Here is a 224,942-nt window from a genome sequence, read left to right as displayed (position 1 = left end):
CTGGGGTTCCTCTTGCAAACTGGTCATTGTCAGAGTATAAATAAAAAATTAGAAGCCATCCATCATCATATTCATCACAGCTAAAATTAGAATATAAGACAGTGCTGTGTTGTTAAATGAATACATCATAAAGTCCCATATCACATAAAGATAACACTTGTGAGAAATAGTCCCAAACTTTCCAATGACTCTTCCAATGTGTGGCAATTCCAAAAATGTGTGTAACACCCTCTGTGGAATGCGCACTGCTCCAAAGCACTTGGTTTCACTAGCCAGAAAAGCATGCCTCTCAAATGAATGATTGGCAAACAACAATCTACCTGGCTCTTTACCAGGCGCCAGGATAATAAATTAGAAGCTGTACCACCCCAGCCAGTAAGTGAAGAGTACTCAGGTTTAGTAGTCCATAAACATACCAAAAAAGATTTTCATTTTAAATGATTACAAAATTGTTAGTGCTCCTCTGCACTCAATAAATGTAATACTAATTATTTTTCAAAATTAAATAAAAAAATATAGTGCTGTGCTATCATAAAATAAAATAATATTAACAATAGTAAAACAATGATAATAATAAAAACTAAGCATCTCAACCCCATTACAGAAGATAAAGTTCCTCTAGTGTTAATTACTAGACATTGGGACCTATTGAAAGGAGATCCGATTTTGACAATTGTAATTCTCCCTAAACGTAGATTTATATTTAAAAAGGCCAAAAATATGAGCCTTGAAACTGATGTAACTATACAGAATCAAAAAACCCAATGGACGAGTAACTTTACATCATAGATTACATAAGTTGCAGGGTTTTACCTGCTGTGGGATGTGTATGTATGGCTTGTAAAAACATAACAGGTAATAGGAAGGGTAAAACATTTATTAACCGGGGAACACAGCAGAGTTATGATAATAAGCATGATCCTGCAGGGAAGTGATAAACACCCCCTATCAAGGCACTATAAATTGTTTCTCAATTTCACAATATGAGTTTGAAGAAAACAACTTTTTGGGGTTGGTACCTCCAAATTGCAGGGGTAAGGATTATATTTGGAAAATGTTGAAGAGCGAGTCCAGGTGCATTTAGCATCTGAAGACCCTGGTTCCTATGGGACTAAATCAGGATTAGTGATGAGCCGAACACCCCCCGGTTCGGTTTGCATCAGAACACCGCGAACAGGGGAAAAGTTTGTTAGAACATGCGAACTCCATTGAAGTCTATGGGACTCGAACATGAAAAATCAAAAGTACTAATTTTAAAGGCTTAAATGCAAGTTATTGCCCAAAGAAAGTGTATGGGGGTCTGGGTACTGCCCTGGGGGATATGTACCAATGGAAATATCGTTTTTGCAGGAGCAGTGATTTTAATGATGCTTAAAGTGAAACAATAAAAGTGAAAAGTTCCTTTAAATATCATGCCTGGGGGGTCCCCTTAATGTGCCTGTAAAGTGGCGCATTTGTGCGATGTATGTAGCCTGCTGCAGCAATAGTGACATTTCTAAAGGAAAAAATTTATTTTAAACTTGCTCGCGGCTGTAATGTATTGTCGGCTCCCGGCAATACAGATAAAAAACATAAAAAAAACGGTGTGTTGTCCCCCCCAAAATCCATACCAGACCCTTATCCGAGCAAGCAGTCTGGCTGGACAGGATAAGGGGGGGGAATGAGCGAGTGCCCCTCCCCTCCTGAACCATACCAGGCCACTTGCCCACAACAAGGGGAGGGTGCTTTGGGTTGCCCCTCAAAGCACCTTGTCCCCATGTTGATGGGGACAGGGGTCTCTTCCCGACAACCCTGGGCTGTGGTTGTGGGGGTCTGCGGGTGGGGGGCTTATTGGAATCTAGAAAGCCCCCTTTAACAAGGGGGCCCCCAGATCCCCCCCCATGTGAATGGATATCGGGTACCCTACCCATTCACCAAAAAAGTATACAAAAAAATAAAGACAAAAGCCACTTTTTGACAAGTCCTTTATTAAAAATTAAAAAAAAGTGTCCCCGATGTAAATCCATCGTCAATCACATCGCCGCTGCCGCAGCCAAAAACTAGAAAAAAAAAACAATAAGCTCCTCCTGCCTTCAGATGCCTCTCGCTCAATGTGCTGTTTGAGTTTGACACCTTTTTTATAGGTATCTGAGGTCACGAGCGCCCCATAATGCACTGCCCCTTTCCTATAAAAGAGCTGTCACAGCTCCAGCAGCTCATTATGTTGGTGGCGCCTGAAGAGGCGGGAGAGTTTTTCTTTCTATTTTTTGGGTGCGAACTTCCCGCCGAGCTCCCCATTTATTCATGTGTTCGGCGAACACACGAACCCCTGATGTTCGAGTCGAACTTACGTTCGACTCAAACTCAAAGCTTATCCCTAATCAGGAAATCAAGCATATATACACTGCTCAAAAAAATGAAAGGAACACTTTGAAATTACATCAGATTTTAATGGGGAAAAATATCATGCTGGATATCTACTGTATACTGATATGGACTGGGACAACGTCAGGGCATGCTCCTAATGAGACGACAAATGGTGTCTTGGGGTATTTCCTCCCAGATCAGGACCAAGGAATTACTGAGCTCTAAAACTGACTGAGGTGTAACCTGGCAGCGTCGGATGGACCAAAACATAATGTCCCAGAGATGTTCTATTGGGTTTAGGTCAGGCAAGCATGGGGGGTCATTCATTGGTATCAATTCCTTCAACCTCCAGGAACTGGCTGCATACACTCGCCACATAAGGCACCAGTGTAGGGTCTGACAATGGGTCCAAAGAGTTCATTCTGATACCTTATGGCAGTCAGGTTGCCATTGCCTAGCCTGTAGAGGTCTATGTGTCCCTCCATAGATATGTCTCTCCAGACCATCAATGACCCACCACCAAACCCGTAATGCTGAACGATGTTACAGGCAGCAGAATGTTCTTGATGGCTTCTCCAGACCCTTTCACATCTGTCACATGTGCTCAGGGTGAACCTTCTCTCATCTATGAAAAGCACAGGGCACCAGTGGCGGACCTGCCAATTCTAGTGTTCCATGGCAAATGCCAATCGAGCTCCACAGTGCTGTGCAGTGAGCACAGGGCCAACTTATGGAGTTTGGGCCCTCCGGCCACCCTCATGAAATCTGTTTTTGATTGTTTAGTCAGAGACATTCACACCTGTAGCCTGCTGGAGGTCATTTTGTAGGGCTCTGTCAGTGCTCATCCTTTTACTCCGTGCACAAAGGTTAGGTTAAGGACTTTCTACAGCCCTGTCCAGCCTTCTACGGCCCTGTCTAGCTCTCCTAGAGTAACTGCCTGTCTCTTGGAATCTCCTCTATGCTCTTGAGACTGTTCTAGGAGACACAGCAAAACCTTCCGGCAATGGCACGTGTTGCCATTCTGGAGGAGGTGGACTACCTGTGCAACCTCTATAGGGTCCAGGTATTGCCTTTTGCTACCATTAGTGACACTGACCCTAGCCAAATGCAAAACTAGTGAAAAACAGTCAGAAAAGAGGAGTAGGTAAAAAAATGTCAGTGGCCTTCAACTGTAAAACTATTCCTGTTTTGGAGGTTGTCTCTATGTTGCCCATCTAATTCACCTGTTGTTAATTTAATTAACACAAAGCAGCTGAAACTGATTAACAACCCCCTCTTCTACTTAACTAACCAGATCAATATCCCAGGAGTTTATTTGACTTGATGCTACACTCTGATTAGAAACTGTTCCTTTAATTTTTTTGAGCAGTGAATATATATAGTGCCCAGCATAAATGTGTACACCCCAACAGATTTGTAAGGTAACCTTTACTTTCCTTTTAAAATCCACATTTTTTAATGGACACTACAGTATACTACAAAATTTTCTTAAAAATGCGGCCATTGATTGCAACCACGAATTGTTAATTTGCACACACAAAAAAGTATTTTTCCTAACAAATTCAATCAAGACCATGTCGCAAAAATGAATACACCTCAATGAAAGTCTTAGGAGCAAAACTACATTTTAGACAGCAAAATCCTAATTTACAAGAATTCAGCTAAAGGCAAATCTAATTATTCATTAAACAGATGTTCTGCAGGCAGTTGATTATAAAAGGGCGTTACTTAATAAAGAAAACCCCTTTTCATTTCATGCTGGCAGAAATGGCACCACATGGAAGATAAATATCACAAGGCCTGAGAAAATAATTTCTTTACACAAGAAAGGTGAAGGGTACAAGAAGATCGGCAAAGATTTACTTTTCAGTCAGAATACTGTAGCAAACGTGATACAAAAATTTAACCAGTGCAACCATCTCACAGAGATGTCCAGGCCATCCACGGAAGTTAACACCTTGACAGAAGTGTCTTCTGATGAGAAGGGTTGAAGAAAATCGCCATGCAAGTTCACTGCAGTTACCTAAAGAAGTAGAAAGCCAAACTGGGGTGACTGTTTCCCATGACACAATACAACGTACACTGCAGAGGAATGGCATGCATGGGTGTTGTCCACGAAGGAAGCCTTTCCTAAAGCTCGTGCACAAAAAGCCCGCCTAGAAATTGCCAAGCCCCATGCTGATAAAGACTACTGGGACTCTGTACTCTGAACTGATGAGACCAAGATAAATGTATTTGGAACTGATGGCTTCAAAACTGTATGGCGTCACAAAAGTGAAGAGTACAAAGACAAATGCATGGTGCGTACAGTGAAATATGTTGTCCTTCTGTGGGGCTACATGAGTGCTGCTGATGTCGGGGAGTTGCATTTAATTTATGGTATCATGAATTCACAGATGTACTGCTCTAAATTGAAAGAGAAGATGCTACCATCACTCCGTGCCCTTGGTCGTTGTGCACTTTTCCAACATGACAATGATCCAAAACTCACATCTAAGGCCACTGTTGCATTTCTGAAGAAGAACAGGATGAAAGTAATCCAAGTATGTCTCCTGATCTGAGCCCAATCGAACACCTACGGGGAATTCTGAAGGGATAGGGTTGAGAATCACTCTCCATCCAGCATCCAGGCTCTAAAAGAGGTTGTTCTTGAAGAATGAAAAAAGATAGAGAATGCAATATATCACCAACTTGTTCATTCCAGGCCTAGAAGACTTGGTGCTGTCCTTACAAATCATGGAGGTCATACAAAATAGATAGATATAGTTGTATTGGTTGTGGGGTGTATATTTTTTTGCATCAACTAATGATTTTGTAATCTAGGTTATATTATTAACATTACTTTCATATAATGAGTTAAACAAATGTTCTATAAAACTCAGTTTTGTCAAAATTTTGGAAGGGACCACCTGGCATGGAGAGAGACTGGTGAGGTGTCATCATCATCTGTGCTGCTGCTCACTGCTGTCAGTGTGACTGTGAGAGTCAATTTCATGTGTATGTGACTGCCCCTTTCTATATTATTGCCCTCCTTTTCCTGAGCTACTTACTTACTGTATTGAACATAAAATAAGAAATATGTTTTTTTCCTTAATATCTACCTTACATCACGCAGTTTATTGCATATTGTACTTGTTTGTAGCGTAAATACTCAAATTTGGACTTAAAACTATAATTTTGTAGCTTTTGTAAATGCCAGTAAAAACTAGGCTGTGCCAGTAAATTTTGGGTGTTGTGTCAGTAAATTTAAATCTGGTAAGTTGGCAACAGTGAGTGCCACCACAGTGCTCTCAAGACTCTCACCTTCATTTAATGACCTGCATACAATGCAAGATCAGAAACACTTGTATACATAACCACCAGAGTCTCCTCTGTCCTTAGGGTTGAAGTACTGGGGCCTATTGTCCACTGGGGTCTCTGTTGGTACACTTGCGTACATGTCCAGGAAGCAAACAGGGATAAGGGTCCCTTTAAGACTCAACGTTTGGATCTACAAGTCACCACTTCCCTCCATTCATATGGGACTAGATGCCCTGCTAACTGTGTGGTGTTTGGAGGAGCAGGACTTGGACAATGAAGACTGAGAGGATCTCTGGGACAGCCCATTTCAAGCACTAATATCGACTTAAGACCGGCTGATCTAATTTAAAATAGTGCACAGAATTTATTTTACACCACAATGACTACATTGTATATACCCTAATTCCACTTCTTGCTGTTGGAGATGCTCTAGTAACCCTGCTGGATTTGCCCATATCTTTTGGGAGTGCCCTCAGATTAGTAGCTACTGGCGGGAAGTGACCCAGGTTATATCTACCCTAACTACTATACAGGTCCCCATAAAAGTTGGTGTTTGCCTCCTGGGGTTAGTTGACTCTTTGGCCGTTAGTAAGGCAATGCGTACTCTCTTGGGTCTCTTATTATTTTATGCCAGAAAGGTGACAGGACTCAAGTGGAAATCAGACACAGCTCCTAATCTGCCTTTCTGGAAGCGTTTAACCAATAAGGTTGTACAAAGCTACTTACAGTATTTGTCCCAGGGTTGCCCTAGGAAATTTGAGAAGGTCTGGCACTTGTGGACAGATTTGGAGTGTACAACAGATGATCAGGAGTCCGCAGACTGATTTCATTCTTAGTTTAGTTTATGATATGAACAAATGTATTCCTCTGCAGGGATTCACATTACATTTGTACAGGTAGGATTCTAAACATGTGCTAATATTCTTCCGATACATTATCCTGATGGTTGAGAGGGAGCAGGAATCTCTTTATATTTCATCAACCCTTGAAGTGATTTTATAGGAGAATGACAGAGCGAGGTGTATGTAAGGTGTGTTGTTTCTTCCCCCCCCCTTTTTTTTAGGAGGTGTTATTAGTAGTTCTATGTTTTATGTATTAGCCAGGGAATGCCCAAAGGCTATGTTTTGTACCTATACATCAAAATTTTTCAATAAAAAGACATTTTCAAAAAAAGACTTAACGTTTGTTGGTGCGATCATAGTGTGTAAATGTAAAATAGTGTAGTATTTTAGTATTTAGCATATTAGTCTTTAGTAAAAAAATAGTATTTAGTAAAATGTAGTATTTTAAGAAAAAGGGCCAATTTTCTAAAAATATACACTCATACACACACATAAAGCAGATTTGCATATATAAGACACCATAGAAAATACTGCTCGGGCTTCCTGAAAAGTCACTTCCGATCATGTCTACCTCAGCTCCGCCCATGTACAGTAATACAGACTTTTTATATCAAGGTTTATGTCAGGGTGCCAGGAAACCAGATCACGCAAAGATGCAAGTAAAATAAAGCACTTTATTAGGGCAACAATAATAAACACACAGCAAGAGTGAGGAGTGAAGTCAGGAACAGCCGGGGTCAAGTCCAGAAGCGGGTAGTCATCCAAGCTGGGATTGAGTCTAGAAGCGGGTAGTCATCCAAGCCAGGGTTGAGTCCAGTAGCGGGTAGTCTGCCGATGCCGGATCGTCTGCTGATGCGGGATTGAGAGTCAGAAAAGTCGTCAGCCAAGCCAGGTCATGCACGAAGGAACACAGAGAACAGAAGACTGCTAGCAGTGATGCACCTTGGAGCACAAACACAAGGGCAAGGACTGCAAGCCATCAGGTAATATATATATATATAGTCAGGTGTGCAACATCATCACTGAGCGATGCCCAGGCAGCAGGCAAGTGATGATGCAAACAGAGATTATAAGAGACAGCAGTCTGCACATGTCCAAGATGGCTGCCAACATGAAGGCAAGGTAAGACCTTGACAGTTTATTGCATTACGGTAAATTGCTATATATATATATATATATATATACTGTATATATACCATAAGATTGATTTACCTTTATTGTTTTTATTTCTATGAGCACTGATATATTGAAGGGTATTGCTTATTCTTCATAAAGTGCAGGGTTGTAAGAATATTTTTTTAATAATTACCAGCAGAGCAGTACTCTTAGTACACATTTTTTCTTTTTTTTTCTTTTAATGTAGGAACACAATTTGTGTTTGCGGCAGCTGTATTTTCACTGAACGACACACTTATACATATTACTTTTCCTTTTTTGAAATATTTTGTTTTATTTGGTACATCTCCAGTTATTCCTATGCTAGATGAATTTGGTTGATTACGAGGGTGCCCTAAATTACATTTTTCTTACTTGTTCTGTAAGACCCATATGAGGATTGGGCTGTTCGGGCATGCGGCTACTTAATAACTGTCAGGCTCTCTTGTGCGCTGGCCGCTGGGTGACGTTTATTGGCTGTTTAACTTGGTTAAGCATCTTCGAGCGGGTTCTGCTGGTTTAGCTTGAAATCCAAAGTGCACTGTGCTGCAGGTTAAAATATCTATTGAGTACAAAAAGCTTGCAGTCTGCTGTGAGATTGCCTATAGGAGTTTGAAAACTACTTAGAGGACTTCAGACAATTGGTTTTAAAAGAAGCAAATTTTTTTTCTATTCACTGGACACATTAACAATCTACATCTAGCAGACATCTCAAGACAAGATTGGAAAACATGACATCTTTTGACAATGTTTTGGAGGAAATCGGACAGTTTGGCTTGTTTCAGAAGCAGTTGTTTTTTATCATGTGTTTTATCTCTGCTGTGTTCAGCCCAATATATGTGGGCATTGTATTCCTGGGATTTGTACCTGATTTCAGATGTAGTAATCCTGCAGCTCAGGAATTAAGTAGAAAATGTGGTTGGAACGCTGAAGAGGAAATTAATTATACTGTTATCCTTCCTGATGACTCTGTGGATCCTCTATACTTTAGCCAATGTTTTCAGTATGACACGAGCTGGAATTGGACATCTCTTGCTTGCACAGACCCGATAGCGAATCTAACCTCATATAGTAATAATAACATGACTGTTACCAGCTGTACTAATGGTTGGGTGTATGATACTACAGGCTCATCAATAGTAACAGAGGTAAGAAGTTTACTTTGCATAGTAACACAAATAGTACTTTTAAAAACATAAATATCCATGCCATGCTCCGATGCTGTCTATGAAGGGAGGCACTCTCAAGAGTGCTATAGATAGCCCTGATGCAGTCAAGTATTTCCAATAGGGAATGAGCCAAACATACCGGGGTTTGAGGCAGGTTTGCAGAACATGAGTAAAGTTCGGATGCTGAATCTAAACTCTATTGAAGTCAATGGGAGCCCAATGTTAAAAACCTGTAATGCCCATTTTCTAGGCTAAAATGCAAGCGATTGTTAAACATATGGCATTGGGGGGGGGGGGGGGGTTGGGAACATGCACAAAAGCAAAAAATATTTTTAAAAACTACTTTTGATGGGGAGAAGCAATTTTAAGAATACTTTAGGAGCGACATTAATAATGCAAAATGTCTTTAAATATTATGCTTTGGGATGCCCTTAGCTTGCCTGTGAAGTGGCACACCTGTATGATGTATACAACCTACTGCAGCAAAATTAACATTTACAAAGTAAGAAAATGCTGTCCTTCCCCTTAGGTGAACGTCATACGATGTCCTGAAGCTGGAGGCATCATTCAGATATCATTTTTTACCCTGGCGATTCCCTTCACCATAAGAACAATCACAGTGGATGATCGTTCTTACAGGCGGCGGGACGTGACATCCCCCCCCTCCCACCACTCTCCGGTGCTTCGGTGAGCCAGAGAAGGAATCGGCCGCCAGCGGAAGTGTGCCATAGAGATTGCGAGGACCAGATGGTCCCCAGCAGTCTCTATGACTGTCGGAGGCCCGGGCGCGACGTCATCACCTGGCAGTTTCAATACTGCACTGATCTCGGCATTCAGCTGAGAACCTTTTTTTTTTTTTTTTTATTTCAGGCTTTCTAGCCTGTAGGAGAGATCTCAGGTCTTATTGACCCCAGATCTCCCTATAAAGAGGACCTGTCATTCACTGATCCTATTACAAGGGATGTTGTTACATTCCTTGTAATAGGAATAAAAGTGATAAAAAAAAAAAAGTTAAAGGGAAAGTGTAAAAATAAATAAATAAAAATAAACAACAAAAAAAAAATTAAAGTGCCCCCGTCCCCGCGTGTTCGCATGCAGAAGCGAACGCATGCATACGTCGCGGCCACATATGTAAACGATGTTCAATCCATACATGTGAGGTATCGCCGCAAACGTTAGAGCGAGAGCAACAATTATAGCTCAAGACCTCCACTGTAACTCTAAACTAGTAACCTGTAAACATTTTTAAAACGTCGCCTGTAGAGATTTCTAAGTACCGAAGTTGGAGTGATTCCACGAGTGTGCGCAATTTTAAAGCGTGACATGTTAGGTATCTATTTACTCGGCGTAACATAATCTTTCACATTATACAAAAAAATTGGGCTAACTTTAGTGTTTTGTTTTTTTTTAATTCACAAAACAGTTTTTTTTTCCAAAAAAAATTTGTTTAAAAAATTCCTGCGCAAATACCATGTGTAAAAAAAAAAAAAGTTGCAATGACCGCCATTTTATTCCCTAGGGTCTCTGCTAAAAAAATATATATAATGTTTGGGGGTTCTGAGTAATTTTCTAGCAAAAAAATGATGATTTTTACATGTAGGAGCGGAGTACCAGAAATCACCCGGTATGGAAGTGGTTAAATTGCTGGTAAATGAAAGCTTCAGCCACTTCATGGCCTGTTCACACTAGGAACTGCATGTGAATTGCACAGGAACATTCTGCTGTTTCTGTGCGATTCACATGCAGTTCTGTGCAGTGCGATTTCAGTCCATTCATTTTGTGTTGGCTGAAATCGCACTGCACTGCATCAACCAATAATAGTGCATGCACTACTTTTAGAATTGCACTGCAACCGGATCACGTGATAATTTTGTACCAAGCGATCCGGTGCAGGCAAACACGCCGTGTTTGCAACCGGCATTTGGAATGTTGTTTACTTTGCACTGACACCCACTGCAGATCGCAAGGGCAGGGCGATTGAAATTCAGTGCCTGAAAGCAGCACAGAACGTGGGTTTTCTGCACAGCATTTTAGTGTGAATGGGCCCTTTCTCCTGCTTGTTTCCAAACTAATGGTAGAGGATTCCCTTCATCTTTATCAGACCCTTATCTTAAATGAATGTCTGGTATAGATGTTAATAGGGGACCCCTACAAAAAAAACATGGGGTTCCCCCTAAAAATGCATACAAAACACTTCTCCTAGATGAGGGTTTGGTATGGATGTCAAGGGAGTCCCCATGCAAAAAAAGAATGGAGCAGGAAAGGTGGGGGATGAGCATGTGCTCCCCCCTCCTGAACTATGCCAGGCCACATGCGTTTAACATGGAGGGTACCTTGCCAGCGGACTTTGCCCTGGCAATACATCTTGTCCCCATGTCGATGAAGACAAAGGCCTCTTCCTCATATCCCTGGCTTGGTGGTTGTTGAAGTTTGTGGGCAGGGGGCTTATCAGTTAGAAGTTGTGGGCAATCTTTAACAATATTTGTTCCTTCAGATAGCCCCCCATTCCCATGTGAATGAGTAAGGGGTACATAGAACTCACAAAAAGTGTAAAAAACCAAACTACAAAGTTTTTGACAAGTTCTTTAATTAAAAATAAAAACTCAGTAAATAAATGGAGCTGGGTTATGTGACTGGTTGCTAAGGAAGCTGTTATGTAATGTATAATAGTGTATTTCTACTGATGCGATACAAGACTTTCAGGTTCTGCTGAACAAGCATAAAGTACAGCATTCCAACAAATGCCTGAACTTCTGTTCAGATGAGCTTTGAGCTAATCACTGGTTGCAAATGGAGTTGGACTTGCTAAACAATCTGCAAGAAGAGAATGAAGCACATGCTTCCATAACAACATATCAGCATCATGTAATTAGGTACTATAAATGATGAGCATTGTCAGTCTGGGGGGAGGGGAGTGTTAGATGTAGCCGGAAAACATTTTCCAGCACATATACTAGCAGATAACAAATTGAAGGTAGGGGTTTTTTTGGTGTCTCAAGCCAAAATTTGGGACTTTATGGGCAATTAATAAATTAAATTCAAGAAGTAAAATAATTTGGATTTATTCCATTATATATACATAACATACATATCAATGATGTGATCATTGGTGTTTGGGTATAGGCCCAATGTGATAAGATTGAAAGAAGAAAGATTCTAGTGAATCTGTGACATGTGTGGTAAATTGTGACATAAATCGGAATATAGTCTCTGTGTTTCCTGTGGAATTCCCAGGAAAAGGTGTTCACAGAGTTCATCCGTATTCTGACGCGTTTCGGCTGTTTATAGCCTTTTTCAAAGAATTTTTGTCACCCAGCTGTAATGTATAAACAATAACATTTCCGTTATTGCAGATATACATATAATTAGAGTTTCAAAAAATAAGTAAAGGAAAAAATATAGGGTATTTGTACATACATAGTTTTACTTTGTTTCAGCAAAAAAACTTTTTCTCTGTATCCTCAACAACTGCAACAAGGAACCGTGATGTACCTTGGTCTGGAAAGATATATATTGTATATATGGGTTTAGGTTATATTTGTTCTTCACACCATGTAAATTGCATTTGTTCATTTACTCACAAATTTGGTATATACGTCCATATAAGGGTAACCCAATGGCTTGCAGCACTATCATAGGTAGTTCATTCTGGAAGGATTATATATATATATATTTGGTTAGGATGCTTCTTGCATCCAATTTATAAACATAACTTGTATCAATCATGTAGGATAGCTTTTAAGGGTTTTTATGCCCGTTATGACTTACTTTTGCCAAGTAAAGGACATGGGAAGGTGTTATTTCAACGCCACAGGCAGGATGCAGCTCTTCTCATATATACCTTTCTAGAAGAGTAATATGGATGGTTTCAGTGCTTTTACATAGGTAGGTGTGTTTCTGCAGTATTTATTGGTGACTTCTGGTAATTTTGTATGGATCAGTAAGATCCATATAACTTACGTTTGTTAGGTGTTGAAGATAAGAGGTGTGGATATTTTCTTCTTCCAGCGCTGCAGGTCCGTGTCCGTCCTGTTCCCTCGCCTGGAGGGAAGTGAGGAGAGACGTCGGCTCCCCGGCCTTTTAAAGCCGTTCGCGCATGCGCAGATAGCGCTGCACGTACTTCGGCTTTGTTTGTCAGTGACGTGGTATCCCCATACTGCGCAAGCGCCTGGGTGATGCGCGCGCAGTATGGGCCAGTCTGACTTGCGGCCGCCGACACGGAGAGAGAGAGACTCGGAATCGTCTGACTGCGGTCAGATGGGGAGATGTCAATTTAACCCTTACCGGTCTCCTTGTTAGCCCCTGTCTGATAGAGCAGGGGCTTACCGTGCCGGGAGCAGATCTGAGGATCGAGATGTTTTTGCTATTTCGAAACAAAGTGTACATTTAAGAAAAATAAAGGCAATATTTGTTGCAAATAATATGGTAACACAGAGACTATATTCCGATTTATGTCACAATTTACCACACATGTCACAGATTCACTAGAATCTTTCTTCTTTCAATCTTATCACATTGGGCCTATACCCAAACACCAATGATCACATCATTGATATGTATGTTATGTATATATAATGGAATAAATCCAAATTATTTTACTTCTTGAATTTAATTTATTAATTGCCCATAAAGTCCCAAATTTTGGCTTGAGACACCAAAAAAAACCCTACTCTTCAGATTCAAGGGACGGAGGCAAAAACCTACTCCTACTACCCCAAGATCAAAAACCCCCACCCCCTCGTTGAACAAATTGAAGGTATACTCCAGCTAATACTTTATAAACAGTCACAGCAAAGAGTTTTCCCTTTAAAGGTTTGAAATCAATAAATAAAATCTGATCATTGTAAGCTCCCCTCTCAGTAGTACATGGTTTGTCTCAAACCTCTAACTACTATATATGCAGGGCAGCTTGTTCTATTGAAAAAAAAAAAACAGACTTTCTGGCTGGATTACCAGGGGAAAATAAAGGAAAGAAAGCCTTAAAAAAGAAAACCAATGAAGCCATCGTGTTGGTAAGCTGCAATAAAATAAATGTTTGCGTTTGGGTTTAATACCACTTTAAAGCAAACCTTTGCATTTTTCAGACATGGTTAACTGCCAACTAAAGTATACAGCAAGCACCTATAGATGGCTACACAAATTCCCAGCTTATTCTGAGAACACTACAGGAGAAGTGAACTAATAGACAAATACTGACCATAGCTTGCATGGATTTGCTGGGGCCTGCCCTTCCAGGACCCTTTCCCTCGGTATTGGGCAAAGAGTCCACCTATCACAATTATTGACTAATAGAGGAGTGAGGGGCTATATACACAGAGCAAAAAAACATGCATGATTTGGTCACAAATTGCAAAACATCATCTCCTAGGTGTTCGGGCTCCCAGAGTGCCCTCCTGAAATGAATCAAATATGCATGAAAGTATCTGAAGATGATCCAATCTCAGTTTACCAACTTTAAAGAACTTACAGGCATTGTCTACCCATACCTGATATTTTAGTTTTTATTAAATGTTGGAGAATTAAACCACCTGACTGTTTCTCTTATCTCTTGGAAGCCCTGTTGGTGAGACATCTGTGCTTGTGTTTCTGGGTCAGCAAATTTGGTATGGCCATTATGAGGGGTTCCCACTCTTCCTTTTAGATCTATATTCTATCCTATGGGAAATATAGTGTTGGAAAACAACATGGTGGATGGGTTGACTCAGAACTCCCAGGTGTTAAAGCACTTTGTGGAGTCTTTACCACGACCCATTAGAACTGAAAAAGATATGAACCTTGTGGAAAAACTATGTAATCCACAATTAAAAGTAAAACATGGTATATCTCAGATATATAAAATGTTAACTGAATTTTTAGGACTGGGAAGGCCTCCATTCATAGAGAAATGGGAAAAAGAGAAAGAACATAGTTACATAGTTACATGATGTGGATAGAAAAACGAATGCTGTTCACAGTCTAGCGGTTGATGTAAATGAACTATAAATGTTTCTCGAGATGGTATATAACACCATTTAAAGCACAGAAATACCAACTAGAGAAATCTTCACTATGTTGGAGAGGATGTAATGGGAAAGGTACAATGACCCATATTTGGTGGGAATGTCCAAAGATTTGAGAATACTGGCAGAAGGTGCAACAACTCATTGGGGAGATTACAGATGAAAACATCATTGACGACCCATGGGCATGTTTATTTCACAAATTGGATAAATCAAAAAAGCAATACAAAAAGTACAATAGTGCCAAATCTGATAAATGCAGCCACGGGGGCAATCCCTAAAAAATGGTTAGATCCGGAGAGCCCCACAATTAGAGACTGGTTTAAAAGCATAAAATATACATATAATATGGAATATTTAGGAAGTAAGGAGGAAAAATCGACACCAAATTTCTTAAACAAATGGAAAATATGGAAGGAATTTAAGAACACTAGCAGATATGTGGAAATTTTGAAGAAATAGAAGAGAGTGAGGGACATAGGCTTGCGGAATATAATTGCCGAATCGATGCATCGCGATGCGACCCTTCGCGATTCTGCATCGATTCGGGGTGACTTCAAAATCTATTAACTTGACGTCACTTCCGGGGTGGGCGGCGCTGGCGCTTGATGAGAGTGGCGGCGGCCGGGCTTGCGAACACGGAGCTCCTCGTGGGAGAGGAGAGGAGGAGAGCGAAGCCTGCAGAGCAACCTGATCCACGGACTGCCGTCCCCCCCAATGGACTGGCCGAGGAGGCCCTGCTTTCCGCCTGTACCGTGCACTGCACGAGTCCGAGCTCCAAATGCCCGACATGAGGCTCATCACCCGGGACCTGTCCGTGTCCGAGCCTACTCCATACACCTATCGGCTACCGCTACTTCACCCACAACTGGGTGCAGCTCTGCTTCCTGGTAAGTCGGGGCACTACAGGGCCCAGCATTACTCCTTACCAGGGCCTGCTATAATACAACTAGGGACACTACAGAGCCCAGCATTCCTCCTTACCAGGGCCTGTTATACTACAACTAGGGGGACTACTACAGACTCTGTAGTCCCCCTAGTTGTAGTATAACAGGCCCTGGTAAGGATGAATGCTGGGCTCTGTAGTGCCCCTAGTTGTAGTACAGTAGGCCCTGGTAAGGAGGAATGCTGGGCTCTGTAGTCCCCCTAGTTGTAGTACAGTAAGCCCTGGTAAGGAGGAATGCTGGGATCTGTAGCTCTGTACAGAGCCCAGCATTCCTCCTTACCAGAACCTGTTATACTAAAACTAGGGGAACTACAGAGCCCAGCATTCCTCCTTACCAGAGCCTGCTATACTACAACTAGGGGGACTACAGAGCCCAGCATTCTTCCTTACCAGGGCCTATGGTACTACAGCTAGCATCAGGTAACTCTTCTAACCTGATGTGGCCTGCTCTAAAGGGGGATCTATGAGGTGACCTGCTATACTAAAGGGGGATCTATGGGGGGACCTGCTCTACTAAAGGGGGATCTCTGGGGATGCTGGCCTGCTCTAAAGGGGGATCTATGGTGACCCTGCACTAAAGGGGATCTAATCCATAGACCCCCCTTTAGAGCAGGGTCCCCATAGATCCCCCTTTAGAGCTCAGTTCCCCTGGATCCCCTTTAGGGCAGGCCCAGGCTCCCTATAGATCTCCTTTAGAGCAGGGTCCCCATAGATCCCTCTTTAGAAAAGGGTCCCCATAGTAATCGTGATGCATCGTGATGCATCGCGGAATCGAATCGTATCGAATCGTGACCCTAATAATCGTAATCGCATCGAATCGTGAGGTAAGTGAAGATGCACAGCCCTAGAGGGACAAGAACATACAGGCACAAAGGTAGAGAGAAAGATGCACAAGAGAGACTAGTTGTGATGTAGAAGGGTGTGTGTGGGGGGGGGGGGGGGGGTTTGCTTTGGGAGAAGTAGATAATATACCTGTGATGTAAGTTCTGTGAACGTTTTTAGAATGGTTAACTTTTTTGAAAAACAACGAAAACTATTTATAAAAAAAAGAACTCCCAGGTACACAGGGATAGAATTATGACCTGGAGGTCCTAGTAGTAAACGATCGAAGATGTATAAAAACCCAGGGAGTGAGACAATCAATCAGGCTTCCCCTACACCAAAAATATAATTTTGAATAAATACTGTGCAAATGAAGGCATCTAAACAGGGCCGTCTTTAATTTTAAATGGACCCTGTATAAATATTTTCCTGGGCCCTCCAAAATCCACTTATTACATATTTGCAGGCAGTGTAGGCTCAAAAGGCAGCTGCTTTGGGCGCCACAACAATGACTAGGCCCAGGGCAACTGCCCCTTTTGCCCTATGTTAAAGATGGCCCTGGGGGCGTGTCCTAAGATGGCGCCGGGAGCAGACGTGCTCTAACTGAGCTCCCGACTCCGGCGTCTGATCCTGTGACTCACCCAGGTTGATTCCCCTGCTTGGTCCCCTGGTTTTCGGCTGCATCCATAGTCTGATGTCGGCCTGATGTTGGTCTCCACAGAGCGTGGGCAGCAAGGGGATAGCTGGACGCCGGACTATCCAGTTATCGGCTGTATCGGCAGCCGCGGGGTGTGTGTGGGCTGTTTCCGGCTGCCCTGGAGGTCTGTGTGGTCTGTGTGGCTCGTCCGCTCCTTCGACCCTCCATGTTGCTGCTCCTTCATCCCTCCTTCATCCCTCCTTCGTAGCCGCCCTGAGGTACTGGAAGCCGGAAGCCGGATTGCTGCGGTGTTGGCTGGGACAGGGGTGGCGGGACTGACTGGAGCGGTGTGAGCTGCCACGGTGTGCGGCTTGTACGTCCACTGAATTAGACGGCTGGTGTGCTGAACAACTCTCTTGTGGCTCAGCTGGCAGGATCCTTCCCCATTGTATTGTAGCAGGTAAAGAGGAGCAGGCTTGATTAGGAGTCATTGAACTGTTTGCACTGGCTGATTTTCCTATCCCCCCCTGAGGAAACTGATAAGCTGGATCCTATCTGGGTCCTATCTGAGAAGACTGCATGAAGACTGCTTGAAGGGAAGCTTGAAGGGAAGCACACACTTCACTGCATATTGCCAGCCTGCCACACCAACTATCTTTTACTATCTTTTACTCTCTGGGCACAGTATACGTTCATGCGGTATTTGACATACATGACATATACAACCTATGTAATAAATTTAACATAGCAGACTGAAACCAGGACTGGATGGACTTAAACCTCCTGAATCCTTTTTTTTTTTTGGGGGAAGGAATGCCCAAAAATAAAGGGGGTGTACAGACACGCCGTGCAGTTGTGACATCACTGTCTAAGTCTACGGTAACCATGGCGTCTCAGACTGACCAAACAACAGTGACCAGGGATGCAGAAATACCCGCAAGTTTAGAGACACTTATGCATGCCATAGTAGACTGTAAGACAGCCTTGACCTCTAAAATTGATTGTGTACAAACAGATATAGGACTTATCCGTAAAGATATGGATAATTTTCGAGATAGAGTCACCGAGATGGAAATGCGGGTTTCAGAAGTAGAAGACACACAGAAAGGTTATAATTCGGATGTTCAGCTGCTCAAAGCCAGGGTTAAGCAGCTGGAAATACGAGCAGAAGATGCAGAAAACCGCAATCGTAGGAATAACTTACGGATTATAGGTCTTCCGGAGGGGTCCGAGGGTGCAAACCCGGTGACCTTTATTGAACACTTACTTCCGACCATTCTTCCAGAAGCTAAATTTTCTGCTTTTTTTTCAGTGATACGTGCACATCGGATACCAGGGAAGCGAGGACCTCCTGGCTCTCCTCCACGCACCTTTATTTTGAGGTTCCTTCATTATGGTGTCCGAGACACTGTGTTACGAGCAGCCCGCTCTCAGGGTGAAGTGAAATACGAGGGTAGTAAACTTTTTATTTTTCCAGATTATTCGGTTGAAACACAGCGTCAGAGGAAGTCATTTGATCAAGCCCGTTCTAAGTTAAGAGAAAGGGGGTTGAAATATAGTACTCTGTTTCCAGCTAAATTGCGGGTACAAGATGGTGAACATGTGCGTCTCTTTTCTTCCCCAAAAGAGGTATTATCCTGGCTTGAGACATATAAACAAGACTGAAACTGAACTTTTTTTTTTTTTTTGTTTTTCCCCTTTTTTTTTTTTCTTTTTTTTTTTTTTTTTTTCCTCCTTCCTCTTGGTCTGTCATAGTTTGCTTGCCCAAATTTTACACGACAGCTGGGTGAATCAAGATACAAGTTTTTCTTTTCTTTTGTCCTTTTGAACGCCGGAGTCTTCTCCCCCCCCCCTTTTTTTTTTTTCCTAAGGGGGGGGGGGTAATATAGCGCCTTTTTTTGACACTTACCCCCTAGGGTGGACTATGAGGTCCGCGGTGGGTGGGATACAAACCCTCTCCAATTTTGGGGAGATGGGTGGGGTGGGGGGGATGGGGATGTTTGAATCATTACTCTGTTATTGTATTTATTGTATTTTTCAGTTTTTTTTTTTTTTTTATATACTGTTATTATGTTGTATACATTGTTTTTTGAGTGGATATGGAATCTTTAAGGGTGATTTCTTGGAACACTAGAGGTTTGAATTCCCCGCAGAAACGCTCTTTAGTGTTTCAATATTTAAAAGCGTTTAATCCCCACATATGTGTCCTGCAGGAGACTCACTTGTTGGGTACTCGAACGCTGGCTCTTAAGAAACCTTGGGTTGGGCATCATTACCACTCTACGTTTTCTACGTATGCTCGTGGAGTCAGCGTTCTTATCCACAAGTCTCTCCCGTTCAGACTAATGGGTCTTTCCCTGGACCCGGATGGACGATTTGTTTTGCTCAATCTGCAGATATCATCTTTTACTTTATTGCTGGTAGGGTTATATATACCTCCGCCGGCCTCAATCAGGCTGTTATATAACATTTTTAAAGAAATTGCAAAATATGAGAATGATAACATACTCATTGTGGGTGATTTTAATATGGTTACAGATCCGAACATGGATAGAATGACTGGAGATTCTTCCACTAGATCGGATCTTGCTGAATGGGCTGAGATCTATGGGTTGACAGACCTATGGCGTTGGCACCATCCCCATGCTAGGGAATATACCTGCCACTCCGCCACTTATAAAACCTTTTCTCGAATTGACTTAATGTTTGCAAGTGGGTCATTACTATCTCGGGTGCGGGAGATTCGGGTTCTTCCTCGTGGGATCTCCGACCACGCTCCACTTCTCTTAAAAATGGAATTATCTGGTAACCCCTCTCATAGATTATGGCGTTTATCCAGATATTGGATCGCTGATTCTGATATAAACCCTTTAGTCGAACCCCAGATAGCGGCCTTTTGGGAGATAAATCCGGGCACGTCATCAGTGGCTATGGTCTGGGACGCTTTTAAGGTTTGCACCCGGGGGTATTATCAGACAGCTATTGGGAAGATCCAACGATATAGGCGAACAAATCTATTGCAAAAAGAAAAGGAAGCTAGAGATATGGAAAATCTATACATACAAACTAGAGACCCCACTCACTATACACGATTTCAATCCTTGACTAGGGAGGTAATGGGAATACGCACAGCCCTTACACAGAAAAAACTGCTTTCTCAATCCCAACATATTTTCGTACATGGAGAGTATAACGGTAAAATGCTGGCGCAAATTTCTAGGGAACAGACAAGTGGGTATAGTATAGCACATATTCAGGATCAATCAGGTACTCTTCACTCTAATCCAGAAACTATTAATCACAACTTCACTGATTATTACCGGGCCCTATATAATACTAAGGTTAATTATTCAGGAGATGAACTCGATCATTATCTACAGGCAGTGGACTTTCCAGTCTTAACTGATAGAGATAGGGCCAAATTAGACGCCCCTATTACTCTTTTGGAGATCCAGGAAGTGGTGGCCTCCCTAAAACCTGATAAAACACCAGGACCGGATGGAATTCCTGTTGAATTCTATAAGGCCCATATGGACCTTTTGGGCCCGTATTTATTAGCCACTCTTCTAGGATCTCTAAATGATGGGAAACTCCCTAAAACAATGAGCGAAGCGGTTATTGTTGTGATCCCTAAACCAGGGAAGGACCCATCACTATGTTCATCATACAGACCTATTTCTTTATTAAATGTTGATGGGAAGATCCTTTCAAAAGTCTTGGCCAATCGACTTAATAGTGTTATTACAGGCTTGATCCATCCGGACCAAACTGGATTCATACCTGACCGGGGTACTGATATCAATATCCGGAGATTGTTTACACATATGGCCTTGGCGTCGGGGGGGGGGGAGCAGGTGTGGTCGCCTCCCTCGACGCCGAGAAAGCATTCGATTCTGTTGAGTGGCCATTTCTCTGGAGGATCCTACCTAGCTTCGGGTTTGGCCCTAATTTCGTCTCATGGATTAAGCTTCTCTATGAGAACCCTATGGCTAGAGTCCGTACTAATACATCTCTATTGGATAAATTCCCTCTACTGAGGGGTACCCGACAGGGATGTCCGTTATCCCCAGCCTTGTTTGCCTTGGCTTTGGAGCCGCTAGCGATTATGTTGCGAGCGGACCCACAAGTCCGAGGCATTAAGGTGGGGGTCATTGAAGAGAAGTTGTCTTTATATGCAGACGACACCTTGATCTATTTGGCGGATGCTTCCACATCATTACATAGGGCCCTACAATTATTTGACATCTTTGGTCGTTTTTCAGGTATAAATATTAATTGGTCTAAGTCCGTCCTCTTTCCACTACACCCATCGATACCTTTAATTGATACTCATACACCGTTGAAATGGGTACAGGATATGGTGTACTTAGGCATCAAAGTGGGTCCAACATTGGAGGTATACCAGCAAAATAACATTGACCCTTTAGTTTTACAATTAAATAAAAAGTGTGCGTCTTGGCGCATGCTTCCCTTGTCCCCCGTTGGCAGAATTAATTTAATAAAAATGAACTATCTTCCGAAATTTCTGTATCTTTTTCGTAATTCCCCCATTGATATGACTAGAACCTTTTTTTCGAGATTAGATAGTATTGTAACAACTTTTGTATGGGCCGGGCGTACTCCACGAGTCGCAAGACGCACGCTATATCTTCCTCTTGCAAGAGGAGGTTTAGCGCTTCCTAACTTTAAATTGTATTTTTGGGCGGCTGTCCTGGTGACGGTCCGGTGGTGGTTCTCCCAGCCCAAAACTAACTCCGCAGTTACACTAGAAGCAGCACTACTGGGTTCATATGCGGCCCTTAGTAATCTTGTTTTCCGTGGGGAACAGGTACATCCTCAAATAACCAGTCTGATGAAGACTGTCCTGCGGATATGGACTCGGGCGCGGGTGATATATAACACACCATTGCATATATCCCCCCACACTCCGTTGTGGGGTAATCCTAATTTAAAACATTTATATCATCTCCCTGATCCACAGTTATGGGCTGCTAGAGGGATTGTGACTATGAAACATGTTATTAAAGATGGAAGACTTCAAGGCTTTAATGCTCTTCAGTCTACCCATTCATTACCTCCCACCATGGGGTTTCGTTATCGCCAGCTTAGTCATGCTATGCGGGCTCAGTTCCAAGGCCCTGTTGTCCTGGAATCAGACCCCTTGGAGAAAATGTTAACTTTTAAGGTAATAGGGAAATCTCTCTCTGCTATATACTCCATACTCTCAACAGATCATAGTCAGTCCCCTGAGAAAACCTATAATAAATGGAAGGAGGACATTCCAGATCTGACTATTGAAGAGTGGGAGGACTCGGTTAATAATTATATCCCCTCAATGATAGCGGCTAGGGACAGATTTATACAACTCAAATTCTTACATAGAGCATATTATACGCCGCAACGTCTTGCCAGGATATATCCCACGAAAGATCCTTTGTGCATTAGATGTGGGCATGAAATAGGTACATTCTTACATGTTGTTTGGTCGTGCCCTGACCTGGCAACCTTTTGGAAAGAAGTGACGGACACTATTGGTGAAATCTTTGACATCATGATTCCTTTGGACCCAAAGGTAACTTTATTGAGTAACCTTACAGAACTGGCTGGGGACAAATATGCTAAAATGTGCATTACATATACCCTGTTTTATGCCAGGAGAGAAATCCTTTTGCGATGGAAGTTACCCGAACCTCCCACCCGATTATCCTGGATAGCTGCCGTTACTAAGACACTTCCATTCTACCGTTTTACATACGGTAGTAGGAATTGTCCAAAAAAATTTGATAAAGTCTGGTCAGCCTGGATTGACGCTGTAGGTGAGCCAAGGTCACCTGTTCCATAATGATATAAGTAGGCACTTATTATTATTATTAATATATTTTTTTTTTTTCTTTTCTCTCCTTGTTCCTAAACTGGTTTATTGATATTCCCCTTCCCTTCCTCTCCCTAAGAATTAATTTTTTTTTTTTTTTTTTTTTTGTGTGCTAGTATGTATGGATAATATTATTCCTTGTGCAGAGTAATGTATTGTATTGGAATATTTGTGTTGTTTATATGTTTAACAATAAAATAAAAAATTTAACTGTTAAAAAAAAAAAAGATGGCCCTGCATCTAAGGCGTAGTTTTCTAAGCATGCACCCCCCCCCCCCAAAAAAAAAAAAAAAAAACTAGGACTGATCAATTTAATAGGCAACATATAGTTGGATTTGTATTAGGTTATGTACAGTAGTCAGAGCAATCTGGAAATTATAGTGATAGATTGCTGCTTTAATGCTGAACTCCAGGGATGATCTATTTTGCATACTTACATTGGGCCATATTGGCACACACAGTTTGGCACAGCCATCAACTAGAGAACAATTCTCTCAATGAATGCAAAGCATTCTCTGATTGCATGAAGTAAAGAGGAGTATGTCACTGTTCCTCTTCTCCACCTTGTCCAATCAGAGAACATTCATTAAAGTGGAACTTCAGTCAGAAAAAAGTACTGCTAGATCACTTTATGCTAGCCCCTTGCAGGTATAGATTTGTAGCATAAGTGCCTATACTGTTTAAAATCCAGTAATACAATGTCTCACCCTGCTCTGCACATTCTTAGTTGCTCCCTGTTTTTTTTTTTTGTCACTGTGCTGAAAATGTAGAGGTCGATCTGCTGACAGCCAAAAGATTTAATGCTGCTCAGGGGCTCTGTGCTTTAGCAAAATGGCAGCCTCTAGTAAGAAACTGGAGAACGCTGGAGGTAATTTATAGCACACACTAATTTTAGTAGTATTCTTTTATTGCTATTTTAGCAAATGATATTGCTGTGTGCTTGCCTTAAGTATCACCACCAAAGCAGTCTTAATAATAACAAAGAATGAATTCCCCTTTCTTTGTCATTGAAAAGTCTTAAGCTCACCATACATACATACATACAGGGCCGCTGATAAGGTAGTACAACCAGCCCTCCTGTACTGGGCTCGGGCCCCATTAGTTCAAAAGGGGGGCCCAGGCACCTGTTGAGCAGGAGGTCTGGCTGTACTGTCTTATTGCAGACACTGCTCCTCTTCTGCCTCTTCTTGCAGCGCTACCCGCTTCTCCTCTTCTTTCCCCCTCTGGTTGCGGGGGATTGGTTCTAGCAAATGCACCTCTTCCATCTGCTGTCTGGGTCCTGTGTGCCCCTTTCCCCCACAGTGTTGCCATCTTCCCTCCTCTCCCTTCCTGCTGGCAGCTGCGGCGGGCACACAGGGTGATGTTTCAAGATGGAGGGCATTTACTGGCCCGTTCCTTTCCTGGATGAACACAGTGAGTGATCAGTACCTATCATTCCTGTGTCCATTCATCACTGAATCATGTACACTGTGTTTACTGTGCTTCAGTTTGTGAATGAGCAGGAAGCCTCAGAGTGCTTCCTATTCATTCATCTGTGCATCTGAGGCTACAGAGAAAAGGACTGATAAATCTATGTCCTCAGTTACCTTCGGACGGGGGGAGGGGGCCCTGTCAGGTAGGCTGTATGGGGCCACGTGATTTCTAACCACAACTTTGCATACATACTACATACATACAACCTTATTGTACAATCCTTGCCCAATTAACTTTAAATGTACCAAAACTTTGTAATATGAGGATTTATATAAACTATCTGATCAATTTGTATCAAATCAGGAACGCCTTTGTACTAAATAGTTGTTGGTAGATTTAAAGGAGACTGTACACTCATATTGTAAAATGGGTAAAAATGTATTTCCAGTTTTAGGGAATGTTTTGGGAAAACAAGGGTGCCGATACCATAAACAACAATTTTTATTTTTGGGTGAGTTCTGTTCACAAGTGGTTTAAAGAACTTCACCAGTAGGACATATTGCAAGAAACCAACTTTGACTGTTTTAGCAGTTGTAGAAAATCAGCTCCAGGCTAAAAATTTTACGGTACATTTTATTGAAAATTAATTCCAAAATGATTTGCATTTCTATTGTACATGGTATAAATTTATCTGTGAACGTGGAGTTTCAATTGAGTTATACTTCTGAGAAATGAGGGCTGTTTGTCCAATCTAGGTGTTTTTACCAACAGCAAAACATATCTACAAGTTTTGGTGGCCATTGCCATCAGTGACTGTCATGGTATAATTTAGGCTATGTTTTGTGAGTTTACATTTTGCAGTATTGTGCCTCTGTATTGTTATTTGATGGGTGTGGCCAAATTGCACTAACAATTAAAGTGTCTTTACGGAGTGCAGGGTTCAGGAATGCATATCTTAGAGGCTAGTGTACAACCAAAAAATCCCTCCCCCAGTACAGTACAGAACCCCCCCCCCCCCCACCACCACCAATTTCCCCTGCTACAAAACACTAACAGCTGCATCACATACTTATAAATAGGGATGATCGAACGGTTCGGGTCGACCATCGGTTCGACCCAAACATTGACTGTTCTAAATTCGGCCGAATTTCGAACTTTTTGCTGAAAAAGTTCAGAATTCGGCAACCAGAACCGACCAAAATGCAATGGGACAGGAACTGGGCTTTAAAAGCCCGTGATTGGACCAGAACCATCAGTAAAAGCCAATTGAGGGGGCAGGAGGATGCTAGGAATGTGATTGGAGTGACTAGGGGGTCCAGAGGCCAATCAGTAGTGAATACGCCCCCCAGTATATAACATAGCCCCGCCAAATCTCTAGCATTAATACAGGGATGTGGAAGAGAGTGGAAGCAGTTCTGTTACTCCTGCTTCAAAGTTTCATTTAGCAATTATTAGTGTGAGGAAAGGGATATCTAGTGTAGTTAGGGTACAATTTTCCACTATAGTTAGATTTAATAATCTAGTTTCTGTAGGGAAAGTGTTAAGTGTCAGGGGACCGTAGTGTAGTGTAGGGTTAACTGACTCTGACTGCTATGGCAGGGCAGTGGTGGGATTCAAAAATTTTAGTAACCAGTTCCGACTTTCCCAGCAGAATGACCAGCGTGCCCCCTTTAAATGCACAGAGACCAGCGTGCCCCCTTTCAATGCACAGTGACCAGCGTGCCCCCCTTTCAATGCAGAGAGACCAGCATGCCCCCTTTCAATGCATATTGCCCCCAATGATTGCAGAGTGCCAGCCACAGAATTGTCCTCAATGATTGCAGAGTGCCAGCCACAGCATTGCCCCTAATGATTGCAGAGTGCCAGCCACAGCATTGCCCCCAATGATTGCAGAGTGCCAGTCACAGCATTGCCCCCAATGATTGCAGAGTGCCAGCCACACATTGCCCCCAATGATTGCAGAGTGCCAGCCACACATTGCCCCCAATAATTGCAGAGTGTCAGCCACACATTGCCCCCAATGATTGCAGAGTGCCAGCGATCCCCCCCGCACTTACCTCTCTTGCAGCTTCTCTGCAGTCCCCGGCTCCCCGCGTCTCCGAGTCTTCAGTCCTCCCGCGGCGCCTCCTCCTCGTCCAATGGCACGGTGTTTGCCTTTCGGCCAATCAGGAAGCGGGAGGACCGGCTCCCTGATTGGCCAGGAGGAGGATCCGTGTGACAATAGTGAATTCTCATTCGCTATTGTCACAGAATGGGCGGGTCGGGGCGCACTGCTCCGCTCCTTGGCCGCCACGTCTGCGGCTGCGCGGTCTGAGCGCGGGACATTCAATTGTACTGCGCTCGGACGCGCAGAGGGATTCAGCCGGTTCTGTGAACTCGCAGAATGTTAGTAACCGGTTCTATGGAACCGGTGCGAACCGGCTGAATCCCACCACTGTGGCAGGGTGACCAAACCCTTCCATGTCAGGGTGACCGCCATAGAAAGCCATAGAAAAAAGATTGTTTCTATTAGAATTGCAATAGAGCAGGATAGTGGCTTCGCTCCTGCCACACCCGGCTTTTTGTTGCAGGCGTTTATTGGGCTTTTTTGTGGACGTGTTTGGAGGCAGGCATGACATCTGAACTTTTGTGTAGGGGTATATATACACACACACATGTATGTATATATACACATACACATATATAGGTGTGAAAGTAGCAGAACCCTATGCCTGCGCTAATGAAATAATTAACAGGCGTAGGACTTCGCTCCTATCACACCTATATGTGCGTATGTGTATAAATACATACTGTATAAAAGTGTGTGTGTATATATACCCCTACACAGAAGTTCTGATGTTATGCCTGCCTCCAAAGACGCCCAAAAAATGCCCAAAAAAACGCCTGCTACAAAAACGCCCAGGTGTGTTGTTGCAGGCGTTTTTTTTGGGCACCTTTACTGGAACAGAAACGACGAGGCACCGGAATGGTCTGAGGAGGTTTGGGATTAGGGACGTGCGGAGTTCTCGGAGTGCTGCTTCTCCCTTCACCAGGAGCCGGTTGGAGCTGTGGTGAGCACTGTGGTTCAGAAGAGGAGCATCCTAGAAGAAGGAATCAGCAGGATCACAGTGAAGGAGGGCAGAGTGCGAGCCACTCTCTTCATACCGTCCAGTGAGTGTCCCCAGAACAGGGGATCAGGGTTCCTGGGTGTGACATGGAGGTTCCCTGGTGTGAAAGGGAATCAGGGTCACCACGTGTGCCATGGGGGATAGGGGTCACCGGGTGTAACAGGGTTTCGGGGTCACCAGGTGTGCAATGAGGAATTGGGGTCCCTGGGTGTGCCATGGGGGGACTGAGGTCCCCAGGTGTGACATGGAGGAACATCAGGGTCCCCAGGTGTGACATGGAAAAACATCAGGGTCTCTGGGTATGACATGGAGGAACATCAGGTGCCCCTGGTGTGACATGGAGGATCATCGGGGTCCCTTGGTGTGGCAAAGAGGGACATTAGGATCCCCAGGTGTGACATGGAGGAATATGGGGGTCACTGGGTATGACAGCATAACATAGAGGAGCCATCAGATCAGGGTCACTGGGTATGACATAGAGGAGTTTTTAACCCCTTCCCTTTTTATTTTTTTGGGGGCGGGGGGGGGGGGGGGAGGGGGCGCAAGTATCTGGTCTTGCCTAGGGCATAAAATAGTCTAGCACTGGCCCTGTCTGCTTCATTATGTCACAGTACATGTTGGCATTCATGGTTTTCTCAATGAACTGTAGCTCTCCAGTGCTGACAGCACTCATGCAGCCCCAGACCATGACACTCCCACCACCATGCTTAACTGTAGGCAAGACACACTTGTCTTTGTACTCCTCACCTAGTTGCCGCCACACACACTTGACACCATCTGAACCCAATAAGTTTGTCTTGGTCTCATGAGACCTCAGGACATGGTTCCAGTAATCCATGCCCTTAGTCTGCTTGTCTTCAGCAAACTGTTTGCAGGCTTTCTTGTGCATCATCTTTAGAAGAGGCTTCTTTCTGGGACGACAGCCATGCAGACCAAGTTAATGCAGTGTGCGGTGTATGGTCTGAGCACTGACAGGCTGACCCCCCTTCCCCCTTCAACCTCTGCAGCAATGCTGGCAGCACTCATAAGTCAATTTCCCAAAGACAACCTCTGGACATGACGCTGAGCACGTGCACTCAACTTCTTTGGTTGACCACGGCGAGGCCTGTTCTGAGTGGAACCTGTCCTGTTAAACCGCTGTATGCTGCAGCTCAGTTTCAGGGTCTTGGCAATCTTCTTATAGCCTAGGCCATCATTATGTAGAGCAACAATTCTTTTTTCAGATCCTCAGAGAGTTCTTTGCCATGAGGTGCCATGTTGAACTTCCAGTGATCAGTGAGAGCGAAATGTAAAACACCTGCTCTCCATTCACACCTGAGACCTTGTAACGAGTCACATGACACCGAGGAGAGAAAATGTTGCTTATTGGGCCCAATTTGGACATTTTATCTTAGGGGTGTACTAACATTTTTTGCCAGCAGTTTATACATTAATAACTGTGTGTTGAGTTATTTGAGGGGACAGCAAAGTTACACTATTATACAAGCTGTACATTCACTACTTTACATTGTAGCAAAGTGCCATTTCTTCAGTGTTGTCACATGAAAAGATATAATAAATATTTACAAAAATGTGAGGGGTGTACTTACTTTTGTTAGATACTGTAATGGCACTTTTCCACTGCAAGTACCGACTCGGCTCTTCTCAGCCCTGCTTGGCCCTGCTTGGTTTTCCACTGCATGGTACCGCATGGTACGGTGTTGGAACGGTTCGGTACGGTTTGGTATGGTTTGCTTTTCCACTAAAGTAGTACTAAAGTAGTACTAAAGTAAGTGGGTGGGATAACAATGATTCTCTGACCAATCAGTGGCTAGTAGTGACAAACAGTCAAGGCTGCATGCAAAGGATTGTGGGATATGGTACCGGTACGGCCCTGTTGGAACCACAACTGAGGTGGTACTGTTTAAGAGAGCCGTACCGTTCGGTTCCATGTAGTGGAAAAGCGCCGCCGTACCGTACCTTACCGAACCGTTCCTACACCATACCATGCGGTACCAGCAGTGGAAAAGCACAAAAGCAAGCCGAACCGTTCGGTTCCATGCAGTGGAAAAGCGCCATAAGTAACTGTCAGGCATGTTGGTGTGTGCCACTCGGGACATTATTATTGTTGGATTTAAAGACTGGCCCACTAGTTGTAAATTTGGCATAGAGATAGTTTTTTTCATATTGTATAAATTGAGCAGAATAGATAGCGGCCGGCTTGCTTTCTGATGACATATTGAATGTGATGAAACGCATAAGAGACAAGACTTCCAGTTGTGAAGTTTTCCGGTTGTGAACTTTGCAGAGCAACAGTGTTTCCTGGTCGGCTGGGGGGGGGGGGGGGTGCACTGGTAAAAGTGAGTGCATTCCATTTTTGGGCTTGGGAACTTTTTAATTAATATACATGGTGCACTATGACCTCTCACCTGATCTGTTTTTTGTCTGAGTAATATTTTTTTGGAGGAGTTGAGTGTTCTATTGTCTCTGTGGTGGCTGATTGAGTGTTGGAGAATGACGTTCATGTGTGAAATGGAGATGTATACTGCATACTGACCTTCTTATGTTGGGTAAGGGATCAACAACTGTTAGAGAGGGGGCACTCGAGCCATTGAATACACAGCACTTTAGGGACTACACTAAATATGTCACAAATGTTTTATGCAAATCAGTTAACACCATTGTGGGGCACTTTTTGGACATAGTATATTAGATTTGACCAGTATATTTGGTTGGTTAGGTCTATTCATTTTATAACATTGTCTATATTTATCTTTATGATTTAGATCACAGCACACTTACACTTACACTTAATTATTTGATCAGCCACCATAAATGAAGAAAGCTCTGCTCTTTTGAATTCAAAATCTGAAATTTAGCCAAAAAAAAATCACATCGCATAGTCACATCACTGAAGTATGTCTCACGTTGTGCAGGCAGCTGGATCCTGGAGAAATCTTCTGCAGGAATGCCCTGTCCTCTTCCTGTCACTGAATTTCTGGTGCTAAAGTAGTTAAAACTTCAGGTCTTCAGGCAGAATGGCAGTACAGATAGAGCAACGGGGACATTCCCCCACCTTCCTCCTCTTCCACTGAGAAAAGTTCTTTCATTGATTATGCTCCATGTAACATGATTTGTGAATGAGGGGAAGGAGGAGGAAGGATGGAGCGTGTCCCCATCAGACCATTTGGACTGCTGTTCTCAGGGAAGAGACAAAGCTGTTAACCATTGCAGCACCACAAGTGCAGATGCAGGAAGAGGATGGGCATCCCTGCAGTAAAGATTTCTACAGGATCCAGATTTTTGCAGGATACGGAACATACACTATATATTGGGATGCCCCCCTTTACACACACATGAACTTTAATGACATCCCAGTCTTAGTCCATAGGGTTCAATACTGAGCTGCCCCCCCCTTTGCAGCTATAACAGCTTCAACTCTTCTGGGAAGGTTGTCCACAAATTTTAGGAGTGTGTATTTGGGAATGTTAGACCATTCTTCCAGAAGAAATTTGTGAGGCCAGACACTGTTGTTGGACGAGAAGGCCTGTCTCGCATTCTCTTCTCAAATGCACCCCAAAGGTGTTCTATCAAGTTGAGGTCAGGATTGTGTGCAGGCCAGTCAAGTTCCTCCACCCCAAACCACGCTCATCCACGTCTTTATGGACCTTGCTTTGTACACATGGACCTTTGCTTTGTCATGTTGGAACAGGAAGGGGCCATCATTTGACAATATATTGTATATGATATGAGATCTGATTACAGCTGTAGGGATATTTTTTCAGCTTAACTTTAGTTTTATAGAAGAGAGAATATGGAAAACTGGGGCAAGGATTGGGATTTTAAGGGGTACCGTTATGGAACCAATACATATAGGAAATTTTTTTCATAAAAAATTACTTTTATTGTTCACATGTATTTCCCAACAAAGGGAAAACAAAAATAGACAATAATATTACAAGAAAAATCATATAGACATATACAAAATGACAAATACATATACTTATAAAATATCAAAGCAGAATCACATGGGGGTGGACTCATCAGAGGTCACAGGGTGCCTGGGTATACCAGTACCAATGTGTAGCTCTCTAATGGATCCAGACTCCACTACCCGACATGTTTTGCGGTAAATACCGCTTCCTCAGGGGCACAAGGGATAGCGCTTTATGATAAACAGCTAAGAAAGTGATAAGAAAAGAGCAAAATACAGAATTAATAAATGTGAGTATCAAGGTTACACATTTTCTTCATGAAATTGTAATATTTCGAATATCAGTGTGTGTCAAGTATGGAGCCATTGGCAGGAGCCTCTCCAACTTGTGACACATATACGTCATGTATTTGATCACATCTTTTAAGATCAATTACATCAATATGAAAGAAGTTCACGTACATTGGCATACAGGCCGAGGCAGACGTAGACATTCCCATCTGTGGGGCTGATGGAAAATGTATCCAGGGTAAGTGTGCTGGAAGCCAACTACGTCCCCCTGGCGGGCATGGACGATCGCAAGGCAAGGTGCAGTTGGACAAGAAGGTTTGGCCTAGATGATAATTGAGAGTTAAAAAATGGTACTAGTAAAACATATAATAAGCTCTTCAAAAAGAGTATGAAGGGTTCCATATATTACAATGTGGGCCACATAATTCTCTATATTGTTGTAGAATCATATCATAATTGTTGACTCTATATCCAAGAAATGATTGTTATTAAGCTGTCCACAACATTATTTCTGTTATTGAAAAGTGTTTAAAGGTATTTACCTACCAGGATTTTATGCCAAAGCTTGCGTATTGGTCAGATGGTGGAGATGGATGCACAGAACGCGGGTGTATATTGAATACCCAGGGAGAGGTATGCCAAGAGTTGTGGATCTATATTCAGATCTCCAAACCGACATGCCAGTCTCTATAGATATATATGCATAAAATATGACAATATATATGAAAAAAGGAAGCCAATCCACTAATAAATATATTGGATCGCTATAGCAGTGTGTAAAGATATTGGACTTATCAAGGCCCCCTTTACAACAATAGACATATCAAAATGTTGCACTAGGCTCACAAGCATAGGGGAAGTCCATGGTGGTATCAAAGGTTTTAAAAAATAGGTTTTAGAAAAGAGATAGATATTCGGCATATCCAATGTCTTTATCGTAATTACCTTGACTAGCTCCTGTGTCTCGCTTTCACCATCTGCACAAAACTGGCGTGCTGCGTGCCTATATGCGTCGTCAACTGCGGTGTCATCAGCGGGCGACGCGCCCGATGATGACGTCACGGAGTCCGATGTACAACTGCGCATGCGCGTCGGTAGACGCGATGCGCAGCTGTTAAATGACACAGAGGACCAATCTCCAATGCGGTTGCTATGCAACCTCGTAACGCCGGAAGACAGCAGTAAGGCTGTAGATGGAGACAGCACTACTCAGGGAGGATCCATCTGTGTAAACAAAGGGACGTGGTGTAATGTATACCACACGGACCTCTGCACATCGCATGCCCGCCTATGGGACATCATAGGCACTCCTACGCACAGAGCCCTGAATGGCCCAAAATTTTCCATATGTATTGGTTCCATAACGGTACCCCTTAAAATCCCAATCCATGCCCCAGTTTTCCATATTCTCTCCACTTGACTAGGGATGAGGTACCTGAAAACAGAATATATTAATATAATGAGCTAATTCTGCTATTAGTTTTATAGAACTCTGTATAGTCCCAAGAATAATAAAAGGATAGCGGTTGAGTCAGATTCAACTTTCCAATGTCCTGCTGCAGGAAATTTAGAACTGAATGCTGTCTGCGATGACAGCCAATCAGATTAATCTTTTCATGTTCTAACCTGCAAAATAAAAAAATAGACTTCTTGTTGCTGGCAACAGTAGAGCATCACAAATAATAAAGCAATTCCAGTAGAGACCTCATAAATACATAAGGCTCATATAAGTACAATTGGCATTTCTAAACTTTAGAGTTTATACTCCAACTGCTAATAGAGTTCAATGAGCCATGGATTGCAATAAAACTAACTAAATCTTTTCTTTATTCAGTTTAATCTTGTGTGTGATGACTCGTGGAAGCTGGACCTTTTCCAGTCATTTGTGAATTTTGGATTCTTCCTTGGCTCTTTGTTTATTGGCTACATAGCAGACAGGTACAGGTCTACATGCCATGATATCTGTTAAATATAATGTGAAAATAATACTTCTCTTTTTTATATTTCAGGTCTTACTGTAACTGGTTCTGATTTCTTCTGTCCTCTATAGAAGCTACCTTCATTAACAACTCTAATTTGTGTCTGCAGATTTGGTCGCAAACCATGCCTTTTAATTTCCCTCTTCGTCACTGCTGTTTTTGGTGTCCTTGTGGCATTTGCTCCAACGTATCCATGGCTGGTTACCTTTCGCTTTATTCAGGGCTTAGTCAGCAAAGGTAGTTGGCTGTCAGGATATATTTTGGGTAAGTTATAAAATGTAAATACAGATCTACTGTTTTGTTGCTGAGGTAATGCTATAAAGGAGGGAGGAGCCTACTTTTTTTCCTAATTACTAGGTCTTTTTCTTTGATGTGTGAAATCAAGTGTCATGCAGCCAATGGAGCTTAAAATCAGGCTACAGTGGGATAGTTTCAATAATTTTTTCCTTGTTCAGACTACCAAAATGGACAAAAAAACCTTAAATAACCAGTCTAAACTTTGTTATACTGTACATACACTATATTACAAAAAGTATTGGGGGATGTCTGCCTTTACACGCACATAAACATCAATGGCATCCCAGTCTTAGTCCATAGGGTTCAGTATTGAGTTGGTCCACCCTTTTCAGCTATAAAAGCTTCAACTCTTCTGGGAAGGCTGTCCACATAGTTTAAGAGTGTTTCTATTGGAATGTTTGACCATTTTTCCAGAAGCGCATTTGTGAGGTCAGGCACTGATGTTGGATAAGAAGGCCTGGCTTGCAGTCTCCATTCTACTTAATCCCAAAGGTGTTCTATTGGGTTGAGGCCAGTCAAATTCCTCCACCCTAAATTCGCTCATCTATGTCTTTATGGACTTTGTTCGTGAACTGATGTGCAGTCATGTTAGAACAGGAAGGGGCCAACCCCAAACTGTTCCCACAAAGTTGGGAGCATGAAATTGTCCAAAATGTCTTGGTATGGGGATGCCTTAAAAATCCCCTTCACTGGAACTAAGGGGCCAATCCCAACCCCACACCATAATCCCCCCTCCACCAAATGATTTGGAGCAGTGCACAAAGCAAGGACCATAAAGACATGGATGAGTGAGTTTGTTGTGGAGGAAATTGACAGGCTTGCACTCAGTCCTGACCTCAACCCGATGAAGCACCTTTGGGAAGAATTAGAGCAGGGACTGTTATAGCTGCAAAGAGTGGGCCAACTCAACATTGAACCCAAGGGTCTAAGACTGGGATGCCATTAAACACTTACCGCAAAGTAACGTAGATCTACGTCAGCTGACTTTGCGGCATTATACCGGGATGATGCCTCTAGCTAGAGGCATCATCCCAGTACCATTGTTTAGAGCTGGCGGTCGGCTTTCCGGCGGTAATGACCGATGCAGCTCGGGAGCCACTCGATCGTTAACCCGGCGAGCGGGAGGGGACGTCCCCCCTCCCGCTGCCTTCCGCGGCTCTGCCCGGGTCTCCCATCCCACCGGGAGACCCGAGCACCCAGATGGCATGTCCGTCGGCTGGATGGAGTCCCGATCTAAGCCGGATGCGGCTTCAATCAGGTCTCCGATAAAGTAACCCAGAGGCGGCATCCATGACGTCTCGTCCGGGTTAGCTGCTAAAATCTTTTAAAGCGTCGCTAATTGAGATTTCTAATGTTTAAAAAAGGCACATAAACAAGCATTAAAGGATTTTGTAAGGGCATGTGAAAACCCACAAACACATGTGACATGGCTCTAAAGCTGCCAATACCTATAGTACCTGTAATGACATTTCTACCAGCTTTTTCTAGGCCAAAAGGGGAAGAGAATGGGAAGGGAAAGGAAGTGGGGCAAGCAGGATTTTCTTGATACCGTCAACAACCATAAACAATTGACTCAAAGGAAAGATATTTATTACATTTGATAAAACAAAAAGAATATATGAAAATCAGTAATGTATTACAAATACATATCAAAGTGGTCAGTTCGAGAGGCATAACTGCAGTAATAATATTTTACCCGTGTTGTAAGATACAACATGTTTCTGGGTTAAAACTTACACTTGGGCCACACTCGACATGTTTAGCGGCCGAAGAAGTTTGAGAACATAAAAGAGGACCATAGTCCAAAGTAACAAACAGTGAGTGAAAAAGATCAAGCAGAGGGGCATCTATTGATCAGGTTAGGCTGGTAGTATTGCTTCATATGGTTGAGGCAACATAAATGTATTTAATGGGCCTACCCATTGAGTGTTCTATATGGACTGTTCATGGTATTCAAACAGTGGGGTCCTGCAGTATTTAGGATCATGTATAGCATATGGCCATTAGGATATTCAAAGTCCATAAAAGATTTGCAGTTGGTACCTGCATCCTGTCAGATGTCCATTGATTGTGGGTCAAAAAAGCCTAAATCTTATTAACAGAAGCTAAATGGCAAGTGTGCCTTTGTGCTGATTATCTTTTCTGCAGTCATGCCTGGCCCTCTGCGCTTCAGGTCTATTTCCAATGTTCAAGTACACCTGTCCCATTTATTTTTTTCAGGTGTGCTGTGCAATGGGATGGGTATACACTTGGAGGGCACAACTCATTGATCTTGACCCCAAACATTATGGGGGTAACCATTTGACTTTGAACTTCTGGCCCATGTAATGATTGGAACTAATGCCAGGAGTTCAGGAGGACAGAGCTGGGGAGGTTTGGCAACCATCGGTATAATGATCCTCTATTTTTTTTTTGTGAACCTGGTACTGCTGTGCTCTATCAGATTCTGGCCACTGACATAAACAGTATATGGGATTTTCAAAAAGAACTACAATTTAAAAAAATCAAAATACTTCTTTTAGAGAAGCTTCCATATTCAGGGGTTCCTATTCTAAAAATACTAGGTAGAATTTTAAAATTTTGTGTAATATTATCCTATTTTAAGAATGTCTAAGGCTTAAACATTTTTTTTTTTTTTTTTTACTTTTGAATAGACGAGGGAATGGTTAAACCTGTTATTTTTTAGCCTTTTGTGTCCCATTAGGGCCCATTTATGCTAAAATATTGTGGTAACTGCACATCACATGTGGTGGCACCATCTCAAACAGCACCTTGAGGTGATTTGTAAAGCATCATGTAGCAATGCATAGATATGCATTGCAGTTTGGTCCCACGCCAGAATTTGCACCTTTTTTGGTGCATCAGGCAGCCTATTCAAGGGAATGATTGCCTTAAGGTAGTGCACTTAAATGCATGGCATAATGCTTGTTAACATACTGCAATAATATGAATGGATCTTTATTGGGACTCCCCACTCCTCTTCTTCCATTGTCAATTACAAATTCTGGATTCTTCCTTTTGTTCTGTCCCAGTTGAATGTTTGCTGGGGCAAAGTGGTTGAATCACCTCAGCAAGGACAACAATAAATACCTGACTCGGTTATTAACTTTTTCTTTCAATCTAAATAAAAAAAAGTTTTGGAATTACATACAATTACTTAAAGCTGATCTCCATTCAGTGAACTTTTTAAGGTTTGTTTGGACCAAGCCCAGCTGGTCCAAATGAACTATTTACTTTACTAACAGATGCAGTGGCTTTGTGTGCTGTTTAAACTGTATGTAGCCTCTGCCTCTGATTGGCAAAGGCAGGGATCATGACGTCATCCAGCTGCCTCTCAGCCTTATCCAATCATAGGAAACTTTGTATTCATTCACAGAATGCAATACTTCACCTGAGTGGTTGAGCAGCCTTCAGCCCAACTGGAAATTGTTCCTGGAGCGGAAGTGTCCATCCCACTACCAGAGCGCATCGCTGTATATTGTAAGTAGCTAAGGCTACATATAGTTTACACAGCATACACAGCCCCTGCACCAGTTAGTGAAGAAAATAGTTTACTTAGACCGGCATGATCCAAACAAATTATCACTGATACAGGAAATCAGCTTTAAGCTCTTGCAGATGTTCACCCATTGTGGGCAGCTGTTTTTCATATTCAGCTTTAGGCTTATTGATTCAATAATTAATGTGTATCATTATATATACTAACATAAGATGTATATATATATATATATATATATATATATATATATATATATTTTTTTTTTTTTTTTTTTTTGTATAAAGAAGGTTATGGCAAAATTGTCTTCCAAGAATTATTATCCAATATATTTTCCAGATGAAAAAGTAAAAAAATGTAAACACACATTTCTTTTTTTTTTTTTTGACCAGTGGTTATTTAAAATATAACTAAACCCGAGAACAAACATTGTATGTATTGCAACTTACCAGTGCTTGTATGAAGTGGCTGAAACTGTTTTTTATTTTTCAGGCTAAGAGCATTTTTTTTTCAACAGATGCACTTTATTATGTATAAAGTATAAAAAAGATAAATATTAACAAATCAAACCGTAATTGGTACAAAATAGGTTACATGGCAAGATAATACAACACAGGTACTGTGTCCACTGTATATAAAAGCATAAATTAGTCAGCAATTCTGCAGGCAATTCTGAGTAGTAGTCCAGAATGTAAGGCAGTTCAACAGTACCCCGGATATGTCACCAATAATTAGTAGAGATCACCTGTTTATTGGCAAAGCCGATATATTGAGGGCCGATATGGATATGGATATATATCGGAATCGGCTTTTTATTTACCGATATTGCCAATATTTCAGGGAAAGTGCTTGTACCGGGGTGATGCCTGCAGCTAGAGGCATCACCCTGCTACTGGTGTCCATAGCTGACGGTCAGCTGTCTTGTAATGACAACCGATGCGGCTGAGAAGCCGTTCGGCTGTTATTCCAAGGAGCGGGAGGAGACATCCTACCTTCACCACCGCCGTCTGTCCCGGGTCTCCATTTCTTTGAATTCGGCACCGCCGCGTACCCAGAAGTGATTTCATGACATCACTACCGGGTACTGGCGGCGCCAAATTAAAAAAACTTACAGCATTCAAAACACCCAAACTTGGCGTTTTGAATGCTTAAATGCAGAGGAGGGGTTTGAGGTCTTTTAGACCCCCAGATCCCTCCACCACAGTACCTGTAGACATGAAAAAAAAAAAACATTTTTAATGTCCGAAAATATCGGCAGATATCGGCCGATACCGATACCCGATGACCAAAATATTGGTATCGGTATCGGCGGTAAAAAAATGATATCGGTAGATCACTAATAATTAGTCACTCCGGGAAACAGGGAAATGAAGAGGTAATATAGAAGGGCGGAAGAATAGGTAAAGGGGGAAAAAGAGGGGGAGGGGGGATACCCAATAGCATTCACAGAGACAGTCCTCTAGCCCCCACCCATGTACCCCAGATATTATAGATTTTTTTCAGACAATTACAACCCATATAAATTCATTTAAATAACGGAAGCACCTGGTTGACCATTGTCCTCCACTGCTGGACTGTGGGCACCATGTTTGCTTTCCATTTCATTAGGATGAGCTTCCATGCATAGAACATATTTTTAGTAAGTACAGAAATTACCTGTTGATCTTGCCAGACATGCAGTGTCTTTGTCACTTCTTGTAAGATGAGATGAAATCAAAAACAATGTTCTCTTTCTTGTGTAAACTACTAATCCCATCACTCCATGTAACGGAGATGAAAAAGTTTGAAGTCCTGCCTTTGTGGCAACCATCGCTTAACACAGCACATTTCATTAGGATGCTCTTCTGTGCATAGAACGTAAGAACATTTTTAGTAAGTACAGAAATTATCTATTAATCTTGCCAGACATGCAGTGTCTTTGTCACTTCTTGTGAGATGAAATGAAATCAAAAACAACGTTCTCTTTCCTGTGTAAACTACTAATCCCATCACCCCATGTAATGGAGATGAAAAAGTTTGAAGTTGAGGCTTTGTGGCAACCATGGCTTAACACAGCACTACAAAAAAAAAATAAAAACTTCTGTTTATGGTAAAAATAATAACAGCACAAAAAAGAAGAAAAGAATAGCTAAGAATAGAAGGTAGCTAGGTGGAAGGAGTGAGATAAAGTTTTTCTTTTTGTAAAAAAAGAAAGATGGATGAGGTCATAACGGACGCCATATTAACCAATACCTGGAAGCTGGCCGCTCAAAGATGTCAACAGCTGGCGGGGAATTCCAGGATTCTGCATTGCTGGAAGGTGAGTATAGTTCCGCTGTAATAAGGGCTAATTGGAGTTCACTGGATGATAATTGGTTAAATAGTAAATAATTGTGTTAGGAAGGAAACACTCTCACTTTTCAGGTTTCGTAGCTGAAGTTATAGTGCAAAACAGCAAACACACAAGGTACATACAAGGCAGATCTAGTACATCCTTGGTCCATAAGTGATTCCCAAAAATAATTATATATTTATATTGCAATACTAATACACATGTACAGTAAGTTTAATCAAGATAATCACAGCATTTCAGATATGTCTTACTATTGTCACCCTATTCTAGTTGCAGAGTTTGTTGGCTTGGATCACAGAAGAACTGTCGGAATTGTATACCAAGTTGCATTTACAGTTGGACTTCTGGCACTTGCAGGCGTGGCGTATTTCATTAATAACTGGAGATGGCTTCAGCTGGCAGTCACTCTGCCAAACTTTGTGTTCCTGACATATTACTGGTAAAATTCTGCCATTATCTATCTCAAAAATCAGCTCAAGTCAAATGTGAAATAGCACATGCAAAATAAATGATAGTGTATATCCACTTTTGAGGCCAAACTGGGATAACACGTGCTTCATATTTGCTACATGTTTCCATTCACATAGCATACCTTAAAAAAAAAAAAAAAAAAATTGAAATCCTTTATAAAGATCAAGGACTGCAACATCCCACTTAGTTCTCCCTTTTTTTTAGTAATGTTTGTTAGGGGTCTGGGAAGTGCTGTTTTCCATAACTAACCTTGTTTGTACTGTGCTGGCAGATGTCTTTATTAGTTGTAAACTAGTTGTGCAGGAGTTTCTGTCCTAACAAAGATCTCAAGTCTTCGGTGTTTCATTGTATGTTAATGCTCTGTCTCCCAGTGTTTCCCCTCCAGTCTGTCCCTGATCGTTACACTGCTATAATATATAAACGCAAAGAAATAGAAGCTGCCTGAAGTGTTTTATGTATAAACCTGTTCAACAAACAACTCAAAAAATAAGAAATATTTGTTTTAAATTCGTTTTTAGGTATGCTATGTGAATGGAAACACATAATAAATAGTGGGTGTTTGGCTTGCTCATTCTAATCATCGCAAGTGTGATCTCTATAACTGATCCAGCTGTGGTGAGATAGCTATAATTTATAATCTTAGCAGCATTGGCAGACAGTGACTTGATCCAAAATACAAAACTTGTGCAGATCCTCACAGATTAACATCAGATCAACATCAGGTAAAAAATTATAGTATGTCTGGCTTCGGCAATTACATGTGCTCGGAACAACATCTAAAGACTCACTTAAAAGAGGGTGGAGCTAGCTATACAGAGCATCTCCTAGCTAGTGAGGAATGGACAAATTATTTAAGGGCAAACAAACAGACAATGCATGTGTAAAATGATAGTAGGGGATTTCTCAAATTTGACTGCAAAGGAGAAAACTTCAAATAGACCTTTTAAAATACAATGAATCTGACTTGCCCTAAAAAGCTAAAATCAGTGTTGAAGTAAAGACATGTTGTGGTATTCAGGATACATTCTTTAGTTCTCCCTCTTCTCTTAGATTTGATAGTTAAGTAATAAAGTTAGGTTCTTAGTCACAGGGAGTGATTACTACTTGGATAAAACGAAGCCCTGTGTACAGACCAGACTTAGGCTGGCCATACATGGTTCAAATTGAGATTCAAACCATTAGTGGGCAGGCTGAATGTACCAAGTTGATTGATTGATCAACTTGGGTACAACCTGCCAGATTTACTTCCGATTATGGCAAGTTGCTGCTATACAATATCTTGGCAGGAGGGATTCCCCTGTCAGCATGGTTTGTGCTGATGGGGGAATTGTGAAAATGTATTTCCTGCAACCTGTGGCTAGATGAAAGAAATTTGCACTGTCTATGTCCTGCCTTAGAATCCAAGGAGCTCCACAAGGATCCATTTTCTGATTAACACAGGCAGTGGCTGTACTGTAGCACTGTAGTTACTTTAGTCTAGGTCAGGTTCACTTTTAGGCTGAACACCAGCCTTAGGTTCAGTCTTGTAGAGTTGTACAGGCTCCTCTCCTATAAGGAAATGGCTTACTCTGATTTTAATGCTCATTGTGAGCTTCTCACAGCATGCATTTAAATCTGCCGTAAGTTAGAATGAGCCTGACTTATTTCCAGACTGGAGGATATCCTATATCATCTAGACCTTTCCTCTCCAGCCTAGGTGTTTTCAGACTGCCCCTGTCATTCATTGGATTTAACTTCTTTCAATCTTGGAGGCTCAGCATCACATGGGTGTTACCTAGAGTGGTCTACATGCAAATGTAGTCTGCATAGGAACTCCCTGCCATGGTCTGGGGTCAGGCTCAGAGGCCAGTAGCTATTTCAGTGGAGCAGCACCCACTGACAAGTGGGACAGGTATTACAAGCAGGTCACCCTGGCTGAGGACATGGATTCACCTGAGGTGTGGGATCTAAGTAACTAATTGGTATTCATCAGAGCTCCTGATGGTGGAGATGGGTTTTGCTGCATGCTAGTACCAGATTGGGGTCCTCAGGATTGCCCCATCAGGAGGTGAGCAACCCGGGGTCCAGTAGTAGATATAGCAGGTAGGGATCAAGAAGAAGTGTAGGCAGGAAACAAGTCAAAGGTCGATAATGAATGGTAGTGAAGATACAGATGGCAGCAAGAGAGACAAAAGCAAAATATTGTCTGGAAGGAGCCCAATAATCTGGCAAACAGGAAGTGCCAAGACATGGCTTAAATCAGGAAGTTCATGGGAGGAGCAAGATGTTTAAGGTGTAAGACAAACAAGATTCAAGGCAGGATCATTTAAGGAATTGTCCAGGGACCTGTCCAGCATTCCAGGTGGCTCAGCAAGCAGAGTCATTGCTAGACACAGCAGAGGTTCCAGGTTTAGGTCCAGGCCCTGACACTCCCACTCCTCCAGATTGACACCCACCTATCAAGGTTTGCATAACTCCTCCCAAGTGCAAGATCATGACTTGCACCAGGGCTGTGGACTATTGATGAAAGTATTAAGGCAAACGACTGTGATGTTTTCAGGAAGCTATGTAAAGAACCTTGTAAACTGGCAAACATTTACAAAAATTTGTAGTGGCCTAATCAATACAGTTTCAGTGACATGATGAAAACTTCACTTCATTAACTAAGCTCTGAGGCAAATTCCTTTGCAAAGTGAACAGCTTGTTTGCCATTAGCAGGAGAAGACAATGAGCGCAGCGGGGGACACAGGAGATCAACACTCAAGAAAGTGTTGGTTTCTGATGATATTCTGCCAAAAGCAGTAATTACAGCGTGTAAAATAAGTTTTGAACACGTCACCATTTTTCTAGGTTAATTTATTTCTGAAGGTGCTATTCACATGAAATTTCCACCATGTCGGTAACAACCCATGCGATCTATACATAATTAAAAACCAAAATCAAAAATAAGTTCAGAAATTAAGTTATGTGTAATAAAATGGAAGGACAAAGGGAAAAAATATTGAACACATGAAGAAAGGGAGGTACAAAAAAGCATGGAGAGCCAAAACACCAGCTGAAATTTATCAGTAATTAGAAAGCAATCATGTCCCTAGTCAGTGCAAATAAATATCAGCTGTTTAAGTCTCAACTGATGGCCTAAAAAAAGGTGTCTCAAAACGTCATATGATGGGCAAAAGCAAGGGGCTCTTCCAAGACCTTCACAACCTTATTGTTGTAAAATATACTGATGGCAATGGTTACAGAAGGATTTCTAAACTTCTGAATGTTCCAGTGAGCACTGTTGGGGCCATAATCCGCAAGTTGAAAGAACATAATTTCACCATAAACCGGCCATGATCAGGTGCTCCTCGCAAGATTTCTGAAAGAGGAGTAAAAAGAATTATCAGAAGAGTTGTCCAAGAGCCAAGGACCACTTGTGGAGAGCTTCAGAGAGACCTGGAATTAGCAGGTACAATTGTTTAAAAAAAAAAACAATAAGTAATACACTTAACCGGTATGGCCTGTATGCACGCTCACCACACAAGACTCCATTGCTAAGGAAAAAGCACGTTGGAGCTGCACAACATTAGGGCTGGGTTCACACTATTGGGATGTCAGACATCGCATGTGATTCGCACAGCATGGCTGCGCAGATCACATGCAATGTCTGTGTGATGCAAATTCAGCCATACAGAATGTATGGCTGAATTTGCATCGCATTCAAAAAAAGAATGGTGCCGGACACTTTTTTTGGTCTGCACTGGAATCTGATTTTTTGGGAGTTCACCCATGCAATCTGATTCCTGCACCATTTGCAAGTTCGCACTGCGTTCTGCAAACCGATCTGGAGGTGTCATTAACTTTGTATTGACACCCGCAGTGGTTTGCATAGGGCAGTGTGAACTGCCTGCGAGAGACCTGTGATGCAGGAACCCACACTGGAATCACAATAGTGTGAACCCAGCCTTAGACAAGCCTGTGAAATACTGGGAGAATATAGTCTGGTCAGATGAGACCAAAATTAAACTATTTGGATGCCATAATACACACCATGATTGAAGGTCAAATAGCACTGCACATCACCCCAAAAACACCATACCAACAGTGATGTTTGGAGGTGGGAACATTATGGTGTGGGGCTGTTTTTCAGCATAGGGTACTAGAAAACTTAATTTCATTGAAGGAAGGAGGAATAGAAAAATGTACCAAGACATTCTTGATAAAAATCTGCTGCTATCTACCAGGATGATGAAGATGAAACAAGAGTGGACATTTCAGCAAGACAATGATCTCACACACAAAGCCAGTTGGTTTCAAAAAAAGAAAATAAAGCTGCTAGAATGTCCTAGCCAATCACCTGACTTGAATCCAATAGAAAATGTATGAAAAGAACTAAAGATCAGAGTTCATGGAATAGGCCCATGGAACCTTCAAGATTTGTGGAAGAATGAGCCAAAATCACACCTGAGCACTGCATGCGACTAGTTTCTCCATACAGGAGGCATCTTGAAGCTGTCATTACCAACAAAGGATTTTGTTCGAAGTATTAAATACATTTCAGGTAGCATGTTTAATACTTCTTCCCTGTGTCATTCCATTTTTATTACACATAACTTAATTTCTTAACTTATTTTTGGGTTAGGTGTCTTTGTATGTATGGATTGCATGGGTTGTTACCGATGTAGCACGACCCCCACAGGGGCTGCTAAGTATGTTCACTTCCTCCGCACTCCCTTGACCCAGAGGCACCTCCAACACGCTGGACACTATTGGTTCTGACATAGTAACTCAGAGAAACAACAATGACACTTAAATATCAGTGTATCAATTTACTGATGTAATAAAGGAATGAACAGATAAACAGGTACAGTCTCAACACAACAGGAAATATTTGCAGGCAAATTTGAGATTCTGAAGCTCTGGGTCCCCGAACTACTGTGAAGCCCAAGACTCAGAATATCATGCAAAAATAATGTAGCTATGAATAGATATAGCAATATATAACTAAATAGGCATGTAGATATAACTGTAATGCAACTTCTTCTATGAACCTGTGAGAGTGATAATCAGACGTTTAAATCTATATTATCTATAGATAAATAGACAGATCTAACTAACTCGGCTGAATATATATATCTCAATAGAATAACTTTCAAACTTGCATATCAACTGAAAGAGTGCACTCTATCACCTATAGGGGGCCCCCTTATCTATGAATAACGTGAGTCTCTTCCTAGCTAGGCCTTGCAAATCTCCGCCGGCAGCGGGAGCTCTAGTCATTCACATAAATGAAATTTTTAATCGGAATAGAAAAGGGGGGGGGGGGTATTTGTAATCCAGATTCTACTTGAGATGAAGCCAGTATAAATCACTGTATGTGTGTATATGCGGCCTTCCGGTTCACCACGCATGGCCAAAGCTCAGGAATGTCCTAAGGCAACCGCTCCAACTATGTTAAAGTTCTCACAGTGTCTGTGCTGCGTCACAGGCTCTTTCTCTCGCTGTCAGTGAGTTACTGCCTCACTACAATTAGGTCTCTCTCACCCAATCCTCCAACACTCCTCTCCGGCAGGTCTCCATACCCATTCAGTCACTTCCCCATGACATCCGCTACATCTCCAATGTGCCTCCACACTAGGCCGCAGCCTCCACTCACTCTGCTCTCCACAGCGGTCCTCCTACTCTTTCCGACCCTCCGAACCTCAAGCGGTCCCCGAAGCAAGAGAATGTACATTCAGCCCCACCCCTTATTTATAGACACTCCCATGATGCTGTGTGGAACCTTTAGCTCCCTGGGAGCATAGTTCAATCCTGCCCACTTTACACAGTCTTCATCCTTCTTCAGACTATATCTCCCACAATCCAACACGCCGCTCTTCCAGGAGAACCCGCAATAAGCACCAGACTTAAAGAAACAGTACATCAGCCTCAATAATACTGGATTTAATTTCTTCCCTTGGCTACACCGACGTGGTGAAAATTTCATGTCAATAACACCTTTGAACTATATTTACCTAGAAAAATGGTGACGTGTTCAATACTTATTTTACCCGCTGTATTTGTGTTATCCAATACAGCTCTTGACGACCATGGAAAACCCATGATTTGTAGCTGCCTAGTTAAGTCAGCTACAGCAGCAATTCTGTATCCAGCTAAAAAATGTTCTAATGTGACATGGCCCTTACACTATAAAGTTCATTTATTACAGGTGTGTTCCAGAATCACCTAGATGGCTCCTATCCCAAAACCAAAAAGATAAGGCCAATGAAATTATTGAGCATATTGCTAAGAAGAATAAGAAACCAATGCCCAAAACTTTACAGGTGAATATCTCTGTTTTTTGTCATTATGAAGGCAGACATAGTCTAAGCTTGCCACATGGAGCTAGGCCTAACCCCATGTTATGTAACTGTTGAATGCCAAAGTCACTACTACCCACTGAAGTTCTAGCATTTGACAGTTGTATGGCAGGTGACAGACTTAGCAATGGGAGTCTATAGAGCTTATTTTGGCTTAAAGCTCCTGGTAAATTCTTACGCCTTGACTTCAGGGCCTCCACAGGGAAAGAGGGATTGGTTTGAAGACAAAAATGGGTACTTGCAGACAGGGTCATTCCAACCACAAAGTAAGAGTCCAGGGCCCAGAAGAATAAAGCTAAGAAGAATAGGAAATCAGCACTAAATACATTACACGTGAATATTCTTTTTTTATGATAATGAAGACACACATAGTTTATACTCACCACATGGCCCTAAGCCCTGCCCCATGTTATGTACCCGTTTAATGCCAGAGTCACTACTGCTCACTGAAGTTCTAGCATTTGACAGTTGTATGAGAAGTGGCAAGCTTAATAATGGGAGGAAGCAGAACTTATTTTGAGTTTTGCAAATGTTGAGGCCCTTGTAAAGCATTGAGCCTAAATTTTAGGGCCTCCACAGGGACATAGGGATTGTTTTGAACACAGAATTGGGTACTTGTCCAGTGCTGCCATCTCAGGTGTGGGCAGCTGAAGCCAGAGCGTCCTCTTCGGTGTCCTCTTCGGTGATGTCAGAGTCCCAGAATGCCCTGCACCGGCCCTGCTTGCCATTTCCGGTGCAGGTGCGTCATCCTTGCACAGCTTCTGGGCATGCCCAGAAGCTGTTTAGCAGGGAATGACGCGCCTGCACTGGAAGTGATGAGCGGGGCCGGTGCAGGTGCATTGACTCCTGGGAGCGATGACGTTCAGCTCCCAGGAGTCAATGCAAGCAGGAAGTCACGGCGCAGGCTGCGGCCGCAGAGGGAGAAAGTGGAAGGAAGGTAAGTATACTTTCTTCAAAAACAAGGTAAGTAAACAAAAAATCGTGATTATCCAATTCTTTTTCAGGTTACTTAGAGCAAGCGGATGTCAAATTTTCTGGAACTCCACTTTAAGCTCACAGCACACTTGTGATTGTACAATCTCCTTTAGATCTACCAACAACTGTGTAGGGGAAGGGCCTGCCTGATTGGATACATGTTGATTGGATAGATTAGGGTAGTTCCTTCTATTACATAATTTTAATAATCCTAAAGTTGATTTTACAAAGATTGTGTCAACACAGTCAGTGTTGACAAAGACATCCCTTCTACCGAGCTATTGTACTGTATTCTCTAGGGGGGGGGGGGGATTGTTGGCTGGGCGGGAGAAGCCATCCCCACTGCTATAGTGGGCAATAGTGATAATCGCATGTAAAATCCGGCAGGCTGGTTGTACCCAGGTTGATTGATTGCTCAACTTGGTACATTTAATCTGCCGTCACATGGTTCGAATCTCAGGCTGTCCCTGCTGAACCGGTCGAGATTTAAACCACCTATGGCCAGCCATAGAGCTGTTGGCTAGTGGAGTGTAAGTTTACCAGATCTTTGAAGCCTTTCTATTCTTTCTTTTCTATATATTTTTATTTTTTTTATACACATATATACACACACACGTTTGATTGAGAATCACACAGATTTAAAAGGCCCCAAGTTGTAAATCTGCCTAAAGCCCTGTTTAGATTTCATTGAACTCTACTTGTCACCGCCATTATGTACCAATATTACAGCATGTTTGGTACAATAGAAATGTTTTAGTCTAAGTCAGGTGAATAGTAAAAAGTCACTTTTCATTCAAACATATGAAAATGTCATTATGAAATAATAATTGGACATAACCACGGATGATTTTTCTTATTACATTGTAGGCTACAACAGGCAGAAAATTCTTAAGGTATAAAATGCTTAGGCTCCATGCACACCAGTGTGCTGGAAAAAATGCTGGATTAAAAATTGCTGATAATAGCTTTTTGTAGTAGCATTGTAGCAGCGTCTTAAGAGCATTAGCGTTTTATTAGCGTTTTTGCAGTTCCTTTAAAAAAAAAAAAGGAAAAAAAAAGCCAAAAAACGCTATTAGTAGCGCTTAGGAGGGTTTAGCAGCATTTAAGAGCTTTTCTGCTGGAAAAATGCTCCAAGAAACTCTACAAAAACTATTTTTTTTCTGCTCCTAGACGCTGAAGTTTAAAGCCTAAAGTAGTATCCACGTACACATAGGATAACACTATTTAGCTTCTAGGAGCAGAAAAAAATGCTAATAACAGCTTCCAGGAGCTTAGGAAAATGCTAGTGTGCATGGAGCGTTACATTTTTTTGCCATCCATTCATGATATTTGAGATTCCATAGGTTGCAGAACAGATTGATTAAGAGCTTGTTTTTTGTAAGTGACCTTTTTGTTTTTTAATTACAGAGTCTAACTGCAAATGAAGACACTGGTGTTAAACAAGTTCCCTCTTTCAAAGACCTTGTCAGAACCCCCCAGATAAGAAAACACACTTTCATTCTAATGTACATCTGGTATGATACATTTTTCTGTAAAATGAATTTGCATAACTACAGAATCCTTTAGCAGTAGCTATAAAACTTTGTTTTTTTCTTATTTTACATAATCAAATTTGATAAAAATAGGCTGATGCCCAACATAACTGCTGCTGTTTTGGTCCAGAGAGAGGGAAAATTAATTCTGTAGTCAACTACACCCAACTTTGACAAAAAAAAAAGAAAATTGTTTCTGACTCCCAAAGTCAAAATTAAAGAACCCTTTCGCAAATTAATAGTAAAACATAATTTCTTCTACATGTATCTGAAATCCCTTTGCAAAGTTCTTGGGATAAAAATGTAGTTTGCCAATTATTTACTGCCCTTTAATGTATTTAAATGTTAGTGAAGTCATATATAAATCATCTTTTTTGAAAACGAAACATGTTCTAATTTCATACATTTTATCAAATGAATGCCTTCCCCTGAACTCCATCCAAAAGGTTTAAAATGTAATTGTTTTACTAGGTAGAATGAGGCCGCATCCTCTAGTTGGTACTTTATAAGTGACATACTATATTAACAGTACAAATAATAAAATATTATGTAAGGATCACATCATTTTATTTCCTTTTTAATAATCTTGAGATTTTGCTTACTTTACCAATTGCCACTTGGCACAGAGTAATGCTGCTTTGTAAGAAGTCTACAAGTATAAGTAGGCACATAAGTTAGGGTCTTGACAAAGTCAAAAGGCCTAACTTCAAAGCTTCAAAGCAATAACTTTAGCATATATACTATATTCCCAAGATCACACAGAAATAGCTTCCTTTATTCCTGGATTTTAAGGATAATACACAGATATTTAAATAAATTATCTGTTTTAATAAACATCTAGGATTCTTGAAAGGTTTGATTTAGATTATAGAAGAACTCCCTTTCAAGTTCTTCACATATCCCACAATGTATACTACCCTAAAGGTTTCCATATTATTTGAGAATAATCTACTCTTAAGTAAATGTCCGGTAGCACTCCATTCAAAAACATGCTGTAGAATACAATTTTATAGTTTATATCAAGGATAACAGAAAATGCATAAGATATACTGGGGGAAGCAGTTGTTTTTATTTCCTTAATCCACATTGCCCCAATAAATAAAGCACCCATACTAAAATTTAAAGATGAAGTAAACCCTCTCCCGCCCCCCAAAAAAAAACCCTGTAAGACCAAGGCATAATGAGCTAGTATGCATCTCAAACTATTTTTTTCCTTTTGGGATTTTACATAAATAAATAAAAGCTGATCATTGTAAGAACCCCTACCTGTGTTAAATGTTTTGTCTCATCCCTATAAGTGCAAGAGAGCTTGTTGTTTTAAAAAAACAACAGACTTACTGGCTGAACCATTAGATGAGAATAGACTAAAGAAAGCCTTAAAAAGAAATCACATCTAATTGGTAAGCTGCACTATAATAAATGTTTGCTTTCTGGTTTAATACTGCTTTAAACATGCTTGTCATGTTCTTTCCTGTGTTTTTAGGTTTACATGTGCTGTCATTTACCAAGGACTTATTATGCACATGGGATCCACGGGTGAAAACATTTACTTAGACTTTTTTATCTCTGCTATGGTGGAATTCCCTGCAGCATTTATAATAATTGTTACAGTGGATCGTATTGGACGCCGATATCCGTGGTCAGTGGGTTGTTTTGTGACAGGTCTGGCCTGCCTTGTTACAGCTTTTATTCCTGAAGGTAAGTCTGTAGACACATATGAAGGACGAGTCTATGTGCTTCCACCATTGGCTCCCAGCTTAGAAGTACAGTATTTCCACACTACCTGCTGCATCCATAGATAGCCTCAGCTTATATGCATAAACATACAAACCGGATTCCAAAAAAGTTGGGACACTGTACAAATTGTGAATAAAAAGAAAATGCAATAATGTGGAAGTTTCAAATTTCAATATTTTATTCAGAATACAACATAGATGACATATCAAATGTTTAAACTGAGAAAATGTATCATTTTAAGGGAAAAATAAGTTGATTTTAAATGTCATGGTATCAACCCATCTGAAAAAAGTTGGGACAAGGCCATGTCTACCACTGTGTGGCATCCCCTCTTCTTTTTATAACAGTCTGTAAACGTCTGGGGACTGAGGAGACAAGTTGCTCAAGTTTAGGAATAGGAATGTTGTCCCACTCTTGTCTAATACAGGCTTCTAGTTGCTCAACTGTTTTAGGTCTTCTTTGTCGCATCTTCCTCTTCATGATGAGCCAAATGTTTTCTATGGGTGAAAGATCTGGACTGCAGGCTGGCCATTTCAGTACCCGGATCCTTCTTCTACGCAGCTATGATATTGTAATTGATGCAGTATGTGGTCTGTCATTGTCATGTTGGAAAACGCAAGGTCTTCCCTGAAAGAGACGACATCTGGATGGGAGCATATGTTGTTCTAGAACTTGGATATACCTTTCAGCATTGATGGTGCCTTTCAAGATGTGTAAGCTGCCCATGCCACACACACTCATGCAAACCCATACCATCAGAGATGCAGGCTTCTGAACTGAGCGCGTTCCAGTTTTCCAAAAAGAACTTCAAATTTTGATTCGTCTGACCACAGAACAGTTTTCCACTTTGCCACAGTCCATTTTAAATGAGCCTTGGCCCAGAGAAAATGGCTGTGCTTCTGGATCATATTTAGATATGGCTTCTTTTTTGGCCTATAGAGTTTTAGCCAGCAATGGCGAATGGCACGGTGGATTGTGTTCACCGACAATGTTTTCTGGAAGTATTCCTGAGCCCATTTTGTGATTTCCATTACAGTAGCATTCCTGTATGTGATGCAGTGCCGTCTAAGGGCCCGAAGATCACGGGCATCCAGTATGGTCTTCCGGCCTTGACCCTTACGCACAGAAATTGTTCCAGATTCTCTGAATCTTTGGATGATATTATGCACTATAGATGATGATGATAACGTCAAACTCTTTGCAATTTTTCTCTGAGAAACTGCTTTCTAATATTGCTCCACTATTTTTCGCCACAGCATTGGGGGAATTGGTGATCCTCTGCACATCCTGACTTCTGAGAGACACTGCAACTCTGAGAGGCTTTTTTTTATACCCAATCATGTTGCCAATTGACCTATTAGGTTGCAAATTGGTCCTTCTGTTGTTCCTTATATGTACATTTAGCTTTTCCTGCCTCTTATTGCTACCTGTCCCAACTTTTTTGGAATGTGTAGCTCTCATGAAATCCAAAATGAGCCAATATTTGGTATTACATTTCAAAATGTCTCACTTTCAACATTTGATATGTTATCTATATTATATTGTGGATAAAATATAATTTTATGAGATTTGTAAATTAGTCCATTCCTTTTTTACTCACAATTTGTACAGCGTCCCAACTTTTTTGGAATTGGGTTTGTATTATTATACAGTGGGACAAATAATTATTTGACCCCTGCAGATTTTTTAAGTTTGCCCACTTACAAAGAAATGTTCTATAATTTTTAGGTGTATTTCAAATGTTAGAGACAGAATATCAACCAAACATCCAGAAAACACACATGATACGAATGTTATAAATTGAGTTGCGGTTCAGTGAGTAAAATAAGTATTTGATCTCCAAGCAAAACATGACTTAGTACTTGGTAGGGAAACCCTTGTTGGAAAGAACAGAGGTAAGACTTTTCTTGTAGTTGGTTACCAGGTTTGCACACATCTCAGAAGAGATTCTTTAAATCCTTAAGGTTTCTTGGCTGTTACTTAGCAACTCAGTTTCAGCTCCCTCCATAAATTTTCTATAGGATTAAAGTCTGGAGACTGGCTAGGCTACTCCATGACCTTAATGTGCTTCTTCTTGAACCACTCCTTTGTTGCCTTGGCGGTATGTTTTGGGTCATTGTCATGCTGGAAGACCCACCTACGACTCATCTTTAGTGTTCTGGCTGAAGGAAGAAGGTTCTCATCCACGATTTTACAATACATGGCCCTGCCTTTTGGCTCTTCAATGCAGCAAAGGTGGCTTGTACCTTTAGCATAGAAACAGCCCCAAAGCATAATATTTCTACCTCCGTGCTTGACTGTAGGGATGGTGTTCTTAGGGTCATAGTCAGCATTTTTCTTCCTCCAAACACAGTACAAGAAGGCACATGTATTGGCCCATCTGAAGTCTGCCAATGAACTACTAAATGATTCAAAGAAGGATTGGGAGAAAGTGCTGTGGTCAGATGAGACCAAAATTGATAAAAATTATAGACCCTTAATTTCATTGTAAGTGGGCAAACTTACAAAATGTCCAGGGGATCAAATAATTATTTTCCCCACTGTAGTTACAACAAGTATAGACTACCAGGCACCACTGAACGTGGTCATTTATCTGCAATATAGGATTACTTGGGTGCAAATATTAAGTTCCATTTTATAGTAAACATGTCAGAAACATGAGCAATTCAAACTACGTAAGCATATAAGGCAAAAACATTGGCAAATAACAAATAAGGTATAGGAAGTATACTTTACACCAGGTTTTTTAAATAGTATTATTATTACATTTATAGTCAAATTCATTTTTTAATACATTGTAGTTACATAGTTACATAGTTTGTGAGGTTGAAAAAAGACACCAGTCCATCCAGTTCAACCTATGATGTGTGTGTTTGCTGTTAACTGTACATTGTATACACCTTTATGTTGTTGTCTTTAAGGTGCCCATCTAATAGTTTTTTAAACTATCGATGCTCCCTGCTGATACCACTGCTTGTGGAAGAGAATTCCACATCCTTACTGCTCTGACAGTAAAGAACCCCTTACGTATTTTAAGGCTAAACCGTTTTTCCTCTAGTTTTAGTGAGTGGCCACGTGTCTTATTGCATTCCCTTTCTCTGAAAAATGTGTTCCTTATGCTAGGGTCATTACCAGTACAGTATTTGTACATTGATATCTTATCCCTTCTCAAGCGTCTCTTCTCCAGAGAGAATAAGTTCAATGCTTGCAGTCTTTCCTCATAGCTGATGTCCTCCATTCCCCTAATTATTTTTGTTGCCCTTCTCTGGACTCTCTCCAGTTCCAGCACATCCTTTCTGAGGACCGATGCCCAGAACTGGACAGCATACTCCAGGTGTGGCCGCACCAGAGTCTTGTAAAGGGGGATTATAATCTCTTTATTTCTCGAATCCAGTTTTTTTATACATGCCAGTATTCTGTTGGCTTTACTTGCAGCGGCTTAGCAATGCATGCCACTGCCAAGCCTGTTGTCCACTAGTACCCCCAGGTCCTTTTCCATCTTAGATTCACCCAGAGGTTCCCCCCCCTAGCAAGTGGCTTGCTTTCATGTTTCTAACGCCCAAGTGCAGTACCTTACATTTTTCAACATTAAACCTCATCTACCATGTAGTTACCCACCCCATTATTTTGTTCAGGTCTGCTTGTAAGGTTTCCACATCCTGCATAGAAGATATTGGCCTGCTTAGTTTAGTATCATCCGCAAATACTGAGATTGTACTAGATATCCCCTCCTCTAGATCATTTATGAATAAATTAAACAGGATTGGTCCCAGGACAGATCCTTGGGGGACCCCACTTTCCACACCCGCCCAATCCGAGTACTCCCCATTTATCACCCCCCTCTGGACTCTCCCCTGGAGCCAGTTCTCTATCCAGGTACTCACCCTATGGTCCATACCTATGTACCTTAGTTTGTACAGTAAGCGTTTGTGGGGAACTGTGTCAAATGCCTTTACAAAGTCCAGATACACCACATCCACATGCCTTCCTTTGTCTAGATGGCAACTCACTTAATCGTAGAAGGTTAATAGATTGGTCTGGCAAGAACGATTTTTCATGAATCCATGCTGATTACTACTGATAATCCCGTTTTCATTACTAAAGTCTTGTACAGTATATAATTCCTTAACATCCCCTCCAAAATCTTGCAGACTACTGATGTTAGGCTGACCGGCCTATAGTTACTCTGGATATGTCTCGGCCCTTTTTAAAATATTGGTACCACGTTGCCTTTTTTCCAATCAGCTGGCAACCCGTCTGTAGACTATCCGTAAAGATCAAGAATAATGGTCTGGCTATCACCTGGCTGAGTTATTTAAGAACCCTCAGGTGTAAGCCATCTGGTCCCAGTGATTTATTTATGTTAAGTCTCTCTTGTTTAGTTCTAAGTCTGTCTTCTGTTAGCCATGAGGGTACTTCCTAAGGTGTATTATTTAATTTATCATTACAAGCTGGGTTAGTGTAGCCCCCCCAATTCTTTTGTGAAGACTGAAGAGAAGAAATTATTTAACACTTTTGCCTTCTCTCTGTCCTCTGTGGCCAGATTCCCTTCATCGTCTTTTATGGGGCCAATTTGTTCTGGTCTCGCTTTCTTACTGTTTATATACTTACATTTCTTGGGGGTTTTTTTTACTCTCTTCCGCTTTATGTCTCTCGTGTTCTTTTTTAGCCGCCTTGATTTTGCCTTTACATTTTTTATTGCACTCTTTGTAATGCTTGAATGCTGCCAATGACCCCTCAGCCTTGTATTTTTTGAAGGCCTTTTCTTTAGTATTAATATGCATTTTTATGTTGGAGTTTAGCCACCCAGGGTTTAGTTTTGCTCTTTTAAATTTATTCCCCTTTGGAATGCATTGGCCAATCCTTTGTTTAGTATGCTCTTGAAGCACTCCCATTTTTCCTCTGTGTTCTTTGTTCCCAGGGTTCTATCCCATTTGATATTGTCTAGCAAAGAGCGCAGTTTAGGGAAGTTGGCTCTTTTGAAATTCAGTGTCTTCATATTACCCTTGTGTTTCCTATTACTATGATTAATACTGAAACGAATTGACCTATAGTCACTGTCTCCTAAGTTGCCCCGTATTTCTATATCCGTGATCAGGTCCATATTGTTGGTAATCAATAGGTCTAGTACTGCATTGTTTCTTGTCGGTGCATTCTCCATCTGACCCATGAAATTGTCCTGCAAAACATTTAGGAACTGCCGAGCCTTGGATGAATGCGCGGTTCCTTCTGCCCATTCTATAGTCTATATCTGGATAAATAAATTCCCCCATTATAATGACATTTCCCATCCTTGCTGCCATTCCAAACCATGATAGGAGGTCCACCTCCCCCTCCTCCCTCTGGTTGGGGGGCCTATAGCATACGCCCAATATTACTTTCCCCATAGTGCCTTCCCTTTGAAGTTCTACCTATAGGGATTCTACCTCATCCAAAGCTCCATTATTATTATCATCCCTCATATTTACCTGTACAGTGTTTTTAATATACAGATATACCCCTCCCCTTTTTTTACCTTCTCTATCTCTGCGATAAAGGGAATACCCCTGAATGGTCGCCAGCCAAATATGAGAGCTGTCAAACCAAGTCTCTGAAATCCCCACAAAATCTAGGTCCTCCCCATACATCCGCAGCTCCAGCTCTCTCATCTTGTTGGCCAGGCTTCTAGCATTGGTATACAAACCTTGTAATTTTGACTGGATGCATACTCTATCCTCGTTTGATGTTGTTTTTAGGCTGCTCTTGAGATTTTTCCCCATACCCACCTTGGGTTTAGGAACTCTGAAAACCCTACCGCTAATGTCCCCATTTATACCCACTGAACCTTGCTCCCCGCTGGCTAATTCTACATCTGTACCCTCCCCCCCATCACCTAGTTTAAAAGCCCCTCTAACTTGTTGGCCATCTTCTCACCCAGTACGGTTGCACCCTCCCCATTTAGGTGCAATCCGTCCCTACTAAAGAGCCGGTAGCCGACTGAGAAGTTGACCCAGTTCTCCAGGAACCCGAAACCCTCCTTACTACACCAGCCCCTTAGCCACTTGTTTACTTCCCTAATCTCCCGCTGCCTCTCTGGCGTGGCTCGAGGTACAGGTAGTATTTCTGAAAATACTACCGGCTGACATCCGATTTTCTTCCTTTCAGTTCTGTTCCGTTTTTTAGAACGGAACAGACCCCTATTTTTCCTCCGTTCAAAAAACGGAAAGGAAGGAAAATCGAATGTCAGCAGTGTCATCCGCTGACATCCGCAATGCCCATAGACTTACATTATGTCCGCATATCATCCGCAAACGGATGGGATGATATGCGGACATACGGAGCGGATGACACAAATGTCATCCGCTCCGTGAAAAAAAAAAAAAAAAGTCCCGCAGCGGAGCTTTCACACGGAGCGGTCGTGTGAAAGAGCCCTAATAGTGTTTAGCTGTGTTTTTTTTTCTTGCAGGCATAAAGCATGCACTGAATAGTGAAATGCTGAACTGACAAACCTTTGGACAGGGCATACTGTACGTGCTGTGTCTATGGGAACTGCCTTCCTAATGGTATACATGATCCTTTGGTATTCCAATAGACACAGTATACATGCTTCCTACATTGCTTAGATTTCAGATAAACTCAAATTACATACATTAGCAGCAATTTAAATACTTATTTATCCAGCGACCTTGAATGAATAGAAGGATTCTTATACACTTGTCAATATTAAAAGCTTTTGGGATTTTTGTAAACTAATACCGCATTTTGTAAACCAAACATCAATTACAACAATAAAATGTTGAGAGAGCGGACGGAGATTTGGATTCATGTGACTGATACCAGATACATGAAGAACAATAGATTGAACCACATAAGTGCCAAGATAGTGATTTGAAATCAGAGCAGGTATGCAGCCAGCCCCTAAAGCAGCCCCTAAAGCAAAATCTCTGTCCAAGACAAGTTAGCACAAACATGAGCATTCTCTGGGGTCTATTCTAAACACAATTGCCCTAACTATAGAACATTGCTCACACAAATGCTTTGAAGGCTACACTTGCATGCAGGGCTGGTGCAAGGATTTTTGACACTGTAGGCTAAACCTTTTTTTGCTGCACCCCATTGGCTCCGCCCCTGACTCCACCCCTTTATCCTGCCCAGGAATACGTTGAAGGTGGCGGGGGTAGAGATTTTTGCAGCGCATTTTCACCTATTTATTTAGCCTTGGGCTGCAGGCCCGCACCTGCACCTCTGGACCCAGACTGAAGACAAGGAGAGGAGAGGAGGGGGGATGGGGGTGGGAGGGAGAAGGTGGAGGAGGGGATAACATCACACATTTGAGGAGTCTAAGGACATTTAAGTCTTATATGTACACTATACAATCAGTTATAGAATCTTAATGTGCTCTTCATTGTTTACAGTTCACTTACCACCAAGGCTCTGCTGCCAACGGTTCCCTCTCTCAGTCTCCAGGCACAAGCTCTGCCTCGGCAGTGTCTCCGGTCCAGCTGAGTCGCACACCACACCTCCGGAGCGCCACTGATCGGATCGTCACGTGACTCTGCTCTGTTCTGTTGCTGGATAAAGGGGAGGGGAGAAGGGCAGAGCAGAGCTGACTGGCTTTGGTAACTGGTCTCAGCATGGATCATGTTCATAGAGCACGGCAATGACTCTGTTCTGTCAGTGTCAGGTCTCAGGAGACTGTCAGGACTCGGAGAACGTGACGTCAGGTCAGTTTTTCAGTGCTGCAGCAGCACCAATACACTCAGTGATGGTCCAGAGCCGCTGCACAGAACAGGCAGCAGTGGGACTCGGGAGAGGGAGACTGAGTAGGGAAATCAGCGGCCAGGCACCCTAGGCAGCTGCCTAACTTGCCTAGTTGTAGCACCGGCCCTGCTCACATGAGCATTTTAGCAAAAAGTGCAACAGCAGCAATTGCTGCATGTAGCAGGTAGCTAGCCACTCACAGGGATCAAAAACAGCAGCAAAGTGCCAGTGCATGCAAAAGTATCCTTAGTTTTACTAAACTATTACATTCCTCCTTTTTCTGGGTATATGTAAGTACTGGTAACCATACCTCTTAACTTTGGTAAGATGGTAAAAAGGGACACATTATAGTATGTAGGCAAATGACACACCTCTAGTAAGGTGGATCATGATGATCACTGGGCAAAACAATAATTGGTTTAACCCAAAATTGCTTTTTTAATCACTACTTTTCCTTCATTTATAGCTTTTTTATTTGTAACAACAAATGTAATACTTTAAAAGGTTAAATAAAAGGTTAAAAAATAATACATATAGTGTATATACTGTATAATAAAATGTATATAGAGATCTATTTTTTTTTTTTATCCAGAAAAAAAAATGTATTAACAATGAGCCAGTACATCATAACCAATCGGTTAGAATCGAATAAAATATACAAACAGACACAACTTCAGCAGCACCATTCCACATTGTTTATGAACATACATGGGAGATTTGTGCATTAAATTAGTGACCATAGTCCCAATCGAAGTACAGCTTTATATTCACATTAACATGAATAGGGGGTATTACCCAGCATTCAGACCTAGCAGCCGGGTCCGTACCCAGGTCCGCTGGTGCTAGTCCTGGGACATTCAACCAGGGAGCCTATAGCTTTTCATATTTTCTGGAGCATGCCCTGTGTTGGTAGACAAGCTTTTCCATTCGTATGGTATTGCCCACTGCCATAATCCATTCCTTTCCTGTAGGAGGATTTTCAGATTTCCAATGGATCATTATAAGCTTGCGTGCCAAGAACAAGGATCTCACAATTGCCTCTCTCGTGTAATTCTCCCACTCCAATTCATCTAGTATGCTAAATAGACATTGCTTGGGATCCAAAGGTATATATACCTGGTACAATCTGTTGAGAATGTCCACCACTCCCTTCCAATACACATGCAGCTTAGGGCATCTCCATAACAGGTGCACCAGGTCTCCATGATCAGGTTTACATCTTGTACAGAAGGGGGTTGGCAATAAGCTCACAACATGCAGTCTCTGGGGCGTGAGGTATACCCTCAGGACAATATATAATTGGGTCAGTCTCTGTGTCACATTTAATGAGCATGTTGGCACTGACTGTAGGGTCTCATCCCATTGGTCTCCTGTAATCTGACCAATGTCCCTCTGCCACTTCTCCCTAACAGTCAAAGGATGTTTTTTCAAAAAGGTGTGTATTAGCCTAACATAGCATTATGCTGTAAATCCCTTGGATGTCTCTGCTTCTCTAATTAGAGTAAATAAAGGTAAATAGTCCACTCTGAGGATCTACCCTGCGCCGTCACTGCATGTTTCAACTGCATCTAGTAAAAGAGCATAGAGTCTGGTAGAATAAATTTGCCCTTCAGGTCTTCGAAAGGAAGTAGTGTCCAATTTTTAAAGATTTGGCTAAGATAAAGCACGCCATATCCCCTCCATTTAGCACCATGCTAAAGCTTAGCCAGCTCCAGGTAGTTCTCATTTGACCAGATAGGGCTGTACTCCGCATATCCAGTAACCCCCTAAAGATATTTAGCCTTATTCCACACCTTCTGTATGAGGTTGTATGTGGGGTATATTTTATGTGGTTTAGCCAGCGCTTGAGCCTCCAGAGACAAAGAGAGGGAACCCTACTGCACTATATGCAGCATCACATAGTGTGCCGAGCCATAAAAACATGGAGCTTGTTCGTTGTCCCCTTACAGTGTAACAATAAGGTGCTGCAAATGGGCAGGGATATAATAAGCCAGGGATTAAGCAAAGCCAAACCACCGTCATCCCTAGGGGGCTGCAGATGCTCAAGCTTTATTATAGGGGGTCCGATTATTTCATATTAAAATACGAAATATTGAGTTTAAAATTCTAAATGTTTTTAAAGGGATCATCAGTGGAGCATTATGAAGGAAGTAAAGTAATTGGGGCATGAGTATCATTTTGATTAAATTTACTTTCCCAGCAACAGATATACGGAAGGAGTTCCACGTTTTAGTGCGATCTCTAAATTGTTGGAGTAACAGGGATATATTAAGCCGAAAATAATCCAGAATATTGGGTATTGCTTGTACTCCTAAATATTTAAAGGAGGAGGTAATTGAGGTAGGACCACCAAGGTTATCCTGACCCGTATCAGTGTTATCAATTCGCATCAAGGCTGACTTGGACCAATTCATTTTGAGACCCAAATAGCTCCCAAATTCCGTAATTGTGGCCATTGTTACCCTCAGAGACCTATCCATGTCACCAAACAAGATCATCCTGTCGTCTGTGTATAGCATTACCTTTTTCAGTCTATCACCATAGCAGAAACCTCTTCCCAAGTGAAAGGTATGGGACAACTTACCAGACGCCCTGATGGCTGCTATGGGTGGCTATACAACAGTTTTACTCAAGAAATGTATACCTCACCAAATCCAAATCTCTATAGAACCTGCCACAAAAATGACCATTCTACGCTATCAAAGGCTTTCATAGCATCCATTGATAGCAGCGCCCTGTTTCCCATATTGTCTGCCTGAGACTGCATGTTTAGAAACAACTGCCTCAAATTGACTGCAGTGGATTTGTTAGGCATAAAGCCAGATTTATCTGCATGTATGATGGAAGTGATCACACCATTCAGTCTAATCGCCAACACCTTAGCTAACAGTTTAATATTACTCTGGAGCAATGATATAGGCCTTTATGAGCTCGGGTCCAACAAATCCTTTCCAGGTTTCAATATTAAAACTATATTAGCTTTAGACAAAGAAGGGGGCAACAGCTCCCATTACCCAAGCTGCATTAAACACCCGTAGCAGTTTTGGTAATAATATCTCTGCATATTGTTTGTAGATTTCAACTGGAAGGCCATCTTCCCTTGGGGCTTTAAAGTTGGGGAACGCAGCAACTGCCCACTGCAATTCCTCTATAGTAAGTAGGGAATCTAACTCTCCCTGTGCTTTTGAGGTAAGTGCAGGAAATGATATCCCGTTTAGATATCCCTCCAGCTTAAGTGGGGAGTGTCCAACGGTGATAATATATAATTGCTCATAGTATAGCGCCAATTCCTAGTTTGGAGGGTAGAGAAGTTATAAGCTGTAACACCATATGAGAGTGATCGGAAACACATCTCGGCTTATACAGGACTTCAAAAACAGACGGAAGCATCCCCAAATTACCAACAGCCAAATCAATTCTGGACAGGGAGCCATGGGTTTTAGAAAAGCAGGAGAACTGCCTGTCTAGAGGGTTCATAATCCTCCATATGTCTACCCATCCCACCTCTTGCATTTGCCTCTTCAGAGGGGTACCCCGCGAAAAGACAGAGGCCTTCGAGACCGAATGTTTGTCCACAAGTGAGTTCAGCCAACAGTTAAAGTCCCCGACAATCAGTAGCAGCAACTCCGACTTCCCTGCCATGAATGACAACAAAGTCCGCAGCACTGCCGAAGTAACAGTGGGGGAATGTACACACATGCTAATATACATTAAAGAGCCAATCCGGCAGTGTAAAAATACAAAACGCCCCTCGGGGTCTATTTTAGCATCATATTCCCGATAATCCAGGGACGCATGCACCAGGACACTCACACCCTGAGAAAATGAAGTGTGAGTGGAGTGGTATGCCCATCCTGCCGAGGAATATTTCAAACAGCCCTGTGTGTCTGTAGTGGGATGTTTTTCCCGAAAACACAATATGGCTGGGTAGTATCTTTTAAGGAAAGTAAAGATAATTGTACGTTTAAGAGGTGAATGTATACCCCTGACATTCCAAGAAATCAGGAATTCCAGACATGATAGCAAATCTATAAGCATCATAAGCACATAGCTCATATGACAACCATGTCCTCAGGGAATAATTGCACTGTTAAAGTGCCCAGGGGTATGCGACCCTCACAGGTCTGCCCCAGCAGTCCGACAATTTCCGTTAACCTGACTTGTGCTGTTGTTGGAACTACTGGCTGTGTTCAAGAGAATTCAGGCACAACAGTGCCACCTAGTGTCCAGTGGCTGATATGGATATAGTAGGTCATAAAGTGTTTTTTTCCCCTCAAACAAGGAAAAAAAGGAAAGGAAAAAAACATCCAACAGGTGCTCTATCTGCCAACAGGGCAGACCAAACCATCATAAAAGGTCAGATTCCAAATCAAGCAAACGGCAAACTTGTAGAGGAGTAAAAGTCCAGTCAGTTCTCTTTGTAGTTCACAATACGGTTAACAATATCATGTCCCCTAACTGAACAGAATTAGAAACTTGCAGAATAATGTGGGAGCCATAGCGGCTGCTGAACTGGATTGCTGCGACTCGAAGGAATAGAATCAATCTCTGTCTTCCTTTTCCCTTTGTCGGCGTAAGGCCTGCTCATTGCTATCTAGCCAGGTTGCAGCTTCCCTTGCAGATTCAAAAAGGGCATCTGGCCTCCGGCCGTTACACGCAACTTTGCAGGATACAACATTGAGTAGAGTAAATGTATATTCCGCGGGTGCCGCTTCACCTCTGGGAATTAGGCTTGGCTTTTCTGTACTTCTACCGAGAAGTCAGGGTAGAACGACACCGGGTCCCGATGAATTGCTCATTGGCTCGTTCGTGGGCCTGGCGCAGCACAGCTTCCCTGTCCCTATAATGCAAGAGATTGCTAATGATTGTGGTGCGCTAAAACTTCAATAAACAAATACAAAACAATAGTGACGTATCTTTAAAACATATTGCAACAGTGAAAAAAAAATAATAAACTGTGCAAAAATGAATCACAGTGAAATAAAAAAAAAAAACAAACAGTCCAAAAATTCTAAAATCTTCCACCGTGTTGCTTTCCAAGCATGTGATGTTTTCAAAGTGTGGCAATCAAACAAATGCTGTTCAAACAATATGTGTGAATCCCACCACCTTGAGGATTTCCTCCTTACCCGACGGAAAAGGTAAAGTGCCAAATTGTGGGCAAGGTGAGGTAAAGTGGCGCTGCCTAATTATAGGTGATCTCAATAAATATGGTTGGTTTAAAGGGCAAGGGTACAAATTAATAAAGTACCAGTGTAAAGGTAATATCAAAATTTATATATAAATTGGTGAGGGTGTCTCTAAAGTGGTTTGGTGCAAAGTGCATAAATATTGTGTGTGCTGATCTCAAAAAAAATATATAAATATAAAAATAAAAATATAAATATAAAAACACACTTAATATAACATAAGCTAAAATATGGATAAAGTGCATTCACATTTATAAATAAACACAATCTTAAATAGTGTTCATGCAGTGGATAATCCAAAAACAAATCAACAGTCTATTAAGTTGCTGGGTGAGTCCGTGATTGAAAAAACCAATATGGAATAATTGATAGCCGATGGTTATTCAGGTGAAAATAAGGTGCTTGCAGTGCTTTTGGGGGTGATGTGGGTGATGGGCAAAAACACACAGGTGCACCCCTCCAATTGCTCCCGCACTCACCGGAGGTATGTACCCCTGCAGGGGTAACAAGCCTTATTGCAGCGTGGTCTTTATGCGACTCCTATGGAAGGGGGGAGGGGATAGCCCCCTTTTTAATACCAGGTGATAGGATCTTCTCTTTGGTGTATACGATGGTGATATATAAGAAAGAAGTGCCAATATAGTGATGTACCGTTATGTAAAATAGCTTTATTATAAAATATATAAGTCAGGTACTCACATAAATAGCAATAGTAACGGGCATCCAAGCAGTAGGGGCCGCGAGTCCCTCGTTGGTGGCCATTCCGGGACGCTGTGCGGGTCAGCGACCGGGTCTGCGTTGCAGTGGGGAGGAAATTACTTTTTACTCCTCTACAAACAGGCAATGTGTTTCGATGATGGGAATTACAACATATAATTCATGTAATCTAAAATAATGTATGAAAACATATGTATATAAATTCAATAAAATGAATACAATTATTATTCACAAAGAAATATGTTATATGTACAAAAAACAAGGAGAAATGTAATTATTGTTAATGTGGGCGTTGATATCCCACGCTATGTTATGCCCCAATTTGTTTGATTGCCACACTTTAAAAACATCACATGCTTGGAAAGCAACACGGTGGAAGATTTTGAATTTTTGGACTGTTTGTTTTTGTTATTTCACTGTGATCCATTTTTGCACAGTTTATCTTTTTTTCACTGTTGCAATATGTTTTAAAGATACATCACTATTGTTTTGTATTTGTTTATTGAAGTTTTAGCGCACCATAATCATTATCAAGCTATATACACTTCCATTATAGGTACTGGACCCTGGTAAGCAGCTTCAACACTTATCAGTGCACCCTACACAACCTTCTCAATGCAAGAGATTGGCCAGTATCGGCCTGGGCGTATTCCCAGGAGGGAGTGGGCGGCCTGGTGTGCGGTGAGCCCTTTCCACTGTAAAAACTGTGAAAATGCCTCTGTGCCAAATGTTGAAGACAAGATCCCCCCACTAGCCCACAAATCACGTTCAGCATACCTACTGGCGAAAGAGACTAACAATCGGGCAGATGACATGGAAAACCATCTACGCCGCAAAAATGTTCAGATTGTGGGCCTACCTGAAAAGACAGAGGGCAGAGATGTCACAGCCTTTGTGGAGAAGTGGCTTCTTCATCAATTCTGGCTTTTCTATTCTTCAGGCTTATGAATGGTTTTCCCCTTGTGGTAAACCCTCTGTATTTGCTCTCGTGACGTCTTTTCTTGATTGTAGACTTTGACAATGAAACGCCCGCTTTTGGAGAGGGCCCTTCACTTGTCTGGATGTTGTAAATTGGTTTTTCTTTAGCATAGAGAGGATCCTGTGATCATCCACAAATGTCCTCTGTGGATGTCCAGGCCTTTTTATGTTGTTGAGCTCACTAGTGCATTCTTCTTTCCTCAGAATGTACCAAACTGTTGATTTTGCCACTCCTAATGTTGCTGCTATCTCTCTGATGGATTTGTTTCATTTCACTTGCCTGTTTCACTTGCATGGACAGCTCCTTTGAACGCATGATGTAGGTTCACAGCAATAGATTCCAAATGCATGTACCACATTTAGCATCAACTTCAGACCTTTTACCTGCCAAATTGATGAAGAAATAACAAAGGAGTAGCCTGCACCTGGCCATGAAACAGCTTTTGATTGAATTGTCCAATTACTTTTGGTCCCTTGAAAAAGGGTGGATATTTTTTCTTGAAAGTAGCTGTAATTCCTAAACCCTTCCTCCAATTTGAATGTATGTACCCTCAAATTAAACCTGAGAGTGTGCACTTTCAGCTCATATACATTGTATAACTATAGCTTGAATATGTTTTGGTAAATACCTGATAAAATCTAAAATTGTGCCTGTGTCCAAATATATATGGACCTACCTGTATGATAATACTGTTGCCTGTTGCTGCCAAGGCCCCCATGTAGTGTTGGAAGTTGCCTTTACTACAAGAGGTGGTGCTGTTCTTGGGAATACATAGCTACAGTGTTATGTACAATTATATTCCTTTACCTCAACTAGTACTGCTTTCAAGGCTTAGGCAATTGTAATTTTCAGCAGTGGATGGAAGCTTTAGTTGTGACATATATAAAAAGTATCCTGACAGATACCCTGTAACGTGTGGCCAAAAGACAAGACAGCCTAAAGGCAGAAAATTAGGTGGGTAAAAGCACTGAATAGCATGCAAGAGTAATTAGAGACTGGAAAAACAACATGACTTGATGCAAATGGCATGGTGGGACTTGGTGGACTGGTCCAACAGAAAAATACAGGCAACAGCAAACACAGAATAAATAATGAAAGGCGATAATAGAATACAAAGCAATAACTACAACAGGGAGATGCAATCCAATAATGCAAGTACAAAATAGGCTATGGTAACAAAACAGGGATTCAAATCCAGGCACACACAAATAGGCAAGATGCAAACTCCAGAGTAGAAGAAGACAGCACAAAACAGGACTGCCTGAAAACAGTAAGATTCTAAAGTTAAATAAATTCATCACGGATGATCTGCCAACAATGAGACCCAGTTTGTTAAACATTAGTCTTGTACTTCTCTTTTTCAGGTTTACAATGGCTAAAAGTGACACTAGGATGTGTAAGCAGAATGGGGATTACACTTTCTTATGAAATGATTTGTTTGGTGAATGCTGAGCTTTATCCAACTTTTATCAGGTAAACATGATATGCAGTGCCTTGAAAAAGTATTCATACCCCTTGAAATTTTCCACATTTTGACATGTTACAACCAAAAATGTAAATGTATTTTATTGGGATTGTATGTGATAGACCAACACAAAGTGGCACATACTTGTGAAGTGGAAGGAAAATGATAGATTGTTTTCAATTTCTTTTGCCAATATATATCTGAAATTTGTGATGTGCATTTGTATTCAGCCCCCTTTACTCTGATACCTCTACCTAAAATCTAGTGGAACCAATTCCAAGTCACCTAATTAATAAATAGTGTCCACCTGTGTGTAATTTATTCTCAGTATAAATACAGCTGTTCTGTGTGCCCTCAGAGGTTTGTTAGAGAACCTTTGTGAACAAACAGCATCATGAAGGCCAAGGAACACACCAGACAGGTCAGGGATAAAGTTGTGGAGACGTTTAAAGCAGAGTTAGGTAATAAAAAAATATGCTAAGCTTTCAACATCTCACGGAGCACTGTTCAATCCATCATCCAAAAATGGAAAGAGTATGGCACAATTGCAAACCTACCTTAAGACATGGCCGTCCAACTGAACTGACAGGCCAGGCAAGGAGAGCATTAATCAAAGAAGCAAGAGGCCCATGGTAACTCTGGAGGAGATGCAGAGATCCACAGCTCAGGTGGGAGAATGTCAAGGTCTTACCTGTTGGCAGCCATCTTGGACGTGTGCAGACTGCTGTCTTTTATAAACTCTGTGTGCATCATCACTCAGATCCACAACTCAGGTGGAAGAATCTGTCCAAAAGACAACAATTAGTCGTGCACTCCACAAAACTGGCCTTTATGGAAGAGTGGCAAGAAGAAAGCCATTGTTGAAAGAAAGCCATAAGAAGTCCCGTTTGCAGTTTGCGAGAAGCCATGTGGGGGACACAGCAAACATGTGGAAGAAAGTGTTTTGTTCAGATGAGACCAAAATTGAACTTTTTGGCCTAAAAGCAAAACGCTATGTGTGGCGGAAGAATAACACTGCGTATCACCCTGAAGTGTTTTGGGGATGCTTTTCTTCAACAAGGACAGGGAAGCTGGTCGGAGTTGATGGGCAGATGGATAGAGCCAAATAAATGGAAATCTTAGAAGAAAACCTGTTAGAGTGTGCAAAAGACTTGAGACCGGGGTGGAGACTCACCTTCCAGCAGAACAACGACCCTAAACATACAGCCAGAGCTAAAATGGAATGGTTTAGTTCAAATAATATTCATGTGTAAGAATGGTCCAGTCAAAGTCCAGACCTAAATTAAATTAGGAATCTGTAGCAAGACTTGAAAATTGCTGTTCACAGACGCTCGTCATCCAATCTGAGAGCCTGAGCTATTTTGAAAAGAAGAATAGGCAACAATTTCACTCTCTAGATGTACAAAGCTGGTAGAGACATACCCAAAAAGACTTGCAGCTGTAATTGAAGCGAAAGGTGGTTCTACAAAGTAGTGACCAGGGGGGGGGGGGCTGAATGCAAATGCACGCCACACTTTTCAGATATTTATTTGTAAAAAGATTTGAGAACCATTTATCATTTTCCTTTCACTTCACAATTATGTGCCACTTTGTGTTGGTCTACCACATAAAATCCCAATAAAATACATTTACATTTTTGGTCGTAACATGTGGAAAATTTCAAGGGGTATGAACATTTTTTCAAGGTACTGTATATAAACAGATATTTCGATATGTAGTATATTGTACATACTTCTTGTCTAAGTCTTCTTACTCTCTTTCATGAGGAATCTTGGAATAATGGTCTGCTCATCAATGTGTGATCTGGGAGGAATAATAACACCTTTTATTGTTTACCGGTTGTCAAATGTCTGGAAGGAGCTACCACTTATAGTATTTGGTAAGCAAATCATTTTAGTGATAAGACACATACTTCTACATATCAACAGAAATGTTTTGTGAAAACCCAAAAGTAATCAACTATCTAAATATAAAGGGGAAAAAAATGACAAAATAAGTAAAAAATATATACAGCATTTCACCACAAATTGTATTGAATTCTACTCTTATGTTTGTTGATGTCCAAGTTAACCATTGTGAATAATCAAAGTATGTGTTTCAAATTAATATTGCGACTTGCTCTTACGCCCTGACTCTATTTTCCGGTAGGCATGGCATCATGTGTATATCGCAAACTGTTGGCGCTATATAAATCCTGTATAATAATAATAATAATAATATCGTTTTCATAAACAGATTGTTTTTTTTGTAATGCTGTTGCTAATTTTATTACCTGGAGATCCAGCATTTCTTATTGCAGAATAACAACACTAAGCCACTCTTGCAACTAGCAGTAGCTGGACAGGGCTGAGATTCATTGTGTTGTGAGAAGTTGGTCAGGACTAGGGATGAGCTTGCATTTGTTTGGGCCTGCGTTTTGGTCTATAATCAGAAGCCAACTGTCATTTTTAGTCAAAAAAAAAATGCAGACGGGGATTCCCTGCCCTGCAGCTGACATTAGAAATAGGAAAGAGATGTTTGTGACATCATAAATCTAATATGGTTATGTGGCGATATTAGGTCAATCATGTCATGAGCATCCCCTCCCTTTTGTGTATGTGCACCTACGAGGCAATGAATTCCCTGGCTGCAGTTGATTGGTCTTCAGTGGGCGGGGTGACAGCTTTCTTCCCAGTTTGGTTTGAAGCTCATTCCTATTCAAATCTGATCACTCAGATCTGGCCTCTGCTCGACACACAGAAATATGGCAGACTCTCCAGTAAAAGAGTAACTTGATTCCCTTCAACCCCTTTGAGTATTATATAGAATAGAAAGTGTGACAAAGTACCTACTGAGTTTTATAAGTTAAAGTGTTACTAAACCCACAACAGTTAAATCAGTCTGTATATGCAGTGAAGCATGATTGTTATACTCACTGTGAAACCTAAGGGGTTAAACCCTCACATTGTGTAAAAAGGCTGTTTGATTCTGTCTTCTCTGATCCTCCCCTTCTTCCACTGTCCCCAATCCATCTCCTGATAAGACAGAGCCATTGGAGTCAATCTGCACATGCTCAGTTTGGTATGTATTGCTAGAGAGTTTTTTTTTTCTTTGGGAGGTGCATGTGATTGTCACAGGGCCAATAAGCACTGTCCAGACAGAGGGTCAGGGGTCCTGCAGCCTCACAGGACAGCCAGAGGAGAATGAAAACTCCTCCTACAAGCTTTAACCAGTGTTTGGCTGGACAATGATAGAAGTCACAAGACTGCTATATACTGATGATGAGAAAAGGTATTTAGCAATTTATATTTACTACAAGAATTGCATTTCCATGTTCTGTGTACTGTGGGAGATCAGATATAGTGAATGCAGGGTGCTGGGTTTAGTAACACTTTAATGTTCAAGACTGCAACAGCAGATTGAGATATGCATTACTTTTGCACTGTATTACATAAATATAAGTGTACTAATTATTTTTAACTTTATTGAGCTTATGCATGTGTTTCTGCTTCCTTTTGATTATGCTTTGTAGCTGTAATTGGAACACTTTCAGGAGTTCTTGTTCTGTTTCTACCTGAAACGAAAGGTCAGACTCTACCAGAAACTATTGAAGAAGCAGAGAATTTGCAGAAGTAAGTCTGATCAACAGAATCATTTACATCCGTATTTATGTACATATTAGTCCAAATTTACTATAAAAGGCCTGTTGTGCAGCTAAATTGTTTGTTTCATAAAAATAATGTTAGTGTTGCTCTTATGTAAAAGAAAACATTTGCTATAAAGTTGTAGATAAAAAGTACCTGGGTATTATTGAAACACCTGCAACCCCAGTGATCTCGTATGGTTTTTGGATTGCGGAGAATTCAAATTATGATGTAGAATCCAAAACCATTTATCTCCAATCCTTCCTATGATCAGTATAAAGACCAATTTCCACCACTGTGGTTTGCCTGAGATTTGATAGGAAACCAAATCCTGCAGAAACAGCAAAGGAAAAATCTGTACATAGTATTCAATAGTACAGTTTCAATCTTTATACATTGGTGGTAAAAGACTGGTTTCCCTTCAATATTGAGAAGATGCATTGTCAATGTTTTTAGTGGAAATGATAGGCTCTGCGCTAAGGGATACGTGATGTGGATGTGTAAGTAGGCTGCAGCCAGGGCCGGTACTAGACTATTTTATGCCCTAGGCAAGACCAGCTACGTGCGCCCCCCCCCCCCCCCGCCCTCAAAAAAATAAAAGGGAAGGGGTTAAAAACTCCTCTATGTCATACCCAGTGACCCTGATGTGATGGCTCCTCTATGGTATGCTGTCATATCCAGTGACCCCCATATTCCTCCGTGTCACACCTGGGGAACCTAATGTCCCTCTATGCCACACCAAGGGACCCCGATGATCCTCCATGTCACACCAGGGGCACCTGATGTTCCTTCATGTCATACCCAGAGACCCTGATGTTTTTCCATGTCACACCTGGGGACCCTGATGTTCCTCCATGTCACACCTGGGGACCTCAGTCCCCAATGGCACACCCAGGGACCCCAATTCCTCATTGCACACCTGGTGACCCCGAAACCCTGTTACACCCAGTGACCCCTATCCCCCATGGCACTCGGGGTGACCCTGATTCCCTTTCACACCAGGGAACCTCCATGTCACACCCAGGGACCCTAATCCCCTGTTCTGGGGACACTCACTGGACGGTATGAAGAAAGTGGCCCGCACGCTGCCCTCCTTCACCGTGATCCTGCTGATTCCTTCTTCTAGGATGCTCCTCTTCTGGACCACAGTGCTCATCACAGCTCCAACCGGCTCCTGGTAAAGGGAGAAGCAGCAGTCCGAGAACTCCGCACGTCCCTAATCCCAAACCTCCTCAGACCATTCCGGGGGCCTCCTCGTTTCTTCTCCAGAAAAGGTGCCACCCTCCAGTGTCAAGCTTGGGGTCAGGTTCAGCTCTCCTCCGCTCCCTGCTTAATACCGACCCAGGGAAATGAACGGCCGCCCACCAGCTCAGTGCAGAGAGTCACTTCCTGCCCAGGGTTTACACCATTCAGCTCCAGCCAAAGAGGATCATTATGCAGGCAGCACTCATGTGGGCTCCCTTCCTGCCCTTCCTGCCTCTTGGCCATCCCCCCCAACAGTGGTGGAAAGCCAGGGCCTGGTAGTTCAGACACTGCCCCAGACACCTGGCATGTTCCTCTGTCCATTCTTCCTCCCCCACTGCTGCCCCCTCCCCTCAGCTCACAAGGATCATTCATGATGGACAGAGAGTGCCAACTCATGGCTGCGCCCCTAGGTTGCAATGCGCCCTAGACGGCTGCCTAGTTTGCCTAGTGGAAGCACCGGCCCTGGCTGCAACCTCCCCTATTAATATAGCCAAGGACTATATCAAAAGTGTAGAGGTAAGCGCCGTCACATCACTTCCGGTTCCGGTACTCGCGTGGAACGCATTGCGTTCCAAGGATCTGAATAGCGTTTGTTTATCAATTACTTAATGTGAGTACCCATCTGTATACTTTTTATGAATAAAGGCTTTTTACATACAGTATTACAATATCAGCCTTCTTCTTGCCCTACATGTTCTACTTGCCCCTACCTTGTCCCGCTATGATTGGCTGACACTGGAGCATATACCCCATGTGAGTGTGGACTCCCTCAGGACCCAGACTTTCCTATAGGAACCTCTGCCTACTCCTGAGCCCAACAGGGCATTCCTGACACATTCCATCCCAGGACCACCAGAGGAGACCAGGATCCATCTGAAGGATCATTATCTTTATTATCATACCCGCTCTTTACCCCTGTGTGGGGTGGGTATTTCCGGTGAGTTGGCTACCTACCCTAGGGGTCACCGAAGCACCTCACCTTATTACCCACCATGGGGTCACCTCCAGTATTTTTATACAAAGATTTTTCGTCACCTTTACCCATTTATGGACTAATTATACCACCTAGTCACCTATCTGATTGATATTTTGTCACTTATCCACTTTATTTTTGTCCTACCAGCTATATGAATTATATTTGTCTGCCGACACCTAGTCACTTCATATAATTTATGTGCACAGGTAACTTTATTGTATTTATTGTTTCAACCATTTTGTGCACTTTGTCACTTTATTGTGTATTTTTGCACCTTTACTGCACCTCATTTATTTGATATATACATATTTTATATGCACTTGGTCACCTTCATCAATTGATATACTATTTACCACTATTTATTTATTTACTGGAGCACCTTATTGATATTTATTGCACTTATATTTTATCACATATCATATTTTAACCCATTGCATTTTATTTATTGTATTATTTATTTCTCTTCTTTGTGCATTTATATTTATATCTCAATACCTTTGTAAGCATTTTATTGCTCATTTAACACACCCACATCGTTTTATATATATCTTTTTTTAGTAGATAGCACCATTCCCTTATTGTTTTTAGTAGCCAAGCATGCAAACTAAAAGCAAAACCTTTGGTTTGTTACAAAACCACAACTGTGAAAATAGGTCATTGGGCCCCTTTCACACGGGGCGGATCAGTTCTGATGAACTCCGCTTGCTTAGCGGGGATCCCTCTGTTGATCTCCGCTGAGCAGGCGGATGACGGGTCTGTCCCCACTCACTGTTCAGAGACGGACCTGTCAGAGTCCCACTCTCCTCTACAGGAAGATCAAATTAAAATGGACAGCCTGCCGTTTCTATCCAATCCCATCAGATTCGACCCACTGGACGGATGGTGAACATATCGCCAACTGTCTGTTTTCAGCAGATTGGATGCCAGGCGGGTGTCAGCGGACACATGTCCACTGACATCCGCCTTCCCATAGAGGTCAATGGGTGGCCCGATCGGGTCCCCCCACAAAAACAGACAGGTGGACCCGATCAGTCCAATAATGTGAAAGAGGCTTTAAAGTTTAAATTTAATCTTCTTAAATTTTTCCTGCACTGGATCCTACCTCCACCCCTCATCGACATGCTAAAGAAAAGTTTAAATAAAAGCTTTACATTTTGATTACAACCCTATTTATTCAGACCCAGTGGTGTCATCACTGGTCTCTGTGCTTTTCTATGTTATGCAGGGTGCTGTACATAGCTACGTTCCATCTGCCTCAATACTCCTCTCAAAAGCCCTTAGCCCTGATGCAAGCGGTGGTCTGGCTCTTGGGAAAAGTTATGAAAATATCAAAATGGTTTAAAGAAATGGGGATTTTGAGGCAGGCTGCATGTGCATGTATCCATAGGACATGCCTACATATGATGCTGAGCCTAAATGATTAAAAGAACTAAAATCTAAAGAATGAAAGGGGCAGGCCAGGGTTAGTAAGGTTGTGAAGGGAAGTGCTAGATAATGCTAGATGTCTTCCAGCCAGGAAAAGAGGTGGGATCAGTCTGGATCTGTCTGCAAACTGACAGACAGATCTAAACTGAAAGCCTGTGTGAAAGGGCCCTAAGGATTTGTACTAGATCTAGATTTAAAGAAATATTGTTTTCAATAACCTATGTGCCACTTAAGCAGTATAGGTGGCACCAAGATTATTGCAAGCGTGTTTTTAATATTTTTAAAGGCCTATTAACACTTTTTCATGTGCCGCAGCATGCATTAAAGTGAAGGAGTATCATCAGCACACCAAGAATTCCTTGAAAGGGTCCAAAGCTTTATTTTAGTGGTCACATAATAAACATACAGCAATGTTTCAGAGCCAAGTGTTTTGGGCCCCAATGCAAAAGTTGACCTGTGGCTCCCCCACTACCACTTGCCACTGACACTGCATGCCAAGATACTCCAAGTTTCTAAAGAGTTATTTCAGATCTTTATTTACATATCGAGTAGGTGATTCAAAAACGTTTGGAGAAACTGTCCACATTTTGACATACCTCTCCAATTCTTTTGAATACCCTGGAGCAAGGGTTGGCAACCTTTGAAAGGTGGAGATCTACTTGAGCAACATGAAAGAGATCAATGATCACTTGGGTTCGGCTTTTTTAAAGACATTAATTAGTAAGGCCTAACTAAATAGTAAGGAAAACTTACTTTTGTTGTCACTGTAAAAATATAAACTTAGCCGTTAGTCAGGAGAGCAGTGGATGGTGTCAGTAGGGAAATGGACGGTTTCAGTAAGGCAGAGGCTGGTGTCAGGAGGGCAGTGGACGATGCCAGTAGGGCAGAGGCTGGTGTTAGTAGGGAAGTGGATGGTGTCAGTAGGGCATTGGAAGGTGTCAGTAAGGCAGAGGCTGGTGTTAGTAGAGCAGTGGATGGTGTCAGTAGCACAGTGGATGGTGTCAGTAGGGCAGTGGAAGGTGTCAGTAAGGCAGAGGCTGGTGTCAGTAGGGCAGTGGATGGTGTCAGTAGGGCAGTGGATGGTGTCAGTAGGGCAGTGGAAGATGTCAGTAAGGCAGAGGCTGGTGTTAGTAGAGCAGTGGATGGTGTCAGTAGCACAGTGGATGGTGTCAGTAGGGCAGTGGACGATGCCAGTAGGGCAGAGGCTGGTGTTAGTAGGGAAGTGGATGGTGTCAGTAGGGCAGTGGAAGGTGTCAGTAAGGCAGAGGCTGGTGTTAGTAGAGCAGTGGATGGTGTCAGTAGCACAGTGGATGGTGTCAGTAGGGCAGTGGAAGGTGTCAGTAAGGCAGAGGCTGGTGTCAGTAGGGCAGTGGATGGTGTCAGTAGGGCAGTGGATGGTGTCAGTAGGGCAGTGGAAGGTGTCAGTAAGGCAGAGGCTGGTGTTAGTAGAGCAGTGGATGGTGTCAGTAGGGCAGTGGATGGTGTCAGTAGGGCAGTGGACGGTGCCAGTAAAGCAGAGGCTAGTGTTAGTAGAGCAGTGGATGGTGTCAGTAGGGCAGTGGAAGGTGTCAGTAAGGCAGTGGATGGTGTCAGTAGTTTTTTTATTTTTGTTATTTTATTTTCTTCTTATATTTTTACCATTTTATTTATTGCTTTATTCTTACAATTTTATATATTATTGTTTACAATGTTTTTAACAGCCCTGTTGGGGGGCTTTGGTGAACTATCGGGCCTCACTTTTGAGACAGGGAAAGAAACTGAGAACAGAGAATCCCCAGCCTCTTTCTCTGCAGCCTCAACCGAACAGGGCAGTGAAAAAATGGGAAGCGCTCTCTGTTGAGCGTATTCCTTCTCATTCACAAACTGAAGCATAGTAAACACAGCTTACTATGCTTTAGCTATGAATAGACACAAAAGTGATTGGTAGCAATAACCTACTGTGTTTTTTTTTTTGAAGGGGCCAGTAAATGACATATTTACCTGTCCCTTTCCAGCTCTCCATCCTGAAACATCCCCTACGCTGCAGCGGGGGGAGGGCATGGGGCAGGGGAGTGCACAGGGGCTTAGGCAGCAGTAATCTGGACAGGAGGGGTGGCATATACAGGAACACAGGAACCGATCCTCTCTGTTTTCTTCCTGCAGCCGCTGAATGCCTTCTGGAGAGAGAGGAGGAGAAGCAGGCTTTCAGCAGTTGCAGGAGAAAAATGAAGGGGATCAGTTCCTGTATATGCTGCCCACACCGTCCCTCCTGTCTGTTGCAGAGTGCGATCACTGGGTGCAGCAGAGTCCATTCAGATCAGACATTGTGGAGTAAACAGGAACTGGCTTCTTTATTGGAACATAATCACAGAAATAAAGATGTCACCTTATTGTTATAAGAAGAACAGACAGGAAGAGATAACCAACAACTACAGTACAGTGTACAGGAAATACAACACATCATAGAAAATGCATAGCATATCACTTAGCATTAGCGACATCTACTGTCCTATTTGTGAACTGCAGTTTATCGGATAAGCTGAAAGTTGTTGTATCTCCAACACCCCTTCTCAACAGCTAAGGCTTGGTCTATTAAACCCATCTTCTTTGTAAGCCTTGAGTGTCTTTCGGCGGTCAGAGGCTTTGTAAGGATATCTGCTGCCATATCCTCGGTTGGGCAATAAAGTAACTCAAGAAGACCTTGCTCTTGAAGATCCCTAAGAAAGTGGAACTTCACATCAATGTGCTTGGTTCTTGAATTAACTCCTTCCATGCGCGCAAGTGCAAGACATCCTTGATTGTACTAAATTTCTTCTGGTCCCAACTGTGGTTGACCCAAATCTGTTAATAGCTGTCTCAGCCATATAACTTCTTGGCTTGCTTGCGCCGCAGCAACGTATTCTGCTTCAGTAGACGACAGTGAAACAGAGAGTTGCCTTTTACTAGTCCAACTGATGGCACCTCCTGACAGAAAAAATAAGTATCCACTGGTAGATCTCCTGTCGCTGGTGTCTCATGCCCAGTCAGCATCCACATATCCTGTTAAGGTGCTTTCATCACTTGCTGGTAACTTTAGCTTGTAGTGCAAAGTCCCTTTAAGATAGCGAATGATTCGCTTTACAGCATTCCAGTCCTTTTGACTTGGCATTGAAACCTTTCGGCATAGGATTCCAACAGTTGCTGCAATGTCCGGTCTTGTAGCAGTGGTAAGATAAAGCAATTTCCCTATTGCCTTCCTGTATTGGGTATTAGTAGGTAATGGGTTATCTTGGCAATTCATCCCCTTTAGGTAGTTGGTTTCCATAGGAGACTTTACTGGTTTGGCGTCTTCCATTCCAAATGTTTCAATTATTTCTTGTATTTTGTGTCTTTGGTTCAGAAGAAAGCTGCCATCTTCCTCTCTCTCGATCTGGATGCCGAGGTAATTCTTTATGCTGCCAAGATCTTTGGTGTTGAAATTCTGATTTCGTTTTTCTAGTGTTTCTGCTTCATCCCCATCTTGCTCAAAGCAAATCAGGATATCATCCACATAAATAACCCATCTGTCTGCCAATTTCTTTGTTTATAAGCAGGGGTCTGCTTTACTCCTCAGAAAGTTCTGATGTGTAAGCACTTCATTAATTTTTATATTCCACGCTCTGGCTGCTTGCTTTAGACCATATATACTCCTGCGAAGTTTGCATACTAGGTCTGGCCTTTGTTCATCTTTGAACCCTGGTGGCTGTTCCATGTAAATCTCTTCTGTTAGCTCGCCATGTAGAAATGCGGTTTTCACATCAAAATGTTTCAATTGCATTTTCCTTGTGACGGCTACTGTCAGTAAAGTCTGTATTGTAGTGTGCTTGACAACTGGTGCAAATGTCTCGTCATAGTCCTCTCCATATTTTTGAGAATAGCCCATGGCTACTAGCCTTGCTTTGTATCGCTCAATTGTGCCATCTGCATTGTATTTCACTTTAAAAGTCCATTTACAGCCTATGGCTTTCCTTCCGGGTGGTAGTTCTGTAAGTGTCCATGTTTTAGTGTCATGCATGGATTTTATCTCTTCATCAGCAGCCTTTATCCATTTACTTGCTTCTTGTTCTGAAAGCTGAGATATTTCTTCCCAGGTTGCAGGTTCGTTGATACTGACAGTACTTGCTTTGTATGAGAGACGTACAGGTGGTTTACCTCTGTTTTCTCTTGTTAAACGTCTCAGTTTTGTGTCTGAGCCTTCTTGTATCTGCTCTTCATTACTGGTAGAGTCTGCACTCACTTCAACTGTTTGTTCGGAAGTTACAGAGATGGGCTGGTCAATGTCAGTTTTCCCTTCTATTCTTGCTTCTACTGTTGTCATTACATTTTCTCTTAAATCTTCAACAAAAGTTATGCTGTTGCTAATGGTAACCTTGTCTGTTTTGGGATTAAGGATTCTGTAACCCTTGACATTGTCACTGTATCCAACAAAGATACCTAGAAATGCTCTGTTTTGGAGTTTGGTGCGTTTTTCTTCAGGTATGTAGATGAATGCTTTGCATCCAAAAACTCTTAGGTGTTTTACATTTGTCTTCTCATTGTGCCAAAGTTCATATGGGGTTTTCTCTACTGTTCTGGAAGAAGTCTGTTCTGCAAATATGTAGCTGTCATAGCTGCTTCACCCCAGTATTTTTGTGGTAGTCCAGAGTCTGTCAGCATACATCTGATCATTTCAGTCAGAGTTCTGTTCTTTCTTTCAGCTACTCCATTTTGTTCTGGTGTATATGGAACTGTCTTTTGATGTTCTATTCCATTCTGTTTTAGGTACTCTTGTATCTTATATCCTGTGAATTCACCTCCATTGTCACTCCGAAGTATGAGAGGCTTCCTCTGAAACTTGTTACTGGTCTTTAATATATAGTCTTGTAATTTGTCAAAAACTTCACTCTTGTGTTGCATTAGGTAAGGGACTGTGTATCTTGAATAGTCGTCTATGAAAGCCACTATGTACCTTTTGCCTCCAGGAATAGGTGGGTTTAGGGGACCACACACGTCACTGTGAACTAAGTCAAGTGGTCTTAAAGCTCTCTTCTGACTTTGGGAAGTGTCGCTCTGGTAGCTTTGGATTTAATGCAACATTCACACTTAACAGTAACTGGACAAGGGGATATTGTTATATCCCTTGTCAGATTTCTCCTCTGTAGTTCCTGTATGCATTCTGGGTGTCTGTGACCTAGACGTCTGTGCCATATATGTATACAGTCATTGTGCTTGTGTGTACATAGTCTCACCTTTTCCTTCACTGTGTCGAGGTGATATAGATGATCATCCAGCTTGGCACTTGCTACTGTCTGGTTGCCATTTAGGATTGAGCATTTGTCACCTTGGAATGTTACAGTGAGTCCTCTGGCTGTCAGACGCTTCACAGATAAGAGTCCTCCTTCTAGATTAGGAACATAAAGCACATCTTTCACTGGTATGGCTAGAGCCAGAGGCTCTAATAGGGTGATGCAAAGGGTGGGCTCGGGGCACAGAGCACTGCGTCTCGAGCCCACCCCTTGTGTGACAATAGCGAATTAAAATTCGCTATTGCCACACCGATCCTCCTCCTGGCTGATTGGCTGCAAGGCAAACCTCATGCCATTGGCCGAGGAGGAGGCAGGAGCAGGAGGACTGCAGGAGACGCGCCGGGGGACAGAGTGAGGAAAAGCCGCCACCACCGGGACTGAAGAGAACCTGCCACCAGGTAAGTGCATTGGTCTCGGGGGGGGGGGGGGAAGCCCACACTGCATTGAAGGGGGCATGCTGTGGTGCTCTGTAATGATTGGGGACAATGCTGTGGCGCTCTGCAATGATTGGAGACAATGCTGTGGCGCTCTGCATTGATTGGGGACAATGCTGTGGCGCTCTGCAATGATTGGGGACAATGCTGTGGCATTCTGCATTGATTGGGGACAATGCTGTGGCGCTCTGCATTGATTGGGGACAATGCTGTGGCGCTCTGCATTGATTGGGGACAATGCTGTGGCGCTCTGCAATGATTGGGGACAATGCTGTGGCGCTCTGCATTGATTGGGGACAATGCTATGGTGCTCTGCAATGATGGGGGACAATGCTGTGGCGCTCTGCATTGATTGGGGACAATGCTGTGGCGCTCTGCAATGATTGGGGACAATGCTGTGGCGCTCTGCAATGATTGGGGACAATGCTGTGGCGCTCTGCATTGATTGGGGACAATGCTGTGGCACTCTGCATTGATTGGGGACAATGCTGTGGCTCTCTGCAATGATTGGGGACAAGGCTGTGGCGCTCTGCATTGATTGGGGACAATGCTGTGGCACTCTGCAATGATGAGGGACAATGCTGTGGTGCTCTACATTGATTGGGGGCATGCTGTGGCGCTCTGCATTGATTGGGGGGCACGCTGTGGCACTCTGCATTCATTGGGGACACGCTGTGGCACTCTGCATTCATTGGGGGGCACGCTGCGGCACTTTGCATTGATTGGGGGGCATGCTGTGGCACTCTGCATTGATTGGGGGCAATGCTGTGGCATTCTGCATTGATGGGGGCATACTGTGGCACTCTGCATTGATTGGGGGCACGCTGGTCACTCATTTTTCTGTTTGCGCCCCCCAAAAATTTTGAGCACCAGCCGCCACTGAACTTGACAATATAACATATTCTAAGTGCCTGGCTCAGTCAGAAGACAGTCCAGGGGTTTGGATTTTTGTTGTTTTATTGGAGAACTGGGATGGGAGAAGGGATGAGGGGGATACTCCAACTGAATAAACTATGCACAATTGCTGGGACTTCTGAATAAAGTTGAGTGCCTTGCCACTAAGTGAAGAAGAATTAGATGAACTGTACTGTACTGTGAATCGCTCTTCAGGGTCCTACCCAGCACCCCCTTTGTCCCTACTCTTAAGGGTTCTATACGGTGCCCCCTTTAATCTGACACTCTGTGTGAGCTGACCCCTTGATCCTCTGACTTCGCTGTAGTGGTCCCCCTTCCTGGGCAGACCCTTTGGCAAGTCCCCTGGTACTCACGGACACTGTTTTTCCTGGAAGACTTTGCCAGCAGCTCCACTGTCACTTCTACTGGATCCTCTGCAGCTCAGCTCCACACCTGGTTCACTAGGCCGACTGCCTAAGACCACTTTCCTCATGCAACAGGAGGAGAGACAGCCGTCAGCCTCCTCCTGGCACTCTGCTTCCTGCCAAAGATGCCCTGTCAAATGGCCCCCTGGCTTTTATGAGCAATCCCAGGATGCACTGCAAGAGTGCCCACCCACTGAGACTCCCAAAAAAGCCAATGTGTCACTGGCTGGGTTTCCTCCATTGTCCAACAAGCTCCCTTATTAGATGCAGTGTGGACACTCCCTCAGACCCAGTGAATCACATCTGGAAACATGCAACAGACAACCTTATAGATAAAGCCCCGTACACACGTAGCGATTGTCGGACGTAAATATTTGGCCGCCGAACGATCGGCCGATTGTCGGCTTGTTAGTATGATGCTTCTGACAACCGACAGCGAATTTTCGGCTGAACAGAATCTGGCGTGCAGACTTTAACATTTTTGTTGGCCGTCACCAGAATGGCCGACTGTTCCTCAGTCAGTACAGAATTCAGCCAACAAACAGCAGATTAGCAAGACTGGGCATGCTCAGAAAAGAAAAAACACACGGAAAGTTAACCATCACATGACATCACTTCTGCAGTCGGCTGTTGTTGGCCGTCAAAATTCGTGTGCAGTCTTTAGCACTTTTCAGCCGACAGGACAGCACCGGACAAAAGACGGCCGATCGTTCAGCCGACAATCGCTACGTGTGTACGGGGCTTAAGGCTCCCCTGATAAGCAGAAGGAGCATAGGAGACTTTTACCTAGCACCTACCTAGGAGGGTGCTACATATCTAAAAGCAAAATACAGTACATTTTTGTAATTAATTAATTAATGATAGAAAGCTTTTTTTTTGCTACTAAAGAATGTTTCAAATCATATGAATATTATGTACAATTAAAATGTATCATTGGTTAAATAGATGCAGCACTAAATAGCGAATATTGCATGGTGTAGACTTGTATATACTGTATACATCTGAAAATTATTGCTTTAATTTTGACATTGTTTTTGCTTATTTTCCTTCCAGAAAAGAAAAAATAACCAAAACTAATACAACTTATTTGGAAGTAATTGCTAAAGATTAACTCTCACTTGGATATGAATGAGTAAATTAAATAAAACAACGCTGTTCTTTCATTGCATTTCTGAACAAAAAATAAATAAAAAAGCAATAAAAATTGTTTCAAAAATAGGATGTGTACAATGCAATATTACTTTGTGTAAATCAAGGAAAGAATCAATTGCTGGCATATGTTTCATGATTCAGTTATGAGACTTGGTGGAGCAGAAACAAATTACAAAGCCCCTCAGTACAACCAGAGGAACTGCCGCACCCAATATGTAATTTCTGTCTCCCGAGATATTAAAAACAAACAATAGAATGATAAAATGGCTAATGAGGACCATGAATGAGGACTGTTTGCTAATTTTTTATGCTTTCTTTTAAATAAATAATTTAAGAAAGTTTAGGTGCACAAAAAAAAAAAAAAGTTGGGGGGGGGGAGACACCTTTTTATTTGATCTTCAAGTGTACCAAGCAGGGATTTCCTGTAGAGGATTAGTGATGTCGCGAACATAAAATTTAATGAACGCGAACATCGGCAAATGTTCGCGAACCGGCGAACCGGGCGAACCGCCATAGACTTCAATAGGCAGGCGAATTTTAAAACCCACAGGGACTCTTTCTGGCCACAATAGTGATGGAAAAGTTATTTCAAGGGGACTAACACCTGGACTGTGGCATGCCAGAGGGGGATCCATGGCAAAACTCCCATGGAAAATTACGTAGTTGACGCAGAGGCGGGTTTTAATCCATAAAGGGCATAAATCACCTAACATTCCTAAATTGTTTGGAATAATGTGCTTTAAAACATCCAGTGTGTGTATACGATCAGGTATGATGTTGTATCGATCAGGTAGTGTAAGGGTTACGCCCGCTTCACAGAGACAGACCAAACTCCCCGTTTAACGCACCGCAAACAACCGCAAACAGACCAGAACTGACTAAAATGGGACAGGAACTGGGCTTTAAGGGTTAGGGTTAGGGTTAGGTTTAGTGTTAGGGGCTAGGGTTAGGGTTACGGTGAGATACTTAGGGTTAGAGTTAGTAACCCTACCCCTACGCCTCTAACCCTAACAGTCTAACCCTAAGCACTAAAAATAACCCTAACCCTAGCCCTAACCCTAGCCCTAACCCTCATTCTAATTTTTTTTCTGGTTCTGGACATGCTACAGAGCTGAAACTTCACAGGTACACTTTTTAGACCCCCAGACACTGAATCACACAAAAAAAAGTTCTTAAAAATTGTCATTTTTTGATAGAGAGCCAATTATTGGAAAAAAAAATAAATAAAAATAAAAACAAATAAAACATTTCTTTGGATTTAGTGTCTGGGGGGTCTAAAAAGTGTACCTATGAAGTTCCAGCTCTGTAGCATGTCCGGAACCAGAAAAAAATTACGAATTAGGGTTAGGGCTAGGGTTAGGGTTATTTTTATGGCTAGGCTTGGAGGGTTAGGGTTAAGGTTAGAGGGTTAGGGTTATGGTTAGAGGGTTAGGGTTAGGTTTAGTGTTAGGGGATAGGGTTAGGGTTATGGTGAGATACTTAGGGTTAGAGTTAGTAGCCCTACCCCTACCCCTCTAACCCTAACCCTCTAATCCTAAGCACTAAAAATAACCCTAACCTTAGCCCTGACCCTAACCCTAGCCCTAACCCTAATTCAAATTTTTTTTCTGGTTCTGGACATGCTACAGAGCTGAAACTTCACAGGTACACTTTTTAGACCCCCCAGACACTAAATCGCACAAACCTCCCCCCCCCCCATCCGCGCTACAGCCTATATACGGCTGCAGAGCGGACTTGAATTTTCGGGAGGCCGTCTTTATACGGCCTCCCAGTGACATGCCCCCCGCGCGCTCCCGCGAGCGCGCAGCGGGGAGAATCTGTGTCGGCCGTGTCCCTTGGACACGGCCGATCACAGATCGTGGTGAATGGCCAATCACAGCGGCCATTCACCACGTGATCGGGCCGTCCAATGAGCGATGATCTCATATGTAAACATATGAGATCATCTCTCATCGCCGGCGCTCCTTCCTCACACGGAGCCTGCAGTGTGAGGAAGGAGGGGGAGCCGTTAGCCGCCGGGGACACACAGGAATGTAATCAGGGCACTGATCACCAGTGCCCTGATTACTAAAGGTAAAAACATACACAAATTTCACCCCCATCAGTGCCCACAGTGCCCGCCATCAGTGCCCCCCATCAATGCCCACAATCAGTGCCCATAGTGCTGCCAGTCAGTGCCCATCAGTGCCTGCTCATCTAGGCACTGATGAGCACTGACTGGCAGCACTATGGGCACTGAGTGTGGTCACTGATGGTGCTGCCCATCAGTGCCGCTCATCAGTGCCACCCGTCAGTGTCCAGTGCCCATCAGTGCCGCCTATCAGTGCCGCCCGTCAGTGCCGCCTCTCAGTGCCCAGCAGTGCCACCTCTCACTGCCACCTCTCAGTGCCCAGCAGTGCCACCTCTCAGTACCCAGCAGTGCCGCCTATCAGTGCTCATCAGTGCCGCCTATCAGTGCTCATCAGTGCCGCCTATCAGTGCCGCCTATCAATGCTCATCAGTGCGGCATATTAGTACCTCCTCATCAGTGCCCATAAGTGCCACCTCATCAGTGCCCATAAGTGCCACCTCATCAGTGCCCATCAGTGCAGCCTATCAGTGCCCATCAGTGCCGCCTCATCAGCGCACATCAGTGAAGGAGAAAATTTTATTTTCAAAATTTACTCGCAGAAAATAAGAAAAACTTTTTTTTTTTTCAAAATTTTCTGTCTTTATTCTTTTTGTTTGTAAAAAATAAAAAACCCAGAGGTGATTACATACCACCAAAAGAAAGCTCTATTTGTGTGAAAAAAATGATAAAAATTTCATATGGGTACAGTGTAGCATGACCGCGCAATTGTCATTCAAAGTGTGACAGCGCTGAAAGCTGAAAATTGGCCTGGATGGGAAGGGGGTTTAAGTGCACAGTAGGCAAGTGGTTAAAAATTGTCCTTTTTGATAGAGAGCCAAATATTGGAAAAATTAAAAAAAAAATAAAAATAAAAAATTTCTTTATATTTATTGTCTGTGGGGTCTAAAAAGTGTACCTGTGAAGTTTCAGCTCGGTAGCATGTCTGGAACCAGAAAAAAATACGAATTAGGGTTAGGGCTAGGATTAGGCTTAGGGCTAGGGTTAGGCTTAGGGCTAGGTTTACGGTTATTTTTATGGCTAGGCTTAGAGGGTTAGGGTTAAGGTTAGAGGGTTAGGGTTAGAGGGTTAGGTTTAGTGTTAGGGGATAGGGTTAGGGTTACGGTGAGATACTTAGGGTTAGAGTTAGTAGCCCTACCCCTACCCCTCTAACCCTAACCCTCTAATCCTAAGCACTAAAAATAACCCTAACCTTAGCCCTGACCCTAACCCTAGCCCTGACCCTAATTCAAATTTTTTTTCTGGTTCTGGACATGCTACAGAGCTGAAACTTCACAGGTACACTTTTTAGACCCCCCAGACACTAAATCGCACAAACCTCCCCCCCCATCCACGCTACAGCCTATATACGGCTGCAGGGGGGACTTGAATTTTCAGGAGGCCGTCTTTATACGGCCTCCCAGTGACACGCCCCCCGCGCGCTCCCGCGAGCGCGCAGCGGGGAGAATCTGTGTCGACCGTGTCCCTTGGACACGGCCGATCACAGATCGTGGTGAATGGCCAATCACAGCGGCCATTCACCACGTGATCGGGCCGTCCAATGAGCGATGATCTCATATGTAAACATATGAGATCATCTCTCATCGCCGGCGCTCCTTCCTCACACGGAGCCTGCAGTGTGAGGAAGGAGGGGGAGCCGTTAGCCTCCGGGGACACACAGGAATGTAATCAGGGCACTGATCACCAGTGCCCTGATTACTAAAGGTAAAAACATACACAAATTTCACCCCCATCAGTGCCCACAGTGCCCGCCATCAGTGCCCCCCATCAATGCCCACAATCAGTGCCCATAGTGCTGCCAGTCAGTGCCCATCAGTGCCTGCTCATCTAGGCACTGATGAGCACTGACTGGCAGCACTATGGGCACTGAGTGTGGTCACTGATGGTGCTGCCCATCAGTGCCGCTCATCAGTGCCACCCGTCAGTGTCCAGTACCCATCAGTGCCGCCTATCAGTGCCGCCCGTCAGTGCCGCCTCTCAGTGCCCAGCAGTGCCACCTCTCACTGCCACCTCTCAGTGCCCAGCAGTGCCACCTCTCAGTACCCAGCAGTGCCGCCTATCAGTGCTCATCAGTGCCGCCTATCAGTGCTCATCAGTGCCGCCTATCAGTGCCGCCTATCAATGCTCATCAGTGCGGCATATTAGTACCTCCTCATCAGTGCCCATAAGTGCCACCTCATCAGTGCCCATAAGTGCCACCTCATCAGTGCCCATCAGTGCAGCCTATCAGTGCCCATCAGTGCCGCCTCATCAGCGCACATCAGTGAAGGAGAAAATTTTATTTTCAAAATTTACTTGCAGAAAATAAGAAAACTTTTTTTTTTTTTTCAAAATTTTCTGTCTTTATTCTTTTTGTTTGTAAAAAATAAAAAACCCAGAGGTGATTACATACCACCAAAAGAAAGCTCTATTTGTGTGAAAAAAATGATAAAAATTTCATATGGGTACAGTGTAGCATGACCGCGCAATTGTCATTCAAAGTGTGACAGCGCTGAAAGCTGAAAATTGGCCTGGATGGGAAGGGGGTTTAAGTGCACAGTAGGCAAGTGGTTAAAAATTGTCCTTTTTGATAGAGAGCCAAATATTGGAAAAATTAAAAAAAAAATAAAAATAAAAAATGTCTTTATATTTATTGTCTGTGGGGTCTAAAAAGTGTACCTGTGAAGTTTCAGCTCGGTAGCATGTCTGGAACCAGAAAAAAATACGAATTAGGCTTAGGGCTAGGGTTAGGCTTAGGGCTAGGTTTACGGTTATTTTTATCGCTAGGCTTAGAGGGTTAGGGTTAAGGTTAGAGGGTTAGGGTTAGAGGGTTAGGGTTAGGTTTAGTGTTAGGGGATAGGGTTAGGGTTACGGTGAGATACTTAGGGTTAGAGTTAGTAGCCCTACCCCTACCCCTCTAACCCTAACCCTCTAATCCTAAGCACTAAAAATAACCCTAACCTTAGCCCTGACCCTAACCCTAGCCCTAACCCTAATTCAAATTTTTTTTCTGGTTCTGGACATGCTACAGAGCTGAAACTTCACAGGTACACTTTTTAGACCCCCCAGACACTAAATCGCACAAACCTCCCCCCCCATCCACGCTACAGCCTATATACGGCTGCAGGGGGGACTTGAATTTTCAGGAGGCCGTCTTTATACGGCCTCCCAGTAACACGCCCCCCGCGCGCTCCCGCGAGCGCGCAGCGGGGAGAATCTGTGTCGGCCGTGTCCCTTGGACACGGCCGATCACAGATCGTGGTGAATGGCCAATCACAGCGGCCATTCACCACGTGATCGGGCCGTCCAATGAGCGATGATCTCATATGTAAACATATGAGATCATCTCTCATCGCCGGCGCTCCTTCCTCACACGGAGCCTGCAGTGTGAGGAAGGAGGGGGAGCCGTTAGCCGCCGGGGACACACAGGAATGTAATCAGGGCACTGATCACCAGTGCCCTGATTACTAAAGGTAAAAACATACACAAATTTCACCCCCATCAGTGCCCACAGTGCCCGCCATCAGTGCCCCCCATCAATGCCCACAATCAGTGCCCATAGTGCTGCCAGTCAGTGCCCATCAGTGCCTGCTCATCTAGGCACTGATGAGCACTGACTGGCAGCACTATGGGCACTGAGTGTGGTCACTGATGGTGCTGCCCATCAGTGCCGCTCATCAGTGCCACCCGTCAGTGTCCAGTGCCATCTGCCAGTGCCCATCAGTGCCGCCTATCAGTGCCCATCAGTGCCGCCCGTCAGTGCCGCCTCTCAGTGCCCAGCAGTGCCACCTCTCACTGCCACCTCTCAGTGCCCAGCAGTGCCACCTCTCAGTGCCCAGCAGTGCCGCCTATCAGTGCTCATCAGTGCCACCTATCAGTGCTCATCAGTGCCGCCTATCAGTGCCGCCTATCAGTGCCGCCTATCAGTGCTCATCAGTGTGGCATATTAGTACCTCCTCATCAGTGCCCATAAGTGCCACCTCATCAGTGCCCATAAGTGCCACCTCATCAGTGCCCATCAGTGCAGCCTATCAGTGCCCATCAGTGCCGCCTCATCAGCGCACATCAGTGAAGGAGAAAATTTTATTTTCAAAATTTACTTGCAGAAAATAAGAAAACTTTTTTTTTTTTTTCAAAATTTTCTGTCTTTATTCTTTTTTTTTGTAAAAAATAAAAAACCCAGAGGTGATTACATACCACCAAAAGAAAGCTCTATTTGTGTGAAAAAAATGATAAAAATTTCATATGGGTACAGTGTAGCATGACCGCGCAATTGTCATTCAAAGTGTGACAGCGCTGAAAGCTGAAAATTGGCCTGGATGGGAAGGGGGTTTAAGTGCACAGTAGGCAAGTGGTTAAAAATTGTCCTTTTTGATAGAGAGCCAAATTTTGGAAAAATTAAAAAAAATAAAAAAATAAAAAAATTCTTTGGATTTATTGTCTGTGGGGTCTAAAAAGTGTACCTGTGAAGTTTCAGCTCTGTAGCATGTCTGGAACCAGAAAAAAATATGAATTAGGGTTAGGGCTAGGATTAGGCTTAGGGCTAGGGTTAGGCTTAGGGCTAGGGTTAGGGTTAGGGCTAGGGCTAGGGTTAGGGTTAGGATTAGGGTTAGGTTTAGGGTTATTTTTATGGCTAGGCTTAGAGGGTTAGGGTTAAGGTTAGAGGGTTAGGGTTATGGTTAGAGGGTAAGGGTTAGGTTTAGTGTTAGGGGATAGGGTTAGGGTTACGGTGAGATACTTAGGGTTAGAGTTAGTAGCCCTACCCCTTCCCCTCTAACCCTAACCCTCTAACCCTAAGCACTAAAAATAACCCTAACCTTAGCCCTGACCCTAACCCTAGCCCTAACCCTAACCTTAGCCCTAACCCTAATTCTAATTTTCTTTCTGGTTCTGGACATGCTACAGAGCTGAAACTTCATGGGTACACTTTTTAGACCCCCCAGACACTAAATCCAAAGATTTTTTTTTTTTTTTTAATTTTTTCAATAATTGGCTCTCTATCAAAAATGACAATTTTTAAGAACTTTTTTTTTTGTGTGATTTAGTGTCTGGGGGGGGTCTAAAAAGTGTACCTGTGAAGTTTCAGCTCTGTAGCATGTCCAGAACCAGAAAAAAAAGATCATTTTTCAGTAGAGCAGGGATGGTGGGAACCCTCCTTTTTATAATTATATGATCTTTTTTTCTGGTTCTGGGCATGCTACAGAGCTGAAACTTCACGGGTACACTTTTTAGACCCCCCAGACACTAAATCAAAAGAATTTTTTTTTTTTCCAATAATTGGCTCTCTATCAAAAATGACAATTTTTAAGAACTTTTTTTGTGTGATTTAGTGTCTAGGGGGTCTAAAAAGTGTACCTGTGAAGTTTCAGCTCTGTAGCATGTCCAGAACCAGAAAAAAAAGATAATTTTTCAGTAGAGCAGGGATGGTGGGAACCCCTTTTACACCTATATGATCTTTTTTTTCTGGTTCTGGACATGCTACAGATCTGAAACTTCACAGGTACATTTTTTAGACCCCCCAGGCACTAATCCAAAAAAAGTCATGCCTGCCACCGTATATATCAGTGGTGGATGGACAGTGGCACTGCAGTGGGCACAGTACACTCTGTGGACCTGACAGTCACTGGCAGCCCAGGCAACTGCAATAATAAAAAAAAACATTTTTTTTCAATTTGCAACAAGATGCTGTGCCACCATATATATATATCAGTGGTGGGCACTGCAGTGGGTACAGTACACTCTGTGGACCTGACACAGCACTCACTGCAATTATGACAGAGGAAAAGGAAAAAAAAAATATTTTTTAAAATGCAAGGAACTGTGCCTGTGCCACCCAAAATGAGTGTGGTGTGCACACAGTACAGTCTGTGGCCTCTCACACACAGCGGGCAGGCAACTGCAGTGCACTATATATATATATATATATATATACACATATATATATATATATATATATATATATATATATATATATATATATATATAAAATACTCAAATACCAGCCCTAAAAAGGGCTTTTGGGGACAATAAATATATATATATCCCAAAAATAAAAAAACTCAAATACCAGCCCTAGGAAGGGCTTTTTGGGGTGCTGTCCTTACAGCAGGAGTGTACCAAGAACACTGACTAACAAGACCGGGAACACTGACTAACAACTGTCCCTAGCTATTAACAGCAGCAGCAGCAGCAGCAGCACTCTCCCTGCTCTCACTAACACACTGCTTCAGAAATGATCTAAGATGGATGCTGCCCTTGCTTATTTATAGGAGGTGGGAGGGTGTGGGAGGGAGGTATGCTGATTGGCCTGGAATGTGTCTGCTGACTGTGAGGTTCAGGGTCAAAGTTTGCCTCAATGATGATGTATAGGAGGCGGACCGAACATCGCATATGTTCGCCCGCCGAGGCGAACGCGAACATGCGAAGTTCGCCGGGAACTGTCCGCCGGCGAACAGTTCGGTACATCTCTATAGAGGATAAGATATGTATTGGCTGACTGTGTACTTGTCAAATAAGTAGCAAGTTTTCCACAAATACTTTCAGTCACGGACTAAAAATGAATTTGCACATAAGGGAAGTTGGAATAAGTCAAAAATCCTAATCTGAATACTTCTGAGCCAGTGATTTGTTTTTATATTGTTTTTAACATGGGAAGTACAATGGGGCACAATACCGCATGGTTGTAAGTTTATCAAGGAACAGTCATGACAGGTGACTATGATTAGGTACATAGGATGGAGAAGTAATATAGTCATCAGTATGTATATGTTAAGTCTGCGTCACAAAAAGGTGCTGAATGACTCTGTGTGGTGTTATCATTTTTGGTTAATAGACCATATTGGCGTAAGGGGAGAAGGTTATTTGTAACAATACTGACCTTAAAGCATTTGTAAACCCCTGAGGTTACCGATATTGCCAATATTTTGGGAAAGTGCTGTACCGGAGTGATACCTGCAGCTAGAGGCATCGCCTCGGTACCGGTGTCCATAGCTGACAGTTGGCTGTCTTGTAATGACAACCTATGCGGCTGAGAAGCCGCTTGGCTGTCATTACAAGAAGCGGAGAGGGGACGTCCCCCCCTGCCGCCGCCTTCCACAACTCGTCCAGGTCTCCTGTCCCACCGGGAGACCCGGGCATCCTACCTGCACGGCCGCCGAAGAGAAGACCCGATCAAAGCCGCATTTGGCTCTGATCTGGTCTCCATGTAAAAAACCCGGAAGTGATGTCATGACATCACTTCCGGGTACTCGGCGCCGAATTAAAAAAACTGGCAGCATTAAAAACAGCCAAGCTTGGCGTTTTGAATGCTTTTCAGTGCCGAGGAGGGGTTTGGGGTCTTTTAGACCCCCAGATCCCTCCACAAGGAGTACCTGTAAAAAAAAATAATTTTTTTTACATGCCTTAAAATATCGGCTGATATTGGCAGATACTGATATCCGATGACCAAAATATCGGTATCTGCATTAAAAAAACCATATCGGTCGATCACTAATAGAAACCAATCAGCTTCCAGTTTTTTTGTGTCAAAGCTTAATTGAACAAGCTGAAGATAGAAGCTGATTGGCTACCATGCACAGCTGCACCTGATTTTGCACTCTCTAGGTTTAGTAAATCAACCCCTTATGGGCCATACACACTATAAGATTTTCTGAAGACTTTTGTCTGCAGACTTACCAAAACCATATAATATGAGGTCAAACCTAAACACTTTCAATTTGTATGCAATCTGGCAGGCCCTTGCACTACATAGAAAAGGTAAATCTGAAGGAAATCTAACCACAAAAGTTGGATAGTGTGTATCCAGCTTAAGTATCAGGTTTGTCTACCGCAATGTCACGATTCACTAAAAATCGCTGATCACCGCCAATTCTTGGAGAAAAAAAAATTCCATAAACCTATCCCATAGTTTGTAGACACAATTACTTTTGAGCAAACCAATAAATATACGCTTATTGGGATATTTTCTTTTTTTTTTTACCAAAAACATGTAAAAGAATCAATTTTTGGCCTAAATTGATAAAGAAATTAGATTTTTTGCATTTTGTTTTATTGGATGGGTTTTATATCAGAAAGTAAACATTTTTTTTTTTTTTAAATTGTTGCTCTTTTTTAGTTTATAGCGTAAAAAATAATAACCGCAGAAGTGATCAAATACACCAAAAGAAAGCGCTATTTGTGGGGAAAAAGGACATCAATTTTATTTGGGTATAGTGTCGCACCACCGAGCAATTGTCAGTTAAAGCAACGCAGAGCAGTATTGCAAAAAATGACCTGGTCAGGAAGGGGATAAAATTTTCCGGGGCTGTAGTGGTTAAGGTAGGAAAGTGAAAGATTAATGAAAATAGTGCAGAGGGAGATAGAGGATAGAGGGAGTAAAGACGAAGGAAAGGGAGGGGGAGTGGAAGTTTTGGAGGTGGTCCGGTCCGATAGAAGAAGTGAGCCACAGATCTCTAGATTGTCAGCAATGCGTGATCAAAGTAAGCAGGCATATGAGTTAATGCCCGTACATACGATAATAAAATCTGAAGGGAAATTTCGTCCGATGACCGATCTGCCGATTTTCAGATTGTTAGTATGGTGCTTTCGACAGCCAACTCCGACTTTTCGGCTGACAAAATCCTGATGTGCAGGCTATAAAATTTTTGTCGTCCGTAATACAACGTCCGATTTTCGTCTGATCAGTACAAATTTCAATGGAAAAAAATCTTAAGAGCAAGACTAGGCATGCTCAGAGACGAAAGAACACATACAAAGCAATCCAACACATGACATCACTTCTGAAGTAGAATTCTGTCGTACAGGAAAATTCATATGAAAATAACCTCTTCACTTTCCACATCAGACTAGCATGCAACAAAAAACAGACGACAGATCGTTCGATAATCTGATCGTGTGTACGGGGCTTTATTCAGGGTTTACTTTGTGGAACTTGCACAAGGAATCGTGTATTAATGATGCAAGTTTTTTTACAGTAGGTATGGCTGATTTCTACTCCTTTTTTTGTTGCACTGTTCAGTGGATATTTACTATATATACAGCCGATGACGTCCTGGGCCGTTCCTTCAGAATCCTGTTCTGTAAATAATGGCACCCCTGCGCATGCGTGGGAATGACGTCATCGCGGCTCCAGTTAGTCACACGGCTCCAACAGGAGTCCATGGACCCGGAAGGAAGATGGGTGAAGATGGAAATGGCCTCCAGCGATGACATTGCATAACTGGAATACTTAGTTTTCAGGAAGTTTCACAAAATATGCTAGAATGCGATGCATACTAGCACATTATGGCTTTACCTTGCAGGTCTAAAAAAAAAGAGCACTTAGCCATTTACAACTGCTTTAAGCTGTTTTTGGATATCCCTTTCCCACTGTGTTACGTATGGAAGAGGGGAGGGACAATAGCCCCTATTATAGACAAATAAGTTGCTGAAATATCTCCTTTTCCCTGAGAGTAGGGTAGAAAAAGATCGTTGAAGAGAGTAAAAAGTTTGAGAGAAGAAGGGTTTGGGGTAGATGGGATAATGCAGCTTTTAATCTGCAAATATCAAACATTTTAGAGTGCTTTTAGTAAATCCATCTCTGATTGCTTTTGGGGAAAGAAATTCATATCTTTGACTGTACTTCATCCCATGATGGAATCTTTGGTGCTCTTTGAGCCCTGGGGAAAAGGGCTGAGTTATGTACTATGGTTGCCAGAGGGAGGTGTGGTAATATTCATTTTATGGAATATTTGAAATTGACACAACTTTTCAAGCAATCCTGAGAATAACATTTTGTGGGTTTTTCTACACTGGGAAGGCATTGTCCATAGATGAGGGTCAGTTGCAATGGGGAAAGATTCTGATGGCCCTAAGCTTACCCAGATGGGTGAGACAATAATGGGGCTAGTTGAGCAGCATAGCAGTAACTATAGATAAAAGGGACTAGAAGGCTGCCTTTTCGTCTTGGTTGAAAAAAAAAAAAATGTGAATCCCCAAATTATGGGCACATTCTAACATATGTAGTATGAGGTATAAATGAATAAATCTCTGAAAGGGTATAAGATTTTTGGAAACAGGGTCATTTTTAGGGTGGCTATTCTGCCAAGCCATGAAATTTGCTAGTGTTTCCATTACTCCAGTAGTTGATACATTTGTCTCAAAAAGGCAGGAATGTTTGCAGAGCACATATGGCACTTTTCCAATGCAAGTACTGGCTCGGCTCTACTCAGCCCTGCTTGGCCCGGTTTTCTTTTCCACTGCTGGTACCGCATGGTACGGTGTTGGAACGGTTCGGTACGATTTGGTATGGTTTGCTTTTCCACTAAAGTAGTACTAAAGTTAAGTGGGTGGGATAACAACGATTCTCTGACCAATCAGTGGCTAGTAGTGATTGCATGCAAAGGATTGTGGGATATGGTACTGGTATGGTACCTCTTGGAACCACAATCGAGGTGGTACTGTTTTAGAGAGCCGTACCGTTCGGTTCCATGCAGTGGAAAAGCGCCACCGTACCGTACCGAACCGTTCCTACACCGTACCATCGAACACCGAACAGCAGTGGAAAAGCACAAAATCGTGCCGAACCGTACCGTACCGAACCGTTCCTACACCGTACCATCGAACACCGAACAGCAGTGGAAAAGCACAAAATCGTGCCGAACCATTCGGTTCCATGCAGTGGAAAAGCGCCAATAGAGGGTTGATTTACTAAAGCTGTGTTGTAACTAGCTGTTATGTAAATTCCAAGGTATTCTATGCTTTTCCATTGAAAGTGGAAGGATGACTGTAACTATGAGGCTAAGTTTTCTTTAAATTAATAGTTGATGATTTTGATTCATTGTGGTTAACCTGTAAACCAGAAATCAGTAGACTGGTAAGAACAGACTTGTATAAAGTACTCAAAATTTCTACTTGAGTAAAAGTACAAGTGCTCGATCAAAAAGTGACTTGAGTAGAAGTGGAAGTGCTCGCAGAAAAAGTTACTTAAGTAGAAGTACTAAAGTATTCAACATTTGTTTTACTTAAGTATTGCAAGTAGTTTTTTCAAAAAATTTGCTACTTAAGTACTAAAAGTAAAAAGTACCAGTAGTTTTGAAAAAAAATTTCTACTCAAGTACTGAAAGTAAAAGTACAAGTACTGTGTTATGTAGTTATTAAAGAAAGAAGTCAAAAGTTTGAACATCATATTGTTTTTTATTATTTCAAATGATTTATTCAAATGATTAACCTGTGTTTGTTAGTAGTTTCTTGATGCACTTTAAGCGCTGTAGCACCATTTATTTGTTTGTTTCATATTTTCTTTTTATTGGAAAGATTTGGTATAGCAGCTTTTATTATACACAGCCTTTATTTTCGTATGCGCTGATTTACAAATGACATTATACACATTTTTTTGAGCTTTATGCAACCTGCCATCTACTGTTCTGGCAGTGGTAATTTTTTTAAAAGTAACGAGTAACTATGCAGCACAAAAAAAAAATACTTGAGTAGAAGTATCGAAATCATCGAAAAAATGTAGTGAAGTAAAAGTAGAAGTAGGAGAAAAAAATTCTACTCTAGGAAAGTACAGATACCGCATTTCGGTACTTAAGTACAGTACTTAAGTAGTTCTACTTCGTTACTATACATCTCTGGGTAAGAATGATGGTAGCACGATCTACAAACATACAGACTTTGTGTTTAAATCCTGTCACTTCTAATCACTTTATAGCAAAATTGTGGCAGAATGCTTTAACCATGGGTTCAAGTGCTAGGATAAATAAAATGGGGGAAAAAATGCAGCCTTGGTGTATAGTTCTGGAAATTGTGAATCCTGGGGGAACAGAGGCATGGATATTAAAAGTAGGCCTTAGAATCTGTAAAAGATGCTTGTTTCCATTTTTGAAAATGTGGGTCAAATTCCCATCTATTGATTGCATAAAACTGTTAAGGTCAAAATACACAATCGAAGACCCCCTGTATGTCTAATGACAGTAAGAGGCAAGGGATTTGATGCTTTATATGAAATTAAGAAGACAACCCATGTATTCTGTAGCATGTTGGTTGGGCATAAAGTCCACTTGGTCTTTACTAATAACTGGAGAGATCCTATTATTCAGTCTCAGGGCCAAAACTTTTGTTAGAAGTTTTATGACCAAGTTGAGTGGCACAATGTGTCGAAAGTTGGACCAGCTGTGGTGGTCAGTTTTGGTATCATTGCTATAGCTGTATTTAAGGTATCTGAGCCTAAAGCCCCGTACACACGTACAGATTGTCGGCCGTAAATATTCGGCCGCCGACCGATCGGCCGATTGTAGGCTTGTTAGTATGATGCTTCCGACAGCCGACAGCGCATTTTCGGCCGAACAGAATCTGTCGTGCAGACTTTAAAATATTTGTTGGCCGTCACCAGAACGGCCGATTGTTCGCCAGTCAGTACAGATTTTGGCCAACAGACAGCAGATTAGCAAGACTGGGCATGCTCAGAAAAGAAAAAAGACAAGGAAAGTTAACCATCACATGACATCACTTCTGCAGTCGGCTGTTGTTGGCCGACAAAATTCGTGTGCAGTCTTTTGCAGTTTTCAAAAGACACGACAGCCCTGGACAAAAGACAGCCGATCGTTCGGGCCGACGATCAGTACGTGTGTACGGGGCTTAAGTGTTCATTTTTTAGGAGACCAATTAAGTTGGTTAAGTGTGTTATGGAATGCTCAGGAGAGGGAATAAAATCAGGGTGCTGAGGTTTTATTAAATTGTTTTGAAGTTGCGTTGAGTGTAGTATCTTTTTACAAAATTATTTCAGCATTCAAGTTAGATTGTTAGTTTGGCCTCTTTCTGCAATATTAGGACAAAAAGGTTTAAATAAGAGATCAGGTCTGCAAAGCCAATTGGCAAGCAGGGAGACCAGTTTTCTGAAGAGGTCTGTTAGACATAAATTTATTTGGGTTTGTGTGTCCTCAAGCTGTTTTCTGAGCTGTGGGGTGGGGCTGTTTTTGAGTTGTGTTGACAGCAAGTTATATGAGGTCTATGATGCAAGCTATCCTCTGTTTTTTTCTTTTTGGATGTTAACTGGATTTGTTTTTCATAGATCAATGCCTTGAAGCTGCTAAAGTTGTGGTTTCTCTCTGTATCACCTTAGCACTGTAGCACTAGCCCCGTAGGATTGAGGCATTCCAGCCCAACAGCCAAGCAACCAGCATTTGTACCAGTAACTCACAGTCAAAGAACAGTCAATGGAATTGTCAGTTTTGTATTTATTGGGGGATTTTAACTTGGATGGGGTGTGGGAAAGGTCCAGGACGCCATTAATCCATTACCTTTGTACATTGAGTAGTCTGTCACTTTAGGTAAACTTCAGACTGCCCAAGAGAAGCCTCTCTTATGTGGCACAGTCTCTTTCACAGCAAAACTTCTACCCAGGCTGCTGAGGAGGACCCAGCAAAGCCAGCCCACCTGGGTCTTTTCTGCCTACCAAAAAGCAAAAAGATTAACTATTTACAGACACTAGTACCTGCAGGATGCTACAGTACCAATAACATTAAACTTAGCTAACACAGTACTGAGGATATTGTGAAAATCTCCTAACACCAGAACAGGATTCAATGGATGCTGCGCTATAAATATTGTCAAGTGTTTCAAGACAGTCCCTGAATATGGTTGGGGAACTTAGATTATATTGTCAAAAGTATTGGGTCAACTGCCTTTACATGCACATGAACTTTAATGGCATCCCAGTCTTAGTCTATAGGGTCCAATATTATGTTAACATGCAAGAAGATTTGACCACACTCCAGCAAGTGAAGGATAAAATGTATCCTGTATCGGACATAACACGACAGGTGAGCCAAAAACAGTTGACGCGTTTCACGATTTAAAATCGCTTAATCAGCCCGTTAGCTCATCTGTCGTGTTATGTCTGATTTATACAAGCAATAAAGAGATACATTTTATCCTTCACTTGCTGGAGTGCGGTCAAATCTTCTTGCTTACTTTGGACTTACCCAGACCGCAGATAAACTTGCACCTTTTTATTGAGGGGTGGATTGCTCTCTGGAGCGGCGTATACCTCTTTTCTTGTGGATTCAATATTGAGTTGGCCCATCCTTTACAGCTATAACAGCTTCAACTCTTCTGGGAAGGCTGTCCACAAGGTTTAGGAGTGTGTCTATGGGAATGTTTGACCATTCTTCCAGAAGCGCATTTGTAAGGTCAGGCACTGATGTTGGATAAGAGGCCTGGCTCGCAGTCTCCGCTGTACTTAATCCCAAAGGAGTTCTATCGGGTTGAGGTCAGGACTCTGTGCAGGCCAGGCAAGTTCCTGCATATTTTTTCTTTTTCTTTTTTTGCATATTCTGGTGCAATATAGCGATATCCTCTTTAATTCCCAACATTTGTGTGCAAATGAACCAAAAATGAAACCAAATAAATGCAAAAAAAAGTACTGTTGAAATACTACTAAAAGAAAGCTCTATTTGTCTCAAAAAAAATGATAAAAAATGAATTTGGGTACAATGTTTCATTACTAAGTAATTGTCATTAAAAATGTGACAGTGCTGAAAGTTGAAAATTGGCCTGGGCAGCAAGGGGGTGAAAGTGCCTGGTATTGAAGTTACATACATAGTTACATAGTAGCTGAGGTTGAATAAAGACAATAGTCCATCTAGTTCAACCTGTGTAGGTGTGTGTGGCCATAATCATCTCTCATACCCCTGAAAGTTCTGATCCATAAGATGTATGTCCAAGAGTCTTTTGAAAGTAGCCATACTTCCCGCAGAAACTACCTCTTGTGGTAGAGAATTCCACAATCTTGTTGCCCTAACAGTAAAGAACCCCCCGCGTTGCCTAAGGTTAAAATGCTTCTCCTCTAATTGCATTGTATGTCCTCGCGTCCTCATGCAATCCTTGCGACTGAGTAGCTTTTTTCTATGCTGAGATCACCATTGAGGTATTTCTAAATTGCTATCATGTCCCCTTTCAGGCGTCTCTTCTCCAGGGAGAATAAATTAAGCGATTGTAGGTGCTCTTCATAATTAAGGTCCTCCAATCCCCTAATACATTTAGCTGCCCTTCTCTGGACTCTCTCCAGCTCCAACACATCCCTCCTGAAGTGGTGATGTATACCTGGCAATCTGCAAAACAACATTAAACAATGCCAAAGATAACATAAACAGTAATCAGTACTATAATATATTTTCTGCAACCAGTATACTATACTGCCTAAAGTGAACTCAATGTGAATGACTATGCTCAGACCCAGACCTTACTGCAGAGGTACCCCTTTCTATAGACAGCAAGGGAAGTTCTTGTAGAGCAGACAATCCTTTGTCCTAGTTCTTCAGCCGACTAGCTTTGGGGCCCATAAGTACAGTCTGCATGCAATGATAAAGGCTGCTAGTCAAATGTCTACTGCCTATATGTTCAGTTTCTAATAGCAGCAGTATAACAATCCCAGCTGCAGCCTTTCACTAGTCCCAGCATTACAGCAAGTCCCCTGCTGGCTGGAGGCAGACAGAGCCTTACATTTGGCAAACATTGGCCAGTAGCACCTCAGTTTGAAGGCAGCACCAACAGGCAAATGAGGAAATCCAAGGCATAGGCATAGGCAGATGTGTTCTTAAAACAATTAGAGAGCACTAATAAGAGGGCAATAATTGACAAGTGACAGTATAGTTTGATGGCAGCACTGTCTTTGTGCCTGTAGGGAAGTTTTTCCCTTGCTCCCTGTTGTGTTACCAAGACAAACGATGAGAAAAATCTCTGTTACAGAAACACAGATGTGAATAAAAGCACTTACAGTTTCTCACAAAAGTGAGTACACCCCTCACTTTTTTGTAAATATTTTGTTTTATACTTTCATGTGACAACACTGAAGAAATTATACTTTGCTACAATGTAAAGTATGTAAAGTAGTGAGTGTACAGCTTGTATACCACTGTAAATTTTCTGTCCCCTCAAAATAACTCAACACACAGCCATCAACGTCTAAACCGCTGGCAACAAAAGTGAGTACACCCCTAAGTGAAAATGTCCAAATTGGGCCCAAAGTGGCAATATTTTGTGTGACCACCATTAATTTTCCAGCACTGCCTTAACCCTTTTGGGCTTGAAGTTCACCAGAGCTTCACAGGTTGCCACTGGAGTCCTCTTCCACTCCTCCATGACAACATTACGGAGCTGGTGGATGATAGAGACCATGCCCTCCTCCACCTTCCATTTGAGGATGCCCCACAGATGCTCAATAGGGTTTAGGTCTGGAGACATGCTTGGCCAGTCCATCACCTTTACCCTCAGTTTCTATAGCAAGGCAGTGGAGGTATGTTTGGGGTCGTTATGTTGGAATACTGCCCTGAGGCCCAGTCTCCAAAGGGAGGGGATCATGCTCTGCTTCAGCATGTCACAGTACATATTGACATTCATGGCTCCCTCAATGAAATGTAGCTCCCCAGTGCCGACAGCACTCATGCAGCCCCAGACCATGACACTCCCACCACCAAGCTTGACTGTAGGAAGACACACTTGTCTTTGTACTCCTCACCTGGTTGCCGCCACACACGCTTGACACCATCTGAACCAAATAAGTTTATCTTGGTCTCATCAGACCACAGAACATGGTTCCAGTAATCCATGTCCTTAGTCTGCTTGTCTTTAGCAAACTGTTTGTGGCTTTCTTGTGCACCATCTTTAGAAGAGGCTTTCTTCTGGGACGACAGCCATGCAGACCAATTGGATGCAGTGTGTGGCGTATGGTCTGAGCATTGACAAGCTGACCCCCCACCCCGTTAACCTCTGCAGCAATGCTGGCAGCACTCATATGTCTATTTTCCAAAGATAACCTCTGCATATGGCGCTGAGCACGTGCACTCAACTTCTTTGGTCGACCATGGCGAGGCCTGTTCTGAGTGGAACCTGTCCTGTTAAACCGCTGTATGGTCTTGGCCACCATGCTGCAGCTCAGTTTCAGGGTCTTGGCAATCTTCTTATAGCCTAGACAATCTTTATGTAGAGCAACAATTCTTTTTTTCAGATCCTCAGAGAGTTCTTTGCCATGAGGTACCATGTTTAACTTCCGGTGACCAGTATAAGAGAATGAGAGTAATAACACCAAATTTAACACACCTGCTCCCTATCCACACCTGAGACCTCTTAACCAGATGTGTACCTAGGGTCTCCAGCACCTTTGGTAAGAAACTGTATCGGCGCCCCCCCCAGGGAGAGAGAGTTTGACAGAGAGAGAGAGACGGGGGGGCAGATGACAGAGAGAGCGAGCGAGAGCGAGCGAGCGAGCGAGAGAGAGAGAGAGGGCGGGTGACAGAGATAGAGCGAGAGATAGAGAGAGGGCAGGTGACAGAGAGAGAGAGGGGGTGACAGGGAGTGAGAGGAGGTGACAGGGAGGGGGTGACAGGGAATGAGGGGGGGGCAGGGAAAGAGGGGGGACAGAGAGGGAGAGAGAGAGAGGGCAGGTGACAGGGAGAGAGAGAGAGAGAGAGAGGGCAGGTGACAGAGAGGGAGAGAGGGGGGTGACAGGGAGAGAGAGGAGGTGACAGAGAGAGAGAGGAAGTGACAGAGAGAGAGAGGAGGTGACAGAGAGAGAGAAGGCAGGTGACAGGGGGGAGAGAGAGAGAGAGAGAGAGAGAGAGAGAGGGCAGATGACAGGGAGAGAGAGAGAGAGAGAGAGGGGGGGCAGGTGACATGGAGAGAGAGAGAGGGCAGGTTACAGGGAGAGAGAGAGGGGGTGACAGGGAGAGAGAGGGGGTGACAGGGGGAGAGAGAGAGGGGGTAACAGGGAGAGAGAGAGAGAGAGGGGGGGGGGTGACAGGGGGGAGAGAGAGAGAGAGAGAGAGAGAGAGGGATGATAGGGGGAGAGAGAGATAGGGGGTGACAGGGGGAGAGAGATAGAGGGCAGGTGACAGGGAGAGAGAGAGGGCAGATGACAGGGAGAGAGAGAGGGGAGTGACAGGCAGTGAGGGGGGGGGTGACAGGGAGAGTAAGAGGGGGTGACAGGGAGAGTGAGAGGGTTGACAGGGAGAGTGAGAGGGGGGGTGACAGGGAGTGAGAGGGGGTGGCAGGGAGTGAGAGGGGTGATAGGGAGTGAGAGGGGTGACAGGAAGTGAGAGGGGGAGATAGGGAGTGAGAGGGGGGGGCAGGGAAAGAGGGGGGTGACAGAGAGGGAGAGAGAGAGAGGGCAGGTGACAGGGAGAGAGAGAGAGAGAGAGGGCGGGTGACAGGGAGTGACAGGGAGTGAGGGGGGTGACAGGGAGTGAGAGGAGGTGACAGGGAGGGGGTGACAGGGAATGAGGGGGGGCAGGGAAAGAGGGGGGTGACAGAGAGGGAGAGAGAGAGAGGACAGGTGACAGGGAGAGAGAGAGAGAGAGAGAGAGAGAGGGGGCAGGTGACAGGTAGAGAGAGAGGGCGGGTGACGGGGAGTGAGAGGGGGTGACAGGGAGTGAGGGGAGGTGACAGGGAGTGAGGGGAGGTGACAGGGAGTGAGAGGGAGGTGACAGGGAGTGAGAGAGGGTGACAGGGAGTGAGAGGGGGGTGAAAGGGAGTGAGGGGGGTTGACAGGGAGTGAGGGGGGAGGTGACAGGGAGGGAGAGGGAGGTGACAGGGAGTGAGAGGGAGGTGACAGGGAGTGAGAGGGGGGAGGGGTGACAGGGAGTGAGAGGGGGGTGACAGGGAGTGAGGGGGTGACAAGGAGTGAGGGTGACAAGGAGTGAGAGGGGGGTGACAGGGTGGGGGTGACAGGGAGTGAGAGGGGGGTGACAGGGAGTGAGGAGGGGGGTGACAGGGAGTGAGGAGGGGGGTGACAGGGAGTGAGAGGGGTTGACAGGGAGTGAGGTGGGGTGATAGGGAGTGAGGGGGGCAGGGAAAGAGGGGGGTGACAGAGAGGGAGAGAGAGAGAGAGAGAGAGAGAGAGAGAGAGAGAGAGAGAGAGAGAGAGAGAGAGGGCAGGTGACAGGGAGAGAGAGAGAGAGAGGGCGGGTGACAGGGAGTGAGAGGGGGTGACAGGGAGTGAGGGGGGGTGACAAGGAGTGAGAGGAGGTGACAGGGAGGGGGTGACAGGGAATGAGGGGGGGCAGGGAAAGAGGAGGGTGACAGAAAGGGAGAGAGAGAGAGAGGGCAGGTGACAGAGAGAGAGAGAGAGAGGGGGCAGGTGACAGAGAGAGAGAGAGGGCAGATGACAGGGAGAGAGAGTGGAGTGACAGGCAGTGAGGGGGGGGGTGACAGGGAGTGAGAGGGGGTGACAGGGAGAGTGAGAGGGGTGATAGGGAGTGAGAGGGGTGACAGGAAGTGAGAGGGGGAGATAGGGAGTGAGAGGGGGGGCAGGGAAAGAGGGGGGTGACAGAGAGGGAGAGAGAGAGAGGGCAGGTGACAGGGAGAGAGAGAGAGAGAGGGCGGGTGACAGGGAGTGACAGGGAGTGAGGGGGGTGACAGGGAGTGAGAGGAGGTGACAGGGAGGGGGTGACAGGGAATGAGGGGGGGGCAGGGAAAGAGGGGGGTGACAGAGAGGGAGAGAGAGAGAGGGCAGGTGACAGGGAGAGAGAGAGAGAGAGAGAGAGAGAAAGAGAGAGAGAGAGAGAGGGCAGGTGACAGGTAGAGAGAGAGGGTGGGTGACAGGGAGTGAGAGGGGGTGACAGGGAGTGAGGGGAGGTGACAGGGAGTGAGGGGAGGTGACAGGGAGTGAGAGGGAGGTGACAGGGAGTGAGAGAGGGTGACAGGGAGTGAGAGGGGGGTGAAAGGGAGTGAGGGGGGTTGACAGGGAGTGAGGGGGGAGGTGACAGGAAGGGAGAGGGAGGTGACAGGGAGTGAGAGGGAGGTGACAGGGAGTGAGAGGGGGGAGGGGTGACAGGAAGTGAGAGGGGGGTGACAGGGAGTGAGGGGGGTGACAAGGAGTGAGGGTGACAAGGAGTGAGGGTGACAAGGAGTGAGAGGGGGGTGACAGGGTGGGGGTGACAGGGAGTGAGAGGGGGTGACAGGGAGTGAGGAGGGGGGTGACAGGGAGTGAGAGGGGTTGACAGGGAGTGAGGTGTGGTGATAGGGAGTGAGGGGGGCAGGGAAAGAGGGGGGTGACAGAGAGGGAGAGAGAGAGAGAGAGGGCAGGTGACAGGGAGAGAGAGAGGGCGGGTGACAGGGAGGGAGAGGGGGTGACAGGGAGTGAGGGGGGGTGACAGGGAGTGAGAGGAGGTGACAGGGAGGGGGTGACAGGGAATGAGGGGGGGCAGGGAAAGAGGGGGGTGACAGAAAGGGAGAGAGAGGGCAGGTGACAGAGAGAGAGAGAGAGAGAGGGCAGGTGACAGAGAGAGAGAGAGAGGGCAGGTGACAGGGAAAGAGAGAGGGCGGGTGACAGGGAGTGAGAGGGGGTGACAGGGAGTGAGGGGAGGTGACAGGGAGTGAGAGGGGGGTGACAGGGAGTGAGGGGGGGGGTGACAGGGAGTGAGGGGGGGTGACAGGAAGTGAGAGGGGGTTTGACAGGGAGGTGGGTGACAGGGAGTGAGAGGGGGTGACAGGGAGTGAGGGGGGGGTGACAGGGAGTGAGGGGGGGTGACAGAGAGTGAGGGTTGTGACAGGGAGTGAGGAGGGGGGTGACAGGGAGTGAGGGTTAGGTGACAGGGAGTGAGGGGGTGTCAGGGAGAAGGGGGGTGACAGGGAGTGAGGGGGGGGTGACAGGGAGTTAGGGGGGGTGACAGGGAGTTGGGGGGGTGACAGGGAGTAGGGGGGTTACAGGGAGTGAGGGGGGGTTACAGGGAGTGAGGGGGGGGTGAGAGGGAGTGGGGGGGGTGACAGGGAGTGGGGGGGGTTGACAGGGAGTGAGGGGCGGTGACATTGTGTGCAGTGCACCGGATGGAGTCCTCCCAGACACACAATGGGCAGAGGACCTCCTCCCCGGAAATCACACATACTGATCCGCCCACTCTCCATCCTACCTCACCACATCCCGACCCGGTTCCCCACAGACACACACTCTCTCCCCCCCCGTGAACCTGTCACCTCCAATCAGCACAGCTGCAGCATCTTGCGGGAACGTGCTCCGCTCATCTCAGCAGCCGAGGGCAGCACATGTCCGCGAGCAGCCGGGTGGGCGGGGATGGCCACCTTCGAGAAGAAAAACAGAGCAGGGGGTGGGGCCGGGTCACATCTAAAGCTGGAAATATATTGGGCGGAAGGCGAGGTAAAGAAAAGGGGGGGCGCCCGGGCACCGGGGGCTCAGGCTGCACAGAGGAACGGTAATTCACTGCTACACTGCCAATGTTTTTGCGCCCCCCCCTCAGCCTGCGCCCCTGGTGGGCGCCGTTCTGGCCAACCCCACGGTACGCCCCTGCTTGTAACACTAAAGAGTCACATGACACCAAAGAGGGAAAAATGGCTAATTGGGCCCAATTTGGACATTTAACTTAGGGGTGTACTCACTTTTGTTGCCAGCAGTTTAGACATTATTGGCTTTGTGTTGAGTTATTTTGAGGGGAGAGCAAATTTACACTGCTATACAAGCTGTACACTCACTACTTTACATTGTAGCAAAGAGTCATTTCTTCAGTGTTGTCACATGAGAAGATATAATTAAATATTTACAAAAATGTGAGGGGTGTACTCACTTTTGTGAGATACTGTATGTACAGTAATTGCACTTTCAGTTCAACAAAGACTGGGGAGGGACACCAGTGAAGTGAAATATGAAATGGTTTATTACATACGTATTTTATTATTTAATAGTCCTTGTTTTTTTTAGCATTATATTTTATTGATATTGTCCAGTTATTATTCATATAACACTCCCCATTTGTTATTCAATTGTTTTTGGAATCTGTCTCCTCCTAGCTGTGAAACTGGAGGTGCATCCAGTGAGGACAAATCTTCCTGAATTTGCCTGCTATTTATACATTTCACCTATGTGTAGGTTTCACTAAATAGCTTTTTTTTTATATTGGGCTCATAATTCTAACAAATACCAGACTTTTCACAGTGCCAGTCTAATTCTGCTGCAGCCTGTGCCACAATCGCATCTGCACTAGGTGTTGGGCCTGTCGGTGAAAATGTATGACGCACAGGAAGACCAAGGTATAGGCTGGAAGTCAGAGTACAGGGCTTTGTAGAGGCACATCAAAGGTATATGGATGCCATTAAAATAACTTATACTCTCAGTTGCCTGCTTGCTAAATTAATGGAGTTCTATGGTCACAGCATACACTTTCTTTTTATTTAACCGGTTTCTGCCCGGCCTATGGGGGAATGACGCCAGGGCCGGCCCCTCGTTGATCCCCGCGGACATTGTATGATGTCCTCCCAGATCCGGCAACGGCGTGATCTGTCACCAATTGCATCCACTGGACACAGCCAATCACATATCACTGCACCGGCCCGCTGCTGGTACTATGTTACTGCTGTAACCAATTACAGCAGGTCACAAGATGGTTGTAAACAATGGATGGCTTCCTTTTAAGCTATCCATTGTGTACAATGGTGTTGCTAGCTGTGATTGGTCACAGTGATCACATGGTACAGACTGGTCCAATCACGGTCCATCTGTGCCATGTGATCAGGTGTGGCCAATCACAGCTAATCACAACAAGACAAACCGAATGAATCAATTTAATTCAGTAAAGTGAAATTCATTGCTATATGCAAACATAATGTGTCAAAAAAAATAAAAAAATACTGATCACTTTCCCAGAGTAGTACATTGTTACTATGGTAACATTATATTGCTCTGGCAAAAGTGTGTTAAAAAAAAGTCAGTGTCCCTGATCACCGCCACACTCATTATAAGATGAAGCTGTACTGCACTGAAGACAGTATGTAAAAAGAAAAAAACATTTTTTTCATTTCTTAATTTTTCAAAAAAAGTATGATAAAAAATGACAACTTCAAGAAACTCACCATGACTCTTAGTACATACCTTGGACTGTCTACATTCCAAAAATTTAGGGGGCCTCAAGAAATTAGATAGGCCATCAGTACATCGGGATTAATCAATTTTCAGATCTATACCATAGTTTGTGGATTGTATAACATTCCTACAGTCTAAATAATATACACAGATTTTGGTTATTTTAAGACAAAACCAGAAAAATTCCCAGCTCAACTCACCAACTAGTTTGTTACCAACCAAATTAACCTGTCTAACAGTATGCGTTAAAAACAGGGATTTTGTTAGCACACATTTGCAAACGTATGTGTAAGCTGCAGGGCCACTTCACAGCACCCTGTATTACCTGCAGTCCTAACTCCTGTAAATCCATGAGAGTCTACATAGTGGAAGCACATGCATTCTAATGGATAGATAGGGGGCAGGTGGGCCTGGAGGTAGCCCAACCTTCCTTAAAGGCACTGGGGCACAATGGATGTCCAGCACAATGGCAGCAATGTTGTTAATGCATACTGTTAGACAGGTTAATTAAAGCAAACTGGTTGGTGAATTGAGCTGGGAATTTTTCTGATTTTGTCTTGCATGCGTTGCCCTTCCATGTGCTCCTTGCTGTGAAGGCTAGTTATAGGTGGGGGCAAGGGCCATTTAGTTTATTGGGTTATTTTACCCAAAGAAATGTAGCAAAATGTATTTCCAAAAAAAAAATTTTTTTTTGTTTTTACAAAATGTTTAATATTTTACATTTATTTAGCAAAAAATAAAAAAAACAGTGGTGATTATTTACCACCAAAAGAAAGCTCTATTTGTGTGAACAAAATGCTAAAAATTTAGAGTACAGTGCTGCTTGACCACGCAATTGTCATTCAAAGTGCGATAGCATTAAAAGCTGAAAATTGGCTTGGGCAGGAAGGGGAAAAGAGTGCCTGGTATTGAAGTGGTAACATCAGCATTGTAACAGCAATACTAACAATATTTACTTGTATAATTGACAATCCAATATAAACCTATGTGAAAAATCTCCTTTCATGTGACTTCTGCCTGTCTGTTGGCCATCTCTTTCCACAACTTTCTGGATTCCCTGCATGCTTTGCGGTTTCAATTTCTAAAGACTACTCATCCCATGGTACCTTGCTGCCTGCAAGCAGTGAATTCTGTACTGACTCGGCCTCATGAAACGCCTCCTCTCAGCTCCTCTATAGTTCAGAAGGCAGGCTCTGTAAAATGTGTGAGACTGCTTACTCGCAGGAGGTAAATGTGTGGGGATCTTCACCAAGTTTATAAACTTCATTGCTTTACTTTATTATTTTTATTATTTTATTATTTAATTCCATAATAATCAACTCTTTTTCCCGCTACCCTTTCAGTTTTGTTTTCTTTAATCGCAATAAAGCATCTGTGCGGTTAACCTCAGAATGTATTTTGTCTGCATCTAGTCCCACATGAACGAATGGAAGTAGTGACTTGTAGATCACAGAAAGCATTTTTTTGAGAGCGTCATCCCGGAGGAGAACTTTCGAATCGTCCTGCTCCAATCTAAACAAGGAGGACCCAAATTGCGCTGCATATGCGTGTCGGAGTTGCAGGAATCGGAAGAAGAACGCATTAGGCAGTGTAAATTTATGTTTCAACCTATCAAACGTAATTAGTGCACTCCCATCACAAATATCTGAAAGGTATCTGATTCCTTTAGCAGCCCAAAGACCGGGGTCTGGTGAGAAATTAAATTCTGGTAGCATGGGATTGAACCAAAGCGGAATTGATGGGGACCTTTTACCCCTCACTATATTGGGTTTAGTAATGACAGCAAGCCATGCCTTAATAACTGCCCTCATAGCGGCTGTAAGGGGCGGGTGAGAGACTCTCAGACCCCTGTAGAGGAGATTACGGAGGGTCTCATAGAATCCTGAATGCGCAGCTTCTAAGCCAGTTATGAGTGTGGGTAAGCATGGCTGCCAAATAGTAGGTATGGAAGTCTGGGCAAGCTAAGCCCCCTTGCATCCAAGGTCTGCATAAAACTTTCCTGCTAAATCTAGCTGGTTGGGATTGCCATAAGGAGGAGCCTATAAGTGAATCTAATTGCTAAAAAAAAAAGGATTTTGGGTGTGCCTAAAGCTGGATACACACTATACAACTTTTGTTGGTAGATTTCCTTTAGATTTACCTTCAACTATGTAGTGAAAGGGCCTGCCTGACTGCATACAAATTGAAAGTGTTTAGGTGTGACCTCATATTATATGGTTTTGGTAAGTCTAAAGGGAAAAAATTACGGAAAATTGTATAGTGTGTATCCAGCTTAAGGCTGTATAATAGAACTGGAAGGATTGTGATTTTAATTAAATTATTTCTCCTGATAAGGGATAAAGGGGATGTGACTAGGCTTTCAATCTCTCTTTACACCACTGAAGAGCTGGGGACAAATTAAGATGTCTAAAATTTATAGTGTTTGGAGAAATATTGATCCCTAAATATTTCTCTAAGAGCCCATTCACACTAGGGCGACTTATGAGGCGACTTGTGTCGCCCCAGGTCGCCCCAGTTCGCTTGACATAAAAGCAATGTTAATGAATGAGTGTCGTCTTAATTGGCACTACTGAAGTCGCTCCGACTTCAGAAAAGGGTCCTGTACTACTTTGAGGCGACCTGTGATCCGACTTGTCCCATATACTTCAATGGGAGTCGCCTCCTTATCTTAATTGACACGACTTGTGATCCGACTTTCCATAAAAATGGTATTGAACAAGAAAAAAAGAGCATTTTTCTTATCATTTTTATTAAAACATGAATATGTCTTCTTTCCACCTTGCCGTTTTTCTTGCAGGCATTTATCGGGCATTTTTTCAGGCATTCATGACTTTTTTTGGATTTAGTGTCTGGGGGGTCTAAAAAGTGTACCTGTGAAGTTTCAGCTCTGTAGCATGTCCAGAACCCCCCATAAAATTATCATTTTTCTTATAATTATTAATACAGCAGTGTGGCAGCTTCTGTACACCTTGCCTTTTTTCTTGCAGGCATTTATCGGCATTTTTTGAGGCAGGCATGACTTTTTTTGGATTTAGTGTCTGGGGGGTCTAAAAAGTGTACCTGTGAAGTTTCAGCTCTGTAACATGTCCAGAACCCCAAAAAATTATCATTTTTCTTATAATTATTAATACAGCAGTGTGGCGGCTTCTGTACACCTTGCCTTTTTTCTTGCAGGCATTTATCGGACATTTTTGGAGGCAGGCATGACTTTTTTTGGATTAGTATCTGGAGGGGTCTAAAAAGTGTACCTGTGAAGTTTCAGCTCTGTAGCATGTCCAGAACCCCCCAAAAAATTATAATTTTTCTTATAATTTTTATTAGAACATTAATACGGCTTCTCTCCACCTGGCATTTTTTCTTGCAGGCATTTATCGGGCATTTTTTGAGGCAGGCATGACTTTTTTTGGATTTAGTGTCTGGGGGGTCTAAAAAGTGTACCTGTGAAGTTTCAGCTCTGTAGCATGTCCAGAACCCCAAAAAATATAATTTTTCTTATAATTATTAATACAGCAATGAGGCGGCTTCTCTACACCTTGCATTTTTTCTTGCAGGCATTTATCGGGCATTTTTGGAGGCAGGCATGACTTTTTTGGATTTAGTGTCTGGGGGGTCTAAAAAGTGTACCTGTGAAGTTTCAGCTCTGTAGCATGCCCAGAACCCCCAAAAATATAATTTTCCTGATAATTATTAATACAGCAGTGTGGCAGCTTCTCTACACCTTGCATTTTTTTATTGTTGGCATTTATCTGGCATTTTTTTGGCATCTCTGGAGGCAGGCATGACTTTTTTGGATTTAGTGTCTGGGGTGTCAAAAAAGTGTCCCTGTGAAGTTTCATCTCTATAGCATGTCCAGAACCAGAAAAAAAAGCATTTTTCTTATAATTATTAATACAGCAGTGTGGGTTCAGTGGGTTCAGTGTGGGTTCTGGACATGCTACAGAGCTGAAACTTTACATGGACACTTTTTTGACCCCCCAGACACTAAATCCAAAAAAAAAGTCATGCCTGCCTCAAAAAATGCCCGATAAATGCCTGCAAGAAACAAAGCCAGGTGGAGAGAAGCCGTATTAATGTTCTAATAAGAATTATAAGAAAAATGATAATTTTTTTGGGCTTCTGGACATGCTACAGAGCTGAAACTTCACAGGTACACTTTTTAGACCCCCCAGACACTAAAGACATGCCTGCCTCCAAAGACGCCCAAAAAATGACCGATAAATGCCAGCAAAAAAAAAAAAAAAGGAAAGGGAAATTAGGTCACAACACATCATATTCTGATTGGCCAAATACAAAGTCCTACAAAGTCGTCTCGCGTCAAGTCGCGCTGAAGTCGCGCTAAAAGTCACGCTAGAAGTCGCCCCTTTTGAGGCGACTTTAGTGGTCGTGGCAGTGTGAACCGGCTCTAAATGTAATTTTAATGTGGAAATTTAAGCGATTGGCATTTACATATTACACTATGGCAGTCTATAAGTTATGTTGAGCTCTGTCCACAGAAACCCTCTGATCATCAAAGCCTACATTAGAGTGGAACAGAGGGAAAGGAAACAGCTGAGGTTTACCCCAAAGGGAAAGTCCTTTGATCATCTCTGGATAGCATTTACACTTGACCACTAGAGTTGGGCCGAACACCCCCTTGTTCGGTACACACTAGAACTCCCCAACATGAAAAAGATCAGACCTGAGCCCGCAAACTCTATTAAAGTCTATGGGACCCGAAAATCATAAGTCCTGATTTTGAAGGCTTATATGTAAGTTATTGGCCATAAAAAGGTTATGGGGGCCCGGGTATTGCCCTGGGGGACATGTATCAATGCAAAACCATTTTTTTTCAAAAAGATTGTTTTTACAGGAGCAGTGATTTTATTGATGCCAAAAGTGAAACAATAAAAATTAAAAATTCCTGTAAATATAGTGCCTGGGGGATTCCTTTAGTCTGCCTGTAAAGTGGCGCATCTGTACTAGGGATGATCGAACGGTTCGGGTCGACCATCGGTTCGACCCGAACATTGACTGTTCGAAATTTGGCCGCATTTCGAACTTTTTGCTGAAAAAGTTCGGAATTCGGCAACCAGAACCGACCAAAATGCAATGGGACAGGAACTGGGCTTTAAAAGGCCGTGATTGGACCAGAACCATCAGTAAAAGCCAATTGAGGGGGTGTAAGATTCTGGTACCTTCGGTACCCTTCCAGCCCATTTCTTCCGCATTGCGTCCCACCTTTTCAGCTAGGTGGAACGCATATACCTGCCTATCCCTTTAAGCTGCATGACGTCATCACTAGGCGCCGCTCTGAGCGGCTATTTCAATCGCCGGCTTTCACTCACAAGGTGTTCGTGCAAACCGCTTGTTATACAGCCTTGTCTGACGCTGCCGAAGCCTCCAGCTATTTCCCCAGTATCTGGATAGACTGGAGTCTCACTACTTGATCCTGTATCTCGCTACTGATCCTGTATCTCGCTACCTGATCTTTATCTCATTACCGGACCCCTCATCTCTCTAAACCAACTAGTGATAAGTACCCCACAGGGGATTCTTTCCTATCAACTTACACTATCTACTCTTGCATACTAAGGACTGTTGCTATCTATGCATTACTATTTCTATCATCTGCACTGTTACATAGATTGCTAGCTCTTGAGTCTACTACCATCTATATCCTTGCACTAAGTTAGCAATTCCTGTACACTTCATCTGCTGTCCCCTACCACCTGTTACTTGTACATGATTGCTCACCTATCTGCATACTATCTATCACCATCTGCTAACACTCCTGAACATTACTATTGAGTGCCTATCATTGCTATCACTACTCACGCCTGTCCTTTCAGCACATCACCTCTATACTATCGTATACAACCTATCACTCCAGGAACATCTTATCTGAGTGTCTGTATATTTGCATGCTGAGGCAGGCTGGGCCACAATGATGAGTCTGGAGAGTTGGATATGGTGATTCAACACATCTCTACACGACTACTGAGTGGAAATTCTGCAGCTGCAAATCCAGTTCACTAAACAAACGCCGGAGCGTTACAGATTGCACGAACCAGGAAAAAAAAAATGGATTCAGCAGAATTAGCCACTCATGTGATACAACTAACACAAAAGGTAGATGCATTAATCCTTTCCCTTGACGAAGTGAAAAATGAAAATCAGACTTTAAGACAGCAGATAGCCCATATTTCACAGCTCACTGCTGCTCAACCTCGTGAGCCCAAAATAAACCCTCCTCTAGTGTTTACAGGTGATCGGAAAAAAATTTGTGAATTTAAAAACGCATGTCAATTGCTTTTTAATTTAAAACCTCGGACTTACACTACAGACCAAATTAAAGTCTGCACCACTATCTCATATTTGTCGGGTGATCCACGGGCTTGGGCAGACTCTCTCTTTGAGAAAAATGACCCTCTTCTTAACTCCTATCCTTTATTCTTAGCAGAACTCGCTAGCTTATATGAAGACCCAAATAGTACTGCTGACAGCCAATTGAGGGCTTTAAAACAAGGAAGGAGACCTGTTGAAGACTTCGTAGCAGAGTTCAAAAGATGGACCCTTGATTCAGGGTGGAATGATGCATCTTAGCGAACCCAGTTCAGACTCGGGTTATCAGAAGCCGTTAAAGACGAGCTCGCCCGAGCGGATTTACCTGGCACTTTGGATGCCTTAATACAACTCAGCATCAATATTGACAGGCGACTGCGAGAAAGAAAGGCTGAGAAAATGGGAGTACCATTATCCAATCCTTCTCGGGTTTCGCCCGTTGACCCTACTCCTATGGAGGTAGGAACCATACGCCCACCATTATCGTCTACTGAACGAGCCAGGAGAAGATCTGAAAATCTCTGCATTTACTGCGCCTCCCCGGATCATTTGATAAGCGTCTGTCCCCTTGTCCGCAAAAAAGAGGGTGAGTGTTCACATGTCTTGCTGGGGGGATTAACGACTTCTTTTTCTAATCCCTATCTTTTTATTCATTTGACCTTACAGTGGGACCACAATAGGATCACCACCAAGGCTATGATCGACACAGGATCTTGTGGGAACTACATAGACACTAATTTTGTTGCTTTAAATAAAATACCTATTATTTCAAAATCTAAACCTGTCTCTGTTAGTTTTATTAACGGTATACTGTTATCTTCTGGTCCAATTACCAATCAGACACAAGCACTCCTTGCTACTGCTAACGAGTCTCATGCTGAGACCACCACTTTTGATGTATTACCTTCACCACATTTTCCTGTTATTTTGGGACTTCCCTGGTTACACATACATCAACCAACCATTGATTGGAAAACACGGACTCTAACCTTCCCCTCTCACTACTGCGAGACCACGTGTAACCTCCAATCATATATAAAAATCCTGTCCATGGTGTCAGATGAAATTTCACCACCACCATGTTATCAGGATCTATCAGAAGTCTTCCTTGAGAAAAATGCTCGAGTATTGCCTCCCCATAGGGACTACGATTGTTCTATTAATCTACTCCCTAATAGTAAACTACCTTTCGGTCATGTTTATCCTCTTTCTCAGGATGAACTTTCTCATCTCAAGGAATACTTGGATGAGAATTTAGCGAAAGGGTTTATTAGACCCTCTACTTCTTCCACAGCTGCAGGACTTTTCTTTGTCCGCAATAAGGATTTAAGTCTCAGGCCTATTATTGACTATAGGCAATTAAATACCATTACGATAAAGGATCGCTATCCTTTACCTCTCATTCCCGAACTCATTGAACAAGTGGGCGGAGCTACCTACTTTTCAAAATTGGACCTAAAAGGGGCATACAACCTCATCCGAATCCGTAATGGGGATGAGTGGAAGACGGCATTTAGAACCAGATACGGATTATTTGAATATCTAGTGATGCCTTTTGGGTTGTGTAATGCTCCCGCAGCATTTCAGCGATTCATAAATGACATCTTCAGAGACTTACTTGATGTTTGTGTTGTGGTATATCTGGATGATATACTCATTTATTCTCAGTCCTTGTCCGAACATGTGAGACATGTAAGACTTGTGCTATCCAGATTACTCGCACACAATTTATACGTAAAATTGAAAAAATGCCTATTTCATAAGGAAGAAGTACTATTCCTAGGATACATCATATCTAAGAACGGTATCAAGATGGATATGAGCAAGATATCGTGTATACTGGATTGGCCTGTACCAACAACTCGTAAGGCATTACAACGATTCCTTGGATTTTCAAACTTCTATAGGAAGTTCATCAAGAACTTCTCTTCTATTGTGAGACCGCTCACAAAACTTACAAGTGTAAAGAAACCATTCAAATGGTCTGAAGAAGCAAATAAAGCTTTCCGCTTGTTAAAATCAAGCTTCACTTCTGCTCCCATACTACGCCATCCAGACCCATCCCTCCAATACATCCTGGAGGTAGATGCGTCAAATATGGCTGTAGGAGCAGTTCTTTCCCAACGACCAACGAATACTTCACCACTCCACCCAGTTGCTTTTTTCTCTAAATCACTAAGTAGCCCAGAGGTGAATTACCCAGTGGGTGAAAAAGAGTTGCTTGCCATAAAACTGGCACTAGAAAATTGGCGACATTTACTTGAAGGTACTCGATTGCCAATACTCATATATACAGATCATAAGAATCTCCAATACCTTCAGACCAACAAGACTCTTTCCCACCGACAGGTACGTTGGTTATTATTCTTCCTAAGATTCAACTTCCTAGTGACCTACATGCCTGCAGACAAAAACAAAAAAGCGGATGCGCTATCACGGCTAACCCAAGATAACTGCGCCGAAATCCCTTCACTTCCTATAATACCCCATGACCGTATTATTGGTGTTGTTCGTTCCTTGAAGGAAGAGATTCTGCACAGTATAGGACTGGATTCACCACCACCACAACTAAGTGCTGATGCAGAAGGCTTCCTCTACTTTAACGACAAACTCTACATACCTCCTGGTATGCGTACCAAGATCTTGGAATTATCACATGACGTACCTATGGCAGGACATATGGGTATGACTAAGACATTCAATTTGCTCACCAGGCAATTTTGGTGGCCTGATATGAAGACGTCTATACAAAAATTTGTTTCCTCATGTGACATCTGTGCAAGGTCCAAAATTGACACTACAAAACCATCTGGTCTACTTTGCAGTCTACCAATACCCAAAGTTCCATGGGAAGTTGTGTCCTTAGACTTTATAGTAGAATTACCACCTTCCAAAGGATTTACTACCATTCTAGTGTCAGTGGACCATCTGACAAAGATGGCACATTTCATTTCTATTCGCAGGCTACCTTCATCTAAGGAAACAGCGGAATTACTAGTGAAACATGTGTTCAAGCTACATGGAATTCCAAAGACTCTTTTATCTGACCGAGGTTCACAATTCATCTCCAAGTTTTGGCAAGCTCTATGTCATATACTACGAATTGAGCGAAAACTTACTTCTCCCTACCACCCTCAGACCAATGGACAAACTGAAAGAGTCAACCAGTGCATTGAACAATATTTACGTTGCTACACCTCATACCTACAGGATGATTGGGTGGACCTCCTCCCTCTGGCAGAATTTGCTTACAATAACGCAACCCACAGTACTACTAAGCAAAGTCCATTCTACCTAAACTATGGGTTCCATCCCACACTTCTTCCACCATGCATCCTGCCATCAAGTAACCCAGTAGCCTCTGACTATCTTACCCAAATAAAAGACTCTCTGGGTTTACTTAACACCACCATCTCACATGCTCATAGCCAACAAAAAAGGTACTACGACCTCCGTAGAAGACCTTCTCCTCAATATGCTATTGGGGATCTCGTTTGGCTATCTACGAAAAACTTAAGGTTAAAGATCCCCAGTAAAAAGCTTGGGCCTTTGTTTCTAGGACCTTTCCCAATTGAGAAGCTCATTGGGAGAGCTGCAGTTCAACTCACCTTACCGGCAAATCTTAAAATACACCCCATCTTTCACATGTCGCTACTGAAACCACATGTTCCCAACCAAGAAATAAGACTTACCATCTCGCCTCCACCTCCAGCACAAGTTGAGGGCGGAGAAGAATTTGAGATTAAGGAGATTTTGGATTCTCGTATCCACAGAGGGAAACTCCAATATCTCATAAGATGGAAAAACTATGGACCCCAAGACGACACCTGGTTGGATACTTCTGACGTTCACGCTCCCAGGCTTATACGAAGGTTCCACTCCAAATACCCGGAGAGACCAGTGCTATAGGCCTTCCGGAGCCGGCCTTAAGGGGGGGGTACTGTAAGATTCTGGTACCTTCGGTACCCTTCCAGCCCATTTCTTCCGCATTGCGTCCCACCTTTTCAGCTAGGTGGAACGCATATACCTGCCTATCCCTTTAAGCCGCATGACGTCATCATTAGGTGCCGCTCTGAGCGGCTATTTCAATCGCCGGCTTTCACTCACAAGGTGTTCGTGCAAACCGCTTGTTATACAGCCTTGTCTGACGCTGCCGAAGCCTCCAGCTATTTCCCCAGTATCTGGATAGACCGGAGTCTCACTACTTGATCCTGTATATCGCTACTGATCCTGTATCTCGCTACCTGATCTTTATCTCATTACCGGACCCCTCATCTCTCTAAACCAACTAGTGATAAGTACCCCACAGGGGATTCTTTCCTATCAACTTACACTATCTACTCTTGCATACTAAGGACTGTTGCTATCTATGCATTACTATTTCTATCATCTGCACTGTTACATAGATTGCTAGCTCTTGAGTCTACTACCATCTATATCCTTGCACTAAGTTAGCAATTCCTGTACACTTCATCTGCTGTCCCCTACCACCTGTTACTTGTACATGATTGCTCACCTATCTGCATACTATCTATCACCATCTGCTAACACTCCTGAACATTACTATTGAGTGCCTATCATTGCTATCACTACTCACGCCTGTCCTTTCAGCACATCACCTCTATACTATCGTATACAACCTATCACTCCAGGAACATCTTATCTGAGTGTCTGTATATTTGCATGCTGAGGCGGGCTGGGCCACAATGATGAGTCTGGAGAGTTGGATATGGTGATTCAACACATCTCTACACGACTACTGAGTGGAAATTCTGCAGCTGCAAATCCAGTTCACTAAACAAACGCCGGAGCGTTACAGGGGGCAGGAGGATGCTAGGAATGTGATTGGAGTGACTAGGGGGTCCAGAGGCCAATCGGCAGTGAATACGCCCCCCAGTATATAAGATAGCCCCACCAAATCTCTAGCATTGTAACACAGGGATGTGGAAGAGAGTGGAAGCAGTTCTGTTACTCCTGCTTCAAAAGGGTCATTCAGCAATTATTAGTGTGAGGAAAGGGATATCTAGTGTAGTTAGGGTACTATTTTCCACTATAGTTAGATTTAATAATCTAGTTTCTGTAGGGAAAGGGTTGTCAGGGGGACCGTAGTGTAGTGTAGGGTTAACTGACTCTGACTGCTATGGCAGGGTGACCAAACCCTTCCATGTCATGGTGACCGCCATAGAAAAAAGATCGTTTCTATTAGAATTGCAGTAGAGCAGGATAGTGGCTTCGCTACTTTCACACCTGGCCGTTTTTGTTGCAGGCGTTTATTGGGCTTTTTTGTGGACGTCTTTGGAGGCAGGCATGACATCTGAACTTCTGTGTAGGGGTATATACACACACACACACATGTATGTATATATACACATACACATATATAGGTGTGAAAGTAGCAGAACCCCATGCCTGCGCTAATGAAATTATTTGCAGGCATAGGACTTCGCTCCTATCACACCTATATGTGTGTATGTGTATAAATACATATAAGTGTGTGTGTGTATATACCCCTATACAGAAGTTCAGATGTTATGCCTGCCTCCAAAGACGCCCAAAAAATGCCCAAAAAACGCCTGCAACAAAAACGCCCAGGTGTGGTAGCATAACTGATCACATGTGCAGCACCATGGCAGTTGCATATCAAAGAGAAGCAGTTTCCTTGGGTGTAAAGGATAGGAGGGTTTAATTCTGCTTTAAGACTGTCAGCAGATCGGCCTCTACAAACTCAGCAGTGCCTAAAAACGCCTGAAAACGGAGAGAAACTGAGCATGTCCAGAACAGGGTGACAGTGTATTACTAGATTATAAACAGTATAGGCACTTCTTTTTAATGTTTTACATAGCAATACCTGCAAAAGGGGCCAGCCAGAAGTGAAATAGCAGGAAATGTTTTCTGACTAAGTTCCACTTTAAGTGTGATCATAGAGGTTTTTTGACATTTTATATGCAGGATTTGTAGATTGACAGCAGCGTAACACATTGATTTATTGACGTTAGGGTGCCCCTTTATAAGATAGGGGGAGCTTGGATTCAAGGAGAGGTCACCTGAGGGGTTTCTGTTGTGCTTTCCCCACTGGGGGTGGGGCTGTGGAGAAACTTGCCAATCATTTTCAGGAACGTAAAGTTTAGAGTTAAATTCGATTGTGAGTGCCACCTTGTTCCTTGCTGTTTACAAGATACAGTGATATCACAGACTGAAATTTTTTGCTTTACCAATATTTGGAGGAGTGGCTAACATTTTTATAAATCTTTTTCTTTATGCTGAAAGTAAAGAACTACTTTGCAACAAAAAGCCTCTGCCATTGCCTTGGGGAGTTGTGTGCTTTACTCCAGGCATGAAGAGGTAATGTGTCCAGTGAATAGGAGGATGTGGAGAAGAGGTCTAGGACTGACATCGGTGCATGTGAACAGTATGTGGATTTGGGCTGAACATCAGCGTGATGCCCTGCAACCCTTTATGTACGTGCAGAGCCCAGCTGCGCATGTTGGCGGCGTGGAAATAAGCTGGGGTCCCCTTTACAAAGTAGTCTTTGTCAGAGTATAAATGTAAATTATAAGCTGTGACACCGCAGCCAGTGAGTGCAGAGAATTCAGGTTTAGTAATCCATAAACAAACAAAACTTAAGGCCTCTTGATCCCCTTAGGGAAAGAGAGCCATGATGACTGATGGGGGCATGGCTAGAAGGTGGGAGTTATCAACAAGATAGTGGGGTCACGGGGTGATGGGTGGGCCTGAGCTTAAGAAAAGTCTGCCATCAGAGAATTCTGAGCCTTTTGAAGAATGCATGGCTAACTTTAGCAGAGCTTTTTTGACCTTGCCAGCATTTAAAGTTGCAGTAATGGGTTATGCCCTTAATTGGAAAGTAAGGACAGGCCCTCTTTGGAATTGTCTGGTTAATGTTAAAACGGGCTCACAGTACAACTGTGACTGGCACTGGTTTAAAGTGTTCTGTTGGAAATTAAATAAAGATGTGGCCTTGCCCCTTTTCCAACTCAATGGTTGTAAGTGTGGTTTCTTATACGGGGCAAGTGGTGGTTTTATTATGTTAATAGTTTGGTTTGCCTAAGCCTATGCATCTCAGCAGTCAAAGATATTTTCATTTTATATTATTACAGTACATAATTGTTAGTGCTCCTTTGCACAATCACTCTATAAACCTAATACATACTATTATTCAGAATTACATTTTTAAAAAATCTCATCACTTGTTAGCTTAAAAAGACACCGGATTTTTTCAGCCATATAGGAATACAGAGTTAATATCACAGTGCTGGTCATGATCAGTGATGAGCTCAGGTATGTTCTGACTAGGATCCAAACCCACATGTACAAGCCTGCCATGAAGCTGTCACTTGCCAAGCCCACATTAGTTAGGATGTCCGGAAGTTCTGAAGGTAATACACCTATTCACAGATAGGGGAAACAAAGGAGGTCTGAAACTAGCAAGAGCATAATCGCAATGCATGTTCCTGTGCATGTGACATCAGATAACCTCCTTATTGGTGCCCCCTTTCTGGCCTTGGGTCCCCATAGCAGCAGCGTGGGCTGCTATGTCTATACCAGGGACTAAAATCTGCAATTACATTATTTAAAATCTATTTTTACTAGTTTTAATTTAGGAACATTTGTTTTTTTTCAATGAAGACCTCACTGCAGCTCTTCAATGTCTATAAATCCCAGACCTATATTCAAGTGTCTTAGTTTAGTGGCTTATAACATGTAATATAGTGTAATTTGGTTAAAGTGGTAGTAAAGGGTTAAAGTGATTTTAAAGACAGAAGGTTTTTTTGCATTATGCATTAAGATAAAATGCCTTCTGCATGCAGCAGCTCTCCTCAGTCCTCCTAATACTTACCTGAGCCCCCTCTCTATCCAGCCATGTCTGCAAGTGCCTTGACGATCCGTGACTCTCCGTCCTGATTGGCTGAGACACAGCAGTGGTGCCATTGGCTCCTGCTGCTGTCAATCAAAGGCAATAGGCCAATCAGGAGAGTGAGAGGGAGGGGCCGAACTGCAGCTCCGTGTCTGAATGGATACACGAAGCTGCAGCTCGGCTCGGGTGCCGCCATAGCAAGCTGCTTGCTGTGGTGTCACTAGACAAGAGGGACGGGCCAGGTGAACCAGCCAGGGACTTGAGAAGGGGAGGCTCTGGGCTGCTCTGTGCAAAACAACTTTACAGAGCAGGTAAGTATATTATGTTTGTTATTTTAATAGAAAAAAAATAACGAGAATTTACAATCACTTTAATGTTTTTTACCTTGATGCAAACCTTCTGTGCCCCACAGGAACCGCCCAGCCTCCCCCTACATACTTCTCTGAGCCCAAATTTGATCCAGCGCTGTGCCTAAGAGTAGCGGCTATCTGAGCTCTATCCCCTCCCATTAACTCCTGATGCTTTCAATTAAATCCTGTGATAAGGTAGTGGGTAGTGGTGCCCAGCCACTCTGTGTGTGTCTTTAGATGCAGGCAGTGCAGCTTGGGATTGAGCCTTCACGAGTGCCCCCATAGGAAAGGCTTCCTATGAAGGCACTTGCAGAAGAGGTGGAGCCAGATGCACCAGTGGGGGACACTAGAAGAGGAGGATCAGAGCTGCTCTGTGCAAAACCATTGCATAGAGCTGGTAAGTATGACATGATTATTAGTTAAAACAAAAAGAAAAAAGTTTAAAATCACTTTAAGCATCTTTGATTGAGTTCAGCTGGTTTAGCTTGAAATTCAAAGTACACTGTGCTAGAGGTTGAAATACCTGTTGCGCACAAAAATCATGCAGTCTGCTGTGAGCATTCCCGGAGTTGATTGAAAATTATTTAGAGGACTTTGGACAATTTGTTTTAAAATAAGCTATTTTTATCTATACACTGGACACATTAACAATCTACATCTAACAGACATCCCAAGACAAGATTGGAAAACATGACATCTTTTGACGATGTTTTGGTGGAAATCGGACAGTTTGGATTGTTTCAGAAGCAGTTGTTTTTTCTCATGTGTTTCATCTCTGTTGTGTTCAGCCCAATAGATGTGGGCATTGTATTCCTGGGATTTGTACCTGATTTCAGATGTAGTAATCCTGCAGCTCAGGAATTAAGTAGAAAATGTGGTTGGAACGCTGAAGAGGAAATGAATTATACTGTTATCCTTCCAGATGACTCTGTGGATCCTCTATACTTTAGCCAGTGTTTTCAGTATGACACGAACTGGAATTGGACATCTCTTGCTTGCACAGACCCAATAAGGAATCTAACCTCATATAATAATAATAACATGACTGTTACCAGCTGTACTAATGGTTGGGTGTATGATACTACAGGATCATCAATAGTAACAGAGGTGAGAGGTTTTGCTTCAATTGTAACTTCTATGAAATACATTTTTAAATAGCCATATACATGGCTATTTATACAATTTATACAATATAAATAGCAATGCCATGCTCTGAATTCTGTTCTAGAGGGACTATAGACAGCACTGCTGCAGTCAAGTGTTTCAAAGAGCTGAACGTACCTGGGTTTGTCTCAAGGCAGGTTTGCAGAACACGAGTAGAAGTTCCAGTACCAAATCTAAACCCTACTGAAGTCAATGGGAGCCAAATGTTTAACAGTAATGCCTGTTTTCTAGGCTAAAAAGGGATTGTCAAGCAAGTGGCATAGAGGGCTGGAAACTGTCTGGGAAAACATATACTAAAGCAAAAAAAATAAAATAATAATAATAATTTTACTGGAGAGCAGCAATTTTAATAATATTTTAAGGGCAACATTGAAAATGCAGAATTCCCTTAATTATTATTAACTTGCTTGTAAAGTGGCACACCTATATGATAGAATCTACTACAGAAAAACTGGCATTTACAAAGAAAAAATACACTGCTTAAATTGCTGGTAATTGACATATTTGGCCAGTTTACTACTGTTTATAAAAAAAATTAATTCCCTTCATCCATCATACCTGACCCTTATCTTAGATGAATGTCTGGTATAGATGTAAATAGGGAATCCACAGTCAAAAAACATAGCATGGGGTTCCTCCTAAACATTCATGAGACTCTTATCTACGCAACAAATGAATGGACCCCTACAGATCTGCTATGAATTTTAAGGGAATCATACCAGATATATATCCAAGTATGTCCTCAACATTGGGGGGGGGGGGGGGGGGTACCTTGGCAGGTGGGACTGTCCTGGCAAAGAACCCTGGTCTGTCCCTGATCACTGTCACACCAGTTACAGTGTCCCTGATCACGACCACATGCAAGGAATCAACTTGACTGTTTTAGCAGTTGTAGAAAATCAGCTCCAGGTTAAAATGTAAAGTTAAATTTTATTGAAAATAAAATGCAAATCACTTGCACTTCTATTGTACATGGTGTATATATATTTGTGAAAGTAGAGTTTATATTTAATCATACTGATGAGAAATTAGGGAGGTTTATCCACTCTGGGTGTTTCTACTAACAGCATAACTTGTCTACAAGCTTTGATGGCCATTTCTATCAGTGACCGCCATGGTTAAAACAAGGCTGTGTGCCGTACTTCCCCTGTATCATTATTATTATGGTTATTTATATAGCACTGCCAATTTAGACACCAATTTACATGTAGCAGGTTTTCCAGGCATTGTGCCTGAGGTGGGTCTGTCATTGTTACCGGTGATACCTTCAGCCCATTTAAACTGAATACCCAAGTGTGAATTTGGAGACAATGTCCATTCCGGCATCTTTGGTTTGTTTTGTTTATTTGATAATGGGGATGGGAGAAGGGAATGAGTGGGATACTTCTCTGGCTCAACTAGGTACAAATGGGACACTTTGCAGAAAAATGCCTTTCAGCGCTGTCTTGACGCCGACTGGATGCCGACCAACGCTTGTTAGCGCTTTGAAAAATGCAGACTTGCTGAACTGTACTTGAACTTGACTTTTGACACTCTGGTTAGCTCAAAAAGTCCTGGACTATACTGTGAACTAAAAAAAAAATACAAGCCTGAATGTGCCATTGATTGGGTTTCCTCCACTGCCCAATGAGAGCCCTCTCATGGAGCAGAGTGGGGAGACTCCCCAGTCTCAACAGCCATACCTGGGAGACATGACAGCCCAGCTGAAAATCATGGCCCTGCTGTTAGGCAGCCAAGGCCCACTACACTTTACCTAGCACCTACCGTGTAGGGTGCTACATACATATTGTACATTCACATCAGTCTCTGCCCCAAGAAACTTGCAATCTAAGGTCCCTATCTCACATGGATACATATGTACGCTAACTAGGACCAAATTGGCCCAGGAGCCAATTATCCTACCAGCATGTGTTTTTGGAATGTGGGAGGAAATAAGAGTATTCAGAAGGAATCCACACAAGAACAAGGAAAACATGGCAACTCAATGCAGGTAGTTTCCTGGTTGAGATTTGAATTAGGACCATACTTCTGTAAGGCAAGAGTGCTAACTAGTAAGCCACTGTGAAGCTTCATATGTAACATTATAGAAACCTATCCTGAAGCTTAAATAAAGAATAGAAAAAACCTGGGACATGTGTCCCCTTTGCTGATGCTTCTTCTTTTAAGTGAAATCCTCATTTGCCCATGCTTTGCTATACCCAACCCTGTAATCTTCCAGTGCAGTAGGGGTTAATAGAACCGAGGGAGCTGTAATTTTTACTCATCAACAGCTATGGGAACTGTTACAGGCTATAATCAAGAGAGCCCGACTATGCCTGCCCTTTCCGTCCAGCTGCTTTATTCATAGAAGCCATACTACAGCTTTTATAGATGAAGCAGAATCTAAAAGTAGCGGGGGCAGACCTTTCAATTATTTGCCCATCCTTCATTCAAAGGATGAAACAGGATCTATGAAGGGAGAACGGGCAATTGATTAGAAGGACCGCTCCATCCATTCATAGCTTCTTTTTCATTCACAGAATCAGTAGTATGGCTACCATGAACCGAACAGCTGGGGGGGAAAAGGGGGGGGGGGGGCATAGTTGGGCTCTCTCCTTATCTCTTGGACAGCCCTTTAGTTCTATGATATATTAACCCTGTCGCACCAGAAGATTACAGCAGTGATGATGGGGATGGGGGTTATGGACAGAGAAGAATTTCACCTAAAAGAAGGGACGTCAGCATAGGGAACACATGAATGTATATTATGTCCCTTTTGCTGATTTTTCTGGGTTTTTTTTGGCTGCACATAGACTTTAAAGCAGAGTTCCACCCAAAAGTGGTACTTCCACTCATTTGCTTCCTCCCCCCCCTCCTGTGCCACATTTGGCAACTTTTAGGGGGGAGGGGGGAACAGGTACCTGTTTTTTACAGCAGCGCCGTCCCTCAGAAGTTCCATCCACTTTCTTCTTCCCCCGCCGCTGAGCCAATCAGAATGTGCAGTGCGCTTGGCACATGCGCAGTAGGGAGCCTGCTGTGAAGCCGAAAGGCTACATTGCTGGTTTCCCTTACAATGAATGGCGGTGGCAGCACCCGGCAGCCAATACGGCTGAGGTGCTGACATCGTGGGCTTCCTGGACAAGGAAGTGTCTATATAATAAAAGTCAGCAGCTACAGTATTTGTAGCTGCTGACTTATTTTTTTTTCCACAGCTGAAACTCCTCTTTAAAGGCCTGGATTGATGAATGTAATACATTTTTTAGTCTTGTTCCTGGACTTTCTGTAACTCTCCTTCAGGTCTTTAAAGTGTATCTAAACCTTAAAAATTAACTTCTCTAATTTGGTCCCTTTTGTTCAGTTAAGTATACAGTTGAAAGTGTTTTAATACATGATTGATAAGTTTAAAAAAAAAAAAAAAGGATTGATCCTGCCAGGAATCCTTTCGGCTAATAACTTCCTGACCAAAGAGAAACACCTCTTTCCTTCTCCTCCTCTGAGAAAGGTTCTTTCATTAATTACACTGCTTGTAACACATTTTGGAAATGGGGGGGCTGATTGATCAGTCACAGCGCTCTCTCCACCATTCATGAACCGTGTTACAGGCAGTGTAGTCAATGAAGAAACGTGGAACTTGGACCAAGAGGAGGAATTGTGTCTCTCTCAGACCATGTTTACTACTGTTCTGTCAGAAGACCCGAAACTGTTACCCGTTGCAGCACTGGAAGTTTAGAAACAGAGGACAGGCATCCCTGCAGTGAGTACTTCTCCAGGATCCAACTGCCTGCACAACACGGGACCTACTTCATTACAGGTAAGTGATGTGACTAAGGCCGCGTTCACACTAGCTGTTGCCTCGGCTCGCAGCAGGGGGTCCGGTGTACCCGTGTTCTCCATTTCAGGTGTGAATCAGGTCCGAATTTCTGCCTGAATTCGGACCTGAAACAGAGCCAAAGATGCACAGGACCCTTTTCCTGTGTGGACAGCCAGCGGCCATCCCAGGGGTGTGTGAACCGGCTCCATTAAGAGCTGGTCACACTCTCCTGTCATGCGAATTGGTCCGAATGGGAAACCCGCTTCCAATTTGCAAAAGTGTGAACCCAGCCTTAAAGTGATTGTAAAGGTTAATTTTTTTTTTTTTTTTAAATAACAAACATGTTATACTTAGTTTTGCACAGAGCAGCCCCGATCCTCCTCTTCTGGGGTGCCCCGGTGTCGCTTCTGGCTCCTCCTCTTCATCGGGTTCGACCACGTAGAGCCGCTTTCCATGAGGGCACCGGTGGATGCTGCTGCGTCCATTGACACAGACAGCAGGACTCGGCCGCGCCCCCAGCTCTTGTGTCACTGGATTTGATTGACAGCAACTGGAGCCTGCTGATTTCAATTTATCCAATGAGGACCTGAGACAGCGCCTGGAGCTGCTGGACTCGTGCTCGTCACTGGAACGTTCGGGTTCAGGTAAGAATAACGGGGGCTCTGGGGGGCAGCTGTTACTAGGAAGGTTTTTCACCTTATTGCAAAGAATGTATTAAGGTAAAAAAATTTTTTTTTAAACTTCAGATTTAAATGCATTAACTCTAGTGTGACTATCTTCTGTTTAGTCCCAAGGAATATAAAAGGTAGGCAGTTGATTGTGATCCAACGCACCTGTCCTTCTGCTATTGGAATAAGTCAGATTCACCATTTTGTGTTTTAATCTGCACTGGAAATAAATAAATAAATAAATACATAAATAACTAAAACTGGTACAAAAGAGCATCACAAATAATAAAGAAGTTCCAGTGGACACCTCATAGCAGCCAATTACATTTGAGTGGAATGGACAGGACACATTTCTGAACATTAGAGTTATTACTCCAATTGCTATTGAAGATCAATAGACTGTGGGGTGCAAAAAAACTAACGAAATCTTTTCTTTATTCAGTTTAATCTTGTGTGTGATGACTCGTGGAAGCTGGACCTTTCCCAGTCGGTTGTGAATTTGGGATTTTGCCTTGGTTCTTTGTTTATTGGATACCTCGCAGACAGGTACATGTCTACATACCATGATATCCGTTAAATATTATGCGAAAATAATACATCTCTTTTATATTTAAGGTCTAACTGTTTCTGTTTTCTTCTGTCCTCTATAGAAGTTACCTCCATCAATAACTTTTTTCTTCATAAATTCTTCTTTTCTTCTAATTTGTGTCTGCAGATTTGGTCGCAAACCATCTCTTCTAGTTTCTCTCTTTATCACTGCTATTTTTGGTGTCCTTGTGGCATTTGCTCCAACGTATCCATGGCTGGTTACCTTCCGCTTTCTTCAGGGCTTAGTAAGCAAAGGCAGTTGGACATCCGGATATATTTTAGGTAAGTTAAAAAAAGCAAATATAAAATATGTTGTTTTGTAGCAGACACAATGCAAAAAGGAGGGAAGATGCTTATTTTTTTCCTAATAATTAATTGCTAGGCCAAAGTGTCAAATCAAGTGACATGCGGATGATGGAACCGAAATCAGGCTACAGTGGGATAGGTTACATCATTTATTCCCTGTTCATATTTCCAAATTGGACCTAGAAACTAAAGCCCCATACACACTCAATGATTATCGGCCGACCGATCATCCGTCTTTTGTCCAGAGTTGTGTTTTGTTGGTTGGAATGTGCCTAGACTGCACACAAATTTTCTCGCCCAACAAAATTCTACTTCAGAAGTGATGTCATGTGTTGGGTTGCTTTTTTTGTGTTCTTTCTTCACTGAGCATGCCCAGACTTGCTGATCAGATTTTTCCCTGTCGAAATCTGTACTGACTGCACGAAAATCGGCCGTTGTGTTGACAGCCAACAAAAATTTTATTGTCTGCACACCAGATTTTTTCGGCTGAAAAGTCGGAGCTGGTTGTCGAAAGCATCATACTAACAAGCCGAAAATCGGTAGATCGGTCGTCGGACGAAAATTCCCTGCCAATTTTCGACACGTGTGTACAGGGCTTTAACCACTTCCATACAGAGCAGTTACACCCCCTTCCTGCCCAGACCAATTTTCAGATTTCAGCTTTCATACAAAGCTATACCAAATAAAAATTTTTATAATTTTTTTCACACAAATAGAGCTTTCTTTTGGTAGTATTTAATCACCACTGGGTTTTTTATTTTTTGCGATATAAGTGAAAAAAGAGCGAAAATTTGAAAAAAAACACATTTTGTTTTAGTTTTTATTATAAAATTTTGCAAATAAATAATTTTTTTTCATAAATATGGGCCAAAATTTATACTTCTACATATCTTTGGTAAAAATAACCCAAATTAGTGGTTATTATTTAGTCTGTGTGAAAGCTATAGAGTCTACAAGCTATGGTGCCAATCATTGAAAATTGATCACACCTGATGTACCGACGGCCTCATTTCTCATTTCTTGAGGCCCTGAAATGTTAGGACAGTACAAATACCCCTTTTTGGAAAGTAGACATTCCAGAGTATTTAGTAAGAGGCATGGTGAGTTTTTTTAAGTTGTATTTTTTTCCCACAATTCTTGGGAAAATGAAGAAATCATTTTTTTTTTTTTACACAAAATTGTCATAATAACAAGTTATTTCTCACACACAGTATATGCATACTTGCAATTACACCCCAAAATACATTCTGATACTACTCCTGAGTATGGCAATACCACATGTGTGAGACTTTTACACAGCCTGGCCACTTACAGCGGCCCAACATGCAAGGAGCACTGTTAGGTGTTCTAGGAGCATAAATTACACATATAATTTCCTAACGACCTAACAACCTATCTCATTTTTGAAGACCCTGGAGCACCAGGACAATGGAATTACCCACAAAATGACCCCATTATGGAAAGCAAACACCCCAACGTATATTCTATGAGGCATAATGAGTCTTTTGAACGTGTCATTTTTTTCCACAAGTTTTTGGAATATTTGGAAAGAAAATGAAAACCCATTTTTTTTTTACACAAAGTTGTCAATTTGTAAGATATTTCTAACACATAGCATGTACATAGCAAAAATGACACCCCAAAATACATTCTGCTACTCCTCCTGAGTATAGCGATACCACATATGTGGGACTCTGTCACAGTATAGCCACATACAGAGGCCCAACATGCAAGGAGGACCGTCAGGCGTTCTAGGAGCATAAATTACACATATAATTTCATTACAACCAATCACACTTTTGAAGGCCCTGGAACCCCAGGAAAATGGAAACCCCCACAAAATGACCCCCTTTTGGAAAGCAAACATACCAACGCATAATCTAAGAGGCATGGGCTGCAGATAGATACTCAGGTACTCTGATTGGCTGCATACAGGTACTCAGGTACACTGATCGGCTTCAGAAAGGTACTCAGGTACTCTGATGAGCTTCAGAGAGGTCCTTGGGTATTCTGATGGGCTAGAGACAGGTACTCGGGTAATCTGATGGAGTGCAGATAGGTACTGGGGCACTCTGAGCTGGAGACAGGTACTCGGGTACTCCGAGGACAGGTACTCGGGTACTCTGAGGACAGGTACTCGGGTACTCCAATGACAGATATTCAACGTACCCGAGTACCTGTCATCAGAGTACCTGAGTACCTGTCACCGGAGTACCTGTCACCAGCCCATCAGAGTACCCGAGTACCTGTCATCAGAGTACCCGAGTACCTTTCATCAGAGTACCCGAGTACCTGTCACCAGCCCATCAGAGTACCCGAGTACCTGTCACCAGCCCATCAGAGTACCCGAGTACCTGTCATCAGAGTACCTGATGGGCTGGTGACAGGTACTCGGGTACTCCGATGACAGGTACTCGGGTATTCCGATGACAGGTACTCGGGTACTCCGATGACAGGTACTCGGGTACTCCGATGACAGGTACCCGAGTACCCAAGTACTTGTCATCAGAGTACCCGAATACCTGTCACCAGCCCATCAGAATACCCGAGTACCTGTCATCAGAGTACCTGATGGGCTGGTGACAGGTACTCGGGTATTTTGATGGGCTGGTGACAGGTATTTTGATGGGCTAGTGACAGGTACTTTGATGGGCTAGTGACAGGTACTTTGATGGGCTAGTGACAGGTCCTCTTTATTTGGGGGGGCAATCAGTGTGTTTTGGGGTGCACTATGATCGGTAACTAGCTGTTACCACAATCTCCTCCTCACACAGAATCAGTGTGTGAGGAGGAGAACACGGTGACAGCTAGTTACCGTGTTCTCTGTTGACATTCTGTGACCGGCTGTGATTGACAGTCGGTCCCGTGGTAAAAAGCCAATTTCATTGGTTCTTTACCTAGATCGGGGATGGGCTCTGTCCAAGGGACGAGCCTTGTCCTAGATCGCCGCGCTGCGCGCCCCCGGGGGCGCACATTGCGGAGAGAACGAGCGGCTCGTGCTGGAGCCGCTCATGTGATCAGCTGTGATTGGACACAGCCGATCACGTGGTAAACAGACAATTTCATTGGCTGTTTACCTTGATCGGGGATGGGCTCAGTCCGAGGGACGAGCCTCATCCCTGATCGCCGCGCTGTGCGCCCCCGGATCGAGGAGCCCTTCCTGCCGGCGTCATTTTACTATGGCCCGGTATGGAAGTGGTTAAAGGGTAACTCCCCTTTTGTGGGAAAATAAATATCAAATAAAGAAAAAATAATAAAGAGTATACAATTGCGACATAAGTCATAATGTAATTGAATGTTACAAAAAAAAGTACCTTTCCTTTTCAATCTGCAGCTCTGTAATTTTCTGAAAATGCAATGCAATATGGCTACCTGGAGGTATTTTGTACACATAATGTGTACAGAACGCCTCCAGAAACATAATTTCCTGCTTGTGTGATTGGCTCATCAATTTTCCTAGAAGTGTGCCCTAAGATACAAGTGAGGGCATCCCCTGCAACAAAAATGGCATTTTTGGTGAGCTACTTCCAATAGGAACATGTCTAAAGGGATGCAGGCCCAGCAGCTTTCCTCATTAGAGCCCTGCAGGTGCACAGCTGATTGATAATTATGAAACCACTCCCATTAGACTCACTTTCCCACATGGATACAGACAAACACAGAGGGATTTCTTCAGAATAACAAAAGGTAGGAATCTGCAACAAAGTTTGTTAAAATCCTTGTAATGTACAGAGATCACCCAGAGGGGAATGTTTTTTTTTCTTAACAAAAGTGGAGTTACAGAGAACCCAATGCCAGTTGGACTTACAGTGGGTACGGAAAGTATTCAGACCCCCTTAAATTTTTCACTCTTTGTTATATTGCAGCCATTTGCTAAAATCATTTAAGTCCATTCTTCTTCCTCATGAATGTACACACAGCTCCCCATATTGACGGAAAAACACAGAATTGTTGACATTGTTGCAGATTTATTAAAAAAGAAAACTGAAATATCACATGGTCCTAAGTATTCAGACCCTTTGCTGTGACACTCATATATTTAACTTAGGTGCTTTCCATTTCTTCTGATCATCCTTGAGATGGTTCTACACCTTCATTTGAGTCCAGCTGTGTTTGATTATACTGATTGGACTTGATTAGGAAAGCCACACACCTGTCTATATAAGACCTTCCAGATCACAATGCATGTCAGAGCAAATGAGAATCATGAGGTCAAAGGAACTGCCTGAAGAGCTCAGAGACAGAATTGTGGCAAGGCACAGATCTGGCCAAGGTTACAAAAAGATTTCTGCTGCACTTAAGGTTCCTAAGAGCACAGTGGCCTCCATAATCCTCAAATGGAAGATGTTTGGGACGACCAGAACCCTTCCTAGAGCTGGCCGTCCGGCCAAACTGAGCTATCGGGGGAGAAGAGCCTTGGTGAGAGAGGTAAAGAAGAACCCAAAGATCACTGTGGCTGAGCTCCAGAGATGCAGTCAGGAGATGGGAGAAAGTTGTAGAAAGTCAACCATCACTGCAGCCCTCCACCAGTCGGGGCTTTATGGCAGAGTGGCCCGACGGAAGCCTCTCCTCAGTGTAAGACACATGAAAGCCCGCATGGAGTTTGCTAAAAAACACCTGAAGGACTCCAAGATGGTGAGAAATAAGATTCTCTGGTCTGATGAGACCAAAATAGAACATTTTGGCCTTAATTCTAAGCGGTATGTGTGGAGAAAACCAGGCACTGCTCATCACCTGTCCAATACAGTCCCAACAGTGAAGCATGGTGGTGGCAGCATCATGCTGTGGGGGTGTTTTTCAGCTGCAGGGACAGGACGACTGGTTGCAATCGAGGGAAAGATGAATGCGGCCAAGTACAGGGATATCCTGGACAAAAACCTTCTCCAGAGTGCTCTGGACCTCAGACTGGGCCGAAGGTTTACCTTCCAACAAGACAATGACCCTAAGCACACAGCTAAAATAACGAAGTAGTGGCTTCACAACAACTCCGTGACTGTTCTTGAATGGCCCAGCCAGAGCCCTGACTTAAACCCAATTGAGCATCTCTGGAGAGACCTAAAAATGGCTGTCCACCAACGTTTACCATCCAACCTGACAGAACTGGAGAGGATCTGCAAGGAGGAATGGCAGAGGATCCCCAAATCCAGGTGTGAAAGACTTGTTGCATCTTTCCCAAAAAGACTCCTGGCTGTATTAGATCAAAAGGGGGCTTCTACTAAATACTGAGCAAAGGGTCTGAATACTTAGGACCATGTGATATTTCAGTTTTTCTTTTTTAATAAATCTGCAACAATGTCAACAATTCTGTGTTTTTCTGTCAGTATGGGGTGCTATGTGTACATTCAAGAGGAAGAAGAATGAACCTAAATGATTTTAGCAAATGGCTGCAATATAACAAAGAGTGAAAAATTTAAGGGGGTCTGAATACTTTCCGTACCCACTGTATAGTAGAACCACTCATAGTTACAAAATGAACATAAAAACTTAAATAAAAACCTCATCTAGGCTGTGCATATCTTTCAGTACATTAGCACCACTGAAACTTTCTCTTCCGCATGCTGCATATGCAAGAGCATGACAAGGTACATAAACAAGTTTTTGTAAGGGCTTCTGGAAATCCACACTTTGGCACATTACTGCACAAACAAGGCCTCTTGGACAAGATACTCCTGTTTGAGCATCTCCTTTTTCAGCCGTAATGTTTGTCTTCTTAAAAAGCACGCATTTGCGCAAATTCACGTAAATTCGCGCCTCTGAATATGCAAATTGTTTTGATCGTGTGCATTCATTCGATCGCATTTGCGCGCAAATGTGTGCATTAGGCGTAAATTACTGTCCAAAAATGCAGATTTCTCTATTTTGTTCTTACTGAAGAATACGCGGCGCTCATTTACGCGGCTGTGTGCATAGGCACATTAGAATGAATGTGCTCTATTTTAGCTCATAAAAAAAAAAAAAAGCTGTACTGAGCATTTTTAAGCTGCAGTGTGCAAGGGGCCCAATGGCTCTAAAGCTGACAATCAGGGGCAGACTGGCAACATTCGGCCCATGGGGCAAGTACAAACCAGAGGCCCATGGTGCAGCGACTCGGCCACTTTCCCTCACCCCCACTCTCCCAATCCTCCTCCTGACCCCCATTCCAAGCTGAAGCTCTGCTCCAGATACTCTCTACTTACCGGCTGAATCCGGGTTCCCGACCTGGCCAGCAGGGGGAGGTTGGGGGGAGCTGGGACAGCTCGGTTGGGGCTGGCCGGGGCAGAAGAGTCTCCAGTGGGGCATGGAACGGGCCTCTGCTCAGACACAGTTTACCCCATCCATGCTGAGGGGGGGGGGGGGGGGGGCTGCTCCCCTTCTGGCTCAAATCCTCCAAACCCTCAAACTAGCACATATCCCCCCTCCATTCTTCCTTCTACCAAATCCCCCCCCCCCTCCAAATCTCCGTTACACTTCTTAGCACAGAGAGCTAACAATCCCTCCTCCTGCACAAACATCCCAGGCATAAATTATTTTTACTATTTTCCCACTATTATTCCCCCCTCCGTTCTCATTGGGTACAATTTTACCATAAGCTTCTGTAAGCTTAATACCCCCCCCCCCCCCTCGTCCTCCAACCAACAGAAGGAAACCACTCCAAAGTCAGGAGGTGCACTGTGTTGGGCTCTCCCCTCCTGTCAGAACAACACTTGTCCATGCAGCACAGGAGACAGGATGGCTCTTACATTGCATCGTACTGTACACACACAGTTTGATTACCGGCCCCTACGCACATTTCCTGCTGTCGGGAGATGAGCAGCCCATGGAGGAGGTAGAGGGCGGTAATCAAACCATGTGTGTGTATGTACAGTGCGATGCAATGTAAGAACAATCCTGTCTCCTGTGCTGCATGTATTGTTCTAACAGGAAGGGAGAGCCTGGAGAGCACAACAAAGCGCACCTCCTCCCGGACCTTTCCTCTTCACCACTTTTTTAGACTGCCATACCCTTGTCCTGGCTCTGAGTGTGGGCAGGGACAAGCAGCTGAAAGCTGGCAAGAGGGTGAGGGGGAGAAACCGGCTTTCAGTTGGTGGAGGAATAGGCACATAGTGCAAAATTACGATCCCCCTCCCCACCGATCCTCCTGCTGTCCAGGCTCCCCTCATACAGGAGCACCGATAGTACCCCTCTGATGGTGGCCCTGGTGCCGCCAGATTGGATCTCGGGCTCTCCAATCGCACATGAGAGCCTGGAAAGGGGCTGATGGGCGGAGGGATATATGCCTGTAAAAGCAATCCAGCAGGTAATGAGCTACTAGGATGGCTTTTACATGGGAGGGAATCGCCATCTATATTGCAGTTTACCAGTGCAACTGCTAATCCTTTGGAGATGAACAAAGGAAGTCCAACTTGGGTGGCAACCATTGGATACATTGGAGCGATTGAGCGTAGCCACCCTAGAACAGGAAGTGTGTTACTTTTTTATGTTTACCTGGTGAAAAGAACAACTGTGAACACAAAATGCACATTTTTTCTTATGTGTTCCATGTTTTGCAACACCTAAGTGCAGTGGCGACTGGTGCTCAAAATTTTTGGGGGGGGGCGCAAAAAGAAAAATGTAATAGGTATTGCTTCGCGTCAAAAAACGCAGTAAAAAATTGCGTGACTTTGAAGTCATGGTACAAGCATGGCACAGGTGATGGTATAGGCATGGCATAGGTGATGGTACAGGCATGGCACAAGTGATGGTACAGGAGATGGTATAGGCATGGCACAGATATGGTATAGGCATGTCACAGGTCATGGTACAGGAGATGGTATATGCCCCCTTTCAATGCAGTGACCAGCGTACATGCCCCCTTTCAATGCAGAGACCAGTGTACATGCCCCCTTTCAATGCAGAGACCAGTGTACATGCCCCCTTTCAATGCAGAGGCCAGCGTGCGTGCCCCCTTCAATGCAGAGTTCAGCGTGCGTGCCCCCTTCAATGCAATGAACATTGTGCTGTGCCCCTTCAATGCAATGAACACTGTGCTATGCCCCTTCAATGCAATAAACACTGTGCTGTGCCCCCACAATGCAGAGTTCAGCGTGCATGCCCCCTTCAATGCAACTGTGCTGTGCCCCCTTCAATGCAATGAACACTGTGCTGTGCCCCCACAATGCAGAGTTAGCGTGCATGCCCCCTTCAATGCAACTGTGCTGTGCCCCCTTCAATGCAATGAACAATGTGCTGTGCCCCCTTCAGTGCAATAAACACTGTGCTGTGCCCCCTTCAATGCAATGAACACTGTGCTGTGCCCCCACAATGCAGAGTTCAGCGTGCGTGCCCCCTTCAATGCAACTGTGCTGTGCCCCCTTCAATGCAATAAACACTGTGCTGTGCCCCCTTCAATGCAACACTGTTCTGTGCCCCCTTCAATGCAAGAAACACTGTTCTGTGCCCCCTTCAATGCAATGAACACTGTGCTGTTCCCCAACAATGCAGAGTTCAGCGTGCATGCCCCCTTCAATGCAATAAACACTGTGCTGTTCCCCTCTTCAATGCAATAAACACTGTTCTGTGCCCCCTTCAATGCAATGAACACTGTGCTGTGACCCCTTCAATGCAATAAACACTGTGCTGTGCCCCCTTCAATGCAATAAACACTGTGCTGTGCCCCCTTCAATGCAATAAACACTGTGCTGTGCCCCCTTCAATGCAATAAACACTGTGCTGTGCCCCCTTCAGTGCAATGAACACTGTGCTATGCCCCCTTCAATGCAATAAACACTGTGCTGTGCCCCCTTCAATGCAATAAACACTGTGCTGTGCCCCCTTCAATGCAATAAACACTGTTCTGTGCCCCCACAATGCAGAGTTCAGCGTGCGTGCCCCCTTCAATGCAACTGTTCCGTGCCCCCATCAATGCAGAGTTAAGCGTGCGAGCCCCTTTCAATGCAGAGCGCCACAGCATTGTCCCAAATCACTGCAGAGCGCCACAGCATTGTCCCCAATCACTGCAGAGCGCCACAGCATTGTCCCCCAATGATTGCAGAGCGCCACAGCATTGTCCCCCAATGATTGCAGAGCGCCACAGCATTGTCCCCCAATGATTGCAGAGTGCCCACAGCATTGTCCCCCAATGATTGCAGAGTGCCCACAGCATTGTCCCCCAATGATTGCAGAGCGCCACAGCATTGTCCCCCAATTATTGCAGAGTGCCACAGCATTGTCCCCCAATTATTGCAGAGCGCCACAGCATTGTCCCCCAATGATTGCAGAGTGCCACAGCATTGTCCCCCAATGATTGCAGAGTGCCAGCATTGTTCCCCAATTATTGCAGAGCGCCACAGCTTTGTCCCCCAATTATTGCAGAGTGCCAGCATTGTACCACAATGATTGCAGAGCGCCACAGCATTGTCCCCCAATTATTGCAGAGTGCCAGCATTGTACCCCAATGATTGCAGAGTGCCAGCATTGTACCCCAATGATTGCAGAGTGCCAGCATTGTACCCCAATTATTGCAGAGTGCCCACAGCATTGTACCCCAATCAATGCAGAGACCAGCGTGCGTGCTCCCTTCAAACTTACCTGGCGGCGGCGCGGCTCAGCTTCTTCCTCCTCTTCTGCGGCGGGTCCTTCTCCCTCGTCTCGGCGGCGGGAACCGGCGGGCGGCCTCTCCTCTTCTCTGAGCGGCGGTGACGGTGAGTGACTGACGCACGCACCGGCACCGCCCCCATTGCGACGTCAGCGATATCCTGGATGATGATTGGTCCAGGCTGGAGACTGGACCAATCACAGCCAGGATATCACAAAGGTGGGGGTGGCAAAGCGCTCTTTCCTGCGCCCAGGTTACGCCCCCAGAAGGCAGCCAATCGGCGCCTCTTCTGGGTCGTAAACCCCACCCCCCCTTTAGCCACCACATTGGCCAGCGAACCGATTTTTTTTTCCGAACTTTATTGTTCTTTCTGTCTTTTTTTTTTTGTTTTTTTCTTTTTTTTAGGGGGGGCGGCGCCCTGGCGCCCCCTATGCACGGGCCGCCACTGCCTAAGTGGCATTTCTAGTATAGACCATAGCAAAGTCTTTTTAAAATATTGTTTTTGTTTTTAACACAGCACTACAAAGATGAATAAAAACTTTTGTGTATGATAAAAACTTAAATAATTACTAGAGTTCCACTCCCGTGTGCGAGAGATTAAACTCATTGAAGAACTTATGGGCAGATTGAAGTGTTTCTAAAAGAAATATTTTTTTAATAACAAACATGTTATACTTACCAGCCCTGTGCAATGGTTTTGCACAGAGCAACCCCAATCCTCTTATTTTTGTGTCCCCCAACAACAGTCCTGGCTTCTCCCCCCTGCCGAGTGCCACCAATAACAAGCCTCTTGCTATGGTGGGACTCGAGCAGGCTTGCTCCTGAGCTATGCTCTGTGTGTCCATTAACACAAAGAGAGCGGTCCCACCCCTGCTCACTGGTTGTGATTGACAGTAACAGGAGCCAATGGCTTCTTCTGCTGTGTGAGCCAATCAGGAGAGAGGGACCCAGGAGAGCCACTGCTCTCATGCACATTGCTGGATCGAGATTGGGCTCAGGTAAGTATATTGTGGGGCAGAGGGGGAGCTGGACCCAGAATTATTTTAACCTTAATGCAGAGAATGCATAAGGCTTAAATACCTTACGCCTTTAGAATCACTTTAACCTTTTCATGACCATGCTATAGGGAAATGACAGCTACAACATGGTCATACATTGCCGGGAGGGCGTCATATGACGTCCTTCTGTGATTGCGCTTCTCGCGCGCAGGCATCTGTGATCGCTGTGTCCTTGGGACACAGCTGATCATAGATCCTGGTAAAGAACCAATCACAGTGGTTCTTTACCATGTGATCAGTTGTGACCAATCACAGCTGATCACAATGTAAAAACAGGATTTGCTGGCTATCAGCATTCCTCTCCTCAAGGTGACAGCGCGTGAGGAGAGGAGTGCCGATAACAGGCAAATCCACACAGGGAACATCTACACTGATAATCAGGGCACTGATCATCAGTGCCCTGAATATCAGGGCAGCCAGAACAGTGCCCACCAGTGATGCTAATCAATGCCAACCAGTGCTGCCAACCACTACCAATCAATTTTGCCTGTCAGTGCCCATCAGTGTTGCCTGTCAGTGCCCATCAGTGATGCCTATCATTGTCACCTTTCAGTGCCCATCAGTGCTGCCTATTAGTGACTGTCATTGCCACTTATCGGTGCCCATAAGTACTGCCAATCAGTGCCCACCAGTGCTGCCAATCATTGCCCACCAGTGCTGCCAACCAGTGCCAATCAGTGCTGCCAACCAGTGCCCATTAGTGCCACCTATCAGTAGCTGTCAGTGACACCTATCATTGCCCATCAGTGCCGCCTATCAGTGCTGCTTGTCAGTGGCCATCATTGCCGCCCATCAGTGCCCATCAGTGCCACCTATCAGTGCAGCCTCAACAGTGCCAATCTGTGCCACCTAATCAGTGCCGCCTCATCAGTACCCATCAGTGCAGCCTCAGCAGCCCACATCAGTGAAGGAGAAAAATTACTTGTTTACAAAATGTTATACCAGAAACAAAGAAAAACTTTTTTTTTTCAAAATGTTCAGTCTTTTTTTGTTTGTTTAGCAAAAAATAAAAACCCAGTGGAGATTAAATACCACTAAAAGAAAGCTCTATCTCAGAAAAATGACAATTTCATTTGGGTACAGTGTTGCATGACCACGCAAATGCACTGAAAGCTGAAAATCGGCCTGGGCAGGAAAGGGGTGAAAGTGCCCATTAAGCAAATGGTTAAATAACACACTCCCTATCCATGAACAGGTTTGGGATACATGGAACCATTTTGAGGGCTCTCTCTGGTTTATAAGGTATAACTACAACCGTTGGCTCACAGCCTATAGCTGTGTTTCACAAGCTACTACTTTCTAGCACATTGCTTTAAGTCTTACATAGGCTAATGTTAGGTTATATAAAGATTTTCACTATCTATTGCTGGCATGTTGTGCCTGTATATCTATAGCGATCAGGTTTTTCCTGTTGTGGAGCATCATTGATGGAATCCTACCCCTATTTCTTCCCTGATTTGCTTTGCTGATTTATTACACTTCTTGTCTTACTGTGTGGAAATTGTGTACAAAGGCTTTCTATTTTTTCAATAAAAATTACATATAAAATCAAATTTAAATAGCAGCACAAAAAAAAGCAAAAAAAAAAAAGCTAGTTAAGAAGGGAAGGCAGTTCACCAGACGCCTATGCCTAACCACTCTCATGGACTAGGCAACAACAGCATATAGTAAAATCAGGTTTCCTCCAGATCTCTGATTTGTGCTGCAAAGACTCCTCTGGAAGATTTCCTGGTAAATTTATAGTGCACTATTGAGTCTGAATTTCAGATACTTCTCCCGGCACTGTGTGGTGGTGGCAAGCAAAGGTGGTCCCCATGAGTTGCACCTGTGATCCTTCATGTTTGCACTTTCATTGCTCTATGCACTTTATACCTATGGACTTTATGGACTCCTATTGATGTGATTTCATGCTTTTATGTATTTATGATTTTATGCTTATATCTATCATATCTGATTCATATATTTTGGTATATGTTATCATCCTATTTATTTGGTAAGAGGTTATCACCATCCCTGCACTACTGAAATTCGAATGAAAAAGCCACTTCCTGTTTTTTCTGGATGAATTTTATTTTTTATTATAGGAAAAATTTAATTAATTTTTTATCTGCAAGGTACTGTGCCACCCTATATGAGTGGTGGGCAGTGGGCACAGTACAGTCTGTGGACCTGACATTCACTGGCAGGCAACTGCAATTATATTACAGAAGTCAAATTAAATGAATGTTTTATCTGCAAGGTGCTGTGCCACCCTATATGAGTGGTGGGCAGTGGGCACAGTACAGTCTGTGGACCTGACACTCACTGGCAGGCAACTGCAATTATATTACAGAGAAAAAATGAAATGACTTTTTTATCTGCAAGGTGCTGTGCCACCCTAAATGAGTGGTGGGCAGTGGGCACAGTGCAGTCCGTGGACCTGACACTCATAGGCAGGCAACTGCAATTATATTACAGAGGAAAAATTAAATTAATTTTTTATCTGCAAGGTGCTGTGCCACCCTATATGAATGGTGGACGCTGGCAGTGGGCACAGTTCAGTTAGTGGGCCTGACACACACTAGCAGGCAACTGCAATTATATTAAAGGGTAAAAATTAAATGACTTTATCTGCAAGGTACTGTGCCACCCGATGAGTGGTGTGCACACAGTACAGTCTGTATATATATATATATATATATATATATATATATATATATATATATATATATATATATATATATATATATATATATATAAAAAAAAATAAAAGCAGACTGATATACCAGCCCTAAAAAGGGCTTTTTGGGGTGCTGTCAGGACACTGTCCTTACAGCAGGAGTGGACACAGAACACTGGCCTACCTAATGATTCCCTATTAATTCAGCAGCAGCAGCACTCTCCCTGCTCTAACTAACTCTGCAGCTTCAGAATGAATCTAAGATGGATGTTGTCCTTGCTTTTTATAGGAGGTGGGAGGGTCTGGGAGGGAGATATGCTGATTGGCTGGAATGTGCCTGCTGACTGTGAGATACAGGGTCAAAGTTTGCTCAATGATGATGTATAGGGGGCGGACCGAGCATCGCATATGTTCGCCCGCCGAAGCGAACGCGAACAAGTTCGGGACATCTCTACTAATAATACCGTTTTCATTACTAAAGTCTTGTATGTGGTCCCTTACTATCCACTTCAAAATTTTGCAGACTACTGATGTTAGGCTGACCGACCTATAGTTACCCGGGATATATCTCTGCCCTCTTTTAAATATTGGTACCACGTTGGCTTTTTTCCAATCAGCTGGCACCATACTCATCTGTAAACTATCCTTAAAGATCAAGAATAATGCTCTGGCAATCACCTGGCTGAGCTCTTTAAGAACCCTCGGGTGCAAGCCATTCGGTCCCGGGGATTTATTTATGTTAAGTTTCTCTAGTTTGGTTCTAAGTCTATCTTCTGTTAGCCATGGCGGTACTTCCTGAGGTGTGTTATTTAGTTTGGCCTTACAAGCTGGGTTAGTGTAGCCCCATAATTCTTTTGTGAAGACTGAAGAGAAGAAATTATTTAACACTTCCGCCTTTTCTCTGTCCTCTGTGGCCATATTTCCTTTGTCATCTTTTATGGGGCCAATGTGTTCTGGCCTCGCTTTCTTACTGTTTATATACTTAAATAATTTTTTGGGGTTCTTTTTACTCTCTTCCGCTATATGTCTCTCGTGTTCTATTTTAGCCGCCTTGATTTCGTCTTTACATTTTTTATTACACTCTTTGTAATGCTTGAATGCTGCCAATGACCCCTCAGTCTTGTATTTTTTGAAGGCCTTTTCCTTAGCACTAATATGCATTTTTATGTTGGAGTTTAGCCACCCAGGGTTTAGTTTTGCTCTTTTAAATGTATTTCCCTTTGGAATGCACTGGCCAATCCCTTTGTTAAGTATGCTCTTGAAGCACTCCCATTTTTCCTCCGTGCTCTTTGTTCCCAGGGTTCTTTCCTATTTGATATTTTCTAGCAGCGAGCGCAGTTTTGGGAAACTGGCTCTTTTGAAATTCAGTGTTCTTATATTACCCTTATGTTTCCTATTACTATGATTAATACTGAAACTAATTGACCTATGGTCACTGTTTCCTAAGTTGTCCCGTATTTCTATATCCGTAAGCAGGTCTGTATTGTTGGTAATCAGTAGGTCAAGTACCGCATTGTTTATTGTCGGTGCATTCACCATCTGACCCATGAAATTGTCCTGCAAAACATTGTGTTTACTTTAGCCGTCCATCCTTTGTCAGCGGGGGGTGATCGCCGGTGTTAGGCGGCAATCGGAGCCGCCTGACACCCGCACTGGCTTCCCCGCTGACGATTGGGGCGGGAGCGCTCGCCCCCTAGCTCCTCCCAGGCAGATGATGTTTATTAACCACTTAAGCCCCGGAGGATTTGGCTGCTAAACGACCAGAGGGTATTTTGCGATTCGGCACTGCGTGACTTTAACGGACAATTGCGCGGTCGTGCGACGCTGTACCTAAACGAATTTGGCGTCCTTTTTTTCCCACAAACAGAGCTTTCTTTTGGCGGTATTTGATCACCTGTGCGATTTTTTGATCACGCGCTATAAACAAAAAAAGAGCGTAAATTTTGCAAAAATAGCAATATTTTTCCCCTTTTTTTATATGAAATTCCCCCCCAAAAAAATGTAAAAATCAAAATTTTTTAATATTTTCGGCCAATTTGTTTTATGCTACCTATGTTTGGTAAAAAAAAAATCGCAAAAAGCGTATTTTGATTGGTTTGCGCAAAAGTTATTGCGTTTACTAACAAAGGGAAAGATTTTTGTCATTTTTGTTGTTTTTTTTTTTAACGCGTAATGGCGGCGATCTGCGATTTTTTTTGCGGTACTGCGACATTGCGGCGGACAGATCGGACCCTTGACTGACATTTTTGACACTTTTGGGGTTACCAGTGACATTTCTACAGTAATCAGTGCTATATATATGCACTGTTACTGTAAAAATACAATGGTAGTGAAGGGGTTAACTTTATTTGAGAGGGAGGGGCTGTGTGTGTCCCTAGGGGCGTGATTCTAACTGTGATTGGCTGTGGCTTCAACTGTATGCAGAGTGATCAATGGATCTACATAGTAGATCCATGTGATCATCTCTCATACAGAGAGGAGAATGACAGGCAGCTTGTTTACACAAGCTGCCTGACTTTCTCCCTCTCCCCCGCCGATCGCAGAGTGGCCGGCGGCGATCGGGTCCGCCGGTCACACGCGCGGGGGGGTCCGTGACCACGCGGGAGCGGGAGCGCGCCTCCGGCGGCGCGCGCTCGCTCCCTAAACCCTCACAGGCGAGCGACGTAGACCTACGTCACTTTGCCTGTGAGGGGCTGACCGCCGCCGTAGATAGTCGTGCGGCGGTCGGCAAGTGGTTAACGTGATTCTGCCTGGGATTGCCACTTTGCAGACATAAATATACATTGCTTAGTTGGCAAGTGGTTAATATTGAAACATTTTTCAACTTTCAAAGGTTTCTGTAGCTGAAGTTACAGAGCAGAATAGCAGGACATATTAGGTACGTATAGGGCTATTACCAATAATGGCTACATATTTAATATTGCAATACTAATACGTCTTACTATTGTCACCCTTTTCTAGTTGCAGAGGTTGTCGGCTTGGATCACAGAAGAACTGTCGGAGTTATTTACCAAGTTGCATTTACAGTTGGACTTCTGGCACTTGCATGCGTGGCTTATTTCATTAATAACTGGAGATGGCTTCAGCTGGCAGTCACTCTGCCAAACTTTGTGTTCCTGACATATTACTGGTAAAATTCTGCCATTATCTATCTAAAAAAACAGCTCAAGCAAAATATGAAACAGCACATGCAAAGTAAATGATCGTGTATTTCCACGTTTGCAGCCAAATTGGGATATATGTTCCCATTCACATAGCATAACTTAAAGCGTAACTCCACTTCTGTTGCAAAGAAAACACCCCCTCTGGGTGAGCTCTGTACATTACAAGGATTTTAACCAACTTTGTTGCAGATTCCTACCTTTTGTTATTCTGAAGAAATCCCTGTTTATTCCTCTGTGCTCAGTGGGTCAAATGGGAGTGGTTTCATAATTATCTATCAGCTGTGCAGCTGCAGGGCTCTAATGAGGAAAGCTGCTGGGTCTGCATCCCTTTAGACGTGTTCCTATTGGGAGTATCTCACCAAAAATTACATTTTTGTTGAAAGGGATGCCAGAAATCTGACTTGTATCTTAGTTCAGACTTCTGGGAAAATCGGTGAGCCAATCACACAAGCAGGAAATTATGTTTCTGGGGTGTGGTCAGTACACATTCTGTGTACAGACAGCTCCAGGTAGCCATGTTGCATTTTCAGAAAATTACAACAGCTGCAGATTGTTATTAAAAGGATTTTTTTTAATAACATTCAATTACAATATGATTTGTGTCGCAATCGTATACGCTATTGTTTTTTCTTTGTTTGTTTTTTTCCCCATAAAAGTGAGTTACCCTAGAATATTAAATAAAAAAAAATTGCTGCTTACCTTTATACATGCGATTTTATGATGAATCCAGGACTGCGACATCCCACTTAGTTCTTTTTTTATGTACTGATTATTAGGGGACTGAGAGTAGTGTTTGCCATATTCAACTTTGTACTTTTGCTGGCAGATCTCAACATTAGTTGTAAACAAGATGTGCAGAACTGTCTGTTCTAGCAAAGCTTAGGCTCCGTTCACGACATGGCGTCCTGGTTTGTGGGCAGAATTGCCACGATTCTGCCCGCGATCCCGAATCATTTCAAATAGTAGGACACCCATGCCATTTTCGTGACTTGCAATGGCACCCCAAACGTGGCGAGATTTTGCAGCGATTGTCACCTGACAAATCGTGGTAAAATCGGCCAAGCAGAATCGCGGGACAACAACAAGAGAAGGGTACACCAACCTTGTGCATTGTGTGAGAGGTTAGCTCGGTAGCGGGGTTCGTTACACAGAGAGACAGCCGAGGAGTGGTTGAAAACAACACACGTTCCCCTGAGGAAGGCACGAGGTCCCTGTGTCGTCACGCATAGGGGAGGGGCTAGGACGGATGGAGCGCTTCACAGATTGTGAGACTGTCGGGTTGTATTGGCAGAGGAGAGGATACACAGCCACCGCGTCTCCCGCTTTTCCATTGCGGCTTGCATGGATAACTGTACACTGCTTGATTAAGGTCCATGGATGCACCGAAGAATGTGAGTTTACATTGATTCTTCTTATACTGAAATAAATGTTTTAATGGTATAAGCACTATTGGAAATTTCCTTTTTTTGCATATAACACGGTGACTCTTCGGTACTGGAATGTCATGGGTTTGATGGAGTGATTTACCTGATTCCCGTTATAAGAGCTTATTTATATCGTGTTTTGAGCCACGGACCACTGGAAGGGTCATGCCTGAGAAGGAGCCCCTATAGATGAGTCTGATATAATCGTATCTAAGGTGAGCGCCCACTCACAAGGGGGTGCACAGTGATTCAAGGATCTGTGACACTCTGGTCACTCATCTTGGGGAGCACCTGCCACCTTTTGGTGGTTTTGAGCACTGCAAGGAATTGTTATTTGCACTCATTCACAAGGACTTGAATTTTTTTATTTTTGGACACTAATTTTATATTGACATTTTTTCATCTATTTACTTTGCACTTTAACATTGGATTAATTTGTGCTGTACTATATTAGAACTTGTTTAGCACTTTGGTTTATATATTGTCGCACTTTGCACAGCATTTGCACTACGCACTTATATGAGGATTTCACTGGATATATTGAGAGTATATATTATAATATTCTTTTTCTGAATTATTCACTGGACATTTTGCACATTTAATATTGATCATTATTTATATCAGACATTTTTTATTGATGAAGAGTATTAGGGATTTACCCATTTGATCTTTATATGCACCAGTTTATTTATTGAGGATATTTATCATATTTAATAGATTTTTATTCTGCGCAACACAGTTTTATATTTTAGATTATTTACACTTTTTATGAGAAGTGAGGTATTTGCGGCATTTTAAAAATCTAATATTGAGAGGTAGCTCGCAGGAACATTTTGTCTTTTTGGTAAACAGTCTATGGTTTATTCTTCCAATTTTCTTCAAACATTTGCAAGCATCCAAAACAGCATAATTCAAAAACAAACATAAAATAATCCCTGGCCACTTGGGGCGTCTACCTTCTCACACAGGAACCTACCTATGGTGTCTTTCCCAACCTACTGCTGGGCAGACACTGCTGGTCATACAGCAGAAAACCAACAGTCTTTGTTTTCTTTGCACACAAAAAACATCCAACACTTCACCTTCAGAAGTCTTTCAGCTGACTGCTCTCCTCAACTCGCACAGCTCCAGGAGGCATTCAGCTCACTGCTTCTCCTTAACGCACACAGCTCCAGGAGGCATTCAACTCACGGCTCTCCTCACTGCTCTGAGCTCCAGGAGGCATTCAACTCACGGCTCTCCTCACTGCTCTCAGCTCCAGGAGGCCTTCAACTCACGGCTCTCAGCTCCAGGAGGCCTTTTTTTTTTTAAACAGGAGTCATCCTCTGGATAACTTATAGAGGCCTTAATTGCCTCATCCTGAACAGCTGAAGCTTTTTCAACGTCCTTACACCTTTCTGGCTACCTCTGCAGCCGACACCCTATAGTAATTGGTGAATTGTCTACACAAGGCTGAAATGTATCTCCTGTCTGTGACAACTCCCACAGATTTACCTGACTTCCTGTCACATATCCCCCCACCCCTTGTTTTGACCCAGTAGGGGCGGAACACCCCAGCCTGAATTCCTGATCGGGACACCTCTGTGCCAGCTATCAGCTGCGTGGGCCCAATCTTTTTTTCGGGTGCGTTTCCAGCTGATCGGAACACCTCTGTGCCAGCTATCAGCTCTGTAGGCCCAATCCTTTATCCGGGTGTGTTTCCAGGCACGCCCTATCCCGAATCTTAATCTGGTTCTACCGCTCTGTACCCTCAGTCTTCTTTTATCCTTGGGGTTCCTGAGCTTATATTTCTTTTTTGGGGGCTCTCTGTCTATTTTAACACTTCTCCCCAACTCCTTATCCTGAAGATGTAGGGACCCCACTTTGCTTAAGGAAAAATAACTTTGTCCCTTATTTCCCCCAGTGTTAACCAACTCTATCTGAGCTATAGTCAGGATTTCTGCTGTTTGCTGATCCATGCTCAGCCCTTCCATCTCAGGGGGTTTGTCCAGTGGTACCACATCATCAGATAATGCCATATCCCACACTGGTTTACACATTTCAACATTCTGGTCACCAATACTATTGTTAGTAGTACCAATCATTAATTGATCACATTTTCCAATGTCACAGTTTCTGTTACCATCAGTAATGTTTTTTAGAGTGTCTCCAGGTACCTCAATTTGTACCTCTTTGCAGGTGACAGACAAAATCTCAGCTCCTGCCGCGTCCATATCAGGCCCTTCCTTCTCATGAGGTCTAGTGGGTGACACAGTATCCGCGCCATTTGCTAACACCTGCTCAGCCACACCTCGGACCGCACTAGCAGAAGTTTTCTCTGTCACCACATCAGGCGGAGAGACCTCCAACGTCTCCATCAGCTCTCCAGAGTGCCTTCCATACCAAACCGTATCTGGAAGCACCCTCATAGGGAACCTTGAGATCACTTGCAACACTATTAAAAAGCACCGTACCCACTTGTTCCACTGGTGACTAAGGTTACCCAGCACAGCTTGTACTACCTGACTCCACCGATTCCAACATACCCGACTGGAATGGAGACACCCAGGTATACAAGGAATGTGCTTTTATTAGTTCAAGCAGTTCCAGTAATACATTTGTCATTTCAATGCACTCTGCATCGATATGCCACACCTTTTTAGGGAACTTTCCCTCACCATAGACGTGGAGGGGCTCATCCACTGCAGCCTGAGAGGGTGAGACATTTAAAGGGGCCTACCCCTCACCAGAGGTAGCCATCATTACCACCTGGTGCTCCCCTGGAACACTGTCAGATGTATGTCTCAGACTCATCCCCTCCAACTCAACAACAATGAGCCTCTGCAAGTCAACACCAGTCACATGGTCACCCTGACACTTGACATTAAGAGGTTGGGCGGTGGATACCTCATCTGCCATGCATGCGCCTTTAATCGGTCCTTCTGACTGGAAGGGAGCAACTATCGCAGGCACCAATGCTCCCTCAGCCACCGGCTGCTCTGCGATCCCTCCTTCTGGCATAGCAGTTGTTGTTTCCACACCCTTTTCACCTGCCAGAGCCTTGTCTAACATGGCTATCAATTCTTTGGCCCGACTATCCCAATCCATTGTTCTCCCATCATGGGTGCTCTGCAGCACCGCATCACCTGTTCTAGGAGGCACCTGGGATTCTGCAGCAAACACAGTTTTCATACCTTGTTCAGATCTGCAAGCTAGACGGACTCCCACTTCACTGGAACCAGTCCCACAAACTGCAACAATCTTACCATATCCTGTAGCAGGTAACTTTGGCTTCATTTGAGTGCGTGGTCGCTCATCTGCATCCTCACAAGCTACCGCCTCTTTGTGGCCATAATGCGGCACTGCAGTCTTTTCAGACTCTCCAGCGGTGTTCCAGAACCTGGGGCAAGTAAAGATCCCATGCCCTATTTGACCACACTCCAAGCACGGTACTGGACGCTGAAATTTAACTCCTTGGCATCTCCTTGATGACTAACTCTCACTCGTTGTCGCTGGATACCACTGGTCACGATCATCAGCAGACCGACTCCTTGGATCCCAGACATCCCTGCTGGGCTGGATGTTGCTGCCACGGACGACCATACTCCTCCTTTCCACACGCTGTTGTCCACCTGGATTCCTGTTGCCAGGGACAACCACTTTCACTTCTCCTTTAACTGGGGACGAGGTGATTAATTTACACCAATTCACAGCAAATTCACACTCTGAATTTTCTGGCGTGGCTGGGTCATGTAGTAAATAACCCTCTAGCCACAGCAGCCTCTCTCTTGCCTTAGCAAGGATTTCATCCTTTTTTTGCTTTGACTGCCCCATCCTTTGCAGTCATGTAACAGTTCACAGCAGGAAAAAAAAAATGTTTTTACTTTCCTTTCACAGGTACACCACCTGCAACACGCAATGCCTTTTGCCTGGCTGCACTTCTGCACATAGCCAACAGTGTATTGTTTTTTCAAGCTTGTCATAAGCAGCTGCCTTTTCCTCATAGCATTGATTAGCAGCTTCAAGGTCTTTCTGTAGTTTCTTTTTCACCTCTTCAACATTTTCTAAATGAACCAACACTTTTCCATTCGCTTTTTCATATCCGCTATCTGAGCTTGCTGTGTTGAGACTTGCATTTGCTATAACCAGTTGTTTCAGTATCTCCTCTATTTTGGGTTTACTTTAACTGCCCGCATCCTCCACAATATGTGAGGGGTTAGCTCGGTAGCGGGGTTCGTTACACAGAGAGACAGCCGAGGAGTGGTTGAAAACAACAGTCTATGGTTTATTCTTCCAATTTTCTTCAAACATTTGCAAGCATCCAAAACAGCATAATTCAAAAACAAACATAAAATAATCCCTGGCCACTTGCAGCGTCTACCTTCTCACACAGGAACCTACCTATGGTGTCTGTCCCAACCTACTGCTGGGCAGACACTGCTGGTCATACAGCAGAAAACCAACAGTTTTTGTTTTCTTTGCACACAGAAAACATCCAACACGTCACCTTCAGAAGTCTTTCAGCTGACTGCTCTCCTCAACTCGCACAGCTCCAGGAGGCATTCAACTCACTGCTTCTCCTTAATGCACACAGCTCCAGGAGGCATTCAACTCACGGCTCTCCTCGCTGCTCTCAGCTCCAGGAGGCATTCAACTCACGGCTCTCCTCACTGCTCTGAGCTCCAGGAGGCATTCAACTCATGGCTCTCCTCACTGCTCTCAGCTCCAGGAGGCCTTTTTTTTTTTTTAAACAGGAGTCATCCACAATTGCCACTAAAACAGTTTATTAAAATCCAAAAAAGGTAGCATACATCGTACTCACAAAAGCATGATAATTGCACGCATGTAAGGATATTGGAACCAATCGCCTCCAGGACTACCAGGATTCTCCTATGGTGCTGGATGATGTGATGGTATCCGCATATACCTGGCTGACGCTTTTCAAGAGAGTTCCTTACATGTTTGCAATTATCATACGTTTGTGCTACCTTTTTTGGATTTTAATAACCTGTTTTAGTGGTAATGCACAAGGTTGGTGCGCCCTTCTCTTGTTGTTGGTTTTCAGTGTATTTGGATACCCTTGGTCTTGAGGGGGCAGCAAGACCTTAGGTGGTTTGTGCAAAGACCACACAAGACTACTTACCTTACACTGCTTTGGAATCGCGGGATGCCTGCCACCCAAAAGGCGACAATGGCGGCAAAATCGTGCCGCATTTGGCAAGTAACGGGAATCGCACGGCGTCCCAAGATTTGCAATGATTCGGGATCTTGGTGATTCCGGGACACCAATATGTGAACAGAGCCTTAAAGTTCTTTTAAAGTCTGTGGCGATTCATTGTATGTTAATGCGTTGTCTCTCAGTGTTTTGTCTCCAGTCTGCCCCTTATTTATTGCTACAATCCAAAGCAATAGAAGCTGTCTAGTGTCTACAGTGTATTTTTATGTACTAACCTGCTCCAAACAAACAACTAAAAAGGTAAAAAATATAGATTTTTCAGAAATTTTTTTTAGGTATGCTTTGTGAATGGAGCATATAACAAACATATAGTTGGGGCCTCTTAAATTTGACTGCTAAGGTGGAATTACACTTTAAATAGACCTTTTAAAATGCAATGAATTTGACCAAACCTAATTATGCCTAAGCTTACATTAGTGTTGAAGTAAAGGCATGTTATGATATTTAAGGCACGCGTTTTAGTTCTCTGTGTCCCTAAAGCCTGGCGCACACTACTAGTTTTTTTTTTAAGGAAAAATTACTGAAGAGCTCAGAAGGTGCCACTGTACTAACAGTCCGATGTCAGTACAGCGATATCCCCGCTGAGCTATTGTGTTCTTAAAGGGTGATGGCCCCCCACCAGAACACACCACTGATCGGATGCTGATCTGCAGACCTTTTTCAGTCATGTCTCTTCAACTGAAGCCGAGCGGGTGCTGTACAAACCAGCCGAATGTCGTTCGGTTTCTATAGCACTGGCTGATTCCACCCAATATTTGGTTTGTCTGTTCTCAGCTTAAGAGCTCCTTGGATTATTTTGTTAAATAATAAAGGGAGGTTTTTAGCCACAGGGAGTGATCAGTACTTGGAAAAAATTGAGGTTGTGAAGGCTAAAGCTGGTCATACGTGGATCGAAATCTGTGTGATCTGTGTGTAGCCCTCTCTATTTACCAGAAGCAGATAGTTAAACCAGCTTCTGTCGAATGGTCCAAAAACCAGCATTCAATCAGCCCTTGCAGCCAATGGACTGCAGCGCTGATCAGTGTAGTCTGAAAGTGAGGGGTCCTGCTTGGCTGTCAGAATGCCAAGACACATAGCGGGAAGGATTTCCTCAACCACCACGAATGTGGGGATGGGGAAATCAGTTCAGCTTGTTTTGTTCAGCCAACTGAGCCATGTATGGCCAGCTTTAGAATCCAAGGAACCCCACAGGGATCCATTTTCAGATTAACAAAGGCACTGGCTATACTTGCTGTATTGCAGCACTGTAGGTACTCTAGTCAAGGTCAGGTTCCTTTAAAGCTGAACACCAGCCTTACAAGATTCATAGGCGTGCGCACAGGGTGTGCCAGGTGTGCCTGGGCACATCCTAATCACCCCATGTGGTGCATATTCACCCTGTTTAGAGTCCTGATTTTTCACCAAAGCCCCCTTTCTGGGCTCCTAAAAAAAAAAAAATAAAAAAAAAAATTGTAAAAAATTAAAAATAATATAATGAAAATAAAACGACTGACATGGGTCACTGCCCTACTGACACCAAACTCTGCCCTACTGACACCAATCTCTGCCCTACTGACACTGTCAGTATATATATATATACATGCATGCACCTACATATGTGTTTGAGATTTGGGGTGCACACCCTAATGCAATAGGCTGTGCACACCTATGACAAGATTCAGTCTTGTAGCATTGTACAGGCTCTGTGTCTGTACTGAAAGCGCTTATTCTGATTTTACTGCCCATTGTGAGCTTCTCACAGTGTGCATTTGAAGTTGCTATAAGTCATATAGTCCCGCCTCATTTCCTGCCTAGAGGGCATCCAGCATCATCTAGTTCTAGCATCTGGCTCTTCTTCTTTACCTAGAAGGCCAGTGGAGCTAACTAGATAATTGATGTCTGTGGTTACTTACCCGAGATGGTTACTTGCCACTGGATCTGCTGAATAATGTCAGCACCAAAACCTTGGAGGGTTTGCTGGATAAACACTTGCAGACTTGCTGTCTCTAGATGCTGGCACACAGTAGGTGACCCAGGTGCTCCAGGTAACAAGGTCTGTTGATGTCCATCCTACAAAAAAATTATTTATTGCCTAAACCAAAACGCAGAGAGCTAGGAATTCATTCACATATTTAGAATACAGAAGCAGCTCTATATATTGTTCAGGAGAAAATGTTAGCCCAAAGTTAACAGTTCTATGAAAAAGTTTCCAATGTGAGAAATGTGAGTGCACCATTAAAGTGTAACTCAAGGCAAATTCCCCCCCCCCCCCCCCCATTCTTGATAGAGTAAGGGAGGGTTATAAACCCTATCAGTTTTTTTTCCACTATCTGTGTCCCATTGGGGAGATTTCCCTTTGCTTCCTGTCCCAAAGCTAAAAGTGGTTCTACATTTTTAAGGTTTTTTACCTTTATCAATTTTATGCATGAAGGTAAAAATCCATCTGAGTGCAGCAGCCCCTCACCAGCCCTGCTGTCAGTGACAGCCAGTGAGCCAATTAGAAGAGAGAGGGGGCAGATCCAAGTCACAGCTCTGTGTCTAAATGGACACGCAGAGGCAGAGCAGAAGCTCGGGAGCAAGCCTGCTTGGGTGCCCCCACAGCAAGCTGTTTGGGAGGGACCAGGGGCTGGGGACACAAAAAGAGGAGGATCAGGGCTGCTCTGTGCAAAACCACTGCACAGAGTAGGTACGTATAACATATTTGTTATTAAAAGAAAACACAAAAAAAGAGGAGTTCGCCCCATGAAAAAATTAAAAGTTAACTGCTACAAATTCTGTAGCTGCTGACTTTTAAATATTAGAACTTACCCGCGATGACAGCACCCGAAGCTTATTTTCATATTGGCTCTCGGGTGCTGCCGCCATTCAGGGTAAGGGAACCCGGCAGTGAAGCCTTTCGGCTTTACAGCTGGTTCCCTACTGTGCATGCGTGAAGAGCGCAGAGGAAGGAGAAGGAGGCCGAACTTCCGAGGGACAGCGCCGCGTCGATGTCTCCTGGAAGTGGGGAAAGGTACCTAACCAAACAATACAGAAAAATGGCCCGCGGGACTTTAAATGAGGTTGGTGCTATTGGCTGGAGATTGAATAAATACCAAATTAAATATGTAAAACAATGTATAAATTTATTATTACATTGTATAGACAAGTTAAGCAAATAATAATGACATGTAAAAAATATCACATAGCACGGCTCGATGGCCATAATGGCATAGTGTAATAGCATGTACAATATTAAACGTTGATAGATATCCTGGTGTGACCACTTGGTTGGACAATAGCCTGGATAACATGTTGATAGTTCCATGATAGTGGAATACAATACAAATTGAACTGACGCGTTTCGGGAGCTACATCTCCCTTCTTCAGAGATCTATGTATTTGGATGTATCTACAAAAGAACAATAAGTTTGAGTATATGTGAAAGGCTGTAAGGCTAAAGTTAACAATTCAAAAGGGATAATGATGATACAAAGGAGTGTGGATTACTCACAGGTTGAACTACATGGAGATTGGATTCCCGTGTAATGGTGGCGGACCGAAAGCCTGACCCGGGAGCTGAAGGGTCCCATGGAGAGCAGCCAGAGAAGGGGGGTCCGCGGTAGGTGGGTAGTGAGAGAGTGATGGGAGATTGGACCTTGCAAATCTGTTGTGTATGTGAAAGGAAGGAAAAATGATAATGATGTAGCAAAATGATGTGGATAGGGTGAGATAGAAATAGCGGTGTGATGAACAGGAGCTGATGTGGAAAGTGAAAGGGATACAGGCTGAGTAATGGAAAAAAGTGGGTGTGAAGGACAAGAAAAAGAAAAAGAAATTGAAAGGTGCCTGGGGTAGGAGTGAGTGTGCAGGGGTGGATGAGAGATGGGTAGACTCGTGGGGTGACAGGTGGCCTGGAAAGGGGAGAAGGGGAAGAAGGAGGGGGAAAGGGGAGAGAGGAGAAAGGGGTGGTGTGACATGGTGCTGACCCAAAGGAGAAAGATGCCAGGGGGAAGGTGAGATGGTGAAGAAAGGAGAGACTGAGGATGTGGTGTTAAACCTACCATGTGTCCCCAAAGCTGGCTGATGCTCCTGGGATCCTAGCGTCATGTGAGCGGGCAATGGCGGGTCCGGACAGGATCATCCGTGACCTCGTGGAGGAAGGAACGCTGAGGGCGGACCTCCCCCTCCCGCAGTTGTAGGGCACGCAGATGACGTAGCGGCGTCAGTGAGAACACTGACAAGCCACGTCAGAGGTGCAACATGGCGCCGATGTGAGGGTGGACCCGCTCGTCCCGGGTGGGGGAGGAGCGGGGACAGCAAGGGGGCGGAGCCACCCTCTTTACACATCGCAGCTCCCGGAGTCAAGACAGCCGTCGCCTGCAAGCACAAGAGCCCAATAGCCGAAGGGGATGTAGCATCAGTGTGAAATATTCACACATGAAGAAATATGAATATAAAATCAGTGAAATTGCCTAAGGATGTTAAAGAGTATATAGAAAGATGTTTCAATTGAAAAAAACCAAGGGGATATAAAACCAGGGTAGAATGTCCAGCCAGGGAAAGGAGCCAGACCATTGAGTGGGCACTTGTGGGTGTCTTCCACCCTAAATCATGAGCACAAGGGGTAATGGTCTAGTTCCCGCCCAAGCACGCCTCCATCCCAAATTAACATAACAATACAGAAAAATGGCCCGCGGGACTTTAAATGAGGTTGGTGCTATTGGCTGGAGATTGAATAAATACCAAATTAAATATGTAAAACAATGTATAAATTTATTATTACATTGTATAGACAAGTTAAGCAAATAATAATGACATGTAAAAAATATATTTATATTTATATATTTATATTCATATTTCTTCATGTGTGAATATTTCACACTGATGCTACATCCCCTTCGGCTATTGGGCTCTTGTGCTTGCAGGCGACGGCTGTCTTGACTCTGGGAGCTGCGATGTGTAAAGAGGGTGGCTCCGCCCCCTTGCTGTCCCCGCTCCTCCCCCACCCGGGACGAGCGGGTCCACCCTCACATCGGCGCCATGTTGCACCTCTGACGTGGCTTGTCAGTGTTCTCACTGACGCCGCTACGTCATCTGCGTGCCCTACAACTGCGGGAGGGGGAGGTCTGCCCTCAGCGTTCCTTCCTCCACGAGGTCACGGATGATCCTGTCCGGACCCGCCATTGCCCGCTCACATGACGCTAGGATCCCAGGCGCATCAGCCAGCTTTGGGGACACATGGTAGGTTTAACACCACATCCTCAGTCTCTCCTTTCTTCCCCATCTCACCTTCCCCCTGGCATCTTTCTCCTTTGGGTCAGCACCATGTCACACCACCCCTTTCTCCTCTCTCCCCTTTCCCCCTCCTTCTTCCCCTTCTCCCCTTTCCAGGCCACCTGTCACCCCACGAGTCTACCCATCTCTCATCCACCCCTGCACACTCACTCCTACCCCAGGCACCTTTCAATTTCTTTTTCTTTTTCTTGTCCTTCACACCCACTTTTTTCCATTACTCAGCCTGTATCCCTTTCACTTTCCACATCAGCTCCTGTCCATCACACCGCTATTTCTATCTTACCCTATCCACATCATTTTGCTACATCATTATCATTTTTCCTTCCTTTCACATACACAACAGATTTGCAAGGTCCAATCTCCCATCACTCTCTCACTACCCACCTACCGCGGACCCCCCTTCTCTGGCTGCTCTCCATGGGACCCTTCAGCTCCCGGGTCAGGCTTTCGGTCCGCCACCATTACACGGGAATCCAATCTCCATGTAGTTCAACCTGTGAGTAATCCACACTCCTTTGTATCATCATTATCCCTTTTGAATTGTTAACTTTAGCCTTACAGCCTTTCACATATACTCAAACGTATTGTTCTTTTGTAGATACATCCAAATACATAGATCTCTGAAGAAGGGAGATGTAGCTCCCGAAACGCGTCAGATCAATTTGTATTGTATTCCACTATCATGGAACTATCAACATGTTATCCAGGCTATTGTCCAACCAAGTGGTCACACCAGGATATCTATCAACGTTTAATATTGTACATGCTATTACACTATGCCATTATGGCCATCGAGCCGTGCTATGTGATATTTTTTACATGTCATTATTATTTGCTTAACTTGTCTATACAATGTAATAATAAATTTATACATTGTTTTACATATTTAATTTGGTATTTATTCAATCTCCAGCCAATAGCACCAACCTCATTTAAAGTCCCGCGGGCCATTTTTCTGTATTGTTATGTTAATTTGGGATGGAGGCGTGCTTGGGCGGGAACTAGACCATTACCCCTTGTGCTCAAGGTACCTAACAAAAGCAAGTACCTGTTCTCCCCTCCCTCTGAAAGGTGCCAAATGTGGCACCAGAGGGATGGAGGAAGCATACAAGCGGAAGTTCCACTTTTGGGTGGAACTCCGCTTTAAAACAGGAAATGAGAGGAAATCCCTCCAAAGAGAGGGAACCCCAGGGTGTTGTTAGGGTCTAGAACTATTGTCCCCATTGGAAGATTTCCCCTCTATTACTGTTCTAGTGTTAACCCACAATTTGGGACTTTTCACTTTCACTTTTGGTGATAATGATAATGGTAAACAGGACAAATAGAGAGGGTGAATCTCCCTAACGGGGGTCACAGACAGCAATAAAACCTGACAGATGTTCTTATCCCTCTCCACTCCAAACCTAAAAGCTAGAAGTTTTGCATTTGGTTATACTTCAACTAATTATGTGGTAAAACAAGTTTTAGTTCAACAATAATGAGTCCCTACTCAATAACTCATAAAATACAGATAAGAACTTGCTATTGGAGGTAAAAATGTGCAGAAACTACTAAACATTGCACAAAGATAGTAGCATATTCCTTTAATTAGACACACTGAACTTTAGACACACGTGGGTGAAAATGTTTGCCCAATTTTCTTATAGTGTGTACTAGCCTTTAGCCTCTCAGGGACTGGCTGGGTTGGATAAATAGTCATAACTACAGAGATTGATCCTCATCCACTATTTGCTGGAATAACAGGCAGGAGTAATCAACCACCAGGTTTAGGGAGAACCTGCAGAATCCTGACAATAAGATTTCAGTTCAGCTCGCTACAGCTCAGCCATAAAGCTAAATGTAGTCAGCCGAGAGCAGGGGCACTACACAAAGAATACCCAAACACGTGCAAAGAATAGAAAAGAAACAGCATTTTAGTTTGCACTCGAGTGGATGATGGAAGTTAGCAGAGCTTCACCTCATTCTCTAAGCTCTAGGGAAAATTTCCTAGCAAAGTGAATAGACACAGCAATGTCATACATGCTCCAGCATGTTTCGTCCAAAAGAACATAAAGCAGTATTAAACCCAAAAGCCAACCTTTTTTTATATTGCTGCTTACCAATTCTTAGATGTCATGGCTGTATTGATTTGCCTTTTTAGGCTTTCTTTCCTTTATTTGCTCTCCTGCAAATGTATCTATTACAGGAATTAGAAAAAAACATTTACTACTGACAGGGATGTTTGCAATGATCAGTTTTATTTTTTAAAACCTTTATCTCAAAAGAAAAAAAAAAGAATTGTAACTGCTTATATCACGTGAGCTGGAGTTTGGCTTCAAAGGAGTGTAAGGCTCGGTTCACACTACGTCGCTCCGACTTAGGGGGCGACCTGTGAAGTCGCGTGCAGCGCGACTTCGGCACGACTTGCACGGACTTCATAAAATGAATGTCTATGCAAGTTGCCTCCAGGTCGCCCCGAAGTAGTACAGGACCCTTTTTCTAAGTCGGAGCAACTTGTGTCGCTCCTATTAGAACGGCTCCTGTACTACACAATGGGAGCGTGACGGACCGCGACTTGTTAGGCTGACAAGTCGCGGTGCAAGTCGGATGAATGTGAATGCGGTCTAAATGTTCTTTAAAAAAAAAAAAAAAACAACAAACCTGTTCTACAGTATTTACCTGCTCTTTGCATTGGCACTCTGAGCTCCTCCTCTTCTCCATGTGCCACCATGGGAAGCCGCTTCCTATTGTGGCACACATGCAGGCTTGATCCAGAGCGCTGTGTGTGCTCAGCCCCACCTTCACCCCCACTCCCTCATCACTGGATTTGTTTGACAGCAGCCAATGTTCCCACTACTGAGTAACCCCGATAAGGAGGGAGAGCGAGAGCAATGATGCTGCTCTCAGGCACAGCGCTGGATCGAGTTTGGGTTCAGGTAAGTATTTAGGAGGAGCCGATGGGGGAACTGAACATAATAGTTTTTATTGCCTTAAAGAGGTTGTAAACCTCCCCAGAAAAAAAAATAAAAAAAATAAAAACCTGAAAGACAAAAGGCATAATGAGCTAGTATGCAGCGCATACTAGCTCATTACGAAATACTTACTTTAAAACGAAGCCCCCGCAGTGCTGCCCGCTCACTGTTCACACAACATCCACCTATACCCGGTCTTCCTTCCAGGTTCGCATCCTTCGGCCATCTGATTGGCCGGAGCCACGATGACGTCACTCCCACGCATGTGTGCGGGAGGCGCGGTTCATGGCACAGGGCTCTGAAGGAACGGCACGGGTGGCCATTCCTTCAGAGCGCATGTGCCAGTGATGTCTGCCTGCATGCAAAGTAAATATCTCGGAAGCGGCGCATGTTTAGGAGATATTTACTGTACCTATAGGTAAGCCTTATCATAGCCTTACCTAAAGGAAAAAAGTTACAGAGGAAGCATTACTTCCTCTTTAATGCAGAGAATGCATTAACCGGTTGCCGACCGCCGCAAGTACATATACTGCGGCGGTCAGCCCCAGCCAGGCAAAGTGACGTACCGGTACGTCACTAGCCTGGGAGCCAATAGCGGGCGAGCGCGCTGCCGGAGGCGTGCTCCTGCCTCGGCTTGTTCACGGACACCTCCGTGCGTGTGACTCACTCGCGATCGTCCGCTGTGAAGGGAGAAAGGCAGGCGGCTAATGTAAACAAAGCCGCCTGTCATTCTTCCCTGTGTAAAAGCACTGATCTAACGGTCCTGCTATGTAGGACCGTTGATCTGTGCTGTTACACACACTGCCACATCCCTGCACAGTAAGAAGCACGCCCCTAGGGACACACATAGTCACTGCATCTCTAATAAATTTAACCCCTTCCCTGCCAGTGTCATTTTTACAGTAACAGTGCATATGTATAGCACTGATTACTGTAGTAATGTCACTGGTACCCCCAAAAGTGTCAAAAACGTCAGTCAAGGGTCCGATCTGTCCGCCGCAATGTCGCAGTCCCGCAAAAATGACAAAAATCTTTCCCTTAGTTAGTATATGCAATAAATTTTGCGCAAACCAATCAAAATATGCTTATTGTGATTTTTTTTACCAAACATAGGTAGCAGAAAACAAATTGGCCAAAAATTTAAAAAATCTTGATTTTTACTTTTTTTTGGGGAATTTCATATTAAAAATGTGAAAAATATTGTTATTTTTGCAAAATTGTCGCTCTTTTTTTGATTACAGCGCATGATCAAAAAATTGCACAGGTGATTAAATACCACCAAAAGAAAGCTCTATTTGTGGGAAAAAAAGGACGTCAAATTCGTTTAGGTACAGTGTCGCAAGACGCCGCAATTGTCCGTTAAAATCACGCAGTGCCGAATCGCAAATTACCCCCTGGTCAGAAAGGGGGTAAAATCTTCCGGGGCTTAAGTGGTTAAGGTAAAAAAAACCTAGAACCTTTACAACCACTTTCAATACACTAACTACAGGTATCAGTTGGTGTATTTAAATCTGCTAGTGTTTTAACACCCCCCCCCCCCCCCGACTGACAATGCTACTGTCTGTTGTAACCCCTGTGCTCATTTATTCTGAGTGGGGGCACTCTAATACAGGAGGTGTGTTACTGGCCAGATCACCAAGTGAAAACAGAGGGGAAAGACTAAAAATAGAAAAAAATGCAGGCACTGCATCTAATGTTCGGTGAGCTATTATATTACTTTCTTAGTTTTGGGCTTATTACCACCTTAATCATGAAGAGAGAGCTTTACTTCATTTACTAAGCTCCAGGGCAAATTACCTTGTAATGTATAAGTTCTCTTGCAAAGTGATCAGCATATTTGCAAGTAGTAAATCAACCAATGCATCTATGACACCTAACCTCATCTGGGTCAGGGAGAGGAAGCACATTTAAATGGCCTCGTGTGTCCACTAGGGGGTGCATTATTTTGATGTTCAGCTTGCCCTGAAATCAGCAGGACAGCAGCAATTCTGTATTCATTAAAATTGCCAAACTATGTAAGAAGAGAGATTTGTATCTGCTACAGATCTCTGCTAAAAATTGTTTTAATGGGACATGACACCTACATTTAAAAGTTAATTTATTACAGGTGTGTTCCAGAATCACCTCGATGGCTCCTATCCCAAAACCAGAATGATAAAGCCAAAGAAATTATTGAGCAGATTGCTAAGAAGAATAATAAACCTATACCCAATACGTTAGAGGTGAGTATCTCAGTTCGTTTGGCATTGTGAAGACACACATAGTTTAAGCTTGCCGTATGGTGTCATGCCCCATGTTATGTAACTGTTGAATGGTGGAGTCACTAATGAAATTCTAGCATTTGACCGTTGAATGACATGTGGCAGGCTTAGTAATGAGAGGGGGTGCAGCCTAATTTGTTTTTTTCCCCCCCCCCCAATATTTTTTTTAATAAGGTTCTTCAAAAAGGAAGAGTACAAAAAAAATAAAAAATAAATAAATAACAAGTCCTGTTTCGCATTAGAACATCCAGTGGAGGATCACTTAAGGGGTTACATTGACATAACAGAAGTCATACTTAAACGGGAACAATAAATGTGGTATTGCAGCAAATTACACAGTAGAGATATTGTCCCCCCCATCAGACACCCCATCTGGGAACAAACTGTGTCTTAGGGTGGGAGGCAACCCAAATAAAATAAAAAAGAAGGGTAACAAGCAATTTCAATCTTACACACCAAAGGAAATGAAGGGAAAGTAACAAATCAATGAAACAGGAAGAATTATGCAACTTGAACCTATATTTCTGGTCCTCCACATGGACACAAGGCCAAGCAACCACAAATACCTATTTAACAATGAGCGTACTGCCTGTCAGGTGCATAGGGTTGCCACCTCATCCCTTTAAACCAGGACACATATGAATTACACACGTTCTGAGGCTAATATAATGCACATAAGGCCCCTTTCACACGGGCGATCTGATCCGATCCGCCTGACGGTTTTTCAGGCGGACCTGATCGGATTGTCTATGCATCCCTATGGGGCAGTGGGTGTCAGCAGAGACATCTCCATTGACACCCACAGCTATCCGATCTGATCCTGTCCGTGAAATCTGGATGGATGGAAACCCTATTTTCCATCTGTCTGGAGGATCGGATGGGATCGGATGAAAACAGACAGGCGGTCTGTTCTCATTCGATCTCCCCATAGAGGACAGCAGTGATCTGACATCTCCGTCTCTGCACACAGAGCGGAGATGGAGCTGTCATCCACCTGCTCAGCAGGGATCGGCGGATCGATCCCCCGTTGAGCAGAAGGGGCCTTATGTGCATTATATTAGCCACAGAACCTGTGTAATTAATGTGTGTCCTGGTTTAAAGGGATGAGGTGGCAACCCTACAGGTGCAGTGTGCAGAACCTAACAGGTTAGTTCACCTTTTTAAAAAAAATGAAAAAAAGTGAACTGTTTGTTAGGATCCCATTGGGAGCCCGGCTCTTTGCCAATCAGCCTCTCTGAACTGGAACTGCCACATTTCACGGTGATAGGAATACCACTACTAAATGTTTCATTATCGGGGGGCGTGGCCGGGATGTGAAGCCGAGCAGACGTGTGAAGCCGGAGCTCCGATCCTGATCTCATCCTTTTCTACCTTTGAGCTACCCGATCATCCTCGGCACCCCCTTTTTCCACCCTGGGTCCCCCTAAGAAGACGAGCGGCAAGCAGCGAGCCCCTCCGATAGCTCCCGGGAGGCTCCGTTCTTCGGCTGCGTCCGCTTCTTCTCCCGGTCCCCAGAGGCCGCCGGCGGCCATCTTGGACACGAGGCCTCCTCTCTCCAGCATGTCGGTCAGCACCCAGACGGAGTCGGGCCCCGGCCGACCACAGGATCCATCTCCATCGGACATCCTGGAGGCGATTAAGGCATGTAAGGATACCCTGACTGTTAAAATCGATTATTTGGCGACGGATATCAGCCTTATTAGACATGACTTGGACAAGTTCCGCTCTCGGGTGTCTGAGGCGGAGGATCGCATCTCCCGCCTGGAGGACAATTCCAGAGAGGACTCCAGGGACATCCATGCCTTACAGTTGCAGGTGAAGGCTCTCCAGGACAGGGCGATTGACACCGAAAATCGCCTGAGGCGCAACAACATCCGCATCCTGGGGTTGCCGGAGCGGGCTGAGGGCTCCAAACCTGCCGAATTTGCGGAGGCCTTCCTCCCCAAGCTGCTGGATTTGCCTGACATGCCGCCAACCTTCGTGGTGGAGAGGGCACACAGGGTTCCCCCGACCCCCCCCCGCTCCGGGGGCGCCTCCCAGGCCATTCCTGCTGCGGCTGCTCAACTACAGGGACCGGGACAGACTTTTGGCGGCGGCTCGTTCCAAGAAAGAACTCCGCTATGAGGATGCCCGAATTATGCTGTTCCCGGACTACTCGCAAGAAGTGCAACGACAACGCCGCCAATTCACCGACATCCGCAAGCGTCTCCGCGATCTCGGCATCAAATACAGCCTCCTCTATCCGAGCAGACTCCGGGTAATCGACGGTGATCGCACCCGGTTCTTTGACACCCCGGAACAGGCGGCTTCCTGGCTGGACGTTCGTTGATCCGTGCTGCCTCCTGGGCCCGAGCAACGCAAGTATCCATCCTGTTTTCGTTGTGGCCCTCCCTGGGACTGGATTTCTCCCTTATCTGTCCCCCTGCCTTGCCCTCCTGCCCCGGTCCCCTGCCTGCCCCCCCACATCTCCTATTTCGTACCTTGAGAATTGCCTTTACCCATTCCTGATGTACTCTGGGTAGCTCACTGTTAAGGAGCTGGCTTCGGGACGTTGGATTGTGCTGTGACATTTGGTTTTCCCCATTTTTTTTCTTTTTTTCTTCTGCTGACCCTTCCGCCCCTGGTGCTGCCCCCCCCCCCGGCCACTCACTCAGGTTCCCCCCCTTGTTTTTGTTCCCCCCTGCCCCTCACTTCCGTGCTCTATGCTATAGCTCTCGCGGGAGCTCTGGTTCCAATGACGTTGTTGTTTTTTGGGGTACAGGCCGGCCCCAGCTCCCCCCGGGGGCCTTGGTTCCCCCCCCCGGTTCCTTTTTTCTTTTTGTGGGGGATGCTGGGGTTTGGCAGGATAGGCACTACGTGCCTGGGTAATGTTGTTGTTCACTTCTGTGTTTTAGTGTTCATTGTTCTGTGTTTGTGTGTGCGGTGCTTGGGTTCGACTGGTCTTGCTGCTCCCCAGATGCTACGGCAGGCCCCCGCGGGGTCCCTCCCCACCTTCACCCTAGCTGTTTGTTATGGCCTCCCGTGACTCCCAGTCCTTCTCCGTCATCTCCTGGAATGTCAGGGGCCTTAACTCTAAATTTAATAGGGCTCTGATGTTTCAATACCTGTCCTCCCGCAAGCCTTCTATAGTGATCCTTCAAGAGACGCATCTGGTGGGAAGCAAGCTACAGTCCCTCAAAAAGCCGTGGGTTCACAAATCATTTCATGCTTCTTACTCTAGCTACGCCCATGGAGTCTCGGTGCTGATCCGCAAAACCTTGCCTTGTGAGGTGGAGGCGGTCCACACGGACCCCATGGGCCGCTATGTTGTTTTGGTCCTCACCATGTGGCACTGTAGATATGTGTTGGTGGGCATATATGTTCCTCCTCTGTTTAAGTCTGATATTCTCTACACTGTGTTGGATAAGGTCTCCCCTTACTGCCCTGCGAAATTGCTGTTTCTGGGGGATTTCAATGCCATTCTCTCCCCTGCTCTGGACAGGCCTTCACCCCCTAAATCCTTTTCAGAGGATCTGCTGCATTGGTCGGAGGCTGCTGGGGTGCGGGAGGTCTGGCGTTGGAAGCACCCGGACCAGAGAGGTTATTCATGTTTCTACTCTTCTTACAAAACCTCCTCCAGAATTGACCTGGCGTTTGCCAACTCCCTGGCGTTATCCGATGTGGCGACGGCGAAGTACTTACCGGCGGGTCTGTCTGACCACTGCCCCTTGGAGCTCACCCTCCGCTCTGGCGCGGCCCGTTCGGCCTCCATGTGGCGTTTGGGCTCCCAGTGGGTGGAACAACCGGAGGTCGCCTCTCGGATCCCGCCGGTTCTGGAGGACTACTTGAAGAATAATGCCGACACGTCCTCCCCTGGGCTGGTTTGGGACGCGTTTAAAGCTTATACTAGGGGCCAATATATGTCTATCATTAAAGCGGTTAAGGTACAGCAGGCCGCGGAGCTGACTCGCCTGGAGGGGGGGGGGGTGGAGGGGGCCACTGCCGCGTACGGCCTGGACCCTTCTGCCTCAAACTTTGAGGCGTTGCAGGCGATGAAGCGAGACCTCCATCTTCACATGTCCGAGGTCACGAGGTTGTCCATGTATCGCTCTCGACAATCCTTTTTTGAGCAAGGGGATAGGAATGGTAGGTTTCTGGCGATGATATCCCAGCATGATGCCCCCCTGACGGTGGTCCCGGAGCTCACTTCTCCCGCGGGGGATCCCCTCACCGCTCCCGAGGACATCATAGCTGCCTTTCGCTCATATTATAGCGCCCTCTACACCACTACCCTTCCCCCAGACTTTCGACCGACTGATTTGGACTCCCTTCTGGACCCCGTGGCCCTGGGCTGGCTCTCTGATTGCGAGAGGGAATGGCTGGTGAAACCCATCACATCTGAGGAGGTCCTGGCTTTTCTCTCGACTATTCCGGGAGGCAGGGCTCCGGGTCCAGACGGTCTCCCCGTGGACTTTTATAAGGCCCACTCTGGACTCTTAGCCCCTCTACTGGCTTCGACGTTCACCAGGTGTCTTGCGGAGGGGTCTCTCCCTCCCTCGATGGCTGAAGCGCATGTTGTTCTTATCTATAAGCCCCCTAAGGACCCGAAGCTGTGCGCTTCTTACCGACCTATAGCGCTGCTCAACACAGACCTAAAGATCCTGACCAAACTACTGGCTATCCGCCTGCAGCCCTTGCTCCCCTCTGTGGTAGACCAATTCCAGACTGGCTTTATGCCTCATAGGTCCACAGACGTTAACCTCCGCAGACTGTATACCAACCTCCAGGCGCAACATGTCAATGTGGGTTCCAGAGTGGTTGCTTCACTGGATATCGAAAAAGCTTTCGATTCGGTGGAGTGGCCCTTTGTCACGTACCTGATCCGAGGCCGAGATGCAGAGAGGGCTCCCCTTGCGGCTGAGTGCGACACACCCCTGGGGTTGAGACAGAGGGTGTAGCGCCCACAGAAGCACTGGTTGCCAGCAGGGTCCTGATGGTGAACAGGCGGTCTCTAGCAGAGTGCTGGGCAGGAATACACCGGACAGTCCAAGGAGGAACCAGGAACAACCAGGCAGTAGGTGTAAGACCGGCCGGGGGTCAAACACAGGAAGCTGCAACAGGTGCAAGCCAAAGGTATGTTAGGAAAGCCAGAAGCAGACAAGTCCGTGGGGAAGCCAAGATCAGGTACTGGAGGGCAGGTAGACAGGAAGCAAGTCCGTGAGCCAAGCCGAGATCAGATAACAGGAGAGCCAAACTGGAGCAGGGATGGTCAGACGAAGCCGAGGGTCAAAGCCAGGAGAGAGAGCAGACAGGTCAGGAACAAGCCGGGTCAAACTAGAATCCAGGAAGTAGCAATGCACAGGAAACAGGAAGAGCTGAAGACAATCCAGCAATCTGATGGGCTGAGCAGAGCCCTTTTATAGGCCAGTGAATTAGTCTATGGCCTGAGTCCATTGCGGCCATGGGAAGTACTGGAAAGTTGCCAGTTTGCAGCACAGCCATTTCACTGACAATGAGTCTATGGCCTGAGTCCATTGCGGCCATTGGAAGTACTGGCAGAGTCGCCAGTTGCAGCATGGCTGTTTCTCTGACAGTGCCCCCCCCCCAAGGGGCAGCCTCCGGATGCCCAACCGGGCCACGCTTCCCGGGAATCTCCTGTGGAATTCCTGTACCAGCCTGGGGGCATGCAGGTTACTAGCGGGTTCCCAGGAATTGTCTTCAGGGGGGTAACCTTTCCATTTAATAAGATACTGAGTTTGTCTCCCTTTCTTTCGGCAATCCAGTATGGACTCAACTTCAAATTCTGTCTCCCCTTCGATTGAGACAGGAGGTGGAGGTAGCTCGTCTCTCCCAGGAAATGGACTGGGGACAACTGGTTTGAGCAAGGAGATGTGAAAAACTGGGTGTACCTTAAAGGAGTCGGGAAGTGCCAGCTCAAAAGCCACAGGATTGATCACCCTCTTGACTTCAAACGGACCAATGAACCTTGGCCCGAGCTTCTTGGATGGGCATGAGAGTTTAAGGTTTAAGGCTGACAGCCAGACTTTGTCTCCAATCTTGAGATTCGGACCCTTCTTTCTTTTACAGTCATGAAACCGTTTATAGTCCTCCTGGGCTTTACGCATGGCTTCCTGTAGGGTTTGATAGTTGGTTTGAATGAAGCTGATCCGATCTTGGACAGCAGGAACTGATGCTTCCGGAAGGGTGTTAGGCAGAAAGGAGGGATGAAATCCATAATTTGCCCAGAAAGGGGACTGGTTGGTGGATGCATGAAGAGAATTGTTGTAAGCAAATTCCGCACAGGGGAGGAGCGAGACCCAGTCGTCTTGGGAACAGGTGCAAAAGCATCGTAAGTATTGTTCTAGAGTTTGATTAGTCCTCTCTGTTTGCCCATTGCTCTGAGGATGGTATGCAGAAGAAAGAGAAACTTCAATGGACAGGGATTTACAGAGATCCCTCCAGAACCTGGAGGTAAATTGCACTCCTCTATCTGAGACAATGTTGTCTGGAAGGCCATGTAGCCTGACTATCTCCTTTATGAATATGTTGGCTGTGTCCAGGGCTGAAGGTGTGCCAACCATGGGTAGAAAATGGGCCATTTTGGAAAGGCGATCCACTACCACCAAGATGGTGGAAAATCCTTCTGAAGGGGGTAGTTCAACAATAAAGTCCATAGATATGTTTTTCCAGGGTTGCTCAGGAATGGGAAGTGGTCTTAGCAAACCCCAAGTCTTGGTACTTGACCCCTTGTTACGTTGGCAGATGGTACAAGAGCCGATGTAATCCTTGCAATCCTGCCCAAGGTTGGGCCACCAAAAAGAGCGTTGGATAAGCTCTGAGGTCTTCCGCACCCCAAAATGCCCAGCAAGTTTACTGTCATGAAATATTTTAAGAACTTGAGGTCTTACTTGGGCAGGGACAAAGATTTTATCCTGATGCCACAGCAACCCTTCCTGTTTTTTCAGGGAGGGTACTTCAGGATCCAAGCAAAGGGCTGAGGCCTGTCGGATTGCCGTCATCAGGTCAGGCTGGATAAGGAGAAAATTATGGGCAGAAAGGATGGTATCAGGTTCTGCTGTTTCTGGGGTATCTGGAAACATCCGGGAGAGAGCATCTGCTTTCCCATTCTTGGAGCCAGGTCGATAAGAAATATGGAAGTTAAACCTGGAGAAAAACAGCGCCCATCTGGCTTGTCTGGGTCTCAACCGTTTGGCAGTCCTGAGGTACTCCAAGTTCTTGTGGTCCGTGAAGATCATAATAGGATGAGTGGCTCCTTCCAATAGATATCTCCACTCTTCTAGTGCAAATTTAATGGCCAACAGTTCTCGGTCGCCAACGTCATAATTCTTCTCCGGAGGTGACATTTTCCTAGAAAAGAAGGCCACAGGATGTAGGAGAGATTTGGGCCCTTGACGTTGCGACAGGATTGCCCCGGTGGCCACTTCCGAGGCATCGACCTCCAACACATAGGGCAGAGCCGGATCAGGGTGTTGTAGGACAGGTGCAGAAATAAACAGCTGTTTAAGTTTGTCAAATGCCACTTGGGCCTCCTGAGACCACAGAAAGCGGGACTGATGGCGGGTTAACTGGGTGATGGGGGAGATGATGGAAGAAAAATTTTTCACAAAACGCCTGTAAAAATTAGCAAAGCCCACGAATCTCTGAACACCTTTCTTGTCACAAGGAGCAGGCCAATCTAGGATCGCTTTCACTTTTTGTGGGTCCATAGCGATCCCATCTGTGGAAATAATGAGTCCCAAAAACTGAATGGACCCCTTTTCAAAGTCACACTTCTCTGCCTTGGCATAGAGTCCGTGTTTTCTCAAGGTAGAAAGGACTTTAACGTGAACCCGATGGAGTTCCAGTGAGGCAGAAAAAATGAGGATATCGTCAAGGTATACGATGACGAAGTGGTCAAGAAACTCCCGAAAGATATCATTTACCAGGTGCTGGAATGTGGCTGGGGCATTACACAGGCCGAAGGGCATGACAAGGTATTCATAATGTCCAAAACGAGTTCTGAATGCGGTCTTCCACTCATCTCCCTCCCGTATCCGGACAAGGTTATAAGCTCCCCGCAGGTCTAACTTGGTAAAGAGCTGGGCGGTCCGGAACCTCTGGAAGAGTTCGGGGACAAGGGGGAGCGGATACCGGTTTTTGATAGTGACCTTATTCAGCTCTCTATAGTCCACACAGGGTCTCAAGGTGCCATCTTTCTTTTCTACAAAGAATATACCAGCACCTGCAGGAGAAGAAGATGGGCGAATAAACCCCTTTTTCAAATTTTCATCAATATAGACCCGTAGGGCCTCCAGTTCCTTTTCAGAAAGGGGGAATATCCTTCCAAACGGGATCTCGGCCCCGGGAAGCATTTCTATAGGGCAATCGTAAGGCCGATGGGGAGGAAGGACCTCGGCTTTTTTCTTGTCAAAGACGTCCCTGAAGTCCTGGTAAGCAGGTGGGATATCCAGGAGTGGCTCAGGTGTTGGTTGAACAGACAAGCAACTAGCAGGCCCACTAGGTCTTTGAGGGAAGCAATGCTGCTGACAGTAGGCAGAAGAAAAGTTGAGTTCCTTCTTGGCCCAATCAATTTGGGGGTTATGGGCTTGCAGCCAAGGAAGTCCCAGTATGACGGGAAACATGGGGGAACAAAGGGCATCAAAACGGATGAACTCCTGATGACCGGAGTCTGCTGTGGTGAGGATGGGTCCAGTCTCTAGGATAACTGGTCCGGAACTGGGTAGGGACCCATCGGCGAGATGAACCTCGAGCCTTTGTGTCTTAGGGATAAGAGGAATATGGAGTCTCTTGGCCAAAGAAATGTCCAGAAAACAGCTGCAGGCCCCAGAGTCAACGATGGCTCGAAGTTGGACCTCCCCTTCCGCCACCTGTAAGGAGACCGGGAGAATAAGGTGAGAGAGCGAAAGCTCAGAAACTCGGCAGTTAAATGGGGGCTGAGAGTAAGGCTTACTGGGTCTCACGGGGCAGTTCCGAAGAAAATGTCCAGCCCCGCCGCAGTAGAGGCATAGGTTGGCCTGCCGACGACGTAGTCTCTCATCAGGAGTCAGGGAGGAACGGACCAGGCCCAGCTGCATAGGTTCCCCTTCAGATGCTCCCATGGGGGAAGAGACAGGAGGTGCAGGTGGAGCAGAAGAGATCTTTGGAAGCATGCAGGTAGGCTGGAATGTTTGGAGACGCTCCGAGCGTCGCTCCCGCAGACGTCTATCAAGTTGAATGGCGAGTTGTATGAGACCCTCAAGGGTAGCGGGGGTCTCCCCTCGAGCCAGCTCATCTTTTAATGTCTCAGAAAGTCCTTGGCGAAACTGATACTTGAGGGCAGCCTCATTCCAATCAGTGTCAGCGGACCATTTACGGAATTCAACCGTGTAGTCCTCCACTGGGCGCTTGCCCTGTAGCAGGGAGTGTAGGGCGACCTCTTCGGTGGCCGTGCGCTGGGGGTCGTCGTAAAGCTGAGCCATAGCCTCAAAGAATGTGTCCACAGAGTCCAGAACAGGGCTCTTCTGTTCCATTAAGTTATGAGCCCAGGTTTGGGGTCCTTCAGACAGCAAAGAGATGATGAACCCCACTTTCACAGAGTCCAGAGAAAAGGTCCGGGGTTGCAAGGCCAAGTATAGCAAGCAGGCGTTCTTAAAGGCCCTGAACTTCTTTCGATATCCAGAAAATCGCTCAGGCGTGGGTACTCGTGGTTCAGGAGGCGGGACTAGCATGGAATGGGCGGAGCTAGCGTGTCCTTGTGGTAACGGGGAAGAAGAGGTGCTGGCAGGCGATTGATTGGAGTCTGTAGGAGGCGAAACGGCCAGGTGTTGCAGGCGACCTTCCAACTGGAAATAACCCTCCTGGAGTCTTTGCACTGCCTGAGTGAGGGCGGTGACTTGCTGGCACAAAGCCTCAATTGGGGAAGCACCTCTGTCGGCCTCTGACATGGCTGGATTGTACTGTCACGTGCCTGATCCGAGGCCGAGATGCAGAGAGAGCTCCCCTTGCGGCTGAGTGCGACACACCCCTGGGGTTGAGACAGAGGGTGTTGCGCCCACAGAAGCACTGGTTGCCAGCAGGGTCCTGATGGTGAACAGGCGGTCTCTAGCAGAGTGCTGGGCAGGAATACACCGGACAGTCCAAGGAGGAACCAGGAACAACCAGGCAGTAGGTGTAAGACCGGCCGGGGGTCAAACACAGGAAGCTGCAACAGGTGCAAGCCAAAGGTATGTTAGGAAAGCCAGAAGCAGACAAGTCCGTGGGGAAGCCAAGATCAGGTACTGGAGGGCAGGTAGACAGGAAGCAAGTCCGTGAGCCAAGCCGAGATCAGATAACAGGAGAGCCAAACTGGAGCAGGGATGGTCAGACGAAGCCGAGGGTCAAAGCCAGGAGAGAGAGCAGACAGGTCAGGAACAAGCCGGGTCAAACTGGAATCCAGGAAGTAGCAATGCACAGGAAACAGGAAGAGCTGAAGACAATCCAGCAATCTGATGGGCTGAGCAGAGCCCTTTTATAGGCCAGTGAATTAGTCTATGGCCTGAGTCCATTGCGGCCATGGGAAGTACTGGAAAGTTGCCAGTTTGCAGCACAGCCATTTCACTGACAATGAGTCTATGGCCTGAGTCCATTGCGGCCATTGGAAGTACTGGCAGAGTCGCCAGTTGCAGCATGGCTGTTTCTCTGACACCCTTCCTGTGGGAGACTCTCAGAAGGATGGGGTTCCCCCTGCTCTTCATTGAGTGGTTGAAAATCATTTACAGCTCACCGGTGTCGGCTATTCGTTTGGGGGGCCAGCTGTCGTCTTGGTTTGCTCTGTCCAGGGGCACGAGGCAGGGCTGCCCTCTCTCCCCGGCCCTGTTCGCCATTGCTATGGAGCCGGTGGCGGAGGCCCTCCGCATTTCCCCGCTGGTTCGGGGCCTGCGGATTGCCAGGCTGGAGGAGAGGGTGGCCCTGTACGCTGACGACCTGCTGTTATTCCTGAATGATGCCGACTCTTCGCTCACGGGTGCCTTACATGTCCTGGAGGCCTACTCTCGGGTAACCGGGCTGAAGGTCAACTGGTCCAAATCGCAGCTGTTGGCGATTGACCAGGGGGCCCGACGCTCGGCGCCGCCCGATATTCAGCTACAGTGGGTAGATGTGTTGGTGTATCTGGGAGTTAGGGTCTCTAGGGTCGCTGACGACTTTGTCGCTCTCAACCTGGAGCCGGTGGTGGCGGCGCTCAGGACCAAGCTGAAGGCATGGGAGAACTTGCCCCTTTCCCTTCTGGGCCGGGTTAACCTGGTCAAGATGAAAGTGCTGCCCAAATTTACGTACCTCTTCCGACACTCCCCGCAATGGATACCAAAGTCCTTCTTTGCTTCCCTGAATAAGCTGTTCTCCTCCTTTTTGTGGGGTCCCCGCCCTCCAAGATATAAACTTTCCACCCTTATGCGCCCCCCCTCACAGGGGGGCCTAGCTTTCCCTGATTGCCACAAATATTTTCTAGCCTCCCAGCTGGTGTCTGCGGCTTGGTGGCTGAACCCCGACCTGCATAACTCGGCGGTTGCGGTGGAGGCAGCGGTGCTTGGGTCCGTGGAGGCGCTCACTCATCTGTTGTTTCGGGGTCCTAGGGCCCCGCATGGTCTCACGACCTCCATGGTTACGGTCCTGCGGGCATGGAAATCTGGTTTGCAGCTAGAGGGCTACCCGGGCTCTGCTGTCTCCCCCAACGCACCTCTGTGTTATAATCCCAACTTGCCGCATCTCTGCTCCCTCCCGGACCCAGCGGTGTGGATGAAGTACCATGTTAAGAACCTTTCAGACATCTCCCCTGACCTCTCCTTTCCCCCCCTTCAATTTTTCGTGGATTCCTTCCATGTACCACCCTCCATGGTTTTCCGCTACCTACAGCTCTCCCATGCCTTCAAGTCCCAGTTTCCACCCGGGGGTTCCCAGGTAGTGCAGTCAGATCTTGAGCGGGTTTTGCGGCACGACTGCTCTGAACGAGCGATGTCGACCCTTTACGCGCATCTTCTCCGGGTTCATTCTCCGGAGCTCTCTGGTCTCCGCGCTCGGTGGACCAGGGACGTCCCGGATCTGGACCAGGAGGACTGGATAAACATGTGGGAGGTTCCGTTCAAGATGTTGGTCTCACTCAGGGATAGACTTATTCAATTCAAAATTGCACACAGAGCCTACCTCACCCCGCATAGGTTACATAAAATGCACGCCTCCCAGTCGCCGGAGTGCTGGCGCTGTGGCCAGGCCCCGGGTGACTTCCTTCATATATTCTGGACCTGTCCCCACCTCTCTACCTTCTGGTCCGGGGTGCTACACATGATTGCAGAGGTCTCCTCCATCTCGCTAGATCCCTCCCCGAGAATATGTTTACTCGGTCTACTGGATGATCTGGTGTCTCGGGTGGCGGACCGCACGTTGCTCGATTTATTATTGTTTTATGCCAGGAAATCCATTGTGCTCCACTGGCGACAGCGCTCCCCTCCCACGGTTCAGCAATGGAGGACCCTGGTGAATTCAGTCCTCCCCTTATACAAAGACACATATGTGCACAGGGGTTGCCGGAAAAAGTTTGATAGGGTGTGGACTCGGTGGCTCTCCGATCCCCCCACTGTCCTGGGTGGGGGAGGCGGGTCTCGCCTTCCGTCTTAGGCGGATGGCGCCGCTCGCCTTGGGGTGTTATGGGACTCTGTGATGTTTGGGGTTGGCCAGTATTAAGCATGGGCCCTGCTGATGAGTTTTGGTGAAGAACTCCTATTGTTTTATAGTATCTGCTGTGTCTCTCAGGGCTGTTGTGTATGCCTTTCACTTGGTTTGTAATATACTTGCCCTTCCCTTTGGACCCCTGCGCGGGTGCCGTGTTTCATTATGTATGTAATGCTGCTAGCTCGTATCTGGTCTGAACCTGAGCACCAATGTTTGTAGTTGTTGTTTTCTTTTGCAAACTTCAATAAAAAAGATTTAAAAAAAAAAAAATGTTTCATTATCCACTGCAGCCAATGGTAAAAAAACATGCAAAAAAAGCATTAAATACCGCAAAATAAAGTTAACGCATGCGTTATGTAACACGAACGTAACATGAATTAATAATTTTTTTAAAATAACACGTGTTCATTCACCACTGATGTTCTTGTTGTATTTTAAATTTAGTGATTGAACCCACAGTTCCTAAAGTGTTTTCCAAATATTCATGCTATTTAAGATTCTATAGGTTGCAGAGCAATATCTTACAGCCTTCTTTCGTAAGTTTCGACAAAAACAAAACTGAGTGATAAAAAGTTGATTTTATGTAAGTGACCTTTTTGTTTTTTAATTACAGAGTCTAACTGCAAATGAAGACACTGGTGATAAACAAGTTCCCTCTTTCAAAGACCTTGTCAGAACTCCCCAGATAAGAAAACACACTTTCATCTTAATGTACATCTGGTATGATACATTTTTCTGTATAATCGATTTGTAAATTTATCTGTAAAATAGATTTGTACATTTCTACAGAATCCTTTAGCAGCAGATATAAAAACGTTACTTTATTTTACATAGCTAAATTATATTAAAAATTGTCTGATACCGGACATAACTTTTGCAGTTTTGGTCCAGATGAAGGAAAAATACAAATCTTTAGGCAACTACACCAAACTACAAGGGAAAAAAAAACACCCAAAGGCAATTGGCTCAATGTCCTGGGTCAAAATGATAACTTGTGGCCAGAATTTTTGTTACAAACTTCAAGAAAAGAATCCAATTTTAGTTTCTATCATTGATTTGCCATTTATTTTTAAAGCATTCCACAGCTTAACCGCTTGCCGACCAGCCGCCATAGTTTTACTGCGGCAGGTTGGCTCTGTCCTGTGAAATGACGTTCCTGTACGTCGCTTCGTGGGACAACTAGCGGGGTGCGCATGCATGCCCATTGGCCACAGGGGGAGCTAATCAACACACCCGCGATCGCAACCCTTTTGAGACAGAACGGCGGTCTACAGTTGTAAACACAGCAGACCGCTGTTCTATCTGTTATGAACACAGGGATCCTGTGTTCCTCTTATATAAGAATACAGTTCTCTGTGTTCATTTAACCCTTTGATCACCCCTAGTGTTAACCCCTTCCCTGCAAGTGTCATTAGTACAGTAACAGTGCATTTTTTTAGCATTGATTTCTGTAGTAATGTCACTGGTCCCCCCAAAAGTGTCAAAAACCTCAGTTAGGTGTCCGATCTGTCCACCGCATTGTGGCAGTCCCGCTAAAAAACGCTAATCGCCACCATTACTAGTAAAATAAATAAAAATAACATAAATCTTTCCCCTAGTTTGTAGACTAGGGGAATAACTTTTGCGCAAACCAGTCAATATACACTTATTGGGATTTTTTTTACCAAAAATATGTAGCAGAATAAAAATTGGCCTAAAACGATGAAAATTTGATAATAATAATTAATTAATAATAATAATTATTTTTTTTAACAGAAAGTAAAAAATATATACATTTTTTTCAGAATTGTTGCTCTTATTTTGTTTATAGTGCAAAATAAAAATCACAGAGGTGATCAAATACCACCAAAAGAAAGCTCTATTTGTGGGAAAAAAAGGACATTTTATTTGGGCACAGTGTCACATGACCGCGCAATTGTCCATTAAAGCAGGTCCGTTGCTACAAGGCAGGCAAACCAAGCAATTGCTTGGGGCCCCAAGACAACGACTGGTTAAGAATAAATGCAACAACACTGTGTAAGGCTGTGAGCGCCCCTTTGATCGTCAATGCAGTAAAGTGCAATGACACTGTTATCTGGATCTCCCTCAAGGGGCCCCTCTCTGCCTCAACAGGTATGTAAAAAGTCTGATAAGATCTGCAGACACAAGAGAGATCCCTGGCCTACCAGCTAGACTTTATGCAGAGTATGGGCCAGCCCATGGACAGTGCAGACTGACAGCTCCTACTGTATACAGATAGCAGGGCTCTAAATGCAATTAAAATTCCTGCAGCCGGTGTGGATGAGTGAGGAGCAGATAGCATCAGGGTGAGTAGCTGCTAGGACCCTCTGCTTCTACATCTGCAGAGTGCCGACAGGTCTGAAAACTTCTTTCTTTTTTTTTTCTATCTCCCTTTTAATCTTAGTCTTCCTATGTCTCTTTTTGCTTATCTGTCCCCCTCCTCTCTCTCTCTCCTTTCTTTATTATATCTATCTATATCAGATAGATAGATAGATAGATAGATAGATAGATAGATAGATAGATAGATAGATAGATAGATAGATAGATAGATAGATAGATAGATAGATAGATAGATAGATAGATAGATAGATAGATAGATAGATAGATAGATAGATAGATAGATAGATACTTAAACTGTATGGCTATGCTGTGGTTCTTGTAGGCTTTGCGTGTGTGCGGGGGGCCTCCGTGTCCATTTTGCTTGGGGCCCTCAAATTCCTTCAAACGGCCTTGCATTAAAGTAACGCAGTGCCGTATCGCAAAAAATGGCCTGGTCATTAAGGAGGTAAATCCTTCCGGTTCAGTAGTGGCTAACCATTCTTACTGTAAAGAACCCTTTCCCAAACTGATAGTAAAACATTTTTTCTACATGTTATCTGACATGCCTTTGTCCTTTGTATAGTCACATTTTTCAAATTATTTATCATGACCTTGAATTTAATTTAATATGTTATTGAAATCACATCTAAATCATCTTTTTTTTTTTGCAAACTAAACTTGTTCCAATCTGTTACTGTAAAAGATTTTTCAAAACTTTCATCTAATTAGATACCTTCCTTTAACCACTTGCCGTCTGCTCACGTTGAGCCTACTGCGGCAAAGTGGTTCGTTATCGTCTGGCGACGTAGACCTACGTCGCCAGACACTCCCCTTTCTCCGCGGCGCGCGCGCCGCCGGAGGCTCGCTCCCGCTGTTTTCAGTCACAGCGGGAGTCGGGCCAGGGGAGGAGCAGCGGCGATCGCCGCTGCTCTTCCCCGATCGTCGGGGAATCGAGTGTGGAGATCCGCCTGCTTGTGTAAATACAAGCGGGCGGATCTCCTAAGTGACAGGCAGGGTCAGATTGCAGGGTTCAGCATAGTTGAACCCTCGATCTGTCCTTGTGTCACACAGTCACCTCCCCCCACACACGTTAGTAAGCACCAGGCATATATTAACCCCTCCCTCTCCAATAAAATTAACCCCTTCCCTGCCAGTGTCATTTTTACAGTAACAGTGCATATATATAGCACTGATTACTGCAGTAATGTCACTGGTACCCCCAAAAGTGTCAAAAATGTCAGTCAAGGGTCCGATCTGTCCGCCGCAATGTCGCAGTCCCGCAAAAAAAAATCGCAGATCGCCGCCATTACCCGTTAAAAAAAAAAACACCAAAAATGACAGAAATCTTTCCCTTTGTTAGTAAACGCAATGACTTTTGCGCAAACCAATCAAAATACGCTTATTGTGATTTTTTTACCAAACATAGGTAGCATAAAACAAATTGGCCAAAAATGTAAAAAAAAATTTGATTTTTACTTTTTTTTTGGGGGGAATTGCATATAAAATTTTTTTAAAAATATTGTTATTTTTTCAAAATAAACGCTCTTTTTTTGATTATAGCGCAAAAAGTAAAAATCGCACAGGTGATCAGATACCACCAAAAGAAAGCTCTGTTTGTGGGAAAAAAAGGACGTAAATTTAGTTTGGGTACGGCGTCGCACGACCGCGCAATTGTCAGTTAAATTCGCACAGTGCCGAATCGCAAAAAGTGGCCCAGACGTAAGACAGCAAAATTCTCTAGTGGTAAAGTGGTTAAACCCTGTCTAAAACTCTCAAAATGTCCTTTTTACTAGGTGGGGCACAGAATGAGACCCCATTCTCTAAATGTTACCTTACAAATGAAGCACTATATGAACAACATAAAATACATATTTTATAAGAATCACATTATTTTATTTCCCTTTTTATTAATCATAAGGTTTTGTTTGCATTAGGTAAATTGCAACAAGTTGTATAATTTGTGGCAAATCTTTAATAGTAGAACATTACCGACACTTTGCATATTCAAAAAGAGCTTCTTTATTTATCCTAAAAAATGCATTGTTTGAGGACCATACACCAGCCCCTTCATCAAAAAGACAGCAACTATCACTGTTTGCCTGATGTAGATGCTAATGAAGGCCTTGAAATGTTACATTATACAGGATAAATGCAAGGCTTTTCTGAGCATTTGATGTTCTACTATTGAAGATATTTGAACCAGAGCCATTAGCTTCTGCATTCCTGTTCAAATGACATGCCATTTTTTGCCCGTGCGATTTGATCCCATTCATTTTGCATTGGCTCATATCGCATTGCACTGCACAAAAAAGGTACTGGTTTTAGGTATCAGAGCATTTTCATGAGTACAAGTAATCGTGCAAAAGCTTAGAATTCCATTTTGCAGGCATTCCATTAACCACTTGCCGACCGCCGCAAGTACATATACTGCGGCGGTCAGCCCCTCACAGGCAAAGTGACGTATGGGTATGTCACTAGCCTGTGAGGCTCTGGGGAGCGAGCGCGCGCCGCTGGAGGCGCGCTCCCGCTCCATCACGGACCCCCCCACGCGCGTGCCCGGCGGACCCGATGGCCCGTTAGGTTCTCGCGATCGTCCGTTGTGTCCCTGTGTAAGAATAGTGATCATACGGTTCTACTATGTAGGACCGTTGATCACTGTTCCTACACCTCAAGCCACAGCCAATCACAGTTAGAAACACGCCCCTAGGGACACACACAACCCCTCCCTCTCAAAAAAAGTTAACCCCTTCACTGCCAGTGTAATTTTACAGTAACATTGCATATGTATAGCACTGATTACTGTAGTAATGTCACTGGTAACCCCAAAAGTGTCAAAAATGTCAGTCAAGGGTCCGATCTGTCCGCCGCAATTTTGCAGTCCCGCAAAAAAAAAAAAAAAAAATCGCAGATCGCCGCCATTACGCGTTAAAAAAAAAAACAACAAAAATGACAAAAATCTTTCCCTTAGTTAATAAACACAATAACTTTTGCGCAAACCAATCAAAATACGCTTTTTGCATTTTTTTTTACGAAAAAAAATGGGCCTAAAATGTTAAAAAATTTAGATTTTTAAATTTTTTTGGGGAATTTCATATAAAAAAATGTGAAAAATATTGTTATTTTTGCAAAATTGACGCTCTTTTTTTGTTTATAGCGCATGATCAAAAAAAAAAAATTGCACAGGTGATCAAATACCACCAAAAGAAAGCTCTGTTTGTGGGAAAAAAAGGACGTCAAATTTGTTTAGGTACAGTGTCACACGACCGCGCAATTGTCCGTTAAAGTCACGCAGTGCCAAATCGCAAAATAGGCCCTGGTCAGGAAGGGCTAAAATCTTCCGCGGCTTAAGTGGTTAAAAGCGACATTATGAGTCCAAAATCTGCAAAAGATTCACAATCTGGAGCACATTAACCACTTTACCACCGGAGGATTTTGCTGTCTTACGTCCAGGCCACTTTTTGCGATTCGGCGCTGTGCAACTTTAACTGACAATTGCGCGGTCGTGCGACGCCGTACCCAAACGAAATTTACGTCCTTTTTTTCCCACAAACAGAGCTTTCTTTTGGTGGTATTTGATCACCTGTGTGCTTTTTACTTTTTGCACTATAAACAAAAAAAGAGCGTTTATTTTGAAAAAATAACAATATTTTTAACATTTTTTTATATGAAATCCCCCCCAAAAAAATGTAAAAATCTAATTTTTTTAAAATTTTTGGCCAATTTGTTTTCTGCTACCTATGTTTGGTAAAAAAAATCATGATAAGCGTATTTTGATTGGTTTGCGCAAAAGTTATTGCGTTTACTAACTACGGGAAAGATTTCTGTCATTTTTGGTGTTTTTTTTTTAACGCGTAATGGCGGCAATCTGCGATTTTTTTGCGGGACTGCGACAGATCGGACCCTTGACTGACATTTTTGACACTTTTGGGGGTACCAGTGACATTACTGCAGTAATCAGTGCTATATATATGCACTGTTACTGTAAAAATGACACTGGCAGGGAAGGGGTTAATTTTATTGGAGAGGGAGGGGTTAATGTATGCCTGGTGCTTACTGACGTGTGGGGGGGGGGGGGAGGTGACTGAGTGACAGAAGGACAGATCGGATGTCCAGCTATGCTGAACACTCCGATCTGTCAGTCCCTGTCACTTAGGAGATCCGCACGCTCTGTTTACACAGGCGTGCGGATCTCCTCACTCGATTCCCCGCCGCCACTCCTCCCCTGGCCCGACTCCCGCTGTGACTGAACACAGCGGGAGCGAGCCTCCGGTGGCGCGCGAGCGCCGCCCACAAGGGGCGGAGTCCAGCGACGTAGGTCTACATCGCTGGATGGGATCGTGCCACATTGCTGCAGTAGCAGCAATGTGAGCAGGGTTGAAGTGGTTAAAGGACACAACATTTTCTGATTATATGATTAATTGCTTAACTACTTGTTGCAGAGATTGGGTAGTGTCACGTGTTAAGACACCTGACCATTCTTAATTACATCACATGAACCAACTGCTATTTTCTTTGCTATTCAGCTAATTAGCATACTGCATATACATTTGTCAAAAGTCTTGGGACACCTGCTATTACACGCACATGAACTTTAATGGCTTCCCAGTCTTAGTCCATAGGGTTCAATATTGAGTTGGCTCACCCTTTGCAGCTACAACAGCTTCAACTCTTCTGGGAAGGCTGTCCACAAGGGTCAGGAGTGTGTCTATGGGAAGGTTTGACCGTTTTTCCAGAAGTGCATTTGTGAGGTTAGGCACTGATGTTGAACAAGAAAGCCTGGCTCCAAGTCTGCGCTGTAATTCATTCCAAGGGTGTTCTATCGAGTTGAGGTCAAGTTCCTCCACCTCAAACTCTCTCATCCATGTATTTATGGACCTTGCTTTGTGCACTGGTCCTCATCATTTGATGGAGGGGGGGATTATGATGTGGGGTTGTTGGCCTTGGCCCTTATTTCCAGGAATGGGAACTCTTAAAGCATCAGCATACCAAGGCATTTTGAACAATTTTACCCTCCCAACTTTGTGGGAACAGTTTGGGGATGGCCGCTTCCTGTTCCAACTTGACTGCGCACCAGTATACAAACAAGGTCCATAAAGACATGGATGAGGCAGTTTGGGTGGAGGAACTTGACTGGCCTGAACAGAGTCCTCCACCAGAACTAATCCATCACAATGAATGATTAGTAAGCTGCAATATATTACATTTTTGGTTTTGGGTTTATTACCACTTTAAGCCATGTCTGGGCATCCTGGGCAACAGACATGCCCATTCACTCAATTTTAACATTATTTTCATGTTCTTTCCTGTGTCTTTAGGTTTACATGTGCTGTTGTTTACCAAGGACTAATTTTGCACATTGGATACACGTCTGAGAACGTTTACTTAGACTTTTTTATCTCTGCTATGGTGGAGTTCCCTGCAGCGTTTATAATAATAGTTACAGTGGATCGTATTGGACGCCGATATCCGTGGGCAGTGGGTTCTTTTGTGACAGGTCTGGCCTGCCTTGTTACAGCTTTTATTCCTGAAGGTAAGTCTGTAGACACATATGAAGGACAAGCCCGTGCGCTTCCACCATTGGCTCCCAGCTTAGAAGTACAGTATTTCCACTCTACCTACTGCATCCATAGATGCCCTCAGCTGGTATGCATAAATGTGTTAATATAGCTGCAATTACTTGCTGTATTGGCTTACTTGGGTGAAAATATTAGGTTAACCACTTAAGCCCCGGAAGATTTTACCCCCTTCCTGACCAGGGGGTATTTTGCGATTCGGCACTGCGTGAATTTAACGGACAATTGCGCGGTCGTGCGACGCTGTACCTAAACTAATTTGACGTCCTTTTTTTCCCACAAACAGAGCTTTCTTTTGGTGGTATTTGATCACCTGTGCGATTTTTTGATCACGCGCTATAAACAAAAAAAGAGCGTCAATTTTGCAAAAATAACAATATTTTTCACATTTTTTTATATAAAATTCCCCCCCAAAAAAAAGTAAAAATCAAATTTTTTTAAAATTTTCGGCCAATTTGTTTTATGCTACATATGTTTGGTAAAAAAAATTGCAAAAAGCGTATTTTGATTGGTTTGCGCAAAAGTTATCGCGTTTACTAACAAAGGGAAAGATTTTGGTCATTTTTGTTGTTTTTTTTTTTAACGCGTAATGGCGGCGATCTGCGATTTTTTTTGCGGTACTGCGACATTGGGGCGGACAGATCGGACCCTTGACTGACATTTGTGACACTTTTGGGGTTACCAGTGACATTTCTACAGTAATCAGTGCTATACATATGCACTGTTACTGTAAAAATACACTGGTTGTGAAGGGGTTAACTTTATTTGGGAGGGAGGGGCTGTGTGTATCCCTAGGGGCGTGCTTTCTACTGTGATTGGCTGTGGCTTGAGCTGTAAGGACACTGATCAACGGATCTACATACTAGATCCGTTTAATCAGTGTCTTTACAGCGAGGAGAATGACAGGCAGCTTGTTTACACAAGCTGCCTGACATTCTCCCTCTCCCCCGCCGATCGCCAAGTGACCGGCGGACATCGGGTCCGCTGGTCACACGCGCGGGGGGGTCCGTGACCACGCGGGAGCGCGCCTCCGGGGGCGCGCGCTCGCTCCCTAGACCCTCACAAGCTAGTGACGTAGCCCTACGTCACTTTGCCTGTGAGGGGCTGACTGCCGACGTAGATCGGCGTTAGGCAGTCGGCAAGTGGTTAATATTAAGGTGCCAAGATACATATTTAAAATCAGAGCAGGTACTGAGCCAGCCCAGAGTTAGACACAAAATCTCTGTCCATGGATATGGCACATACATACTTACAATGGTCCAATCTTGACGAATACATTTGTTAAGGTAAGTTGGCACGAAAAATCAGCCATAAATATGAGCATCCAGCCACAAGTCAGGGTTTCTCTGGGGCCTACTTTAGCCACAATTGCCTTAAAGGTAGACCACTGCTCACACAAATGCAAGTCTTACCCAACCATTACATTCCTCGTATTTCTAGGTACATGTAACTGGTTCCCATACCTCCCAACTTTGTAAAATGGGAAAAAGAGACAAATTATTATTACAATTATATACTCTAGGCAATCCAGGCTCCAGTAATGTGGACCATGATGGTGATGATTGGGCAAAAAAAAAAAGTTGGTGTAACACAAGGCTTTTTTCTTTCTTACTTTTCCTTTATTTACACTGTATATTTTGTTTTTTTTTTAAATAACAAATGTAATATATTAAAGTTTAGATAAAAGGTTAAATGATAAAAACACAATCTGCCTGAGTACTGTTCTAATCATTTTTCACAGATGATCCTCCAACAATGAGACCCTGTTTGTAAGACGCCAGTCTGGTACTTTTCTTTTTCAGGTTTACATTGGTTAAGAATGACCCTGGGATGTTTAAGCAGGATGGGGATTACACTTTCCTTGGAAATGATTTGTTTGGTGAATGCTGAGCTATATCCAACTTTTATCAGGTAAATAGTTAATATACAATATATATAAATAGATATGCACAGTATATACAGTATCTCACAAAAGTAAGTACACCCTCACATTTTTGTAAATTTTTTATTATATCTTTTCATGTGACAACACTGAAGAAATGACACTTTGCTACAATGTAAAGTAGTGAGTGTACAGCTTGTATAACAGTGTAAATTTACTGTCCCCTCAAAACAACTCAACACACAGCCATTAATGTCTAAACCGCTGGCAACAAAAGTGAGTACACCCCATAAGTAAAAATGTCTAAATTGGGCCCAATTTGCTATTTTTCCTCCCCGGTGTCATGTGACTCGTTAGTGTTACAAGGTCTCAGGTGTAAATAGGGAGCAGGTATGTTAAATTTGGTGTTACGGCTCTCACTCTCTCATACTGGTCACTGGACGTTCAACATGGCACCTAATAACAAAGGACTCTCTGAGGGGGTTACATTGTAGCAAAGTGTCATTTCTTAAGTCTTGTCACATGTAAAGATATAATAAAATATTTAAAAAATGTGAGGGGTGTACTCACTTTTGTGAGATACTGTAACACATATATATATATATATATATATATCAGTAGCGGAACTATCAGGGTCGCAGCGGTCGCGGTTGCGACCGGGCCCTGGAGTTCCGCTACCTGAGGGGGGGCCCGCCAGTCCCTGTTTTCTTACAGCGGCCGCGGCGTGAGGGGGCCCGTCCGTCCGCCTGATGACTGTTCGCTACTCGCTAGTGGTGGCTGAGCTGAGTGAGAGACTAGTCTGGGCTGGATGCCGCCTTCCCCGATCGTTGTGCGGGGGGGGGGGGGGGGCGGAGAGGTACAGCGGTATGTGTGCAGTGTAAAGCAATCTACGAGTACCTGCAATCCTGCATTGACATTCTGCTGCTGTGCTGCCTACACCGCCCTCAGCCCTGCCGATCCTCCAATCCGAGAGATGGCTGATGCAGTGAGGCAGCAGGGGTGGACAGTCACTGAAAGTCAGGTGACCAGCTGACACCAATGGAGTGCAGGGGGAGGAGGAGTTCTCCCCTCTGCGAGACGAGTGAACCACATGCTGTGTCTGTCCGCCTGGCTGGAGACTGGAGTTGCAGAGCCTGAGTGAGGGGGAAATCGCCTCTGCCCCCACCAATAAATTACAGTACTGAACATTCACTATAAAAAGGTACCTAAAAACAAAAGATGACCTTTATTTAAATGTTTAGTTTTTTATTTAGGAGTTTTGTACTCATCAACCTTTCTAGACATATGTGGAGGAATAATTGGTCAGTGTGGATTTTCCTAACCAAAGTCTACAGTTTACCTTCATGATAAGCTATGCCAGGAGTGTTTAGCAGTACTTCCGGTTTCTTCCCTGCAAGCTTGTCATGATTGTATGATCCAAATGTATATTCAAGTATAATGGGGAGTGTGGGCATTGTAATGGCTAGTGTATATTCTTTTTATAGTCTGGCTTTATTTAGAGCCAGTTCACACCATAGAAACGCAGTCCGGATTTGTTCCAGTTGCTTTTCTGCTTGTGCATTTTTTACATGTTTTTGATGCGTTCCATTGCGCTTTTGATGCAGTCAAGTGCATTTCCCCCTCCTTTTTCTTAACCTTAAGTAATGTGCGTTTCAGTGCATTTTTGGTGCATTTTAAAGCATTGCAGTACAATCCAGTGCAAGAACAATGCAGCATGTTTTATTTTATTTTTTCAGTAACTGCAACCACTGGTGTAAACTATGCCATTGGAAACCATACCGCCACTGATCCCACACCCCTCACCCCCATTACCGCCACTGATCCCACACCCCTCACCCCCATTACCGCCACTGATCCCACACCCCTCACCCCCATTACCGCCACTGATCCCACACCCCTCACCCCCATTACCGCCACTGATCCCACACCCCTCACCCCCATTACCGCCACTGATCCCACACCCCTCACCACCATTACCGCCCCTGATCCCACACCCCTCACCACCATTACCGCCCCTGATCCCACACCCCCTCATCACCATTACCGCCCCTGATCCTACACCCCTCACCACCATTACCGCCACTGATCCCACACCCTTCACCACCATTACCGCCCCTGATCCCACACCCCTCACCACCATTACCGCCCCTGATCCCACACCCCTCACCACCATTACCACCACTGATCCCTTGCCTCTCCCCACCATTGCCGCCACTGATCCCAGCCCCCTCCCCACCATCACCGCTCCTGATCCCACTTCCCTCCCCACCACTGATTCCACCCCACCACCGCCACTGATCCCACCCCCCTCACCACCACCACCGCTGTCACTGCTCCACCCTCCTCACCACCATCGCCATGGTTGGTGCACTATTACTGATCCCATTCCCCTCTTCACCAGCCCTGCTGCTGATCCCATTACCTCTCTCCCCACCAGAACTATTACTGATGCCATTCCCCTTCTCCCCACCAGCCCTGCCACTGATCCCATTCCCCGGGTCAGATTTAACCAATCCTAAGGAGGCAAATCAAGGAAATTCATTGTTGAGGTTCACATTTACTTTAACCACTACCCACCCGCGCTATAGCCAAAAGACGGCTACAGTGCAGGAAACAGAAATTTTTTACTTTGTTATACATTGCAAAAAAAAAAGTGTCAAAAACATGCTTTTCGGGGGGGGGGGGGGGGGGGGGGCCTTCACGATTTCTTGCACCGGGGCCCTGAGAAATCTAGTTACGCCTCTGATATATATATATATTAGTGTGGGGGAACAGCTCAAGTGGGGATCACCTTCCCTGGGTATAAGGCAGTCCAAAGACATGACTTTTCTTAAAAGATTACTTTGTAGCCAGTTTTAATATCTCCCCACTATGGGGTTTGTTTTGATCTCTATAAAGCTACGAGAGTGTGTGTTTGCCTTCGTCCCAAATTTAAATTTTATGTTGGTACCTCAAGCCACGAGGAGTGGGACTTTAATGGCAAGTGAATTTTATACAAAGTATAGAACGTAAAATATTAGAAGTTTATTTAGAAAAAGAAAGTATTTACATAAATATACTCAAAAAATATATGCTCTCCCCACTATAGCCTTATGAAGCAGAGAGGGTACCACACCCACAGAATGTGTCACAGAGCCCCATGGGGTATCAATTTTAACGACAGCAGTTTTGTAGATGTGTGTCACCGTGTACACAAATAACCCCAATAGTGCTAGGGTGATACTTGGTGCGACTGATAAAGTCACCTCTGACTAGGGTTACCATGCTACCAGAGTCTAGCAGAGCTGTAACTGGCTTTCCATCAACTGAAATAATACATATTTGTTTCTCAACACGTTCTTGACATGATACAGTACACACCCCTTGTGCAGAGAAAGACATGCGTTTTTTGAACATAACATTATCACTTTCCATAGGTTCACCCATTAAAGGACAATTAGCAGCAATATGTCCTAACCCATGTCAATGAAAACATTTTCTAGGTTCTCCATTTAGTCCTTTAAACGGCCTCATGGTCCTTCCTGACCTATCAGGCCAATCTCTATGTCTAGAGCCTGCAGTCTCGTTATTTCCAGCAAACGTCTTATGATAATCTCCTGAAACCTTACCCCCTGGAATCGGCCCTCTGGGTGAAATGGGATGATCTTACTTAGTAGGTCTGTCGCTGTGGTGTACCGCTCTACCATGTTCACTAGCTGGGTCGCAGTTTTGGGGTCTCCATGGCTGACCCATTTCCTAAGGATGGCAGGAAGAGCCCGCAAATAACGGTCCACCACCACAAGCTCCACTATCTCGGGTGGCGACAATATCTCAGGTTGGAGTCACTTCCTGGTAAGGTGTAGGAGGTCAAACATTTGAGATTGTGGGGGCTTTTCAGCCTGCTAGGTCCACCGAAAAACACCAGCTGGGCATGAACTGCTATTGTGACACCGAGCCTGGCCAGGATTTCAGCCTTAAGTACATAATAATTCTGAGCAGCCGCTGGTTCCAGGTCATAGTAGTTTTTTGGGGTTCACCAGTTAGAAAAGGTGCCACAAGCCCCACCCACTCATGTCTCCACCTACCTTCTTGCACAGCATTCCTTTCGAAAGTGGTAAAGTAGGCTTCCACATCATCTGTAGTTGTCATCTTTTGTAGGTAACAGCTGGAACGCTTCACCTTCTGTTCCACTGCGATTGCAGCCGCAGGGTTAGCCTTTAACTCTAGGATGCTCTGAGTCAGCTCCTTGAGTAACTCTCGATCTGCTTGCTGGACTTCTCGATACATTTGCTGGGCCTCTGCCAACTGGCGATTTGTTTCTTGTTGGGCTATAGTGGCCTGCTGCTGGGCCTCTGCAAACTGGTGGTTTGTCTCTTGTTGGACCACAGTGGCTTGAAGCAAAGCTCTTATCACATCCTCCATTATGCAACTCGCTCAGCAAAATACCTGCCAAACAGCTCAAGTGGGGATCACCTTCCCTGGGAAAAAGGCAGTCCAAAGACACGACTTTTCTTAAAAGCTGACTTTGTAGCCAGTTTTATTAATAAAGTTGCATGAAAAATAAAACAAAACAGAAAATAAACCCTTTCCAAGTAGGCACTAACTAAACAGTTTAAGTCCTAACTCACAGGTGAAGGGCTTCTCCCAGTCACCTACAAAATAGACAAAATGCAAACCTTTTCTTTCTCTCATACAGCAAACTTCAGATCTGTAGCTCTCTCAGGTTTGGCTTCCTGAGTCCCAGGCTAAGAGCAACATTATGCTCCAGACTTCCCTTTTTATCTCACCTGGACCATCAATTAAGAAATTAACAATCCAACTGAGAGACACAAAATCTGAACTTGATTGCTCAGACCCAAAGTTACTGCCCCTCGACGAGTTCCCCTTTCCTTATGTCACAATATACACTGCTCAAACAAATTAAAGAAACACTTTGAAAACACATCAGATTTCAATGGGGAAAATATCATACTGGATCTTCATACTGATATGAACTGGGTAATGTATTAGGAACAAAAGGGTGCCACATCCTTTGATGGGAATGAAAATTATCCACCTACAGAGGGCTGAATTCAAAGACACCCTGAAAATCAAAGTGTAAAAATGATGCAGCAGGCTAGTCCATTTTGCTGAAATTTCATTGCGGCAACCCAAAATGGTACTCAGTAGATTGTATGGCCCCCACGTGCTTGTATGCATGCCTGACAACGTGGGGGCATGCTCATAATGAGACAATGGATGGTGTCCTAGGATATTTCCTCCCAGACCTCCTCTACCAGGGCATCACTAACTTCCTGAACAGACTGAGATTCAACCTGGCGGCGTTGAAGGGACAGAAACATAATGTCCCAGAGGTGTTCTATTGGATTTAGGTCAGACGAGCATGGTGCCATTTAAAATTATCAATTCCTTTATCCTCCAGGAACTGTCTGCTTACTCTCGCCACATGAGACCGGCATTGTCATGCACCAGGAGGAACCCAGGACCCACTGCGTGTGGTCTGACAATGGGTGTCAAGAATTCATCCCGATACCTAATGGCAGTCAGGGTGCCGTTGTTTAGCCTGTAGAGATCTGTGCGTCCCTTCATTGATATGCCTTCCCAGACCATCTCTGACCCACCACCAAACCAGTCATGCTAAACGATGTTACAGGCAGCATAACATTCTCCATGGCTTCTCCAGACCCTTTCACTTCTGTCACATATGCTCAGCGTGAACCTGCTCTCATCTGTGAAAAGCACAAGGTGACAGTGGCGGACTTGCTAATTCTGGTGTTCAATGACAAATGTCAATCGAGCTCCATGGTGCTGGGCAGTGAGCACAGGGCCCACTAGAGGACATTAGGTCCTCAGGCCACCCTCATGAAGTCTGTTTCTGATTGATGGTCAGAGACATTCACACCAGTGGCCTGCTGGAGGTAATTTTGTAGGGCTTTGGCAGTGCTCATCCTGTTCCTCCTTGCACAAAGGAGCAGATACCGGTCCTGCTGATGAGTTAAGGACCTTCTTTGGCCCTGTCCAGCTCCCCTAAAGTAACTGCCTGTCTCCTGGAATCTCCTTCATGCTCTTGAGACTGTGCTGGGAGACACAGCAAGCCTGCTGGCAATGGTACGTACAGTATTAATGTGCCATCCTTTAGAAGCTGGAATGCCTGTTCAACCTCTATAGGGTCCAGGTATCGCCTCATGCTACCAGTAGTGACACTGACCCTAGCCAAATGCAAAACTAGTGAAAAACAGTCAGAAGAGATGAGTAGGGAAAAAAATTTCAGTGGCCTCCACCTGTAAAACCATTCTATTTTGGAGGTTGTCTCATTGTTGCCCATCTGGTGCTCCGTTGTTAATTTCATTAACACCAAAGAAGCTGAAACTGATTAACAACCCCCTCTGCTACTTAACTGACCGGATCAATATACCAGGAGTTTAAATTAATTGATGCTATACTCTGGTTAACCACTTAAGCCCGGAAGATTTTACCCCCTTCCTGACCAGGGGGTATTTTGCGATTCAGCACTGCGTGACTTTAACGGACAATTGCGCAGTCGTGCAACGCTGTACCAAAACAAATTTGACGTCCTTTTTTCCCACAAACAGAGCTTTCTTTTGGTGGTATTTGATCACCTGTGCGATTTTTTGATCATGCGCTATAAACAAAAAAAGAGCGACAATTTAGCAAAAATAGCAATATTTTTCACATTTTTTAATATGAAATTCCCCCCAAAAAAATGTAAAAATCAAAATTTTTTAACATTTTAGGCCAATTTGTTTTATGCTACATATTTTTGGTAAATAAAATCGCAAAAAGCGTATTTTGATTGGTTTGCACAAAAGTTATTGCGTTTACTAACTAAGGGAAAGATTTTTGTCATTTTTGTTGTTTTTTTTTTAACACGTAATGGCGGCGATCTGAGATTTTTTTTGCGGGACTGCGACATTGCGGCGGACAGATCGGACCCTTGACTGACATTTTTGACACTTTTGGGGTTACCAGTGACATTACTACAGTAATCAGTGCTATACATATGAACTGTTACTGTAAAATTACACTGGTAGTGAAGGGGTTAACTTTTTATGAGAGGGAGGGGTGGTGTGTGTCCCTAGGGGCGTGCTTCTAACTGTGATTGGCTGTGGCTTGAGGTGTAGGAACAGTGATCAACGGTCCTACATAGTAGAACGGTATGATCACTGTTCTTACACAGGGGAGAATGACAGGCGGCTTGTTTACATCAGCCGCCTGCCTTTCTCCCGCTGTCACGGACGATCGCAAGTGCCCGGTGGACATCGGGTGCACCGGGCACACGCGCGGGGGGGGTCCGTGAGCCTCACAGGCTAGTGACGTACCCATATGTCACTTTGCCTGTGAGGGGCTGACCGCCGCAGTATATGTACTTGCGGCGGTCGGCAAGTGGTTAAAAAGTGTTCCTTCAAATTTTTTGAGCAGTGTATATATGAATTATATTTTAAGCTGAGGTTTAGGTATCAATGTAAATATATACAGTATGTATCATACCCATGAGATCCCTGTGGAACCTGCAAATCACTGTAGTAGGCACTGCTACTACAGTGATCTGCACTCGCTTCCAGGTCACAACCTCCAATGCTCAGTAAGCAGCAGGCTAGTCACTCAGCATGGGACCCTGATTTCTAGCTTCTATAGGTATCCCACAGGTATGGCACATACACACTTATATTGGTTCAAACTGAGCCAAAATGACTATGCAAAAATGACCATACCTAAACTTCAGCTTTAACTTAAAGTGGTTTTAAAGTCAAACAATACTGTTGCACAGCGCAGGTAAAATATAACTTTTAATTTTAATTAAAAACAAATTTTGCTATTATCTGTAATGCATAGATTTTTACATGAATCTGAACACAGCTGTATGATATGATATGGGCCCATCCACACAGCGGTGCAGGGCTCTGTGATCTGGAGCTGTGTTCAACTGTCTAAAAGAAAAAAAAGCATAAAATTTGTGTCCACAGTCCTGTCCATATTTTAAGCTATATGCATGTAAATGTTTGTGCTAATTTTAATATGCATACAGGGAAGCCATCAGAAATGTTGGGGCCCCTTACACAGCTTTAGGCCTGCCGTTCCCTCCGCCCCCCCCCCCCCCGCTTGGCTACCAACATTCCCCAGGGCCTGCTCACTGGCCGTCCCACTGAATCCGCCCACTGGCCATCCCACCGAGTCCTTCAGTGCATCCACTGTTCTTTTTCTTTAAATAACCTGCTAAGGGTGCCTTAAAGGATAAATTCCCCTTTTAAAAAAAGTAAATGCACATCTTTTTGCAGGCAAAAAAATGTGCATTTATTATTATTTTTTTTTACTAGGAACCTGCAAAGCATTGCACCCGTGATCAGCAAATTGTGGGTGTAATGCAGAACTCCTGCAGACTGTCAGTGTAGTTGTCTGCTTGTACCTCATAGTGGCAGACAATTACACACTGATAGGAATGATCAATGAACTACCTAGAGCACTCAACAGCGCCATGGTAGTTCATTGGGAAATACAAGCTGACAGCTGCAAAGGCTGTCGGTACTTGTAGTTCATTCCTTCACAGATCTTGCTGTGTGGGCGGAGCTCCAAAACGGCCACATTTTAAAATAAAATGTTGACAGCAAGTTTGGGGAGAAGATCCCTGGCTTGCTGTCACTGGAGGCAACGAGTCAGGGAGCGGCTGGAGAATTGGTAACAGTATGAGTGTAACATGTAACATGCTCCCAAAGGTGAATCTATTCTTTAAAGCAGGCATGTCCAACTTGCGGCCCGAGGGCCGCATGCGGCTCGGAACCGCAGGCAATGCGGCCCACTGCCCCCTGACAATTATTTATTTTTTTTGCTGGGGAGGAAGGAAGTCGAGTCGGGAGGCACGGCCACAGCGGCTTCCAACTAACTGTAGGCAGAGGCTGCCTCGGAGCCTCTGTCAATGATAGACAGCACATTGGTGACTACTATCATAGGAGCCAGTCCAGGAGGCAGGACTTCGTATGACAGCGGTCGTCGGGTAAGTGGGAGATCCCTGCTCTGTGTAATCCAGCGGCTCTCCCCTCTCTTCATTGCAGACTGCATTGGATGGGCGAAAAGGGCGTGGCGGCGTTTTATTACTTAAATACCTTAACTATAGTATAAGTTTTATATGCGGCCCGAGAAGATTTCTCTACACTCAATGTGGCCCAGAGAAGCCAAAAGGTTGGACACCCATGCTTTAAAGCTATCTGTGAAATTACGTATCTGTGGAATGTAATAAAGCAAATGCCCCAAATCTTTCTTCCAGTTCATATCTTCGTCTCCCTCTACCACAAACCCCTTTTCTCAAATCTCCCCTCCCAGCACAAATCTTCCTTCTAGAAGAAATTATTTTCTCCCCCCCCACAAATCCCCCCTCCTAGCACAAAATCTCACTCCCAATACAAATACTCTACCCCCTTTCTAGTATAACCTCCCTTTCCCTCATCCCTTCCATTCTAGCACAAATCCTCTCCCCCCCCCCTTATAAATTGACCCTCTTACATATCCTCTTACCCCCCCCACCCCAACCAAATAACTCCTACCAGCACAAATATTTGTTACCTGCCCCCACCCTAGGCCACTGTGACCCCCAATATATTTCTTAATTACAATCTCACAATGCACTCTCCCCAATGTAAATGCCCCCAGTGTAATCCCTCACATCTAAATCTCCTGCACTGTAGTCCCCCCCAGGGTAATCCCACAGAGTGAACCCCCCGTGTAAATCCTGCCCCTCCAGTTTATACCCTGTAGTGTAATCCACCCAGTAGAATAGCCACCCCCAGCATAAATCCCCCCCAGTATAATGCCCCCAATGTAATCCCCCCAGTGTATTCCCCCTGTGTAAATTCCCCCCAGTGTAATCCTCACATTGCCATCCCCCAAGTGTAATACCCCCAATGCAAACCCCCTAGTGTGAATCCCCAAGGTGTCCAGTATGTTTCCTCACCAACATTTCAACAGCACAAACAAATGGCCACTGCTCTCACCTACAACTGGCCCCCCAGAAAAGAGCACATAGAAGGGTGACGCATGTCAAACAAAACCAAAGAGGACTACGGAAAATACTGGGGGGGCCTTGACGGCGGCTCTGTAGCTTACGTATGTATTTGCAAATGTGTGCAAACGAAACCCCTTTTTTTAAAGCATACTGTTAGACAGAAAAATTCAGTCGGTTAGCAGGCTGGTCGGTAAGTTGAGCTTGGAATTTCTTTGGTTTTGTTTTGGTGACAACAAGACACATAGAAAAACACATTTCTGTGTGTCTTGCAGATACAGAGCCTTGAAAAAGTATTCACACCCCTTGAAATTTTCCACATTTTGTCATGTTACCACCAAAAGCATAAATGTATTTTATTGGGATTTTATGTGATAGACCAACACAAAGTGGTACATAATTGTGAAGTGGAAGGGAAATGATAAATGGTTTTCAACATTTTTTTTACAAATAAATATGTGAAAAGTGTGGTGTGCATGTGTATTCAGCCCCCTTTTCTTCTGATATCCCTAACTAAAATCTAGTGGAACCAATTGCCTTCAGAGGTCACCTAATTATTAAATAGAGTCCACCTGTGTGTAATTTAATCTCAGTGTAAATACAGCTGTTCTGTGAAGCCCTCAAAGGTTTGTTAGAGATCCTTAGTGAACAAACAGCATCATGGAGACCAAGGAACATATCAGACAGGTCAGGGATAAAGTTGTGTAAAAGTTTAAAGCAGGGTTAGGTTATAAAAAAATATCCCAAGCTTTGAACAACATCTCACAGAGCACTTTTCAATCCATCATCCCAAAATAGAAAGAGTATGGCACAGCTGCAAACCTACCAAGAGATGGTAAACTGGCAGGCCGGGCAAGGAGAGCATTAATCAGAGAAGCAGCCAAAAGGTCCATGGTAACTCTGAAGGAGCTGTAGAGATCCACAGCTCAGGTGGGAGAATCTGTCCACAGGACTACTATTAGTCGTGCAGACCACAAATCTGGCTTTTATGGAAGAGTGGCAAGAATAAAGCCATTGTTGAAAGAAAGTTCCATTTGCAGTTTGCGAGAAGCCATATGGGGAACACAGAAAACATGTGGAAGAAGGTGCTCTGGTTAGATGAGACAAAAGCTTTACTTTTTGGCCTAAAAGTAAAATGCTTTGTGTGGCGGAAAACTAACACTGCACATCACCCTGAACACACCATCCCTACCGTGAAACATGATGGTGGCAGCATCTTGTTGTGGGGATGCTTTTCTTTAGCATGGACAGGGAAGCTGGTCAGAGTTGATAGGAAGATAGATGGGGCCAAATAAAGGGCAATCTTAGAAGAAAACATGTTAGAGTCTGCAAAAGACTTGAGACTGGGGCGGGGATTCACCTTCCACAAGGACAATGACTCTAAACATACAGCCAGAGCTACAATGGAATGGTTTAGATCAAAGCATATTTATGTGTTAGAATGGTCCAGTCAAAGTCCAGACCTAAATCCAATTGAGAATCTGTGGCAAGACTTGAAAATTGCTGTTCACAGACGCTCTCCATCCAATCTGACAATTTGAGCTATTTTGCAAAGCAGAATGGGCAAAAATGTCACTCCCAAGATGTGCAAAGCTAGTACAGACATACCCAAAAAGATTTGCAGCTGTAATTGCAGTAAAAGGTGGTTCTACAAAGTATTGACTCAGGGGGGCTGAACACAAATACATGCCACACTATTCAGATATTTATTTGTAAAAAAAAGTTTGAAAACCATTTATGATTTTCTTTCCACTTAACAATTATGTGCCACTTTGTTTTGGTCGATCACATAAAATCCCATTAAAATACATTTACGTTTTTGGTTGGAATATGACAAATAATGGAAAATTTCAAGGGGTATGAATACTTTTTCTAGGTACTGTACCTGCGGTTTTGCAGTCTCTGTAAATGGTGTGAGCATAAAGGAATCGTATGGTAGACTAGAGAGGGATCGGTGTGTTGGGGAAGAGGGGGCAATTGCAAAATCTGATCATCTGTGTGTCTCTACCTGGAGCCACTAAAAGCGGAAGGTTGGGGGGGGGGGCGGTGGGAGAGAGAGGAGGAGAAGCAGGATTTCTGCTGCTGCAGGGAGAGACTCACAGATGATCGGATGTTGCAATTGCCCCCCTCTTACTCCGCCACACTAATTCCCTTCTGGTCCACCATGCAATTGCTTCCTCTTAACTGAGGCCATACTGTTGGGACACCGGGAAACATGGAGTGCAGAGCGGTGCTGTCAGTTTTCTTTCAGGTAGAATTGTAAACACAGTATATACAGTGTATATTATACAAACCTGTCATCTTATCTGAGTTTTTCATTTCTTTTATGAGGAATCTTGGCATAATGGTTTGCTCATCAATGTGTGATCTGGGAGGAATAATAACGCCATTTATTGTTTATCGACTGTCAAATATCTGGAAGGAGCTACCACTTATAATATTTGGTAAGCAAAACATTACAGTTATAGGACACATACTTCTGTGTGTCAGCAGAAATATTATTTGAAAATCTAAAAGTAACTAGCTTCCTAAATACATAGGAGACAAAATCGAATAAAATAGTTATGAAGTATTTCCCCACAAATTGTGCTAAATTCTATTCTAAGTCTTGCTTCAGTTTACCCATTTTGAATATTTGAAGCAATATATTATATTTTAATATTATCGTTTTCTTTGGCAAGTAGGAAAACCCTGACTATTTTTCAGTCTACTTGGCATTATGTGTATATTTTTTTTCAAGCAAATCATTTTTTTTGTAGATGCCCCTTCTGCATAGAGAAAACAGGTTTGCTCGCTTGGATTGGGCACCATTCACAGAAGGCTTTGCATTTTTCTCAAAGAATGCAAGGTTTACACTGTCTGAACTAGGTAAGGATCATGACATCATGGCACTGCCTTTCCACATAGTCCAATCTGGGTATGCTTTCAATCAGAGAAGTGAAGGCAGTCTGTGAATGATGCCTGTGCTGAGTGGGCAACCCTCTGTGGTTACTATGCAGAAGGGCAGCTGTTTGGCATGGGACCCCTGGAAGACAGTGGAAAACACTATAGTAGCAAAGACTACTACATTGGTTTCCAGCTTCCACATGGAACCCACTGGGTACAGCATATCCATGCTGGACAAACGTAACTATGCAAGACAAGCCACACCTGGAATTTGGCTTTATTGTCTGAGACTGCACAGCAGCTTGAGATTTGCAGCACCTTTGCACTGTATTACATAAATATATGTTCACAAATTATTTGTATCTTTATTGAGCTTATGTATTTGTTTCTGCTTTCTTTTGATCATTTACTCTAGCTGTATTAGGAACACTTTCAGGAGTTCTTGTTCTTTTTCTTCCTGAAACTAAAGGACTGGCTCTACCAGAAACTATTGAAGAAGTGGAGAGTTTGCAGAAGTAAGTCCGATCAACAGAATCATTTACATATCTGTATACATATCAGTCCAAATGTACTATGAAAAAGCCTCAACATGTTGTGCTGCGAAGTTCATTTTAAAAATGAGCTTCCACATGATTCTTATGTAAGAGAATATATATACTATAAACATCTGGACAATAGACAACTATTCATTAATTAAAAGAGAAGCAATGCCAAAGCCAAGGCCATACTTCTCTAGTGGGTCACAGAAGTACACTTACTTTTGCTCGCTTGTGATCAGCAGCTAAAAGCGGGCAATTGCCTGTTATCAGCGGATGCAGCAGAACAGGACCAGGCTCTGAGATAATCCCGACACTATTGTCGTGATACATACACCTGGCTACCTAGTTGGCAGCTGGCTCCTTTTAGCATGTGGCTGAGACCTGAGACAGTTGTGCCTACCCCCTCCCCTGCTGGGTGCTCCAGTGAGCGCTAAAAGAGCAGACCAAGAGCAGAGTGATCATGTCATGTGGCAGGACAGCTGCAGGACCATACCGATGTTGCAGCATGGAGAAGATATTTTTTTTTTTTTGAGGCTCCATATTTATCCTTTAAATACTAGGAACCCCAGGGATCTCCTGTGATTCTTTTTTAACCACTTAAGCCCCGGAAGATTTTACCCCTTCCTGACCAGGGCCTATTTTGCGATTCGGCACTGCGTGAATTTAACGGACAATTGCGCGGTCATGCGATCCTGTACCTAAATGAAATTGACGTCCTTTTTTCCCCACAAACAGAGCTTTCTTTTGGTGGTATTTGATCACCTGTGCGATTTTTTGATCATGCGCTATAAAAAAAAAAGAGCGACAATTTTGCAAAACTAACAATATTTTTCACATTTTTTTATATGAAATTCCCCAAAAAAATGTAAAAATCTAAATTTTTAAACATTTTAGGCCAATTTGTTTTCTGCTACATATGTTTGGTAAAAAAAATTGCAAAAAGCGTATTTTAATTGGTTTGCGCAAAAGTTATTGGGGAATAAGTTAAGGGAAAGATTTTTGTCATTTTTATTGTTTTTTTTTTAACGAGTAATGGCGGCGATCTGCGATTTTTTTTTGTGGGACTGCGACATTGCGGCGGACAGATCAGACCCTTGACTGACATTTTTGACACTTTTGGGGGTACCAGTGACATTACTACAGTAATTAGTACATATGCACTGTTACTGTAAAAATGACACGGGGGGGGGGGGTAAGGGTTAATTTTATTGGAGAGGGAGGGGTTAAGTGTGTCCCTAGGGGCGTGCTTCTAATTGTGATTGGATATGGCTTTGTGTTTAACAGCACAGATCAATGGTCCTACATAGCAGGACCGTATGATCTGTGCTTTTACACAGGGAAGAATGACAGGCAGCTTTGTTTACATTAGCTGCCTGCCTTTCTCCCTCTCCATCCAACGATCGCGAGTGACCGGCGGACATCGGGTCCCCCGGTCACACGCGCGGGCTTCTTAGGGAACGAGCGGGGGCGGGAGCACGCCTCTGGCAGCGCGCGCTCGCCCCCTATTGGCTCCCAGGCTAGTGATGTACCGGTACGTCACTTTGCCTGGGAGGGGCTGACCCCTCCGTATCGGGCGGCAGGCGGCAAGTGGTTAAATTATGACATAGAGTCCATAACCATTTGTTTACAATCCTTCCTACGGATCAGTAAAGGGGTCATTTCCACCACAGTGGTTTGCCCGAAATTTGATTAGAAACCAAATCTCACGAAAACAGCAAGAAAAGAATATGTGCATATTATTTAATGCCCAGCTACTGGTCTTCTCTTTGCTTTCTAGTCTCACAGGAGACTCAAGCAGCAGTGGAAGCCTTTGGCTACTGCTGCTGTCAGTCAAATTCTGTGAGGAGTGAGTGTGGAATGTGGCTGAGCTGCGCTGTATGTGTCAATGGATGCACACAGCCCAGCTCAGGAGTGTGCCCCCATGTGTGCCCCCATAGCACAGGGCAGGAAAGTAGGAGCAGAAAGCACTGACAGAGGACTCCATATGAGGAAGGTAAGGGGCCACTCTGTGCAATACTATTACACAGAGCAGGTATTCATACCTTCTTTTTGTTTTAATAAAAAAATAGAAGAGTGAGATCCCAGCACTATCTGTGCTCTACTCAACATGTGTTATAACCAAATAATTTAAGAAAAACTCAATGTATATATTTATATATACTGTAAGTGTAAACATCCAATTCTATGAAATTTTGGGTGATGGTGTATCCCCAACTTTACCTGGTATGGGTATGGTTCCATTTCCTATATGAAAAACTGTTTAACAGTGCTGATAATACATCAATTTACAAAGAAATCACAATAGTATGAATATAAAATAAGTTCATAAGTTCATAAAGGGCTGTATATCTTCTGTGCCAAGGTATGTTTATCCACGTTAGCCCCGGAACATTTGGCTGCTCAAAGACTAGGCCCTATTTTGCGATTCGGCACTGCGTGATTTTAACGGACAATTGCGCGGTCGTGCGACAATGTGTCCAAACAAAATTGATGTCATTTTTTTCCCACAAACAGAGCTTTCTTTTGGTGATATTTGATCACCTGTGCGATTTTTATTTTTTGCGCTATAAACAAAAAAAGAGCGACAATATTGAAAAAATAACAATATTTTTCACATTTTTTATATGAAATTTAAAAAAAAAATGTAAAAATCAAAATTGTTTAACATTTTAGGCCAATTTGTTTTCTGCTACATATTTTTGGTAAAAAAAATCGCAATAAACGTATTTTGATTGGTTTGCGCAAAAGTTATTGCGTTTACTAACTATGGGAAAGATTTATGTAATTTTTATTGTTTTTTTTTAACTAGTAATGGCGGCGATCTGCGATTTTTTGCCTCTGTGATTACTTTAGTGGGAATGACAGACGGCTGTGTTTACATCAGCCGTCAGTCCTTCTCTCACTGCAGCGGGAGATCGCGAGTGGCCGGCAGCCATCGGACCCGCCGGTCACACGCACTGACTCCCCAGCCGACGAGCGGGGGCAGGAGCGTGCCTCTGGTGGCGCGTGATCGCCCCCTAGCTCTTACCAGGCCAGCGCCGTACATGTACGGCACTTTGCCTGGGAGCACCAGACTGCCGCTGTACAACTGCAGCGGGCGGTCGGCAAGCAGTTAAAAGTGCAATCTGTGCAATAATATGTAATGGCAATGGTGAAGGTGACAGGCTCCCCTTCCTCTTGTGCCCTCACTCACCGACTCCCATAAAGATTATCGCCTTTAGTAAGAATCCTAGGGGTTTCTGTCAGATGGTTTCTCAGCTGTTTCTTGTATCTGCCCAGGTTGTATGTTATCATAGGAGGAAGATTACAAGATCATGGCATAATACCATTTTACATTTGAAAATCTTTTATTAATATAAAATGCGAACTCACAAAATGTATTCTTGTTGAAAGCATGAAAAATATACCGCAATGGCCGTACTTTGCATTACAATACCAAGATTTAATGTCACCAGAACTCCCATCACCAGATGATTTATGGATGTATTATCAGCACTGTAAGGGTCCTTTCACACGGGATTTCCGCCCGACGTATTCCGTTTTGGTCAGCGAGATCCATCCACCGATCCCCGCTGAGCAGGCGGATGACAGGTCTGTCTCTGCTTACTTTGCAGAGACAGACCTGTCAGATCCTCGCTCTCCTCTATGGGAGATCAGATGAAAATGGACCGCCTGTCCGTTTTCATCTGATCCTATCCGATACGATCCTCCAGACGGATGAAAAATAGGGTTTCTATCTGTCTGGATTTCACAGACAGGATCAGATCGGATAGCAGCGGGTGTCAGCGGAGACGCTCCATAGGGCTGAATGGAGCATCCGATCAGGTCTGCCTGAAAAACTGACAGGCGACAGCGCTGAAATCTCACACTTTTAATTGATAAAGGACACCACACCTTTCCCCTGGCAGCAGTCTAATTACAAGTGTAACCCTAAGGCCCCTTTAACACTAACGGACCGTTCAGATCCACCTGTCAATTTTTCAGGCTGATCTGAACGGATGCCCCATGCATCTCTATGGGGCATCGGATTTCAGCGGAGACATGTCTGCTGACATCCGGTCCGTCAAATATGGACGGACGGAAACTAATTTTTTATCCGTCCAGCGGATTGGATGGGATCAGATGGGAATGGACAGGAGGTCCAGTCTCATCCGATTCCCCCATAGATAACAGCGGGGACCTGACAGCTCTGTCTCCCACACAGCGCGGAGACAGAGCTGCCATTCGCCTGCTCAGCGGGGGAACGGCGGATCGATCCCCCGCTGAGAAAAACTGAGTCCGCCGACGAACTCCCATGCGTGAAAGGGGCCTTACTTAGCACAGAGCGTGGGAACACTAGCAATACTAATAAAAAAAATTAGGCTTTACAACCACATGATGGTACAGTGTCTGTCTTTTCATGTGACAACACTGAAGAAATTACACTTTGCTACAATGTAAAGTAGTGAGTGTACAGGTTGTATAACAGTGTAAATTTGCTCTCCCCTCAAAATAACTCCACACACAGCCATTACTGTCTAAACCGCTGCCAACAAAAGTGAGTACACCCCTAAGTGAAAATGTCCAAATTGGGCCCAAAGTGTCAATATTTTGTGTGGCCACCATTATTTTCCATCACTGCCTTAACCCTCTTGGGCATGGAGTTCCCTAGAGCTTCACAGGTTGCCACTGGAGTTCTCTTCCACTCCTCTATGTCATCTTGGAGGTGTGTTTGTGGTCGTTATCATGTTGGAATACTGCCCTGCGGCCCAGTCTCCGAAGGGAGGGGATCATGCTCTGCTTCAGTATGTCACAGTACATGTTGGCATTCATGATTTCCTCAATGAACTGTAGATCCCCAGTGCCAACAGCACTCATGTTGCCCCAGACCATGACATTCCCACCACCATGCTTGACTGTAGGCAAGACACACTTGTCTTTGTACTCCTCACCTGGTTGCCGCCGCACACGCTTGACACCATCTGAACCAAATAAGTTTATCTTGTTCTCATCAGACCACAGGACATGGTTCCAGTAATCCATGTCCTTAGTCTGCTTGTCCTTAGCAAACTGTTTGCGGGCTTTCTTGTGCATCATCTTTAGAAGAGGCTTTCTTCTGGGACGACAGCCATGCAGACCAATTTGATGCAGTGTGCAAAATATGGTCTGAGCACTGACAGGCTGACCCCCACCCCTTCAACCTCTTCAGCAATGCTGGCAGCCCTCATATGTCTTTTTCCCAAAGACAACCTCTGGATAGGATGCTGAGCATGTGCACACAACTTCTTTGGTCTACCATTGCGAGGCCTGTTCTGAGTGGAACCTGTCCTGTTAAACCTATGTATGGTCTTGGCCACCATGCTGCAGCTCATTTTCAGGGTCTTGGCAATCTTCTTATAGCCTAGGCCATCTTTATGTAAAGCAACAGTTCTTTTTTTCAGATCCTCAGAGAGTTCTTTGCCATGAGGTGCCATGTTGAACTTCCAGTGACCAGTATGAGAGAGTGAGAGCGATAACACCAAAATGTAACACACCTGCTCCCTATTCACACCTGAGACCTTGTAACACTTAGAAGTCACATGACACCGGGGAGGGAAAATGGCTAATTGGGCCAAATTTAGACATTTTCACTTAGGGGTGTACTTACTTTTGTTGCCAGCGGTTTAGACATTAATGGCTGTGTGTTGAGTTATTTTGAGGGGACAGCAAATTGACACTGTTATACAAGCTGTACACTCACTACTTTGCATTGTAGCAAAGTGTCATTTCTTCAGTGTTGTCACATGAAAAGATATAATAAAATATTTACTAAAATTTGAGGGGTGTACTCGCTTTTTTGAGATACTGTATATATATATATATATATATATATATATACAGTATATATTTATATTTATTTATTTATTTATTTATTATGGGGGAAGGGGAAAGTTTAGCCTGGGGCACCCAGAGTAGAACTTGTGTGTCAAAATAGCGCTAACGATGAGTCAGGTTTAAAACTTGAGCCTACTTACTACTGTGTACACAGTAACATATTCCACAGTGCTTGTTCCCACAAATTATGCTTCAATTACTGTGCCACAAGTAAGACTCTAACAGACAAATACACAAATTTAAAAAATAAAAACACTAACTGTTCCATTACATATGCTTTCATGCAGACAGCATACTTTCAGGAAGAACTTCATTAACATAGTGACTTCTGACCAACCAGCAACTACTGTACAGTATAGCATAAAGTGTGCAGTGGTCCGGTGTCGATATTTTGTCATATACTGTACAACCCAGAGTAGAGAGTGCAGGAACATGTCATACACAGCCCAGAATATAGAGTGCAGTGGTTAGGAACATGTCATATACAGTCCAGCAGACAAAATGCAGCGGTTAGAAACAGGTCATATACAGATTGGCAATTGGCATACAGCGTGTAGTGGTTAGTTAAAGTAGCCTATTAGAGCCATGCCATTCTATGTATTCTGACTCCAATTGTTGTATCAGTTACTATCCTTCCTGTCATTTCTATCCGGTATATAGCAGAGACACTCACTGCAGACAATCTTCGTCAGATGGCTGAACTCACCAAATACTTGGAATCCACAAATGTCTTTACTGCATGCATAACGCTGAGGCAATATAATAAGTTGTAGTAGTCTTGATACGGAAGTGTTTAGGGGGTCAAAATGAGTATTGGCTTTTCCTATCTCCAATGTGTGTCTTCTAAGGGAGGAAGGAGTATTGCAGAAGCCCACATACAAGGAAGAAGAAGGTGAAGTTGCAGCCCCCCCCAAGCTGTACCAGGCCACATGCCCTCAAATGTGAGGGGGCCCATATTGATAAGGAAAACAAGGGGCCCCTAGATGCCAGCCCTATGTGAATGAGTATGGGGGTACATAGTACTACTAAATGCCCAAAAATGTCAAATGTAGAAAAACACAAGACTGTTTTTGACAATTTTTTTATTCAAAAGAAAAGGTGAAATGTATGCATGGAGTCCACGCTAGGTGCACAGCAGGGCTCCATGCCATTACTGGGAATGAGGTAGCAGTCATATGCTGGGCAGGTGGAGAGGTCAAGGGCTCTGTGTGTCTCTCCTAAATGAACAAGTGACTGTGGTGATGTATGATGTGGTAATGTATAATACATTGATATAGTTTATTAGAGTTTAAATATCTGTTCCAGTAAAGATAAGCTATGTGTAATGCATTGACCCTATCCAAAGTGCCTAGCGTAGCCCAGTAGAACCCACCCTGGGCTATGTCTCTCAAGGAGCCCCTTCTTGGCATCCAATGAGGCATACACCCTCACCACCACCCCAGTCCTAGATGTACTTACCTCCCTGGGTGATGAGCCGTGCAGTCATTGCCCATGTAGCCAGGGAAGGGATTCGGGGATTTGAAATCCTTGTTCCAATGCAGATCAGAGCAATTCTAATTGGTCAGCACCAACACACAGAACATTGCTCTGATGTGTCATAAAAAGGCTGCAGAAAGAAGTGGGAGAACAGGGAGGATTTCTGTTCCCCGGACTACTGCACTGGCTGCATGTGTACTGACAGATCCCATCTTTAACTCTGGTATGAATTTTTGAGGGACTGCATGCCAAAAAAAACCCCAAAAATAATGTAATTTGGTCTAGTATGTATTTTAAAGGAAACCCTGCAGCAGAAAAAAAAAGTGTGGAGGGGGACAACATGTTGATGAGGACAAGTGCCTTTTCCCCACAACCCTGCCCCGGGGGCTGTGGGAGTGAGGGATAGCTTATTGGAATCTGGAAGCCCCCTTTAACAAGGGGACCCCAGATCCCAGCCCTGGCAAGTGAATGAATAGAGATACATTGTACCCCTACTTATTTACCAAAAAAAAATGTTGAAAGTAAAAAAAAAACACAAGACAGTTTTTGACAAGTCCTTTATTAAACAAAAAAAAAAAAAAACACCTGATGTAATTCCATTGTCAATCACGAGAAATGCCAGGCACTGGCCCACACAAAAAAACAAATTCGCTGCCCAGAAAAAAAGACTGGTCTGATTGCTTGACACACGCCGAATGAAAGCACCGCTTCCTCCCACCGCTAAGTCACCATATGGGCGGGGAAATGGTGCTGTCATTCGTGAGTGTCAAGAGGCCATGTTTGGCAGGCAATTTTTTTTTTTTCGCGTGGGTCAATGGCGGCATTGATCGTGATGGATTTACATCGGGGGACATTTTATGTATCTCTTCTTCTTCTGTACCTGTGTACAGGCTGAGGACCCCTTCAGTGCTGATCTGTTCCCATTGCTATGGGAGACTGACAGCTATTATGAGTGCCAACAACAACTCCTTCTGCAAGAAGCTATCCCACCTGTGTGGTACATGCAAACAACAGGCTAACCACTTGTATCTTCGCACTGTATTAACTCTTGTACTGTTATCTTCATACCCCAATGTGTTTGAAATGACCCAACTGTAGACATTGAGCGCCGGTTACTTGAATGACACCCCTTGCAAAACTTCAGTTTTTCTTAAAGCGGAACTTTACCTATAACAACTTGATAAAAAAATAATGTTCTTTGGCAAGGGACATACATTCCACATTAATAATTATGCTATCAAAAGCCCCAGCAGTACATCATAAAGCGAAAGTATACCCATCATTTTAACAGTTTAAAAAAATCTTTACATTCCTGGAATACTGGGACTGATAACTGTCACATTTGTTTGTGTCCTCAATCGAACTGTCAAACTATCAAATGGCTGCTGTCATAACTGATCACATGTGCAGCACTATGGCAGTTGCAGATCAAGCAGAAACAGCTTCCTTGGCTATAAGCAGGGCTGGTGCTAGACTATTTTATGCCCTAGGCAAAACCAGCTAAACGCGCCCCCCCCCCCCCCAAAAAAAAACAATAAAATAAAAAGGGATGGGTTTAAAAACTCCTCTATGTCATATTCAGTGACCCTGATCTGATGGTTCCTCCTTGTAATGCTTTCATACCCAGTGACCCCCATATTCCTCCATGTCACACCTGGGGACCCCGATGTCCCCCTATGTCACACCCAGGGACCCTAATGTTTTCCCATGTCACATCCTGAGACCCCAATATTCCTCCATGTCGTGCTGTTATACCCAGTGACCCCAATGTTCCTCTATGTCACACCAGGTGCCCCTGATGCTCCTCCATGTCATACCCGGAGACCCTGATGTTTTTCCATGTCACACCTGGGGACCCTGATGTTCCTCCATGTCACACCTGGGGACCCTGATGTTCCTCCATGTCACACCTGGGGACCATGATGTTCCTCCATGTCACACCTGGGGACCTAAATCCCCCATGGCATACCAAGGGGTCACAATTCCTAATTGCACACCTGGTGACCCCAAACTCCTGTTACACTTGTGACCCCTATCCCCCCATGTCATACCTTTATGATTCCGATTCCCCATGGCACACCTGGTGACCCCAATTCTCTTTTTCACCAGGGATCCTCCATGTTACACCCAGGGACCCTGATCCCCTGTTCTGGGGACACTCACTGGGCAGTATGAAGAAAGTGGCCCACACTCTGCCCTCCTTCACTGTGATCCTGCTAAATTCCTTCTTCCAGGACGCTCCTCTCCTGGACCACAGTGCTCACCACGGCTCCAAATGGTTCCTGGTGGAGGGAGAAGCAGCAGTCAGAGAGCTGCGCACATCCTTCATCACCAACCTCCTCCGACCATTCCGGTACCTCGTCGCTTCCGCTCCAGTAAAGGTGCCGCCCTCCAGTGCGGAGCTCCGGCTCAGGTTCAGCTCTCCTCCGCTCCCTGCTTAACACTGACCCAGGGAAATTAACAGCTGCCCACCAGCTCAGTGTAGAGAGTCACGTCCTGCCCAAGGTTTAGGCCGCTCAGCTCCAGATGAAGAGGATCATTATGCAGGCAGCACTCCGGTGGGCTCCCTTTCTGCCTCTTGGGGCCCCCCCAACAATGGTGGAAATCCAGGGCCTGGTAGTTCCGCTATTGCCCCAGACACCTGGCATCTTCCACTGTCCCTTCTTCCTCCCCCACTGCCGCACCGCCCCTCAGCTCACAAGGATCATTCATGATGGAGAGAAAATGCAGACTTGTGGCTGCGCCCCAAGGTGGCAATGCGCCCTAGGCGGCTGCCTAGTTTGCCTAGTGGGAGCACCGGCCCTGGCTGTAAGGGATAGGAGGGTTTAATTCCATTTTAAGGCTGTCAGCAGATCGTCCTCTACAAACTCAGCAGTGTCTAAAAATAGAGAGCAACTGAGCATGTGCAGAGCAGGTTGAAGTAGTGTATTACTGGATTTTAAACAGTATAGACACTTGGTTTTAATGTTTTACATAGCTATACCTGCAAAAGGGGCCAGCCTGAACCGATCTAGATCAGCATGATGACATACACAGGTAACCAGTCCAACATAAAGTGCAGTTTTTGCCTAATATCCCTAGTCCCTATCTTCAGGCCTTAGCATACCTGCATAGAATGAGAGTCGATACTTGGCAGAATCCATAGGAAGTTTCTTCAGGGAGGACGGCAATTCCCAGCAATCTCCTCTAATAGCATGACACTGGTGATCCAGACCTCGGCAACGGTGGCGAGTAATTCATCCTCTAGTTTTGAGCCCGTTGGGTGCAGACCCCTATTCCTTTTATTATATATGGAACCAGAGGGTCAGATCCAGTAAAGCCCATCAAAAAGAAAACTCGGAAACATAATTTTACCCTGCCCTTCCGAAATGGAACCTGCCTACGAACTTAACTAACAAACTATAACAACAAATATTGCTTTTACTATGATGACTGCTACTGAATATAAGGTTTTAAACCTGAAAATAAAGATCTTTCTTCCTAGGATCATGCACAGTTATACTGTAGTTATGCAGTAGGCCCCATATTACATACTTGAGGCCAAATTGTTAGCAGTGAGAAAGTTTCTCTTTTACTGTGGGTGGCAAGATTGTTTGTCTGGATTTCATAGTTTTTTTAGGTTACGACTTGAAAATATTGAAATGAATGTAGTATAGTTGGCTTTCAACTGCAGCTTTGTGCCATGTACAACAAATAAAACCAGAGATTTCCTGAAAAATCCTTTTGCTCTTTCTATTTATTTCGAGGTGATGATTACTCTGGCAGTTGTCACGGTTAGAGGAAATGTTGAAGCTGTGCAATCTTAAGTAGTTTCGGTGATATTTCTGAGAGTTGCCTAAAGTTGCTAAATACTCAGAGCAATTCCATATGTTCTGAGGCCAATAAATGAAAACGAATTGGTACTGGCTGAGTTGCCGAAACATTTTCTTTCATTATTACCCAATATTTAGTTTAAAAAACAAGTACATTTGGGTTTCTTTTGGAAATTATTCAAACCAATATAATTATTTAAAGGATATCTGTAGTGAGGGAATATGGTGATGGTAATTTTCTACATTTACTTATTCCGAACATGCTACTCGACTGGCTAATTCAATGACTTCAGCACTTTCTGAGTCACTGACTTGGAACATGTAGGCACATCAAGTGTTTTCACTTCATTTTCTTGATCTTTATGTAAAACGGAAAATTGATATCAAATACTTACCGTAATTTTCCTTTCCTGATGGACTCCATGGCAGCATACGTTCGGGTAGGCTCCGCCTCTTCTCCTACCTCATAGGACCCCACTCCCATAAATCTTTGCTCCCTTTCAGCATCAGTGTTCTATAACTAGCCTACTCAGGAATTGGGAGGGGACTCCTGCTGCCATGGAGTCCATCAGGAAAGGAAAATTACGGTAAGTATTTGATATCAATTTTCCGTTTTCCTGACAGACTCCATGGCAGCATACGTTCGGGAAATAACTCGCTATACACTCCCGGGTGGGAAGATGCTGAACAAAGAAAACTTTAATTGGCACTGTCAACTGACAAAACTTGAACGCCAAAGTTAACTGAAGATAAGGCAGCAGGTTCAACACAGTAATGTGTAAGGAAGGTATTCACAGATGACCAAGCGGCTGCTTTGCAGATCACATCAGGCGCGACGTGTTTAGAAACTGCCCAGGATGTAGCAATGCTTCTGGTAGAATGAGCTGTAATCGCCTCTGGGGGAGCCAAGCCTTTTGCTCTATATGCCCATTGTATAGCCTGGACAATCCATGCAGCCACCGCTCTTGAAGATGCACGTGAACCTTTCTTATTCCCGTGGAGAAGAACAAACAGGAAATCCGATTGCCGGAAGGAGGATGTGGCCTCCAAGTATTGATTCAGAGTATCTCCCACATCTAAAGGATGGACTAAGGATTCTTCACTTGTTCTGAAGGTGGGCAGAACTATCTCAGAATTTTCGTGGAAGACAGATGTAACTTTAGGGTTTGACCCCAACATAGGGATTAGGACCACCCTGTCCTGAAAAAAGGTCAGAAACGGCTCTTTGCAGCCCAAATTGTGTATCTCTGAGACCCTCTTGGCAGAGGTGATAGCCACCAGAAATACCGTCTTCAACGTAAGCTCCCTGATGGACATGGAAGCCACCTCTTTCGAAGCAAAGAAGTCCAGGACCAACGGAAGATCCCATTTCGGGAATCTAGGTTTTCTCTGAGGCCTGAGCCTGACTGCGCCCTTAAAAAACTGCTGAATCAGTTGATGTCTTGCCCACTGAATTCCGGTGAAGGCTGAGATGGCAGAAACTTGCACCCGGAGAGAAGGAACCGAGAGGGACAGATCTAGCCCAGATTGTAGGAAACTCAATACTTGCTGAATGGTAGGTGCCCCTGCTGGACCCAGACTCTGGGCTTGATGACTCAGAAACCTTGCCCAGATTCTCTCATACACTCTGTTGGTGCTAGCCCTCCTCGAGCTCATAAGAGTGGGAATCACCTCTTCTGGACATCCGAGGGCCTCCAGCCTCTCCCTCTCAAGAACCAGACCTTGAGGTGTAGACGCGCAGGGCACGGATGTAGAGTAGGCCCCTGCGATAGAAGGTCTGGCCTGAGAGGCAGAGGGATCGGATCCCTGAAGCTGAGAAGGGACAGCAGAGGAAACCAAGGCCTGTTGGGCCAGAAGGGAACTATCGCTATGACCTCTACTTCCTCCATCTTCAGTCTCCGAAGGAATTGGAGTACTATTGGCACCGGTGGAAAGGCATAGGCAACTTGGAAGTTCCAACTGTCCGTGAGGGCATCCACCCCGAAGGCTCGAGGATCCCTGAACCTCGTGTAATACCTCTGAAGTTTTTTGTTGTGTGGACTCGCAAAAAGATCCACCTCCGGTGAGACTCCTAGAGACAGAACCCAATTGAACACCTCCTGATGGAGGGACCATTCGTTGTTGTCCAACTGGAATCTGGACAGGAAGTCTGCTTGTGTATTCAGTACCCCCGGAACAAAGACCGCTGAAAGGTTGGCCAGGTGTTGCTGGGCCCAAGACATAATTGGATCTGTCTCCTGGAGTAGAGACATGCTGCGGGTTCCACCTTGCCTCTTGACGTATGCCACTGCCGTGGTGTTGTCCATCCTGAGTAACACTGAGGCCCCTTGAGTCAGATGGTGAAAAGCCTGGAGGGCTTTGAAGGCGGCTCGTAGCTCTAGGATGTGGGACACCACTCCGTGACTGGCAAAATTCCACCTGCCCTGTGCCACTTCTGACTGGCAGTGAGCTCCCCAGCCTGTACTGCTGGCGTCGGAGGTTATCGTCACCCACGAAATTGGAGCAATAGAGTGGCAGTTGGTTAGATTTGCACGGCGTAGCCACCAAGGAAGACACCCCTTCATGAATGGTGTTAGATAAATAATCTGTGACAGGTTCTCTGTCGTCCATTGGTGGAGAAACCCTTTCTGAAAGGGTCTCAGCCTCCACAGAGCCCACTTCACCATGGGTGAGGTAGCCACTAGAGTCCCTACCACCTTTAGACACTGACGAGCAGTGAGCTGGGAGGCAGCGAGGGTGAGAGCCACCCTGCTCTGGACCACTGGAATCTTCTCCTCTGGTAGAGATATGGTGCATAAAAATGAGGAAAAGAAATGGTCCCATATAAGGGCTTACCACCCTCCGATAGCATAACCGAGTCCAGGAGACGCAACACCGGATTGTACCTTCAGGCAATAAAGGGCCACCCGCAGCAGCAGGGCTCTCTCGGCCAAACCACACAGCTCCAGCTGAGAGTCTCTTCCATTGCCCCCTCCATACCCCGCTAAGAGCCAGGGCTTATCGGAGACTCCAAAACTCAGTCTGCCATCGATATACAGGACCAGATAGTAGGAACATCAGACACATGTATGAGGAGGACGAAAAAAGAACACTGATGCTGAAAGGGAGCAAAGATTTATGGGAGTGGGGTCCTATGAGGTAGGAGAGGAGGCGGAGCCTACCCGAACGTATGCTGCCATGGAGTCTGTCAGGAAAGATGGTATACCCACTACAGGCCTACTTTAACTTAAATAGGACAGGCTTTTTTTTCAAAGAAGAAGCCTAACAGTATTTCAAATTCAATATACCTGCTTCTATAGCTTTCTTTATAAAAATGAATATTTGATTATGTAAGGTAAACTACAGGGAAACAGCTAAATGCACAGATGAGGAACTTAGAATGGCGCTGCTTTACCTGACAAAGGATTGGTCTTTGTCTCCATCAATTTATGGGATTTACAAAGCTCTGCAAAAATAGCACAGATCTGTCTGGGAGATCAGAGGCCTGATTTTTCTAATATTTCTGCAGCACTCTAGCCCAGAAAGGCCGCTGAGAATAGACAGGTTCTCCCTAGTAATATATGTGCAATATAATGAAGTGCTCCAATTATTAAAGGAGTTGTAAATGCAGAAGGTTTTTTTTTTTATATTAATGCATTCCATGCATTAAGATAAAAAGCCATCTGTGTGTAGCAGCCTCCTTCAGCCTCCCTAATACTTACCTGAGACCCATCTCTATCCAACGATGTCCATGAGTCCCTCGACCATTCGGGACTCTCCCTCCTTAATCGCTGCGACACAGCAGTGGTGCCATTGGCTCCCGCTGCTGTCAATCAAAGTCAGTTAGCCAATCAGGAGAGCGAGGGGACAGGGCCCAACAGCAGCTCCCTGTCTGAATGGCTCAGCTCAGGTTCCCCGATAGCAAGGCTACCTTTGAAAAAGTCCAGAGGGACGTAACGCGACAGATAAATGGGGCTTACTGGTGTTATCATGCTATATTATGTGTGTATATATATATATATATATATATATATATATATATATATATATATATATATATATATATATATACGTACACACACACACACACACACACACACTTTATATATACAGGTGCATTTAAAAAAAAAAAAATATTATCAAAAAGTTAATTTAATTAAAAAATGTAAACTCATATATTTTATATAGAAGTGTTGCACACAGAGTGATATATTTCAAGCATTTCTTTTTTAAAATTTTGATGATTATGGTTTACAGCTGGTGAAATCCCAGAATTCGGTACCTCAGAAAATTAGAATATTATATAAGACTTATGGAAAAAAGGATTTTTAATACAGAAATGTTGACTTACTAAAAAGTATGTCCATGTACAGTATAGTATGCACTATACCAATACTTAGCCGGGGCTCCTTTTGCATGAATTACTGCATCAATGCGGCATGGCATAGAGGCAATTAAACTGTTGCACTGTTGAGTTGTTATGGAAGTCCAGGTTGCTTTGATAGCGGCCTTCAGCTCGTCTGCATTGTTGGGTCTGGTGTCTCTCATCTTCCTCTTGACAATACCTCACAGATTCTCTATGGGGTTTAGGTCAGGCGAGTTTGCTGGCCAATCAAGCACAGTGATACCATGATAATTAAACCATTAAACTTTTGTTACCCCGACCAAGTATTGGTATAGTGCATACTATACTGTACATAGACATATTTTCCAGTAACCCAACATTTCTGTATTTAAAATCCCTTTTTTATTGGTCTTATGTAATATTCAAATTTTCTGAGATACTGAATTTTGGGTTTTAACTAGCTGTAAGCCATAATCATCAAAATTAAAAAAAAAAGAAATGCTTGAACTATATCACTTTTATATAGTTATAAAATAAAATGTATGAGTTTCACTTTTTGAATTGAATTACTGAAATAAATTACCTTTTTGATGATAATTACATTTTTTCAGATGCACCTGTATATTTTTGTTTTTATTTTTTTATTTTTTCCACATACATATAGAAATCTTAATTTTTGACAATAAAATTATTTAAACCCGCAGAACATTATTTATTTTCTGAAAGCAGAGGTCCTGTAGAACAGGGCTCAAAATTTAAAGTCCTGAGCTACTAGCCAGGCCTTAAGGGTTACTCGCCACCAGTTGCCCCACCCAACTCCTACCCTGCCCCGCCCCTAATTCTGCCCCTAAACACGCCCTCATAAATTATCTCCTAAAATTACACTGTTAAATGTTTTTGCTTTAATGCAGAAGTTACAAAAATAAATATTAATAACAACGTTTTCAGTGACCATCAGTGCAACCTATCAGTGACCATCAGTGCAGCATCATCAATAAAGCTTATCAGTGCGGCCTCAACAGAGCCCATCAGTGAAACCTAAACAGTGCCCATCAGTGCCTATCAATGCAGCCTCCCCTGTGCCCATCAATGCAGTCTCCGCTGTGCCCATCAAAGCAGTTTCACCCATGCCCATCAAAGCAGTCTCACCCATGCCCATCAAAGCAGTCTCGCCCGTGTATGTCAATTCAGTCTCGCCAGTGCATGTCAATGCAACCTCACATCAGAAGGATGCACGTGTCACATGGCTCAATCCATTGCAGACCCCGCATGTGACACAATGGGGCATGCACATGTTGGGGAGCAGGCCAGCCCTATACCAGGACATATAGTGCCAAAGTAGTATAATACCCAGTGACAAACGATAGCGATTGTAAACAGCATCCAGCCCCAATATATATGTGGCTGGGATGAAGAAAAGCCAGGGAAGGAAAAGCAAAGCATATATCCGTCCCCAAATATTGGAGGTGGATCCATAGAGGACAAAAATAAAGGAAACAAAAATGAGATGGGTAAAAAATAATAGGAATAAATAGTAAAGTGAAAGTGAGCACGAGTAAATATCGGCAGACTAACTCTCTTACATCTTTACAGATACCAGGCAGATATATTTCCAGCAAGAGAAAACATGGTATCGATACAGAGGACATATACAGATACATTGGGGTGTATATAAAAATGTATACAACATGATGCATGAATATACATGAATCATAGACAAGCTTTCGATTAAACCAAAAAGAAGGAAGTGAGAATTGGGAAAACCAAGAGAGAAGAAAGGAAGTGCAATCATAGATTCACCTCAGAACCTGGCCGGATAATGACAGAGCAGCGGATCATCCCACTGTTACAGTTGTAATTGTAATTGCCGGGCGCTCGGTGACACGCACAGTCCCGCCTCCTAGCCCGGCTTCTTTGATAGACAGAACACCTGGCCAACCAGGACGTGAAGCGTCTATCAAAGAAGCCGGGCTAGGAGGCGGGACTGTGTGTGTCACCGAGCGCCCGGCAATTACAATTACAACTGTCCATTTACATAGATGCATCAGACAGAAGCTCCTGGGCATGAGAGGATGTATCGATCATAGATTCACCTCAGAACCTGGGCGGATAATGACAGAGCGGCGGATCATCCCGCTGTGACAGTTGTAATTGTAATTGCTGGGCGCTAGGTGACACACACAGTCCCGCCTCCTAGCCCGGCTTCTTTGATAGACGTCTCATGTCCTGGTTGGCCAGGTGTTCTGTCTATCAAAGAAGCCGGGCTAGGAGGCGGGACTGTGCGTATCACCGAGCGCCCGGCAATTACAATTACAACTGTAACAGTGGGATGATCCGCCGCTCTGTCATTATCCGGCCAGGTTCTGAGGTGAATCTATGATCAATACATCCTCTCATGCCCAGGAGCTTCTGTCTGATGCATCGGCTGGGCTGGCCGGCTTTCCTCCTCCTCTCCTCTCTTCACCTGATCGGCTCCCGGAGCAGCCCCACGCTCGCTCGCCATAAATAATTTTCCACTCGCAAAATGCGAGCAGGCGAGTGGAAAATTTGAGGGCTGCTGTAGAATAAAAAGTCAATAGTTGAAAATTTCTATGTCACATAATGTTTGCTGTTCAGGAAAAGATATCATAAAATAGATTTTAGTGCAAAAAAAAAACAAAACAAATGAGGTTGCATCGACAAAATGGATACCAAACATTCCAGATCGTAAAATTGCGTGCGCCTGTGATATCCCAAAAGGTATGGTGCCCAAAAATCACTCTTACGTTTGCAGCGATATGTCACATGTGTAGCTCGAGTGGGGTTTAGATATCTATGCGCACCCTGGGCTTGTGTTTTCTTCTGCGCATGTGTGTGGGGCAATAGGGGTTACAGCTATTTTTTTAAAAAGTGAAAATATTATATTATAATTTTTTTTAAAAAATTTTTTTTTTTTATTTATTGATTTTCACTTGTTTGTTATCACAAGGGGATATTAACCCTTATGTGATAGCATTGAGAAGGTGACAGGTACTCTTTATGGAGACATTAGGGGTCTAATAGGCCCCAATGTCGCCCCTGCCCTTCACACCATCTAACCATGTGCAAAGAGCTTAACTGGTTAACATACTGTCACTAGAGCAGAACAGTGCAGTGTTTCCACAGTGTCACTGTACTACTTTGGGCAGGGGCAGGGGTATTTTAAATTTTTTTTACACATTTTACACATGGTTGCTTATTTGATTTTTACATTGATGATCACTGTAATAGGCAATTGGTAAAAGACTGTTTAAAGGTTTCATTCATGAAACCATGTGTACTATTGTGATGCTGAGATCACAACTATCACATGGTACAGGCCCACTGTGATTGGCCCTGGTACCATATGATCACTGTGACCAATCATAGAGCTCACACAGTAGTAAACAATGGCATCATTGTTTACCAACTTGAAGACCAGGCTTTTTCTGGCACTTTTTGTTTACAAGTTTAAATCATTATTTTTTTGCTCGAAAATAACCTATAACCACCAAACATAATACATTTTTTTTTAGCAGAGACCCCAGGGAATAAAATGGCGGTCATTGCAATTTTTTATGTCACATGGTATTTGTGTAGCGGTTTTGCAAACGCAATTTTTTGGGAAAAAATACACTTGAAGGAATAAAAAACACTATATATACCCCAATTTTTGTAAAATGTAAAAAATGATGTTATGCCAAGTAAATAGATACACTATATTGTCAAAAATATTGGGACGCCTGCCCTTAAACGCACATGAACTTTAATGGCATCCCAGTCTCCGTAGGGATCAATATTACGTTGGCCCACCATTGCAGCTATAAAAGCTTCAACTCTTCTGGGAAGGCTGTCCACAAGGTTTAGGAGTGTGTTTACGGGAATGTTTGACTATTCTTCCAGAAGCGCATTTGTTAAGACAGGCATTGATGATGGTGAGAAGGCCTGGCTCTCAGTCTGCCCTCTAATTCATCCCAAAGGTGTTCTATCAAATTAAGGTCAGGACTCTGTGCAGGCCAGTCAAGTTCCTACAGCCCAAACTCTCTCATCCATGGACCTTGCTTTGTGCACTGGTGCACAGTCATGTTGGAACAAGAAGGGGCAATCTCCAAACTGTTCCCACAAAGTTGGGAGTGTGAAATTGTCCAAAATGTCTTGGTATGCAAACATCTTAAGAGTTCCCTTCACTGGAATTAAGGGGCCAAGCCCAACCCCAGAAAAACAACCCCACACTATAATCCCCCCTCCACCAAATTATTTGGAAGTGGGACGTCCCCTCACACTGCTTCTGAAAGTGTTTCAGAGGCTCATGAAAGTCAGCTGCCGGCTGTAAAAAAACAATGCCGGGATTATGGCTGATATCTTCAGCCATAACCCCGGTAAACCTCTTCAAAGCCACAACATATATATACATATTGTTTATTGGTTTAGTTAGTGTGTTTTTTTGGTTTGCTTAGTGTTTTTCAAATACCTGCCAGTCTTTGTTGCTTACTGTGCCCCTGTAAGAGAGATTCACCCTCTATATTTATCCTGTTTACTGTTATCATCAAAACTGAAAGTAAAGGAAAATCCCAAAATTTGAGTTGACTTCAGAACATTAATAGAGGGGAAATCAGTGGGCACATTTGTTCTGGTGACCCCGGTGACACACCAGAATTCCCTCAGTTTGGAGGGATTTTTGCTTCCTGTTTTAGCTGCACAGAGCAGGAAAACATGACATGTTTATTATTTTAATGTAAAAAAAATCTGAAGCTTTAATATCACTTTTATTCAAGCGTTTATAACAAGGTCTTGTATTGTTTGGGTCTAATACACACTGTTCCTGTAAGGTTTATACTCCATTTGCAACTGGTGTCCCAGTCATTGTTGGGTTGCCTTGCATGGCAACAGTAATGCATGCTGATCATCAATAAAATACCTTCAATGGAAAGAAGAAAAGACAGATCAAGACATTTAATCTTAAAGTGAAACTGACATGTACAGAATGTTCCAAGTTACTTAAAGCGTATGTAAACCCAGCATTTCATATCCCTGATATGTGCTTGCTGTACCATGTACTTGTATGAAAAGGTATCATGTTCCCTCTGTATTGCTTCCTTTGTGTGAAATCCCTGGGGATCCTGCTAGTCACTCTGATTTTCTACACTAAGTAGGAGAGCAAACCTTGGGCAGTTCTCTAGTTCTGCTGGGAACTCAGACTGCTCTTCTCCAATGATCAGACTTGTCCTGACACCCCCCCCCCCCTGCACATCCATTCACTGGGAATCTCAGTATTCTGTTGCTTCTCCTTCCCCAGCTCTTTTGCAGGTGAGAACAGAGGGACTGTGATCACTTATAAAAAAGGGCAAGAAAGTATGTATGCTTTTTTTTATATCTTACAAACATGTCTTGCCTTTTATTACTATATTAAACTGAATGGGTTGTTTTTCAAGGTGATCTTTAGATTCACTTTAATAGTGAAGCGAAAACGCCTTGTGATGTCAGCTACTAGCTGTGCTTGCTACTTTTTAGTTAGGGAGAACCCTTAAACTTAGGTTCAAGCTACATGGGCTTGACAACAAGTTGAGTTTAAGTCTACAGCATTTTATAGTTGAATAATGGGGTTGAGGCTAAGCACAGAGAGGGGAGAGGCTAAATCCAAGAACCATAATTTAACATATTGCAGTTTCTAAGTTCTTGGATGTGGTTTCTGCAATTGATTCTTTTTTTTTTCTGGCTAAGTTTATTTTAAGCAAGTACAGAAAATACCCATTGATCTGGACAAAAATCAAGTGTCTTTATAACTACCTGTGCGATAAACTGAAATCCTCTTCTGTGAAGTACAAAACACTTTCCCTCTATATTATTGATATGAGGATTCTGGTCCAAATTTGCCTAGCAGCCTAAGGAGACCATACTACTCCTCCTCCATAGGTACAGTACTGTAACTGAACATTATCATCATAAAGCATGGAACACATGGGCCTGAGAATAAACCGAAATCGTCCCATATGTACAGCTGTCTGTTCTACAGAAGCCAGTTAATCCACAAAGCCAGATCGGGCGTGCTGGAAAACCAGCATCCAACCCACATTCGCATTTTCTGTGAGCGTTGATCAGAGTGCTCTGGTGTCAGAACACAAAGACACAGCAGGGGAGATTACCACACCAACATCACTTGTGACCCACTAGGTTGAAAAAAAACAAAAACTTCTAGTGTGTACCAGACTTTAAGGTGCGTTCACACCTGGACATTTTGAATTTCGGGCAGATATTACGCGAATCTGCATGCAATTCAAAACACCCAGGTGTGAATGCATCCTTATGGGGGCTCTGAAGAAGAGGCTAAGCCTCGAAACGCGTTAGCCATCATATATTGAGGACATTGGTCACTGAACACAGTTTGTTCCAGATGTTTGGATTGGATGTACTTTTTTATACCTTTGTTTGTGAGTATATATACTTTTAACTAATAAAGCCTGTTATTGAGGATAATGCGCTAGGGCCGGTGTGCCTTTTTGTTTGTTTTTTGACTCTAGTGAATGCAGCCTTATGTCTGGTACACACGATGAGATTAGGGGACGAATGATCGTCCATTTTTTTTTGTATGCTAGTCTCATATCGAAAATGCAGAGATAACTAAAGTGACGAAAATTCTCATACAACAGAATAAAAATTCGGAAGTGATGTAATGTGTTATAGTGTATTTGTATTGCTTTTTCAAATGACTGCACTGATTAAACAAAAATTGTACCAGAAATTTTTTTGTGCTTGTGCCATCGAAAAAACACGTTCATTCTTTCCTATTGGAAGCCTGCACTATGAGTGACCACTTGACCATTCACCATAGGGTAGATTTACTAACAATGGTGTACTCAGAATTTGGTGCAGGTGTGCATGGTACCCAATCAGCTTCTAACTTCAGCTTGTTCAATTAAGCTTTGACTATAAATCCTGGAAGCTAATTGGTTAGTATGCAGAGCTTCACCAGATTTTGCACTCTCCAGTTTTAGTAAATAATCCCCCATGAGTATAGTTAATTTTAGGTTTTCTGATCATTGATAGCGAACACAGCATCTAATCCTGCAAATATAAATGTATGTGTGTGAAGAAAAAAAAATGAAAGAAAAAAGATAAAATCAAAGTAATACCATCCTTCCAGAGTTCAGTCTATACTCTGACACAGTCCAGTAAAGTCTCCTGCTTTATATAACACAGGATAACAAAAAAGGTCTAGGATGTTGACAGGAAGCCTTTTTTTTTAGCTGTTGAAACCACAATATAGCTATTTTTATCTAATGAAAATGTTAATTTAAATTGTTTGTGGATAAAATAATAAAATACTGTGAGGAGCATACTTATGAAGCAAAAAATGCTTGCATTCACCAAACATTCACCACAGGTGAATAAATCACTGTAATTTAAGCCACATGTACCAGTTTTGCTGTTATGCTGTTTAGAATTTAAGACAAATGTTACTGTTATAATTGCATTATTAAATATTGGGTTTGATTTATTTAGAATTTTGTAAAAGTTCGATGGAAATGTGCAAATTACTGTATGCTTTTTTCTCTTCTGTTTTCTCTAATTTCTTTTTTATAAATATCTAACAGAAAATATACAGTATATTTTCTGTTATTTTAATACTGTAATGTTAAAACGCCTTTTTTGCCAAGAACATTTCAAATCAGATGAATATTATATACAATGAAGATGTATTACTGGTTAAATTGATGCAGCTCTGAAAAAGCTAATATTGCATGGTGCAGACATAAATATATCTACTGTATACTTCTGAAAGTTATTCCTTTAATTTTGACAATATTTTTGTTTTTTTCTTTCCAGAAAAGAAAAAGTAGCAAAAATGAAAACAATTTATTTGGAAGTACCCACTAAGGATTGATGCTCACTAAAACATGAATAAATTAAATAAAATGTTAATTCATGGAATTTCCAAAAAGAAACAAAAAATAAAAATATAAAAATCATAAAAATGATAGCATATGGACAATGAAAGATGAAATATTACTTTACGTAAACCAAAGAAAGAATCAATTGCTGCTACATGTTCCAAATCCTTCATGATCTTCCTCCTTCAGTTATTAGACTTGGTGGAACAGAAATAAATGACAAAGCCCAGCAGTACAACATGGACACCACTGCACCTATCATGTATTTTTTGTTAGTCGATATATAAAAAGCAATAGAATGTTATAAAGGGTTATGGGAACCAGAGTACTTTGTTGAATGACCATGAACAAAGGCTTTTTGCTAATTTTTGCACCTAATTTAAAGAAATGATTTGAGAATTTCCAGGTGCAACAAACATTTATAAGAGGAGGGCTCTTTTTATTTTATTTTCAAATGTAACATGGAAGGATTTCCTGCAAAGGATATGTATGAGATGACTAGCTGTGGAAGTGCAGAACCAAGATGTGGAAAGCATTAGTGTAGACCTGGGCATCTCAATTTGACAAGTTTTTTTCACCCTAATTAGATGAGGTACACATCTAACCAGTGGCCAGTTTTCACCACCAAATACTTTGAGTCACAGACCAAGAACAAATTTGAAGATCACAAAAGTTGAAATGAGTAAAACAACTGCATACTTCTAAATCAGTAGTTTATTTCAAAACTGTTTATTGTTTTTAACATGGGAGGTACAATCCGATATAATACCACATGATGATTAGTTAATCAAGGAACACTCATGCTAGGTGACTATGAATAGGTACATAGGACATAGTCAGTAAGATTGAATAAGGACAGTCCATCCAGTTCATCCACCATTTTCCATATCCCTGTACACTGCACTCATTAAGAAACACATGTAAACATATTTATAATTTAGCTACACTCTCTGCTAACACCACCAGCCGTGGAAGGGAGTTCCGCATCACTACTGCTCTAACAGTAAATAACTCCTCATGCAGTTTGAGATTTAATTACTTCTCATTCAACTTCATTGCATGGCCATGTGTTTTTTTAGAGACCTCAGGTTAATGCAATACTAAACCCAAAAGCAAACGTTTATTTTATTATAGCTAACCAATTCTTAGATGTGATGGCTGTATTAGTTTGCCTTTATAAGGCTTTCTTTTTCTATTTCCATCCGGGGAACCAGCCAGCAATTCTTCAACAAAATGGTGGCCCTCAGCACACAGACAGCCTTTATGATTAAGCCTACAAAAGGGTGAAACCTGTCTAAAGGTGTTTTCCACAGGTGGAGAACAGGAGCTGAAGCCATCTTTTACCCAACTCATTCACATTTATGCAAAAGGGAGTCAGTGTCTGTATACAGACAGCCACCATTTTGTTGAATACTACTAGAGCCTGACAACCTGATTCTGCCTCTTGCACTAGTCTTTTCTTATGCTGATCTGACTGACACAGGTTTAGGGGGCCATTTGAGTGGTACTATTTTCATTTTCCCAGCCAGCAATTTTGTTGCTTTTCAAAAGCATAAGCTCTTCAGCTCCCCAGCAGAATGTATCAGTGTACATGGATGAGACAAATCATTTAACACTGGCAGGGGTGATTAAAATGTTCAGCTTTTAGTTATTCCTGCAAAACCTTTTCCACAAAAAGAAAAAATGTTTGCTGTAACTGATTATTAAGTGTGAGCTGGAGTTTGGCTTCAGTTCATTTTTGTATCTAAATCTTCTAATACCCTTCCCCCAGACTGACAATGGTGCTCTCTGATGTACCTCCTGTTCCCATCCCTCTGGAGTTGTGTCTCACTAATACAATAGTTGTGTTACTGGCCAGACTACTAGGCGAAAACAGAGGGGAAAAAAAGCCAAAGAAAACAATGCAGCCACCCCATCTAATGATTGTTAAGCTGCAATATAATACATGTTTGAGTTTGGGTTTAATACCACTTTAAATAGTTTCCCCTCACTGTTGGAATCACCATTTAAAGATTTCTATTTTGCAAGCAAATCACCTCTTAAGTGTTACTCTAATATGAAGTCCTCCTAAATGAGGTACTCCAGTCCCCTTATCAGCATTGCTGCCCTTCTCTGGACTCTTTGCAGTTCAAACATATTCTTCCTGAGGATTGGTGACCAAGATTGGACAGCATACTCAAGCTACAACCTACTCTCTTGAGTAAATAGCCTTTTTAATTTAATTGTAATGTTATGTGTAATGTAAAGGGGTGCTGTGTAATGTGCAGGGGGGCTGTGGAATGTAAAGGGACATTGTAATGTAATGTGGGCTATGTAATGTGCAGGGGGGGCTGTGTAATGTAAAGGGGGGCTGTGAAATGTAAAGGGGGCTCTTTAATGTGCAGGGGGGCTGTGTAATATAAAGGGGCTGTGTAATGTAAATGGGGGCTTTGCAATATAAAGGGGGCTGTTTAATGTGCAGAGGGCGCTGTGTAATGTGCAGGGGATTGTGTAATGTAAAGGGGGCTGTGTAATGTAAAGAGGATGTGTAATGTGAGAGGGGGCTGTGTAATGTGCAGGGGGACTGTGGAATGTAAAGGGGGCTTTGTAATGTGCAGAGGGCTATGGAGTATGCAGGGGGGCTATAGAATGTAAAGGGGGCTGTGTAATGTAAAGAGGCCTGTGTAATGAGCAGGGAGGGCTGTATAATGTAAAGGGGCTGTGTAATGTAAAGGGGGCTGTGTAATGTACAAGGGGCTGTGGAATTTAAAGAGGGGCTGTGTAATGTTAAGGGGGCTGTGTAATGTGTAGGGGGCTGTTTAATGTAAATGGGGGCTGTGTAATGTAAAGGGGGCTGTGGAATGGGCAGGGGGGTTGTGGAATGAAAAGGGGGGCTATGGAATGTAAAGGGGCTGTGGAATGTAAAGAGGGCTGTGGAATGTGCAGGGGGTAGTATTCAGGGGGGGCTATGGAATGTAAAGGGTGCTGTGTAATGTGCAGGGGGGCTGTGTAATGTGCAGAGGGGCTGTATAATGTAAAGGGGCTGTGTAATGTAAAAGGGGGGCTGTGTAATGGACAAGGGGCTGTGGAATGTAAATAGAGGCTGTGGAATATGCAGGGGGGCTGTATAATGTAAAGGGGGCTGTGTAATGTACAAGGGGCCATTGACTGTAAAATGTGGTTGTGTAATGTAAAGAGCCTGTGTAATGTGCAGGGGGGGATGTGTAATGTGCAGAGGGTCTATATAATGTAAAGAGGTTGTGTGATGTAAAAAATGGGGGCTGCGTAATGTACAAGGGGCTGTGGAATGTAAAAAGGAGCTGTGTAATGTAAAGGAGATGTGTAATGTGCAGAGGGGGGGGGGGGCTGTGGAATGTAAAGGAGGGCTGTTTGATGTGTGCAGGGGGCTGTGTAATGTGCAGAGGGGCTCTGTAATTTAAAGGGGTGTGTGTACAATTTAAAGGTAGTTGTTTAATGTGCAGGGGGGCTGTGGAATGTGCAGGGGGGCTGTGGAATGTGCAGGGGGTTGTGAAATGTAAAGGGGGCTGTGTAATGTGCAGGGGGCAGTATAATGTGCAGGGGGACTGGGGAATGTAAAGAGGAGTTTGTTATGTATGCAGGGGGGCTTTGGGATATGCAGGGGGCCTGTGTAATGTAAAGGGGACTTTTTAATATGCAGGGGGACTGTGGAATGGG

The 224,942-nt window shown here is 43.9% G+C and overlaps 1 protein-coding gene across 3 annotated transcripts; it reads left to right on the top strand.

Annotated features, from left to right (window-relative positions):
* Window positions 1-8,222: 8,222 nt before the first annotated feature.
* Window positions 8,223-221,427, top strand: SLC22A2 (solute carrier family 22 member 2). 3 transcript variants are annotated; one of them, XM_082250266.1, is made up of 11 exons: window positions 8,223-8,791; window positions 33,647-33,750; window positions 33,901-34,055; window positions 40,187-40,355; window positions 46,557-46,671; window positions 49,090-49,196; window positions 50,698-50,912; window positions 66,941-67,049; window positions 68,808-68,920; window positions 70,553-70,652; window positions 221,203-221,304. In XM_082250266.1, the coding sequence occupies exons 1-11, from the start codon at window positions 8,375-8,377 to the stop codon at window positions 221,258-221,260; spliced, it is 1,662 nt and encodes a 553-aa protein (XP_082106392.1). In that variant the 5' UTR covers window positions 8,223-8,374; the 3' UTR covers window positions 221,261-221,304. The 3 variants fall into 3 exon arrangements, with proteins under 3 accessions (XP_082106392.1, XP_082106393.1, XP_082106394.1); XM_082250267.1 differs by lacking the exon at window positions 221,203-221,304 and adding an exon at window positions 82,399-82,468; XM_082250268.1 differs by lacking the exons at window positions 8,223-8,791; window positions 33,647-33,750; window positions 33,901-34,055; ... (5 more) ...; window positions 68,808-68,920; window positions 70,553-70,652 and adding exons at window positions 122,584-123,098; window positions 128,056-128,159; window positions 128,329-128,483; ... (5 more) ...; window positions 196,823-196,935; window positions 197,793-197,892 and having other exon boundaries at window positions 221,203-221,427.
* Window positions 221,428-224,942: the final 3,515 nt, after the last annotated feature.

This window comes from Pelophylax lessonae (assembly GCF_965119305.1).
Source record: "Pelophylax lessonae genome assembly, chromosome: 3".
Lineage (NCBI taxonomy): Eukaryota > Metazoa > Chordata > Amphibia > Anura > Ranidae > Pelophylax > Pelophylax lessonae.
Note: the sequence above shows the minus strand (reverse complement) of the source record. Positions and strands in the feature narration are given on the sequence as shown.

Coding starts and splice junctions, on each gene's coding strand:
- SLC22A2 (XM_082250268.1), top strand. CDS start 122,682: ATGACATCTTTTGACGATGTTTTGGTGGAAATCGGACAGTTTGGATTG. Junction 175,447..182,360: donor TTCATCTTAATGTACATCTG/GTATGATACATT, acceptor CTGTGTCTTTAG/GTTTACATGTGCTGTTGTTT. Junction 182,576..184,420: donor TACAGCTTTTATTCCTGAAG/GTAAGTCTGTAG, acceptor TTTCTTTTTCAG/GTTTACATTGGTTAAGAATG.